The sequence below is a fragment of the Daucus carota genome, chromosome 4, assembly GCF_001625215.2.
Source record: "Daucus carota subsp. sativus chromosome 4, DH1 v3.0, whole genome shotgun sequence".
Classification (NCBI taxonomy): Eukaryota; Viridiplantae; Streptophyta; class Magnoliopsida; order Apiales; family Apiaceae; genus Daucus; species Daucus carota.
The window spans coordinates 39,945,335-40,190,848 of NC_030384.2; the positions used below are offsets into that span (position 1 = coordinate 39,945,335).

The 245,514-nt window shown below is 34.4% G+C and overlaps 31 protein-coding genes and 2 non-coding genes across 75 annotated transcripts; 13 read left to right on the forward strand and 20 right to left on the reverse strand.

The window, feature by feature from the left end:
- The first annotated feature begins 712 nt into the window (after window positions 1–712).
- On the forward strand, window positions 713–5,536 carry LOC108216536 (NAC domain-containing protein 54). 2 transcript variants are annotated; one of them, XM_017389324.2, is made up of 7 exons: window positions 713–821; window positions 967–1,288; window positions 3,065–3,342; window positions 3,447–3,791; window positions 3,888–4,277; window positions 4,477–4,549; window positions 4,638–5,536. In XM_017389324.2, the coding sequence occupies exons 2-7, from the start codon at window positions 1,132–1,134 to the stop codon at window positions 5,330–5,332; spliced, it is 1,938 nt and encodes a 645-aa protein (XP_017244813.1). In that variant the 5' UTR covers window positions 713–821; window positions 967–1,131; the 3' UTR covers window positions 5,333–5,536. The 2 variants fall into 2 exon arrangements, with proteins under 2 accessions (XP_017244813.1, XP_063947090.1); XM_064091020.1 differs by having other exon boundaries at window positions 3,453–3,791.
- A 1,502-nt stretch (window positions 5,537–7,038) lies between these two features.
- On the forward strand, window positions 7,039–11,089 carry LOC108216259 (sucrose synthase 6). The gene is made up of 13 exons (XM_017388968.2): window positions 7,039–7,396; window positions 7,492–7,646; window positions 7,778–7,970; window positions 8,058–8,176; window positions 8,255–8,471; window positions 8,557–8,652; window positions 8,739–8,912; window positions 9,030–9,146; window positions 9,228–9,394; window positions 9,478–9,702; window positions 9,811–10,377; window positions 10,470–10,608; window positions 10,719–11,089. The coding sequence occupies exons 1-13, from the start codon at window positions 7,163–7,165 to the stop codon at window positions 10,836–10,838; spliced, it is 2,523 nt and encodes an 840-aa protein (XP_017244457.1). The 5' UTR covers window positions 7,039–7,162; the 3' UTR covers window positions 10,839–11,089.
- Window positions 11,090–11,739: 650 nt separating this feature from the next.
- Window positions 11,740–12,624, reverse strand: LOC108217374 (hydroxyproline O-galactosyltransferase GALT3). The gene has a single exon (XM_017390209.1). The coding sequence runs from the start codon at window positions 12,622–12,624 to the stop codon at window positions 11,740–11,742; it is 885 nt and encodes a 294-aa protein (XP_017245698.1).
- Window positions 12,625–17,468: 4,844 nt separating this feature from the next.
- On the forward strand, window positions 17,469–19,744 carry LOC108216374 (trans-cinnamate:CoA ligase, peroxisomal). Its single transcript, XM_017389130.2, has 2 exons — window positions 17,469–17,847; window positions 17,929–19,744. The coding sequence occupies exons 1-2, from the start codon at window positions 17,650–17,652 to the stop codon at window positions 19,471–19,473; spliced, it is 1,743 nt and encodes a 580-aa protein (XP_017244619.1). The 5' UTR covers window positions 17,469–17,649; the 3' UTR covers window positions 19,474–19,744.
- A 3,240-nt stretch (window positions 19,745–22,984) lies between these two features.
- On the reverse strand, window positions 22,985–29,640 carry LOC108215651 (ras-related protein RHN1). Of its 4 annotated transcripts, none has more exons than XM_064092468.1 (9): window positions 29,379–29,639; window positions 29,218–29,295; window positions 28,933–29,100; window positions 28,317–28,365; window positions 28,035–28,108; window positions 27,228–27,321; window positions 25,945–26,044; window positions 23,352–25,735; window positions 22,985–23,262 (listed from the first exon to the last, which is right to left on the reverse strand). In XM_064092468.1, the coding sequence occupies exons 1-8, from the start codon at window positions 29,415–29,417 to the stop codon at window positions 25,627–25,629; spliced, it is 711 nt and encodes a 236-aa protein (XP_063948538.1). In that variant the 5' UTR covers window positions 29,418–29,639; the 3' UTR covers window positions 22,985–23,262; window positions 23,352–25,626. The 4 variants fall into 4 exon arrangements, with proteins under 4 accessions (XP_063948538.1, XP_063948541.1, XP_017243674.1 ...); XM_064092471.1 differs by lacking the exon at window positions 23,352–25,735 and adding an exon at window positions 26,138–26,183; XM_017388185.2 differs by lacking the exon at window positions 23,352–25,735 and having other exon boundaries at window positions 29,379–29,635.
- A 1,073-nt stretch (window positions 29,641–30,713) lies between these two features.
- LOC108216515 (protein OXIDATIVE STRESS 3) lies at window positions 30,714–31,741 on the reverse strand. The gene is made up of 2 exons (XM_017389295.2): window positions 31,389–31,741; window positions 30,714–31,295 (listed from the first exon to the last, which is right to left on the reverse strand). The coding sequence occupies exons 1-2, from the start codon at window positions 31,589–31,591 to the stop codon at window positions 30,896–30,898; spliced, it is 603 nt and encodes a 200-aa protein (XP_017244784.1). The 5' UTR covers window positions 31,592–31,741; the 3' UTR covers window positions 30,714–30,895.
- A 4,454-nt stretch (window positions 31,742–36,195) lies between these two features.
- LOC108218153 (protein DJ-1 homolog D-like) lies at window positions 36,196–38,043 on the reverse strand. Its single transcript, XM_017391071.2, has 5 exons — window positions 37,975–38,043; window positions 37,768–37,887; window positions 37,234–37,674; window positions 36,768–37,130; window positions 36,196–36,565 (listed from the first exon to the last, which is right to left on the reverse strand). Exons 1-5 carry the CDS (start codon window positions 38,041–38,043, stop codon window positions 36,377–36,379), a joined length of 1,182 nt encoding a protein of 393 aa, XP_017246560.1. The 3' UTR covers window positions 36,196–36,376.
- A 1,937-nt stretch (window positions 38,044–39,980) lies between these two features.
- Window positions 39,981–43,672, reverse strand: LOC108219409 (protein DJ-1 homolog D-like). Of its 2 annotated transcripts, none has more exons than XM_017392845.2 (5): window positions 43,513–43,672; window positions 43,314–43,430; window positions 42,536–42,976; window positions 41,323–41,685; window positions 39,981–40,266 (listed from the first exon to the last, which is right to left on the reverse strand). In XM_017392845.2, the coding sequence occupies exons 1-5, from the start codon at window positions 43,579–43,581 to the stop codon at window positions 40,078–40,080; spliced, it is 1,179 nt and encodes a 392-aa protein (XP_017248334.1). In that variant the 5' UTR covers window positions 43,582–43,672; the 3' UTR covers window positions 39,981–40,077. The 2 variants fall into 2 exon arrangements, with proteins under 2 accessions (XP_017248334.1, XP_017248335.1); XM_017392846.2 differs by lacking the exon at window positions 39,981–40,266 and adding an exon at window positions 40,876–41,182.
- An 87-nt stretch (window positions 43,673–43,759) lies between these two features.
- Window positions 43,760–43,840, forward strand: TRNAS-AGA (transfer RNA serine (anticodon AGA)). Its single transcript has one exon. It is a non-coding gene; the product is annotated as a tRNA-Ser (tRNA).
- Window positions 43,841–43,872: 32 nt separating this feature from the next.
- Window positions 43,873–48,982, reverse strand: LOC108215777 (helicase sen1). 2 transcript variants are annotated; one of them, XM_064091259.1, is made up of 8 exons: window positions 48,758–48,974; window positions 47,863–48,425; window positions 46,313–47,653; window positions 45,904–46,228; window positions 45,511–45,772; window positions 45,194–45,410; window positions 44,719–45,083; window positions 43,873–44,374 (listed from the first exon to the last, which is right to left on the reverse strand). In XM_064091259.1, the coding sequence occupies exons 2-8, from the start codon at window positions 48,367–48,369 to the stop codon at window positions 44,248–44,250; spliced, it is 3,144 nt and encodes a 1,047-aa protein (XP_063947329.1). In that variant the 5' UTR covers window positions 48,370–48,425; window positions 48,758–48,974; the 3' UTR covers window positions 43,873–44,247. The 2 variants fall into 2 exon arrangements, with proteins under 2 accessions (XP_063947329.1, XP_017243832.1); XM_017388343.2 differs by having other exon boundaries at window positions 43,890–44,374; window positions 47,863–48,411; window positions 48,758–48,982.
- A 1,830-nt stretch (window positions 48,983–50,812) lies between these two features.
- Window positions 50,813–52,667, forward strand: LOC108217375 (uncharacterized). 2 transcript variants are annotated; one of them, XM_064092499.1, is made up of 5 exons: window positions 50,813–51,010; window positions 51,105–51,180; window positions 51,284–51,456; window positions 52,369–52,447; window positions 52,492–52,667. In XM_064092499.1, exons 1-4 carry the CDS (start codon window positions 50,892–50,894, stop codon window positions 52,442–52,444), a joined length of 444 nt encoding a protein of 147 aa, XP_063948569.1. In that variant the 5' UTR covers window positions 50,813–50,891; the 3' UTR covers window positions 52,445–52,447; window positions 52,492–52,667. The 2 variants fall into 2 exon arrangements, with proteins under 2 accessions (XP_063948569.1, XP_017245699.1); XM_017390210.2 differs by having other exon boundaries at window positions 52,369–52,667.
- Window positions 52,668–53,623: 956 nt separating this feature from the next.
- Window positions 53,624–55,958, forward strand: LOC108219563 (uncharacterized protein At1g65710). Its single transcript, XM_017393067.2, has 2 exons — window positions 53,624–54,785; window positions 54,900–55,958. Exons 1-2 carry the CDS (start codon window positions 53,769–53,771, stop codon window positions 55,785–55,787), a joined length of 1,905 nt encoding a protein of 634 aa, XP_017248556.1. The 5' UTR covers window positions 53,624–53,768; the 3' UTR covers window positions 55,788–55,958.
- Window positions 55,959–55,991: 33 nt separating this feature from the next.
- Window positions 55,992–57,126, reverse strand: LOC108219564 (NDR1/HIN1-like protein 6). Its single transcript, XM_017393068.2, has one exon. The coding sequence runs from the start codon at window positions 56,986–56,988 to the stop codon at window positions 56,230–56,232; it is 759 nt and encodes a 252-aa protein (XP_017248557.1). The 5' UTR covers window positions 56,989–57,126; the 3' UTR covers window positions 55,992–56,229.
- Window positions 57,127–60,379: 3,253 nt separating this feature from the next.
- Window positions 60,380–61,507, reverse strand: LOC108216073 (uncharacterized). Its single transcript, XM_017388742.2, has 2 exons — window positions 61,261–61,507; window positions 60,380–61,173 (listed from the first exon to the last, which is right to left on the reverse strand). The coding sequence occupies exons 1-2, from the start codon at window positions 61,505–61,507 to the stop codon at window positions 60,380–60,382; spliced, it is 1,041 nt and encodes a 346-aa protein (XP_017244231.1).
- On the reverse strand, window positions 61,462–70,796 carry LOC108216072 (nibrin homolog). Of its 5 annotated transcripts, none has more exons than XM_064092534.1 (14): window positions 70,570–70,795; window positions 70,257–70,310; window positions 69,657–69,918; window positions 69,430–69,509; window positions 67,162–67,292; window positions 66,850–66,896; window positions 66,641–66,749; window positions 65,967–66,053; window positions 64,751–64,925; window positions 64,126–64,586; window positions 63,624–63,685; window positions 63,405–63,507; window positions 63,258–63,316; window positions 61,462–61,553 (listed from the first exon to the last, which is right to left on the reverse strand). In XM_064092534.1, exons 1-13 carry the CDS (start codon window positions 70,604–70,606, stop codon window positions 63,263–63,265), a joined length of 1,662 nt encoding a protein of 553 aa, XP_063948604.1. In that variant the 5' UTR covers window positions 70,607–70,795; the 3' UTR covers window positions 61,462–61,553; window positions 63,258–63,262. The 5 variants fall into 5 exon arrangements, with proteins under 5 accessions (XP_063948604.1, XP_063948606.1, XP_063948603.1 ...); XM_064092536.1 differs by lacking the exon at window positions 61,462–61,553 and adding an exon at window positions 62,763–63,029 and having other exon boundaries at window positions 64,126–64,559; window positions 70,570–70,796; XM_064092533.1 differs by lacking the exon at window positions 61,462–61,553 and adding an exon at window positions 62,763–63,029.
- A 1,488-nt stretch (window positions 70,797–72,284) lies between these two features.
- LOC108218122 (uncharacterized) lies at window positions 72,285–73,365 on the reverse strand. Its single transcript, XM_017391044.2, has 2 exons — window positions 73,057–73,365; window positions 72,285–72,666 (listed from the first exon to the last, which is right to left on the reverse strand). The coding sequence occupies exons 1-2, from the start codon at window positions 73,223–73,225 to the stop codon at window positions 72,434–72,436; spliced, it is 402 nt and encodes a 133-aa protein (XP_017246533.1). The 5' UTR covers window positions 73,226–73,365; the 3' UTR covers window positions 72,285–72,433.
- Window positions 73,366–79,593: 6,228 nt separating this feature from the next.
- Window positions 79,594–81,637, forward strand: LOC108219371 (2-methylpropanoate--CoA ligase CCL4). Its single transcript, XM_017392786.2, has one exon. The coding sequence runs from the start codon at window positions 79,660–79,662 to the stop codon at window positions 81,469–81,471; it is 1,812 nt and encodes a 603-aa protein (XP_017248275.1). The 5' UTR covers window positions 79,594–79,659; the 3' UTR covers window positions 81,472–81,637.
- A 1,461-nt stretch (window positions 81,638–83,098) lies between these two features.
- On the reverse strand, window positions 83,099–85,118 carry LOC108219372 (2-methylpropanoate--CoA ligase CCL4-like). The gene has a single exon (XM_017392788.2). The coding sequence runs from the start codon at window positions 85,000–85,002 to the stop codon at window positions 83,371–83,373; it is 1,632 nt and encodes a 543-aa protein (XP_017248277.1). The 5' UTR covers window positions 85,003–85,118; the 3' UTR covers window positions 83,099–83,370.
- Window positions 85,119–89,350: 4,232 nt separating this feature from the next.
- Window positions 89,351–90,046, reverse strand: LOC108219373 (putative B3 domain-containing protein At4g03160). The gene has a single exon (XM_017392789.2). The coding sequence runs from the start codon at window positions 90,044–90,046 to the stop codon at window positions 89,351–89,353; it is 696 nt and encodes a 231-aa protein (XP_017248278.1).
- Window positions 90,047–93,946: 3,900 nt separating this feature from the next.
- LOC108217687 (uncharacterized) lies at window positions 93,947–94,465 on the forward strand. The gene has a single exon (XM_017390567.2). It carries the CDS (start codon window positions 93,947–93,949, stop codon window positions 94,463–94,465), a length of 519 nt encoding a protein of 172 aa, XP_017246056.1.
- Window positions 94,466–101,221: 6,756 nt separating this feature from the next.
- On the forward strand, window positions 101,222–111,054 carry LOC108218761 (auxin response factor 8). Of its 2 annotated transcripts, none has more exons than XM_017391856.2 (14): window positions 101,222–101,820; window positions 102,058–102,167; window positions 102,305–102,403; window positions 102,496–102,552; window positions 102,632–102,787; window positions 102,865–102,949; window positions 106,628–106,718; window positions 106,838–107,002; window positions 107,080–107,202; window positions 107,362–107,437; window positions 108,352–108,499; window positions 109,034–110,013; window positions 110,094–110,284; window positions 110,581–111,054. In XM_017391856.2, exons 1-14 carry the CDS (start codon window positions 101,778–101,780, stop codon window positions 110,756–110,758), a joined length of 2,502 nt encoding a protein of 833 aa, XP_017247345.1. In that variant the 5' UTR covers window positions 101,222–101,777; the 3' UTR covers window positions 110,759–111,054. The 2 variants fall into 2 exon arrangements, with proteins under 2 accessions (XP_017247345.1, XP_017247344.1); XM_017391855.2 differs by having other exon boundaries at window positions 101,239–101,820; window positions 102,055–102,167.
- Window positions 111,055–111,976: 922 nt separating this feature from the next.
- Window positions 111,977–116,638, reverse strand: LOC108218855 (probable L-type lectin-domain containing receptor kinase S.5). Its single transcript, XM_017391990.2, has 2 exons — window positions 115,130–116,638; window positions 111,977–113,077 (listed from the first exon to the last, which is right to left on the reverse strand). Exons 1-2 carry the CDS (start codon window positions 116,394–116,396, stop codon window positions 112,254–112,256), a joined length of 2,091 nt encoding a protein of 696 aa, XP_017247479.1. The 5' UTR covers window positions 116,397–116,638; the 3' UTR covers window positions 111,977–112,253.
- A 7,404-nt stretch (window positions 116,639–124,042) lies between these two features.
- LOC108216532 (uncharacterized) lies at window positions 124,043–127,571 on the forward strand. The gene is made up of 2 exons (XR_010291583.1): window positions 124,043–124,719; window positions 126,887–127,571. It is a non-coding gene; the product is annotated as an uncharacterized LOC108216532 (transcript).
- Window positions 127,572–128,529: 958 nt separating this feature from the next.
- On the reverse strand, window positions 128,530–133,018 carry LOC108219298 (subtilisin-like serine-protease S). The gene is made up of 11 exons (XM_017392667.2): window positions 132,738–133,018; window positions 132,528–132,625; window positions 132,271–132,368; window positions 131,925–132,083; window positions 131,264–131,375; window positions 130,641–131,169; window positions 130,472–130,566; window positions 130,128–130,370; window positions 129,929–130,043; window positions 129,645–129,831; window positions 128,530–129,342 (listed from the first exon to the last, which is right to left on the reverse strand). The coding sequence occupies exons 1-11, from the start codon at window positions 132,828–132,830 to the stop codon at window positions 128,777–128,779; spliced, it is 2,295 nt and encodes a 764-aa protein (XP_017248156.1). The 5' UTR covers window positions 132,831–133,018; the 3' UTR covers window positions 128,530–128,776.
- A 7,886-nt stretch (window positions 133,019–140,904) lies between these two features.
- On the forward strand, window positions 140,905–143,553 carry LOC108217650 (uncharacterized). 2 transcript variants are annotated; one of them, XM_017390501.2, is made up of 4 exons: window positions 140,905–141,333; window positions 142,714–142,896; window positions 143,013–143,168; window positions 143,399–143,553. In XM_017390501.2, the coding sequence occupies exons 1-4, from the start codon at window positions 141,250–141,252 to the stop codon at window positions 143,483–143,485; spliced, it is 510 nt and encodes a 169-aa protein (XP_017245990.1). In that variant the 5' UTR covers window positions 140,905–141,249; the 3' UTR covers window positions 143,486–143,553. The 2 variants fall into 2 exon arrangements, with proteins under 2 accessions (XP_017245990.1, XP_017245991.1); XM_017390502.2 differs by having other exon boundaries at window positions 140,911–141,333; window positions 143,402–143,553.
- A 1,548-nt stretch (window positions 143,554–145,101) lies between these two features.
- On the forward strand, window positions 145,102–149,725 carry LOC108217753 (diacylglycerol O-acyltransferase 2D). The gene is made up of 9 exons (XM_017390636.2): window positions 145,102–145,384; window positions 146,086–146,160; window positions 146,267–146,352; window positions 146,638–146,744; window positions 146,842–146,997; window positions 147,559–147,645; window positions 147,925–148,022; window positions 148,394–148,481; window positions 149,365–149,725. Exons 1-9 carry the CDS (start codon window positions 145,194–145,196, stop codon window positions 149,464–149,466), a joined length of 990 nt encoding a protein of 329 aa, XP_017246125.1. The 5' UTR covers window positions 145,102–145,193; the 3' UTR covers window positions 149,467–149,725.
- A 749-nt stretch (window positions 149,726–150,474) lies between these two features.
- Window positions 150,475–156,168, reverse strand: LOC108219574 (serine/threonine-protein phosphatase 7). The gene is made up of 5 exons (XM_017393080.2): window positions 155,457–156,168; window positions 152,854–153,345; window positions 152,467–152,613; window positions 150,964–151,071; window positions 150,475–150,806 (listed from the first exon to the last, which is right to left on the reverse strand). Exons 1-5 carry the CDS (start codon window positions 156,006–156,008, stop codon window positions 150,729–150,731), a joined length of 1,377 nt encoding a protein of 458 aa, XP_017248569.1. The 5' UTR covers window positions 156,009–156,168; the 3' UTR covers window positions 150,475–150,728.
- Window positions 156,169–163,782: 7,614 nt separating this feature from the next.
- Window positions 163,783–171,970, forward strand: LOC108218753 (uncharacterized). 2 transcript variants are annotated; one of them, XR_001806481.2, is made up of 10 exons: window positions 163,783–164,232; window positions 164,423–164,484; window positions 165,061–165,175; window positions 165,269–165,392; window positions 165,942–166,022; window positions 166,252–166,593; window positions 167,593–167,759; window positions 167,833–168,665; window positions 169,707–171,260; window positions 171,575–171,970. XR_001806481.2 is itself a non-coding variant. In XM_017391844.2 (9 exons), the coding sequence occupies exons 1-9, from the start codon at window positions 163,892–163,894 to the stop codon at window positions 171,191–171,193; spliced, it is 3,552 nt and encodes a 1,183-aa protein (XP_017247333.1). In that variant the 5' UTR covers window positions 163,783–163,891; the 3' UTR covers window positions 171,194–171,383. The 2 variants fall into 2 exon arrangements, 1 of the variants encoding a protein (XP_017247333.1); XM_017391844.2 differs by lacking the exon at window positions 171,575–171,970 and having other exon boundaries at window positions 169,707–171,383.
- Window positions 171,971–174,354: 2,384 nt separating this feature from the next.
- Window positions 174,355–183,266, reverse strand: LOC108219092 (protein FAR-RED IMPAIRED RESPONSE 1). Of its 29 annotated transcripts, none has more exons than XM_064091629.1 (9): window positions 183,145–183,266; window positions 178,164–180,468; window positions 177,949–178,034; window positions 177,084–177,218; window positions 176,903–176,968; window positions 176,751–176,819; window positions 176,587–176,652; window positions 174,822–174,890; window positions 174,355–174,706 (listed from the first exon to the last, which is right to left on the reverse strand). In XM_064091629.1, exons 2-9 carry the CDS (start codon window positions 180,427–180,429, stop codon window positions 174,629–174,631), a joined length of 2,835 nt encoding a protein of 944 aa, XP_063947699.1. In that variant the 5' UTR covers window positions 180,430–180,468; window positions 183,145–183,266; the 3' UTR covers window positions 174,355–174,628. The 29 variants fall into 29 exon arrangements, 17 of the variants coding, with proteins under 17 accessions (XP_063947699.1, XP_017247850.1, XP_017247849.1 ...); XM_017392361.2 differs by having other exon boundaries at window positions 176,903–176,962; window positions 183,099–183,248; XM_017392360.2 differs by having other exon boundaries at window positions 178,164–180,446; window positions 183,099–183,247.
- Window positions 183,267–194,077: 10,811 nt separating this feature from the next.
- Window positions 194,078–198,403, reverse strand: LOC108218835 (phosphatidylinositol 4-phosphate 5-kinase 1). The gene is made up of 8 exons (XM_064091454.1): window positions 197,045–198,403; window positions 196,767–196,931; window positions 196,476–196,641; window positions 196,181–196,291; window positions 195,879–196,072; window positions 195,653–195,783; window positions 195,474–195,567; window positions 194,078–194,890 (listed from the first exon to the last, which is right to left on the reverse strand). Exons 1-8 carry the CDS (start codon window positions 198,160–198,162, stop codon window positions 194,608–194,610), a joined length of 2,262 nt encoding a protein of 753 aa, XP_063947524.1. The 5' UTR covers window positions 198,163–198,403; the 3' UTR covers window positions 194,078–194,607.
- Window positions 198,404–206,293: 7,890 nt separating this feature from the next.
- On the reverse strand, window positions 206,294–215,955 carry LOC108218826 (oxysterol-binding protein-related protein 1C). The gene is made up of 10 exons (XM_017391948.2): window positions 215,188–215,955; window positions 214,325–214,681; window positions 211,993–212,092; window positions 210,700–211,142; window positions 209,162–209,317; window positions 208,667–208,834; window positions 208,459–208,599; window positions 208,085–208,312; window positions 207,748–207,861; window positions 206,294–206,844 (listed from the first exon to the last, which is right to left on the reverse strand). The coding sequence occupies exons 1-10, from the start codon at window positions 215,653–215,655 to the stop codon at window positions 206,677–206,679; spliced, it is 2,343 nt and encodes a 780-aa protein (XP_017247437.1). The 5' UTR covers window positions 215,656–215,955; the 3' UTR covers window positions 206,294–206,676.
- Window positions 215,956–226,262: 10,307 nt separating this feature from the next.
- On the reverse strand, window positions 226,263–226,727 carry LOC108217377 (protein SRC2). Its single transcript, XM_017390211.1, has one exon. It carries the CDS (start codon window positions 226,725–226,727, stop codon window positions 226,263–226,265), a length of 465 nt encoding a protein of 154 aa, XP_017245700.1.
- Window positions 226,728–228,397: 1,670 nt separating this feature from the next.
- Window positions 228,398–236,826, reverse strand: LOC108215662 (O-fucosyltransferase 10). The gene is made up of 10 exons (XM_017388197.2): window positions 236,359–236,826; window positions 235,320–235,398; window positions 235,031–235,098; window positions 234,395–234,483; window positions 233,514–233,708; window positions 232,574–232,778; window positions 232,303–232,470; window positions 231,245–231,412; window positions 230,257–230,447; window positions 228,398–229,243 (listed from the first exon to the last, which is right to left on the reverse strand). The coding sequence occupies exons 1-10, from the start codon at window positions 236,698–236,700 to the stop codon at window positions 229,048–229,050; spliced, it is 1,701 nt and encodes a 566-aa protein (XP_017243686.1). The 5' UTR covers window positions 236,701–236,826; the 3' UTR covers window positions 228,398–229,047.
- Window positions 236,827–245,514: the final 8,688 nt, after the last annotated feature.

Genomic DNA, 245,514 nt, shown 5'->3' on the forward strand with positions numbered 1-245,514 from the left:
CCGTTTAATCTTTGTGGACTGCTGGTTGACACACCTTATTTACAAACCTGATCCAAACATTAATCAATCATCCAAATTTGATGTAAACTATCTCAAATTGTCATATACTAATAATTATCCAAATAATGATCTAAATTTGTACCGAAAAGAAACAAAAGAAGACAATGGTTGAATCCTTTCTTTCAGTAAGCAACCTGTTAATATAATGTTCATAGTCTTGTCAAATAAAAGAAGAAGATAAGGTTCATAGTAAAAATCAGTTTTATTTCATTGAACATGAGACCTGACTGATCCAACTGTCGGTGGAAGAGGGAGAGTTAGCATGTGAGAGGAACATTGAGCAGCGTAAAGCGGTTAGTAGGCTTGCCGCCAAAATTCAGCTTCTCGCTGAGGTTTATTTTTTGGCGACTGAAACGCACACATAGATATTGGGAGTCAGATTCGAAGAAAGGACGAGATGGAAGCATGGGATCATTCAACAGAAGCTGCTTTTTGTATTAAGACTATGCATGCATTCACATGCATAATTACTTTTTTAAGTGAGGGAGTTTGATGAGTGATGAATTCAAGATTAAGATAGCATAACAGTCTTATAATGTGTTAAAATTATAAAAATAGAGTATTAAAACATAAAGATAAAGTGAGAAAGAGGGTAAGGTGGGGGCGGCAGCTAGGCCTCCCAAAATGCTTTTAACATAGATCTCTTTTTGTCATCTTCTTGTCAAAAACCTCATTCTGCAGGGCCCTCCATCTCCTTATCTCTCTCAGCCTGGAGTCTCTCTTGACTCCTCTTTTAGTTCTTCATCATCTCTCTCTATCAGGTCTCTCTCCCTCTTTCTCTCTCTCATATATATACATGTGCATGCATATAGCATTTTTGCCTCATGAGAATCATTTTGAACTTTGTATATATATACTGCAGATAAGTAGAGCAATCATGACAAGTTGTTTATTTTTGTCATGCAGGCGCAGCAGTCTGGTGTAACATACAGTAAATAGCTGGTCTTGCATGCCTATTGTAGTTTTGGGCGCCAAGGCCAGCTAGCAATAATCACGTTTGTTTGAAATATAAATATAGTTATCATCAAATCAAGTAGAAGAAGAAGATCAGATTAAAGAAACGAGATCGAGATGGCCCCTGTATCGTTGCCCCCGGGGTTTCGGTTCCATCCAACAGATGAGGAATTAGTAGCCTACTACCTCAAGAGAAAAATCAATGGACGTAAGATAGAGCTTGAAGTCATCCCTGAAGTTGATCTCTACAAGTGCGAACCATGGGACTTGCCAGGTATATATTTCTCATCATATACACACACACACACCAATTTAATTATGTATATAATATACCAGCTAGCTAGCTGCTGGTACGTACGTAAGTTTAAGTTCATATTGTAAAATCTTATTTTCGGGAGTTTATCTTGTAAGATTCTATATATAGCTAGTTACACGATAGGAAAACAGCTATGGAAACTAATTATCAGTCGCCCAATTAAGATCTTGTCAAGATAAATACAGTATTTTGCTATAGAGAGATCTCGAAAATAAACTCTTGATACAATATTGTTGTTGTGTTCGAAACAAATATATACAGTTCGAAAGAGGACCGCATCCAAGACGAAGGAAAAATTATAGAAGAAGACGAAGAGGGTGATGGAATGAAGAAAGGGATCACTTAAAAAAAATAATGTACTGTATAGATATGCTTAAACTGGCATATCGGAGGACATGTTTATAAAATATTATATTTTATAATTTTTTAGTTATAAAATATATCTTCTTTATAAAGTTTCTAATAAAAAGATTTCAAAATTTCTAATAGAAAGATAGTCTTCATAACTGGATAATGATGTAAAATAAATTTCATTGTTAATTATAAGATAAATATAAATATAACAATCAAGTAAATTAATATACGTATCAAAGAGCTGGATCAATAAGATCTCCCAAGTCCCAGGCATCCTATATCTTTGCTAATTAATTAATTTCGAAGAGCATTTTGAGCAAACAAAAATATAAACTTCTGTATTGTTTTCAAAACAAGCAGAGAAAGATAAAGAGTAGATTGACAACAAAAGAAAGAAGAGATGTGTATGGACCATGGTAGGCTAAAGCAGGCTCCATTTTTGTTTACTCTTGTTTTCTATACATTTCGTGGGTACCTCAAAGGTGTGCGTGGTACATGATAAATGTGAGACTCTCTTTAACCAAAATATTGGCGCGGATTCATTGTTTTTCTATTGTTCATGATGCATGCTAGCTTCATCTTTCAATCCTAAGCTCTAGCTTAATTAGGAGAGCTCTCTCTCCCTCCCTCTCTCTCCCTCCCTCTCTCCCTCGCTCTCTCCCTCGCTCTCTCTCTCCCTCTCTCTCTCCCTCCCTCCCCCCCTCTCTCTCCCCCCCCCCCCCCCCTCCCTGTAAAACACCTGTTGGGTTTGTACAATTGCTTTATATTATATGTACACACATGATTAATAAATAATATGAATGAATGATGGATCATGCTTTATTGGTCAAAATATGATAAAGCTGAGAAGAAGCTTCAGTTTATCACTAATCATTAATCATCATTTTTATTACCATGGAAAAAGTGATGATCATGCTTTATCAGTCAAAATATCGTAAAGAGAAGAAGCTTAATTCAATCACTAGATAATCGTATTATATTGTGAAGGAAAAAGGAAGTCATTTAAGGGTTCTGTATATATACATTGGTCATGGTCCCTACCTCTTTTTAGATCCTAACATATAGATGACAAAAATGTGTACTTAGATGAAGGATTAAAAAGAAAGAAATGATTGCACTGTCTCCTACAAATATGAATCCTCCTCCTTTTGTTTCTTTAATCCTTGTTCTTTATTGCTTTATATTTGAATATGATGCCAAACATTTACAATAAGCAAGTCTTTTAGGCCTTTCCCTTTGAGCATATATGATGTATACATTGTATGTCAATTATTGGATTACTGTAATTACATGAGTTTAATCACAGAACAGAATTTCTTACCGTATATGTGTGTACAATGTGGATAAAAAGGTTGATGAAATATGCATGCAAAATTGCAGGGAAATCACTATTGCCAAGCAAAGATCTAGAGTGGTATTTCTTTAGTCCCAGAGATCGGAAATACCCAAATGGATCAAGGACTAATCGAGCAACTAGAGCCGGATACTGGAAAGCAACGGGGAAGGATAGAAAAGTGAACTCCCAAATGCGCGCAGTGGGAATGAAGAAAACCCTTGTTTATTACAGAGGGAGAGCTCCTCATGGTGCTAGAACTGACTGGGTTATGCATGAGTATAGGCTGGATGAGAGGGAATGTGAGACTGCCTCTGGCTTGCAGGTGCCTTCATTTTCATCGCTCTTTTTTCTTAACAATTGCAGTACCATGTAAATTAAGTAAATATATTTTCACGAATAATAATATTATACAAAATGGATAATCAGTTGCAGGATGCATATGCCTTGTGTCGCATCTTCAAAAAGAGTTTGAATGCAATAAAGGTTGTAAATCACTATGGGATCGCAGCTAGTGATCATTCATCTAGTAATATTGAAATATATTCTGATGGAAGATGTGAAGATAATGTGGAGAGCTCTGATCATCCAATGTCATTGTCATCAGCATATCCTCCTAACAATTCCATGGCCTCTGCCTCCACCTATAACAATAGTGGCACAAATACTCATCATGATGCTAAATGGATGCAATACTTGTCCGAAGAGGCTTTTAGCTTTTCAAATCCCTCTAGTTTCCAAGATGCTGCTGCCCTTTCGTATCCACCTTCCAAGGTACACAATAACTTGGTGAATTTGACTAAACATGCATTTGCATACATATGTTTTTTGAAACTTAGCTGTTGATTACGATCCTTGGTGATACTATAGGTCGATATAGCATTAGAATGTGCAAGATTGCAACACCGTCTCTCGTTGCCTCCATTGCAAGTGCAAGACTTTCCACAGGCTGACTATGTTGATATGAAGATGCAGGAGGCAAGGTCCATGTATGGCGATACAAGTAATCAACACCAGGATATTTTACAAGAAATTCTTTCGGTTGCACAAGTTTCTCAGGAACTGATGAATCAGAATTCTTGGATCAATGGAAATGCTTCTGCTGCTGAAGATGATTTTTCATTTCTACCTCAAGAAAATAAAATTCAAGGCCAGAATAATAGCAGGTCCATGGTAACCGGACATAATGAAGACCTCGGAACTGAGAGAATGGTTGAGAACTTAAGATGGGTAGGAATGTCAAATAAAGATCTTGTCAAGGTAAACTACATTGACAATGTACACTTAATCACTGAATCATCTACTATTATCTATACGTAGCATCAGTACTTTTATTAGCTTTTATGCAAGATATAGTTTCTTTGCATGTTTTCCGGCTTGGTATTTTTTTTGAGAAGGTAGTATTAATAGAGAAATAGTTAAGAATAATGATTCTAAGTGTTCATCTATGGCATTTCAGAGTTTCCATGAAGAATACAATTGTGTTCCAATAGAAAACATATCAAGTTTTCAGAACAATCATAATTTGCAAGGTAAGTAAAACTCCAACGGTTCTATTCAATTCTAAATCACATAGATTATAATAATCTTCTTATTTGCTAGAGAAATTCCTTATTGCAGGTGAAAGCAGTCATCAACATGACTTCCAAGAAGTTAATGATACTGAAGAAACTGATCATTTCTCGCTTGAATTTGTGAACGATGATCCAAATGATCATGGCTTCTTAAATGATGCAGAATTGGATGATTTCTCAACTTCTCCAACCTTTGATGTATATGAGAAAATCGAAGTCACCCATGGTCTCTTTGTGTCTACTCGTCAAGTTCCAGACACATACTTCCACAAAATAGTTCCTTCACAGACAGTTAAGGTTCATATAAATCCAATGATTGTCCATAGCTTTCCAATATCAGCAGTCGATGCAGCAGCAAGGCCTTGGAATATAAGTCTACTGGACAAGTTCAAGGCACTGATCACCACTATAACCATGGTCGGAACAACCAAATCCTTGAAGCCATGGACTAAAACTCCCCACCCATTTGTCGGTATAGTATCACTCATGATCACATTTCTATATCTGGAGGATAATATTGATTATCTCATTGAGTTGAGGGATGTCGACGATTTGCCTGATCAAATGAAGACAGAACAGCTCAGGAATCTGGAAAATTTTGAAATTTTTAACTGGGAGTATAAGGAAAAGAAATGTGGAAATGTGAAGAAAGAATGGGGCAGTCTGGTATTGAACAAGGTGTGGCCTTGTGTTACTCTTGCTTTAGCTAGCTATTTCTTGGGTGCAGCACATTTTATGTGAGACAAGTATTTCCTCCTCTATCATGTGTTATTATAAATGTTGTACTAACTCTATAGTGTGGTGATAGGAAAGGCACATATAGTCTTCCCTTATTTGGAGTCTAATCTTGTACTGTGTTTTCTTTTTCGCTTCCAAGTTTTACTATTCAAGGGGTTGTAAGTGAATCAGACGGGTTTATGAAATATATATTACATCTCTTCTCTATTTGGCTGGCAAGAAAAAACCGATAGTCCGATATATTTGAGCTCGCCATAAGGAAAATTGAAAGGAGATTATATTCATTAACAGAAAACTAGTCTATCAATAAAGAACTCCAACCTTCATTTGATTATGAAAACAGAAAAGCTAAAGAGTAATACACTGCAAGGATTTTAAAATAATAATAATAATAATAATAATAATAATAATTATTATTATTATTATTATTAAAACCTAAGGAAACAATTTAAAATTTGTGATACTGAATCAGAATAGTAGTGATACGTTCTGTGGATGAGATTGATAAACTTCCATTCGGTTATGAGCTACCCAGCCTACCCTCTACTGTTTGCTGTAGCCTTTAGAGAACAAAATGAAAATATGTAAAAAGTTAAGCAGGATGGATTAAACAGCCAGATATATGTTCTTCTCCAACATCCAATATTGCCTTTGAATCAGGTGCAATGGCATTGATGATTGATCGGAAAACTCATCATCCCACAGTGCTATCGATAAAGATATAGTTCATCAAAGTTTTTGTACCTTGACTTCTTATTAGGTTCATCATAATACCTTCTATCATATCTTTAAGGGCTGATAAGGAAAACAAAATCAGAGTTCATAAGCAACTCAGGATTTGAAGATATATAAAAGCACATACTGAACTTCAGATACTATGCATTAGAACCTTGACTTAGAGCATTAACAACAAAAAATCTTGCAAAGAAGGGAAAAACCTTCAGATCTACATAGAACTAGGATTCTGATACATATTATGTCTGGTTATAAGTTTTGTTCACCCAAAAACACATGAAATATAATATTACACCTGATAAAGAACTTGCAATAATTTCTGATGTTGTCAGAGTTAAGGATCATCACCGAGGAGGTTAATGAGTTCCATCACCCTCTCTTCAACCAAAGGTATGAGTTTAAACTCTTCACATTTTTCGGTTTACCACAAAATCTAAATCCTGATGCATAAAACATTCAAAAAACTGTCCAGATTATATTCCATTAAAATTTCATTTTGTTTTGAATTTAAACCCTTTTATCCTTTATTAGCTTCTTTTTTAGGTTGTTTTTCACTTTTTCATTGCAACATATGGCGAAAAAGTTATCAATTTGTTGGTAATGAAATTACTTTGTATGGATGTATGATTCTGAAGCTAAGCGTTTGCTCCACATCTGATTTAGTGTTTGGCAGGTGAAGAAGCTTGTACAGACAGAGAGATCCTCTTTAGCATGAAAGACATAACCAAAGATGGAACTTGAAAAGCAAAGAAAAGAATCATAAAATAACTATTGCCCGATATATCTCCCATTCACTTCATGTCCATGTGGAAGAATGAGGGAGAATAAATCATATTTTTAAGCAATTCTTTAAGAATCTTGTTTCTTCATTGGTATGTAAAATTCTTTTCTTTAGCTATTTCCTCCCCATTAACAAAAGATGTTCTTTCTCTTCTTCTTACACTTCCACCCCTCCATGATCCCCTCAAAAAAAGATACCTTTAGGCAAGCATCCATCTTCTTCCCCATTAACTTACCCATCCAGCATTCCTATAAATGCCATTATCTTCCTCAACTTGTCTCCATCATTCAATAGTTACTAATTATTAAATACTTAAGATGTCTTCTTCACCTATCCTAAAGCGGTCCGAGTCAGTGATTGATACGATGCCAGAGGCTTTGAGGCAGAGCCGGTATCATATGAAGAGGTGCTTCACCAAGTACATTGAACAAGGAAAGCGGTTGATGAAACTTCATCATTTGATGGCTGAGATGGAGACTGTCATAGATGACAAGTTTGAAAGAACTCAAGTTCTGGAGGGCTTGCTTGGCTACATTCTGTGCACTACTCAGGTCAAATTTATTGTTAATTCTTAGTTTGTATTTAATTCTTTTCCATTGCATATGTGGTAGTTGTTTTCTGATAATTATATGAGAAATATATACAGGAGGCTGTTGTTATTCCACCACATGTTGCATTTGCGATTAGACCTAATCCAGGGTTCTGGGAGTTTGTTAAAGTTAGCTCCATTGATCTATCCGTCGAAGGCATCACAGCTACAGATTACTTGAAGTTCAAAGAAATGATTGTTGATGAAAATTGGTATGTGTTCCGATTGGAATATGAGTTCTAAAACTTTTCTTTGCCAAATTACAAGGCTAAATGTATTGTGAAAAGCTACCATTGTAAAGTTGCCAACAAATCATAATAGTCAATCATTGTTCCAATTGCAGGGCTAATGATGCAAATGCATTGGAACTAGATTTTGGAGCAATGGACTTCGATGCACCTCGTTTAACTCTATCCTCATCAATTGGAAATGGATTAAATTTCATTACGAAGTTCCTCACCTCCAAGCTGAATGGTCCACTAGAAAAAGCACAACCACTTGTAGATTACCTGCTATCACTGAATTACCAGGGAGAAGTAATAATACCAATTGATTCATCAAATTGATATAGTATAGAACAGAGAGGTGGACCTGATTGTAATGGCTGAATTTTTTTCTTACAGAAACTTATGATCAATGAGACACTCAACACAGCTCTTAAACTTCAAGGGGCACTAATAGTAGCTGAAGCAGCCTTGTCTTTGCTACCTAGAGAAACACCATATACGAGCTTTGAAAACAGGTGACGGCCTCTTGCTTTTCTTGCATTTGTATTTGGTGAATAAAGAAGAGAAGTAACGGTGATAACACATCATCACAGGTTTAAAGAATGGGGTTTTGAAAAGGGATGGGGAGATAATGCTGGAAGAGTTATGGAGACGATGAGATATCTTTCAGAGGTGCTCCAAGCACCAGATTCAGTAAACATGGAAAGATTCTTTAGCAGGGTTCCTACGACTTTCAATGTTGTTCTGTTTTCTGTCCATGGGTACTTTGGACAAGCAGATGTCCTAGGATTGCCAGACACTGGGGGTCAGGTATAAAGCATTCTGCATCTTTATAATATAATGAAGTGAACCTGCCTTTTCTTTGAACTCTAATCTGTATTTGTGCACTCAATAGGTGGTTTATGTTCTGGATCAAGTGCTCGCTTTGGAAGAGGAATTGCTGCTCAGAATTAAGCAGCAAGGTCTTAATGCTAAGCCTCATATTCTTGTGGTAAGAGACCTTATATATGTGTGTGTCAAAAAGGAAGATAATTTAGCTTGAAGTTTCATGCAACTCGTATTTTTTCATTCATATAGGTGACTCGACTTATCCCTGATGCAAAGGGGAATACGTGCAATCAAGAACTAGAACCTGTGCTAAAAACAAAGCATTCCCACATTCTCCGAGTTCCATTTAGGACTGAAAGTGGAATTGTTCCGCAATGGATTTCACGTTTTGATATCTATCCTTACCTTGAAACTTTTACCCAGGCATGTGCTTCATTAATACCCTCTTAATCTGGGGCTTCATTATTACCCATATACAACATTTCCCTTGTCAGTGTTTTCTAGTATTAAGTTTTTACCTTGCTGTTGTTTAATCACCAGGATGCCACCAAGAAAATTCTTGAAATAATGGAGGGGAAACCGGATCTCATAATTGGGAACTATACAGATGGAAATTTAGTGGCTTCTCTGATGGCCAACAAACTTGGGGTTACCCTGGTAACTTCATCAGATTAATAAATTTAAAGCCATGCTTTACTGTTTTCATGTCTAACTTTTATGTCTTTTACATGGAAATAGGGAACTATCGCACATGCTTTAGAGAAGACTAAGTATGAAGATTCAGACTTGAAATGGAAGGAACTAGACTCCAAGTATCACTTCTCATGTCAATTCACAGCTGATACAATTGCAATGAATTCTGCGGATTTCATCATCACTAGTACATACCAGGAAATTGCTGGAAGGTTTTAACATCGCTTATATTCTATAAAATTAATAGAAATTGCTTAGTATAAAAAAGAAAAGTAAAAATGTTTTCCTTATGCAGCAAAGATAGGCCTGGGCAATACGAAAGCCACACAGCATTTACGCTTCCAGGGATCTCTAGAGTAGTTTCAGGCATCAACATTTTTGATCCAAAGTTCAACATTGCTTCTCCAGGGGCAGATCAAACAGTTTATTTTCCAGCAACAGAAAAACTGAAGCGCTTCACATCATTTCGTCCAGCCATCGATGAACTACTTTTCAGCAAAATTGAAAATGATCAGCACATGTAAGTGTTAACCAGGAGTACTCAACAATACCTAAAATTCATATTTTTTATGTTTTCCTTGTTAAATTACTATCCTTTTTGTCTGATCACTGATATTTAAAAAAACAGTGGATACCTTGAAGATAAAAAGAAACCTATAATATTCTCAATGGCGAGGCTGGACACTGTGAAGAACATAAGCGGATTAACTGAATGGTACGGGAAGAACAAAAGGCTGAGAAATTTGGTTAATCTAGTCATTGTCGCAGGCTTTTTTGACCCTTCAAAATCAAAAGATAGAGAAGAAATAGCTGAGATTAAAAAAATGCACACAATAATAGAAATGTATCAGCTTAAGGGCCAGCTGAGATGGATCGCTGCACAGACAGACAAGAATCGAAACAGTGAGCTCTATCGCTGCATTGCTGATACAAAGGGAGCTTTTGTGCAGCCTGCTCTTTATGAAGCATTCGGCCTTACTGTTATCGAGGCAATGAACTGTGGATTACCAACCTTTGCAACGAATCAAGGAGGTCCTGCTGAGATCATCGTTGATGGTGTTTCAGGCTACCATATTGATCCTAACAACGGGGATGAATCAAGTAACAAGATTGCTGATTTTTTCCAGAAGTGCAAGGAGGACGCTGAATTTTGGAACAGAATTTCGTCTGCAGCATTAAGCCGGATATATGAATGGTATGCGAATATCACATTTGCTATAGCTTTTGAAGTATTCCATATGAAGTCATAGAAATTGTGTGTCTAAGTCCAACCTTTACTTGTGGCAGCTATACGTGGAAGATTTACGCGAATAAAATGTTGAATATGGGGACAATCTATGGGTTTTGGAGGCAATTGTACAAGGACCAGAAGCTAGCAAAACAAAGATACATTCAAATGTTATATAATCTCCAATTCAGAAACTTGGTATGCTGCTACATCAAATCTTCACATGTACCATTACCCTTTTACTTTGTCGTGAATGGTTAGAATGTGAAAAAAGTTCTTTAAGTTTCTTTGTATTGATATTGTTGCAGGTAAAGACTGTGCCTCTATCAGTTTCTGCACCAGCACCGCAACTAGCCATCCCAAAAGAAATTGTAAAAGTGCAACCAAAGCGCACGCAATCCAGATTTTCCAGATTGTTTGGAGCATAAAAGTTTACAGTTTGGCTATTCTAACACGACGTCCCAATGTACGTGTGCTGTTGATTTAATTTCAAAATTTACAACATTTTAACTTGTCTGCTGGAATGCCAAGCAGACGCCCTCGACAATAATAAATTCTTTGGTGTGTAAAAATTATGAGTTGTATATTGGAACATAAGTCATTCGCTTCTCATATCTTTTACACCCTGTATATGTTTCAGTGTATTTCAAATGGAATAAAAGGTTTCATCTTATTTTCATTCGCTGATACACAATTTTGAAGTTCATTGGCCTTTCATATTAAGAGCGTAAGTTCATGTATTGCAACAACTAGAGCTATCAAACTGATATACACAGGATCAAGTAACTAGCTACTATCAACTAAGAACTATTTACAACTTAAAAGCTTAAAATGTTTATTACCTTAAAAGCTTAAAATCAATGGGAATTCATCCAGATTTTTATTACCTTAAAAGCTTGTAATCATATGACAAAATGTTTCTAAAATTTATCTTTAATTTTCTCTTCTTTCACTCTGTTTTCTTGGTTTAAATAAGCCGACTATTTCTCAGGTTCAAAAGAAAAATGAAAGAATGTCATCCACATATGTTATCAGCTTCATGAGTATACCTATATATGTTTCCATGTATGTTGGCTTTATTTATACTGATACTATAAGTAAATTATTCTTCATGTGAACCAAAGAATTTTGCATTCTTTTCGAATATAGGAGATTGTCTAGCTGAATCAGGGTAGAACCACAGCGATCTAAGATGTTTGATGAATTTTGTTTTATCAACAGCCTAGCCTTGTAAACTTCTCTTACCAGCAGTGCTCAGAATACAAGATATTTTTCTAAGCCACTGACGAGAAAAACCTTAAGCTATTCCGGATCTTGTCATTGGTGTGATCATATAGTGTAGAGTTTGGATTGCTTAAGTTGCCTGGTGACGTTGAAATAGTTAAGCACATTCTGCCACTGATCCCACCTCTTGAGCCTATGAACCGCAATAGTATCTGGAATGAGCTCATGCGAACATCTTCCATTGGTTCCTGGATAATCATACATTGCTGGCTTATTAGAATATCTGTTCCTCGCCTTGTTCCCCATGTCCAACCATTTTCCTACTAGCCTATCCTCCGGTCCACTAATATCTTTTGCCGCGATTTCAGATTCCCTAATCCATTCCACAAGGTCCCACGACAGCACAAATCCCATTCCTGACATGTAATGGACAAAGGGGTTCATGCTAGGACAGGGAATTACAAATCCGTAATACAAATCTGACCTGGGCTTAACCGAAAGTGACAATGCTAGTGGCTCGAGCCTCAAGTACACATCGTCATCAGCCTTCATCACATAGTCATAGCGGTGAGGAAGGATCCCTGGCAGAGAGGAGAAGTATGTGTAGGTCTTTCCACTGTTCATGTTTTCTGAGCAGTTGAGAATTATAATGTCATTGTAACGTAGAATTTCGAGAGAGATCAGTAATTTTTGCTCAGGCTTGGTGAGGTTGCAAAATACAAACTTCACATCAATTTTGGCTATAGCAGAGGATTGTATTCCATAAATGAGGCGGAGAAAATGGCGACGATCATAAGCATCAGCCCGGGTTAGTATCCCGATTAGGAGGCTGAACTGGATTTTTGGTTGATGTGAATCATGGGGAGTTGCAGCAGTCTGAGAAGTGAATTTTGACTGCGATTTCACATAGATGTTGAAAAGAAAAAAAGTTGTGATGATAATAATAGCTAGAGAGGGCAATGTCGCAAGAATTCGCCTTCGGCGAGGCATCTTGAGGTAGATTTTGACGTTTACAAAGACTTTTGAAGGGAGGTTCATGTCTGAAGAAATCAATATGAGTGTGCATGTGAGTGAAGTTTATAAGATGGTCTTCCTCATGCTTTACATGCACAAATGTCAAGTTTTAGGCAAGTACTCATAACGTGAACTTAGCCAAGAGGTAACATTAGTCTCGTGCTTGGCATTTTCTTTCGCTTAAATGTACATGAGCATTTTACTTGCTCTCGGATGCGATAAAACGCAACAGAAGCTGGAACAGGGCTCCCTCCACTTCTTGATCACCTTTAAAATGGAGAGACAAACATAATCAGCCCAACTCCTACCAACACGATAAAGTATTTTTGGAGCCAAAGTAATAATAATTATTTTAGTTTTCTGTTCTCTCCGGTAGGGGCCAACGTTACTGAGTGGTTACAGTTTGTAGAATGTTACTATATATCTACGAGGGTTGGTACAATCTTGTTTTTTTAAAATTTATTACAAATACAAATAAAAACAGTGTGCATTTCATACTAATACTATACAAAATTCCCTTATATATATCAACAGATCCAAGACCCTGTATATAACCATTCATTAAAAATTTAAACAAATCTGATTATACATACATAAATGACGTAACAGTAATTATAAAGAACATCAAAAATTAAACATACAATTCTACATATACGCTATATCTTTTTTTAATCGTATGGATAAAAAGCTTTATTAAAAATAGTATATTATTAATATTTAGATATAAATAAAATATATCAGATAATAAATAATGTATGCAGAGGTTCAACAAATATATTCATAAAAAGTTGACTAAAATTATAAATAAGAAGCGAAGATAGTGTCATAATTTTAATATTAAGACATTGATTATATTATTATTTTTTTGACATAACTATACTTTTTATTTTTAAATATGCTAGTTCACGTTTTAATTAAAGGTTTTTTCATGACTGTGGTTGGCTGGTTGCTCTAACTATACGAAATTGGTAGATAAGTTTGGATAAAAAACGAGAAATATGCCGCATAAAATCTTTTGTTCACATCAGAATCGATAATCAATCAGATTTACGAGATCACGATTCACGACTACCGGACCCCATATATGATATGAGAACGGCCACGTGACATGGTCCCGCACTCCCGCCTGCCAGTAAGGGCCGTGATATTTTTGTAGCTTATTTTTATGAGCAGGTTAGAGCAACTCCAATGCAATGCTATACTTGGTTCTATTGCTATATTATAGCATCAAAAGTAAAAAAACTCAACTCCAAAGGGATGCTATATTTGGATGCATTCATGCTTAGATGCATCCTTGGTTCTATATTTGAAACCAAGGATGGATCCATCCATGTTGCCACATCATCAATAACTATAAATTGGAAACTAGTTAATGAGTTAATGAGTTATGTAAAAGTTAATGAGTTGGTTCTATATAGAAGTTAGGTAAAAGTTGATGAGTTGGTTAAATTTGAAACTAGTTATAGAACTTAGCATTGGAGTGCAAGTTTTATTTTAGCACCAAAATACACTTTTTGGTGCTATATTATAGCAATAGCAATAGATATATAGCATCTAGCATTGGACTTGCTCTTAGGATCTCAAATTTGTTTTTAAATGAAGTGGTGGATTTTTTTGACGAATGTAGAATTATCATCGATTTTAATCGAATGATTTATACGAATATAAGAATTTTATTATTATTTATGTGAAAATAATTATTATCGATTTTTTATATTTAGCATTTTCCTGTTTCTATTTCCCCACAAATTTACAGATTTACTATACATATAAAACAAGGTCAAACGACATTATTTTGGTGCTTGAGGTGACGTGAGGGCGCCGATGATGCAGGACATACGTAATTAAGAAGTTTTATCACTTATAAGTTTTAAATTGCTTTTAACTTCTATTTCACTTATTTATTTAGCAAAAACTACTTATTTTAAACTCAACCAAACGACCTCAAAGGATTCTCAATTAAAATTAGAGCTTCCATACGTTGATTTCACTTAAATATGCTGTATATACGACACGAGCTTATAAACTCCTATGGAAAAAATATTGGAAATCTTTTATGCAGACAAGTTTTGATCATACGATTTTCCTAGTACATGTTGATATGATTCTAGATTTTGTTGTATGTTGCTTCTCGCAATCAAACAAGAGTGGATGCTTTGAACCGTAATTTTATTTTTTTACTAATCATAATATATGTTTACTCGTGTCATTGGATGACAGTGATTCCCCAAATATATCGACAAATATATGTAATAAAATTACATATCCATGCGTTATAAATAATCCCTCATGGCTAAGTCAAGTTCGTCAGCCTCTTGCGGCACCTAATAACAACAATTATGCTAATAATCAACAACAATTATAAATTAAGTTGTTTTGAATGCATGCACATTTTGTTCAATTACATAAGCTTGAAAACAACTCGCGAAATGTGATATGGAAGTCTAGTTTAAATTTCAGAGTATATTCGATCTTCTGGTCTTAACAAACAGAGCTAGAAGTGTACATTAGTTTGTTTCGTCAAATGTTTAAGAAGTTCCACCACGTTTCCGTATACATTCTATATGATTTCTGGGTGTTTTCGACGTGTGAATTCAGGGAGAATCTTGGACAAAATAAACCAGTTTCAACCATGTTGTCAGAAATCTTACATTTAATAATTTTTTACGACTATTTTATTTGTAATTATCCTACTAATACTCTTAGTCAAGTATGGAACGCACTTGACCTAACGACCTTCGGTTAAACTTCTTGGCACTTAACTCAGATGCATATATTGGTGGTGGAAGAAGATAGATAAACACCAAAAAAAGCAGAAAAAAATTAATATCCATCAGTGTCTTATAAAATTAACTCGCGGATTAATCAGTTGAACTGCATAAAAAAACTCAAATATATTCACATGTTTGATAATTAGTGGTCAGGTTTTAGATGTTAACGGATCGAATTAACCGTTTTAACTAGATAATTACAATAATTGTTTTGATTATTGAATTAAATTAATTATTTTACATATTAATATTTGATGAATAACAGCGACCTAATTTACTTTTCATCTCAAATAGGCACATACTAGACCTAATAATTGAATTTTTGTTTAAAAATAACTTTTTACACACTAGCATAAATCGCTGTTTCAATATATTTATTACCGAATTTTCATATATATATATATATATATATATATATATATGGGAGGGTTCTGGTACAAACTTACAAACTTTTTTTGTTCAACACATATATAACTTGAGTTCAACATTTTTTTAACATATTTTGTTGAACATCGATTAAAATAGTGGTAGAGAAGTACGTAAACCAATTTTTAAATGTAAGAACTAAGGTAAACATGTTATATAACTAATATTTATGTTTCTAGACCCTACCCAAACCCCAGAGGTATAGTTTAAACATCTTTTTAGATATATTCAACACAAGGATAATTAGTGTTCAACACCCGATGTTGAACCCCAGTTATAAATGTGTTGAAAACGCGATTTATTTATGCGTTATTTTTAAAAATTGTGTTGTTTATTTGAAGAATTTTCAACATAGATACTTTATATAACTAAGGATTAACACGATGGGAGAATTAAAAAAAGTTTGTAAGTTTGTAACTTAAAAAAGTTTTTATTTGATCCTATATATATATATATATATTTTGATTACCGAATTAAATTATTCTCTCGATCAAATTCTAAGCACGACCCAAAATTCTAATTTCTAACTCTCGGATATTTTTTCCGGCAAAATTGAATAGTCCTATTCATTCTAGTTCAAGTGGTGGGAGTGCCGTGACCATTAGCACTGCAAATTTAGCAAACATCGCTGTTTTTCTTTTGTTACAAGGACAGAGTTTGACAAGTGTCAGGTTGGTTTATATCTGTGAATGGTGATGATTTCCCAAATCACGTTTTCTTACCAACGAAAATGCCTCGCACATATTTGGGTCGATTTCATCTGCCTTTCACATGTACAGTCGTATATTCTATTATCTAACTAACTAACAAAATATCCGATTTTAAATCACCGAAGAAGAAATGGAACAGAAATGTGCCTACAGGCGCAATCGGCATGAAACTTGATGAAAAGCTTGAGACAATGCATGTGCTTCTGTTGCGCTATCAACACTATATTAAGTTGTGGACATGTTTTATACGGATTTTAAACAGAGAGCGTCCCAGCAAGTTTAACATGTACGTAGTAACAACCTGCATTTTTACACCAAGCAAACTGTTCGTACGATTGTATTTCGGTTTGGAAAAGGACCCGAGTCTTGCAACATCTCCGACGGCCTCTCGGATCCGACCATCTTTTTAATACTTATTCTCTATTTCATATTTTATTAATATATATTTAAATTTTTATTAATAAAAATAAATTAAAGGTGAAAGGAAGAGAATATGAGTCTCTTTGAGCTCTACTTGAATCAATATCATTTTTCTACTTAAGCTCTACGTTCTGTTTGGCTCCGGTTGCTTGGTACAAAATATTTAAACGAGAGTATTCTTTTTTGGGTATTTATTTAACTTTGAAGACTATTTTTCAAACTTAAAGTGAAAACTGTTTACCTACCCAGTCTTCCGAAAATTATAATATTTTTCCTAGGACACTCTAATTATAAATCAGTTATAAATTCTAACAAACAAATTTTGGAGAAACCAGACATTCTAACAAACAACGGAGCACTGAGCTTTGGTGAAGCATTCAACAGGCCTAATGTGAAAATCCGAGTGCAATAAAATTCCACATATTTTGTACTAGTTTTCAAGTCACACGGTCTTTATTCAAACTCGTTTTTTCTTGTTAACTTCCGGGAAATATTCACCTCACACTCACTTGTACCTAATAATTCCTCCCCTCGCTGCTTTTGCCACAAGCTTTCCCCTATATATACACTTGAATCTTTCTTCTCATTGCTCACTTCAACTTCAACTTCAACCTCTTCTTCAGCAAATACTTAAAACACACACATTATCTCTCTCTCTCTCTCTCTCGCTAATAATGGATAAACTAGACAAGTGTGCAGCAAACTATGTAGCGCTAACTCCTCTCACTTTCTTGAAGAGAGCCGCTGCGGTTTATGCCAAACGGACCTCTGTTATATACGGCGGAGTTCGGTTTAACTGGCTCCAGACTTACCAACGATGTTGTCGTGTGGCCTCCTCGCTTCGATCCCTCAATATTACAAAGAACGATGTGGTAAGATTGATCGGCAATGTTTTAACTATCTGTAGTTTTTTGAGTAAAGTAGATTTTTAAATTTGTTTTGAAAAATGGCAGGTGTCGGTTTTAGCACCAAATACTCCAGCATTGTATGAGATGCATTTTGCAGTGCCAATGGCTGGGGCGGTGCTGAATGCTATTAACACCAGGCTTGATGCCAATAACATAGCGACTATTCTGCGACACTCTGAAGCCAAGATGTTCTTTGTGGACTACGAATACGTGCCTCTTGCTCGTGATGCTCTCCGTTTGTTACTCTCTGATATTGATTGTTCACTCCCTTTGGTGATTGTCATTGATGACATTGACAAGCCTACGGGGATTCGGCTAGGCGAGCTTGAGTACGAGCAGCTTGTTTGCCACGGGGATCCTCGGTATGTGCCTGAGGCGGTCCAGGATGAGTGGGATGCGATAGCTCTGAATTACACCTCTGGCACCACCTCGGCTCCCAAAGGAGTGGTGTATAGTCATAGAGGGGCGTTTTTGAGTACTATGAGTTTGATTCAGGGGTGGGAAATGGGGACTGAGGCTGTTTATTTGTGGTCACTTCCTATGTTTCATTGTAATGGATGGACTTTTACTTGGGGAGTGGCTGCACGTGGTGGCACCAATGTGTGCATCCGCAACACCACTGCGAAACAAATGTACTCGGCAATTGCTGAGCACAAGGTCACACACATGTGCTGCGCCCCCATTGTGTTCACTATTCTCCTCGGGGCAAAACCCGAGGAGCGATGCAGTATTAGCCATCAGGTGAACATTCTGACGGGAGGGGCACCGCCACCAGCGCCCCTCCTGGAGAGAATGGAGAAACTCGGTTTCCATGTCATGCATGCCTATGGCCTCACCGAGGCCACAAGACCTGCACTGATATGCGAGTGGCAGGCTAAATGGAACGACCTGCCACAGGAACAGAAGGCCAAACTCAAGGCTCGCCAGGGTGTGAGTATACTCACCCTGGCGGATGTTGATGTTAAGGATTTGACTACAATGAAAAGTGTGCCGCGTGATGGCAAGACAATGGGAGAAATTGTGCTCCGAGGCAGCAGTATCATGAAAGGCTACTTCAAAGATCAGGTTGCCACAAAACAGGCATTCCATCAAGGCTGGTTTTTAACAGGTGACGTCGGGGTAATCTACCCCGACGGATACCTGGAAATCAAGGACAGGTCAAAAGATGTTATCATCTCAGGTGGCGAGAATATAAGCAGCGTGGAACTGGAGTCAGTGCTTTACAAGCATCCTAGTGTAATGGAGGCCGCCGTGGTGGCAATGCCTCATCCGCGATGGGGGGAAAGTCCTTGTGCCTTCGTCGTAGTGAAAAATATGGACAAAAATAATGTGCGAGAGGATGATATCATCAAACATTGCCAGGAAAATCTGCCAAAATATATGGTACCGAAGAAGGTAGAGTTCTTGAATGATCTTCCAAAGACTTCAACAGGGAAGCTGAAAAAATTTGAACTCAGGGCAATTGCAAAGACTCTGGTGATCTCTGACAAACAAACGGCCAAGAAGCAGGCTAATAAAGTCCACAGGAACCGATTAAATGACAATGGACATGCAACTGATCACCATGACCTTGTCATGTCTCGTCTATGAAACTATAAGTGTTCTCGAATTATACTACTTTACGGTGGAAATGATCCGCTTGGTAGTCAAAATTTTAATTCGCTTGTACAAAATGTTAAAGTTTGAAACAGGGCTTGTAATTTAATCCTTTTGAAAATATTAATAGTTGTATCATACTGAAAATAATGATCGATCATTTGGTTGAGTTAATCATTCGAATACTAAAATAAACTAATTCGGTTCGGTTGACCAAACCGAAGCAACTCGTTTTCAGTTCAATTATGATTTTTGTTTTATTTGATTTTTCGATGTTTTTTTTATTCTATCATAGTTTTTCTTCTGGTTTCTTTGTTCGCTACACGCAGTACTTAGACTAATCAACAAGTCTCTTCAATTTCTTACGGAAATTTGATTAAACTTTAATTTCTTTTCATTCAAGTGTTGTTGTCAATCGAGTGTTCTCCTTGTGCCGTCTTGACTTCTCTGTTTGTCCGTTTAAGTGTTGATATTTTGAAATATATATGGAGTCTTTCAAAGTGAAGTACTTGGATGATGTCTTGTACTATCTGCTTTCTTTTTCTATAATCGCCGTGATTTTGGTTCACTGTTTTAAAATTTCATATTTTTAATTCGGTATTCAGTCAATATAACTGAAGTAAATTGCTATTCGATTACGAACGTATGCAGTAATCTAAATAAAATTCGGTTCAGCCACCGGATCAATAACCGGAGATGATGTATGCGTGGCACACTATACACATTTTGTTAGGACTAATGCTCAGATTGCTATAAAATTCATTTGAAAATTCTGTAATAATAAAATTTATTAATATGTCGGATTCAAATAAAATTCATTAGAAAATTCTCAAATTAATCACAGATTTCAGAAATCCAATCTGGTGTAAAATTTTGTACATCACACTATCCCTGGACCCTGCTAGGTAACAGTGTTTTTAAGGCAAGATACAATAAATAAGATAGTACTCTTGCAGTTGTTGTAGCTATGGCGTTAATTGAATTCCTGGCCTATAATCCACATTCACCGCAGCTTGTCCACATATCTGGTCCTGAAAATCAAGTGGTCGCAATAGCTCTGCTGGATTGTACGAGGGGTTGACGGAATTTTGTCTCCGCCATTATTTTGGCCGATGATACAATTCAATTTTCACCGTTTCTTGTACTATATATTCGATTTTCTCACCGTTCCTTGGCATGTCGCATCAAATTTATCGAAATTGAATCGGAACAAACGCTAGCAAATTTAATGTACAATTTGGTTTTTACCCCCTCTCTCGCGACAGATTTTTTACGTTATTTTTTACATACATTTCAAATTTTTTATAAAATGTTATTTCATAATACTTTTTAAAAAAATTTCCTCAATAAAAAGTTGACTTTCAAATTTTTATAAAAAAATATTATAAAAATCTCAAAATATGTGTAAAATAGTGAATATAAACAAACTGCTGGAACATATAATTTCAATAATAGACTTATAACATAACATCTTCAAACGAACTTTCAAACACGGGGTGAAAGTTATTGAACAGGACAATATTGATCAAGGTTGTCGGACAAAAAATAAATTCGACGCGTTCGTTCGACATTTCAACTCGAGTTTATCGAACACGAGCGAGCTTGTTAAGCCTACGAAGCAGTTCAGATCGTTTACGGCTGTCGTTACTCGAGTCACCAGTCACCACGTGTCGTGTTGTTTTCAGTTATCATTCTCCACACACTTCTTTTGGTGAATCTAACTAAGCATTTAAAATTCAGAGAAATCCTAGTACATACAATGTTGGAAGAACACATAAAAATATCTAATGTTGCAAGAGCACATCCGCATATTTAAGTTGCGCGAATTTCATAGATGTCGAAATGGACGACAAGGATCGCAGTGCCGACCCCGAAGCTCGTGCCTGGTGGCCAAACAAAGCAATATGACAGCACACAATCACCCAAAAGAAACAGAATTGACAGTACTTATCATTGCACCACAAAATAGAGAAATGGTTTTTCCATTGTGTGCCCGTGACCACATGTTAAACATTAAATTTTATAGGTTTGATACGTTTTGATGGATGTGGTTGTTGTATTTACAGGAAACAACCACAAGAAACAATCAAAATGTTCCAAACTTATAGAATTTAGTGATTAGCATGTGCGCATGAACACTCGGAAAACCAATGATAAAAAAACAACCAGCACAACTTATTGTGGTAGTTGCTGTGGGGCAGTGAGAAAGCCCTTGAAGACAATGGCCGGGGCACACCGTGTTACACATTCTGCGTTTATTAGCTTTTGTATTGTTTTTCAAATTGGTCCTCACCTCCAAATAGACAAGCTTGCTGATGATCCGTCTAGTTCGAACATCATGTGCCGGTTTCCTTTCTTGATGGTCTGTGTGCTTGAAATGGACCGGATGGTTCGGCTGCTTCCCCTGAATTAAAAAATTTCACCGTCCAAATAATAATTCATTATTGATTCATTATTGCTGTATCACCACTGTTTTTATAAAACGAATGTGCTTTAAAAAGAAGAAATAGGAATTAATTGAAATGATTAATCAGGACACTGATTAGATATAAATAATATACAATAATTCAATTTATAAATTTATTTAATATTATTTTGTTATTAATCGAATTTTAAAAATTGAATCAACAAATTATGCAGTAACAATTAATCAGTCCAGTTACATATTTGATCTTTGTTGAGGCCTGTCATTAATTGGTCAAATTACATATCTGATCTTTATCAAGGTTTGTCTGTCATATAAATATTTGATTAATAAAATAAAATCTAAATTTGGTCGAATTTGGATTTCATCCAGCCAACAAATCGTAGGAGAGGAAGAGATGATCTGTATTTGTTTGAATAAGAATGTTTCAAATCTGGAGTTGTGGGCTGGTCTTGTTGTTCGAAAATGTAAATTTATATTCCTAAAACCAATGTTGTTTCATAGCAGCAACCACCACGTTCCTAGTTGGAATATTTGTCGTTCAATTTCGAAAGAAATTTGTTAGATATGTTGGTGTCATGTACTGGACACCTCGCTCGGTTGTAGAACAGTACAAGGCATCCATGAACATGATACATAATCACATTTAATATACATGCAAAAAGTTTCGGCAATTAATATTAAATGGTTAATTGTGCCAAATTTGTAAGCATAGTACACATGAAGTTTCATCTCATCACAGCTTTATTTTGTTTAATTTTTGTTTGTTACAGCTTTACCAAGCGACCAAACTCAGGCATCTTGCCTCTGCCAATATGGTTGATTCGATACTCGCTTTGAGTAGCAGGGAATAATTTGAACTGCAAATGTTATGCAGTTATCTTTTATTTATTATTATGCCCTTGCTTAATTCAGGTTGCAACTAATTTGGTTTGAGAAGATTAATTCCAAAAAGTAAGTAAATCACGGTAATTAAACATTGTTACATTTTTTTTCAATCCAACTAAGTTGTCTACATATAAAAACTAGTTTTGTTAATCCCATCGGGCAATTGACTAGTAGACCGTAAGGAGAGCCAACTAGTCGATCATTTGAGATTTTATGATCTTATTTTAATATAAGGGGACCAAGCTACTAATAGATGCATCAAGTTATTGAACAAATTGATAGAACACATTCAAATTCAAATCAATATGCTATTGAACTCATAATTTGAGACACGGGGTACTCTCCACAGTTGACTTGAAATCATGCTAACTTGCTATGTGTTTCTTGCTTGAGACAGAGGGAGCTCTACAAGTCTGCCCGCCACAAGACTTAACCGAAACTTCCGCTGTATGTATTAATTGCAAACCTACCTGCCAAATTAAATAATGGTAACTATATCAGCACCTAGGAGTACCATAAGTATATTGATAACAATAATTCGATTGAAGTACTACATTACCGTCACCATCACTATCGTGGACGGATAAGCCCATTTTATTGGAAAAAATCTCTACAAGCACAGGTGCCACCATAAAGAAATTTCAGTTGATGACACTTATAATTGTTTGCCTAGAATCTAGTGTCCATAAGTTGACTAAGCTAAACTTATAGCGCACTTATTGTTCCATAAGTTGAATAAGCTAAACTTATAGCGCACTTATTGTGCAAGTGTTTCAGTTCCCGCAACCTAAAATGCACATAAGACAACCAACAATAATAAATTGTAAGGTATGGGAGAGATGAAAAACAAATATGTAGGGAGATAACTTGACAGAAAAAGGCAAACTTTGAGAGGCACGAATGAAGATCAGAAATTAAAGAGTTTAGCCATTATCAAAAATTGCTTCTCCATACAAGTCTCTTACTTTGCTTGTAGAACCAAGAAAAAACATGAACCGACTTTCTTGCCTCAAGGAGCTCATTTAGTTCTCTAAAGATCAAAATATATAAATAGATGAGTCTCCTAAGCAAACACTATGTGGCACATATGGAATGGATTTTGGAAAGATTTATGATTAATGCAAGAAATTTGTTGTAAGGTGTGCCGGGATGAACTCAAAAGAAGATGTTCATTTATCAAACCCAAAAGCGTACTAATTAACTAAAAATTCCTAAAGCAGGAATCAGAGGTTCACAGATCAACTCAAATTGACTTTGGCAACTAAAACTAATTTGTTCCTCCACTGATTGGTGGTTTCTGCTGCACTAAACTAACAATTAACATTTTTGCATCTAATCGTATGAGGAGTTTGAGAGAGGGGGGGGGGGGGGGGGAGGGGGGCATGCAAAATTACATAATACTCAATTATTCTGGTATCAATCAATTACAGTACTTACTCCCACCTTGGTCCACAGTTTCTCATTTAATTTCAGTGGACTAAGAATTAATTAGAAGATATATAATGGAAATTTGTGAAAATGTGAATGAAGTAAAGCATGCTTGTTCATCAAATTCAAGCTCTCTCTCTTGGTCTGGAACTGTCATCAAAATTCCATTGTCCTGCCTTCTCTGATCAAAGTTGTGGTCTAATAAATTTGTATTCGGTCATTTGTGCTTCCATATGGAAGCACAACTTTGATCAGAGAAGGCAGGACAATGGAATTTTGATGACAGTTCCAGACCAAGAGAGAGCTTGGATTTGATGAACAAGCTGAACTTTAAGATATAAATGAGGAAAATCATGGACCATTATCTGACTGAACATTCAAGTTTCCTTGCAGCAATTGACAAAAAAAGAAATGAAAAAACTCATTAATCACCTTTTAGACCCTAACTGTGCTCCCGAGTTTTTATCGAGAGAAGAGAATAGAAGAGAAAAGAAGGTAAAACAAGAGAAGTGATATAAAAGTTCAACTGAGATCTTTCACGTGCTCCCGAGTTTATAATTTGGAAGAAGAGAAGATTTTGAAAAAAATGATATATATGGAAATATTGATAATGTTATGTGTGAGGATCCATTGCAATCTTTCCAAAACCGGAGAGAATTTTTGATAGAAAATTTTTAAAAAATTTCTCTATGCTTCTCTTCCCTTACCAGCACGATTACAAAAGAATTTTTGCAAATTTCTCCTCTTCTTTTCTCTTTCCTACATTTAGAAAGTTGGGAGCACCTACCTCACAGTCAGTACACTTTACAAATTCAAAACCCAGATATCAACATCATCATTCTTTCTACTAAAGTTTAAAGGAAAAAACCATTTCTAAAAGAGCTATTAAGATGAAAATAGCACCAACTGAAACAGGACTATACCAAAAAAAATTAAAAAAAATCAAAATTTGAATCTATGATTGGACTATCATGTGGCAAACTAACTGCAATGAATCCCTTTCTGCCGGATGAATGACATATTATCTATTACCTTTTTTCAGTTATGATTATAAAGCTGTCTAAAAATCTAAAATAAAGTTTTTCTTGTTTCCCTTTTAACATGATACACAATCTATACTATTATATAAAAGGCGAACGAAGGATAATATGTAAGTACGTTTTTGGCACTATCACACAGGTTGTAAACTGGGTTTAAGCTAGTATTGAACATACAGATACTGACACTAGTACAAGGACATAGTTGCTTGTATAACCAGGAAGTTGCTTGCTGCTTATTTTTTAAGATTGCTGTAAATTAAAGTCTCCTCACCATATTAAATCACATAAAAAATACATCAAGATTCTAAATTTAATCCTTCATCCCTCTATCTTATCACAGTTCTATAGTACAACATGCATTCTGCTTTACTCATGACTGAGAACACATCGGAAGTCAGCATGAAAGCCAACTTTACAGCTTAAAGCTTCGTTCTCACAGTAATTGGGTGATATTACACCTGGCGATATGTCATCACTGTAAAACAATTGGCTGATTCAGCATAATGCACTCAACAGCAAAAAACTCCCGAATTATATTGCAAACATGTCTAGACTTCTATTATTTTATCTTAGTATTATGCCTCTGGTTGTAATATCCATATTAACAAATATAAGCACAAGGTTTATTTAGCAAAGAGGATGAGAAAATTGAGATCTGAGTGGTAGTAGGAGAAAAAGTGATACCTAGAACAGCAAGCTGAAGCTTGAGATCCTACAGCCGGCCTGTCTACAAGTACCATTCCTGCTGGGTTCTGGGATGGTTGTGCTCTTGGCAGTCTTTTAGCTGTTTCAACCAAAGCAGGAATCATGTCAAATATCATAAAATAATACGAGTATATGTTTCCACATGTATCTTACAAATGTCAAGAACACTAACCAAAGGTTGTAAACGCATTGGGAAACGTACATTTTTGTGTGTGTACCTAGTGAATGCAATAAAAGATCTTATTATTGGGACAGAATTACTATATGCAGCGGTCATTGACTTGGAATTGTTAATAAATGACATCAGTTAATAAATCATTTCCGTGCTGAAATTTATATGGATTCCACTTCTACAAATATATAATAAATTACAAGTATTTGAAATAGAGGAGTATTATAACATAAGTAGAGATATATTACATTATTACTGCAACCAAAATAGTAAACAATACTACTTCATAAGGACATAGAGTGAGCGGCCGCCAGCAAGTAGCAGCGTGTGCTTAGGCTCTTGCTCATTTATATATTGTCTTGCCAGGTAGAGTAACAGATTACTACATAGGGTATGCAGGAAAAACAATAAATGAAGAGTTAATATATTATGGGGAATTGGGGATCATAAAAACTATATGGCTGAGTAATGGTGGAAGGGAGTGAATATGAAAGCAGGAAAGAGAACTTATAAGTGATTCGTAATTCAAGTAAAGCACTTCTCAATTACCCTCACGATCTATCTTACTTTATCTGGTAGGGCTGCAATGTCTATTACTAGATAAGGGCAGCTGACTACTGCTAAAACAAAAAAGGTAAGATAGTTAATTTTTTGTCGTTTTCGAGAAAATATATACACTTTCTAAATGAATAAAATGTTCTTTTTACGAAGTGAGGAAAAGACAAAGAAATTTTTTAGCTATGACAAAATTTTGATTGCCCATAGCAATCAGATCAACTGAAATACGAAGTTCATTCTTCAAAAAAACAAAATAAAGAATAAATTGCATTCACTCGAGCTCTCCTTTATTCATATTATGGAAAATAAAATAAATATTTATTCTTTAAGTATTTAACAGTGTGCATAGTCAAGTAAAATATAAACCAGTATCAATAATTACGGATAGTACTATCTTGTTTTAACAATTACAAATTACAGCTACTAAACAAAATTAATAGCGAAAATAATGTGAAATAAAGACACGAGAAGAAAACAAAGGTGCATTATCTACTATAACAATCCAATTCATGAAAAAAGTGATATAACTAACCTATCTCATAGAATATCTCATTGACATTGGCAGCAGTTTTGGCCGAGGTCTCCATAAAAAAAAGACCATTCTCCTCAGCATATAGTCGAGCCTCCTGCAATAAATTTAGAAGTCATATATCAAAAATGGAAGCATTACTTATGTAACTACACCTTAAGTTTATATATACAGGCACAAAACAACACACATATTTGTCAGTGGATTACATTAAGAGGAAAAGAACAGGGCCGGTCTTGAGATTTCGTTGGCCTAGTGCGAAAATTTTTTATGGACCTTTTTATACAAGACTACTAAAATGAATATTAAAACAAAATTCCAAGCAACTTGAAATTAGATATATTAAAACATGTGATATCTTATAAAAACAAAATTAGTTACTACAATTTTGAGATAATATATAAATAACTAAATTTAAAGATTGAAATTACCTTTGTTTTTGCGAGAATTGAAGTCCTAAATTACAACTTGAAACTTAAAAGATAATTATATAAATAATCGATCGTTTGGTGGACCATGATGCAGCAGTTAACGTGGCCTGTGCCGTGCGTTAAGTTTTACCAGGGAGAAAAAGGGCTTCTAAATTGCAGGTATAGAATTATAGATGTATAGTAACTATACACTAGACTTAAAAGAGGTTTGGGCCCCTGGATCCAATGGGCCCAGTACTGGAGCACTGGTTGCACTGGTCCAGGGCCGACACTGGAAAAGAATGTGTGAAAATAAGAATCAATTGGATGGACAATATATGTTTACAATCCTTGCATTATATTATAATGTGCAGTACGAACCAGTAATGCTATAACTTACATCTGCAGTCACTTTTCTTTTCTCTTCCAAATCCGCTTTGTTCCCAGCAAGTGCCATTACCAAATTAGGATTCCCTGGAAAGCCAAAATCAGCACACTGAGAAACGTGTTTGGATGATGTGTAAAATAAAATAAAAACTATCACAATACAAGTGGCATCCACTTGGACAGTGAAAGAATGCAATACACTTTTTACATTTTTGTTCACATAAAAACTTCAGGTATAGTATAAAGTATAAACATCAACTAACTCGTAGAACAAAAAGAATCAAAGCATAAAGACCTTGCTTTTGCAGTTCCTGCACCCAAGTCTTAGCTCGTGCAAATGAGTCCTACAATTGGGCACCAAGAGAGAACAATCCGATACGTAAGAAACTGAAGCATATGACAAGAACAAATAGCACCACACTAATCTCATGAAACAACAAGTGGTGAAAATCAATTGAGAGCATACTGTCCCCATCAGTGAATACCTTATAATGTACTATTCATAACCATAAATACATATAATTCAATCAAAATAACAAGTGACGCACTTAAAAACATCTAGCAGAGTTTAAGAACTTAAAAAAACAGCAACACAAAAGAGTATCTAAAAACAAAAAAACAAAAATAAAGTATTTAAAAACTAAAAAAAAAGGTATCTAACATCTCTGCTACATATGTTTGATTTAATGAAAATAGATTTGGCCAAAAAGATTTTTAAGCTAAACTCAGAACATCCTTTGAAAAAAAGAAAAAGAAAAAAAAAGCTAAACTCAGAACATAAAGTAAGTTACAAGTTAATCTAAAGCTTAAAGAAAGAATTTAGCATTTATTTAAATACCGCAATTAAAGCCAAAAAAAAACAGAAATAGACTAGCTATACATATATGAAAGGCAAGAATGGTGAAAATTACAATGCTGGCAATGTCGTAAACGATAATGGCAGCAGCAGCGCCTCGATAGTACATAGGAGCTAAGCTGTGGTATCTTTCTTGTCCAGCAGTGTCCCAGATCTCGAATTTGACGGTTGCATCACTAACGGCAAGGGTTTGCGAAAAGAACGCCGCTCCGATCGTGGATTCCTGCAATTGTAAAGTAGTACATATACATAATTAATCAAAAAAGTTAATCACATACAGTTCGTTATACACGGAGTCATGGATCATTATCACATATCGAGAGAGAGAGAGAGAGAGTACCTGAAAATCGAGAAATTGACCTTTGACGAAGCGCAAGACGAGACTAGATTTACCGGCTCCCATATCGCCTAATAAAACCTGAAGGATATGATAAATACAACAAAGTGAGGAATTGAAAGAGATATACAAGTATGTGTGTAAGTATAGGTGTAGTAGAATACGAGTTTAGCGTTGAGATTGTTGCGAGCAGAAGTTGCCATGGAAGTGATCAAGGTTTGGAGATGTGCAGCAAAAGAGAAGGAAATGCGGGTAGTAGTCAGCCACAAGAAAGGGGAAAGTTAAGTTGTCTGCTTAGAACAGACGTGATGGTTTTAGTGTCGGTGTATTAATATGCTTTTTCACAAACTTATTGCCTGGCCAAACTACGAGTATTTGGAAATATACTTGCAGTTGGAATTCATCGGATAGATGATGGATTGAGTGAGCAATGGAAGGGAATTTTTATGATTGAAAATGGTGGATAAATGGATAAATTAGAAACACAACAGAAACACGGATATGTGATAAAACAAATATTTCGGTCCATACTAGTATCAATATATAATATTAATTTATATTTATATTATATTTAATATATATATATAGATCTTATAAATTATATTTATATTATATATAATTTATATTTATCTTATATATATGAATATCTTATATATATCTTGTAAGTTATAATTATAATATCTCATTTGTAAATTCTATTATATCTTTTTAATGAAGTAGTTGTGATTAATTAATATTTTATTTTTAAAATAAATCATGGATTTAGATTTATTTATAATTAAAAATAATTTGGTTCTTTTGGGTCGGACCAGATCGAATTTTATTATTTCAAAAAATCATTTAACTAGTTTTCATTTCGTATCTCCAAAATATTATAATTTACTGGTCATTCGATTATGATTATTGGTGTACATATTGTATCATTTTTTTATTATTAGATTAACATTTTTATTTCAAGAAAATAAATTATACACTTTTTTCGAGCTACTTTGAGAACGAACTATATTAATATTTTAATTCGAAACTTTTCCTTCTTTTTTTTTTGTTTAAGTTTGGTCCGTACCAGATTTTCGAGGAACTCAATAGGATCAGAATGCTAGGGCCCAAGCACCGCAAAACTTGTTCGAATTAAACTAGGTCGGTTCATTAAGATCATCAACTAATCTCCTAATTAAATTTACAAGGGATCCCCCACATTTCGTCAATCCCACCACAAGGAAAACAACTGATAATTATCCTTAACCTCAAAGCAAAATCATATGTTTAATCAGACGGTCTTTCTAATGTGTGCCCTTGGGCACATAATAAGCACCAACTTTTATGAAAATGACTTGTTTTGATTGGTGGAATTGATGTGAATGCAGGGGGCCATTTACATTTATTATCCATCCACCAATCAAAAGTTAGAATTCTCATGAGAGTTAGTGACTATTGTGTGCACTTGGGCACACCATAGAAAATTCGTTAATCAAATACAAAAACTATGTTCAATCAAGATCTTACAAAATTCTCAAGTAATCTTAATCATAAAGGCTAATAGGTTATCATAACAGATGCCATCTTTCCACAGAAAGATCTGCAAAAGAAAGGGAAAATTCTTGTGCCTTTCTATAGCTCACGGCATTAAATATATCAAAGGGTCATCTTACATATATACATAATCTCTTGCAAAGAAAAACTATTAAGCCGTAAAAAAGGGAATTACACATCTCAAAGAATCCTTAGCCTCAAACAAAGGTGTTTGAGGATCAGAAGATCTATAAGAAGACGGATGAGTAGGTGGCCTAGTAGTAGTATCACTGTGATTCCTCTTTGCAGCACTGGTAATGAAGGAAGAACAAGATCCCCTTGATGTTTTCTTCGAGATGAGCCTTGAAGAAGCACTCTTGGGAATAATATGACTACTCATCATCTGCTGATTTGATCTTTGGCTCTCTCCGTATAAACCCACGTAGCTTTTACAAGACTTGAGCTTCTTGTTGTATGGATGCTCTGGCTTGGCTAAATCTTCCAAGCAACTCACATTTGATAAATCAGTGAAAGATTGTGACTTCCCTTCAAAATGTCTAGACAAACCCCTTCTGCAAAAACAAAAATATGCAAGTCAGTAAAATAAGTCCTTATTTTTGGCCGTTGAGACGGGCCAAGTACCCTTGCATATGTAAAGGACTTACTTGATGGGGAGTTGTTGAAGAAGGGAGGACATATCATTCAAAGAAGTAGGACTATGATCTTCAACATCAGAAAAATCAGAAGAAGCAGCACTCGAAATCTCATCAGAGGAGCTAGCTGAGAGGCTGAAGTCTTCAGAACCTTGATCATCTAGTTGCACACCATAACGCTTCTTGGCTTGTACATCAAAAGAAGCAAACCCCATTTGAAATAAAGATTAGTATAGAGACTAGAGAGAGAGGGAATGAAAGAAAGTTGTTTAGGTTAGATGGAGATATATATATGATGAAAATAGATGGGGTGTGAGGGGAGAGGGATGGGGGAGAAATGTGATAAGTATAGAAAAAGAGTTATCCAAGACTAGGATGAGAGTGAGGATGGAGTATATTAGGTAAAAGATTCGGCGTTATCTAGTTTCCATTTTTTGTCTGCCTTTGTTTCCTCTTTTGCTGGCCCCACGCACCTCTATAAATGTGATCCCCGACACTCTTATCCAATCAACCCATACAAAACCCTGAGTATACGGGTTAAACTAAAGTTTCCATCTTTTTCTTTTTCTTAATTTACTTTTTTTAATTTTAATCCAACATCCGTATAAATAAATAAATATTTACTAATCTGTATGTTTCATGGGTTTTTGCTTAACGTCATTTGATGGTTTTATTAGTTCATGCAACTTTTAGTCGTGAGTCATGAGCAACTCAACTCCAGATTCCAATCTACTTTGTGGGTGTTTTGCTTCGCATTAGGCGTATATTATTTTCAGCCTTTGATTTCATCTTTATTTGAACCTATGTTTAGAATTTGATTTCATTTGTAAATTGTAATATCTGGATAGAGGTGTTATGGAAGCTCTCAAGTGGATTCAAGAGTTAGAAGTCACCAAAGATGACGTTGAATGTGACTCCCTGCTCACTGTTCCAGCTATTAAACGTGAATCTATCAACTAATTGAAAGTGAGTTCTGTGCTTCTTGAGTGTTGTTCGAGGCTTCGTGGTCGTCCAAATATTTCTATTTCGTTTGTTAAAAAATAAATCAATAAGGTTGCCTACTTGTTAGCTAGACTATCTTGTTAGGTTAATTGTTTTAACGATTTATCGTCTCTGTATTGGGTGACTCTCATGTATGATGCTTCGTTGATTTAATATATTCCATGCTTTCAAAAAAAAAAGGTCGTTCACACTATCTACAGGTGGGGTGCAGTGCGGACTATTAACTTGGGCAGTTAGGTCGGGATCCAAGATTTTCTAGAGCCCCGATTATCTGGGTATGTCATATATGTCAGACAGAATATAATTAAAAGTATTAAAAGTTAAAAATTAAAATATGTGCTTAATATTGATTTTTATATAATAACATATATAAATTATCGTAAATTTATGATTAATGTAATAAATCTAAACATTTATAAATGAATGTATTGCAATTATTTTTGTGATGTTAATTATTTTTAAATAAAATGACCCAACATTTAGATTTAACACTTGACTTCTTTTATGATTGAGCCAACATGCACATTAAACCCGGAGTAAGCGGTTTAGTGGAGACTAGTTGAGAAGCCGCGCGTTGCGGCGGTCTATAAAAATTATATTAATAATTTAATATTAATATTTGTAGAATGTAATAATTTTGTGGCTGTTTATAAGAAGTATATTAATGAATAAAAATTAATATTTTCAGGATAAAATATATTTTATATTATAAAAATCTTGATGTAATACCAATACTAATATATAAAATTGCAAAATTGAACTATAATTCATGGTAAAAAATGAAAATAAATTTCTACACGTAATTAACAATTTAAAGCACGACGATAATTTTAAGTAATCATGTTCTTGCATTGTCACAATACTCCAATTTTTTTTGGATTGATTGTGTAAATCCATGAGATAGCGGTCTATAACTACTCTTACTTGTAACAATAATACTGTATGAACAGTCTTCACTTAAAAATTGCTTGAACAAAGCAAACAGATAATGCATGAATAATATTTTCCTGTGTACAAAGTAAATCATATATAAATTAACAACAACAAACATGTTCGATAAACAAAACAAATATTATAAAAGAATAACCAACAAATATACATCACTAATAGTTAATATATTGATATCATCCATCAATATCATGTCAAGACTATATTTTTCTCCCGTGTTTGGATTTGTCGACTACCACATAGAGGTCTATAACCATCTTAGCTTGCAACAATCTTTATTTTTTTTAATAACATATAAACAGCCTTCACTTATCGTTGCAAAAGAACGGCACCACACCGAGTTAGAAATCGAGAAAGATAACTATCTAGGGTTGTGTTCAGATGATCCAAAACCCTATAACCTACAGGGGTATTTATAGGTGCCGAAAGACTTGTGTGCTACTCTCTTCCATAATTAAATAATCTGAAATAAAATCAGATTAAAACTTTCAAATTACTATATTCCATAAATAATCTGAAACAAAATCAGATTCTGAAACTTACTTCTAATATATCAAAACTAAAAAAGGTAGTTCTAATTTTTGATATTTTTCATCCAAAAATTCCAGAAAATTAGAAAAATAGAACGGAGCGATGTGAGAGGCGCCACTTACACGCCCCTTGCTTCTCCTTTATATAAGTATATTGATTAAATAATCTGAAATAAAATCAGATTAAAACTTTCAAATTACTATATTCCATAAATAATCTGAAACAAAATCAGATTCTGAAACTTGCTTCTAATATATCAAAACTAAAAAAGGTAGTTCTAATTTTTGATATTTTTCATCCAAAAATTCCAGAAAATTAGAAAAATAGAACGGAGCGATGTGAGAGGCGCCACTTACACGCCCCTTGCTTCTCCTTTATATAAGTATATTGATTTGGAGTCGTTTGCGTATCTTAAAATAAAAGTTAATTCCTATAAATAAAATATTAATTATATGTGAAAAATAATTTTTATTTTAAATGTATGGATAACTTTTTTGGATTTAAAAATGAACATGTACATACCTGTAAAATCAAATTTCAAAAATAGTTTATTTAAAAAATTTAGGATTTTCATGTTTTCAAATTCACATTTATAAGTCAAAATTCACTTAAAAATTCATTATATAAATTATACGAATAAATTATTTTAGACTTAAAGCCCGTTTTACAGGCCTAGCCAAACAGCCCATTGTATTTTTCTTCTGGATAACCGATTATTTGTATTTCTTTTTAAATGTGCTTAAAATTGCTATAAGCCTAGCCTGTGACGTGTTTCCGATAAGAGAAAAGATAGCGGAGAGGGTGCATTTACCAAAAAAGATAAGAACGCACGTGTACAGGACAACATTATTGTGATTTGTGAGGGTATATGTTAATACTTTCGGTATAATTTTTTACTTTTTATAGTTCGATATAATTTTTGAACGTAATAAGCATCAGAAATTCATAAGTGTAAAATTTAAACCATCTAATCAAAATTAACAATTTTTAAAAGAATCAGTTCGCTTTCCTTTATAAAGTTGATCAATAAAATACTATAAATTGGATAAATTTAATTAAAATAATTTCCATCGAACTTTATGATAATTAAAATTTCAAATATTTGAAACATAATCCGACAATTCAAAATAGAAACAATGAGAAAAGCAACTGTCCGGTTAACACTGGGGGGTTATTTGATTTATTGGATGTGTTGGTGCAGAAATAATATTTTGAATTCATATCTCAAATTCTTGAGACATGAGTTTTTGATGCTAAGAAGAACTCTACCTCAAATTCTTAAGATATGAATTCTTGATATCAGGGGAGGTGGGTATGAGATGCACAATGAGAATCAATTTCATTTATAATTTTTATTTTTATTTTTATTGAAGTAAATAAATATTAATATTTAATGCAAGAATAATCAGACGCAAAATTATATAATAAGAATAATTTGAGTAATTTTCAAAGTTGTGGCCAACTTTCATTTTTGAATAGACCAGTGTTCTAAAAATCGCCGAGTCGGTCGAGTACTCATTCTGAGTACTCGTTTTTAACCCTCCGTCCGATGTGAGTTTCGAGTAATCGGGTTCGAAACTGACTTATTAAAAAATCATTCAAAACTCAGTTTGATTCCGAGTACTCGACGTCAAATCCGAGTTTGACTTCTCAAATTTTTATTGTTTTATTTGAAAATTATTTCAAAAGAGACTAAACGTAAATTTATATATGTTTTGGTCTTTTTTTGCAAAGTATTGACATTAATTCGAAAGTATATGTGTTTTATTATTAAAACTTGTGAATGAATATTATGTCAAAAATTATCAAACAAGTAACTTTTATTTGAACTTCATTATTTCAAATGTGTTATTAAAATATTAATATTATTAGATAGTTTTATTATTAATCAGTATATAACTATATATAAGAGAAAAAATTAATTTAAAAAAATATCTGATTAGTTATCCGATAACTCATTCCGAGAAGTCTCCCAAATCCGAGTACTCATTTTTTTTCCAGAACCAAATCAAGTTGAAACGAGTTTGGTAATATTCATAATATTCTCCGAGTACTATCATTTATGTATTCTATCACTCCTTGCCTCCTGTGATTACCCCTTGTCGCATCACCAGAACATCCGAAACAGGAATAATCAAGATTGTTAAAGAACCGATTTCCTCAGTCATTCAATTCCGTTTTATGATTTCTAAATATACATCTTTATATTGTTCCAATGATGCTACTTGAAAAGTACATCAAGACGGAATTTAGTAATTAGAAAAAAAAACCTTCTATCGCTTTATTTTTGTAATCTGATGCTTTTAAACTTGTACGATACCAGCTGTACTAAATCAAATTGGTAAAACTGGGAATTTAATTCAACCAAAATGACTCTTACGATGAAGGTAAGAAAAGACATGCCACTAAATGAAGCTATGATGAAAATTCACCACATTATTGAGCGCACAGGAAGCTGCGCGTCTTTGAAATTGTTCTTCAGAAACAAATTACAAGTTGCAAACACTTGACATTCACGACTAAAAAGACACCCGGATATTGAGAAGCGCCATAAGCTGAGAAATAAACTCGGGGTGAGCTGGCCAGGCTGCTCCAGTCACCAAATTCCCATCAGTGTAGCATCGAGTTATCGGATCGGGTTCTAACCATGTTGCACCAGCCAAGACCACATCAAGTTTCACAGCAGGGTATGCAGTGCATTTCTTGCCCTGTATGCAATCAATAATTTAGAAAAATGAGTAGAAGTCCAAGTCTTTAACGCTGGACTAGCACGAGGATAACATACTAAGAGCAATAATAAATTGATTTATTTTTTGAATATAACAAATCAATGAAGATGAAAAAAGTGCTGATTTGTTATTAGAGAGAAGTGTATATGAACTCTTCCTTTAAATGAGGTGAATAGATTACCTTGAGGACACCGGCGGCTGCCAAAATTTGTTGCCCCTGGCAGATGGATGCTACTGGCTTTCCGGCTTCCATAAAGTCCTTCACCAGTTTGATGACAGTCTCATCTAAAGCCAAGTATTCTGCTGCTCTGCCTCCAGGAATGACAAGAGCATCATAGCTTGAAGCATCAAGGCCTTCATAGCTGGCTGTTAGCTTGAAAAGGCGACCTAGTTTCTCACTATAAGTTTGGGCACCCTCAAAATCGTGGACAGCTGTGACACATTTTTCACCCGCCGCCTTCTGGGGACAGACTGCATCGACATGACAACCAATAGCTTGAAGGGCCTGAAAAGGAACTCCGACTTGGTAGTCTTCCATGTAATCCTGTAGGAAAAATGCATTCCAACAAGTGGATAAGAAAAATTGTCAATGTTATAAGGCCAACTTCAAATTGCAAAACAGCTGAACCTTTTATTTTTTTAATTACCCCGCAGAGGAACAGAATCCTTTTGTTTGAGCCAGTTATAGTGCCTCCTAGTGCCTTGATGAAATGGTGGAGGTACTCTGCATGGCCATAATATGTAGCCGCCGTGATGATATTTCCATCGGCAGTGCATTTAGCCAAGGTATCTGCTTCCACCCAATGACCACCCGCGGCACTGAGTAATGGTTTCAAAGTGATGTATCCAGTGCATTTTCGGCCTTTAATTATATCTGCAGCTGCTAAAATTAACTGGCCATGGCAAATAGCACCAATTGGCTTTCCAGACCTGGAAAACACTTTCACCAATTCCAGCACAGATTTATCCGTTGCTAGATATTCTGGAGCACGTCCTCCAGGTACCAGCAGCCCATCGTACTTGTCAGCTTCAATCTCATCAAAAGTCGCATTCAAGACAAAATTGTGACCTCTTGCCTCAGAGTAGGTCTGTCAATATCATTAGATATAACAAAAATTCAGGTTTTCAGGAAGCCTTGTAAATAAAATAAAATCTACAGAATAGAGAAGAGATAGAGAGACCTGATATTGATACGATTCCTGTTGAACAGCAGTGGTACAAATATCACCAGCTTTCTTGCCAGGACAAACAGCGTCTACTGATATTCTATATGCTTGTAATGCTTGAAATGGAACCATCACCTGTTCAGTAATAGTAACCACAATTAGCTTAGAAACTACAGATTCTAGTGTAAATAAGCATAAATACATTTACTTGTAGTCACATACTTCCCAATCTTCCATGTAATCGCCGCATAGCATAAGAACACTCTTACTCGCAGATTTAGAGCTCGCCATCTTTGAGATGCCTTTTGAGAACTTACTGAATTGAGGGTCTGAGCTGAAGTGAGTGTGTTTGTGCATGCGAAAGAGATTTTATATTGTTACGAGGGAGAGTTTCTGCGAGTTAACTGACCACAAGAGTATACGTTTCCACGTGTAAACTAAAACGGAAAAATCCAAATTTTTTTCCTAAATCTAAGTTTGGGAATATATGATTGGTTCCGCACACATTAATAATAATGAGATATTTTGTATATACATAAATCACCCAATTAAAACTAATCATGTGTCTACCATATCATTTGGAAAGGAAAATTTGCTAAGGAAATTTGAGATACTTAGCATTACTCAATTGAAAGAAATAATTAATAGTTGATTGTTTCCAAAAGTAACGTGAATGCTCGAGGATCAAATTTGAGCTTATGAAAAAGTAAACTGACCACAAGAGTAAGTTTTTACCAGTAAACCGAATAAAACGCTCGCATTTAAATGCTGCTGCTACAGATAATCTGAATACTTGACAATCATAATAAATACTTTTACAAAAATCATATATAATTAAATATTATAGGACCTGACAAAAAAAATATTATAAGAATCAGTTTTCACAGGTTAACTGAATAATTGACCAGTTAAGATTAAGAAACGGAAGAAACCGTATGTTTGAGTAGCTGAAACAGAAGAAACTGTTTGTGTGAATAACCGATAACCAGAGAATATTTTAGGGTTATAACTTATAAGAGTTTGGTTTCACAAGTAAACAAAATATCTTCTCGAATTACAGGATATATATAATATATATATTTTTACACCCATTAGACTAGATATTAATAGAAATATTATTGGAGTGAGTTTCTACGTGTAAATATTTCTTACAAGTAACTTTTTTTTTTTCAAAGTTTCTTACAAGTAACCTTGATCCTTAATGATCAAAATTAAATACCATAACAGTCATGTACTGTAAGTAAGTTGCATAAGTTGACTGTCAAGATTATCAGAAGAGTCTGAGTGTATAACGTGTACATGTACCGTAAGTAAGTTGCATAAGTTGACTGTCAAAATTATCAGAAGAGTCTGAGTGTATAACATGTACGTGTATGAGTTCGGTTTCCATAAACACCTGAATATCAACGTAAATATGAATTAGTGGAACTTTCCACTAATATTTTTCAGGAAGATTCCTGTTGAAATTTCATATAAGTACGATATATTAATAAGACTAGAAAAAATGCATGTCAATATTTCTTTCTTTTCTGTTTTTCCTTTCTTTTGGGAAGTGAATGTCAAGTGAGATAAATTTTCTAGCTCTTTATTTCTAACATCTTATGCTTAAGAGCAAGTCCAACAATGTCCTAGCAAATGCCCTATAAATATAATAAAATAATGTGTCCTAGTGATTTAGGACATCATCTTCATATATCAACTCCAACAACATGCCTCATTATTGTGCCTTATTATTAAAATATTAATATATTTAAATTGTTATTGGAGGGAAATGAAATGGAAAGAAGAGAGAGATGTAGTGGAATGGTAGGAAATTATTTTTTTATTGAATAGGGCATGCATATTGGTGCCTCAAAAATAAGGCAATTGTTACATGTCCTAGTGTTTTAAGGCACCACTAGGACATTGTTGGAGCATTGATTTGCTTCACATGCCTTATATTTTGATTTAGGACATTAATATAGGACACTCTTGGACTTGCTCTAAGCGGACTTCAAATGTTTCCGGTGGCTGGCTTTAGCAGCCCGAAAGTCGATCAGAAACTTCAATTGCAAACATGATATGTTAAGATGTAATATTTAGAACAGTGCTGGGAAACATGTAGTATGGTATTAGCTTTGCCAATTCAAATTACTCAAATGGGCAACTAAATCACTAAACTCAACCTGGCTTACTTCACAATGAAGGTCAAAAAGACATGCCACAGGATATAAGTATGATATTTCGTCGTCACCAACATAGAAAGCCATTTTATTGCGCCTTTGGGAAGCTATCAGTTCTTCAGATACAAGTCACAAGTTACAAACACTTCACATGATTCACAGACTAAAAAGAGACCTGAATACTCAGAAGTGACATAAGCTGAGAAATAAACTCAGGGTGAGCTGGCCAGGCTGCTCCAGTCACCAAATTCCCATCAGTATAGCATCGAGTTATTGGATCAGGTTCTAACCATGTTGCACCAGCCAAGACCACGTTAAGTTTCACAGCAGGGTATGCAGTGCATTTCTTGCCCTACATGCAATTAATAATTTAGAAAACTGATAGCAGCATAAAGCGTAGACAGTTTTTGTTTTATGGAAAGCACAACCAGATAAATCAAAATTAAATAGAAGTCAAAGTCCATAATGCCTTTTCTTATGAGGAATGCCATATTAGGAGTAAAACTTTTGTATACGACATATTAATAGGCTTCAAGGTGACTAAAACAAAATCCACTAATATTTACCTGAACATCACTTCAGAAAATTAAAGGATCATTTTATTATTAGCAAAGAAATTCTCTTGTTAATTTCTTGAACAAACTCTTTCTAGTTTCAAAGGCTATTCTACAGGGTGGACATACAACTCCAAAAGAGAGAGAGAAGATATAAAACCATTAATCAGAATTCAATATATAAGATAAGCAAGCAGAGTAATTGCTAATAATCAAGTATTAAAAGGGCAAAGGCGCCCTCTTTACACTACTTTGAAAATAAAGGGTACAAAATAATGACCAATTGTGCATTACACACAAGCATACCCGCTAATATTTTTTTATTGTGCGTGTAGCTTGTGTAATTAGCCAGAACTATGGTAGGTATGGTGATTAGTGTTTATTCCATTGGTCAAATAACTAAAATCTTGTTTCAAGACTAATACATAAAATATACAAAATATATATGGGACTAATATTTACGTGCGTTAAAACTTTCTCATCAATAAATTACATAGAATTTCGAAAAAAAAATTACAAATTAACATTGACATTTTCCATATTCTGCCACTGCCTTCAAAAGCATATATATCAGATTTTTGCACTGAAGGACTCAAACTGATAAAAAATTTAGTAGCCTCTAGAAATTTTCTTCACCCAATTTCAATTTCCTCTTGTAGAAACATGTAGGAGGACTAGGTTTTGGTGTCCATACAATTACATCTCTGAGCTTATCTTCATCCAATTTCATTTTCCATACGAGCATAATACATGTAGTAAAATACATTAAGATAAGTTACGTGTAAAAAATGTAAATACTATATACATAGTTACATAAATTTTAACAGCAGTAAGGTGAATAGACTATAGAGTACCTTGAGAACACCTGCAGCTGACAAAACTTGTTGCCCATGGCAGATGGATGCTACTGGCTTTCCAGCTTCCATAAATTCTCTTACTAGTTTGAGGACACTCTCGTCCAAAGCTAAGTATTCTGGTGCTCGGCCTCCAGGAATGACAAGAGCATCATAGCTTGAAGCATCTAGACCTTCAAAACTGGCTGTTAATGTAAAAAGGTGACCAGGTTTCTCACTATAAGTTTGGTCCCCCTCAAAATCATGAACAGCTGTCGCGCATATATCACCTGCCTTCTTCTTTGGACAGATTGCATCTACATGGCAGTCAATAGCTTGAAGGGCCTGAAAAGGAACTACTACTTCGTAGTCTTCCATGTAATCCTGTAGAGAACATGCAGTCAAACAATATAGAATATTGCATATACAAAACTTTGCAATATAACAAATTTCTTCAGCTTATCAGCGTGCAGAACTCTGGACAACGAGTTCACGGGATTCTAATACATAACTGTACTCGTAAAGCTGTAAAAGCCAGCATTAAAATATTAAACAGCCATCAGTATCATTAACTGAAGTATATAATCAAATTAATTCATATGCTATATGAGTGCATTATTTATTAATTTAACGATTATAATACTATTTAAAGGGTGATGAAGATAATTACTACTGCAAAACCCTTCAACCTAACCGACTCTCTTGATCTATCAAGAAGTACAGAGATGGTGACAGGAACATTATACTGAGCATGCTCTGTATTTAAAATCATTCTCAAATCTAAACTACACACACACTATGAACAATACTAGTTTACAAAGGGTCGTAGTTTGTAGCGCTGATGAATTGACTATAGCCTTGAAAAACTTGTTAGTTGTTTGACGGGTACTGGTTTAAAGTTAATAAGCACGGTTAATGATAACAGGAACCTCAATCCCATGTGTTAGTGTTTGCATTAGCAATTTGATAGTTTAGAAACGGAACCACATTCCCTTATGATAGGTAAATCATTCCCTTCATACCTCTTGGTATTCCTATCATTCTCATTTCCATTAATCTCTATGCCTGCACAATACATTTACATCAACCATCAACAAGCCCCCCATTTTTTTCAATAATAAATATTATTATTCCAATACTAGGTCCGCATAAAATGAATATCTATTTGCAAGCACAGTTTAATAGGTTAATCTGTCCTAGCTTGAGCAAAAATAAACAAATAAAATCAACTAACCCCACAGAGGAACAAAATCCTTTTATCTGAGCCAGTTATAGTGCCTCCCAGTGCCTTGATAAAATGGTTGATGTACTCTGGATGCCCCATATATGTAGCAGCTGTAATGAGATTGCCATCAACATGGCATCTAGCCAAAGTATCTGCTTCAATCCAGTGAGCACCTGCGGAGATGAGTACCGGCTTCAAAGCAGGATACGCAGTGCATTTTCGGCCTTTAAGTATATCTGCCGCTGCTAAAATCAACTGCCCATGGCAAACAGTGGCAATCGGCTTTCCAGAATTGGAAAAAGATTTCACCAACTCTTGCACAGATTTATCTATCGCAAGATATTCTGGAGCACGTCCTCCTGGTATCACTATTCCATCATACTTGCTGGCTTCAATCTCGTCAAAATTTGCATTTAAAACAAAGTTGTGGCCTCTTGACTCAGAGTAGTTCTGCCAACATTAATAAGGATGAGAAAGTTTTAGAAAGCCTTGTAAATAAAGTTGATAAAAGGAAACTTTCCAGTTTGGTGCAATACACTTCTTATATTGAAAAAGACACTGCTTAAGGATAAATTTTATCTCCTGGTTATGCTTTCATAGTATCTACAATACATTAACAATATTATCATGATTATAGCTAATCTAAGATCTATACTTCATTTTCTTTGAAGTTACACTTCCATCATATTCATCCAATACACATAATAGTTTCAGTAGATGTACACAAGATAATAAATAGAGAGAGAGGGAGGGGGAGAGGGAGAGAGAGGGGGGGAGGGAGAGAGACCTGATACTCAGAATTTTGATGAATAGCGGTACGACAAGTGTCACCGGTTTTCTTGCCAGGACAAACAGCGTCAACTGATATACCATAAGCTTGCAAAGCTTGAAATGGAACCATCGCCTGTAAGAGTAGGAGTCCACACACATGATTATGATTCAATTAATTCCAGATTATTATATTATATAAGTGTGTAATTACTTACTTCAAAATCTTCCATGTAATCGCCGCATAGAAGAAGAACACTCTTCTTCTGAGATTTGGAGTTCGCCATTGCTTGAGCTTCACTCACTCAACTGAAGATCTAAGTTCAACTGGGGTCAAACAGATACACATATATTACTATTATCATAAGTACTGTAAATAAACACCACTCAAGTCGGTATGCCAAGATTGTGGACCGAGGAACAAGATAATATTATATATCTGTAATTTGTTGTTTTTCTCATCTGGTGGACGTGCCGGAGTGGTTATCGGGCATGACTAGAAATCATGTGGGTTCGCCCGCGCAGGTTCGAATCCTGCCGTCCACGCTTTTTGTTGTTGTGTAGAATGATTTGGGGTTGTATCTATCTGGATGCAAAATTGCACTTTTGCTATGAAGTTTGAATTGTATTTCTACAAATTTTTAAGAAAGCAAAGGTATTTTTGTAAGAAAACTACAAAATGAATCGTATTTCTAGAGGAAAAAAAACATGAATACATTACATTTCCTGTTATGGGCCATTCCCCCCACACACTGCAAAATTTCCATGGTCAATGATATAAATGTAGGTACAAAAGATGGTATCCGATAGAGTAGTCATATATATTCAGGTCTCCGAGGAGTTCTGGGATGAATCTTGGATCTCAAAACAAGAAGATATTCTTTCTACACAGTGGCAGAGTAAACATATAATTTAGCCCTTGCAGTTTGATGTCAATCTTTCGAGTATTCTAATTAATTATCATTCAAACTCATTGCAGCAAATGTACTACACAGGTGCTGCATGGGATCTGTTCCAGGTAAAGTAATCTTCCTCGCAACATCTGAGTGTACTGGCCATGTTACTGGAACCTCCAAAGTTCTGCAGCAAATGAGAATGGCTCAAACAAAATAGATTTATGTAAATATTGACAGTTGTCTATCATTAACTGTACTGCATGAAACTAAAGCACTTAGATTTTGAATTGTTATGCTCCTCAGGCACATCACATGTGGTTCTTAACCATTATTGCCACCTGGAAAGTAATATCCAGACCTCGCTCACGCAGAAAAAGAAAAACAGTAGCAAAGGAGTGCCATAGACAACATTTGTAATGACATATATCTACTTCCCACGAACAAAAATGCTTGAACCTTTGATTAATAAAATTAATGTTCCAGCTCGGTAATATTTTAAACAAATATAATAAGCAATAAGATGCATACCCCTCCAACTTCTTGAATGTGCATAGGTACATTAGATCCATATTATAGCTCCCAAATGAGTAGTCCATATCCTTTAGTAGGTTAGGTATCTTAGACAGTGGTAACATGTCCCAAACCTTCAAAACTTGAGAGTAACTTGAATGTACCTTGACAACGTCAACACTCCAAACTATATAATTCATACAATTGACCTTGCACAGCTCTACGAGTTGAGCAGACTTCCCATCAATGACAATGCGGCTTTTGTCATTGCATGGCCAGCGCAACCCATTAGAAAGCTTAGTCAAATGAGAAAGTGTTTCTTTGCGAATTTCAATGTTTTGAATATTAGACATAGATGTCCAGAAATTATTAGAGAAGCAAACCTGCAAAAGTTGTGAATTAGTGATTCAGCACATAAAACATATAGTTAAAGGGAATGCTTCTGGGCCTGAACTAAGTCCATCCAGACCAAGAAAACTGATGAACATCACACCTTCCATTTTGCCTCTTGAAAGAGTAGAGAATCTATGCTGAGTGAAACCTCAAAACGGTCAATGTCAACCAAGGTAGCTACAATAGTTTTAGCCAACCTGTGGTCATCTTGAGCATTATAATAGCACCTCCGGTTCTTTGCATCATTGATTAGATTTCTCCAAACAGATCTACTGCCTCGTAGAGTAGCTTCATTACCAAATATCCAAAGGCAATATCTACAAAAAATAAGGTAACACAAATTAATTGCACAACATAGACATGTTAATGAAGAAAACTGATTATCATTAAACCAAGGCCGCAACAGATGACACCTACCTCGCCCTAGTAAGGGCAACATTTGCTCTTTGACAATTAGAAAGAAATCCCACAGATCCGTTCCCATTACATCGAACAGTCGACAATAGTATTACATCCTCCTCACCACCTTGAAAGCCGTCTATAGAGCGGACAGTTACAGAGAAGTCACTCTTGGGATCCATACTATATCTTGTACCAAAATTCTCTTGAATTGCAACAACTTGAGCATTATATGGGGATATCACACCAACACTAAGCTTCTGTTTTGAACCAGTAGACTCTGTAAAAGAAAAATATTAGCTACTGAATAAGAAAAACTTTACATAAATTGCAGTTAAGAATTTGTGTTTCTCTTTTTAAGCTCTACATTTTTCTCTCTTCACACAGATATATCAGTTGACAAAGTCTTACCTTTAAAAAGGTTTGCAACTACCTCTGCAATGACAGCAACCTCCACCCTGTTTTTCAGGCTATATCCATCACAACTTTCCTCCCGTCCAAAGGGTATGTTAATAAAAGAGTAAGATCCATACATATCTCCTCTAAGGATATGCTTTTGATAGTTCTTTTGCCTCACATTTGGACCATCAGCAATCTGTCTATGGTAGAATTCTTTATTGGGAAATAAGCTTATTGATGGATGCATTCTATATTGAATGTCGAGAAGGTCTTTTTTGTATCCCAAGGACACCAGCCTTGTAAATAAACTTCTTCCAAACCCTGCTTCGTCAGAGGCCTTATTAAGACAAAATGAAAATTTATTAACCAACATTTGTGGCTTCAGTTGCAGCATGAAAAAAAAAATTGAGAAAGAACAAACCTGGCTTTTAACTAATGCCGACAATTGCATTTCATCCCCTACTAGTATTGCGTGACGAAGACCAGGAAGTTGGAGAGGGATGTTGGACTCACACTCTTTGAGCTGAGCAGCTTCATCAACAACTAGGAGTTCCATTGATGTAACATGCAATTTAGAAGAACTTGAAGCAGTACAGAAAAACAGGCATGCATTTTGCAAACAAAACATTCTAATTGAATATTCATCATAAATATTAGGAACAGAAATTCCAACATAGAGGGACTTGAGAATATTTAGCAATTCTTTTCTAGTTTTTTTCAGAATTGAGAAGACATTTACAAATTGCCCAACATTCATAATTTGAGCTAGTACATCCTTTAATCCTATACCATTAACTGCATCGCTATGTAATGAAGTTCCAAAAGACTCCAGCAACCTTAGAGCCGTCATCATGTTTTTCACATTGTCTAGTGATATGAAAGAAGTTGGCAGGTGAGTTAACAGATTCACGATACAAAACTTCATAAATTCTCGTTTTGAGAAAAATCTGCTTCTGAAAAAGTCCTCAAAGTTCATTACTTTTTGGTTTTGTGAAAAATCATTTTGTTTCTTTCTTCCAGACTTTGAATGTTTATCCTCCCGGGAAGGATCTTCGCGCCTCCAGTTTATCTTTTTATCATTTTTTCTTAAGATCTTAACAATAACCTCCTTCCAAACATTTTTCTCTTGAGTGTATTTTAGGCTTCTATTGCCAGGAGCACAACTCACCTCCACCTCCTCCTCATCATAGCCGTCTTCTTCATCACTTTCCTCATATTTCTCATTTCTCAGGTACAAACGGTATTGCTCTTCCGGATCTTCAACTAGACTTATTAGCGACGATAGGCAGTTTGTCCATCCAGATTTTGGAGCAAAACACTTTAGAAGAATTTTAGTGCGATAATCAAGAAATATATTAAGTAAATCAGTGTGATCGTCAATTTTCATTCGCTTCCTATTTCCTAAGAGAATTATGTCTCCTAAACCATAAGTTTCATACCCATTAGACTGAGTGACCAACCTCAACAGCCGTGCTGCAACTTCTAGTACAGCAATGTTAGTCGGAGCACAAGTAACAGTCCTGCACTTCTGTTCCAGTAGTGCATATAATAAAACTGCCACTGTCTTTGTTTTCCCTGTACCAGGAGGACCCCAAATTAGCTTGACAGAATTCTCATGACAGCAATATTTCATAGCAAAACTATTCGAAACTGCTTCTGCTTGGGATGTGTTCAGGCTGAAAGAGCGAACAGTCGGGGCTAAAATTGATGCAGTTATGCGGTAATTCCCCTCCTTGAAGCAAAAATTGCAACGACGACCAATCTGTGAGATGTAAATTTCAATAAGAAATAAAAACAAAAATTATAATCAATGGTTCCGTTAGTAACACCAAACACAATGAAAATAAAGTATAAAGAAGTAAAGAACTGCTTTAAGTATAGAAAGATGGTATCTACAATAACATTTTTTTTAACAGCACATGATTCGTTACTGCTCATTATAATATGTAAGATATAAATAGAAATTCTTACAACAAAATCATGTTGCAGCACTTTATTGATAATTTTTGCATTCCTTCCATCCAGTTGGAATTTCAACGCTTCCCATATACGAAGATTTGTCGTCAGGTTCATAAGAAATACAACAAAGAGATTTGTTGCATCCAATTTCTTGTGCATGCTTTCTTCAGGGTCAATGGGCTTTGACGATGTTACAAGTAGCACAACATTATCCTTCTTAATCTTTACCCTTTGGACCAACGCAACAGTAAAATTAGTTGCGTCCGTGTACAAATCATCGCCACATTTTGGCCTTACAACTGTAAACGCTATCAAATCTCCATAACCAGGCTCATACATATCTGCATCAAACTCAATATCTTGGTTTCTTCCAATACTTATTGCATAATTCATATTTGATGCAGGCTCAGCATCTTTGATTTCTAATACTTGGAAAGTTGGTGCCTTTGACACATTAGTGATGCTTGAACACAAGTCAGCGCGAGTTTCCTCAATGAGTGGAAAAGTAAAACTGTTCATGTAATGCAACAATGACGAAAATGTATCTGGAATCTGCTCAACCTGAGAGGAAAACACTATTGGGGTAACCACATCATAAAGTGGGAGGAAAAAAAACTTGGTTTCTCAAAAATCGAATATAAAAAAAGTAATTTTGACCATAAGCAGTCTAGTATGCATATTGACAGCAACAAACAATAGTTAGATTAAATTTGTATATGATGTTTAGTGTTACTGAACATTAATTACCCTAAAGGCGAATATACGTACACAGAAGCACACAACAGAAACACGGGAAAATGCAAAACAAGAAAATAGTTAGCACTTGGCAGTACACTTTACTAAAACAAAACTACTAGTAGAAAAATCAAAGGGCAAAATACATAATGGAGATGGGGGATTTGCAAACCTTGTGTTTATAGAGATGGTGATTGAGAATATCTGGAAGAGACCAAGAGAAGACAATATCAATTAAGCTGCTTTCTTCATCCATTTGGGACTCACTAAACTCCCCTTGTTCCAAGGCTCTCGTCGCTCAACTCATCAGTGACGAGGAGAGTTGAGGGAATTAGGGTCTGTCAAGTTCAGCGAGACAACAACAAATAAGGTAAACAAGGAGGAAGGGAAATTTTCTGTCAAAAAAAAAAAGGAGGAAGGGAATTTTATTTATTTTATTTCTATTTTATGTTTGGGTTTTGAAATCAATTTATTTTTTATAGAATTATACTCCTCCATCCCTCAGAGCAAACACTCGGGCACCTATTATAAAATATATTTTAATAAATTTTTTTGATTATTATGAATAAATACTTATTACCTAAATTTTTATTTAAAAAATTATAAAACTATATTTTATATGCGTCTTAAAATGTGTATCGAGTAATAAAAAAGTGTAAAAAATGAGAGGGACATATAGAGTGTCATATAAATAGATTTAGATAAATATTTTATTTGTCCTTAGAGTTTTGCATTGTGTTTACTTTGGATGAAATTGAATGAAAGGAGATTGAAATAAATTTTGTACTTTAAATGAGTGTTAATGAAAACAATTTTTATGATTTTCATTCCTTCAATCCCTACTATTTTAACAATAATCGTATTCATTCCAAAGATCATGTTTCTTAACCTTTGTATCCAAATCGAATGTAAAAAATTGGCTGGGACAAAGGGGTAGAATAAAACTTTGACTTAGAATTTTATAAAGCTTGTATTAGTGCACAACGTGCAATCTATCCAAGAAATTTCATCGTTCTTTCTTGGAGATATTTATGACTCATGATTAGTTTTTTATGACACATCTCAAAATCTCTAATCCAAAAAACTCCTTAAATGTCTTTTTGAAAATAGCTTTTTGAGGCCAAATTTTTATTTCAATGTGCTAGCTATCAAATACTAATGTTAGCGGATTGAATTAATCAAACCTTTAAAACACTTCACACCTTTAATTTTACTCAAAAACTCTAACTTCCAAATACGATCATAATTTTTTGGTGAGATTTGATAGTGAAATACATGATAGCTTGAAAGACTCTCACAGATGCTCAAGGGCAGTTTTTCAAAATCATGCGAGAAACTGCATTAACTAAAAGCAGTTTATGACTTTAAAAACATATTAAGCGGTCGTTTAAGCGGAGTCATAGCTAAATGCATTTCGATTTTGTACAAAACAGCAGGGATGAGTAAAACCGAAGAATGACAAAACAAACCGAACATTGTGAATGGATGTATATATGTACACCGATTTCTCATCAAATTTGAGGAGGTTCAGTGTGCAGGTTGTGTGCGAGGAATCATTTGGATAAGTTGCAAGGTTGAAATTATCCTGTCTTCAAATAAATTGTCTGATGTAATGACCTATGTTCATGTTAGTTATCTTGTCTAAAGTTATTGTGTGAAGAATAAATTTCGATTTTCGTCTTCAAAATTCGGACTGCAATAACTTATTGATTTGTCCAGATGACAGTCACTCTTTTATTATTTGACATTTACACCTGGTGGTTGCGACTATAGATTTCTCGTTACCAATCTTTAAACTGAATCTCCAAGGACATTCTTGTAGTATTACCATAAAGCTATCTGCCCTGTGGGCAAATGCTGGAACTAAATTAAACAAGATAGAAAAATAGGCGTATATATCTATGAAAATTGGACAATGTTAAGGACATGACAGATGTGCTACTCAACTACAGTAGTTTGGAATTTGGATCATGTAATAAGAACGAATACAAAGTTTAAATTCATTTGTATCTGGCAAAAACCAGAGATAATAGGACTTCTTACACCAATTAAGGAACCCTTGTTTATGCTAACAAAGTACTGCTGAAGATTATTATAAGCAGTTGCTAGCGAGTATTATAAGTCTAGAAACTGCAATTAGGACTCTGGAATGGCTAGCCCCATGGGAAATAACGTCAAGATATAAAAACAAACCAGAGGTGGCCTATAAAACGTGTAAGTAGTGGCTTATTGAAAAACATAGTGATAATCACACCTTGAAAGAAGAGCTTTCAGCAGACACTCATTGCCAATCTTTCTGAAAGACGATGGACTCAACTGGAGTTGATATGTTGCCAAAAGAATATGGTTATGTTGTTATAGTTGTTGCCATCTCCGGTTTCTTTAATTTCTGGATGGCTGCTCAAGTTGGCAAAGCCCGCAAAAAGTATTTACTATATCTGTATTTATCTCTTTCAGATTTATTTTTTCTATCATTTTAGTGAATAATGTGCATATGATATTGTGAACAAAATTTGCAGGTATAAGGTTGCTCTACCTGCAATGTATGCTTTAGAATCAGAAAATGAAAATGCTAATCTCTTCAACTGTGTTCAGGTAATATTCTCTTTTTATGTCAGCAAATATATACTGTTATCAACATGAATGTTCTAAGTATTCAAGTTTCTCATCGGGTCATTAACTGTGTAAAATGGTGCAGAGAGGTCATCAGAACTCCCTGGAGTGGATGCCTTTGTTCTTGACATTCATGACGTTGGGAGGGATTAAGCACCCTGTCATCTCCTCAGTTCTTGGTGTTGTTTATATTGTTAGTCGTTATTTCTATTTTAAGGGATATTCCACTGGCGATCCTAAGAAGCGTCTATCTGTCGGGTAAGTCTAAATAACTTCCACCTGTATAATAATAGGATATATCCTTTAATTTGGTTCTTGATAACTTCATATTTAATTATATGGTTCAGAATATATATACCTGCAAAATATATTTACTTAACATGCTATTCCGTTTACTCGTAAAAATGTACAGCTTCGCTCGTTTTAGTGTTAGGAATCTTTACTTAAACCAAATTATTTGTCTTTCACCATGTGATAAGTTGTGAAGTTCAGAAAGCAGTAAGAATGTGTTTGCATCTCGCAACAGTCACATATTATCTTCAAATATGCAATTCCTGTATCTCTAGCCTGGGCCTGGGGTAAGGAATTAAGCCAGACTTGAGGGGTGTTCTACGCAGACTTTTGCCTTGGCAACTTTGATCATCATCTAAGGTTTAGTGCAAAGAACTCAAGGATATGAGTCATATTTGTGATCAGACTTGTTAATACTACCAGGCATGCGTTCTGAAGTTCTATACAGGTTCATCTGTTCTTTTCTGGAATGGATTTTCTTTTGTGCAGAATATATGGTTTCTTCATCAAAATGAAACCTAATATTTGCATGTTTTGTTGCAAAATCAAACTTCTCAATTAATTATAGTTGCATGTAGGGACCTTGCCGCGCCTAGATGTCCAATGCTACCCATGCTTTCAAGCTTTGGGCAAACCACAGTAGAACTTTTTCTGTTTTTTTCACAAAAGAAAATTTGAGATTAATTAGTTACTCATATCTCATTTCCACAGTAATGCCATTGGTTGCTAAAAATACTCGTACATCGTTACTTCATCATATCTGGTACATTAAGAAAAAGCTTGATCCAAATCATACATTGTATTTGCAGAGCTTCTTTATGTGTAAAGCATTTCTATGGATAGACAAATTTAATCAGAATGGATTTTTCTTTTGTGCAGAATGTACAGTTTTGGGGCACTGATCGGACTCATCCTCACTGCATTTTCTTGCGGGATCAAAATTCTCATTGCATGAAAGACAGTTTTCTTTTCACTGAATCGCGCTATCCATGTTGTGCACCCACAGTTGATTTCTCAAGTTCCTGTGTTATAGACTTACTTATATTTACACTACAAATGTTACTGATACTTGGATGTTTACTAGTTTGGCATGCCTTCAAAAGGATCCCACTTATGATTTATCAATGTAATCGACAATACACAAGGGTGGATTTTATTATGAGGCTAAATTTCACAAACGAGTTTTAGCTGAATATTTTTTTGGACCATTGTCATACTTGGGAATTTCTAGCAGTTCACATGCAGGGAGTCAAATTAATCTTCCGTCGAAAGGATAGAGCCGATTAAGATATGCTTTACATTTTATTCATTCACTTGTTAATCGAACCCTATGCATACGTTTTATTTGCTGTCGTTCGAACTATACTGAATTTTCGGAAGTCTAAAGCCACTTTTGATACCTCCAATAGATGGGGTTCATGTTTTGAATAATAGCAGTTGTTTATCTTAGAATAGAATCCTTCCGGGCTTCGAAAAGCAAAGGGAATGGAATCCTACCGTTACATGTTTGAGTGCCAGACCAGACATCTCATTTTGTCCAAATCCAAACCATTTCAAACATCCTAATAAACAGTGATTAGGTAATTAAAGTCAGATATTAGTCCCAGACATTCACAAGATTCCAAACATGCCCAGAAACCACATGGATCTATCTTGTAATAAGGGATTTCTTATAGTAATGGTCTAGATTCACATCAGTCTTGTACTCTTGTCCTTTGCTGTATATAATGTTCATAATATTTTTGCTTAATTATAATGTTATATCTATGTGTTCATAAAAAAAAAAAAAGGAGTTATTCCCATGATGTTTATAATTTTATTTTCCTTGTAGTTAATATTGTAAATAACATATATATATTTGATTCGTCAAATATTCAAATAAAAATTTCAAAACTACATTTTCAAATATTCCGTAATTATTTTTACTGAAAAATCACATTGAATAATGTGCAGAAAGTTTAAATACTCAAATTCCCTCTGCAGGCTGGCATGTCTTTGTGTCTTCTGCCATATGATAACTTATTTCAAATTTATAAATAACACCAACCCTCGTAACGGCTACATTTACCACCCCCTTCAGTTAAAAATTTGAATTCCCACTTTCCCCTTTCTTACAAACTATCCGTTTCATTAATATTTTAAATCAAAACCCCAATTTGAGATTTCTTGGTTCTTGAAACACACAACACAAAAGTGCCCTTTTCAAATCTTCTCTTATCTCTTCTTCATTGTGAGATCTAGAATCAAAATCAAATCTTTCTGTTTCTCAATTCAAAAAAATGGGATCTTGTTTCAGCAAGAAGAGTGTTGCTTCTTCTCCAATTCCTCTACCTGACCCACCAGTTCAGATCCAACAGGAAAAGAAGAAGCCCCAAGAAGAGTCTTTCAAGAAGGAGATCTTTATTATTAAACACCGAATGAGCCACGAAATCGATAGGGATACTACAGGGTCTGAGGAGGACAAGAATGCTAATGTTACTCCTTCGGTTTCGGAGAATGGGAACAATGTGGTGATGTCTACTCCACTTAGGACTTCGAGTTGTACTAAAGAGGAGGTGGATGCTATTTTGATTCAGTGTGGGAGGCTCAGTAGGAGTTCGACTGGGAAGGCGGTTTCGAGTGAGGGGAATGGGATTCAAAGGGGGAGGAAGTACTCGGGTTCTAAGAGGAGTTTTGATTTTGATTGTGAAGGTGGAGATAGGAATAGAGGGAATGATATTGTTGGTGATGGGGATGGGGATGAGGAGGCGATTGCTGATCGGATTCATAGGCATAGGCAACGTCATCGTGATGGGAGTTCGTCTCCTCATGGAAGGAGGAGAAGGACTTTGAGTAGAGAAAGAGGTGGGGGGAATGGTGGTAGTGGTGAGAGGAGGGTGAGTAGGTCTCCGGGGAGGAGATCTGAATCACCGATTACTAATAGTAAGTCAGTGTCAGGGAATGCTGGTGGTGGTGGTGGTAATGGTGGTAGGCCAGGGAAATTGGTGTCGGTGCCTGCTACTGTGTCTTCTGATAAGGCTAAGAATGGTGGGGGTGTGGTGGAGGCGACGACGAATTCAGCTGCTGGTGTTAAGAGGGTTCAGGTGAAGAGGACTGTTGCATCGCCTCGTGCAAGATCTCCAGCTAGGACTAATGTTAAGGCGTCTTCGAATGATGTTCAGATATCACTTAGCAGGAGTAATTCTAGGAAGAATGAGCAGTCGCCTTACAGAAGAAACCCTTTGAGTGAGACTGATAACAAGTCGCCTTACAGAAGAAACCCTTTGAGCGAGATTGATAACAATGTCAATAATCAGGTATTCTTATAATTTTTGAACTACTCTTTAATTCCAGAAGTGTATACATTTTCAGCAGCATAGCTTATAGATATATAATGTTATTGAGTGGTGTATAAATTTGCAATACTGCAGAAACCAAGTGTGCAAGGAAATGAAAGCAAAATTTATGCTAATAGAGGTACAAAGGAGCAGCAGAAGCAGCAACTTGAAGAAGCAAAAGGAATGAATGGCAATGTGGCAGTGAATTTGATATCCTCAGGCAATGAAGGTCTTAAGCCTCAGTCACTGACAAAAAGCAGATCATCAAGGCTTTCTCGAGACCTTGATATCAATCCCGAAGCTCTATTGAATCCAAACCCCTCCTATACCTCAATGTTGCTTGAAGACATCCAAAACTTCCACCAAAAGACAGCTCCTACCCCTACCTCTGCTCCAGCTTTTTCTCTACCAGCTTGTGTCACCAAGGCCCGCTCAATTCTTGATGCAGTTGCTGACCTCAACTCGGGTACTAGTTCCAATACATCCAATGCCTATGTAGAAGAGAGAACAAGGGTTTCAGTAGCTGATAAATATAAGAGGCATGAGAGAAGCTCTTCTCTTGGAGCCAACATTGTGGAATCAAAGGTAGTTGTCAGCAATGACTTAATGGAGCCAAGCCTCCACAAGTACGTGACTGTAACACGAGGAGTGGCTAGAGAAGGAGAAGATTTGGAAGAGCAAGAATCATCTGGAAGCAATAGCTTTGTAGGCAGTCAACACCACTGGCTCTCCTCGTCCACATGGGAACCTAATTCAGCTGATTCAAATGATTGCTATACGTCTTCGAGAACATATGGCAGAGACACTGACTTGAGTCCTTTAGGATCACAAAAGCATGAATTTTCTGATGAGCCCCGGACAAGGGTAAGCGAGACTAAGAGAAATTTTGATAACCAGAGGACTGGAATAGGGCGTGGAAGACTTGGTGGTTCCGCTAAAGGGCTTCCTTCATTCCCTGCAACTGCAGCTGCTTCAACTTAAGTTTTATCAGTTAAATCACTTCATTGTTGTCATTTGTGTTGGGTTGCAAACTTGCAACCTTTGCTTGTACCTTTCATTCCTGGTATGATAATGTTATTTGGTTTGTACTTTTACCAAATGTTAATATGTTATCATGTGATTTCTTGAAATTTAACTCTTGGATTTCATTGAGTTTGGAATAAGTTCAATCTAGACTTCTACGTATAAATTATAAATCATCAGTATATTTTCTACAAGGTATACAATCAACAGACTGGTATACAGAGAAAGTGCAGACGTATAATTACAAAGTAATAAGATACAAGCCAAAAAAGAATCACTGTAATCCTCCACTTATTCTACTAAAAACCAAGGAGGAAAATATATATGTGAACTGTGAAGTGACCAAAAATCTGAGCATAAAAGAAAAGGAACCCTAAAAGGGAATAGGATGATATCAAATCTATAACCTAAACCTAAACTTACAGCTCCTCTCTGATATCCTGATAACGTTATCTGCAGCTAAAGTATCCACCACAAGCCTACACTTGACCAAGAACTTCCATTTCATTAACTTCAACTTCCCAAGCTTGATCCTCACTGGTACTCTAACCCGAACATTGAGAGGAATCCTTCCTGTTAATTGTTCCTGCTGAATTGACCTTAACAGATCAGCCGCGTTCACAGCTCTCCCTGTCAATGGCAAGTTCAACACGGTGGTGTTACGATGACCTTGGTAAAACTTTGGCCATGACCCTTCACATAGTTTTGTCCCCGTGTACCACACACTAATAGGACTCCCTCCTTCATAGTAAATCCCAATCTTCTTATTAGGATTTCTAGCTGTGACATTCACATTGAATGAAGCTGACAAGCTCAAGTCATTGTTAAGCGCAAATTGAGTAATTCGAATGCTGTCCACTGAGTATTTTGGTGCTTTTGGTCGGAAGACCAAGAAAATGACTCCAGCTAGTATGGCCAAGATGGTTAATATTACAAGAAGTACACATAAAGACCAACATAAGCACCTTGTGAAACAACTTCTTCTCTTCTTTCTTGGTATTTTTGAGCCTGCTGTGTGGGCTAGCGGAGGAGGGAAGTGCTGCACCGGATCGCCTTGGTCGGATCGTGAGGCGTCTCTAGAGACTAATGGTGCTGTGGGCTGCTGCTGTATCGCCGCCTCGGGGTCTTGCACAGGGTGAATCTTCTGATGTTCCGACATAGTTTCAGCTGTAAACAATTGAGGGGGACGGAGGGAGTAGTTCTTTTTTTCTGCTAAATGATTTTTGTTGCTATATGGTTGTAATAGAGCTTGGTACTATATAGAGAATGAGTAAAGATTGTGAAGAGTAAAGAGCAGATGGAGTCATACAAATACACAGAGCAGATGTTAAATTGAAGCTTCCTTTCATTGACTTTAACTCTTGCTTACGCGCCTGTGGAGTACAAGTATTGAATTTGTTCTTCTAGGAGCTCTGTATTCACATGCATGTACAAGTGTGTGAATGCGGTGCAGTAATTCTACATAAAACCACCTTGATTATGATTAACAACTATATTAAAGTTTACACAAAGCATTTGGAGAAAAAAAATGTTGACGATTGGTAGAGTAGTTTGTATGAAAGAAAATTAGGCATGAGAACAAGTCATGCTACCCTTTCCAACATGGAACTCGAATTGTTTTCTTCACGAATTAGCAAAATCCGTTCTTCCGTTGATTTTGTAATCATACTTTCTCGATCAACAGAAAAAAATAGTTATACTTTCGATTTTCATTTTTTTTCCCGACAAATCTAAAACAAATTTCATTAACTTGAAATAAACTTATTCAACACAATTCATAGCTGCCTATGTAACCAAGTTATTTTCGAATTGCTTAACAAGTGATATATTAAATATAAAAATTTTTAAAATTAAAAATAAATTTATGATGATTTTCCAAACAATCTAAATTAATTACATCCATATGTGATAATTTTCCATAACGTCTTTCGGTTGAAAAATTTATTGCAAAGATGAAATCTTACACTTCCCATCACTATTCCATTTTACGTCAGTTTGACGTGAGTCTTTGCAATACCCAACACATTATTTTAATCAGTCTTAATAAAAATATCCGCATAAAACAACTCCAGTTATACCGAACTCTCACAAATATATACACTAAAACCATTTTAAAAAATTAGGTATAGAAAATTGAAAGAATCCTTGTTCGAGGATGAAATTTATAAAATAAAAAAGAAGATTAAACTAAGAAAGAGGACATGCTAGCGGTGGGCAGCCACCGTCGGATTGGGGGACAAACTCGACTAACTATATGACATTAAATTCAAATATTTTTGTTTGCGTACACATTCATGTATCTAAAAATTTAATATAAATATTAAAATTTTGTGTTGTGATGGTAAATTGATAGGTCTACCCATAATGAAAATGAATAACTAATAATAAAATATTTATCTATTTAGAAGTAGATGTAATTTATAAATTATTTAAAAAATTGATGAATTATCATAAATTATTGATGATAAATTAGTATACTATACAATGATAAATAATAACCAGAACTTAAATAAATTTATTTTTTCTGAATTTTAAACTATATAACTAAAATTTAACAAAGGAGCAAAGACGACACCTTGTTAAATTATAAATTACTTGAACCCCAAAAGTCACATGGGACGCGCAAGTCAAAAGTGTTCGGTGAGATGGAAAGATCCGTAGAACCGAATGACCTACGCGTGTAAATTTCATTGGAAGATGCATTTTCCTGGTGCTAATTTACTATCGCAGAACACGATTTTTAATTTTTTTATAATTAATATCAGAAAAATTGGGACGAAAATCCATACTACGAGTAACTTTTGCTATATATAACGTTTACTTCTCTTTAACGTACCATAAGTATATATTTATATATTTTAAATTAGGAATCCCTTTCAAAAGATATAAATACCTAACCGTCTTTTAGTATTATGTAAAAGTAATATGAAGGGTTAAAATATGAGTTCATATAGTAGGTAGAATTTCTTAATCCACATTTCAACGGAGGGCAAAAGAAAATGACTGATACTTCAATAATTTACCTGCGATTCATTCCTTGGAGTAATGTCTTGTTTCGATTGCAGGACATGATTTTTTTTTTTTTTTTTTTTTTTTTTTTTTGACAAATGCAAGAAAATTTCATTAACTTGAATATAATACAGTCGGGACAAACCCCCAACTGTCGATACAACCAGGTGGTAAAACAAATAACATGCTAAAAACAATTAGATGATTTGTTTCCTGATCGTTTAACAGATAGAATTCAAAAATTCTTGAAGCAAAAAACGAAATCAAAGACATCCTAAGCGATCCAAATTGCACCAAAATCTCTGGAAACAGTAACATCGCAATTGACCATATCACATAAAAACTATTGTTAGCCCAATGTTCAGAAACACCAATCGCATAAATCGAGATTGGAGAAGTGGCACCACAGCTATCTACATGCCGGATACCAGCTATAGACTTGCCGAAGGCACCCCAGCTATCTACATGCCGGATACCAGCTATAGACATGCCGAAAGTGTAAACCCGTGAATGATGAACAATCTTTGATTGTGAAAGGTGAGCTCTTGCAATAATCACCACCGTCCCAGATTCGATACAGTTTTTGTAGATCACCAAAAATATCAAGAAACTCGTTTTCAACGGATCCAACACGAAATAAACCCAATCATGACTAAAGAAAAACATAACAAACACTCCAAAAGGAGAGACAAACCACACACTCCAAGAGGAGAGACACACAAACACCCAAAAGATTGGGTTTTATTGAAAAGAAATTAACGAGAATAAAAGATAGATAATGAAAGGGTTGGGGCTTTCCACCGGAGAAAACCAGTGGAAGCCCCTCGATTTACTTGAAAAAGAGCAAACCCTAATGGAGGAGGATTGCAGGACATGATTAATTTATCTACTAAAAAGTAAAAACAAGTCCGAAAGATGTTTTGTATGATATTCTAAATTATAATTTAGAATATTTGATTAAAAAATTTGATCCAACAATTTTAATGATGTTTAGTATGATAGGACAACCTATTCAGCCTTATTTTTAGGCATCTTTTACCTTGCATATCCTAAATTTTATAATAAAATATTATACACAACTCTGTTTCTCTCTCGATTTTATATTATCTTTCAATAATGAAAGAAATTTTTTTAATAATAAACTATCAAAAATACAGTGAGAATAAATCACATTGTTGATCATTTTTATCATAATATTTAACACCTTATTGACATCCCTTATCAATAGACTTGGAAAACAACTCAATAAAGAGTGATATTGTCTATTGATATTGTTGAGTATCAATGAGATATATTAATTTGAGATGTCTATTTAAGATAATGACTTCAGTTACGATCAATCATTAATAAAATATTTTCTATAATCTTAATCTTTAATTTAATATAACGAATAAATATTTATATTTTTCTTAGACGGGTAAGTATAACAAGACGATTTTATAAGCTGATCACTTGGCCATATTTTTTCATTCATTATACAAGGAGAAAAAAAAACAATGACAACAAAATTTGTGCTTTGCTGGGAGAAGTCTAAGTTACTTCTATCGACGACAAGCAAATCCGTGGCTATGGCCAGGACTTGTGCTCGTGCAATCCACAGTCATCACATCCGACAACATACTCTTGGCTTCAATATTCATTTCACCGCCACTAAAAATGCACTTCTTACAATCTGCAGCCACCAGAGAAGACGTCATGAACTTATCTTCCCCGCCCATGACTGGCATTGCCACGCCTCTCTTAACCGGACTCATGAACCCGGGGCGATACGTCTGTCCCAACACTCCTTCCACTTTATCACTCAGCGAAAAGAACTTAAACTGCACCTCCAAATGTGCAAAACAGTCATCTGCAGGTATTTGATAGTTATGTAAAAGATCATCTTGTTTTGTTACTGGTACCACATTTACTGACATCTCCACAACTCCTGGCAGTGTTAAGGCAATGCTGTTGTGCAATGTCGTCCTCTCGACGGTTAGCTTGCTGTCAGGGGCAGTCCAGGTGTTTAGGTGGCCTGATGAGATGTGAATAGGTAGGTCATTGTAGGTGAAGAGGAAGTGGTCAGTTGAGCTGTCCCATTCTGCAACTTTGTTTGCTGATAATGTGAAGGTGTGTGAGCCAAATATGAGGCTTAGTGCCTGAATCCATGTATTGTCGCGTGATCTCCCCTGAGGTCGTCGTCCAATGAACCGGGCGTTTATGTGGAAGTTGACATCGGAAACTAGGCTGAAATGCTCATTGGTCTTGCCATGGAAGTAAAACATGACTCCATCTCCTCCCACGAATCTTGGATCATAACAGGCTGAACCAATTCCATTGCAATTTGGCTTGCGAGCTGCAGAATAAGAAGAAAAAAAAAAACTTAAGTATTTGAACAAAATACATATATTCACACAGAGAGTAAGAGGACTAGGGTTCATACTTTTGCAAATAGCTTCACAGTCTCTGGCATTGCAGTCGATGAAGCAGCCTTTGCCTTTCTCAGTGGAAGCCTTAAACGTCGGGCATTGTCTAGGGCAGAATATCTGTTTGCCGCCACATTTGGTGGAATAATCAGTGCAAATTCTAGATTGAGGCGAGTAATATGCGCCGTTCCCTTGAGATGTGAGAAGCAGCATGAGAGCCAACAGAAGGAGATTATAAGATGAAGTGCAAGTATAAGGCCCCATACTTTTACTGGACTATCACTAGAAACACTACCAACTTGCTGTTATCCTGAGTAATAGTTAAGAAGCTGATGTTACGAGATTGCATCAATTTAAAGAGGGAAACTAGATCTGGAACGAACCACAATTAAATGAATACCAAAAGGTCAACTCTATTGTAATTGCACTACGTGGTCTAGCCATGCAAAACCATTATTAATCCTAATCATGATTCATGGATACAGCAGGCAGAAGCATTCCCGGCGCTTCTTGCTACTCTTCACGTGCAAGCATCTGGATCTGTTCACTCTTTAAGATGCTGCATAGATTCAGGGTTTCATGAACAGAATATGCATAATGATAAGGAAGAACCGTCCACAGCTGGGTTAATTCAGCAGAATATTGATCTGGCAGCTAACGTTGTGAATAGTCATATGGTATATGGCACAGATACCCTACAGGTTTGATAAGTTGTCAAAAACTAATAGATATTACTGCACCAAGCTAGAATGTGGCCGTTTTGGAAGTTAGAATTTTGAGATAAAATTAGAGGTTTGAGAGATTTCAGAGGTTTGACCATTCAATCCGCTAATGTTAGTGTTTGATAATTAGCGGAATGAAATACAGGGTTGAGCTCTAAAAGCTATTTTAAAGAGTTTTTGAATTAAAAGTTTTGGTATGTGTCATAAAAAGCTAATCAAACATCTATTTATCAAACAGTTTTACAAGAAACCGCTAATTCAATCTACTAGTCAAAACATCTATTTCAATCAACTAGTCAAAACATCTAATTCAATCCTCTAGTCGATAATTCTCAAACACTAAATTCCCAAACAGTGCTGTGTTTTTTTTTATTAGGTGCAGACATACAGTTCGTGGGATGAATTTCTTACACAAGGTCAAATTTTTATCTCCCATACAAATTTACATCCCGTCGTAATGTATAAACGAGACTTGGACAGGTATCTGATTCAGTGCTACCCTACTCTAATTTCGAACCCGGAACCACACACCGAGGCCTAAAGCTCAATTTCATGTCTGGCTCTCCACTGCACTTTATGTGGAATCCGTGTGTTCTAACATTAGCAAGGGTTAGGCTTGAAATGCAGAAGATTGGGACTCATTTGCAAGAATCACCTACTACATTCTTGCAACAGAGAGTCCTGGCCTTGTGTTTCAATACTGCATAACTTGGCTTTTAACAATAGTACGTGTTTTGCAATACTATTCAAGTACAGATAAACCACATTGAAAATAGAGGCAAACTAAAGTGAAATCGCCAGATTTAGAGTCTGATTAATAAGAATAATTAATGAAGCTATCCCGAAACAAGATACATAATTGATAAAGGCCACTCATTTCCCCTTGTGTTGCCGTAAACAATTACACACACACATATCTATATGATGCAGCCTAACTATCAGGTGTGGCTATTAATGCTACCCAAGAAGCAAATATTGGTTATATACAGTAGCCTCTGTAGACTTGCGGACAAGCTTCACAAAATCAGCTGAGAACGAAATTAACAGCAGAGTCAAAATGGTACCTGCAAAAGCCACTAAACCATAAGCAGTCAAGATGTAGAAGCATACAAACATCATCATCATTTTCGTATCAGCGATGTATTTTTTTTTCCTAATGAGGACCTTAATAGAAAAGCTTAGCGCATATATATTCAAAATATCTTACAAAACCCAATTTCGTGATATATAATATTTACATACAAAAAGAGCATGCAACTAGGTGTCTTCACTTAAAATTGCAATACGTGTACCTTCATCATCTACGAGTAAAAAGACCATGAAGAGAACCAGCTGTACCACGTCTCTTTCCCTGGAACATTATCAAAAAAAGGAAAACTGTTTGTTACAGTTCTCATTCAATTGATGTTAATCCAGCTTAAGTTATCAAAGGGAAAAACCTTTTCGTGATTAAATAAGTCATCTGCGACAGCCTCCATTTGTTTTCTCCTTTTCTCTTCTTTTATAGATTCAGCTACTTCCTCATTCCCGTAGTCAGAGTCTCTGTGGTCAAGCAAGAAAGTTTGAACTTATCAAATAGAAAGAAAGTTGAGATAACGTTGACTTCCTATACAAGTATCATATCATTAAAACGTAACAGCAAGGGATGAGGCATGTACTTGTACGGATTTTTTGCAAATGGAATCAGATTGTTGAAGCTATTCCCTGATTGCATATCCATCTGCGTATCCATTTCAAGTTGAAAGGACAAGTAAGAAAATACATCAGTTAAAGACATGCTACATCAGTAAAACTCAAAGAATTATCGTATGTGATTCCAACATGCAGAAGAGAAAAGCATATTGCAAAAAAAAGTCAAAAAATCAGTCATGAGATTCGTATTTATCCCGGATGAGCAAAACAACCCCCTCAATTGCTCTACTTAATTACTGTTCTATTGTAGACAGGATAACTACCTTATCATCTCAAGTAGGAGGACCATGTCACTCTAAGAGACTGTACATAATTTATGTAATAGAGGAAATTCAGTGTAGAACTAACTAACTGTATATGACCAAAAAAGAAAACAGTCTTTTCCCAAAACTTGTTGAAAGAAATTAAAACTCATGTAGTATTGCATAAATCTAAACATTGATAGGAACATAAGTAAACTTCATTCACCTTCCTGAAACGTTTAAAGTTTACGACTGTATTGTTCATTGAAGAACGGGCTTTAGCTGGTAATTTAAGGTCTCTGATAACTAAGTCTTGGCTGTATATAATATCTGAATTTTTGGCATCAGATTCTTCATCCTTCATTTCTCTAGCCATTTTGCCACAGTATCTATCCTCTGAACATGCTACTTGCTCTGATTTTTCTACTGATTCATCACCACGATTTGTTACTACATCCATTTTGCTTTCATTATGAGGAGATTCTATGTTGGTACGAGATATGGGTCCTTCGTCCCCTTGATCATCAGACATCACAATGAAGACATCTGCCTCCCTTCTGCCTTCACTCTCCCCAATATTTATTGTGTCTAAAGCAACAGAATTAGGAATAGATGTGGCTGTTTCTACTTCTTCATCAGAATCTGCCACCACTGTCTCGTCTGTAGAGCATGAAGATGCGATAACCACTGCAAAATGATATCAATTTACATATGGAACAATTATCATACACAGCCCGGAGCTATCTTGATTTGATTACTTTTTACAACAAAAAAAAAAATCCTATCTGGATATTTAAGTCAATTATAATTAAGGAACAAGGGACTTGCTCAAAATATGGAACAAGCCTTACCAGGTGGCAACACCAAAACAGAAGGGTCAAGCTGTCCAGACAAAGTTGCACAGATCAAATGCATCTCATTCACTCTTAAAAGAGAACTGAGGTGACGGAGGCTTTCAGAACCATCCGCTGATCCAGCAGGTATAACTAGAGCAATGCGTTCATTTCCCTCACCCTCTGAACCCTGCTACTCATTTAAACTTAAAATATCACTGAACGTTCAAGTAACTAATATCACCAAAAAATAGTTGACATATGTAAAAAGAACAACATTTTCCAGAGCAGATCATGAGGAGCTTCTTAATTTCTTGTTGAAACCTTCTGCACAACTTAATTAGATTTTACAGGCAAACGCTTGTGCATCATGGTGCTGTGTTTGAATAAGCATTTGGTTATCAACTTTTTTTTTATTCATGCAACTTTGCCCAAGGTCTAATCATTGGTCAATGAGACAATGACGAATGTTTCTTCTACCCTGCCATTTTGAACAGTCCTTGAGTTTAAGACTTTAAATGATTAGTCTCCTTGGACAAGGAGGTGTCTAGTTGTCCCTGACTCCACAGGAAAAAAGGCTATTCATATAATTAATTATTGGAGAACACAAGGTTTCGCCTACAGACAACTTGGTAAAGTCTTAATGCTTAACAAAATAACAAGTCACGTTCACATTTGATTATTTGTTTAGTTGAAATTTTATGAAAGTGTTTGATATGATTGAGCAAATACCAGCTTGAATGAGGACAATCTATTTATCCCATCTAGAAATTTTGTACAACAGAAGAAGCCAAGATGCTTTTGGTACTATTCTAAATAAATCATACAGTTAATAGTTACGGTTTTCCTACTTAGTTGAGCAAAGGGAGATTATGGATATACATTAGAGAAAATTCAGCATCGACACTTGGTTTAAAACCAATTATGGGTTTTTTACAAGGGAGTTGTTATGAAGAAAAAAAGCCCAGTGCACATTTGAGCAACTCAGCATGTTACCATGGAGCACTACTTCACAAGTTGTTTCAGTTTTTCAGCTTCATTCCACAAGGAATATTTGCATAAAAAATGATTAAATTTTCATCCTTCGTTATAAATTTAAACACACACACCAACCTTGTCTTTGACATGGTATGAATCGTAAACCTTCTGTAAATGGATAGCACCAGGATAAGAGCATCTTGGTCGTACATGATAATTTCTTTTGAAAGAGTATATGAAGAAGAAAGAAACATACTTGAGCACTTTGATAGAATGCCTCAACAGCAATAACCTTGGCTCCAGAGACCTCCAATAAAGCTTGCAACCTATCCTTTAGCTGATACTGCAGCAGCAAGATAAATAAAGTGAATTTCTAATTAGTTAACCACAATGTTACTAAGACCTGTCAGAGATAAATACAGCCTGCAACCTATCCTTCAGCTGACACTTATTCTGCAACTGGGTAGAAATTTCAGCCTCCATAGAGTAATGAGATGTTGTAATAGTCTATTATTACTTATTAGCTATACTTGTATATTACTAATTTATATGCTGAAAGGGCTTGTGTGTGTGTGTGTGTGTGTGTGTGTGTGTGTGTGTGTGTGTGTGAAAGTGAAATTAAACATTATCTGTAGCCAGTAACTGATTGTGTTGAGAGTAGTGTGTGCAAAGCTTTTCACCCTCGTAATTTTTCCTAAAGCACTTACCCTTTTCTGCTAACAAGGGCATGAACAGGTACTTGCGTACATTAGTTTGTAAAATTATCTATACATAATACAAGCACGTGTGTCTATATAAAACATATTTCAAATTATATACAAGACATTGTCCAGTGGTTCCCAACTACAAAGGAACAGAGAACATATTATAAGTTAGAACTTAGGAAGTAGATAACAAAACAAATTTAGCAAAATTATCAGAATTAAATACCTTGGGGGCTGATTCCAACAGAAAAGTGTATCCTCTCAAACAATTTTCTCTAGACATAGAATCTGCAAATTTGACTGACAAATCTTCCACCTTCAGTGTTGGAGCATGACTGAGGAAGAAAACAATATTTTACTACTGTATTCTCGTTTCAAAATTACTATGAGCAATCTGTAAATTATATTAACAGTTAAATGCCGGGCAATACTTACGAACTGCAGCAGGGAATTTCTGTGCAAATATTCGATTCTGCAATGACCTGAATATCATAGTAAGCATTAGGAATTATATGGTGAGCCCCTGAATGTAACCTAAAGCTTCAGTTATAAGGTGTTGCTCATACTGAACAGAGATATATAAAGAACTAGTGCAGCAGGGAAGAAAAACAGATGCAGATTACATCAAGTATCAGTAGCGTATATACCACATACTACTTTACTGCTTGGCTGCTGCATACGCAATGCGAAACACAACTACAATGGAATTATAAACAAAAGCCATTACAGATAAAGAAGAAACTGTACCTCGACCCACTTGTGACAGACTAAAGGTTTTTTGCCCACAATAGCATCAACTATATCTTCATTAAATGGTGCGATGTCATCTACAAGCACATGGGTGCACTCCATACTCCAATTACGAATAGCAGATGCACCTTCACAAGACGAATGTGTCATTATGCTACCAAGATGCTAATATACATTTATCAATGGCCATTTATTTCAAACTATTGCATTAAAACTGATAAATAACAGTTCAGCAAAAACCTGAAGGGATAAGTTCTAAAATTTTGCTTAATCAACTTCAATATATGTGTACCCTTTAATATATTCAACACCAAGAAAGGAGGCAGAAATGGTACCCAGAAGTACCAAAGCGGAAACAAAATTCAATGTGGACAAGGATGATTCAATCACTTCTGATATTAAAAAGAGGAACAAATCAGACTTCTCTGCTATATTTTGCCTCCCTGGCTCTAGATAAGTACTAATTCTTAAAATTTTACCAATAATTGTGCTTGGGGGGTTGAAAGCTTGACACTTACTGTAAATTTATAAACCGTGATGGTATAGTCTAGTTTTAAGGGCTTGTCCAAGGTCCTGAGTTCGGTTATCGCTCACCCAGTGATTTACTAGAACAAGAACTAATTTGTAAGGTATATAAGCCTAATTATTCAAATATATATATGTATATATATATAGGGTCCTACTCCAATACAAACTACTAAAATACAAACCAATGCGATTAAGTAGAATGGTAAGGGTTTTGGGACCGGGGATGGACCCCAAGATGGGCCTAGACATGGTCTAAGTGGAGCCTAGTAGGGTCGGGTTGGGGCCTAATGGGATCATGGTGGGGCCAGTGTTGTTAAAAGCGCGCATATGCGCGCGCATAAGCGAGAAGCGCATCGAAGCGCAGCTGATGCGCATCGCTTTGTATATGCGATGCGAGTTCAATGATGCGAGCGCATTTCTGCGCTTCTTGGGATTAAGCGATGTGTAATAGTTGACTAGGCCGTTGACTGGCTTGACTGGGCCATTGACTAAGCTCTTTGAATAGACATGGGTCATAAAAAGACCCTAAAAACACTACCTAACATCCGAGAAACAAACATACCTGGGGTGAATCTACTTCTTTTTTCCTCTGGACTCTCTCTTATAATTATCTCTTTTAATTATACTTTTTTTCTTGTTCTGAACTCTCTCTCTTAATTACATAAGATAAACATACATATACCTCATCTTCTTATTCTTGCGCACACACACACATGTATATATACATATAGATATGTAGCATAGTGGAGCCTAGTAGGGTCGGTTTGGGGCCTAATGGGATCATGGTGGGGGCGTGGGGCCAAGTTTTGGCTCTTGAGGATGTCTGGAGCCTGTACGGGCCTGTGCGAAGCCTTGGCGAGGCTCTAGCGGTCCCGGGGTGGATTGAGTGGGGGCCATGTGTGGGCCCTAGGTGGATGATGACATATAGGGGGTGGGCTATGTCGTTTAGGTATAGTTACTCTTGGTTTGTGTTTTAGTTTTTATTTTAGTGGTTTGTATTTGAACAATTGCATATATATATATATGTGTGTGTATATATATATATATGTGTGTATATATATATATGTGTGTATATATATATATATATGTGTGTGTGTGTGTATATATATATATATGTGTATATATATATATATATGTATATATAGGGGTGGGTTCTGGTACAAACTTACAAACTTTATGCTTCAACATTTATATAATTTGAGTTCAACATTTTTTAACATATTTTGTTGAACATCAATTAAAATTGTGTTGGAGAAGTACATATACTAATTTTTTAATGTAGGAACTAAGTTAAACGTATTATATAACTAATATTTATGTTTCTAGACCCTACCCAAGAACACCAAGAACATGATCATCAAGAACAGGTAAGCCACTCAATTAGATAATAATATAATAACACTGAACAAAACTAAAGATACTATATTTAAAATAAATATATGGTCATTGTAAATATTTAAAGCCAGTTGAAGACCTAAATTCTCCACGAGTAGCAGGGTTTTTTATAAAATATTTTGCAGACTTATCCTTAAATCAAGATCCATGGATCACGAAAAGTATCTCAAGAGACACTCGTATATGGTATACACATCTGCCTGTACTGTACTTGCAGCAATATTACCTCAGCTTACATAAGTAAAAAGACCTATAATCTTGAATAGTAATACTACAAAAATGAGAAAACCTTACAAGAACACTTAACTACTTAAGCCAAGATGTTTAGTGAAAATTACTGACCTATTAATGATATCTTCTCTTGAAGCTTTTTAAAAGGCACAGAACAGCAGACGGAGAACATAAAGGGAACAAAAGAAAACCTGCACACAAACGTCAACAGTCTAGCCATTAATTCTGCATTCTAATGTCTAATTTAGCAGTCTCAAACAAGTCTTCGACTGCAACACTATGACCAATAGATGAACAGAACAAGACTTGTAAAAAGAGTTAAATACAAGTTTATTTACCTGTAGGTAGCATTGCCGGTCCCAAAAGAGACCAGGTCCCCTTCTTGCAGAGTTGTTTCTCTGCTGGGGAACTCATGCACTTTTTTCTTCGAGACGAGATCATTGCTAATGAATGTCCCATACTTTGAGCAATCTCTTATCCTAACTTTAGCATCTATACGCGAAGTATTCCTCTGTGTATTTAACGCAATCATCGCATCAATTACTATCTCAGCATGAACTCTTGAAACTCCTTTATCTTTATTAATGATCACATCGCAACCTACATACCAAATTCAAATTATGACATCAGGTTATCAACCAAGACCTGATAACAACATTTAATTTTATATGCAGAATGTGTACTATATTAGGCACAGTTGTGATAGTAACATGTTCCATTGAGCAAAGTTATCACATTTTATACAAGTTCCGCTCACTTCAATGAAGTGTTGCATTACATTTGATACAGCATGTAAACAAATATATGTGCGTGAATTTTAATATATACATATTCCCTTAATTCCCATTTCTATCAACAATCCAACCACCCGTAAACCGGAATCAAAATACATGAAGCTGTTACCCAGACAAAAGAACATTCGGCACAATGTAGAGTACCTTTTCGACCGACTTTATAAGTCCCTTGACTGAAGATATAATATCTGTTTTCACCTGCATAATAATAACAAATTAGCACCACTTGGACAATTCTAAAAAACAAGAAGAACAAAATATGAAAACAAGCATGAACTGACATTGTCAACCTTCTCTTACCATCAAACCCAAAATACCAAAGTATTAATCCTACTGTATTTAAAGATGTCCATTGCTAACACACAACACGCCAAATGTTTGTCAAAAGTCCTCAGTGAAAAAGACAGTGTTGTTGAGATTGAAAGAAAGTAAAGAGGTGAAGATGAAAAAGAATAACCTGAAAGGGGTTCGGTTGGAAAGAGGCCCCAGACCATGGCTTTAAGCTTCGACTAATAAGTCAGACCGGAGTACAACCAAAGTAAAAGAGAATCTGGTGTGTTTCTCGTTCAATTCAATATCCCACAACTACAAACACTTTGGAATTTCTGGGGAACTCGGAACCGGGAGAAGGTAAGTACAATCATCAGTGTATACGGGCGTCTCCTTGGATTCGGTTTTTGATTTTTCTCAAATTTCGGAGAGAAATATATAATTATAATTTAAAAAAAATCAGGTTTAAGAATTCTAAAGATAATATAATTCTTTTCTTAACGAATTCTAAAGCTAATACTCTAAAATATAAAAAAAAATTATAAAAATAATACGATTCTTTCTCTTATTTAGCAATCATAAATCATAAAAGTAATATAATTCTTATTTTTAATTACCAGCTTACTGACGGAGTCGACCACGATAGCTCCGCATCTACCGCATCATCATTCTATAAGGCCACGGTTACGGGAGTCTCTACAAACTTTCCGTTTAATTTTTCTAATTTTTCGAGAGTCACTGGACTTACATGGCGTTAAGGTTACGGGAGTCTCTACAAACTTTCCGTTTAATTTTTCTAATTTTTTGTGCACAATCAATCCAAAAAAATTGGAGTAAGGTGGCAATGTAAGAACATGATTACTTTAAAAAAAAACACAAATAAAATTAAGATTCGTCGTGCTTTAAAATGTTAATTACGTGTATAAATTTTAGAATTTTATATATTAGTATTGGTATTACATCAAGATTTTTATAATATAAAATTTATTTTATCCTACAAATATTAATTTTGAAACATTAATATACTTTTTATAGACAACCACAAAATTATTTTATTCAAAAAATATTAATATTGAATCATTAATATAAATTTTATAGATCGCCGCAACGCGCGGCTTCTCAACTAGTTTCCAATTAATCTAGTAATCAGAATCTAATTATCTAATTATTTATAAACAATTGAACAATTATCATAACTGTTTATAGATACTATTATCGATCATACGAAATAAATTATTTAATATGTATGCAATATACGTAATAAATCAAATAAGATAAGAATATCAAAACAATATTAAATGTATAATTATATTTGGAAATACACTAAAATCAAATATATATTTTATTTAATAACATATTTAAATTATTAAAATAAAAAATTTAAATAAAAATATAAATAATCATAATTGGTGCATAAAAATGTAGTTTCATAATATTTTTTTTAAATATCTTTTTCTATACTTCCAGCACCAATCCCCCTGGTATAAAGCGGTAATATATAATACTAATCCACATCTTTAATTCTTTCATTTTACATTATTTTTATTAAATAATATTTTGACCGGTATAGATGAAGGATGAAGTGATGTTGAAAATTGTTGTGTTTGAGAATAAGTGGATTTTCAAAATTCTAAATAATTATGTTAATTATTTTCATAATTAAAACTATAATGTAAAAATAATAATAAAATTTGTAACATTTCTCAAATTGAATATCAACTTTTTGAAAATATAGTTTCAAAAATTATTTTTTTTTTTGAAAATATGACAATTTGATTTTCCTAACTAAAAACTGTTTTTCTGTAAACCCTAGTTTTAGATTTGTTTTTTTTATTAAAACTTGTGTTACTGTCGAGCAAAAGCCGATTTCAGCCGCTGATCCATGATCTCAATTTGTATCACTTGATAAAACAAGTTTGTATTCATCGAATTGGGATAATCGGAATTCGCCTTATTTATGCTTCTTAAAAAGTGAAAGTGAAAACTAACGGGTAACCTGAAAAGAAGATGAAAAGTTGCATAATATACATACAAAACGTCTTCACATATCACTAGTATCGGAAAAAGCTAGTTTTCAGTTGCTGCACTTTCTGGAGACAAACTCGAGCTCTCTCAATCGCAGCAACGGTATTCATATCTCTTCTTTTCCCGTAGGCTTCGTCACAACAAGACCTCTTCCTACACAACATCTTACAAACTTCCAACTTAGATTCAGCTTCATCAACATCCCTCATTTCTTCCTCATCACTACTGCCCTTCTTTCTCTTCTTCCCGGTCCACGAAACTGCTCAACAACCCAAAAAACAAATGTATTTATGTACTTGCCCAAAAAACAAAATTTTTATGATATTCAGACTCTGTACGGGAAAATTACTGGTAATATTGCACGTCTCACTTTATTGGACTTCATAAGAACAACAAAAGGTTAATTTTTTATTATGGTAATCTTTACACACGAGAGAACAAGCCTGACTACATAAAAAAAAACCTAGTTCATCGTTCCTAAGTGTAAAAAACCGTTTTTCTAAAGCACACGCTTAAAAACAATTATATACCACAAACATGCAACGAACGTAAAAAAATCAAATATTCATGACAAGTGATTGTTGTCAACGATTTTATTTTTTTTAAATTGATTGTTCAGAAGCGGAGTGTGTACATAAAAATAAAATACCATGGGTGGAAGCAGTGGTGGAATAGTATTGTGGAGATGAGAGCTTCTCTTCCTCTTCCTCTTCTAGTTGAGATATGAAGTTTCTGAGTTCAAACTTGAGGGACTGAAAACTATTTGGATGCTGAATTTCCAGCTTCTCCAACTCCTTTTTTGCTTGCTCTATCACCATCACTGTCTTCTCTGTATTTGCTGTCTTGCCCCAATAGGGCTTCAGTACATTGGTTTGACTAGTTAAGTAAAGACGACTTGTTTTGTTGAGGCTTTGCTCTGTTTTTTATGCCTAATTTTAAGTAAGACAGGCTAGGAACCCCAAAAGTTGCCTAGGGAGTGGGGACGTCCTTCTACTTCTTCCCTTAATGCGCCCTCTCTTGTCAGGTTGGAAATCTAAAATAATAAAGGACTCTTTAATTAGATTGCAATATGTCATGAGTAATCAAAGTCCTCCTTCGGTCTCAATTTATACGTCTTTTTTCCAAGAGGTAAATTGATTAAATTTTGATTAATTATTAAAAAATATTTATTTGTTATTTTACAAAATAAAAAGTTGCATATTAAAGTAGGCTTAACTTATCTTTCGATGATATTTTTTTAATTATATAATATTTATAAATTTTAATCAAAATATAGTCAATTAGACTAGTTAAAAGTCAAAAAAAACCTATATATTGAGAGTTGAGATGGAGAGATTAGTACACAGATAGATCGTGAAATAAAACTACTCCTGCAACGAAGTGCGATCCCTGTGGTTCGATTTTCCTTTTAATCTGAACTTTTGAGTTTTGACAGTTGATTAAATTCGAATAATTTTGATACATTTTATTATAGGGGAATTATCTTCTATATTGTTTTTTCAATCTTATTTTCAAAAATACTACCTTATCCAATCTTATTTTCAAATCTCTAAAATATTTTCAAAAATACTACCTTTTTGAAAATATTGTCCAAAAATACGATGGTTGCATATGGAACCATATATGCAACTACAAATCCTGATTTCAAGTTTCAGTTTTCAAGTCGTTATATATATATAACGACTCCAAAGATGAGGTCGAAAATAACATTTGAAAACTGGAACTCGAAATCAGGAATTCAGTTGCATATATAGTTGCATATGGTTGTATTCAGTTGCATATGGTTGCATTCCGTTGATTCTATTGCAATCTAATGGCCCCGCCAGGGGCACACCATACATCCGTTGCAACTTACAGTTTTCAGTTGCATTTAGTTGCATATAAGGTTGCATTTAGTTGCCTATAAGGTTGCATTCAGTTGATTCTATTGCAATCTAATGGCCCCGCCAGGGGCACCCATACTTCAGTTGGAACTTACAGTTTTCAGTTGCATAATATAGATGAGAATCGAACCCGAAACCGAAACCTCGGGGACGACTGACGTATAGCTTTACCACTGAGCTACTCTCAACCCATGATTTCAGGTTTAACTTGATTTCAGTTTCAAAACTATGCAAAGAATAATGTTGTGTCTTTTATTGATGATATCAGACCTTTTGATGAAACCACAACTTCTTGCTAGTCTCGCAAATGTTCATAATTCAGCAAATGCAGTAGCATCACGTGTTATATCAAACTGTTGCCAACTTGTAACACAGTAAAACTAGTTTAAAATGTCCTCTCTTAATTCGTCAAAAAAAAAAAATGTCCTCTCTTAAAATGTAAAAAATGTTGTATTTTACTGGTATATATATAAATTACATATATTACAAATCTATTTCAATCCTTTCACCCCTTATCTATATTACTTAAAATATTGAATAAATATTTTTTTTAAGTTTTAAGTTATAAGGAACAATTAAATCCTTTCACTTCTTATCTGTATCTATATTGCTTAAAGTATTTAAGAAATATTAGTCTTTTGAGTTTTAAGCTACAGGGAATAATCAAAGACAAAATTGTTGTAATAAAACAATTTTCATATTACTTGTTTACGTTCACTATTTGCACGCATTTTGAGATTCCTATAAAGTATAGTTTCATAACATTTTTAAAAATTATATTTTTTGAATAAAAGTTTAAACCGTCGAAATTTTATTCAGATAAAAAAATTTTAAAAAAATATCGTGGAACTATACTTTATAAAAAGCCTCAAATGCGTGCTAAAAAGTAACATAAAGAACCTGTTGGGATGGAGAGAGATTTTTTTTAGGTATTCATTAGTTTAATACTCTTTTTGTCCCTCCAATTTCTTTACAATCTTTTTGCATTGCTTTTAACTTTTAAGGCACGTGTTGAATTTAGTTTCATAATTTATTAGTAATATTTTTCTTTTTTATATAAAAATTTAAACATTAAATTTTTATTCACAAGAAAAAGGTTCAAAATAATTTATCAACCATATTTTATGAGAATACTAAAATACTTGTCGGGTCTCGTCTCGCGATATAAACAGTTGAGGGAAAGGAAGGAGTATATTTTAGAAAATCAAAATAAGGTTTGTACTTAGAGATTACTGGTAAAATGAATGTGCATCCAGAGTATCTATTACTTTTTTTAAAAGGGTGTAATCAATAACAACTTAGAGCATATTATTTTTTTAAAAGTTGGGATATCTTTCCGAGACCTCTGATATTCTATGTTTATTACTCCTCTCGTCCAATTTTGCTTGTCACATTTATTAAAAAGCACACATTTTAAAAAAAATTAAATATTATAAGTTGTTTCCACGTATACTCTTATTTATTGTATTAAATGCCAAGTGTATACTCCTTTTATTTTAAAATATAGATCGTTTGATTTTTTGACACACACTTCTAATTCTTTGACTGTATAGTTAAAATCATGATTCTTAAAATTTTCTTTTTTTTGAATAAAAATATATGATTAATATTATAATTCAAAAAAAAAAATTTAGAATAACAATTTTAACTATGCTGTCAAGCGACTTAGAAGTGTGTGTTAAAGAGTAAGGCGATTTATATTTCAAATGGTGGTAAATCAAATATTAGAACAAATAATCACGGGTGAATATGAAAAAATATGCATTGGAACAAGAATGAAACACTATCCAGAGACAATTTTTTTACAGTCACAACATAGGAAAGGAGGGATAATAAATTATGAATTTTAAAAATTAGGCCCTGAGACATTTTCACCCAAACTGTACATCATTCGTCATAAATCGGCCTGTTCGGACCAGACAGAGTTTGGTCAAGTTACTGTACTGTCATTCCTTATTCGCCATAATTCCTCATTTTCAAACCTTCCTCAATTAATACATGTCTTGTTGAAGTAGTTAGTTGTCTCCTGATTCTTAACTCTGGTTCCGACTAAAGCACCAAACGGTTTAAATGTCAATCCGTATCTTACGGCACAGTTTCAACCGCAGGGCGTATGCTATCTTAAACTAAAATAAAACAAAGATTTACTCTTGTCAAAAAAAAAAAAAAACATAGGGCCCCGAAATTTTGTATATAAAGGTTCCTGCTTTCGCTAAGTTTAAAAGAAATGACTTCTTGCTTAAAATAAAAAAGTGGAGTAGAAGTGAGAAGTAGAAGTAAATTTTTTAAATTGTTAAGTGTTTGGTTATTTGAACTTATAAGTTTTTTTAGTGTTTGGATGATATAAATTATAAGTTTATATAGTGTTTCGTACATTATAATATTATTTTTAAAATAATTCAAACTAATAATAAATAAACTTGCTAAGAAATTTAAATACAAAATACACTAAACATGAATAATTTAAATAGAAGGATGGCCTTCCTGTAAATTAAATATAACTTACAGCCAAAAAAAGATGAAACTGAGCTTTATGCTCTAAAAAGGAAGTAGAAGCAAGAAAAGAAGCTCCAACTCCTAACTTCTGCATTATCACTTCTGAAGCTCCAAAACAACGCCGGGCTTCTTTCCCCAAACGCTGACCCGACTTCTATTCTGGACTTCTACTTCTTTTAAGCCTTTGCTTCTCAATCCCAAACAACCACATAGATGAATTTGGTTTTTGGTAAAAGAAACTACACGATAGTTTGAAAGGTCCGCTCTTGGAATTTCAGTAATTTATAACTATATAAACATATCACAGATGCAAACGTTCTATAATATGCAGAAATTTGGTTAAGAGCAAAAATATACTTGTTGATTTTGAACTAGTGGGGGCTAGGGATGTCAAAATCTTTCCTGAACTCAAAATACATTATATATTTTTTTAACGCGCTGAATTATTGATGTCAATATAATTTTTTATCTCTATCATAGAGAGGGACTTACTTTCCAAATTTTAAAGCATGATAATTTAATTGATTATTGGATTAATTGTTATTCTTTAATATTTTTGTATTTGCTGTGATTTTGTATAAAGAGTTTTTTTTAATTAGGGGTTCCGAATTTTTTAAAAATTAAAACTTGAATTTTGAACAATTGAGTGGTACATAATTTGATGAACCGCGGTTTGATGAGGGTTCCGCTATTTGATGTATATGTTAGGATTTGTGATGGTTAAGCGCAGCACATTTGTTCATTATTCTAAAAGAAAACGAATGATGCATTGATGTTTAAAATTTTACATTTGTTTTTGTGAATTGTGATGGTCATTTATATGTTTTTTAAAAACTCGGCACATAATTACACTACTCTTCTCATATATTAAAATGTGCATGTATCATCTTCTAGCAATTTGTATGATATTAAGAAATGCTCCTGCACTCTTAATAAAAAGCATCAAGCTGAAATTTTCCAAATGTTCCGAAACATCAATCTAAAAAACTTTGCACATTATTACGTTACACTTTTGATATGTTGTTTAGTAAAAAAATCACTAAAAGAGATCAAGATATCAAACCGTGAATCGGATTTGCGGGTCGTCGTACCCAATTCACAAGAACTAGCGTTTTGTGTACTCGATCCCGTACCTCGTACCCGAACGACCCGTGAATCATGAAACACACTACTTGAGCCCTTTAAATTTTAGTCCAGTTCCGCCACTGCTTTGAACACGTAAAAAAGAATCATTAATCGTATAACTATATAATTAATTTTTAAAAATTTATTTTATAGATAAAAATAAAAAAAATAAAAATAAATTTCAAAATTAGACAGCCTAACACCTTTAAAATTATAAGTTAAATGCGCCCAAAATGAGAAGGCCATCATATACATGAAATCTAGATTGTTTTTATAACTTAGTTGCTGAGGCACGAGAAATCTAGTTGCCCGCATGCATTTCAACACTTCCCCAACCATCTCATATGCAAGAGTCATCATTGTTTTCTCCTGCATACTTGCTTTTTTCTCAAATTACATGCCTGTTTTGAAATATTAAAAAATAAATTTAAAAAAGATTTCCATTTACAATCACATTTACTTACATTGGGCAAGTTTCCAGTAGGCAGTAGCCCACACGCATTTCAACACTTTCCCCCCATCTTATCTCCAAGACTCATCGTTTTCTTCTGCAGACTTACTTTTTTCAAATTACATATTCTTTTTAAAAAGTATTAAATATTTGCAAGAATTTTAATTTATCGTCACATTTATTACATTGGTCAAACAGGGGCATAAAATTATCATGTGTAAGCCAAACAATATGAGTGTAATCACTAGGGTGCTGAGCTTCCTGTGACGATAATCAAGCGCACGGCACTCGGTCAAGTAGTTTGGAGAAAACTGCATCAATGTTTTCCTACTTTGTGAGCAAAAAAAAGAGGATAAGGAGTCACACAAACAGTGAGTTGCATATTTTTATAGCTGTCTTCAGAGTCAATTATTACTTATTATGTATATAAATTTGTTGGAAATATAATTTATTTGTAGCGTAAATAATTGTTGGTGGGCGAACTCCAATCAAGTAAAAATAATTTATGTATATACTTTTAATAGTTTGACATATCTTGACTAGAGAGACCTCTCCACAAATTATTCCTACGCAATAATGACCAAAAAAATAAGTCTTAACGAATGATTTGTTCGAACCCATTCCATTCCATCACTCATCAATCCAGAGCAGGGTTTCTTTGTTGAAATATACGAGACACATAACTTGGGATGCATTTTTAGAAAATATAAGGTTACATAGTTCCTGGGATACATTGTTAGAAAATATAAGGTTTCGTATTTTCAAACTGCTAGAGAAAACTACTAGATCTGATACTAAAATACGATAATTAGCATAAACTCCAGAATAACAAAGTAAGTGTGAAACGATTACAACGGAAAAGTAATTGCCACTATTCGAGAGGTGGTCTCTCCCAGCCCTACTCAACAACAATATTCTTTCGATCCCCTACCCCAGTCTCCTCCCTTCTCTTTTTAACTCTCTTCCAGCATAAAGTCCTTTTTGCCCCTCTGGGTCACATGTCTGTCTGGGCCACTTTCATAGCCCTCTTCTCCTTGGGCCTCCTTTGATATGTTATATGGGCTGGTGGTGCGACAGCATTCATAGCACAAACATGCACGGCTAATATCTCTGCTAATCAGGACCTGAGCGTGTTTAATTATATAAAAACAATTATTATATAAAAAAGATTAATTCCGACTAATCTGTTTTCGCTGCTCAAGTTTTTGTATATAAATGACACCCCTCAGCGCTAAGGTGCATAGCTACAACGTACTGCTTTTCATCACTCTGTTTCGCGAACTAACAACCAAAAACAATGAACGCATTGGAACCGAATCCCGCGAATTCATCACCATTCACCCCAATCTCTTTCTTGGAGAGAGCTGCGGTTGTTTACGGCGACTCTCCTTCTCTAATCTACAACCAAACCATGTATACTTGGGCACAAACTCACCGTCGCTGCCTTCAACTCGCCTCCTCGATATCGTCCCTCTCTATCTCCCCCGGAGACGTTGTTTCTGTTCTCGCTCCCAACATTCCCGCCATGTACGAGCTCCACTTTGCTGTGCCAATGTGCGGCGCGGTACTCAACTGCATCAACACTCGCCTTGATGCACGTGCCATCTCAACTCTGCTTACTCACTCTGAGTCGAAACTCGTCTTTGTTGATTACCAAATGGCTTCGGTTGTTTTGGAAGCTCTCTCGTGCTTTCCTCTGCACTCGAGGCCGAAACTAGTTATGATCACGGAAGATGATCAAGCTTCATCTCCGGAGTTTGATTTTACGTATGAGAGGCTAGTTGAAAGAGGTGATCAGTCGTTTGATTGGATCAGGCCGCGGTCAGAATGGGATCCGATTGTTCTTAATTATACTTCTGGCACAACAGCCTCCCCGAAAGGAGTTGTTCTTAGCCACCGTAGCGCATTTCTTAAGACTATCGATGCTTTGCTCGAATGGTCTGTACCGAAACAACCTGTTTTTCTATGGGCCTTACCGATGTTTCATGCCAACGGTTGGGGTTATACTTGGGGGATGGCTGTTGTGGGAGGGACTAATATTTGTTTGAGAAGATTTGACTCCGATTTGATCTATGATAAGATAGTCAAGCATGGAGTGACTCATATGTGTGGAGCTCCGGTTGTTTTAAACATGTTATCCAACGATCCTGACCGCGAGAAGTTAACAAGTCCGGTTCATATTCTAACAGCTGGAGCTCCCCCTCCTGCTGCTGTGTTAATGCGGACCGAGGAGTTAGGATTCACGGTGAGTCACGGCTATGGTCTTACAGAAGTTGGGGGATTAGTAGTGATGTGTTTGTGGAAACCGGAGTGGAATGGTTTGCCTGCAAGGGAGCGAGCGAGGCTCAAGGCGCGACAAGGAGTGAGGACGATTGGCTGCACGGAAGTGGATGTGGTGGATCCGGAGTCAGGCCTTGGTGTGAAGCGCGATGGGGTGACTGTGGGGGAGGTGGTGCTGAAAGGCGGGACTGTGATGTTAGGCTATTTGAAAGACAAGGAAGGTACTTTGCAGTGCATGAAGCAAAACTGGTTTTACACGGGTGATGTTGGAGTCATGCATGAGGATGGATATGTGGAGATCAAGGATCGGTCTAAGGATGTGATTATTAGTGGCGGCGAAAATGTGAGTAGCGTTGAGGTGGAATCCGTGTTGTACCTGCATCCGGCTGTGAATGAGGCCGCCGTGGTGGCGAGGCCGGATGAGTATTGGGGGGAGACTCCTTGCGCATTTGTGAGTTTAATTTGTGGAAAGACAGCGACCGAGAAAGAGATTATTGAGTTCTGTAGAGAGAAGTTGCCAAAATATATGGCTCCCAGAAAGGTTGTGTTTAAGGAGGAATTGCCAAAGACGTCGACTGGGAAGATTCAGAAGTTTTTGCTAAGAGAGATGGCAAAGGAATTGGTAAGCTCAGGCTCGAATGTGGAGAAAAGTAAGGTGCTGAGTTCTCCATCGGCCCGGTGTGGGGCGAGAACTTCAATTCACATCCCCTCACGGCGTAATTCTTTTCTGTTCTGTTCGAGGCCACGAAAAGATTTTGCTTATCCGTTTCTCTGTTCCGCAAAGATGTCATATGTTCCACGTTCCATCCAGCCCCGCTGCATTGTATGAATATGTAATTTGTCCGATCTCTAAGAATCAGACCTAAATAATATCTGTTTCGTGCTACCTTGTATAACTTCGTCTAATTGAGGATTGTTTAGAGTCATGCACTTACTCAAAACTATCAAGATTTTATTGTTTTAGGTTCTTCTAGAGTTCTACTAATTATAGAGCGTTAACGCCTATGGTTGATACTTATTGATACTCTCGAATCTTACTAATTCGGCTAGTTCAGAAAATGGCATGTCATTAATTCAATAGTTGAATGCCATGAACTCTTAATTTTAAGCATTTTGGTGGGGAAAAAGTCCTTAACCTGATTTACAAGTTCAACAAATCAGGTTTGGCCAATTAATTTTAATCAACCCTGTTAGCAATGCTCTTATTCATCTCCCTCGATCTAGTCTATTATAAGTAGATTATTGAGATATGTTTGGTGCATAGCTAATTAGTTAAAATTGTAGAAAATCAATCGTAAGATTAAACAAAGAGAAGTTGTGAAGGCCAGTTGAGAAAATAATGAGACTCGCGGCATTAGTACACTGGTCAGGTTGAATTAAGCCCATATGTCCTGTTGAATATTTACAACAAAAAGTAGGAGTCTATCATAAATTATAGGGCCCTTTAAGGCTTTAACGAACAGCCCAACAAACTTTAAGGCTGCTAGTTACCAATAACAAGAGAACTGCGAGGTGGACTCTCTAAGTGGCCGAAAATAAGACCAGGAATGGCAAATCTGGTCTGCCAAATCAAGCCATCAAGGTTCGAACTCCTTGAGTCCAGAACCTAGATACTTCAAAGTTCAAACACAGTTATACAGGGACCAAAAAGTGATTACCAGAATAGTCCGAAAGGATAAAATCTTTGAGAGCAGGCCGAAAATAAATAAATTTCTGTGAACTATCTTTTGGAGCTGGGCTTCCGTGACTATTTTTTTCTATCATTTATATAGATTATGTTGCTAGAACAAATTTAAATTGCAATACTCTTATAAAATGCACTCTTAATCTATTTTAAAATATTTAAATTTATAGTTCATTTAAGAGATGATTAAGGGGGTGTCTGGAACAAGAACTAATGACCAGAGTGAGAGGATAAATATCTCATGAGTGTGAATGGTATACCAGGTTCATATAATCCAAACTTCTAATAAGCGGACTTAATTTGTTAAATAAGTACTTTAACAAATCTATTAACGTTGTTAGTCATTTTTTAAAATGAAAATATAGTCACCACTTTATAAAGCAGGAAGTGGCAACTTCTTTATAAACCTCTGATAAAGATATACCGGATGTTTGTTTCAAACTTATAAGTCCAGCTTCCAGGATTATAAGTTAGGAGCACTTATTCGTACCGTTTGTGTAATAAGTCGAGAAACACTTATAAAAAGTAAGGAATACCAGCTTTTGTTTCAGGATTTCTACTTATTTTCCAAACACTTTAATCACTTATAAACTTATAAATCTTATCTTGTTTCTAACTTCTACTCCACTTATTTATTTTAAGTAAGAAGTATTTGTTTTAAACGCACTCAAACAGCCCCATAATAGTCACCTAATCCAACATGCTTTAAAATATGAGCATACTTATATTGCAATTTGCAACACCCAGTCCCTCTTCCTCGGGAAAAAATGAATAAGGGTCAAAAAGAGTAAAATAGATTAAACATTGTGCTTATCCCTTGCATATTCAACAATTCATATCATGTTTCATGTGACAGCTTTGAAAAAGGTCGAAACACAAAATTCCAAATCAGATCCACACCCAGCCACGTTATTATATTAATCATACAACATCAATATCCTAGTCATTACCATGCACAAGTCCCCACTCCCCAACACCCGAACACCAATTGGCACATGCCCTTAAAACACAACACCCAGCCCAACCCGTCTGAGTCAACTCACTTCACATCTTACTCCTTCCCAACTCCTTGGCCATGTCCCTCAACAAAAACTTCTGTATCTTCCCCGTTGAAGTCTTCGGCAACTCCTCCTTGAACACAACATTTTTCGGCACCATATATTTCGGCAATTTCTCCTTGCAAAATTCCATTATTTCTTTCTCACTAGCCCTCATCCCCGCATTCAAACTCACAAACGCGCACGGCGTCTCGCCCCAAAACTCATCAGGCCGCGCCACCACCGCGGCCTCATTCACCGCAGGATGCAAATACAACACCGATTCCACCTCCACGCTGCTCAAATTCTCACCCCCGCTAATAATCACATCCTTAGACCGATCCTTGATCTCCAAATACCCATCCTCATGCATGACCGCCACGTCACCCGTGTAAAACCACCCGTTTCTCAAACACTTTGACGTGCCTTCCTTGTCTTTTAAATACCCCAACATCACACTCCCACCACGTAACACAACCTCCCCCAAACTCAACCCATCGCGTTTGACACTGAGTCCTGACTCAGTATCCACCACGTCCACTTGCGTGCACCCCACCGTCCTCACGCCCTGCCGCGCCTTCAGCCGCGCCCTCTCCGCATCACTCAGACCATCCCACTCTCGTTTCCACAAGCACATCACCACCAGCCCCGCGACTTCCGTCAATCCATACCCGTGGCTCACCACAAACCCTAGCTTCTCCGTCCTCATAAGCACCGCCGCGGGAGGCGGAGCCCCCGCGGTCAAGATATGAACGGGCTTTTCCAGCTTCACACCCTGTGAATTGTTCGACAACATGTTTAAAACAACGGGAGCTCCGCACATATGAGTGACTCCGTGTGTAATTATGCTGGTAAAAATCAAATCGGAGTCGAATTTTCTCAAACAAATATTAGTAGCGCCCACAGCCGCCATGCCCCAAGTGAAACACCATCCATTAGCATGAAACATCGGGAGAGTCCATAAATAAACAGGCTGTTTGGGTACGGACCATTCCACTAGTCCATCAACAGACATGATGAACAATCCACGGTGGCTATGAACAACTCCTTTCGGCGACGCCGTGGTGCCTGATGTGTAATTAAGCACCATCGGATCCCAATCGGATCTCGGTCTGATCCAATTGAACATCGGGTCACCTTTTTCCACCAAACTTTCATAGACACAATCGAAACTACGAGACATAGTAGATTGATCTTCATTACCTTCCGTGATAACAGCCAAAATCGGGCGAGATTCCCGAGGAATATGAGAAACGGCTTCGAGCGCGACCGGAGCGATTTGGTAATCAACGAAGAGCAATTTGGATTCGGAGTGTTTGAGAAGAATCGAGATAGTTCGTGCATCGAGACGAGTGTTGATACAGTGGAGCACAGCTCCGGACATGGGGACGGCGAAGTGGAGCTCGTACATGGCGGGGATGTTTGGAGCGACGACAGAAACGACGTCGCCGGGGGAGATGGATAGAGATGATATGGAGGATGCGAGCTGGAGGCATCGGCGGTGAGTTTGAGACCAAGTGTATGTGGTTTGGTTGTAGATGAGAGAGGGAGTGTCGCCGTAAACGACGGCGGCTCTTTCCAAGAAGGAGAGTGGGGTGAACGGCGACGAGTTGGCCGGATTTGGATTCATTTCATTCATTTTTGTGGAGGAGTGGTGAGTGTTGGAACTTTGGAAGTGTGTTGGATGAGAGTAGAGTACTAGGTAAGTAGATATGATCGAACGTGTGTGAATTTAAATTCTGCTCCACAGTCCCGTAGGTGTGTTTATCCTGGTGGGTTTTAAATAAAAAAATATTTTTATATTTATATAATAATTAAAAATATAAAATCACTTATGATCTTATATTTATATGTGTTCTAAAATACATGACATAGAAAACTGAAAAAATTGTGATGGACGGATAAGTATTATTACAGTAGTACTCCCTCTGTCCCTCTCATTTCTTTACAGTTTTTTTACAGTGCTCGACACACATTTTAAGGCACATATAAAACATAGTTCTATAACTTATTTTTAAATTTTTTCTTTTTTGTATAAAAATTTAAACATCAAATTTTTATTCAGAAGAGAAAAAAGTTCAAAATAATTTATCAAACTACATTTTACGACAACATTAGAATGCGTGCCGAACCCCCGTCCCCCGATGTAAACAAATGAGGGGGACGGAGGGAGTAAATATAATAGATACGCACGTTACGTACGCTACTGGATATTTTTAACTTAATGAATTGACAGAGAGAAAGCCAAGTCATAGCCAGAATCTTTGAATGTACATGATACTATTGGTAAGGATGAACATTAATTTAAGACTGGGTTATCTCACAGAGACCAGAATTTTTAATATCAGGTAATTTACCAATTCCGTATCAATCTATCAGACATATGATACGTCTTTCACGGAATTTTTTTATCAATTTTTACTTTCATATTATTATGATTAATCTTTTACTTTTTCTTAACAGAAAAACCAGATATTGTCTCCCACACACAAAATGGAGGAGCCTCTAAAATATTGTAACCATGAGGCAAACAAGGAACATGAGCCATTATGCCTTGCTAGCTTTCTAGTAAGGGTGAGCAAAAAACCGAATAAATCCGAAACCGAAACCGAAACCGCCAAAAACCGCTAGAAACCGAACCGTATAAAACCGAACCGAACCCGAAACCGAAAATTTTAAAACCGAACCCGAAACCGATTATGCGGTTCCGGTTATAGCTAGGAACCGATCCGAAAAAAACCGAACCGATTCGATTTTTAAAATAATTATAATATTTATATAATATTTTATATTTATAATATTTATAGTATTATTTATATTTTAAAAATACAAACTTATATATATATATATCTACTAGAAATCTAGAGTTTCTGGGATTAAATTGGATTTGGGTCTGTGCTAGTAGTTTGGGCTCTTGATATGCTACTTGCCTGCTTCTGTTTCTTCTTGTTTGCTATTTTATTTTTTAGTTGCTTCTTTTTTTGCACGTAAATTCTCTTTCTTTGCTAGTGAGCCTAATGCTTTTTAATTTATTTCTCTGCTAGTCCTTTACTCCAGAAAGAGACTTCCTTCAACTCCATCCTGAGTCTCCTGACTAAAACATACACATTTTAAATAGCATTTGATGAGGTTTACAATACACTAGCAAGACTTCTGGATTTATTTATTGCCTGTAACTTGATTTAGTGCTAGCTAGTGCTGGTTCACAGAATGTTCTACCTAGCAGGCAACATGCAATAGCGTGACTGAACTAAATTTGTATTAATACCTATGTAGACTTATGAATTTTTATGTTTTCTATGTTTAAACTTCGGATGGATGCATAATTTTTAGTTAAGTTTAATTATTTATGTATAATTTTTCTTTTTTTCCTTTCATGCGGTTTTATAACCGAAACCGAACCGATAGAAACCGAATCCGAGCTTTTGGAACCGAAACCGAAACCGAGGATGAGGTTGCGGTTGAGGTTTTTGATTTCTAAAACCGAGGGCATGCGGTTCCGGTTGCGGTTTTATCCAAAAACCGCACCGAACCCGCATCCGCTCTACCCTACTTTCTAGCATGGGATACTCTAATATTACTGTTATCCGAAATAATAATGTCACGACAAAGCTTCCAGAATTGAGTCAACCTCAAGTTGACTCCCATGTTTAGGTCTCGGCACTCAAACATACTCAAAAATAATAGTCGAAAAGTAAAGTTTATATGACAACCAATTCTATGATGTACTAGCTTAGTTCACAGATTACTTGTATAGTATATTTTTTTTCTCAGGTAACTACTTACACATATGGCTGACATTCATATTCCCTTCTCTCGCTTTACTCCCTCTTTACCTCAACCTCGACCTCAACCATGGACCACTCAAGGAACTGTTTTTCAGGCACCACCAAAGCAGAAACCAAGCAAATGAAACAGCAGCTAGGAGAGTGCAACAGATAGGATTTGAAGTCAGCAACTGTCTACTTCGGACATTCTTTTTGTTTCTGCAGGGCCAAATGCTCCCATATGCTTAGCAAAAAAGAAAATTAAAAAATGCTCCCATAACACTGTGTGACCGGTTGTTTTCCGGTACACCATTTTGAAAGTTAACCATCACAACTCAATCCTTAAAGTTGGTGATAATCATCGTCAAAACATTCAATCCTCGACCCAAACACATTCAGAAATTTTAATACCACCTTGCACTTGCGGACATAAGTTACATAGATTCGTTAAATCCAACTCACAGACAATCAAGGTAACTAACAGTTCTATTTGATTAAGATCCATATCAATATATAACTTAACGTGTTTGTTACCATTACTTACCAATCAAATATACATTGATGCAATCAGAGCACAGATAAGAACATTGACTTCTAATGAAAATGGTTGTTTGTTGGGCAGATTAATGCTAAGATGTAAAGAAATCACTAAGAACCTGCATCGATGTTCAATACAGATAATTTCAGATGGTTTCTTCACACCTGAGCAGAAAATTTTATGAACAGAGTTCTGTATTGGATTCAGGTCTTGACATCTCTCAAGCAGAAGGCTACAAAAAGAACTTAGCAATAGTGTATTTTCCTATTCAATACTCCCGATTACTACAAAATCAAAAATGATACGCAAACTGATAATCAAGTCCTCCACTGGTAAATGCATTCAGCACTAGAATTTAAGGCCAGCATAAGCTACAATCTCAAGATATGTAATATCATTTACCATTTTAATCTGAGTGTTTATTTTCACAACACGTGAATGCATCCTCCAGACTGTGTAACTATAATATTTTCACAGGGACAATCATAGGAAATGCATAGAGCTATGTGCTGCATTCTGAGAATGGAATATAACTACAGAAAGGATGTAGCAAATCAGTTGGGGGAAAGATATATATTATTCTTGTATGAAGTGAATTTACAAAACGATTATTACTTAATGTGAAGGTTCAAACGCTGAATTCTTGACCTAAGTTGATACCCTTCCCAAAACACTGTTCTCGGGACTAATAACAAGGATGAATCTCAGGATTTGCGGACCTGCAATATTATCATAAAGTATAATAATTACAAATACTTGATCTTGGCCAGTTGGGTGATATAGCTTGCACAACTTTGGAAGGTGTCTTATTATCTAAGTTCATGGAAGTAGGAACTCTAATGAAGCATACTGGGTGGACTTTTACAAGCTAGCTAGGCACTAGAAACTTCCTTTAGACTTCAGAGTAAAATCAGTTTCAAAAATTATCAAAGTAGAAGTCTGGGATTACTACATAACATACAATCCAGAAAGCAGTAAATATCTATAATACATTTCGATATTCCACCTTTGTTTCTATCATCCTTGTGTTGCTTACAAACTGAGCCTCACAGTCGGTCATAAAGATGAGCAATATTTGGCATTACTTCACATTGAAAATCAAAAAGCGGCTAATAGTTGCATGGCATTCATAATTTCTCCAAGTGCTAATTTTGATGCATTGCCATAGTGGATAATTACAGTAAATGAATTTTATGTAAGCACTCTGATCACAAGAATTTATATATATACACAGAATGAAAGAACAGAACAGAACTAATAATGCAAACGGGTGCTTATTTCATTGAAATTACTGCTGAAACAAAAATAAAAATTATCATTGATAGAAAGTATCCAGGGATATGTTCTGTTCTCTCAAGTTCCAAGCAATCATGGTTCATTCATAAACAGACATTAAAAGAATATTAAGCACGTTAAACATCAACTTTGAATGAAACATATGTTCACTTCATTCAAACTAGTCCTCACATTCCAAATAGTTATTTCTAATTTACTATGTAAATCCACCAAAACCCCTTTCCTGCATATTATCTAATGGGGTATGTAGTTATATATAAATCCTAAAACTTAGTTACCCAGAAATTCCAATAACTCATCATACCAAGATATCAGTAACATGGTGAAAAGAATCAATTAAACCTGAATTTCCCTTGCAACAATCAATCAATTACTTGTGCATGCAATCACTCATCATCATAATTCAATCTCCTCCTCTTCGAATCGCTGCTGCTACAACTCTTAGTCCTCTTCTTACGTGCCGAGACAGGAAAATCAAACACAGGCCTCACAGCTCTGGAAACAATTCTTCGCTCCGAATTGATGACAAAACAGATTCTACCAGTCACATTATGCCTAAACATCCAAATAGTCACCCAATCAAGAACCTGCTCCAAGCCATGATCAGTACAAAACTCATACCAATTTCTTGTAGTAATGACATAGGCTTTTAACCCCCAAAGCCTAAACACCATCTGATACATCTTTCCATGACAATCATAAACATCAACATACATTCCCCTTTTCTTAATTCTGTCCACTTCACTAGGCCTTAAAAGAGGGTGCAAGAATTGTATGACATCTTTGTGTTTCAAGAGTAGGCGAACCTGATTTTCTTGAGTATCGGAACCAGTTAGTCTTTTTTCAATGGGAGCACTGCATTTTCCGATAACTTCGGCGACAGACGGAGGCACCAGAGAGACGAGATGTTTGCGGTGATGGTTGAGAGAGGGAGGAGACGAGGGCTTTTGAAATTGGAGTTTCTTGAGAGCAAAGTGGCGTGCTTTTTCAATTTCAAGAGCTGTTTCTTCGTCTACTTTCGCGTGCTTCATGGAACAGAGGATTAGCGCTGCTTCTTCAATTTCTTTTTCTTGAGAATCCATTTGGGTGTATATGATTGTGCATAGACAATAATATTAGAATAAGCAGAGAACAGAGTAGAAAGATAATGTAAGAGAGAAGAGCAGAAGAAGAAGGGTTTCTGAGGAGATGAAAAGAACAGGAAATTATATTGAGAGATGAATAATAACAGAGGACGTGAAAGAAAGCAGAACAGAGGGGTTTGAGAGGGGGTTTAATGTTTTTCTTGATGCCAAAGGAACTAAATGAGTTGTTCTGACATTCTGAATCTGCTGAAGATTTTATTTTTTTTATTACCGTTTTCTACGCCTGTCTCCGTCCGGGTAGGGGTTTTTACGGGTTGGGTACTTGGGTTGGTCCATTTTACTCAAAATCCTAACACAGCCTATTTTATTTGATTTTAATAAATTTTAACCATTTAAATTTTGGTATAAATTTTTTCGATTTGGGTCGTTTAGAATTTTATTCAGCTTGGGTCGGGTTGGGTCGATTAAAATATCCTTATTAGGGTCAGCAACTTTCTTGCAGTCTAACTTGTATAAAAAAGGAAAGCTAAAATAATAAGGGGCAAACCCTCACATCTAGGATTGTTTTCTTTTTATTGGTGTGTTCTAATTTATAATGTTGTAACGATTTTAATAAATTTTAACCATTTAAATTTTGGTATAAATTTTTTCGATTTGGGTCGTTTAGAATTTTATTCAGCTTGGGTCGGGTTGGGTCGGTTAAAATACCCTTATTAGGGTCAACAACTTTCTTGCAGACTAACTTGTATAAAAAAGGAAAGCTAAAATGATAAGGGGAAACCCTCACATCTAGGATTGTTTTCTCTTTATTGGTGTGTTCTAATTTATAATGTTGTAATAAGTTTCAATCAATCTTTCTAAACTAGTGTCTTCTAATTTATAATGCTGTAATAAGCGTTCAAACAATCTCCAGTGTTATGCTACAAAACAAAAAAATAAATGCATGTTTCAATAGATGCTAGGTTGTACACTACAATACATGAATCATAAATACACGTGTGTTTTCAAAATAGATAATATAAGTGTCCTATGTTCTTTATTCAAAAAAAAAAAGGTGTCTTATGTTCTATGTAAATGCTTAATTAAATGTCGAGTTGGGTTGGATCGGTTAAAAATTAAAAAACCCCTAATGCAACCCATTTAGTTTGTTTTCTATAATTTTCAACTCAATTAGTTTTCAGTTTTATTTTTTTCGGGTTGGGTTAAAGTCGGGTAGGTCGTGTTTTGAAACCCATGAACACCCTCTGCATCCGGGTCTTTCCGGTTTTTACTCTTGTCATTTTATTATTATTATTATTTAAGTGTCGAATTATATATGTTTTAGTATTATTTTATTTTGTTGCTTAACTAAACTAGTTTGTAACCCGTACCATGAACGGGTTATAACATCCATAATTTTATCGTATGTATTTTAAATTTAAGTGAAATATAAACCAAATCATATTAATCAAATTATAAAAAATTTGATGTCTGAAAAAAAACACTCGAAAGAAAAGCAAAACCCGCGGAACTAAGAAGAAGGAAAACTTCCATTCAAAAAAGTCTACCGACTAACCGAAAGTCATTCACAGATGGCCCCGGAAATTTAGCCAATAAAACTTCAATGACTGAAAAAAAAACCTCGATGAAAGACAAAATTCCGCGGAAAGTAAGAAAATGAAGAGGGAGAGAAAAAATGAGGACAGAAAGAAAGAATCAAGCACGAAAGAATATGTCAGGCATCGAAACAAAGTCATCTAAAATGACACAATCGTTAATAAACGGTAAACATAATCGCAATACATGATCAAAAAGCCATCAACTATGGCACTCCCTCGAAAGGGGCACAAATATTAAATCAAAGAAACAACAAGTCTAGTAAATCTAGTTATAAAACGAATTATAGAATACAATAACTAGATATAAAACCAATTACAAAGGACATATAAGACAAATACATTTAAAAGCACTAAAACAAAAGATTTCGAACTTATACCATCGCCGTGGGGTCAATTCACACGATCCTTACCTTATCGAATATAAATATCTGTAATCACGTCTATGGTTGAAATTGAATCGCAGTCGTTTAACTCATCATTGATTCACCTCAATTGACTTATCACCAAATCAAATTTTTGAAACTCTAAGTAGATCTAAAATCTTGGAACGGATCCGGAAAGGAGTAATATTGAAAAAACGAGAAACAAATCAAGAGAAATAAACTAATTCGGAGCTTTTCGTCGCTGAAAATCGATGAAATCTCCGACGGTAGCAGGAGAGGAGGCTAGGGTTTTTTGAGAAGGAGAGCACTTGAATCGTATTAAAAAAGAGTAAAAAGCCAATAAAACTGACACCAGGATTTTGAAAACCACCAGGTTTACTAGATAACGTTATGTGTTAAGGAAATCCGTATTCTACGTGTATTTTACATCCGGATATCCGTATTCTGAAATCTGCAGAAGAGTTTATTACCGTTTTCTACGCGTATTTACATCCGGAGATTTCCGATTTTCATTCTTATCGTTTTAGTGTTTTAATTTAAGTGTCAAATTGTATATATTTTGATATTATTTTATTTTGTTGCTAAACTATATATATTATCTTACACATAAGAGTTTAAATTCTAATAATTGTGAATATGAGTGCATATAGTATTGCTTATTTAACAAGCTAAGATATATATCTTTTTATGTGGAAATTTATTACATACATTATCCCAACGATATAAGCTCAAAACTATATAACAATATATACTTAATTTCAAAAAATTACATGTGTTACCTAAATATTGGTATTCAAATAAGCAAAGTTACCTACTCATTAACACATTTATAGTCAATCATGTTTTAAAAAAAATTTCAAATACACATATATAGTGTGTGATATGAAATTTATGGAAATTTCAATGTTAATTAGTGTTATAACTATATCATGGTAAACTGTATTTTGACCGGGAGTCACATAAATCTTCTTGCACGCAACCATCAACCATGGTTACATATAAAAAATACTCTCTCCGTCTCAATTTACGCGTCTGTTTTGTTTTTTGAAAAATCAAATTGACTAATTTTTGGTCAATTATTAAAAATATTCATTTATTATTTTAAGAAATATAAAATTACATATTAAAATAGAATAGATTTATTTTTCGATGATATTTTTTTAATTTTTTGTCAATTATATAATATACTAATTTGACTAGTCAAAATTAGTATATTTGACTAGTCAAAAGTCAAAAGGACATGTATATTCAGGAGAGAGACTAAACCTAATTTAAATATTTATCACTGATTAACAAATAAATCTTTTGATATACATAATTATTTTAAGATGACATTTTGAAAGAGACTGAGATGATATTATTTATTCCCATACACATGTTTTTTTACTTGATCAAGATTTTAAATTTAGAACCGTTTAAACTTTGTCAAAGCGTTATCTAGATTTTTATTGACCTCTTTTAGTGTTGTAAAAAATGAAAATTGGTGGAGTCCCTTCCAGTAATTAGACGGATAATTAGGGGTTAAATTATATTATCAACCGGACTAATTAGATATATTAAAATAATATCAAAATATTTAATCTATTTAATTCAATATATTAAATAAAAAAATGTTATACTTTATTTGATTTTACAAATCAAAACATGTAGTAGGAGTCAAATTGTCAATTTCACAACTATGCCCCTCTGGTAGTCTAGTAAACACGGTAGATAAAAAAGGACAGCCTTATGGATTTATTGCCAAAATAAAGCACGAAATAAAGTCATGAACGGTAAGTTCAGAATTACCCTAAACCAAAATTATGTAATAGCACCGACAGAATCTATATTATCTTCCTCTCCAATCAATACCATACATACAATACTTTTTTAATCTCTGCTCTGCTACCCATTTCTTTCTTCTCATCCCTCCATCCATGGCAACACAGCACCACCACCACCAGTTGCTCTTTCTAACCACCCTCTTCACTTTCCTCACTCTCTCCGCCGCTAGGCCATGCAAAACAATCATCTTCATCTCCACTTCCACTTCTTTCACTCAAAACCCCACCTTGCTCACTCTCTACTTCACCAACACCCCTCAAACCGACCCCACCAACACCTTTTCCGCTAACAACCAGTTTACGGTGTTAAGTAACCAGTTCTCCCAAAACGTCAAGGTTTTAGAGCCGCCTCAGCTCGTTGAAAACTTCAACTCCAACTCCATACGTGATCGAACTCTCGATATACTGAGCATTGTGGGCGCTTTGTTGTTCGGAGTTGGATCCGGTGTGCTGACTGCCGCGATAATGTATTCAGTTTGGTCTGTGTTATTCGAGGGAAGGTTTGATTTTGGCGGGGATGAAGATGATGATCAAGAAATCAATAATTGTCTAAAGAAACTGGGATATGTTGTAGTTGATAACGGCGATATCGGAGCGAAACAGGTGGATTAGGATCGGGGAACGGGGGATTTGATGGCGGATTGGAGGTTGTAATTGTAAGCAGTACTGTATCTTTGCTGTTTATTGCTGTTTAAAATGTTGTACATTTGTTTTCATCAAGATTGGATTATGTTTCTGAAAGCTTATTTATTTAGTACACTTGTGATTGTAAATCGATACTGTATTGCTTATTTTGATTCTTTCGAAGGTATTTCAAAAGAATTCTTCAGCATTCTCTTGCATGGCGTGTAAATTAGTCTAATTAGATAATGGTTGCACAAAGATTACGGAGAGATGATTTTTTGATCAATCTTCATTCGAAAATAGGGCAGGAAATTTGAAACAGAGCACTATTTTTCCCCTTACCTTGGGGGCCTGTGGCGACGCACCGTTGTTGCTAAAATAGGAGAGTAATCGTGCATTATTTTTTGTGTCGGAACATCAAAATTTTTGATTATTTAATTTAAATTTTAATTTAATATTTTCGTCAATTAAATTTGATTTGTGTTTTTTGCTATGCTACCGCAAACAGTCACTTTGAAAGAACCAAGACACTGGGTAAATATTTTACATGATTGCTTCCCCTGCATCTTCTGTAGAGCTCAACAGTATGTGATTATCATTACCAATCTCCTGCTTGACGATTATCGATAAGATATAAATGAAATACTCTAAAATATAAATTACTAAGAAATGAACGGTGACGGACACAATAGAAAATAGTGACGAAAAAGCTTCAATCAAGAGGTGTGGGTGAAGGTGGACATATATTAGAGATTCAACTTAACATATCGAAAAAAATTCGTCTCAGCCTGCAGAGGCATAATCGCCCGATGATTTGTTCCCACGGGATAATCCTGTGAGTTCACCAGGTGCATAATGCGAACCTTGATCAAGTCAAATAAGCTAATAAACCAACTGCCGATCTCGTTGGCCAGTGAACCAATAGAGCTCGTAAACTTGACGCTCGGCCCCATATGGAAATGGCCCATTAAAAGGACATCTCCAAGTTTAATGTAGTTGAGTTACTAATGATGTTTCTTTTCCTTCGGAAGCAATTATTTGCACTCAACAAGGCATGCATTTTTACTATACTATTCTCTGTATACATGTATTTTACATTGTTTAGTAAAATTACAATAACTTTTGCAATATTAAATTGTCTATTTTAAATTTAAAAGTTGTCATCATGATTATTATAATAATTACTATTGTCAACTTGTTTCTACGAGGTTGCAGCCAACTTGCTAACCTGTTTTTTTCTATCACAATCAATATACTTATATAAAAGAGAAGCGAGGGGCGTGGCGCCTCTCACATCGCTCCGTTCTATTTTTCTAATTTTCTGAAATTTTTGGATGAAAAATATCAAAAATTAGAACTACCCTTTTGAGTTCCGGGTTCAGAATCTGATTTTGTTTCAGATTATTTATGAAATACAGTAGCTTGAAAGTTTTAATCTGATTTTGTTTCTATATAAAGGAGAAGCGATAGAACAACCTTTTTTAGTTTCGGATATATTAGAAGCAAGTTTCAAAATCTGATTTTGTTTCAGATTATTTATGGAATATAACAGCTTGAAAGTTTTAATCTGATTTTGATTCAGATTATTTAATTATGGGAAAGAGTAGCACACAAGCCTCTCTGCACCTATAAATATCCCTATAGGTTGTAGGGTTTTGGATCATCTAAACACAACATACTCTCTCTCAATACCACAACCCTGCATCTCTATGGTGATAGTTCTCTTGCTCGATTTCTAGCTCGGTGGTGCCGTTCTTCTGCAACGATAAGTGAAGGTTGTTTATACGGTATTAAAAAAAAATTGTTGCAAGCAAAGGTATAGACCGATATGTGGGAGTCGACAAATCTAAACACGAGAGAAGAATATAGTCTTGACATGATATTGATGGATGATATCAATAAATTAACTATTAGTGATGTATGTTTGTTGGTTATTCTTTTATAATATTTGTTTTGTTAATCAGACATGTTTGTTGTTAATTTTCATATGATTTACTTTGTATACAAGATAATATTATTCATGCATTATCTGTTTGTTCCGTTCAAACAACTTTTAAGTGAAAGTTGTTTATACAGTATTAAAAATTAAAGGTTGTTACACATAAGAGTAGTTATAGACCGCTATCTCACGGATTTAAGTTAGATGTTTTTGGATCAATCCAAAAAAATTGGAGGAAGGTGACAATGTAAGAGAACTTGATTACTTTTCAAAAAAAAAAAAGCGCAAATAAAATTAAGATTCATCATGTTTTAAATTGTTAATTACGTGTAGAAATTTATTTTCATTTTTTCACCATGAATTATAATCCAATTTCACAATTTTATATATTAGTATTGGTATTACATCAAGATTTTTATAATATAAAATTTATTTTATCCTACAAATATTAAAGACAGCCACAAAATTATTATACTCTACAAATATTAATATTAAATCATTAATATAATTTTAATAGGCCGCCGCAACGCGCGGCTTATCAACTAGTTCATAATAGGGATGTTAAGCTACGCTGGTAACGTTTTCTTTTTGGGACTGATCAATACTCCTGCGTCTTGTTAGTAAAGGTAGAAGTTCTACGACTCGCAGTATATAAAATTGTGGCTTCAGAGCATCTCTGAGAACTAGTTTTATAATGTTCATCCTATAATAGAATTCGATTAATGCTGTATGGCACGTCAAACATATTCTAATTTTTTAAGGTAGCGAATACCTACTTCATTCCTCAATTTTTAAGAATGAAAATCATTATTCATCTTATTTTCTAGCATTATAATATCAATGCTCTTCTTTTTATTCACAATTTCCCTCTTCTCTTTCACAATAATTTCTCCTTAATGGATTTTGAATTCAATTATTATGATAAGAAAATACAAAATCTGATTATTATTTAAATTATCATTCAAAATGAAAATTTATTTCATTAAAAATAATTTTTTATCATAATAATTAAAAAATCTCAATGAGACCCTCCTAAAGATGCTCTTAAAAAGGTACAAAACCAGGGAGGCATTGAAAAAATGTGACCGTCACTCGAGAAAACGCAATCACACAGTTCCGGATTTAATACCGTAGAAGGACACATCTATCTACTTATTTTACTTATTAATATCCTCCATGAAAAAAGTCAGGTTTCCGGAATGGACCAAAAGTGCTTCTCAAATCTCAGATTCTCAGTTATCGCTAAAAGACTGAATGAATGTTGCTAGTTGATTTATTAGAGCAAGTCCAAGAGTGCCCTATATTGATGTCCTAAATCAAAATTTAAGGCATGTGAAACAAATCAATGCTCCAACAATGTCCTAGTGTTACCCTAAAACACTAGGACATGTAACAAGTGCCTTATTTTTGAGGCACCATTTTGTATGCCCTATCAATAAAAAAATAGTTTTTTACCATTCCACTACATCTCTCTCCTCCCTCCTTTTCATTTCTTTCCAATAACAATTTCAATATATATTATTATTTTAATAATAAGGCACAATAATAGGGCATGTTGTTGGAGTTGATACATTGAGATGATGTCCTAAATCACTAGGACACTATATTTTATAATATTTATAAGGCATTTGCTAGGACACTGTTGGACTTGCTCTTAGATATTATTATTTTAAATCATCTTTCTTCTGCTGTATGATTTTTTTTAAAAATAAATACTTAAACTTATATATCTTAAATTTGTTGGAAACAGGCAATAAAAAAAATAAACACTCCATTTGAACTGTTAATCGATCATACGATTTAATTTATGAGTAATGTTTAGAATTCGAAGTAATCCTTAAATAATGTGGCGTTGATGATTTATTAGTGAGTAAATTACTAGGGTGTGACTATTTTTGATAGTCGGAATCGAATGTCAACCACATTTATGTTATTTTTAAAATACAGTCATATAATTTTGTAAATCAGTGTAAACTGTAGCCACATATATGTAATGGGTCCAAGTCCCTGGCATATGTATGTCAGGGACCGCTTATCCAACCTACAGCTTTCTGTGCGTTAGATGAATATCCAGCGGTCAGGATTATAACAAAAGTTTAATATGTTCAGCGCTCTTTAACCGCTGGACGGGGAAAATCACTCCGTCCACCGGTTAAAAGCGTTGGAAAGAACTTATCCGACGCTAAAAAATCATTAGACGCTAGGTTATAATCCTGATCGCTAAATATGCATCCAAAAGCTGTAAACTTGTGTGCTGCGTAATTCTGGCATACATATGCCCGGGAATACATAATTAAACATTACTCACAATACACTATATTTTAGTTAAGAAAAGTATTTTTACAAAAACATGTTATATGATATTTAATACGAATATATAATACTTCGAAGGCGAAGAGTAATGAAAAGAGGATAAGTGTGTTTAAGAAAAGGAGAGGAGACGGAGGCGACGTTAGATTTGATGGAAGCGAGCTCCTTCAATTTTCTCAATTTTTTGACTACATTAAAATTGGATTTGGTTGCTGTTAGATCGGTCTCCGCAAGGATACTCGTCGACTTTTACACCCAGTTACAATTTATTATGTAATTAAATAAAATTTTAATTAATTTTTTCAAAGTTGTTTTTGTGAATATAAGTGATAACGGTTGTAAATATGATTGAAAATACAACTTTCGTATTTTTATAAAAAGTTTATTTGTTTTGTATTTTTATATTATTTTTTAAAAATTGTAATATATTGCAAAAAAATTTAAAAGACTTGGAATTACTTGAAAAAAATCTTATAATTAAATTCTTTACCGCAAATTATATCGTTAACCTCTAATTATCTGATACTCCTTCCGTCTCATAATACTTGTTCTGTTTCTCTTTATCACGTTTGCCAACAAACACTTTTGATCATCAATATCCTTAATTTCGTATTAATATTAGATTTAAAAACTTCACCGTATTGAAGTACCCGTAAATACGAATTTAACAAGATCATTCATGAATATATTTAATTTTATAAAATAGATGTAAATTAGCAATATACTCCCTCCGTATCTTTTTAGTTGTCACATTTGGTTTTGTGTCGGTAAAATTGACTGGAATTTATTAATATTTCATCAATTGGAAAAATAAAAAAATGTCATCGGAAATAATTTTTAATCTACTTTAACATGTAATTTTCAGTTTTTTAAAATAATGAGTGACTTATAATCTTTGGTCAAATTTTAGTTACTTTGACCAACAAAAATAGAAATGTGATAATTAAAAAGGGACGGAGAGAGTATCTTAATGAATAATTCGAGTTATTAACCAAAAAACCCAACTAACTTGTCATTTTTTTGCCAAAAAACCTATGAACTTTTTTTTCACCAATAACCCCAATAAACTTTATTAAATCTTTGAAAAACATTTAACTAGAGTTACTTATAGCTGTTGTGGACTAACCATGATCATCACATATCCTATGTGGTAAATTGATTACAATTAATCAAATAAAATAACCGAAAAATCAGCACCCACTAAAATAAGCTTTAAGATGGTTGATCAGCTGCTCATTAAGACAGGGAAGTAATAGCCTCTCATTCAGACAATGAACAGACTTGAGAACTGCTCTGCCGTCATAGTTATTACGATTGAAGGCTCTGAGGCATCTCATCCACCTCGTTTCTACGTGGTTGATTTTCTATGTAGAAAAAATGTATCTTATGGTGTATATTAATGTGTGAAATCCTTGCTTAGCTACTCGAGCATACACAGTTAACCAAGTTTTAGGTGCAGCCGCGCAACACATCAAACAGCAGAATGGGAACTCCCAATTGAGTAAGACATATTTTAACCACTTAGTACAAACAATCCACCAAAATACAAACAAATTACTCAACTATATACTCTGTCCAATCAATAGTCCCGAGCAACTCCAAACAAACACCCCCGAAAACTCTATAAAAATTAGTCGCGTGAGACACCCCAACAAAACCTGTGAACTCAGGAAAACATAAAAAGCTGTTCTATCTCCTGAATTTTGTATTGAATGGAGTCAGAAATAACACCCCATCTGCTAATCTTTTCGCATACCATCTGATTACGTCAAAATGATAACCCCATTAATTTATTTCGAACATCAACTCAGCCTCTATAATAATCTGGCAATATCACACATCTTCACTTGTTTTCATTTTAATTTTTAAATTTAAACCTACAAATATCATATTATAAATTATTCCTGTAAATGACTAGGCGCTATGTGGCACACACGTGTATAAAAAGATACAAATCAAGGAAAGATAAATGACAAGTCACATTGGTAGATTTAACCATGGTTTATTTTGTATTTATTTTTATACTTTTAATAAAGTTTATTGGGGTTGTTAAAGAAAACAGAAGTTTAAAGGTTTTTTTGCAAAAATTTGACAAGTTGATTGGGTTTTTTGGTTAATAACTCGAATAATTCGGACATATCAAACTAGAGAGAAGTAATAGGAAACGAAGCAAGAGTATAAATTTATCGGGAAATTAGGAAAGAAGAGAGGGTGAAATATAGGCGCAAACCCTAAAAAAAGATGTTTATAGAAACAATAGTTAAAGATGGTGGAATAGGCAATATAAAAATATTGAAGGTCCGTACTGGTCTGACAACGACCACTGAAGTATGGTAGCACATGCGTTGGTGTCATATCTTCTTACAACCATAATCAACGGTCAAGATCCTCAGGTACGGCCTTCCCTTTACGGTCTCGATTCCTCACACTCTCTCTCCGCTCTTATAGTGAGAGAATAAAGTAGCTTGTAGTAAATATCCTATACCTATACTTACATTCATACAGAGAAAACAACAGTACCTACTACTACTTCACTTCCATCTCTCTCACCTCTCTCTCAGGTCCCCTATACATACACACAACTTCAAGTACAATACTCTCTTCCCCTCTCTCTCTGTATCTAACCACACATATATATGTTTTAAATATCTCAGCGACAGCGATTGGCCACTAAAAGCCTTTCTTTCCTTCTCGCTTTGAGCTTCTCTCAGTCTCAGATATGGCTATCTCGATAACCGAGCTCGGTTAGGTTTATAAACATGTCTCTCTCCTGATGGATAAAGCCTTGTGTAATCTCTCTCGCTTGCTATTTGATTGTTGAGCTACCTACCTACATAGTCTACTTGCTTGATTTGTGATGAGTTTAAGTGATTGGGTTAATTTGATAGAAAAAGGATGAACAAGGTGAGTGAAGAGGTTGTTGAAGATTGGGTTGGTGGAGGTGTTTAGGGTTTGGGGAGCTTTCTAATTGTGTTTTAGCTTCAGGTTTAAGGCTTCTTATTATAGATTATTGGTGTTGTATTAGTTTAATTGTAATCTTAATTATAGAGAATGAAGCTTTCAACATCAGGATTAGGTCAGCAGTCTCATGAAGGTATCTTTTTTATTTTTTTATATTCTTTCTATTTTATGTCTTTTTTTGGATTTTAAATCTTGACTTTTTGTTGTGTCTCTGTTTTTCTTCTTTAGTTTTAATAAGGAGCATTATGGACTTCCATGCTGTGAATATTGTAGATTTTGTTTTTTAATGATTTAGTTGAAAGATGGGATTAAGTATTGTCTGTAGAATTTGATGGGCTAATTATTGTTTTTTTGGGATATATGAAAGAAGAGAAGAAATGTTTGAATTCGGAGTTATGGCATGCCTGTGCTGGTCCCCTTGTGTCTCTGCCAACTGTGGGTAGCCGCGTGGTTTACTTCCCGCAGGGTCACAGCGAGCAGGTTTGTACGATCCGTTGTGGCTTCTTCATATGTTCGATTGGTTGCAGTATGATTTATTGGGAAATGTATGCTAAATTTGTGATCTTTCAGAATTGTTAAGCTAATTAAAAGAATTTCTGTTTAAATTTGGAGACCAGGTTGCTGCCACAACTAATAAAGAAATTGATGGTCACATTCCCAATTATCCAAACTTGTCTGCCCAACTGATCTGCCAACTCCACAATGTCACGATGCATGTAGGTTCTGTTGTATGCGGCAATATCATGTATTATTCTTATCAGCATGCTAATTGAGTAGCACTTTCTTATATATTTTTATGGCATTTCAGGCGGATGTTGAAACTGATGAAGTATATGCTCAAATGACTTTGCAGCCCTTGACGCCGGTAAAATGATTTACTGCTAGATATGTTGACATGTAATTTTTGTTATGTTCTCATGCCGAATTAAAATTATTATGGACAGCAAGAGCAAAAGGATACATATCTTCCTGTTGAACTGGGAATTCCAAGCAGGCAGCCGACAAATTATTTTTGCAAGACACTAACAGCCAGTGATACGAGTACCCATGGAGGTTTCTCTGTTCCTCGTCGGGCTGCAGAGAAAGTCTTTCCACCGCTGGTAATAATAATTTTATTGAGCCTCGTTTCACATGTGTTTCTGGTTAATACTAATTTCAGCCTCTTTTGGATCTGTAGGATTTCTCACAGCAGCCTCCAGCTCAGGAGTTGATTGCTAGGGATCTCCATGATGTTGAATGGAAGTTTAGGCATATTTTCAGGGGTAAGTGTTGCATCTGGTATTAATTATCCAAAAGTTTACACGATTGGTTGTGGTTTTACTGATCATTTTAGGTTTCTTATAAGCAATGTGCTACTATCTACTCCCTCCGGCCCACTCATTTCTATACCTTAAAAATAAGTTATAGAACTATACTTTACAAGAGCATTACAGAGCATGTCGCGTCCCCGTCCCCGTCCCCGTCCCCCAATGTATACAATGTAGGGGGACGGAGGGAGTAGTAATAAAATGCAGTTTTCCAACTTATCTCTAATGATTTTGCAGTTTTAGTTTTTTTTTTTTTTTTTTGTTTTAATATTATAGTGTTGGCCTAGTAAACTACTATAAAGAAGCTGCACAACAAATGTTAGATATGTTTTATATGAGTAAGAAGTTCAGAGAAGTTGGTTAGCTAGAGGATGCATTTGAAGATAATTTGCTATATAGGCAGGCCTCCCTCATTTTTAAAATTGACCAACAATGCACAACTTTACAGGTCATATTTCCCCAAGGGATTTCATGTTGACTATTTTAGTTAAAAATAGGAAATCGGACTTTAGGTCTAAGAAAATATTATTGGAGTTTGCATTAAATTTAAACATATATGAATGCCAATAGCACAATTCTAGAGCTGGTAGATCATGCAAAATGATCACATAAATATTTATTTTTTGCAGCAGATTCTTGAACTCATTTGCTTGCAAATGTATGTCATAATTTAGGCGGTGCAAAGTCAAGGTGCAAAATATCATTAGACATCTGTAGACTATTGTAATAGAAATTTTTTTTTAGGATTTTACTCTTTTTTTTGGTGGTGGGTGGGGGGATCTGCCACCGTAGTTATGCCACAAAAGGTAATCATTAAAGAACGGTAGTTTTCTAATCTCATGCAAATACAGAATCAAGTTGTAGGAATTAGGGGACACTCAATCTTTCGCAATACACCACAAGTGGATTTGGTAAATGATTTCACCTAGTAAACAAGTAGATGGGGGATTTGTCTCATCAGTGTGCGTACACGTTTTTAAGTATCAGTATGCCAGTAGAAACTGTACTGGAACACTAGCAAAAGTCTAGATAGAAATGTATCAAATTTATCCGTCAGTTCTATATAAAAAAATTAGCCACGAGTTAAAGCAAAAAATGTAAAGAACTCGGTGAATTAGCAATTTTCTGTAAGATGCTCTACTAGATTCAAAGACTTGGATGCAGAATGGAAATAGAACAGCTATCTGTAACTGTTAATTTGCAGATGTGTTCAGTGCACCCTCCAGCCAGGCCTTCAAACAATAAGTTATAGTTAAATTGTTATGTAATTTGTGATAATATGAAGATTCACATAGATCACCGCTTTCAAAATTTTGAAAAACGTTCTGAAAAGCAGAGTTTGGAACCTTTTAGAATTGTAAATGTTTATCTTCTCTGCGTTTCCTTTCTTTTTATATGCCAATAAATTATAATGTAGTTATGCAAATTCCTCCTTAGGGGTAAATCGAAACTTGAACACCGGAGTGATCCTCTGTTTCTAAATCTGGCGCTCCTTATTCTTCTGTATAAGCACGCCTTTCAAAATTGATGCACTGTAACGGTATCAATCGAGTCAATTCATTCAGAAGGGTGGCTTAATTATACTAGTATTAATCTTATAATAATGATATAAGAAGGGGAAGAGAGGAAAATGAGGGAGAATGATAATGAATACTCTGAAAAATAGGAAATCATCAACTGTAGATGCAGGTTTTAACATTAAAGTTTCTTGTAGCTTTCGATTCCCACATATGGTAGTTGTCTCAACCAAACACCTACCTCTGAATCAAATCTAGAAAGATTCTTGCTTTTGTAGTCCATGGATGTGATTTTGTCTGGTATTTTCTTGGTATAATTTTTGCTCATGGATTTGTGGTTGTGCCATGTTATGCTTTTCGCATATATTTTTTAATTATAATATTATGGTTCTTGGGTTATGGTGTAATTATAGTATTATAAATTTTATAATTATGATATAAGAAATCGAAAACAGAAGAATGGTAAAATAGTACCATGAGAAAGAGAGGTTAATAAGTTGGGGGAGAACGATAAGGAATACTATGAAAAATGGGAAATTAGCAACGCAGATGCAGGTTATAACATATCAAGTTTCTTTAAGCTTTCAATTCGCACATGTGGTAGCTGTCTCCACAATAACCTACCTCTGAATCAAATCGATAAAGATTTTTGGTTTTGCAGTCCATGGATGTGATATTGTGTTGTATTTTTTTGGTTATAGTTTTTCTCCACAAACACCTCTCTGGACTCGGGAGAATAGGTTATTAAGTTTATTTTTCGGCAACAATACATGGAAATGCCTTAATGCCCTGGATTTCTTCTGACAGAGGTCCATTTTCCCTTGCCCCGATCTCTCTCTCTCTCTCTCTCTCTCTCTCACACACACACACACACACACACACACACACATCAAAGTGCTCTACCTTCATCTGTTAAGACAACATCGTTGATGGCCTGCTGACAAGCCCCTTGTTTTTTACCTCAAAAAGTCTTCTTCTGTTGTCTTGAAAAGTGAACTCAAGATGTTATACCTTCATCTTTAAAGAAAACATCTTTGATGGGTTGCTGGCAAGTCCCTTGTTTTCTACATTAAAAAATTTGCTTCTGTTATCTTGAAAAGTGAACTTAAATTTATGGATGAGTGCTAGATCCCACTCAGAAGACTATTATATATTTTGTTATTGTCAGTCAAAGGATGACTTCTTAATTCTTACTTATTATACCTAAAAAACTGATACAAACCTGACTGACCCGTACATACAATTGACGAACCGCAGATAGGATTTACAGATAATGTCTGTCCTAGTGTCCATTGTTTAGTCAATTGAAATTTAAAATGTGTGCTATTTTACATTATTTAGACTAAGCTACTTCAATATTTTTATAAATATTTAGTAGATAATCTGTTTCAAAGGATTATATTTGATGTCACTTTACACATTTTTACTCTAATGATTATTTAGCTAAATTTATCTGTTCTTTGTAATTTAAAGCAAGCATTCTATCTTCTTGAAGATTTTAAGATTGTCAGTGACAGACCGCATTGGTGAATCAGGATCTTCTATATCTAAGATTATTAATAAATTTTTACAATAGTTTAACACTTTAAACATTTGTATTATGCCCTTTACTAAATAAATGATCAGAATTAGTTCTACGAAACAAAGATGAACTTGGCTCTCAGAATTTGAACTTCCAGAAACTCAGAAAACTTAAAAATAAAAATAAGGAACAAACAATGACAATGGGGCTTGGGCATGTTAACTTTGAGAGCTGTACTGGTCATGGTGATACAGTTGACAATGGTCTTGTAAAGCTTTGATTGTTGCCGTGAATATCAGAGAGAAGCGCAATATATCATAAATGTGTATTAGAAAATTAGAACATATAGAACTTTTGTTGATTTGTGTCCCTGGTTCAGTTACTTTAAGGAACTAAATTACTTTTTGTTCAATATTTATGTTTCTTTATATGGTGTTGATGAGATGCTATTATCGTAGCACATGGAACTGCTTATAGTATACACTTGCTTCATGCTTCCGTATATTACTATCTATTTAAGTAAATGGTTTCTGCTTTTACTTTTCATGACAAAAAGATATTGCTGTTTCTTACCTTATACCCTCAATTACACAGGACAGCCAAAACGGCATCTCTTAACTACTGGCTGGAGTGTGTTTGTCAGTGCCAAAAGACTTGTTGCCGGGGATTCTGTTCTGTTTATCTGGTAATTGTTTGTTTTAATATTTGTACCTTTCAACAGTGTTTTTTTAGTTCCTGCTTGTAAAATCTTGAATCTCCATGTTCCTAAATTTTCCAGTGGTAATTTCTTTCAATGTGGTACAGGAATGAGAAAAATCAGCTACTTCTAGGAATTAGGCGTGCCACTAGACCGCAAACTGTGATGCCATCTTCTGTTCTTTCAAGTGATAGCATGCACATCGGACTGCTTGCTGCTGCTGCTCATGCAGCTGCCACTAATAGTTGTTTCAATATTTTCTATAACCCAAGGTGGCTAGTGATATGAAGAGATGATATGTTTATTTTGCAGTTTTTTTATCTTCTATTTACATGTTAGTTTCTTTCAGGGCTAGTCCATCTGAATTTGTGATAACTCTTTCCAAATATTTCAAAGCTGTACTTCACACACGTGTTTCTGTTGGTATGCGATTCCGGATGCTTTTTGAAACTGAAGAATCAAGTGTCCGTAGGTATGGACTATGGATCATACTAAAATTTTAAGTGCTAGTAGATTTAGTTCTTTCGGTGCCTAAATACCCTCCTAAATTAAGTGACGCGTCTTCTTATAAATTGAAAGCATCTGTTGACTGTTTCTCACTTGACATATTGTTCTTTTATGCACCACGCAGGTACATGGGCACAATCACTGGCATTGGTGACCTGGATCCCGTTCGCTGGCCAAATTCTCACTGGCGATCAGTCAAGGTTACATATCTTGTCCATTCGAATTTCATATGAATCACGTCTGCTAATTTGTTTTTTTTCCCTTGTTTACTTCAGACATCTATAGTAAAATTCTCTTTGTATTCAACCTCTTGTTTGGTAAACTCTTATTGGTAGTGACGAGCCAAAGTTAAGCACCGTTCAATATATCATATATCAGATTGTAATTTTGTTCTATGCGTGAATATCAATATGTGATTTATCATTTAATACAAAATTATATGAACTTATTGTTCCCTGCAGCGTAATAGACAATTTTTTCTCATTGGCATGTGACAGATCTCTTTTTCTGGTTTGTTACTAAAGTATAAAACTTTTAATGAATTGCATTATGTGTAATATGTACCTCAGTTGCTAAAGTTGTTCTATGTAATTAGACAATAGATTAATTATCTTACCTAAATTAAGTTAGCTCGTCAATTTTTCTACTATGGTCTTACAGAAGTCTTGGTTTGGTACAGATAGTTAGGTTAATATCAAGAGGAAGAAGATATTTTAAATACTATAGACGAGGGATGAGGCACGGTGGCACAATAGGATTAAAAAATTGATTGAGAGTAGGGCTTGCCTTACCCACGACTTGCATAGAATAAAGCTTTTAACACTTATACTTAATTCTCCATCTTCTTTATCTTTACAAACATATTTTGAAGGAATCAAACAAGTAATATGGTACAATATCTATACATGGGTCACTAATCTTTTTGCCTGTCCTTGGGAAGCTTCGTCGAATCTTAATTCTAAAACAATTTGTACTAATTAGATGTTCTTGTGTCTTGATTTCTTCTCTGTACATCTGATCCATTATGTCCAACTAGTGTGCACAGTATTTGGTGTTGGTAAACTTTTGTTTTTAAACACGCCCTGATCTGGATTTATCTGATGATGTTGTATAGGTTGGTTGGGATGAATCAACTGCAGGTGATAGGCAACCACGGGTGTCTTTATGGGAAATTGAACCTTTAACTACATTTCCCATGTATCCATCATTGTTTCCTCTTCGGTTAAAACGACCGTGGTATCCAGGAGCCTCATCTTTTCAAGGTACAGTACTTTAGATAAATGCCTTGCATCATGGGAACTTTAACTCATGCAGCCTCCTTGCTATTTCTATTTTTTTAGGTGTGGATTTATATACATTTTGACCCTTGAAATGGTATCATATTTACATATTATTTCTTGAACTTAATGGTTGTATATCCCAAACTTTTAAGTTTGTCAGTGTATAATATTTACCCTAGAAGTCTCACGTGTTCCAAGGAGACTTGACGACTCTTTATTGTGTTTGGAACAGTTCTGCAGCATAGTAGTATACCACCCACAAATAGTACCTTGCTAGTATAAATATTATTCATAAACTATTGCAAGTTAAAGATTTGTGTACAATTGGTAATATGTTTTTTGGCCATGTCACTGGGGACTACTTTTGAGGGTGAGAATGTACATAACCTTAAAGTTGTGCGTGTGCTTGATATAATAGTGGCTACTTATGTTTTGTTCGTCTGATGATAAGCCATCTTTTTCCTATTTTCTCAAAAAGTTTGGTCAAATTTACCACCACTGTACCTTCTATTGCAGATAGCAGGGATGAAGGCGTTAACAGCATGGCGTGGTTGAGAGGTGAAATGGGTGAGCAAGGACTTAATTCGCTGAACTTTCAGTCTGCTGGTATGATTCCATGGATGCAGCAGAGGGTTGATCCAACCTTTGCCCGTAACGATCTCAACCAGCAGTATCAAGCTATGCTAGCAGCTGGATTGCAGAATTCAGGAGGTGGAGATTCACTGAGACAGCCATTTATGCAGTTTCAACAGCCTGTCCAATACCTCCAAGCTGTGGGTAGCCATAATCCATTATTGCAGCAGCAATCACTTCAGCAATCTGGTCCTCATTTGCATGGACAAAGCCACTTGCTTCCAGAAAGCCACCATAGACAGTTGCAGCAACAATCGAGCAACCGACCAACCGAGGAACATCACAGTGCATATCCTGAGGCATATCTAATTCAGAGTGAACTGCTCCAGCAGAGGCAACAAGCAAATGTTCCTTCACCTTCATATCCAAAAAGTGACTTTTCAGATGCAAACAGTAAAACTTCAGCATCTATATCTCCCAATATGCAAAACATGCTGGGGTCACTGAGTTCAGAGGGAAGTGGAAATCTTATGAATTTCACCAGAAATGGCCAGTCTATGATTGCTGAGCAACCAGCCCAGCAGTCATGGGTCTCAAAGTTTGCTTCTTCGCAGGTCCATACTTCTGCATCATTGTCTCTTCCTCCATACCCTGGGAAAGCAGCCGCTGTTGAGCAAGAAAGTAGTAGCTTGGATGCTCAGAATCAGGCTCTTTTTGGTTCTAATATCGACTCTTCAGGGCTCCTGCTCCCCACTACTGTATCTAGTCATAATACTTCTTCAATTGATGCTGATATTCCCTCGATCCCATTAGGAACATCAGGGTTCCATAATTCACTTTACGGTTACATGCAAGACTCATCCGAGTTGTTGCATAGTGCAGGACATGTTGACCCACCAACCCCTAGCAGTACATTTGTAAAGGTATCCTTGGAAAGCTGATCCTGTATGTACATATATTTTTGTTGCTTGTAGTATGCAAGAGATTTTTTTTCATGTTGCAGGTTTACAAATCTGGGTCAGTTGGGAGGTCTTTGGACATCACCCGCTTCAACAGCTACAACGAGTTGCGTGAGGAGCTGGGGCAGATGTTCGCGATCGAAGGTTTTCTTGAAGACCCTCAAAGATCAGGCTGGCAGCTTGTATTTGTCGACAGGGAGAATGACGTACTTCTCCTTGGAGACGACCCTTGGGAGTGAGTTTATTTAACTTAATTAATGTTGGATTTAGTAATTGCATTACATTTTTTGCTTTACCAGTGGAATGGTGACTAAGAAAGTTTTCCTGCGGGTGGAAGATATTTATTTGTTCAGTTTCCATTTCCTATCCTCTAAAACCTTAATTCCTTTTATAAAGGTTGCAGGTGCTGAGATGTCTGGCTGAAACTGTTTTACGGTTGTTTTAGGCTCTTATAGAATTAGATGAATGGCTTCAAGCAATTATCTTAACAGTTTTATCATGTACTTAATATTTATTATAAATCCTGTGCAGGGCATTTGTAAATAATGTCTGGTATATCAAAATACTCTCCCCCGAGGATGTTCAGAAGCTTGGGAAGCAAGAACTTGAATCTTTCAACCAAAATGCAGGTGAAAGAATGAATAGCAACGGAAATGATGATAGAGACCTTCTCTGTGGACTACCCTCTCTGGGTTCACTGGATTACTAAGAATGTTGAATGGTCTACCTTTCCAGAACTCTACTTCCCAAGAGTGCAATATTTCTTATGTAGTTTGTCTTCCTAGTCTAGCAGTCGTTATTTTTGGTCTTTGTGGCCTATCCCCCAAGTCATTATTCCATCAAGTGCTCTATTTACTAGGACATTCTTTCTATGAATGTGTATGATGAACTATAGCTTTGAAGTTAAAGGTATGTATAAGTTTGGAAGATACAAAGTGTTTATTAGAGCTTTGCTCTTAAAATATTTGTTTATGTGAGATGATATAAAACTTTGAAGTTTAAATATTTGAATATGTGTAATTGATCTCTAAGATATTCCAGCAAAATCCTCAGAAGCATGGGGGTGATTCGGTCTAGTCAACTACAAAAATACCGTCCTGGACTGCCTTGTGTCTGGCTGCCTGTGTGCTCAATTCTTGACCAACTACTGAAAATGAAGCACCAGAATCCTGAATGCTGATGTTTTTGGCTCTAATTCATATGCCTTGTTCCCTTGTAAAAGGCGTATCATTCTTGTTCCAATATAGTAACAGAGACAAGATTAACGTTGCAATGTTATGTAAGTAATGAATTAAAACCTTGAGATTACTTGAAGAGACCAGAAGTAGATCCAAATAAAATATTACATTCTTTGCTGCTGTAGCCAGAAAAAATCTAAGAAGTCACTATTTTAAGATAAATGGGCCTCAGTGTCATTTTCTAGAAAAATATCTCAATTGTCGCTTCAAAACACGATTTGAAGTTGCGTTTTTAATGAAAACCACGTCTTCAAGTTGTCTTTTTCGCTAAGATCACAACCTAAAGTTGTGTTTTTGTTCGATATTATAAATAACATGAAGCTGTATTTTGAAGCGACATTGCGGACATTTTTTCCAAAAGTAATAATAAAAATATTTTTTCTACTGAATAATGATAATTAGGGCCCTAATAGCTGTCAGAGAAAAGTATAGCCACCATAAATATATAAAGTGTACTGCCATGATGCCCTCCAAAACCTCAAGAATACTTCATGAAGCTGGCAGATGCCGATGATGATGTAAGGCCACATTCTTTACTATGAAGCGTCCTGTCAAAGTAGAAAAAGCTTTATAGTCTCTCTTTGATAAAAGCTCTTGATGAATTTATGACTCCTGCTTGAATTGTTTATGATACTTCAGAGATCACTGTATAATTTTTGTTTTATCGTTATACAATAGTTGAGAGCGACTATGCGAAACCTTCATGTTCAAATAATTATATCTTCTTGGAAGACAGTTGATACAACCTAACAAGTACGAGTACAAGGAGAGTGGGAGACTAAAAAAATTAAAAATCATACCACCAGTACAATTGTACACGTACCACTCTTTACCCTCTTAATTGGTCCACAAGAAAAAACTTAAGAAAAGAAAATGACAAAAAAAGAAGAGAAAGTTTACATGAAAAGTGAAGAAAAACTAAAAATCACACCCTCCGTAGTCCGTAGCATCTGTTTACAAAAAGAATTATACCAGAGATTGCTCATGGCTATCTTTGCCCATATTTTGTGTACTCCATGCTGACCCTAAATTCGACGTTGTCATGGATGTGGTGTCGAGTGTAGTGGCCAGACTAAGATCATCATCTTCAATTGGCCCCATTGCAGGCCATATGAAAGCTGGCTTGAATGGTGGAACATGTGGCACTGGCATGTTCCCTAGTAGAATCTGAACTATGGTTTGCGTTTTAGGCCTTTCATGGGCTATTGGGTGTGAACAAGCCAACCCTAGTAGCAACAGCCTTTCAGCTTCCTCAGCTACATAATCACCAGCAAGTCTTTCATCGACGGCGTCAAGTATACGTCCGTCTCGATGTAAAAACCAAACCCAGTCTACTAAGAACTGAAAACCGCCTATTTTAGTGCCAGGCCTCTGTCCGCATACTACTTCAATCAGCACGGCTCCAAAGGCATACACATCTGATCTCTGGGTGGCCCTTCCTGTGTGGAAACACTCTGGCGCGATGTATCCAACTGTGCCTAGCACTCCCTCAGCCTCCATATAAGAGGTCTTTTCATTGTCCAGGGCACGTGCAAGGCCAAAGTCGCCAAGCCGGGCATTAAAGTTGGAATCAAGCATGATATTGCTGGCTTTGACATCACGATGAACCACTCTTACATCATATTCATTATGAAGATAATGCAGAGCTGAGGCAACCCCGGAGACGATTTTGTACCGCAGTGCCCAGCTCAGTGGCTGCTTTCCAGGTTCCGCAAAGAGGTGCATGTCAAGGCTTCCATTAGGCATGTATTCATACAAGAGTAGTAGCTTTTCGTTCTTGTAACACCATCCTGTGATTGAAAATGGTATCAATGTTAGTGTTGGACATATCTAAACATCCATTCTTTTCATTACAAAAGAATAATTATCTATCATGTCTTATAACTGGAGTATTTGATCATAGACCTACTGTTACATTCAAACATTCTATGCAGTTATTTGGAAAGGTTCCCTGTCCTCTTCACTCAAGCCATCATTCCTATCTGTTTTTTTTGGCGGGCTCCATGAAGAATGTCAAAGGAAACATCACAAACTTCATTTATTTTTTTAATTGCAATATGGCCATGTGCATATGCAAGCCACAAGCACTTGTTCAAGTTACATACAAGTCAAAGTGCGCATATGTAACTGTAAGCCACAAGCACTTGTTCAACACATACAAGTCAAAGATTGATGAAAATGATATAAAATCAAGTAATTGCCCTTGTTCTTATCACCTAAAAAATTGTCTTTAGAGCACATTAAAAACGTAATATCTATAATATAATCCTGAGAATCTAGCTAAGGAAAATTCCTGCTTCTATCTTTCTTATTCATAGCCTCATAGTTCTACTTGGTTAATTGTCAACAATAACACAAATCAAAAAAAGAGGCCAGCCTATGTGGGTCAGGTGTTTGTTAGATTCTTGGATCCATTATATTTTTTAATTTTTTTCCCAGTAAATGAGTTGGTCTTTTAAATTATCTTAAGCTCTATATGTATTCTATTTCAACTACCTATCAGGGGAGCTCGTGGATGAGAAACTGATCCAACAAACATTAATCCTTATTAAGATGATCATTTCAAATAAAGTTGTATTATCATTCTTAACAACAAATTTAGATGAACTTCTTCCATCTAATCCAAAGCTATTCACTTTACGTATTTGTGATCTTAATAAATCTGCAGTTCACAAAATGCTTCCGGAATTCATTTCAATAGATTGAATTTAATTTTAAAATCTAAAATCTTAAAAATTAATTCCATTTCAGGGGGTGTGGGAAACAAGACAATTTCAAATAACATCATATGAATTTTTGAAGTCTGGATTCATAGTTAAATTTTATGGAATTAGGCCAAATCTGTTTCTTCGCCAATTTTATCCAATTCCAGAATTTCAAATGAACCCAAATTATCAGAACAGACGAGCTCTGTCGGGGTACACCTTACATGGAAAATATGATATCTACGAGCACAAGGGCAGTATAGATCAGAAACTTATTTAGCCTATTCAATATGGATGTTATTGTTTGTCTACACAGAACATCCACCACAAAGTCAGAAACCAAGTAAAACGAAATAAAAGTCACTATCCACCCGTCATTAGTTATCAATTATGACTTCTAATTAATTGGTCTTTCTTTTGTTTCTTACTGTACATTTTACAAGCCTTATCTTCTATTGTTATCAAAGAACAGTAGAGCACATCCAAGTTTTCTATTTCATTTTCTTTTTAATAAGTATCCAATGCTTTTGGTTACTGTTTGTTAAAATACTATCAATCCAGCTTGGTTCTTTGTCATCTCATATCACAATTCCCACCCAGCCATCATTACTGACTCACAACTTGGTCCAAAGTTATCGTATATGTTAGTTGTCAAATATGCCAAAACAATTGAGAAGGAATATAAACGCTCTCATTTCAAATTTGGCAAGGCAACAACTACATGATTTAGACTCCAGAAACACATTCTCAAATACAAATCAGAGAAATCAAAATTTTTTAGGACCTGAGTACAGATAAACATCAATAACCGGAACAAACACAATAAGAATGTCGCACTCAGAATTTAAGACGGGATACGTTATACACAGATTTTATCTAATAGAGAGGCCTAATTGTATAAAAACACTATTGTTCAACGTATTTCTAACCACAAATATAGAACACACTTCTAACAACTACAAGATTATAAGACATGGTTTTTTCCTATGTTGAAAATTCCATCAAACAGTTTACCTGCTCTAAATTTCCAAATCTATACAAACAAGGAAAGCACACAGATTTAAACACCAAAAATAGCACAAACATGTCAAATCTCATCAAGGTCAAGAACTTAAAACCGAAAATTAAGAAACTCACCAAGCAGCCGAACAAGATGTTTGTGTCGTAGCCGATTGATGATCGTAAGCTCGGCCAAGAAATCATCCTCGCCCTTAAGACTTTCCCTGGAAAACCACTTGACAGCCACCTCCAAATTCTCCTCATCAGGCAAAACACCCCTATACACAACCCCATACCCCCCCTGTCCCAACTTAAACTTATCATCAAAATTATTCGTAGCTTTCTTCAAATCCCTAAACTTAAACTCTCTCGGTGTCCCTGGCAAACTCCGAAGTGCCCCCAAGATATTCGACGAAATGTTCCCCCTCTTCCTCCGCTTCTTCCTCAAATAAACCACCATAAATCCCGCCCCCACAACCAACAACACAACCACCGGAATCCCCACGCCCAACGCAATCGCCAACACCGGAACTTCATCTTTCACGTAAGACGTCACCGTGAGGTTCCATTTCCGCACACAATTCAACTGAATATCACTCCCCGTAGACGCAGAAAACCCAAAATACGATTCCTGCTCAACATAAAGCGCCAGATTCAGATCTTGCTTCAAAACAGGCTCACCAGGCATAGCCGGCGTGGGCCCATCTATCGAAGAATTCGCAATGTAAACTTCTAGAACCTTCTTCACACCGTCATAATTCACCCACACATTATACAACCTAGTCCCCTTCGGCACAAGCTCGATCCCAAACCGAGACAACGAAGTAGTCTTCACTGATCTAACAGAGTTTATATTAAGCCCAACATGATTATCATCCGGATCGAAATCTTGCTTCGCTGTATCCAACTCAACCGCAACAATCTTATTGCTAGCCTCGCTATCCGTAGAAGCATTAGTCAAACCAAGATATTGACCATAACTATTCAACGGCAAGTTTAGATTGGGAGCTATAAAGAAAGCCAAGCCTTCACCGGGAGTATCATTGGTAGGCCTGAAAATATTTATAAGAAACGAGGAGTTGAAAGAAGCTAATCTTGTCGTGTTGCTGTCTCCGTTCCAGAGCTTGAATTTTTGCGGCAAGAAGGCTCTGCCGGACTGGTTCTGTTTGGGGACTATGTCGCCGCTGCCGGAGCTGTCCGGAGTGAGCTGAATAGCGTTGTTGTGTATGGTTGCATTTTTGTCTAGTTTAAGGATCCTGTAGTAGTAGTCGATGTTGTCGTCAAAGGAACGTGTGACGCCGTAGGAGCCCTTGAATGTTTTGAGCTTGTCGGAGCGGACGACGGTGATGGTGAGGAGGAAGAGGAATGCGGTGGCGGCGGCGTTGAGGCCTGGCGGAGCTACCATGAGTTGCGTGTATAAGAAGCAAAACCAGGGTAGAAAAAAGAAATATATAGTATTGATATAGTATTGATGCGTGTGCTTGTTGTGTGTGTGTGTATAAATTACATATACGGTGAGCTTTGGACGAGGAAGAGTGTTATGAGATGCACGCGGGGATTTTTCTTTTGGTGTTCTGGGGAACTTATTACAGCATATCTGCTGCAGTGTAATACAATAGGAAAGTGAATGGAAGCCACTGGCCAGATATAGGGCATATAGCAATATTTTTTAAGTATAGGGTTGTTATTCTTGACTTTTTTCTTCAAACTTTTCATTTCATACTCCTGGCATGTGTTTTAGTAAATCTTAAATAATCTTTTCCCCATATTTTTAGTTAGATATGTTTTCTCACTTTATTTTAATATTATTTATTATATGAGTTCAATTTTAGAAAGTAAAAATTCATTTCAAGGTCATATGTGTCTAACTTGGAAGAAGATAGGAAGGATAAAATGAAACTCGAGGTTTTTCTTGTTGTGATTAAATATTATAGGATGACAGTTTTAGGTGACATACATTAAATTGCTTTAAACATAAATTGGTATATCTATCTTAAATTTACTTTTGTATAAGTAACTGTAATTTTATAAAATTGAAGTAAAGATGTTGTGTTTCTGACATTTATTTGTATCTCTATTCAAAAATTAATTATAAAATATGATATAAAATTAGATATTATTTAAGTTTTTAATGTTTAAGAATCTTAGTTATATCAGGTCGAACAGTCATTTTTCCGTATAAGACAATAAAAAATTTTCCGTATAAGACAATAAAAAATTTATATACCTGCATAAAATTATCTCACTTGTACTTAATATTAAAAAAAAATCAGAAAATATTCTCCGCCTAACCTCGTTCGCCTTTATCTCCTTATCCACCTCTTCTGTCATCTCCATCTCTGTCCCTTTACTTTCCATCTCAATTCTCTCCCTCTTGACAATTTTAATTTCTAATCACCCCTACTCTGTCCACACAATTTCTGTTTTCTGATTTTAATTCTATATCAATAAAAATTTTCTTTTGCTTGTTTTTTCTTTGATAAAATCGAGTTTTATTCCACAAAATTCAAAAAATCCATATCAGTTTTTTCGTACCCTTTTGTTTGAGTTATTGTTTGTGTATTTGAGTGTCTCGCTTTGTGAGATGTGTCTCGCTTTATGCGATACGTTGGTTGTGTTGAAAATGAGTTTTACGATGTACTGAGAGATCTGGAAATCTTGCATCAACAACACTTTCGACAGGTTTATAGCCAGTGTCAAAAATATCTATTCATAGCATGAGGCCTTTAAACTCAGTTTTTACAACTGAGTCCTCTAAATTTTGTACTATACATGAAATTATGTAATTACTGTCATGGTCAATTGTGAAATTAATGTTTTCAGGAGAGATGCGGGCTGGATTTGTGGGAAAACAGTTATCTTTATTTTTAATTTTCAGAATATTTATATTCAGTTAATTAGGACATCTGAAAACAAAACGACTAATTATTTAGCTCGTTTATTTATTTTTCAAACGTTTGCATGATCAATTTATGGATTGAGTCGTTTTCTAAGTATTAATAAAATTCGCTTTAAATTTGACAAAAAAAAATATAGATACCAGTAATAATTAATAATATTGTCTATGTCTTCACTATTCACCTACACTTATTTTTCGAGGAGTTGAATAACCCATCTTTCTAAACTACTTTTAACTTTAACAAGTTTAGTCCTGTATCTTTATTTAAATATCTTTATTCAGAGTAAATCAAACAACTTCAACAAATGAATTTCTAAATTTAAATATTTGACATATTTTATTAAAATATGCATTCCAATATAAATATTTTAAAATAAATATATATACGTACTAAAATTTTCATATATTATATAAATTATAATATTAAAACTTTAAATAAATAAAACAATTGCTCATTCGTATAAACTAAACAAAACCCCTTGTTTCCTCCCTCTGTTGATAGATCAAGGTACTATATTGAGAAAACCGAGTTCAAATTCTCGTTCCCTTTCCGAATAAACTGTTCATATATAAACAAGATTAAAATATATAAAGATTTATACCGTCTAAGTAAAATATGCCGTAACATTATACAAATAATGTTGGTCAACTGAATAAATTTATGAATCGTATCCCATCAACTAAATAAAAAACCAGAATTTGCTATTATCTACACGTAATCTTTCTTACGCAAGACAAACTGATTAATCATGTTTGAGTTAAATGTCAGATATCTTAGAGAGAGATATTTTAAATTAGTGTCTTAAATTAAAATATGAAGTATTTGAAAAAGAGGTGGATCGTCACTTGATATCATATTTCTTTCATTTTAACAAATTTCTCTTCTTACATGGTTTTCCTTCCACCCCACTAATACTAATTCAAATATGTTATTATTTTATTAATAAAATAAAATTATAGAATATTTAGTAAACTTTATGTATCATATTATCCTAAATCAATGAAACATTGTGGGTGTTTTGGAAATTAGCTTCCCATCTTTTTCAACGTAAAAGCGGGTTCTACTTCACTGCGTGTGTTTGGCTATTAATTTGAAGCACTTATAATAGGTTTGAGAAGTTCAGAAAAGAAGCTAGGTATTGTAGTTTTTTTTTCCACCTCAACTTCTTCTACTCTTCCTAACACACTTTTTAATACAACTATGTTTATATTAAATTATCCGGGATTTTTATCATCATGAACTATCTCTCACAAAATATATGTATGGCGCTTGATACACTACCTCCCATAATATCATTAAATTAAAGTTGGCATACTGTCTTAAGTCAATGTGTTCTGATTATAAAACTCTTTTTCTCACAAAATTAATTAAAAGAAATTTAAATAATAAAAAAATTTGTATTATTGTAATTTAAATAGTAAAAATCTTTTATTATTGTCATTATTTTTTTAATAAGATAAAACAATTTTATATTATGAATTTATCAAATTAAAAATTAAATTATCCAAACACTAAATAATTTATAAGTTATGATATGCAAACACTTTTAATAATTAAGTTGAGCCAAACGGCTCATAATCTTTTTAATCAGCCGCAGGCTGCAGCCGATGCTTTTACAGTTTCGTTAACTACAATAACAGCTCGCAAGATGTTCACTGCGCCGGGTCAGCCAAAACCACTGTGTTACAACTTACAAGTTACAACGTGATGGATAGCTTAAAAGCACCGTAACATAATAGAAAATATATTTGAAACAAATATGTCACAGTATGCAGCCAAAAATCGTGTTATTATTATCATATCATATATATATATTAGAATATATAATAATAACGTTATTATACGTAATTCATGTAAACATAATAATATAATATCATTGTGATTAAATCATAAATAACAAACAATTATAAAAAATATACCCCTATCATGAGTACTCCTCCTATCCTGTCATATGTAGGACGGAAAATTCGACATATTTTTGAAACTCATATAAAGTTTTAGTGTCATAATTTATTTTAAAATTTTCTTTCTTGACGTAAAAAATAAAAAATTAAATTTTTATCAAGAAAAAATAAATTAAATAAGTTATAAAAAAATTATATGAAATTTTAAAACGTGCCGAGGGAGGGAGTAATAAGCAAGCAACAATAAAACTAAAATTAACATCATCCGTCGATTAATAATAACACGGAGGATCAAATTTTAGTTACGAATTTGGATTATACGTGCTTCTGTTTCGGCATCATTCAAAAGTTGCATCCCAACTAAAAACTATAAAGATGCTTTGCACTTTAACCAAAAGATATGTTTAATATTTGCAAATGGCCAGTACATGTTATTATAATTGCTACTTACTCGCTTCTTTATACCATATGATTCAATAATTAAAGCGTGACCTTTTTCTTTCTTGACGATCGCTAATATTCTTTACCAGCAAACAGTCACTCATATAAACAACAAAAATACGAGACTACGAGTAGGTTTTTGAAGAAGTATATCACATAAAATTTACTGTAAAAAGTAATACTGTTTTGAAATTTAGTCATTTGATTCACGAAAACCGAAGTTTTCATTTAAATAAATTTCGAGGAAGAAACATAAGTGCAGAAAAAAGAAAAAACCAATTTGTACTCCAAAATACTGAACTAGAGGCCCAGTGCGTATATATAATACATGCAGAAATTAGACAAGAATACGTCGAAAAAGATTAATATTTCTATTATACAACATATATTATTATAGAAACAAAAATTACATCACAGCATGTCTAAAAGTGCATTCTATAAAGCGAAGATCCTTCATGTGTCATGTCTCTTGCCATCTTCCATGAGTAAAAAGTCTCAGGGGCCGTTTGGCTGAACTTAAAATAAGTGCTTCTTGGTTAAAATAAATAAGTGGAGTAGAAGTTAGAAGCCAGACAAGACTTATAAGTGATTAAAGTGTTTGGCAAATAAGCAAAAGTTCTGAAACAAAAGCTAGCATTCCTAGCTTTTTATAAGTGCTTCTTGACTTATTACACAAACAGTACGAAATAAGTACTTCTAACTTATAAGTCCAGAAGTCGGCTTAAAAGCCGTAGCCAAACACCACCTGAATTTATTCAGGTGGAATCATTGAACAAAAAAGTGGATGAAATTAAGCGTGTTAACACGGTTTTGTAATAAAAGGAAAAGGAGATAGATTAAAAAATCGATGGACTGGCTATTAACCTTCCCTTCGCAGGCACTGATATTGCATTCTATTGCTTTTTTGAGAAAAGCATTCTATTGCTGTATTTATATCTATTTATAACTGTATATAAAAGAACATCTTCCTTAATTCTAGACGATTTATATTTGTCTTTTTTTTTCTTAAACTTCTCCAATTTTTTTTAACATCTTATAAATCATTTATAATATAAAATAATTCAAATAGACAATTTGATCCGAAATTATCAGATTAAGTAATTTCAAGTCGCGAGTCATTGTTTTAAATTTATATAAATGAATCATATATTTTACATCTTCCATGTAGACGGGAAAATTATATTATCTAAGTGTCCAGAAATGTTTAGATTTAGATGATAAAGTAGTTGAGAAGCCGCGTGTTGCGGCGGCCTATAAAAATTATATTAATAATTTGAAATTAGTATTTGTAAGATAAAATAAACGTGTGGTAACCTATAAAAATTATATTAATGATTCATAATTAATATTTGTAGAATAAAATAAATTTTATATTATAAACATCTTGATGCAATACCAATATTAATATATAAAATTACAGAATTGGATTATAATTCATGAGTGGAAAAATGAAAATAAATTTCTACATATAATTATCGATTTAAAACATGACGAATCTTAATTTTAGTTGTGTTTTTTTTAAGTAATCATGTTTTTTGCTAACATTGTCATTAATTTATAAACAGTACTACTTCTTAGACATATACACCACGCCCTACACGTAAAAAGCATGAGGCTCTTTAACAGAACTAATTGATTGATGATATCTAACCATATACATTGATTCACCAATAAAACAAGTAAGCTTGCAAGTACATAAGTGCGTAAAAGTCAGAAAAAAAATATTGAGATGCAACTCCAAAATCATCTCAGTTTTAACAGGGACAAACATTAATCATGTCGGGACGTATGAATTCTAATCCATGCTGGTGTAGTATGTTAGTGACTCCTTCCTCCAATTTCTTTGGATTGGTTGTCGGCAAAAACATTAATTTAAATTTATGAGATAGCAGTCTACTCTCACATTCGACAAACTCTTACTCTTATCAATCAATCATCTCTATCGCCATTCAAAACATCTCTCATACTGTAACGAATTAGATGGTGAAGATAGATAGGCAAAAATAATGTTTACAAAGAGTATTTGCACCTTCACCGTATGTGTAGATATGTGTAGAACGATGATTTCCCAAGATAAAACGGGTTACGATGTCGTTGCATAAGAACGACACCACCAGCGAGTAGGGTTGTGGTATTGAGGGAGAAAGGGGGTTGTGTTTAGATCATCCAAAATCCTACAACCTATAGGGGTATTTATAAGCGCAGGGACTTATGTGCTACTCTTTTCCATAATTAAATAATCTAAAACCGAATCAGATTAAAAAACTTGCGAGCTACTATATTCCACAAATAATCTGAAACAGAATCAGATTAATTTATGCCAAGATATATATATCATATCAATTAATCTGAAATATTTTTTTTTGATATTTTTCATCCAAAAATTCTAGAAAATTAGAAAAATAGAACGGAGCTATCTGAGAGGCGCCACCTACACGCCCCTCGCTTCTCCTTTATATAAATATACTAGTTGAGAAGCTGCGCGTTGCGGCGGTCTATAAAAATTATATTAATAATTCAATATTAATATTTGTAGAATAAAATAATTTTGTTGTTGTCTATTAAAAGTATATTAATATATTAATGTTTCAAAATTAATACTTGTAGGATTCAATAAATTTTTATTATAAAAATCTTGATTTAATACCAATACTAATATATAAAATTGCAAATTTGGACTATAATTCATGATGAAAAAAAATGAAAATAAATTTTTACAAGTAATTAACAATTTATAGCATGACGAATCTTAATTTTATTTGTTTTTTTTAAAAAGTAATCACGTTCTTCCATTGTCATCTTTCTCCAATATTTTTGGATCGATTGTGCACAAACACATCTAACTTAAATATGTGAGATAGCGGTCTATAACTACCACCCTTGCTTGTAACAACCTTTATTTTTTAATACTATATAAACAAACTTTACTTAAAAGTTTTTTGAACGGTGCAAGTAGATAATGCATGAATAATTTTTTCCTTTATACAAATTAAATCATATAAAAATTAACAACAACAAACATGTCTGATGAACAAAACAAATATTATAAAAGAATAACCAACAAACATATATCACTAATAGTAGATTTATTGATATCAACCATCAACATTATGTCAAGTCTATATTCTTTTTCCGTGTTTGGATTTGTCGACTCCAATATAGCGGTCTATAACTACCTTTGCTTGCAACAACCTTTATTTTTTTTGGTATTGTATAAACAACATTCACTTATCATTGCACTTCCGAGTTAGAAATCGAGCACAAGAACTATCACCAGAGAGAGGTAGGGTTGTAGTATTGAGAGAGAGTAAGTTGTGTTGAGATGATCCAAAACCCTACGATCTATAAGGGTATTTATAGGTGCAGAGAGACTTGTGTGCTATTCTTTCCCATAATTAAATAATCTGAAACAAAATCAGATTAAAACTTTCAAGCTACTATATTCCATAAATAATTTGTATTTCCCATAATTAAATAATCTGAAACAAAATCAGATTATAATTTGTATTTCCCATAATTAAATAATCTGAAACAAAATCAGATTAAAATTTTCAAGCTACTATATTCCGTAAATAATTTGTATTTCCCATAATTAAATAATATAAAACAAAATCAGATTAAAACTTTCAAGCTACTATATTTCATAAATAATTTGAAACAAAATCAGATTAAAACTTTCAAGCTACTATATTCCATAAATAATTTGTCTTTCCCATAATTAAATAATCTGAAAGAAAATCAGATTAAAACTCTCAACAAACTATATTCCATAAATAATTTGAAACAAAATCAGATTCTAAAACTTGCTTCTAATATACCCGAAATTTAAAAAGGTAGTTCTAATTTTTGATATTTTTCATTTAAAAATTCCAAAGAATTAGAAAAATAGAACGGAGCGATGTGAGAGGCGCCACCTAGACGCCCCTCGCTTCTCCTTTATATAAATATATTGATTGATGATTGATTGATGATTATATTACTTCAATATCCAGAGATGGTTTGATGATAAGATTTCTGGAATAAAAAAATACACCATCTATGAAATATATGTATTCGGACAAATATATTATTCTAATTTTAATCTAATATGTCAATTTATTAAATCAGTCGATTTCAGAACCACAAACCTGACAAAAAAGAAAAGAAAAGAATAAAAAAAAAAGAAGCAGCATTGGGCAAGTTCATTGGGGCTTCAAATGAAGCGGCCCAAGCGCGAGGGAGAGCTAAAACTATAATACTGGGCGAGCCAAGTGGATGTGGATGGAACGATGCTTCAATACATTTGGGCCTTTTGGATTCTAGCTGGGTCTGGACTCTGGATCATAAATAAAATCCCACGCATTAAACAAACCGCCTGGTTATCTCATCTCATGTTATTACAGGAAGAACACAAATCCAAACACCCACAGCTCTGTCCTGTTCTGTCCCTTTGTGCAAGTCGCCTCTTGCCCTAGCTTTCTAATCGCCTTCTGCTACTCCACAGGTGATTTTTCTTTCATTCTTTTTATTCTTCTGCACCTATTTTTCTTTCTTTTTTACTGGTTTTTTTTATGGATTTATTGCTATCTCTTGCCGTTGCTTTTGTTACAAATCTATTGTATTGCGTTAATTATATATTATAGAGTGTTTGATCCTTGATATGTGATGGAAGTGCTAATCGTCTATGAAAATTAAGGCTTCTACCATTAGTTTCGGCCATGAACAATTCTAATAAGATTAGATTACTCCTTATGAACTTTAGCTATCTTAGAGTCCGTTTCTTTGGCCGGAAAATAACTTGATTTTGGAAAACTTTATGATTACTGAAGATGGGACCATGGTAGTGCAAATCTTAGTCGTCCAGTCTTAGTCCTTGACTTCTTGTTAATAATCACTGCTCGTGGTAAAATTGGTTCTTTGTTAGCTTTAAGGATGTCCAGTTCCCTGGTTTAAATAATTATATTATAAATTATAAAGGATATTGAACTTAATTGTTTGATATGTAAATATATATGTTACTCTTGAAATACATGCATAACATGTATTTTTAATATATCAATATTTGCCGAATTCCCGTATCCCCGTACCGCGCACTCATGCATGCTTCCTAGGTCTCACTTAATGATAGATTCTTTTGTCGACCTAATTGGATCCATACGTTGAACATTTGCTCTGAATTCTGAATCTTATATATGTATCCCACACCAGAAGTCCAGAACATTTATGGTTAATTTTCTGTAAGGACTGTAATCTGTACAATAAATATATAACTATATCCGCAGGCTGTGTATTTTGGAAATTAGAACTTCGGCTCTTTTTTTTTTACCTGTTAATGATTGGTGAGATTAAATGGATAAATGAACAAGGAACAAAGACTCATCAGTAATGCACTGTTGATGTTACATGAGATATTATCTTTCATAGAATTTAAGAACTAGTGAAAGGTGGTTAAAGAAATCTTCTTTACCTTCAGCATAACTCAGCGACGGTGGAAAGAAAAGAGACAGAGAGATATATTTGATTCATCATATTACCTACCAGGCTACACCACACATACTATAAGCTACTGCCTCTTTCTGCTAGAACTCTTTTACAAGCTCTCTCTGGAACCAACGTGTAACTTCTTTTTTCTTTATACTATTTTCTATTTTAATCATAGGGCCCACCTGTTATTATGGGCTCGGGTATGAGAGTCGGGTACGGGCGCGGATCCAAGAGTCAGATTTCAGTTTTAGGATGATTAGGATTCTTGTATATAGATCTGAAATCAGACGTGGGTGCGGGGACTCGGCACCTAAGCTTTATGCAAGTTATATTTTATAGACTGATTGTTGTACATTCATAACAATAGTGTCTACACATAAATCACATACACTTAATTATGTGCGTTAAAATGTAGCCTAAAATTAATAGGATAACATAGAAATGGGTCATTCATGGACCTTCCTATCTGTAAACAAGTTGTAACGATACTATAGTTTTGATTTTAAAATGGGATGCTACAAGGTGAATTGTCTGGTTTTAACAAGGATCCCATCCATATCACATACCCACACCTATGTCAAGTCCGGTGGAAGCAGGTATAATGACATAAATGGAGAGTTTGGGTAACAGAATGACCCGCTGAATTGTTGATGGAATGTGTATAAACACCAAAGTACCAAAGCACTTAGTTTTATCTGTATTAAACACTCTAATTCACTTGCAGTAAGAAAAATATATACACACATGGATTTTTTTTTATAATTATATGCTTGTTACATTGTTCAACTATTAAATATGATAGTAAGCTATGATTGGTATATTAATTGGAATATAGAGGTTTGTTATAGTGAATTATTGCATAGTCTTATAATTTTAGGCTACTTTAGCTTCTGTAGCGCAATGAGCTTTTAAACTGATGCATTTGACGTTTGTACTGTTCTTGTGCTATATGCACTTCTTATGTTGTGTAATTTATGAATTTCAAACACAAGGAATACATCCATTTACATGCACGCCATACACTGTTCTTGTGCTATATGCACTTCTTATGTTGTAGTATGTATTTCAAATTTCAATCACATAGTAGAAATCCAATTCTATTTCAAGTTTTTGGCTGCATCTATTATATATCCTGTTGGACTAAATTCCCCCCTCTTATATTCCATCATTTATATCTTGTTCTCCAGTTGTGCTGCCATATAGGTCAATTCAGCAATGCAAGATAATAGAATGCTTCCAGTTGATGAAGGAACAGTTCCTAAGCCACGGGCAAAGAAACCCTCGACCAAAAAGTCCAAGATTCAAGCAGAGGGGAATGGTGCAAAAATGGTTCAAGAGCATGTCAAAACAGGTCAAAAGGCTAGCAAGAAAGGCTTGATGAATGATCTCTCTTCATTTCAGCAACCCGAGAGATCAACATCAGATTCATTACCAGATTCATCATCATCAGGAAATGAGTATCGAGTTCTGAGACGAAAATATTTACTGCTAGAGGAGGAGAGCTTTGGCTTGGATAGTGAGTTGAGAGAAGCTGAAAATGAGGTCACGGACCTTGAAAAGGAAAAGCTTGCTCTCCTGGATAAGCTTGTTGTGTTAGAAGGCCTGGTTGATCCTTCGGAATTCCAGGGCTGATAAAAGCCAGATTGAGTAATGATAATCAGGCCAGCTATTAAGATTTTACTTATTAAAATAATTATCATATAGAGTTCTTTTCCTATAATAGTGCACAACAGGCTTGCTATAATTTTTTAACTTGAATGCTTAAATGTATTATTGTTTGGTTATATCTTGCAAACTAATTCTAGTCTGAAATTTGTATGATTTTTGCAATTCTTTCCCTGAAAAATGAAATTTGCTGATTATAGTTTTGCATCTGGTTAGAGAAAATTAGAGCTGTTGCCCCTTGGAGCTAATGAAAACAGTGAAGATTGTAGTTGATGTCCTTGAGTAGGCTTTGGCCCTGCTGAATTAGATAGGTATGAGGCTGTTAATGAAATTTCATCCCTACTTATCTGCTCCTTTTGGTGGAAAAGAATGTAATAATCTAGAAACTGAATGCAAATTTGTGAACAGATCAAAGCTGAAGGATTAGAATGTAAAAATCAGGCAGACTCATTTTCTTTTAACCACAAGACAGTAATGCACACTGTATGGTTAAGTTTGTCAAAACAGTCTGTTCTCGACACCCACCCAAATTGTTTAATTTCTTTTGCTATTTTATCATTAAGAATATAATTAGGAAATTAATACTATGCAAATAAAATGGCCTCATTTTCACTAAACCAATTAAACAAAATTTATCGCTCAAGAATGCCGACCGTACACATATTGAGACACTGGGGTAGTCCTCTAAATTATAATCTGTGATTCATATGGAGTATGAACTATGCAGGTGATATGCATGTGTATTCCATGTTAGTTTGATCCAATTATTTCAGAAAAAGCTGAGGATTATGATGTTCTTCTGTCATCTTTCTCCGATACTTTAAAGTTGTGACACATGAAACACTTTTTTTCCCTTGATATCATGAAATGAAGGTCCTGGCTGAAGAACCACATACACATAAAGTGATGCTGGAGATTATATTATTAATTAGCTCATTTTTTATGAATGTTCTAACCCAGTGCCCCAAAAATTCAATATCGGCCTGCTGCAATCTAGAATTTTACATCAAAAACCGTGAAATTGATCATGTTGGCGTGCTGGCTGGCTCCCCTGCATATAGTGAGAAATCTAAGAAGTTTAAACTCAATAATGTAGTTGCGATCTTTTCAATAAGCTAAACGAATCTGGGCAGTTGAGTACCTTCTAGCGATAAAAATAGAACTTATGGAGCACAAAAGAACTGCATATAATTTATTTTATTTGTACAGCATTACAGTATTCACCAGTGAAGTAATATTTTGTTTCTCCTAAAAGAAATTTCATGCTCTCTACTTCCAAGTAAAAATGTATGATTTTGTATTTTCTTTCCCAGCTTCTGCATTGACATTTGCTTGGTAATATTTCTATATGCAAAGAATCTGCAACCCTTCCGCCCCCTGATTTTCATAATCTACAGTTTGCATCTATAATGTTAAATCAGTCGCCCCATGGTAGAAGGGGTGACTTGAGCAACCAGTGGAATGGTCACTCTAGACTTCCTGTTTCTCCAAGCCAAGAATCCAAACACATAGCCCTGTGGTGGAGCGGCTACTTGAAAGTTCACTCTAAAACTCATCTTCTGGCCATACCTGTCAAAGACAATCCGTGCGGGTTCCACAGTGACATTAATTCCCCTTGGTGCGTATACTACTGCTCGGTAAACGTTTTTTGCATGGCCAACATTTGTCAAGGTCCGTGTAACTGTATAGGTGTTGTTCAGATTTGGCACTGTAATTGATGGATAGTTGAGATCGGAAGGTGCAGCATATGTTTGCTCTTGGCAAGTGCTCTTGTCCCTTGTGATCAGGCGTAGTGATTTCTCATCGTAACCAATTGAACAAAGAAAGGCTTTGTAATCTGCTGGAGATGCGTCATAGACAAGACCAGGGTCCAGTACTCTAGTCGGATTCACAAACCCAGCTCCATAATCAAAGGCATTGCCTCTTCTTCCTTCAGGATCCACTGTCATTGGTCGGCGATGCTTATTTCTCACTGTAGCTGCATTTTACTTTGTGTATCAGACATGTATCTGGTGATTACATATGCCAACTGAAAATCTTACATCAAAATTTGGAATGTCTTTTATTCCTTTCCTCGTTGGTTTATATTTTCAAAATTTATAGTAATAAAAGAATTTAGATTTGTGAATAGTTTGAAACTTATGCATTATCAGAACAGAAGATGTGTGATTAGTTATCTGAAGATATGAGTTAATCAGCAAGATCACGGTGTTCAATCTGAATGACTGATAAGATATGACTTATGTGTAAAAGATGGCTTTCTGGGATGATAAATTTTACCAGTTGTCATGAGTGCAGATTTGATGGCGGAGGGCGACCATAAAGGATGCACGGACTTGATCAATGCTGCAATTCCTGTGATGTGTGGTGCAGCCATGGAAGTACCAGACAGAATGTTATAATCCTTTTTGGAAGCTGCTGGAGACCAGGCTGCAAGGATATTTAATCCTGGAGCTGTGACATCAGGCTGCAAGCCGGCCAATCAGATTTTAGCATCAGTACCAAAATAAAGTAGATAGTCCTAGAAGATCGCACGAGAATTCATTATCCCTAGAGGAAATTACCTTCAGTATTTGCGGGGTCAAGGCATTCGGACCTTTTGAAGAGAACGAAGCTATACGAGGAGCTTGCTGCGAACCTATTACTGTCTTTGCAGAAGAGATCCTTGAAGTTGGTTTTCTGTAAATATAGAAGTCAATCTTAAAGAAGAGATATGCCATTATAGGTCTAAGCTGATTACTTATTGTCATTTAGAGAACAAACCGAGTACGATTGACATAGGATAAGATCAAATTTCCTGTTCGTCTGCCAACCATGGCAGCAGGAATCACAAAAGGAATGGCAACATCCTTATCTGCTTCATCAATAAGAATCATCCCAACTCCTCCAGCTTCTTTAACTACAACACTTTTTGCCAACTTTGATTCAGTTGAACTCTCTGCATGTCTGCATACAAGTACCCTCCCTCGGGACTTTGTACTATTCAAGGAACTTTCCAAACAAAAACTGGGGAAGGGGCACAAAGCAGGAGAAAGGAAGTACTTTAAAATCTAGTCATAATACATATGTTTCTAAATTTTACTTGTAACAGATACCTTCTCCTTCACCTGGATTGATAGGGAGTGAAATATCCTGCAAATGCTTCAGAAGCAGATATAATTCTGGTGGAGGTCTTCATATTCATTAGACTGAGACTTTCACCCTATTCAAATGGGGTAGAGTATAAGGAATTTGAGAACATGACAGCATGAACTTTATAATATACGTATATATTACCGCTATTTTAGCTCCATTTCCCAGCATGATATCAGATGTGAAATCTCTGTCAGTTGAACTAGCAGCAACTGTGATCAACCAGGGAGCAAGGTTTGTTGCAGAACCCTGTTGTCCTTCATTTCCAGCTGAGGAGACCACCACTACTCCACGGCTAGTAGCATGGAATGAGCCAATTGATATGGCATCAGTAAAATATTCACCCTGAGGAGCCTCGGGACCAAGAGATAGAGACAATATGTGAACCCCATCTCTAATTGCATCATCGAAAGCAGCCAATAAGTCGACGTCATAGCAACCCGAGTCCCAACAAGTCTTGTAGACAGCAATTCTGGACATTGGTGAACCTCCTCTAGCTCCTCCTGCTGCCAGTCCTTTGTAATTCATGTCTGCTACATACCGTCCAGCAGCAGTCGAGGCAGTATGGCTGCCATGACCATTACTATCCCTCGGGGATCTGTATGACACTGTTTCCACAGAATCTTCTTCAGCTTCATACCCGCTCAAGTAGTATCGCGCTCCAATCACTTTCCTACACAATTAAAATCAAATATTATATCTAAATCATCAAAAACAGTGAAAACCCATAATTGGTTAAAAATGTGGGTTAATAATGACTAAAAAACCTGTTACACGTTGATACATTGAATGCTTCCCCTGATTGGCACTCACCCTTCCATCCAGCTGGCACAGGAGGCATGTCCACATCACTAAAACTCGGGGATTCAGGCCAAATTCCTGCCTTACATGGCTTTTTCATCAGTACATCTCACCAATAATTATGAGAATAAAAGACAAGTTCTCACAGGTCACTGTGTACTATCTGATCATGATTGTTGGTGTCTTATTTTACTTACTAACAGTAAAATGTAGGATCTCAAAACAATAACAAATCTACTATTTATACATAAAGCATATGTAACAGAAACAGGGGCAATTTAAGATCAAATATATAATTTTAAAAACTAATCAGCTTGAAATAACATGTTACTTGAAGAAAAATTGTCCACAATCCTGCAACCTATCTTAAACATTAATAATGTCTTCAAGTGAACAACATGAATAAACACAAAAAAGATCTAATAATCACATACTTCAATTCCCAAAGATCGCATGTGAATGTATTAAATGTTCTAAAGAGTTGGCAACAACACAGGGTGGAACACAGAAAGATAAGCTGCTTCATGTGTAGACTTCTAAAACAATTTAATGGTAAGAGTACCTTCCAATCTACCAACATTAATAAATAAAAATCGACGAAAATAAACTCGAGGGAGAAAATGTTACCCGTGTCGATAAATCCAATGATGACATTGACTTGATTCTTGGTGGAATAACCTGGAATTTCCATGGTTTCTTCACTTGAAAGTCCCATGAAATCCCATGAATGAGTAGTGTGCAATTTTCGCTTTACATTTGGAAAAACTGATACTACTCCTGGCATTTCTGTTACAAAATAGTACTAGCATTTAGTTACACATCTACTAGAGAAAACAACTGCTACAGAGAAACACACACACACACACACACACAGAGTACACATATAATATCAAATGGGGTGGTGAGAGAGACAGAGAGTTGTAATCATAATAATCTTGAAAAATGGGAACCAATCAAAAATGAGAAACCATACTAGCCATTTGAGAAGCTTGGTCCTGTGTCAACTTGGCAGCAAAGCCTCTAAAACCATGAATATAGCTATACAAGTGAGAATCTTGGGCTTTTTCAACACTGCACAAATACCATTTATAGCAACAAGTCAAATCCTTCAACATAGACTAATTGAATCCACCAAAAAACAAAAATATATATATATATATATATATATATATATATATATATATAACAAGAAAACTTAAAAAAACAGAGTAAAAATAGCAGAGAACAGACCTTCCTTGATGAATAGAAGCAAGCATTTGGTGGTTATGCCTTAAAATCTCATCTGGGTCATCTTCGTTATCCCTGCTACCCATGTACACTACAAATACCTGCAAAAACCCATAACTCCATTTAATACAAACTTCTCTAAATCATCAAAAGATAAAACAAAACAACACCAAATTTTTTTTTTTAAAAAAAAGAATATATATCTTATTGTACCTTAGAAGATAAGCAGAAAGTGAAGTTGGAAAGAAACAAGCAGAAAGCAAGACAGAGAACAATGGCCTTTGGGGCAGCAAACCCAGAAGCCATTTGAAGATTATGTATAATATAAAGTGTATTGTGTATGGGCAGAGTGTAGAAGAAGAAGAAAACAGTTAATGAAAGTGTGAGGAGATATAAAAATAAAGATGGAAAAAAAACAAGTGACAAGAAAAGAATGTAGACAGAGAAAGGGGTATATATAGTGGAATGGAAATATAGAAGCTTAGGTGGTGGGTTGTAAATTGTGTTTGTGGGATTGGGGGAGATGGAGATCCGCATTATTTCTGCTTCCCCATGTTGTGTCATTTTTTGCGCTAAAATTAGTAAAACAAAATTACGGTTTTTAACCTCCGGGTGATTAATTATCCAGTTAATTCATATTCTTTTTAACCGTAGAATTTCAAAGAATACTGGATTAGATATCCGATTATCAATTTAATCATCAGATTAATTCTGGATTAGATATCCGATTATCAATTAATCATCTGATTAATTCTCGATCAGTTCACGTAATCCTTTATCCTTATTATATGATTTTATCGATTTAGTTCAATTCTCGCTTTTTAATCGTAGAACTTCAAAGAATACTAAATATCCCACAATTTATTTTCAAATTCTTTTCCAAATTTAGTTAACAATATATGAGTAGTTACACTCGCGCTAATAATAAAAATCATGTAGACACAAAGATCACCCAATTCCAATTAATTCTAATTCTCTATTTGCACATACGAAAATTTGGAAAATATAGAGGATGTTTGAGTGATCTTAAAATAAGTGTTTTGTTGCTTAAAGTAGAAAAGTGAAATAGAAGTTTGAAATTAGTTAAAACTTATAAGTGATTAAAGTGTTTGGGATAAAAGTAGAAGTAATGAAATAAAAGTTAGGACTCCTAACTTTTTATAAGTGTTTCTCGGCTTTTTACACAAACGGTACGAATAAATACTTCTAACTTAAAACTGTAGAAGCGGGGCTTTTAAACCCAATCCAAACACCCACATAATTTGATATAAACAGCATCACTTAAATTAAATTTTATAGATGACATATATCATAGATTTATTTTCAATCATCACCTTTGTTAAGGCCAGGCCCGGCCCAGAGGGAGGGCAACCAGGGCGGCCGCCCAGGGCCCAAAAAATTTGGGGCCCATAATTTGTATAATTTATGTATTGTTATTAGTATATATCGGTCTAATAAGTCTATTTTATCCTAAGTGACTACGTTCGTACCTAAATTAATGGTATCAATCATATCATACACAAACAGATAAATGTCATCAAGCATTTGTTTAATCTTCTTTTTTTACATCCCATACACTTTATTTTTAAAACTTGAGTGTTTTATAGTTATTTTCTTACTAAAGTTGACTAAATTTGAGTTTGCATTGCTACAAGTCATATTTTATCAAATTTAGTGAAGTAAAAAAAATTAGGGCCCATTTTCGTATTTCGCCCCTGGGCCTCAAAAGATATGGAACGGTCCTGGTTAAGGCACAAGTGCGCGAGCTTATGGTATATTGGTATGTACATACACGTGACATGTCATCTCCTACATGCTTTGTTAATTCACGACTCCCCCGGTCTCTACTCAGCCCTGTAAAGAATTGTAAAAAGGATAGCCACAAAGTCTGGAACAGAACGTGAATTGTTCATTTCTTTTAAAACTTTCCGTTAGAAGTCGCTCCTTTTTCTTTTAATTCTTTTGCAAGAAAGTCATTTTTCTCTCGAAAGTAGTTACTATATTAAAATGTAAAATACTCACAAATCCGTCTTAAATGGAATATTTTAATTTAAACTTTTTTTTGGTTTCACAATTGCTCAATTCTTCTCATATATTTTTTAATATCATTTATTTACTTTTCTTAGTCAGGAATTTGTATACTTACAGTGATATATGTATGTACTTAGGCCAATTATAATCATAAATCCAAATTTGGATCATCAAAATGATCCAAATTTACTCCAATCATATGTTCTAAATAGAAATTTAGATTCATTCATCATTATTATATTCATATATTTTGACTTAAAATCTTTTGAATAAAATTAACAAATTTCATAATTAATTATAATAACAAAATCAATAACTTGATAAAGATAAAATATTATAAAATAATTCAAAAAAGATAAACAATACATAAAAATAAATGTTAAATTTTATATATTGCATAAATATACTAATTTTCAATATATTCTTTTCGTAAATATTCAATTTGAATATTTTGAAATTGAAGATGGACATCTTTCTTTTTGACGTGTCCCACCACATCTGTGGACTGTGGGCGCATAAATGATGAACAATGTAAACGGCATATCATCGTACCGATCTTGTTTATATAATTTAATAATATTTGGTGATAAAAAATGGATCTCACTTTAATTTTTTTATTTTTTCTCAAAAAATGTTAATGTTCATTTATTTAATTCTCTGCAGTTAACTTACACAAATCAAATTACATTGTCACAAACCCTATTCAACTTTGGTAGCATGAGCCCAAATTGGCATCCAATCACCGCGAATTTAAGATGTTGTACTAAAGAAAAAGACAATTACGAATTTGGTGCCGACACAAAAATAATCAAAAACAATATTCATGTTAATACATTATGCTGGTAAATAAATAATTTGGGTTTTTAATGTTACATGTGTTTTGTACCACTATTGAACCACTAAACTACGTTGTATGTTTCTGACAAATTTTCCTCCACTCAACCCTCATTCAATTTTCTATTTCCCAAAAAAATGTGTTCCTTTGTTTCCATGCTTGTTACTTGTGTACTACCTGCTTCTTCTTTTTGGCTTCCGCTGTTCCGCATCTTGAAAACCTTGTGATATGAACAATGACATGCGATTAACAAATTCATAAATATTTTTAAAAAATAACATTAAAAATTAAATCTTTTTTTCATAACTGTCAAGTCATATCTTATTTTTCTCAAATAAATTTCAAATTTATTTTGAATTTTTTTTTTGACGAAAGTGGAGTTTTATTAGCTCAAAGCATCCAAATCAATACAATTCTTAAAACTACTAGGAAGAGACCTCCTATCAAAACTACTGACCCGGAAATAAACATGATTCCTTAGCAAGCTGATGGGCAACCATGTTTGCAGATCATTTAACAAACAACTACTTTCCCTATGATAGTTTAGTTTTTTGTTTTAATGTTTTTGTTGTTCATTATATCCGGTATTTACATATTTGCGAGATTGTTATGATGTTGACTCAATAACAAGGGTATTTATGATGATATATTTACAGTCGATTGCTCAAAATAATAGTTCAGGTATAATATCATGTACATATTTTTTCGAAAAATTGTTTGGTTGTTCATCAAAAAACAAAGATTTAATAGCAATATAATTATGTTTTTATTCAATTTTAATTATATATATAAATATTGCATGATTTTTCATTATTAAATTATTATTGTTTTTCAAAATAATCTGATAATAATTATCAGATGAACCAAACCGACGGGGCGATCCCTTAGTTTTTCTTTTGAGTTAAAATTACTGTTTTGATCCAAGATCAGCACAAGCTTTTCTAGTCAAGTGTACTGTCTCCTACTATATTAGAAAGATATCCATCTTTTGGAATCTGATAGATGACAAATTTAATTGGCGCATGATAGAGACCGTGCTTTCTTTTTAGTAGAAATTTATGCCCCCATATTTATTGCAAGTAGGATATTCCTTTTAGTTTTGATGAATAATAATAAAATAGTTTAAATAATTTAGAAAAAAATATAATGACTTGTGTAATCAATCTTTAATTTAGAAAAAAAAACACAATGACGTGTGTAATCTTTAGTGGTTATAGCAAGAAATAATATTTCAACAAATTTAATGCACGGCGACAATGTGACGCAGTCATATATATAACCACCTCAAATATTTTAACCACCTCAGATAATAATAATAATAATGATAATGTATAACATATTCGGGAATACGTTGAAGCAGGTGATATATAGACCTAATTTCGTTTGTTAATGAAACGCATCACCCTCATTTATTTATTCACAATTACTCAGACTCTCAGACTCACAGGTCTCAGTTCTCAATGTCTCAATCATCCGGTCGAATCAATTGTTTGATATTTTTAGGCAATTTTATCTTCCGAAACTCGTGAAGTTCGAATATTCGAACGAGGGAGGCCTATTAACACTAAACTAATTTTAACACATCATGTGAATTAGTTTTAAATCTTCTCTAAGCTTTTTAGACAATCATTGATATGATAGTTGTAATTAAGACGAGGTAGAAAACTGTTTCTCAAAAATATATATAGCGTCGGAACTATAAATATTTTTAAAAACTAATTCTTTCTGGAGTTAATTACACTTTGTAACCTCTAGATTTGCTCCGAACGCAGTTTAGTACATGAACTTTAAAATGTGGCAATATGCATCTTACACTTAATATTCTCGTGCAAGTTATAACCCCGCGTCATTATTCCGTCCAAATCTGCCGTTAACTTTAACTGTTTGAAAGGTAACAGTGTGTATATTATTTTCTAACAGCTACTTTACCCCCGTGACCCCTCAAAATTTATGTATTATATTTTGAAATTATTTCTGAACACACACAACGATGTAAAAAAACCAAAAATAATTTTTAAAATATGTATTTATTTTAAAATTTTAAAATAAGTTACATCGTTTATGTAAAAAAAAAAAAAAATTTTAGATTCTAAATCTAGATACATCTTTTAAAAATTATTTTAAATAGTTTTACATCGTTGCGTGTGTTCAGAAATAATTTTAAAATATAATACATAATTTTTGAGGAGTTACAAGGGGTAAAGTAGCTGTTAGAAACTAATATACACATCTGGAAAAAAAAAATATACACACTATTGCTCTCAAACAGTTAAAGTTAACGGCAGATTTGGACGAAATAGTGACCACGGGTTACAACTTGCACGAGAATGTTAAGTTTATGGTGCATATTGTCATGTTTTAAAGTTCAGTACTAAACTGCGTTTGGAGCAAATCCAGAGGTTACAAAATACAGTTAACTCTTCTTTCTATGTAGAATCATTCTTCTTCTCAACCACTATGAATCCGTAACAAATGTCACATTATCAGTTATATATCTGTAATATTTAAAATATAACCAATACGATTGAAACAATATGCGTTACAAGTTCAACAAATTTTACATAATATCTTACATCTTACATGTTCAATTTAATCAATCTTATTGGAGATACTCTTGTACAAATTTGTTAAGCGACTCATTCACTTATACAAATTTGTTAAGTAAATTGTTTTTCTAAAATATTAAAATAATATTTTTTTCTTACTCGAAATCTCAGTTTTGATCGGGAATCACGAACCACAAACATTCATTTCAAGAAAATAAATTTATATTATGTAGGCATGATTAATTAGGAGACTTTTAAAAAAATCAAATTCTTACAGAATTATATAGTATATTTTGACAAAGTTAAATAAAGGTATTTCATGACCCAAAAACTATGGTCCGGCAGCTGACCATAAACTTTTGTGTTGCGTCTAAGATATAATTACTGGCGACATGTGTGACCCAATTTAATAAAACTAACATAAATATACTGATTTTGTGACTAATTCTCAATATTTACATGAAATCTTGTACATATTGCTTCAGATCTGAGCGATTGTTAAAAGATGAGCTAACAAAGCTGCAATTATGCATGTTCAAATACAATAAATAAATCAAAGATGGCAGGCGGAGTACTCCATATTTTTGATGGGTGGCATGTTTTAGGCTTTTGTGCTCATTCCTTCAAGTACACCTCTTGAGTCGCAACCAAATTCTGGCCCTTGTTTTCCGCTCAATTGGACCCTTCCTAGCTATTGTTGCTTGTTGTCTTCCAAAACTACATGTGTAAGCAAATGCGAGTTGTGTAGTATGCAAGAAGCAAGCAGGGGTTCGTAGGATGTGTTCTGCTAGCATACTACGTTATAAACTCGAACATGTGACGTATCGTAAATATAACTAATTAATTTATGTAAAACCTGATAACCGAGTGTGATAATGTTATTCCCTTGTAATAGTACTGCTACTGCATCCTATTGTGGATTAACCCACTAGGTAAATATTACCGTTGGGAATGAAGGACAGTATTGATGAATGGCTTAAACAAAAGAAGAGAATGTCTTTATGGAATGGCAGACAATGAGTGAACATTCTCTCATGAAGTGCGTGCCTGCTTTTCCTCCTTTTAATCTACACTGCCGTCGTGCACGCAACGGTTCATACTTCCTGCTATGTTATTTTGTTAAGTGGGTGGCAAAAGTAAACAAGGAATGTGTGTTTGTGCAACTGTTACAGCTCTCATTTTCTTCATGAATCAAAGGTATAGGAACTACGAAAAGTCCACAAGTAAATTCCAGGCATACGAGATACTGGTACTCACACGATGATAAGGCTGATTTATTGGAACATCGCACATCGATTAGTTAAAGAGTATATGAGCCTTTTATAAACACAAGCAAATAACTAATGTATATCGATTTGCTAATACTTTTGGCTGACCTGTGGTGGGTTGTTGGATCCGGTATGCATCGAGCGTAAGACACGTTATATTTATACTGAAATTTTAGCGAAAAGACTAAGAAAATTTGTCATTATGAAGTTCAATAATTCGGACTCCTCTCGATTAATAATGCAATCTCTATTTTTTATTGTTCATAGAACTATATTGCAATACAATTTTAGTAAAAGTGGTGATAAGTAATCTAAATTAAATAATTCTTTTAGTAGCATAACAGAGATGACATAGTAGAGAAAAATTTAATTGGTGTAATTATCATAAAAATAGACAGTTAACCTCACTTATTATATTATTTATACAGAACAAAATATAATATATTGTTTAAATTTTTTTGTCAACCAACTTCGAGTTCCCTACAAATTTTTATATAAATGGAATCGTGGTGTCAAAAAATAATCATGATCTCGTGACAAATAATGGTGAAACAGTAATTTTCTAAACTATCATCAATGACACATGACAGATATGAGTGAGTAATTCTTTACTTTTGGAGGCCCGTCATTTCTCCTCATATATAAAATTTTCCACTCATTTTCCCCTTTATATATAATGATTATCAGCTCGTGATCAAAAAGAGCACCCAAAAGTAAATTCCATTTGTAATCACGGTTGAGGAGGGCTGGGCCTGGTTCTAATAATATTCGTACCACATTTTCTAAACTTATCTTCTATCTTTTAGAATCTCTATATATTTTAGGATAAGTTTTAACGAGACGAGAAATCATTTTCTAATCAAAAAGTAGATCAATTAACGTTCATGTTCTTAGAATAACTCTCTTAGTATATATAAATATAATAAGTATTGGTATCTTAAGCACATAAAACATACTATAAAGATTTTCAGCCCATTCTTGAAGGGCCACCCAATTCGGGAGACTCGCCTTCCTGGGCCGAAAATGAAGCCCAACAACAAACTTATTCAAACTTTCAAGTTTCACCGTGTTCATAACAGTGATCGACAGAAAGATGATAGTATATGTAATCAGAAAAAAACAGTGCCAAAAGTTTCATCATAAAGATTGATGGCTTGTTGCTGTATTAATTCACGAGGAACTTCACTAGCACTTGATTAGTTGTAACTGAAAACTGTTCCTGAATTTGTGATACGCAAAAGCATTTTTTGCTAAACTTTTGTGACAGGAATATGCAAGTATTTTGGGAAGCCTCGAAAATTTGGCATTGTTTTTGGACAAATATCTTACTTTCTTGATATCACGTATGTTAAGTGATCATTCCTGTTAAAAACTTAAGGTATTGGGAGGAGGGCTGATTATCCTGATTATTTATTGTTCTCCCATTTCTCTTCACTCGAGAGCTCATGAGCTCTGATACCTTGTTAAGTGATAAAATCTCTAGTATTAGGAGAAGGACTTACCAGGATCATATATTCATATAGTATTCTAATAGAACAGTAACATTAAAAACCTTTTAATGAGAGGTGTAGGCAAGGTTTAATGCCTTGAATACAGAACTTGCCTTCTGGAGACTTATGATTTACGATTAAGCTAGGTCTTTACAGAAAAGCCACCTCGACAGTGAAAAATATATTTTGCCCTTTTAAGTTGGTACATACTTGATATGTTTGATTTGGTGTGAATGCATAACGATTGATCTACGTCAAAGTGTGGGCTACTATAACGAAGACAGATAGAGATTTTGTTGAGATAAGATAGGGATGAAATGGGAGTATTATAATATGGTATATAAGGAAAGTCGTGTTGAAGATTGTATAATGACACTACAAGTATGGTGAGGTGGTTGTAATTTATGAGAACATCTTTAAGTGTCGTCTGATTGTATTATGTGTAACAGCTTAGCTTCTTATGACCCGGAGGAGCCGACACTTGAAAACAACAAGTTGCTGCTGTAATCTTTGACACAAAAAACTGAAACTGCACACCCCACGGTCAGCTGAATTATGGAAGTTATGAACCAAGGGAAGCAAGAGCCAAGCTTAGAACCGGTGCCGGTTCTTCCAAGACTCAATCGCCTTGATCGCCTGGTACCCCTTTCTCGATTTCTCTATTGTACAAACATGTGTGTGTAATTGTACAGACAAAAGTTATTCGATCTGTTACATTGTTTAGTCATATAAATTTGCATCACCACTTGATAATTGTTAGTTTAGCTACTCGAAGTCGTGGCACGCTGTTAGGGATCTTGATAGGACGGGTATGGGGCGGAGATTTCAATTTCCAGCCTCTCCCCGTGTTCTGACCCTCGCCAGGCCCTGCGATAACCTTTTGCACCAGGCGAATTTTATTGTGATTTATTAGCATAAAAGTATTGAAACTCTGAGAGCCAATGTTCGTTAGATCATCTCTCCGCTAGAGGTTGCTTAGGGGTTGTCAAATCTTATGTGACATGACAATCTTAGTCACCAATTTATTGAAGTTGTATAGTTGTCAAGAGGTTGCTCACTATGATTGTCAAAATTTGTCACCTTCCCAAAATGATTAACATATACAAGTGTAAAATGTGTATATTACTAATATTTTTTTTTTTAGTTCATTAGTCATCTGCAATTTAATTCAACGAACCATATAGGCAACATTCAAAAATTGCTAATTATTAGAGTAGAATATTAATATATGATGATTTAGCAAGACTGACAACTATTTTGACAACCTCTTGTCGGATATGCTCTTATATATCTTTTATAATTACTAAGTTAATTGCCTGGACAACATAAAAATAGTTGATTACCCTAACTAGAGCTGTAAACGAACCGAACTCGGACGAACTCTTACCGAACTCGAACAAAATCTTAACGAACCGAACAATGTTCGATAATTTTATCGAACAAATTTTTATGTCCGAACTCGAGTTCGGTAACGAACCGAACCGAACACGAACTGTTCACGAACATGTCGAACCGAACCGAACACGAACCGAACACGAACAGTTCGCGAACAATAGATATTTTAAAATAATATTCAGGCTATTTTCAAATTAATTTAATAAAAAAATTACCTCAAATATTTTATTTATATATTTTCAACATATACAATATCAATTTTAAATTAATGTACAATTATAAAATAATATTATTACCTAAATTATGAATATTATATATTATATTTACATATAATATTATAAATATTTTTATATATTGTCGAACGAACACGAGCATAACGAACCGAACACGAACACGAGCTTAACGAACCGAACACGAACCGAGCACCCTAAAAGTTCGGTTCGGTTCGTTAAGCTTATCGGACGGAAAATGTTGTTCGAACTCGTGTTCGGTAAGCTTATCGGACGAGCTTACCGAACTCGAACACGAACCGAACCGAGCGAGCTTACCGAACAGTTCGGTTCGTTTACAGCTCTAACCCTAACAGAAAACTTGTTTGAAGTTGAGTCACGTTTTATTATGCAGCTACAACTTCTGGAAGAGAAGCACGGCCTGTCAGGAACACATGTCACTGGTTCTGTTATCAGCGAAACAGAAAAATTAGAAGAAGATAGCCACAGAAAACCTCTATCCTCTGCTCTTGAGGAAGTTCGTCAAAAAGGCACGCTTATGGATCGTCTTGCGATACTCGAAAATCGAGTTTTACAGGTTCCGAAACAATCCCAAAAATATTTAAAGAGAAACATAGTATTCATAATTCATAGGTGATTAGGAGTCCAATCTGCGTTCTTGGCTCAGCCTAAACTGTTATTTTATTTCATTAGCTGAGCTTAGCTATGGATGAGAGGAACTCGTCAAGATCAAGCTCATCAACCACGGCTCAAATTGTTTCCGAGATTTCAGATGCACAAATTGTTGCAGATCAGGAAAAAGGTGAAGCTGTAACTTGTCTTGAACAACAAGACTCTCTTCAAACTAAGGTAAGCCATATATACTCGTATACATTTTTAAATAAGCTTCCTGCATTCAAAAAATCTTTATACGAGTACATGTAGTTATGGAGAATCTTCATGACAGATAACAAAATAAAAAAGAAATGCTAAGATTTTGTGTAAAATTGCATAATTTTATGTAACTCATCAAACTATAAATTATGTGAAGATTTTATCTTAACTGAAATATTTTTTGTCACTTTTTTTTTTTGAAAAAGCAGCGAACAGGCGGAGGGGCAAGGAAAAAGATGCGATCAACAAGTAGGAAAATCAGAGGGTTGTTTAGTATGGGTTGTTCCTCCTAATATATACTCTATGCATCATTGCATTCTCTCTGTATATCATCAGTGTGTTATGATATTTCCTTTCGATATCCGTCTTTGTAAATAAAATCGCGACAACCTACCCTCCGTTTCGATTTATTTTCATGCACGGATTTAATGTTGAACGGAGAGTATAATATACCGAAATATATAACAGAAAATGTTAGTCTCTCCGTTCTAGTTTTATTGTATTCCTTTCCGATTTTCTTTGTCTCCAAATTTTTGTGTCAACTAAATTTGAATATCTAATAGGAGCAGCAGCTCAGCGCAAGTCCAAATACTGCGTTGCTTTAGAGTTTGTGAATATGATTTCATTTCTTTATTTCGTGTTGGATTGTCCGGATGATCCGGACTTGATCGGGCCTGAGTAGTTGGGCTACTTGGTCAGGCCCGAATAGCTGGGCTCACTAAGTGCAACAGCTTTTTTTTTCCTTTCTCATCATATACAAATATTTTATTATATCACAATTTCATCTTTGCTTCTTGTGTTTCGTTGGTCGTTGCTGTGCAGAAAAAGGAAGTTGCATTCTGAATTGTTAACGTCATAGATAAATGTTTATATGGATTTTAGATTTTTTTTTCAATTGTAACGTTCTGAAATTGAGTATCATATATACAGAGACGTAACTGTGGAGGGGCTTACCTGGGCTTAAGCCCAGGTAGTTTTTGAAAAAAAAAAATTACTGTAGTAGTTATATATGTTATGCAATTTATGTGTTATGTGAATCCAAGCTCATTATTAATTAGGTCCAGCCCATCAATATACAACTAGATCTCCGTCCCTGCATATATACTAACCTTTGTAAGAAAATAAGTCCACATTTCACAACTTTCTCTTCTATAAATGCTTATATTTTTTTTTAACAAATATGAACCCAAACAATTACTTACCTTCAAACTCATACAGTTCAGTCTCATAAAATTCTCAATTTTCAAATACTCGGTATACCCTGTGATATTATTAGGATAAGAAAATGAACTCTACACGATGAGCAAACCTTTTCAAATTAGAATGTGACATTTTCCATAATTTAACTATAATTTATTGGCTTATTATAAATATAATAATAATAATGTGTTATCTATTTATTTAAATTCAATATTAGAAAAAGTGTTGTGAATGAAGATAAAATAAAATTAAATGAGGCCAGCTGTAAGTAGAAATAGGTTGCTACCTATAAATGCTCTAAGTGAATTTTATCTAAATATAACAAAAATATTCTGTTTTATCAACGGATGCTCCTATTATACCTGTAGTCCGAAGGATGAGAACCAACTAGATAGTATCTAAGTGGTCTCGTGTCGAGTCAGTCCTGGTTTTGATAATATATATTTTATTTGATAGAGTAGAATAAAAAGCAGATTTTAACAAGGAGAAGAAAAGTGAGAGGGAAGGGTAGAATTTTGTTAATATATTAAAAATAATAATTATATTTTTTAAAAATTAGAAAGGAAAAATACCGCGTCATCAGGCAGCTGTGCACTTGAATCACACTTTGTCGCTTTATTCAGAAGTCAGAATTGCATGCAAAGAGAATGGGTGCCACGTGCACATACATCCATGTACACGCTCTATTATTATCTCTGTATTTCATCACCAACTTTCTTTTATCCTCGAACACTACTATCCTCATTATATAATTACAAACACATTCACAGCTGAGAAAAAGGCTGCTGCTCATCTGAAAAAATGGCGAAGGAGGCGGTGCTGGCCAACGGAATCTTGCCGGAAAACGAGGAAAAGCCGGCGGTGTTCACCGGAAAATCAGTCTCAGGATTTCACTCAATACTGACAATGGTGTTGTGGGTGGGCCCAATTTACTTCAATGTTTTTACCGTCTTGGCTGCTCTCCTCTTTCTCTCTACTTTCAATGCCTCCATGTAAGTTCTTACGTCATATACTACTCCCTCCGTCTCAATTTATAAGTCCATTTTGGAATAAACACACATATTAAGAAAAAAAGTTGGTTAGATGAAATATTATCTCATGTATCATTAATTAGTGCATTGATAAGTGAGAATATAGTTGAGTTTCAAAAAAATCACAATAAATATAAGGATTTAGTGCATTGATAAAAGAGAATAATGCTGATTTTCAAAAAAATCACAATTAATATGTAGATAAATTTGTATTGAAAGAAGAGATGGACAAGTATTTTGGGACAAATTTTTTTTCCAAAATGGACCTATAAATTGAGACGGAGGGAGTATATACATGTAATGCTTTAATTAATTATACTCCCTCCGTCCCTATTTATGTGTCCACTTTGGAAGTAAAAACTTGTCCTTATTTATCTGTCCATTTATACTTTCAAAACTAATTTAATGATAGTTTTTCAAATATATCTCCAAAATTTCAATTTTCAAGACTTGACTTATTTAAAACTTGGTTGAATTCATGTTTTCAAGACATAAAGTAGGGGTATTCCACCATTTTCAAGATATTAATTACAGGTATTGAATGAAAAAGTTTATACAATCAACTATTCCTTGGTATGTGTTTTTTTATCCAAAATGGACAGATAAAAAGGGACGGAGGGAGTATTTTTCAAGTATTATGAACTGATTTGTTTTTTTTACAGAGTACTTGGATTGCTGCTCATACTTGCTTTAATTCCGATTGATAAAAAGAGCAAACTGGGACGCAGATTGGCTAGGTTTTTAACGTTTTATTTCCTCTGTATAAATAATTGCTACGATTTTTATTTTTTTATGGAAATTGAAATTAATTGTAATTGTAATGTTTAATCATGATTACTTCAGGTATCTGTGTAAACATGTCTGCGGTTATTTTCCAGTTACTTTACATGTCGAAGATATGAATGCGTTTGATCCTAATCAGGCCTATGGTAACTATAATTCCTTGAAATATATGTTTAATTTATGTTTAAATTTGAAGCCTGGAGTTGCACACTTTCAGTTGGAATTTTGGGACCAACTGGCGACGATAATGAACATTTTGCCAACCTTCTTAGAATCAGATGGATTGAGCTCAAATGGAATTACATTATAGAAATTGGGGTTCTGTAAATTGTTTCTTAGAGTTGTATACTCTACATTGGAGTAAATGTAGCATGTGATTAACTTTGTATCTCATTGTCCGCAGCTAATGATGCCGAGCTTGTTTTATGCAGTTTTTGGCTATGAGCCTCATTCCGTTTTACCAATCGGTTCTGTTTCACTTTTTGATGTAATGGGTTTGATGCCTATTCCAAAAACAAAGGTCCTCGCAAGCACTGCTGTAAGACTTGTTACTCTTTGATTTCCACCCTTACCCTTTTTGTGTTTACTTATTAATTTGATTAATACAATACAAGACACTGAAAAAAAATGTTTAGGTGTTTTACGCTCCAATTATGAGGCATATATGGACTTGGTTGGGGATGATACCAGCATCAAGGAAAAACTTTCTTTCCCACCTTTCATCTGGTGATAGCTGCATTGTAGTGCCAGGTGGAGTGCAAGAGATGTTCTACATGGAGCATGGCTCTGAGGTTAAAACTTGTAACTCTTATGTTTATCAGTTAAACATAGAAAACCAACAGGAAATTCATATATATCCTTGATTTTATTGGCTTCTACTATTAAGACTTATCTCTCATATAATCTGTAGTGGACTTAAGCAATGACAATTAAAATGTAAATGCCAGTAACCCAATATCCTTGTACTAGGGACTTCATTGCAAACTTGTTGTCCTGCAAAAGCATGAACCTGTAGTCGAGACTTTGCTTTGTGGTACTACTATTGTTTGCTTGATGGTTTTGTTCTTATTTTGCTTTGCCTTTTTACCTAGTTGCAGGTTAAGGCCTTGAAATATTAGTTTTCTTCTGTGAACATGCTAGCATCTCTACTGCCTTAATCTGATTATTATCAGGCTGTTTACTGTTTACTCTTGTGCATTGTAGTCTTCAGTTGTCAAGTTCGTAATGTTGTGAATTAGGTCAAAGGTGTTATGTGATTTTAGTGTGTATGTCCCCTTTTTATATATTACCAGAGATTACTCTTTCTTTAGCTTTTCTTTTACACTGAAACTCATACATTTTTCAATTTGTAGGTTGCTTTCCTCAAGTCAAGACGGGGATTTGTTCGCATAGCTATGGAGAAGGGATGTCCTATAGTGCCAGTTTTTGGCTTTGGTCAGGTATACACTAATTCTGTTCTGCTTATTTGCATGTGTCCTTTTTAAGCATGGATGGTTCAGAGCCAGCAAAAGCAGTGCCTTTAATTGTCAATGTACCTCAATATATTATAGGAGCTTATTCATGACCTCCACATTTTTATCCTGTCTTTCTCATCTTAGTCTACACATTAAATTTTAATAGTTCATGATTGTCAAATAGACATCTGTTATACGGTTTTCACCTTCCTATTCAGTTCTACCTTCATTGATGCTAATTTTCTGTATCGCAAATTGCTTTAGACCGAAGTCTACAAATGGTGGAGGCCTAATGGCAATTTGTTCCTGCAAATTGGTAGAGCAATAAGGGCTGCGCCTATCATCTTCTGGGGAATCTGTGGGTATGTTTAAGGCTTATGGTTTAAAAATCCCGTTCATATGCAATTTTGGAAGAATTAATTTGCATTCTATCTGGGGATGTATTCCCTTTTGTTCACATTCTCTTCACCAGAAAATAAATATCATTAATAACAAGGCATTGTCACATATGATTATAGTTGCATTTGGTAAAAGAATTCATTAAGTATCAGGCTGCTTATCCTAAACTAGGAATAGTTCATTATTTTCTTTGATGCTGGCCTCATGTGTGCATTCTTAAAACCTTATGTATACATATACGGAGGATCACACAGTATAATCCAGTCCCTTTTCCGTCAAGTTGGTCTCTTACATGTTTGTAGCTGTTGCTAACTCTCTTACGTCATTGTTTCAGAACTCATCTACCTTTTCGCAAACCAATACATGTGGTGGTTGGTAAACCTATTAAGTTTGAGAAGAATCCGCAACCCACTATGGAAGAGGTATGTTCATCAGGTTATCTATATCTGATATATTGGAATCTGGTTTGAATGAATATATGATACAAGTCAATAGAATTATATTTAAGTACACTGAGGACATATTATCAAGTGGTGTTGACTAGAGTGATCGACTTGAGATATGAAAGACAAAACCAACAATTTATTCTTGCATTTAGAAACACATTATTCAGAAATTTGACCTACAAAGGACTACATATGATAGCTAAAGTAGCAAAGAGCCAACAGAACAATGAACTTGTACTCTCTGAGTCCTTTGATCTCTAGTCCTTCAAGAATATACCCTCTCCCTGACTTCTAGAAGCACTGTTTGTTGTTTGGCACAGTTCTGAAGTGCCTAGTGTTTGTAATTTGTCATTAATTATTAATAAGCTCTCTTACTTCAAAGTCCCACCCTTCAATTTTAACCTTTGTCCGAATGATATTCGGAATGTAGGATACAGAAAAGCTTATGACGAAATAATGAGAGAAAGAAAATGAAAAAAAAAAGGTCAACCGCCTTAGTATCAATAACAGAGTAGTCATATGTAACTTAGAAGTTTGATCCGCAGTAAAGTGAAATGTACACAAAACTTAACTGATGTTACATTGAATTTAAGTTCTGCTCTGACCTACAACAATTTGGATATTAAGTCTTAGTACATTCTGCTGCAGCGGTAGATGATGACTTAATTTTTCTGTAATCGCTGCTGTCAATAGGTCAAATGAATGGTCTAAGACAAAAAATTGAAATATCTGCTCTATCTGTGGAACTTATGATACATATTACATATAATCATTAATATATGGAGGACAGCTTCATATTTAAGAAAGAAAAAAGTAGCTTATGTTTCCTCACATGTTTCTTGTTTGAACTCCACAACAGGTTGCTGAAGTACAAAATCAATATATTGAAGCGATTCGAGATCTGTTTGAACGCCATAAAGCAAGTGTTGGTCATGCTGATCTTCAGTTGCGGATTCTTTGAGAATGGACAGGCTGTCACCCCTGATCCTGATCCACCCCATATGATAATTCCTTCATATTTTAGAACTTGGCTAGTGCCTATACCTCATGAATGTCATGAATGATCCGGCAACTTTATTGTGTATTAACTGTTGTCGCCTGTGTTGGCATAATATCCTTAAGATCTAGTGCGAAAGAGTTCAGCAGTTTTTAAAGATTTTTTTTTTTTTTTTTTTTGCCAAAGTGAGGTTTCAGCAGTTGCTAACTTTGTTTCTCGATGATGATTTTGTTGCATTGGCTATTGCCTTTTCTTCTTTTTTTTACAGGGCGCTGGTTATTGTTAACTTCGATCTTTTTATGTGTCTGTAATCTTACAGAAACAGGGGATTGTCGTGTAGTTTTTGGTGGATAATAAATCTCAGTGAGCTAGGATTTTTTTGTTCATGAATTAGAAGCAAATTTTGTTTAGAAATGTTCAGTGATGGAGACAAGGATCGGATATCCTATGCGGCATTGACTGTATTTATAAAAGTCGAAACTCACCCCAACATAAAACCAAACTAAACATATTCCGAAACTAACCCAACATAAAACCAAACTAAACATATCCGGTATATCCTGCAGAATAACGGTATATCCTGTATAACGGTATATCCTGCAGAGCAGGGTAAAATACATATCCTGTAGATCCCGGGAGCAGGTTAAAATACACACCCATTCCCTTATTCTAAAAAAGGAGGGAGGTTGTTTCTATGAATACTCACCTTTATCGTGAAATTATCTATCATTAAATGTCTGAGCTTTTTATTCAAGTTAGAGTGTCATAACCCTCAAAACGGGAATAAATCCATCACATGGAGGCTCCTAAAACACAAAAGAGGAGATAGAATAAATTCTTAAATTTATTAATAGCTTCTAGTGAGCTTTATTTGAACCGAGACTATATATTTTTCTACCTGAGAGCTCGTAATGATAGCCTCTCAGAAATGCTCTAACCAATCATAATAGCAACCACTTCGCAGCAAGAATGTTGACCACCACAAGAATCATTTGTTTTATGCAATAATAGGCTAAACCCTGTCACAAGTATTTCTTAAACAAATGCCAACAGATGCAAATAATTTATATTGTAACAAAACTGATTTTTGTACCGGCTTTGGTAGCTGCTCTTTTGAAACTGTACGCTGGAGTATATATGATACAACAGAACCCATAGACAAAATATAAATAATAATATATAACCGGGTAGCAAGTTTCAAAAACAAAGACAGCTGTAGACTCCCTTTAAGATGTCACCATTGATGCCAAATCCAATTCTTCATCAGAATCAATCACAAACTCGAAATCATAGTAGGGGCTTGCCTGCCATAAAACCGTATATTAGCTTGTATAACTGTTCACATACACTTATTCTAGATGTTTTTGCAAAAAGCAACAATGAGAAGCTTTTGTTAATGCAACTAATGTCTTAGAAAGTGCAAAATCAGAAATCTGTTCAGATAATCAATAATTTCCATACCTTTGGTCTTGGACTGACTGCTTCAAAACTATGAAATACTGGAGTATCAAAATAAGGAGGCTCTAAAACAATATACGCTCCTTTATTTTTGTATCTCTCCTCTGTCGCCTGTAATATAAACAAATAATGAGAAATCAGGACTAGTGAATCCTCTAATGTTAGTAAGGGTGGCAAAACAGACAAGAAACGAATTTGACCCACAAAGTACGAATTCTTTTGGAGATTTCATGTTTGTGTTGGTTTCAAATTGATCCAAGATTGAACAGAAAAAATCATGTCATTTTCGGGTTACCCGAAACTAACTCAAAATTTCCCAAAATTATGTGTATAACAAATAAAATGCTATATATCTTTAAAAAGTACATATGTTTTACGGGGGTTGATGCTCCTAAATACATACTCACCTAAGTTGGGTGAGTACTAGGGCTTTTTAATGTGAATGCATGGGGACAATTATGCAATTTAAAGAATTAGATCAAATGATTCCAAATTGCCACTAATGTGTACCACATAGTTAATAACATACCTAAGTATGTACTTGGTAACATTTTTTTTATTTTGTATAATTTATGTATTATCTATTAATTAAATCCAAATATTATATCTTAATCTAATTTTAATTAATTCATAAGATTAAAATGTTGTTTATTTACTATTATAAATAGATATTTATTAATGAATTAATATTATTTCGGGTCGAGGTCAGGATGCTCACTCGATGGGTAGTGCAGGTTGGGTATTCTAAGACATTAAAATTTTGGTACAGGTTCGGGTTTTGATCAAATTTCTAAACCGGGCCTGAAACAGATCCCAAAGCCCTAAATGTGTGTTTATTACTTAGTGGATTGAAATAGCTGTTTGGATATCCGGAGCTTTTTCAAGATTGTCATGTATCCACGGTCTGGTAAAAAAAAAAAAAATTGCTATTTACCCAACAATTTCATTCAAAATAGCTTTTTCATTTCGCTAGTCAAAACAACTACTAGAATCCGCCACCGCTAACCGCTAATTGCCAACAAACAGGGCCAATGTCTCTGAAGTGTAAACTATATCAAAATCTACCTAAATGTCTTTATTTGGGAGTATTAAGCAGTTGTAGATCAAAAGATGGCCCTGCTTTTGTTATTTTCATTTGCAAAGTAATGCCCACAAAGCCGTTTGTGGGAAAGACCAGCCACAATTCATTCCTAGATACCAGTCATTACGAAATTGTCCCAATCGTATAATAGAAATTAAAATAATAAATTACAAGGAAAATGGGACCTGGCCTCAAAAGCATGGTATGTTGTAAGGTGAGCTTGAGCAAACATGATGCCATTCTAATAGCTAAAATTAATGAAATATACAACAAGACTTGTCATATTCTAGATTCTTGCAACAATCTCTCAGTGTTACCGATTATGTCCACAATAATAGGAATTTCTATCAATTTAAGTAAGAAGCATGAGTATAAGATGAACGAAAATCTACCCACTAAAGTAGTTGAAAGAAGAGAAAAAATACCTGGAACTGCGGGTAATCTGGGGCACTGAATAGGGTGATCAGTTTTCCGGACTCTACAACATGATCTATTGTGTAACCTTCGTCCATACCTCCTAAGCCAGGTCTTTTTTCCCTTGCATCAGGACCTTCATGCGATCTGATAATTAACTAAAACAGCAATAAAAATATAGCAATCAAGTTAGTATCAACAACTTGTACGTTCTGGTATTTCCGGTAAACAAATTTTTAATGATATTTACCAAAAAAGGGTACAATTCTGCGAACATTTGCTATGCATATTACGTTAAGAAGACACATATGTGCGTGTCTGTGTTAAAATATCATCAATCATGGAAACAAAAAAAAAAAAAAAAAAAATCAGCACAAAATATAAATTCATGAACTCACCTTAAAACCGAACTTTTTCAGAAATTCTTCAGTGCAGTCTGGACCCCACAACAGGCCTATGCCTCTCTCATTGTTGGGGGATAGACCAGGGGTCATCGATGGGTCAGACCAAAGCACATCGCCTGGAATCAAGTTCGCACCTTCCCACGGAGGATCAAGAACAGATCTCCTGGCTTTAGATAACTCCTCCAAAGAGCCGAGATATAAAGAATTCGACTCAGGATTGATAATAATTTTACGTGTCTTCTTCTTAGCTCTCTTTGATGGGGTAACAGGTGTGCCACGAAAGAGCCCACCATGTGCTGTGTAAACACTCCCCGCTATAATTGAAGCTAAAGGAAGTCCTTCAAAGCATCCGAGACATTTACGGTAAACGTGCTTCCCGTTACCTCCGTATTTGGCCATAACTTCTTTTTCAAAACCATACACAGAGGTACAATATTTTGATTCATGATTTCCGCGAAGTAGATATACTCTATGTGGCAAAAAAACCTGCAACAAATGCATTATTATCCATATGAATGACATAGTGTGAACTAAGGATAATAGAAAAGAAAATATACCTGACAAAAATTACAGAATGAGGTACTATATCCAAAAAGTGTTGTAAATTAAGAAACGTGGAGCATTAAAAGCCACTGTAAATGCATGAACTCAACAAAATTGATAGAAATTAAAAAGAGAAGATAAGGACTAATCTAAGAACAGTTATTATCCAAACATTGTTACTAAGATATGTAAATATACCCGAAAAATCGATTATATGCAAGACAGTTTACCGTAAATTAGTGATTGTCATAATGGTCCAGAATGTATGAGCAAACAGTTATTGCATCATGAATAGACATCCTTTTATCACTAACATAAAATTAAATGAGAACAGTAAAATAACAACTGAGATTAAAGATTTAACCAAACATGAACACGTACAAAAACTGTTCAATAGAGTTCAAGTTGACATTTAACTAAGTAGTATTTGGTCACAAATATCTGAACAAACATCTAGACATTGTTTTTCATTCAATGCTTCTATGCATTATACTAAAACAGACTGAGAATTTAGATATTATCGGCACTTCATTACTGAACCCAAGAATTTTCTTGTAAAACTGAAACATACTCTCCACTTCGGGTTTAGAAATTCAAATTAGTTACCCTTGTTGCTATATGTCTTGACTCTAATCATAAAAGCATTCAGAAATACCATTTAGCTAATTATTCCAACACACAGGTTATACAAGATATCAACGCACATTTACACAACAAAAATTCGACATCAAGATTTTGTCTTTTTACTATAACCAAACTCTGATAATTTCCATTGCAAAAAACTTCCCATTACTATCGACCAATTATGTCAAGTATCCAAGAGAAAATATATTAATCTTTATCCAGAAAAATCATAACTAAACTATATAACTGAGATATCAATACTATCTAGCCAATTACGAAACACACAAATTACACATATATTCTATGCACATGTACTTAAACGACATCAAGATTTTATTAGCATCACAAAACTCTTTTAAATTCCACTTTATCAATCAAATATGCCAAGCATCCAAGACGCAATAAATTCCTCCTTGACAAACAAATTCAAACAAGCAATAGTTCAGTTAATCCCATTTGGCCAATTATGTTGGCACATGAATCATAAATTATATCCAACGGACAGTCAGAGACTCTGCCAAATCAATAACGTCGAGCATTCATTTTTTTACTACAAACAAACTCATATAAATTTTAATGGCATCTACAAATCATGTCAAGCATCCAACACATAAAATTTCATCTACTACAAATGAAACTATATACCTTCCAGGCCAAAAGGAGGAAAAAATCTTAATCCCCGAAGCACCACAATCAACAGTTCCCAATCAAAACATAAACTTGATTCTTATTAAATCGAGCTTTAATATTTAATGAGAAATGAAAGCATTACAAAACTGGTTCTATAAAGTTCATGTCGACATATAACTATCTACACTTTGGTCTATACGAAACGGGAATGAAGGATATACAAAACTAACTCATGTGATAAGGGTTCTGATTCTTGTTAACAGGGCTCATTAACTATGAACCAAACACCGCCCAAGATTTCATCGTCTAAATACGAAGTCCAATAACTTCCATTGCAGAAACTGATATTACTATCTACTAGTTATGCCAAGTCGCCAGACACAATAACTTCATATCAATCTGAATGACCATAACTAAACTATACAACTGCTAGTTCAATTAAATTCAGCCACTTGTGAGAACACACAAACTATAAATAATAATCCATGCTCATGTACATAAATGACAATATTTCATTAGCTCAAAACAACTCTTGTAACTTCAACTTTATCAACCAAATTTGCCAACATTCAAGAAAAAACAAATTCCTCCTAAATGCGAAAAATCAGTTGAGCATTACTTTAGTTAATACCATATATATCCAATGCACATTCTCAGATTCTGACAAAATGAAGAACATAAGAATGCATCTTTTTTACTAAAAAGTACAAACAAACTCTTATAACTTCCGTTACCATGTACTAATCATATAAAGCATCCAACAAACAATGAATTCATCTACAGCGACAAAAAGTATATACCTTCCAAGCCAAAAGGAGCAAAAAAGTCTCGAGCCCCCACGCGCCACGATCAACATAATCCCCATTGAAAACATAAACCCGATTCTCATCCGGAAACCCCGCCTCCCTGAACAAAAACAACACATCATGTAACTGCCCGTGCACATCCCCTACAACAACAACACTCGTCCCATCCCCACACTCATCAATCCTCACACAATTAGGCTCCTTATGCAAGACCTTGGACGCAGTCAAGACGAGACTGTCGAACACTTTGACAGGCAAAACAGAGGGCAATTCAGAGGGGGGCAAGTTTCTAGAAGCCCATTCGAAGACAGATATAAGGTTGAGGATCCAATCTAGAGTTAGGGTTCCGGGCCACGAGATTGGGATCTGGGCCGGGGGAGATGGGGAGATTAAATTGTCGCCGTCGGATGAGGAGGAGGAGGGGAATGAGGCGGAGGAGAAGAAGTCGTCGGAAGAGGAGTTGTGTGGGAGTGGTGGAGTGGTGGTGGGAGGTGGTGGTGCGGCGGTAGTTGTGGCGGAGTCTGGGGGCTCCGATGGTGATTGCATCTTGATTCTTGTGTTGGTTTGATGGTGCTAGCGGGGTAGTGGTTTTTATTTGTTTGTTTGTGTGGGGATTGTTTGAGTTGAGAAGAGGGGAAAGTGAAAAGAGGGGGTATGTGTGGGGAAGAGTGAGGTCAGAGACGGTGTGTTCTTTGTCAGAGCCACCTAGACAACAGATTCATGCAAGCTTTTTATGTGTATTTAGTATTCCCTCTGTTTTTTAATATATGACATTTGACTTTTTGGCACACACTTTTAAGTGCTTTGACCGGATAGTTAAAAATATTATTTTTGAATTTTTCTTTTTCTGAATAAAAATATACAACCAAAATTTTAATTCACAAAAAAAATCAATCAAAAATAATGATTTCTACTATCCGGTCAACCCACCTAAGGTTACGTGCCCAAATCAAAAGTGTCATATGAAAAAACAGAGGGAGTATTTACCCCATGTACGGCATCACATGTTTTTTTTTAGTATTTATTTTATTTGGCGAATATTTTATGCTAAGGACTAAGGAGTAAGAGCATCTCCAGCAGTGTCTTAGTGTCTTCCTTATAAATATTATAAAATATTGAATCCTAATGATTTAGGACAAGATTTTGTATTTCAACTCCAACAATGATCCTTGTAATTCATTCCTTATTATTATTATAATAATAAATTTGGAAAGAGATTGATAAAAGATGGAAGGAAGAGAGAGAAAATAAGTTACAATAAGAGAGAGAAATGATTTTTTTATTAAAGAAATCAAAGAAGGCATGGCTAGTGGTGCCTTATTAGAGCATCTCCAATAGGCTCTTTATTTGAGCTCTTAAATTGAAAAATAAAGAGCCATGCCAAATTTTGAGCTCCAAGAGACTCTTAGAAGCTTTTTAAAAACTTAAGAGTCTCTTCTCTCTCCTCAATTGTAGGAGCCACTAGATAGCTCTTAACTAATATTTTATTATAAGTTTGTTCCACTTACTCTCTTTCTTTCCACTTTCTTTTGTCTTTTTATGAGTTCAATGTACTTTTAATAATATAAAAATAAATAAAGAAGGGATATGAAGAACATTGTTGGAGTACATGTACACTAAATTGCTAAGAGCTAATAATTTATATTATATTTAAGAGTGAATCTAAGAGTCTATTGGAGATGCTCTTAATAAGGCATGGAAGGAGGGTCCTAATGATTTAAGGCACCTCTAAGACACTGCTGGAGCACTAATTTATGTCACATTCCTTATAATTGGACTTAGGACATGAAATAAGGAAGCTGCTGGAGTTGCTCTAAGGATGCAAAAAGGGAGGGGGAGTATTGAACGAAATAAATCGAGAACTGAAATTCTAATTTTTTTCGGATCGAACCGGATCAAAATTTTATTATGGACCGAACCGGACGGAATCGTAATAATTCGGTTCGGTCCAGACCAAAGAATCAAAATTTTAAAATTAAAATTAAATTGTTTTATAAATAAAATTAAATTTTATGAATTCTTTTAAAAAAATTAATATTTATTAATCATCAGCACTCTATCAAAGATAAATTCAATTAAATTTACAAATTATATATTATTATGATGATATATAAAATATATTTTATATATTTTTTGGACTATTCGGCTTTTTCGGTTCAGAGAAAACCGAAATATTTATTTAAAGACCGGACCCAACCGATAACTGCTTAATATATATCTAACTACTTAATATATTAAGTGTGGGACCTGGTTAGACGCCCGTATGCCCACACTAGACCGAAGCCCAACCAGGTCGGGCCCAAGCGCTTTTAGAACAAACGAAGACCACGTCCCCGCCATAAGATCCGAATGTTAAATCCTAAAGTTCACTCCTCTGATTTCGTGGAACTACTCCTAGTCTCTTACCACCTTCCGAGTTCCGATCCTTTCGGCCCAATTTTATGGAGACCCAAATCTAAAAAGTTAGATAGCCCAAGTGCAAGGGAGGAGCCGAATCTGAAAAACTGGATAAACAGCTTACACCACACAGCTGACAAGGGTGGCAACTGGCAAATGAAAAGAAACCAAAACCATGATGAACCAGCCCAAGAAAAAGATTTAGGACTTAAAAGTAAGCCTGGCTAGATCTAAGAACAAAACCTCCAAGCCCAAACAATCTTTCCATAGTACGATAATATCTTCTAAAGAAAAGCACCAAAGTGCAAAGGTGATAATATAGCTAAACTGAAGTCAACATATATTATAATCGAAACATATAGTTAGCCATTACAATTACATATTAGCATAATGATTTATCTTCTCAAGTGCATAAATTCACTTTTTTATATTCACAACAATTGTTTTTGTCAACAGCAATAATATCAGGCAAATTAATTTGAATATATACACCTTGGTCCTTATTATTTGGTCTGTTATATTCTGTCCAGCATGTAATTCTATGCATCATTGCTCTGATTATTGTTGCAACGTAATTATATGAAGCAATCAATTGACTTTAAAGTGCTTAATTTGTGGCCATGTGTATTTTACACACGCTAACGCTGAATTTTCGGCTACCCACTTTCTTACAGATATATAGCTGCACATCAGTTTATACGCATTATGTTCAAACTTCATATAATAAGGCTGGTGACCTATATACATGTACAGGGATATAGGTGTAAGAAAAAAGGAAACACTGCTTAATTAATCTTTAATCATAAATTCACAAGTCAAATATTGTTCCTAACATGTGTGCTTATAAACAGCAAGCTTTGATGATGATGTGGTAAACACTACACAAACACATTAGTTTAAGAATCTTTTCCCAGGAAATGAGGCAAGCAGCCTAATAATACAACCACTTGATTACTAGAAAGTAGTATACTCTCCCTCCCTCTGCCTTCTCTTTTCTTTCTTCCTCGCTTCCTTTCCTACACCTTTTCCACAATTATATACCTACCATTTTTAAATTGTTCCACCACACAAACCCACCTTTTGGTTGAAAAACTGCACTGTGAAAATGAAATAAATTTAAATGTAGTTGGTAAATTCTGTTCTTAAGCCAGTTATGATCTAAAAATTTAGATCATACTAAATGGTTCAATTATGATCCAAATTTTTGATCAACTCCAACAATATGATACAAATTTTGTATTATATTACATATATTTTATATTAAACTATATAATTTTAAATTTAATGTTTAATCATTATTAACTACTTATATTATATTTAATAAATTAATTAAAATAAATAAACTACTTATGAAGGTAAATGATCCCAAAATGATATGAATCATTTTTTGGATATATAAATAACAAAATCATTATATCTAATAAAACAGGTGATCTTAAATTTGGATGAGTGAACAATATTCATCCAAATTTGAATATTTTTTGGATCATTGTTGAAGGAGAATTTGGGATAATTTGTCATAAATTATTTTTATAATTTATTTAAATTATGAATGATTAATATTTAGTAATCAAAATACGTGCCCAAATATTATATAGAAAAAACATGGTGAGTATAAAGATAAATATAGTATGATATAAACGGTTGTTTGTTTGTTTGTTTTTTTGTAAGGATATGATATAAACGGTTTGAATCAAAAGTGGACAAGATAAGTTCAAACCAGCTTATTAATCTGTATTTTGAAATATTTGAAGTCGAGCAACAGCTATTTCAGTTTCACATGGGAGGCCGTCATGTAACCTGTTCAGGTAATTTTGATTTACAAATGATTTATAAATTGATAAAATAAAAAATAAATAAAAATGATTTATGAATAACTTATAACTCATGATTAATTTTTATCAAAAAAAAAATTTCAAAAAATAATAAGTCTCTGAAAAGAGTACCTCAAATTAACTTTGGACTTATTCCTAATTTTAAGTCGATTTCTGACTTGCTTATTTCTGACTTCAAATCGACTTCTGACTTATTACACAGTAAATATTTTTCAATTTTAAATGAAAACAGCTTTTAAGTCTCATTTTACCGGAAAGAAACAAGCTACAAATCATACTCTCCTGCATAGTACTGTAATATGGAGTTTTGGTATTTCTTTTGATCTGTTCAACAGCATTTGTGGGCACTAATTATTTACGTGCGAATATATTAATTAGGATTTAAATGATAAACTTAAAGTCACTATAAATTAGATATATTCATTTAATAATAGTAACAATAATAAAGTGTTTTTAAATATTAGTGTGTTATAACCCTGAATGGAGGGTTTTCTAACATGGACTTCCAAATGGGTGCTTTTAAATTGAATTTTTAAGAAAAGTTTTATACATTTATTTAATATGATTTGAAAAAAATAGGACAAATTTGAAATACACAGTACTCCCGTATCACAATAAAAGAAATAAAAGAGCATGGAGAATGAAAGGTTTGAAGTTTGAACCACCGGTCGTTTGGGGAAAAAAAAAAAAAAACCTTTAAACCACCGTTACTCACTAATTTCACGCATTGTAATTTCTAAACAGTAAATTTGAAAGGAGTGATTAAAGCGACACTGTCTAAAAGTCAATAGAAAAGTTAAACAACAATTTTCCAGTTTACTAGTCTCACCAGATTGTACAGAACAGCCTACCTTCCAAAAGTCTCATTTAAGCCTTATATATATAACCACCCCAAACAACTCGACAACAACTTTTACATTTCTCTCAAACACACCTTCCCATCAACACAAACAAAGAAACAATGAGCTCCAATTTGAAGTACAACAGAGTACGTGACCACCGCAGGTCATTCCACGGCCCTTGCCGCGGCTTCCGCTTAAACGCTAGAAGGTTCTCGGTCTATCGTCTTCGTGCAAAGTTCTACTATCTGTTCAAGATCTTAAGCGGACGGTGGCGATCATGGTATAAACATGCACGAAATATTTGTCATAGCCATCGGAAGAAAGAAAGCAGAGAGTTTGTTTCGCGGAACGCGTACCCCCGTGTGCAAAACAGATTAAGATCATTCGGGCGGTCTAATTCTTTTTATTCGGAAGCTATTGCGGATTGCTTGGAGTTCATTAAAAGATCATCCGTTTCGGTCGATGAAAATACTCGGGAACAAGAAGACTACGCATTGGTTCAAGGAAAGTTTTCGCAACAAGAATTCGAGATTTCGAGTCTATGATATTACAAGAGATTGATGGTTCTGAGTCATGGATGCATAGTACTATAATGTAAATGAAGATAGATTTTTTATCGTTTTATCTTTTATCTTTTTTCTGTGTTTTGGTTGAAAAGATTCGACCGAATAATAGTATATATATGCTGTGAAATGGTCTTCAAACACCGACCTAAATGAATAATTCAAAGCACAGTTTTTGTTTCCTGTGAGGCTGATTAACTTCTTGGATATCGATAACCAAATGCAGAAACTGTCGGATTTTATCTTCTTGAATGGTGTTATCTTTTTGTCCTGGCTCGGCTTCGTCTGAAAACCACATCGTGAGGAAGCGAGGCATTTTTTTATTTTGTATTCTATTAGCTTATATCTTTGTGATTCTTTTATAATGATTAACTGAACTCAAACAAAAAAAATCGACATTGAAAGTTTCATGGACGCGTACTGTATGATTATGTGGGTGTTTGTTTACCCCCTTAAAAGCCCAGCTTCTCTGTTATAAGTTAGAAGCACTTATTCGTACTGTTTGTGTAATAAGTCAAGAAGCACTTATAAAAAGTTAGGAATGCTAGCTTTTGTTTCAGGATTTCTACTTCTTTGCCAAACACTTTAATCACTTATAAGTCTTAACTAGCTTCTAACTTATACTCCACTTTTTTATTTTAAGCAAGAAGCACTTATTTTAAGCTCATCCAAACGGCCCCTATATATGACTCCGGGTCTGGTTTTGCAAGTAATCATTGTCGATGCTTATCTTTGAATATTAGCTAAACGAAATTCAAGGGGACTTGTCCTCTCTTTTTCTTTGACGTCGACAAAAATTTGTTAATAAATTAATAAATTAGTTTGCAAAAATTATATTTTAAAATGGTATATATACTCTGCTTACAGTCACTAATTATTTTATGTTCTCAGATATTAAAAAATAATTGTGTATTTTTTTAATTTTTACACCATTTAAAGTTTGAAATGACGTCAATACAGGTAATGGTTTATTTAGTCCATTTAAATTGTTTTTTTTGAAACAAAGTCCATTTAAATTGTTAAAACAAGATAATTACTCCACAAAACTTGCAACAACAAAAAAAAAAAGGTATTCATCGTGAAATTCCAACTACTTGTATCGTTATCATCAGTCTCCGCACATAATTTCTGCCGCGTCCGCCGGTTCATAAACTAAAGCTGATTGTCTTGACAAATAAAAATAAGGCTAATTGTTTTCTAAAATCTTATTAGTTGTAATAATCCAAATTAAAACATCTAAACAACATAGTTAAAATAATGAATCGAATTTGCAGGTGCAAATCTGGTCGGAGACATTGTCAGGGAAGGAGGAAGGTAGCTTAAGATTTTATAATTGTGTGCTTTGTTTGGGGCTTCCACCTAATCTTTGTTTTAAACAAAGTACAAAAGCACGGTGCCATAAAGGAATGCAGGATACTACAGTGAATTGGTCAAGAGCACCAATGTATTTTCATCCTTATCCCTGGCTTATAAAAGTTAAATCATACTGTAGTGGGCACTTTTCTTTTGAGTTTGACCATGAATTTCAATATTGTATTATTATAATTTCAGATTTAATCAAATATTTTTTAAGAACAAAGTTCACATATTTACTGTAGTACAGTAGACCACGTATGTTCTGTAACTATAGAATGACATAAAAACATTGTAAAATGTGTTATTTTGCAAATCATGTTCTATAGACATCATATTTTTGTTAAAAATTTTGACAATCCTAAACATTCTACAAGTTAAATTGTGAAAAACACATTATTCTGCAAAACACGTTAAGTTTGCAGAACATATTTACATATTACAGAATATATGTGTTCTACTCGTCGAACATAAATGATTTTCAATATTTTTCATGAAATAGTGATATTTATATAATGTATTTCACAAAATAACAAGTTTCATACATTTTGCAATGTTTTTATGTCATTCTATAGTTGCAGAACATACGTGGTCGACGGTACTACAGTAAATATGTGGATTACATGGAATATATTATTAAAATATATTATATATTCGGATAAGTTTTTTAGATATGTTTTTTAGCATGAAATTTGATATTTAATTTTGCATATCTAATTATATTACATATCCAAACTTATTGCAGGATCACTAGTCAGTTTTTTAATAGTTCTAAATATCATATCAATTAATTTTCTTTATTCCATATTTCATGTCCAACGCTTTTTTTTATATCTTTTCTTCTTTCATTTATCATTTCTAAATTTAATTTTACATATCAATTTATTTCATATTTTTTATTAAAAAGGTAATTTTACTTTTTGTTATTCATGTATTATTTCAATTATTTATTATTTATTATTTATACGTCACTTCACAAAAATACGGAGTTTAAGAAATCGTGGACATCATCGGAACCGTGGTATTTGGCTTTGCGGGCTAATTTGTCAATATTGTATCAGAGAATTTTGCGGCTTCTCATACTTTCGGCTTTTTGACCATTCTGATTCACATTGGACGAGGTATAGTTTTGGGCCAACACAACATTAAAATGTACGTGACCTGCAAATTGCAATGCACAGTCTTGGAGGAGATCCTCTGAGCAGTTGATTCGGCATGGGCCTATAAAATACGACACTTATCTGAAGCTTATGTATTCTCCGTGAACGGGCCTGAAGTTTCGAATTAGCCCAATAGAGCCACAGGCCAGCGAAATCACTTCCTTCAGGCCGGGTTGACTCGTTCACAAATCATCTATAACCCGTTCACTTATTATTTCTCCCACTCAATTTCCCAATCTCCGATCACAACCACGGCGATCTCTCCCCCCTCTCTCTACAATGGAAGAATACCCGGAAGAGCTCCGTACGCCGCCGGTAGCGCTCGTCTCTCTCGTCGGCTGCTCCGATCTCCACGCCTCGATCCTCACGCATCTCCACACCGAACAACCTCCAATCCACACTCTCGCATTGCCTGATTTCTCCAAAATCTCTCTATTCGCGAAGGCTCATAAAGAAAGAACATCGATGTCAGCGCCGCCGGTTGGTGTGTTGAAGAAAGATTGGCTTCTTAAGCATCGGACTAAGATTCCGGCTGTTGTCGGCGCTCTTTTTAGCTCTGCTCATATCTCAGGTGATCCTGCTCAGTGGCTTCAGGTCTGCACTGAACTCGAGAATCTCAAGTACGCCTGCCTCTCTGTTCTCTCTCGTCTCCTCAATAAATAATTAATCTCGATTATATAGTGCATTTTGTTGGTTCCTACTATATGAGACGTACTTTGTAATGTTTAAGAGGTTTTACTGTATGTACTCGTGATTTGTATATATTTGTGTATTGAGATTGTGGTGATTGTGTTTGAATTTTTTGTGTAGAGTTGTGATTCAAGGGCGGAACATCAAATTGCTTTTGATTGTTGTTGTACGGTCAAGTTTACGTAAGTTCTTTACTTCTATATGTTTACTGCGTGAAGGAATGATAATATTAGGTAGTATGGATTGTTGCAGGTAATAGTTTGTTAGGATTTTCATTGTTGTACTTGGTCAATATGACACCTATTTCTGCATTTTTATTACCACTTATATATGCACCTCACAGAAGTGAAAATAAGGCTTTTAGAGCTACTAGTAGCAAGCATTAGGCTGTTGAGATGAAAACTATTATCACACTTATAAACACCAAGATGAAAACTATTTCTACATTTATATACACCTTAAGGTATTTAGTGGTGTTTCAAATTTGATACTGCATCCTATGTAACTCTTATAATTAATCGCGGAAGCCAGTTAAAGACTTCCAGTGTTGCTTTAGGATTAGCATTATAGTGATGCTGCATTCTACCAAGATATACTTATATATCTTTCATTTTTTTAGTAAGTAGTTTATTATTTGACTTTTTTCACAAGTAGTCTTTTTTTTATTTCTTTTAGTTAAATCATCCCAGGTCTGTGGAAGTATGGACATTACAGAATTTTGACAACTGCTTGGTAATATATTGAGGTCTTTGTTGTAGTTGACATAAGTGAAGACCGAATGATTTCTTTGCGCAAGCGCGCCGATGTGGATTCCAAGTACGTTATTAACTTGGTCCTGGATGATGGGTTAGAACTAAAAAAATCCCTAATTAGGTATGGAATATCTTTAATGATCTGGGATTTTTAGTTGCTTTCTAATTTATTGTCCAAATGAATTGTTTTCTTAAAATTGCAATTTTCTTACAGATTAGGGAGCACATTTGCAGAACTAACAAATGTCTATTATCGGGACGAAGGACGAAGGGTAAAAGCACGAATTGAAAGGAAAAACTTTAGTTCTGTAGAGTTGAATATTCGCTATTGCTTTAAGGTGAGCTATATACTTTTTGTCAATTTTTATTGTTTATGCTTTGTGTATTACTGCTTGGGGTTCTTTTATTGGTTGAAATCTCAGTTAGTTGCTATAGAGCTTTATCAGTCAAAGTTAGCATAATGCTCAAACAACTTTTATTTGGGAAGCTAGGTCCATCGAAATGTATCCTATCAGTATACAATAGACATCAATCTTCTCAATGAAGGCTTCATTTTTTTTACTTTGGAGTCGTCACGTCAGTAAATAGTAAATACTGACGCGGATTTGCAATGATGTTGCAAACTGGATTTATAAAGACAATTATTTACCTATCTCAGGGCTGCATTGTCTTACTGTCTTCTCCATATACAATTGAACCATCTAGTCTAGTTAATGTTTATAACTAAGCCTAAGAAAATGATATTTATCTAATGAGCATTGAAGCTGACATTATATGTTGTTGCTGGCACTTATTTGCGAAGTATGTGCCATGGCGTACTATTTGAGCATGCTACTTATCTTTTTCATTTATGCGGGAGTTTACTGATTTACCTTCTGGCTTGCTAGGCTGCTGTATATGCAGAATTTCGTAGAGACTGGGTTGAAGCATTGAGGTTTTACGAAGATGCCTATCGTGTGCTACGGGAGGTACTGAATATTCAAGAACTTATAACTTAATATACCCCTGTGCTCTGTTCTAGATGACCTCTTCATTTTTGTGTTATCGTCTGGCCTTGTGGCAAACTGGTATACATATAAAATTCTGTAAATTTACATATAGAGATATCAACAAGAATTGTTCAGGGCTCACGGTTTTCTTTTATCAATAGAAATTTTCTATTATCTTGAAACTGTTTGCTCATTTATCATTTCGTAGATGATCAGGATATCAACAAGAATGCCACCAATTCAACGCTTAGTCGAGATTAAATTTGTTGCAGAGCATTTGAACTTCAAAATATCAACCTTGCTATTGCATGGCGGGAAGATTACAGAAGCAATTATGTGGTTCCGTCGGCACAATACTGCTTACAGCAAGCTTGTGGGTTCTACAGAAGTAACTTTTCTTCATTGGGAATGGCTGAGCAGACAGTTTTTAGTTTTTGCTGAACTACTCGAAACAAGTTCAGCGGCAGCACACAGTATCTCTTCTCCAGTTGTTTCCGGCGCTGCTGATAAGCCAACCGAGTGGGAGTTCTATCCCTCTCACTACTATCAGGTAAATGGACTTGCCTTACAAGTGTTAGGTGATATTGCAATTATTTCTGTAGTGCTATATTCTTTGTTAAACACATGTGAAGCATCAAAATAATATTATATATTGTTGTAAGCCCCTCATGAATGTAATTTACAATTCTATTCTTGATTCATGAATGGTGAATGTGTTGAGAACACAGAGATGTTTTGGGGTGAGAGTCTAAAGAACCAGTCCTACTCTTTTGACGCCGTAAAGTAAAAGCTCTTATATCTGACATTCTTGTGTAAGTTTTACCTGAAACACGTAGTTAGCATCTAAAGAAATGGACTCCCCCATATTACTTTTATCAAGAGTTGGTTGGCTACTTAGCTGTGGAGCCGACAACCTTTAATTTTATGTGTTATTAGTCAATATGTTGATTAGATTGCTTCCATCATTTATATCACTTATATCATTTGTAAGTTAAAACATGCTATGATTTTAGAAAAGGAAATGTAGAATAGTGGGTTAGAAGGCGTGCTTTTATTTGTAGTGACAGTGTTAACCTCCTATACTTGATTTGGGACATGTGAGCAAACAGATTGTATTACAGTTGCACTTGGTACTATATCACCATTGATATCACTTTGGCGAAGCAGTGGACAAATTTGGTAAACCCATAAAAACCTTTTGGTCTTAATGCAGAGTTGTATAGGAGAACTTGTTTCTGTATGTGTAGTAGATAAATAAAGGCCATCCAAGCCCCTCCCTTCACCAGACTTTCAGCATTTAGAGAGTACTAGTATCTTGCTATAATATTGTACTGTGGACATGATCTTTTGACTTCTATGTCTTCAAACTTGGCCTTCTCTGACTTATTTGTTGGCACTTCCAATTCCTGAGCTTTGTAGGAAATGCAACAGCCCTAAATTGAGTAGTTTTCTCGTTCTTTTCTTAATATGTTTTCCACTTGATTGTCCTCACAGTAATGTAGATGCAAACTAATTTAGGGTTTTGTGTCTGCATCTTATCCTGGATCAGTCAGCTGCTCAGTATTTGATGGAGAAGAGAGCCTGTCTGGAACTTGGGTTATCTATGTTGGACAGTAGCAATGATGTTGACGGGAATGGTGACTCTGTGGTACCTTCTGCTTATGTCGGTCAGTTTGCCCGTTTACTTGAGCACGGGGATACATTTGAAATGCAACCGTAAGTTCATTCCAGTTGTCATTTTTATATTGTTTGTATCGAAGTCTCAGATTTGTCATGTCTGCTTGTGCAGACTAACTGATGAAGAATACACTCGTTATGCTCTATCTGAAGGGAAAAGATTCCAGGATTCCTTTGAAATCATTGCTCTGTTGAAAAAATCATATGAAGCATACAAAAACATGAAAGCCAATAGACTTGCCTCTTATTGTGGGTTCCAGATGGCTAGAGAACATTATAATTTGAGTGAATATGATAATGCAATACAACTTTTCAGTGAAGTTGCAAATCTTTACAGACAAGAGGGCTGGATTGATTTGTTATGGGAGGTCTTAGGATATCTACGAGAGTGCTCAAGGAAAGTTGGCTCGGTGCAAGGTTTTATAGAGTACTCACTTGAAATGGCTGCACTCCCAGTTTCAACTATAGCTGGCCCGAGGTCTTTTAAAGATTGTGGACCAGCTGGTCCTGCAACTCTACCACAGAGGGAAGTGATACACAAAGAAGTCTTTGGGCTTATCAGAGAAGATTCAGAAATTCCATCAAGCAAAGATAATAGTATTCTCCAAATTAGTGGTGATTGTCCTGTTCATCTTGAGATTGATCTTGTCAGTCCTCTTAGAGTGGTCCTTCTTGCCTCAGTTGCTTTTCATGAACACATAGTAAAGCCTGATGCACCAACATCTATTACAATGTCGCTCCTGTCACAATTACCCCATACTGTTGAAATTGACCAGTTAGAGATCCAGTTCAATCAATCTGAGTGTAACTTCATCATTGTGAACGGTCAGAGGCTTCAATCAGCCGCAATATCCAATATTCAACCAGGTCATCGAGTAGAGACTGCTCCTTGTTTATCACTTGCGACAAACAAATGGCTGAGATTGACTTATGACATAAAATCTGGTATGGGCTCTTACATTCTGTTATTGGCTCATTGTCAGTTATATGTTTTCTTGAAATACAAAGATAAAGACAAAAAAAAAACATAATAGCACATAGAAGGGTAATATTGCAAAATGTTTGTATTGCAGACTTGAAGTATGATGTATTACTTCATATCAAAATTTCTCAATTTTCTAGTATTGACTTGTGAGTTCCCTAGATTTAGTTAGATTTTGTAAATGTAGGGAACACTTCCGAATTATTCAACCTGGAATTTTTCGAAATCATGTCAAGCTTTCCTTGATAAGGTTGTACTGTTCAAAACTTCTATTGCATATAGAAAATGATTATCGATAACATTGACAATTTGAATGAATGGCTGCCAATTCTAAACAGTAATGTGGATTCAGAAATTTCTTGAATTTTGGATCATAATGGAAGTTGTAATTAGTGATGCAAAGCACATAATTATACATTCGAGAACATTATACAAGTCCATTTAGTTGTATCAATTAAACTAATTATATATATTCCAGTGAACAAATTTTTTTTGGTTATATTTAGTTTTAAGCATCTGCAGCAGGGATTTAGATTTAATCATTGTTATGGTTTAAGTTATATTTCATGAAGAGCCAACCTCTTATTAATTACAAGAATTTAAATACTCTTGCACACATGCCTCCATTGAGGCTTGCACCCTCGGTCTTGTATCACCCAGAGGAGAGGGGTGTCCGATAGGCCATGCCTTGCAAATAATAATGATTCTTAAAAGTGTGAATGAGAACTTAGTCAATTTTCTAAATATCCATACTTTACATATCTTTAGTTCCCCAATTTTTATTATGGCTGCGTGTTATTGGGAATAAGAATATAACCATAATTTATGGAGCCGAAGATTAACTTTCCCAGCTATCTCATTCATATTAAGACCATGACTCTAGGCGCATCAATCCTGTATTCCTTCAGCACCTTGTACCTTGTAGTCATCACTCTTTTAATGAAATATTTAGAATATTTTAGTTCTATTGTGCCTTTACCTTCTGGTGTCGAAATTCCTTGCAGAACAAAGTGGTAAGCTTGAATGCATTTACGTCATTGCAAGAATTGGAACCCGTTTCAGTATATGTTGCAGAGCGGAGAGCCCTGCCTCGATGAATGATTTACCACTTTGGAAGTTTGAGGACCGAGTGGAAAGTTTTCCGACCAAGGATCCCGCTCTTTCATTTTCTGGTCAAAAGGCTACTCAGGTTGAAGAAGCAGAGCCTCAAGTAGATCTTAAATTAGGTTCCAGTGAAGGGTACTCAGGCGTGGCACTGGTTGGAGAGAGCTTTATTGTTCCAGTGACTGTTGCTTCCAAAGGTCATTCTGTGTACTCAGGTGAGATAAAAATAAACCTGGTGGATACTAGAGTAGGTGGCTTGATGAGTCCAAGGGAAGAAGAGCTGTTTTCAACAGATGACCTTCATGTTGAGCTTCTTGGGATATCTGGACAAGATGAATCTGAGACAGACACTGACAAAATTAGAAAAATCCAGCACTCTTTTGGATTGATTTCTGTTCCATTCTTGAATGATGGAGATTCATGGTCCTTCAATCTTGAAATCAGATGGCATCGCCCCAAATCAGTCATGCTTTATGTGTCATTAGGTTATTCTCCTCAGAATATTGAACCTGCAGCACCAAAAGTTCATGTTCACAGAAACTTGCAGATTGATGGCAAAATTGCTGTAGTAATTAGCCATCGCTATATGTTACCCTTCCGACGGGATCCTCTCTTGCTTTCAACAATCAAACAAGTTGATTCCGATCAGTTGACGTCATTGCCCATGAATGAGACTAGTATGCTCATAGCAGTAGCTAAGAACTGCGCCGAAGTGCCATTGCAGCTTTTGTCAATGACTATCGAGGTAGAGAATGTTGAAATGGCAAAATTATGCACTATTCGAGAAGGATGTCAAGAACTTGGGAATCCTGCACTCCTTGTGCCAACAGAAGAGTTCAAGAAGGTATTCACTATCACTCCTGAATTAAATCATCCAAATTTCAAGATAGGTACACTGTGTTTGAGATGGAGAAGGATATTGGAACCAGGAGAAATATCTGATTCTTCATCTACTGCACCTGAGGTTGTGACCAGATACAGACTTCCTGATGTGAAGGTGGAGTTGCCTCCATTGATCGTGAGTTTGGAGTGTCCTCCTCATGCAATCCTTGGCAATCCATTTACGTATTTTGTCATAATAAAAAATCAAACAGAATTGCTACAAGAGATTAAGTTCTCATTGGCAGATTCACAAAGCTTCGTGTTATGTGGGCCACACAATGACACAATTTTCGTTCTGCCAAAATCGGAGAAGATTCTTAGTTACAAGCTTGTACCATTGGTCTGTGGTTCTCAACAGCTTCCCCGCGTCACTGTAACATCTTCAAGATATGTGACTGGGTTCCAACCTTCCATTGCTGCATCCACAATTTTTGTATTCCCTTCTACACCTCATTTTGAGTTGAGTGACAATGCAGGGAAGGTTAAAGAAATCAGTTGCAGCTGAGTACAGTCAAGCTATGTCCTGCAGTTTGGTTATGGAATTATCCCCGAGAAAGTTTTTGATTTGTAAGGTACTTTTTACTTTCAAGTTGCAATTACTATGTAGTCATATCATCTTCAACAGCTAATTTTAATCTTTTTGTAACGATACTTTTACACTTCCCATATAATTTTATAATTGCTCCGTAGGCATCTTTTCTATCGCACAATATAAGGTTTGCTAGGACATCTGACTTGTCTAGGATCTTTGGGTTCTTTCTAATAGAACTAACATATATGCTCTAAAATTAGGTTTATACTAATAGAAAAAGCATACTTAAATTTAACATTTTCCTTTGATAATCTTGCTACTTGTTTGATTTTAACTGGAATCAGTTATCAACAGATACTTTTCATACGAAAGCCTTTTGGCGGGAAATTTAAAATGCCTGAACAGAATTATCAATGTGAAGTTATCAAGGTATTTGCTCGGAATTCTGGATTTGAATTAGAGGACAGTGCACTACTCATGTAGTATAATGCAGGTTACTCAGGCCCATGGAAAAGCCAGCAGTTTGTATACAAAATAGTTGATAGTTCTTTTTCTTTAGTATTCAAAGTTTTTGTTGTGATTATATATTTCCTGCAGTTGCCCATCGAGAAAAGTATTACTAAGCGCTTGCAAACAAATTTGTTAAGAGTTCTGAATACAAAAACATCCTATTAGTGAGGGAATTGCACATTACTTTCTGTAGTAACAACAATTAATAACACATTATGAATTGGGGGCACTTCATTACTATTTTTCAATTTTTGATGTCAACTGCTTAAATTGTAATTATGGATGTGGACAATAGGGCTGGCCATTACCCCTGTCAACTTTGTAAAAGTGCACCAGATAAACAGAATGGCAACATCTGATCAAACTAAACAAAATTGTAAAGTAATCACAGGTGACGCTTCCTTTTGCATTAAATCAATTCAGTTCAAACTTAATATCACTCCTTTCTTTTTTTACTTGTTTTCACTTTGTATTGGAGCTGAATAATTTATCATGATATGTGTGGACCTAGAAAGTATAGCAAAAGTGAAAGAAGCTTAAGTGACCATATGCATGTCAACATGTACTTTTCTCTTTTACTGTCATGCATCCACTACTGGTAGAATCACTATATACCAATTTTGTGAGATTAGGGTCTCTGTTGTCTTGGCACACAACAGTTGGCAAAATGAGAGTTGAAATTTGAATATACAGGTAGTTGACAGGGGACTTCACAAGTATAATGGGGGACAAAGGAAGCCCACATTGCATCCATCTTTCGGTACAAGTCAAGAAAGATTCATAAAAGTGTTGGAAATAAAACCAAGTCCAGAGGCAGCACTCAGTGTTCCTAACCTCACCTTTCCTCCACATCCCCCAAAAGCTTTGTACTACCATGCACGCTTAGTCCTACCTATCGCATATGACACATAGTTCCTTTCTAACATCAAACCTCTCACTAGATATATATATCCCCCTTGATATGGATATGTGTTTGTGTGTGTGTGGGCGCGCGTGCTTGTATTATAAATACATCGGTGATATTTACACATGCAGAGTTATGTTTCACTTGATCTACATTGTAAATGTAGAATTCCACGGTTTCTCAGAGGTCATGTTGTTGATACAATTTGGCATTCTGTTCACCTCCATCAATGCTAGCTGCATTAATCTTTGTTTGGAGGTGGCCAGCATGTCAAATTGTTTCTTCGATTGTTTCTCTGAGAAACCCTAATATATTCGTCTCTATCAGATGTGTGCATGTACGTCGTACATCCGGGCTGGTGATCAGCTAGTTTATGCAAATTATTTTTTTGTTTGTCATGCTTATTTGAAGATATTGTGTTTGCAACTGTCAACCAACAAGTGATTCATTTTATGCCCAAGGCGAGACGGCGAGGTATTTATGTAGTACTAATTTGTTTCTAAATATGATCAGGTAAGTACATACACAATCTACTCATTTCACAAGCACATTTCCAAAATTTTAAGCAGAAATAATATTTTTAGTAATTCTTGCCACATCAGACTAATTTGAAAGCATTCCATCATTTTAATTAAGCAGGTTCTTTTTAATTGCTTAATTTCTTCGGATATTAACGAATGTAAAAGATTAATGATAGCTTAATATTAATATTATTTGTTAGTTTTTGATAAGATAAGGGTTCCAATTTATTGTACACGTAGTTGTTGGTTTTCTCATCGTGAATTTGAAACGGGAATTTGAAATTAAGTATGAAATATGGATAAAAAAAAGAAGTATAAAATATGGATGTTTTTATAAATTTTCTTTATTTTAACGGTGAATAACAAAGATAAGAAATACGGTTAAAAATAAAATACAATACAATACATAAAGAAAAAAGAACAATACAAAACAAGTCCTAATTTAGGATACTATATATTATTATTATGTTCTTTTCCATTTCAGTTTTCTAGTCCTTAGTTCCTTGTTTTTTTTCAAAAAATATTGTCCATATTAAATTTATATGATAAATTATATATTAAATTTATTAATTTTTCTTAAAAATAGTACAAATTTTTGATAACTTATGCTCTATTTATTATAATTGAATAAAAAGCGAGTTTGAACGAGAAAAAGAAAAACGAACAAATATAGCACTATTTAGTAGAAAACCCACTAAAAATTAGGATGGGTCGCGCCGGAGAGAACCAATGTTTAAAATAAAATCGAACCATTAAAGTTCTGCCGTAGAATCTTATTTTTTACATAAATTTTCAGAATCCAAATCTAAATATATGTTTTTTGCATCGTTATGTATGTACCTAACGACAGAAACGACAAATTCTAGGGAGGTATCACAAACTCCGAGTGATGCTCTAGTAAAAAACATGGACCGTGAAGGGTACTTTTTCTCCATCCTAGTTTCGAAATTTTTAGGAGTGAAAGTAAGTGAATAAACTTTCACTTTCTTTTCATTTTCTGAGTAAAACTATATTATAATTACATCGATTTTCACTTGCTTTCATTTTTTAAAAAATTTGAGAGCGCAAATAGGAGTGAAAGTTAGATAACTTTACTTTCTTTTCACTTGTTTTCCTCCCTGTTTATAACTCGAGAGCAGGGCCTAATAAATATATGTTATAATAACATTCAGGGTGTTATTTACAGGGAGCTAAAACCATTCACCAACCCATGCTCACGTTACGTTGTAGTAAAGACTACACAACTTTCAGCAGTAGAATACGCTCCGAAAGTGCAAGAACAATAAAAAAATTTATATTAAAGTTCCTAGTAAGAACTATTAGCATAAGCAACAATGATAAAACTTTCACTAGTCTATACAACCATACATACAGAAAGATAGTCAACCAAGAAGCCACAAATTCCCTTCACGTCAGAGAGTCCCACAAGTTCTCAAACATATATACATCGGAACAGGTTCTCTAACTTGACATTTAAAGCGGCAAGTGCTTTGACTGCGACTGTTTCGATCCCATGGCATGTAAAACCACAGGCCTCACATCAGAATGCTCCTGCGAAATAGAAAGATTTTTAAAACAGAAAACAACTTGTAAGCCCAAGTCAAGTGCCCAACAAAGCAAAATAAACTACATATAAAGAAGTGACAGGAAAGAGCCATGTGGATACCATATCTCGCAGATTGTGCTGCATGTCAAAACAACCCTGCATCATTTGTGGCCTGAAATTAAGTTGCCCCTACAAACATGTATATGGTGTAGTAAAACAGGCATATAGAAAACATCAGTTACAAGAGAATTTAAATTAAAGTGATGAATTTTGAATAGAAAGAGGCGTCAAATAAGTGGAAAAATATGCACCCCTAGCCTTTCTTTGCTGCACATCGCATTAATCTCGAGACTTTGTCTATGTATTCTTTTTTTTTTTGCTAAATACTTTGTCTATGTATTCATACACAACTTATCAAATACTCCCTCCGTCTCACTTTTCTTGTCCCCCCTTTAAAACCCAAGTTTTATTCAATCATAATAAATAAGTGTATGTTACCAAAAGATTGTATTGTTGAAAACAATTAACAAAGTTAACATGTAATTTACCATATTAACTTGATAATGGCAACCTTTTTGGGACAAAGAAACACGGAAATGGGGACCAGAAAAGTGGGATGGAGGGATTATGATTTTTTGACCAAATTGTTGATAGCTTAGTGGCAAGAAAACTCCCCCCTCTCCAATGACTAAGGTCACAGGTCTGAATCCTTATTCCCCCTCCCTTGTTACACAAAGTATAATTATTGAAACATTTGTAACATCCCCCACCCCACCCCAAAAAAAAACCCTCCGTCCATTCTAAAAAATAATGCACCATCTTTATACAATGGCCCTTGAACTGTAAGGGGAAATCTTTGTTTACAAAACCAATGAGATATAATTATAAACTGTATTAACACCCACATGGTGTATGGGTGTGGGCGTGAATGTGACAAGGAAAAGAAAATTAATCACCCTCGAACTATTGTTGTTTTATTGTATAGGTCGCTGAACTGAGAATTCCAACATTCGGGTCATATAACTTTAGAATATTGCTTATATGGCGAGTATTATGACTCATTTCGTTTCTTATTTGGACGAATATGCAGCAAGAAAATGGCACACAAAGTCACATGATTGACATTAGACTGCCATCTACCTTAGCATACACCCATATTACATGGTGGGTGGCAGCAAATTAACCGGTGGCACCACCACCGTCCTTGGCCACTCCCTCTCATCATCTCGTTTCCTCCTTGTCACTTTATCAACTACACTCATACCCACAAATATACACACTTACACGATTACTAACCCTAATTCTATTCACACCCCTCCTACAATCATTCATCTCATCCCCCAAATCACAAATCTTAATTCTATTTACAATTACAGTTTAAAAAGAACAAAACTGAAACAAATTGATTTGGATGAACGTTGAGAAGGCTTTAAATCTCTGAAATCGACGATAAATCATGAGTCCCCAGATCAATTTTGAACCTTAATTTTGCAATATTACATATACTCCCATGCTTATATCTATATATAGTATATAACGATTATAATTACTCATGTAAAATATATATATTTGCTTTGTCAATTAGCAGCCAACTATATGAATATTTTAATTTTATTATCTGCCATGTCAGAAGATTCTAAGGTCTATTGCTCGTTTTTTAACGGAAGAACTTGAATCAGAAAATCTAAAAGTAATATGACATGAATGTTGGAATCTTTAGTTTAGGACCCAAACAATAAAACGGCAATAGTTCAAGGACGATTAAATTTATTTCCTCAACATCTAATCCAGCCTAAAAGTCAGACATCTAAACAGTTCCCAGTTGCCACTCTATTGTTAGATAAGTGCAATTGTTCATCACAAATATATATATCAGATTTCATACCATCCCAAGCAATCTTTGTTGAGACAGTAAATCTGCATCATGGAGCAATGTTGAATTTAGTTGTCCCTATAATACATGCACAGCCATATTTAGACACCAGTCCGGTTATAAAAAACTAGGAAAAAATAAACCATGAAAATATATACAGTTTTATTTCATATTACCAGTTCCTGCATGCTCTGCTGATTGCCAAAATAATCATTGCGCTTTAAAGATAAAGTACCTAATTCTTCCTATATTATAAAAAGGGAGGCGATTCTAGTTAAGCTCTTAATATAAAATGCATGCATTACTATGACTGGATAGTTAAGCTTACCATTCCATGAACAAGTTGCGTTCCAAAATAGGCATCTAGGGACGGAACCCTTGTGTTTAGCTGCTCCTACATAAAGTATAAAAGTATAGATCTAAGATATGGCATCCAAGTCCAACAATTACATAGTTCACACTATAATATTTCCCCTACACTTGGACCACTGATAAAATGGTGCCCATACCGTCACTTGTACGGCCTCCTGTGATTCATAAGAACAATCAAAGATAGGAGCTCTGAGTGCCGAGTGTGCCTTTGACATGGAAGCACGATACATCAAATCCTCATCTATACCATCTGGTGCTCTATTGCTTCTAGTCTACAAGTAGAAAAGCATAATGTACAAGTAACAGAAGCGGTTGTCCAAGACAATATAAATTCGGGGCCTTTCAAAGAGCGAAAATTGAAAACTAATTTCTGAATTTATATTATGCTATATCAGGTTTACTTCCTAGCTTTTTTTGATGCAATTTTTAAACAAATTTTCACAATCAAGTTCGTGTAGGTCAGTTTTAATATATTATATGGATGGAGCATTTACCCTAGTGCTTCACAACTTGACAACGATAGCTGTAAAACACCAGATTCTGAATATTACCCTAGTGCTTCACAACTTGACAACGATAGCTGTAAAACACCAGATTCTGAATTGCCTAAGAGATAAAACAGAAATTACATAGAGGATGCACGATGAAAAATGTGCAAGGATTTTCAGAAAAATTAGGAGGGGGAGAATGACACATGAACAAAAGAGAAATAAACAGATATGCATAGAATGAAACAGTACATATAAGACACAAGGGGCAGGAAAGTAATATTGTAAGAAGTTATAAAAAGAGAAATTTAACTTAAATAAATATACCAAAGTTTTCTAGGAGAATTTTACTTTCCTGTAAAGCAAAAATCAGAAAATGTGTTAAATAAAAAGTCAATTTAAAGTTGAGGAAAAAAACATTTTTTAGCAAAGAGAGCAAATCGTTTTTTAGGGTCTCAAAAGTTGGGAGGCCCAAAGCAACTACTTCACTTTAAACATGTTTCTTTAAACTAACCCCTGATGGAATATAAACTGGAAATAAACACAAACCAGCTGTTGCCATCCCACAGGCATGCCTATTGCCTCTGGCTCTTTCAGTACCTAAAATGGAGACAAAAGAAAAGATATCCGCTCAGCTTCGTGGGAGCAATAAGAAAATTTAAAGGCTTAAAAGGCAGATAAACACAAACGCACGTATAGAATGATTATAAGTGAATCAACATACCTTACCCTTTCTGGACCCACAACCTTCTTTGGTTTTCTTGCTTGTGCAGTTGTCTTGATTTAATTCTAAATCATGAAAACTGTGAAGTGATGGAGAACAAGGCTCTAACATACTTTGAATAGAAAAATTTACTCTCTCACATTTTCTCAAGGTTTCTTCCAGAGCTTTGAATGCTATATTATAGCTCTCTTCAGATAAAGACCCTTCGTCACCCAGCTTAAGGGCTCGTTGACAAAGATTGTTGTATCGTTGACTCCTCGATTCAACCACTTCCAGATGTCCCATATTTTGCCTACTTTTTGCATCCTTCGTCCAGCGTTTTAGAATATATTGTGATGGGATATTATGGACGCCACACATTTGCAGAACAATCATCACATGTCTACACAGGAAACCATTGTACTCGAACAAGTGACAAGAGCAACAAATACTAAACGTCCTTTCATTCCAAATCATCATAAAATCTTGGTTCTCTTCAAAATCTTGAACTATATATGTTTTAATTGAACCATCATCACCTACTTTTTTTGGATGACAAGCAACCACACCCAAAACCTCAACTTGAAACTTTTTAAAAATTGCATGTGTATACATCTGTGCCATTTGTTTTCCAAATGGTGAGGGTGATCTTAAGCCAGGTTGTTTATGCCATGTCTCGAAATCTGCTTTTGCTTCCTCCTCAGACTTCTCATATAGACATGTTTTGTATTGGTCTAAGAATTCTGTCAATGTAGATTTCCGCTGTATAAGTTTATCAACAAGTGTATTGATACTTTCGGAACGTCGCGGTGTAGAAATCCCAGCCAAGAAAATGTCTGTCATATATGCCGGAACCCATTGTTTGCAATCCTCATATAATGACTGGATCCATGTATCATTTCTTAAGCCGAATCTATCAACCATTTTCCACCATCTCTTTTCGAATTGTTCTTCATCCCATGATTTTAAGACACATTTGTTAAATTTAGCAAGAAAGTTTTCATTTCGCCTCATGACAAATCCAATCTTCTCCTGAATCTTAGTCAGAACATGCCATAAACAAAAACAATGGCGGGAATTTGGAAAGACTTCAGCTACTGCTTCTTTCAATGCTTTGTCTTGATCAGTTAAAATTACTTTTGGAGCCCGTCCACCCATTGCTTTCAGCCATGCCTGCATTCCCCAAACAAAATTGGATTTACTCTGGTCAGCAATTAAAACACATCCAAGCAGCATGAACTGTGCATGATGGTTCACCCCAATAAAGGGAACAAATGGCAACTTATACTCATTCTTTATATATGTAGTATCAAAGAATACTACATCAGAAAAGTGTTCATAGTCAAGCCTTTCTTTGGCATTTACCCAGAAGACATTTCTCAATCGCTGTCCAGGATTCAGATCTATTGCAGAGAAAAAGTTGGGATTTTCAACTTGCATGTTCAGAAAATGTTGAAGCATTATCTGTGCATCTCCCTCCTCTAAAGCCAAAGTCTCTCTACTAGCATTTACAATTTCACTCTTTTTGTTCTCGACTTTCTTAGTTGTCCCTGATTTCCTAGACATTGACACATATACCTTCTTCGTCCTTGCCCGGATAGCATGAAAAGAAGTAACACGATTGCTACCTAACTCTCTGTCCCATTGACCACGATGATAGTAGGCCTGGTCAGGAAAAATTTCATGGTTATGCTCCTTAATGAAACTATTTATAAACCATCTTCCATCCTGTCTTCCCTTAACATGCATGCAAGCTTGGCAATCTGTTTTCGACAAAGATTCATTAATCCGGCCTCGTTTGCGCTTGACAGGAATGTTTTCCTGGTCATTTGCATCTAAAACAGACTCTGGATTTTCAGCTGTGACAGATTCACGCTTTTTGCCATATCTGGTACAAACAAATTTTGCATCAATGAATTTTCCAGATATTCTTGATCGCCGACTTGCCTTAATTATGGAGGCAAATCCAACAGACTTAGCATATTCTTTATAAAATGTAAAGGCATCCTCTTTAGAATCAAACTCCATACCATTATGGGGCTCCAAGTCCCTATGAGGATTCACATCTGCCACGCCTCCGGCATGCACTCTGTGTTTACTGTTTGATGTGCATCCAGCTGAAGTTTGTTCAGACTCTTCCTCAAATTCATCAGGCCTCAGAGAATTAGTAGTTGGTCCATCTCCAGTATGTGTTTCACACACATAATCTTTTTCAATTCTACTTAGATGTGATCTACTATCTTCCACGTCTTTTTGATGATCTTCTGACGGCAGTTCAAGATCTATAACCATTGAAATTGTTGTGTGTCCTGAAAATGCATTACAGAGTACCTAAAGGAAAGGATAAAAGTACAGATAAATAATAGCTATTAATTTGTAAATATAAAGAGAACCTGAACAGTCATATAAAGAACTAATAACAATGTGCGTCTGCAGTTCTCACGCTCAGCCCATCTCTACAACTAAGTCTCTTCTCTCACTCAAAAAGGAAGATGCGGGATAAGCTACTCATGACCTACGGATATGCTGATACATGATTCTAGTACATTAGTTTTTTGACCTATGGCTACAATAGATGCAAATGAAATATGAACACATGTACAAAAGGAGGTTCAAAACTGTTAAGTTAAGTTACATTTAATATGCTTAGACACTAACAATTTTGAAGCTAAACTTATTTTACATTAAGATAGTCGGCTGCAAAGTTCTATGAGATCATCTCTTTCATGGTATAGATTTATTTCTCACACCAAGCTTGTATTTCTGCATCTCATAGTTTATCTCAGCGAATACGTAGTTCAATCGTTTCCATTCCAATTGCTTTTGCGTTTTTTCCAATATTTTATAGTTATTTCATGCAGCAGGGTATTACTTAATTGTATTGTCTTTAAATTTTAAAATGTGATACAACAATGCAAATATATTTAATTATAAAAGGAGTTGATATGTCCTGCATCAAGCTTAAGGAAGTTTATTATTTTCCCCAGAGAAGACATAGAGGATATAAAGAGAAATGATGTGAGGTTAGTTTAAATAAAAGCAACAGTGGTAAGTGTTACCTACAAAAAATGACAAGTAAAAAGGATGGGGTTTCTTCAACACTTAAATTAATTATTAATACCAATCATCTTGTTGCACTTTTTACTAACAGAAAATAAAACAATTAATGCTAAACATTATATTATAAGATATAAAAGTATGTGTAGTATGTATTTTGAAGAGGTCACGTTTAAACCCCCTAACTATGTATATTATTAGGCAACAAACACTCACTCTGTATATTGATAGCAACACAGCTAATGTTAACTTTAACCTATTACCCGCGCTTAAATGCAAAAAATATCAAAGTAAGTTTCTTATATTTACGCGTTGATAGGCTCTGAATGGATATTAAATGTAGAAGGCTCTCGTATGCATACAGGTATGACACTTTGCACACATAATCAGCACAGATAGTATGTCACAACCAACGTCACCGTGACCTGGATATCTATTATATAGTCATATTCCAATTTCCATTACAGCCTCTTAACTGTACAAACGAGTGGTTAAAAGAGCACTTGTCAACCTTAACACTAGTAGAAATATTTAGTTTGCAGGCTAAATAATTTTGTAGTTGAACGAACACCTGTGTTAATTGTTTGCGCTTCAAATTTGATATTCCGCTTTTTAAATTTTGCACCTTGCAGGACACTCCAGAGTATATAACACATACATGCAAAACTAGAAACTAAAAATAAAAATTCCCTACAAAAAAAATATCAACAAGAACAAACAAAGACTAGTGTAGTACTTGTGACTAACTTAACTGAAACACACTGTTGTGTGTAAAAAGAAAATAAAATGAAGTAAAAAAGACGAGTAAAGTACAAATTGGTGGCCAAATTTTATCTATTTTTTTTATTTTGATGACCGGAATTTCAAATTTGCAATAGAGTGAGCAAGTATTGTTTTAATTTATTTATTTTCTCTGAAAAGTGGCCCTTAGCCATTTCTTTGAAACATAAAAAGAATTTCGGGCCACCACAGCCACTAAAGTGCAAAATGGATAAAATTCGGCCACCAATTCACATTTTACTCTAAAAAAGACACACTAATAAACTTAAAAAGAGTTAGCTCTGAGAAATGACAGGTAAAACAAGACAGACTTACATAAACACTTATATAACACAAACATGGGGTAATTTATAACATCAGTCATCTTCTTGCAATTTGTAGTTAAAAAAAATAAAACAATTTTAATTAATGCTAAGCATTATATCAACAGATCCAAAGTAAATGCAATATCTAATGTTAAAGAGGTCCCATTGGAACCTCCCACTTCGTGTATAGATAGGAAACACTACTATCAGCTTTTAACCTATGATTACGCTTATTAAACGCAGAAAGTATCAGAGCAAATTTTTCCTTTTCACGCGATTATTAGGCTTAGAAAATTATTCAATGTAGAGGGCCCTCGTACGCAAACAGGTATGATGCACATACGTAGTGAGTACAGTATGTCACAACCAACGTAACCCGTGGACCTGAATACAGGTTGTATAGTTTTGTTCCACAACATGCTCCTGACTAACATTAGTACAAATAACTAGTTTGCAAGCTAAATTAGTGATTAGTTGAACGAACACCTCAGTATAATACACACATATGCAAAAGTAGAAACTATATTATTTTCTTTTATTTATACTCATTCCAAAGAAACTACACTCTATTATTTTCTACACTCTATTATTTTTTTTTTTTTATACTCATTCCATTCCATTCCATTCCATTCACCCCAACCAAACACAACACATAGGAAGTACATGCAAAAATAATACCAACAGAAACAAATGAAAATTTTCTAGTGTAATACTTGTGACTAACTTTACTGACACACACTACTGTGTGTAAAAAAGGATAAATTGCAGTGAAAAACAACATTAATAACTAAATAAGAGTAGGAGCAAGTTTATAATTACATGAATTAGAGAAGTAGTTGATGAATTGAAGATCCAAGGCGAGTACCGAGTGTTCCTTCCCCAAATGGCAGTTAGGGTTTGAATTTGGCAATCTGTACTCGCATCTTACTCTACCCGCAATTGCCTGTACTCGCAAGCTATGATGGGCCAGATACTGGGCCTTTCCTTCGAAATGGATCGTTTTGGTGATCTACTTTGCTTAGACTCTTTTCATTCTTCCTTTGACAATGTGGGCTAGACCAAGATACTGGGCCAGATTTTGTCTCAGTGTGATAAAATTTTGAAATATTACCAAGTCCAAATCATAGATGGGCTAGACCAAGATGGATATGTCAAGTTGTCGACCTAAATGTGTTTTGGATGATAAGATTAGCTTGGTGTTAATTTATGACCCAAAAAAAAAAAGACATGATGTTTATTGTTTGGTATTTGGCTTACTTTTTATTTTCAGAAAATAGTATCTTTTATTTATTATGATTTCTCTTTTGAGACTATTTTCTAGTAATTTCTTTTTGACATTTTTAGAAACTTGGACCAGGTATCATACTATTTATTCTTTAATATCTTTTTCTAGATTCTAGATTTTCCGGAATATGAAACTTAACAAATAAATATTCTAGAATGAACATTCCCCACTAATATCACCCTGTAACCCAGGAAAACAATCTTGATAAATTTGTATATATTTTTTTTATTTCTCTGCAATGGGTATGAATATACGTTTGTCATATATGTACAACAAGTTATGGCACACGCTTCTTTTTATTTTGTGTCAACTGTCAAGGAAAATGAAGACGATTGTTGCATGTGAAATTTTATTCTTTTTTCAAAGATTCATACAAAAACATAGTTATCAGATAATGGAAGCTCATTGATCCACATTGACAAAGCCAGAAATTTATAATGGGACGGTTTTTGTAAAGCCACACACTTAAAATCAAAAATAATAACCACGACAAATTAGAAACGAGATGGGCATACGGGACAACAATGGATGCCTTGAGAACGTGGTCGATCACAACTTTTTAAAGGTTGTGGTTGAATATTCGGTGGTGGATCAATTTTGAATATTGAGACAATTCACGCTGTCTCATAAACAGAAAATGATTGATCATATAAATCTTTACCTGAAAATGATACTAGATAGTAACATATATAGGGTGTATCAGTTCCTTCTTTATATATCTTAAATTTATGGATATAATATTGGGATTAATCTTGAAATTGAAATTATATCATGATTAACAAGTGCGATATGATAAAATTAATATTATAAATATAATTAATAAATTCTTCAAAAAAAATATAATTAATAAATTGTTTGCAATATATAATATGATATAATAACTATAAATTATTTTTATTAATTTTTTAATTTTGATGATCAGAATTTCAAATTTAAAATAATTTTTTAATTTTGATGATCAGAATTTCAAATTTAAAATAGAATAGCCATATATTATTGTAATTTAATAATAAGATCATTTTGTGAGGGGAAAAAAATTACTTTTAATCTTATATTCGTGAGCTGTTGTAATTCTAATTACACAAGCAGGCCTACTAGAGCATTTTGGGTCCAATACAAGCTGGGCCATTAGAAATATAATCTCCAACATCACCTTTACATAAACAAACACTTACCTATTTACTTCAAAGATCATTTTGTTCTCCAATATATGGGATATTTTTATTCTCCAATATATAATCATAATAAACTGATCCTCTTTCTGCATTAAGATGTGTTATATAAACTAAGAATCCTGCGGGTATTGATTTTTTGGGTGGAAGAAAGCCCAAGTAGTGAATTGATGGGCAATCAAGATGATAAGGTGCCATCTCCACTCTCTTAAGTTGTCAAATTGAAGAAAATGTTCCTCCTAAACTTATTCTAATTGCGAAATATTCCCAAGACTTTGGCAAATTCCACTCATGTTTGGGGCACCACTATCGAAAGTTAGGGTGGCCACCGAATATATGCATATACAAGTCAATTCAGTACTTCTCATGATCAAGATATTGCCACTTATATTATGCTAATTCTGTCCCACACAAACTCTTGGTACTGAATTATCGCCTATTTTTTTTAGCACATATTCTTAGATATTCTTGTTTTGCAACTATTTTAGAATCCTTTTTATCGTTTCTAAGGGAAGTAAGAGAGTTTATACTTGCTGCTTCTTTTTTTTCTTCAAAAAAGAGAAAGTTTATACTTGCTTACGATTCATAAGCCTCACTCAAATCAAAATATTATTATTATTATTATTATTATTATTATTTTATTAATTGTTCAAAATAAAGAATATTATTAGATATACACACCAAGTACTCCTTTTTTTAAGGTTAATTAACTTTCTTGCATTAAATATAATTGAGATTCTTTGGCTGTGAAATTTTCAAATAAAACGGATGAACTATATAACATAGCAATTAGGTCAAGTTTTTTTTTTTCAAGCAATTAGGTCAAGTTTAAACCACTAACGGTAAGATCCGGTCACAATATACTTCACAAAATTTGTAGAAGCGTCAACTAGATCAAGCACAGTATAGTCTGGTAAATCATCCTTAATTATGAGAGACACCATAATTATCTTTTTCCATTACTTTTCATTTCATTTCAAATCGGATCTTCAACTGATAAATCATGACTACGCCCGTGGATTACCACGTGAATTATGTTATAGATATAATAGTACTAAGCTCTCCACCAAGAAACACTTAATAGACATAATGAGTATTAGCATTTCCACTAATCACTTTTCTTTCATAATAAGCTTGGTACATGTAACAATTACAATTGCACAACAAACGTTTGTCTCCTCCCGAGCTAGCCTAGCTAGTATATTAAGTTGCATAGGTGGGACTTTTGGTAAAATAGGGCCGCAACTATATATTTAACTGTTAATTGGTTCCTAAAAACACACTCCATTGGAGGAAATTTATAATTATGATAGGTCACTAAATTACGAAACACGTCCAATTATTGCAATGGGCCGATATAAATTAATTGTTTATTGCGAGAGGAGGATTGTGAAAACAGGCCACCTTTTATACACGGATATCTACCAGAAACTTAAGTGGTCCATCAATTTTCTTAATTTTAGTTTCCAAGTTATTAATGGATGGCTTACGCATTTACAAGTTAATGAAGGACTTTGTTTACGACTTTAAATATAGTTGTAATCTGGAAACAGTATTATCAACAAACGTAGGCCCGGTTTGTTTACCAGAAGCACGGTTTGTTTACCAGAAGCAGAAGCTGCTTCTGGCTTCTGCTTTTTTTGACCCGTTTGTGTAAAGAAGCAGAAGTACTTTTAAAAAGTTGAGAATCCTAACTTCTCTCTCACAGCTTCTGCTTCTTTTCCAAACACTTTATTCACTTATTTATTTCTCACTTCTGTTCCACTTCTTTAGTTTAAGCAAGAAGTCACTTTTTTTAAGCTTGTGCAAACGGCCCCGTAGACTTTTAAATAGAGTAGAAATGGAAAAGCAGACACGGCACATATGAATCAGAGATTAATCGTGTTGAAAAAAGAAAAAAATAGCAGCGAATTTGTCCCCTGGATTGGAGACCTTATGTTGCCTCTGATATTGACATAAGTGTACAAAACTATCTTCATTTCAAAAGATTAGGCTAATTACTTTGCATAATTCAACTCCTTTTACGGTGAATTGAATTTTGTTCATTCCCATTAATTACTTTAGTTCAGGGTAATTTTCCTGCAATTCACGTACTAAAAGTCTAAAATAGCTGACCGTCTATAAGGTTAAAGAGACTGAATATTTGACAAGGACGACACTCTGAGAACTAATTGTATCAATCAACTTGTTTTGTATTATTGGGCAAGACAAAAAACATGAATAGTGGCAGACTTGTTTGACAACATGATTAATATACTATAGTCGCAATACAGACTTGAATCTCGAATAACATAAACAACATATTTATCTGCACGTTTAACCTTATTTATGCAATATACTACACACATACTGACAGACATACATACACTTAATCGGAAGTTTCAGTATGTGAGAGTTGTTAAATGCATGTAGAGTTGAATAGTTTTATGGATTCTAAGCTGATCTGCGGGGATTTTGCTGCCAGTACTTGAGATCGGCTGGACATGATTATCAAGTGCTAATCACGTCTTGTTAACTGTGAGATTTATGTAGTTAATTGATTATTTGTCACTTATTGATTAAATATGTACACGCGTTTTGAGCTTCAGCCTTCAGAATCTCTTTACTTTAAATTATCCTACTTTGATGAGGTAGTAGTTATTTTTGTTTGAGGAACATGTTCTGATGTTCATACGTGGTATCCTATCTTAAGTTTGATTACACAGCTCACAGACGGACACCTCATCCGATCTCTCATTTTCTTGATTTAATCAATTCAAACAACTCGAAAATGGGATGTTTTTTTGTAAGATGCAAGACTTGTTTTATCTACTTAATTAATCAATTAGCCGAAAATGAGGGGACAACAAAAGTGACACTGCCACCATAATTAGTTGACAAGAGAACCATCTGATTTTATGGTATGGCCCCGCTTGCCATTCATACACCACCTAACTGCAAATATACGGATATACCATACATATTACGTTGTGGTGGCAAAAGGTAAAAGTATTAATGGTATTGTCATATACCCATCATATTAGTGGACGCATTCTTTTCTAGTTTATTCGGATGCCATGCTCCAATTGAACAATATGGATGGGCGCTTCATGACTTCATGTACACTTTCTTTGCGTGTAAAGCAGGTATAAGTCAATTTTCCTATTTTCAGAACAGTAATATATTTTAATTTATACTGAATTGAAAGTTTAGTGTATACTTTTGTGTAATAGTAAGACGATTTGAATAATTTAAATTTTATAATTATTATTTATAAGTAAAAAATTATTTAAAAATGTAAAGAGGCGGACAAATTTGTTAGATATATAATTGATAATATAATAATAAAATATTATAAATTATCGGGACGAGCACATTATGTATAATATCACAGAATCAAATTATATCATCAAATAATAGCTAAAATATAACCGAAAATGAAACGGAAGAATATAATAATAAAATTAAGTATATGTATGCATGCATGGGCAAACAAAAGTACATGAAGGATAGTTCCTCTTCATTCACTTCACTTTTGTGTAAGAGCAAGTCCAACAATGTCCTAGTTAGAGCCCCAAATATAATATAAAATATGATGTCCTAGTGATTTAGGACATGGTTATGTAAGTTCAACTCCAACAATGTGCCTTATTTTCAATATATGTTTAATATTTTATTATTAAAGTCTTCCTTTCATCATTAAAACACAATATAAAGTAGAGAGAGAAAGAGGGTAGATATAAAATTTTATATTAAAATATTGGATAGGGCAAGGAGAGAGGTGCCCTATTAATAGGGCTTGAAGAGATTGTCCTAGTGATATAAGGCATCACTAGGACACTCTTGGATCAACATTTTTCATCAAGTGCCTTAAATTATAACTTAAGACAAGTTATAGGGCTTCTCTTGGACTTGCTCTAAGGAAACTCCTGGCAAGGCAAAGAACTTTTCTACGTGCACTGATTAAAAAAAAAAAAAAAAAAACTCCTGGCAAGGCGACACTGCATTAAATTCTACGCAGAAAGGAGGCTTCAAAATGGCAAGCTGTGAAGCAACTATAGCCATCACATGTATGACTAGCTACTGCTATATAGATACAACTGAAAGCAGTTGAAAAATAATTCACTTTTTCTTTTGTTGTAGGTGCATCAGTATTATTATGACCAGACCACTTGATCAAGTATAGAGCTAGGGTTCATGAAAAATCCAGCAGTTTGGATATGGAATCTAAATTACAGCTCAACTTGTTTGGTTACTCATGGCAAACAAGTGATGCAGACATGTGAGCATTTATTTTGAATATATGCATTCACTTTTTTGTGTTGGATTATAAATGGAATGACAGTATATTCCGGAATAATGCTCTATAATTTACTAAAATCCTGTGCAAGTGCAAGCAAGCCACAGACAGATTCATTCTATTCGATTTAGAATTTACAGCATTGATACAAATATTATTTTACTAACGAACATTTCAGAATTTGTGTTCTAATAAATCCTGATTAAGTTATTAATTCTCGAAAATAATTCTATCGAATTGATGATTACATTCTGATTTAGTAAATATTCTCGATTTATCGAAAAATTTCTGCAGACAAATTTATAAATCTTCATAAATTAACTGATTAGTTTTGATGCCCGATTTCTACGATACTCTATTTTAATTAACTTTTTGTTAGATTGAAAATATAATAAACATACAAAATAGACAACTACATGAATTAAATCATATATATATATATACAAGTATCCGAGATTGACACGTAAAAGTTTTGAGCTTCTTACATTTGAGGTATTAATATTGGCAGTTGGACAACTAGGTGTAATTTGACGAATAAATAATGCAAAGAAAAAGATTATGAAAATGAGATATGGGTGTAAAAATAGTTGAAGGCAATTAGTGTTGTTCCCTCTGGCGGAACCTCATGCAGGCTTTGACAAGGACCAATTTACAGGGTAAGTGGCAGGTCGGACACCAGCAAGTTCTCGTACATTACCAATATGTGATATGCCGGCCGCAAGTAGATGCGTTTATATGCAACAAGTTAAATGCTTAGCTAATAATAAATACTACAAAACAAACTCCACTTCACAAGGGACTGGTTTGGAGAGTTTGATTATGCATTTATCTGTATATATAGAAGCTATCAACCACAACTTCATTGTCACATGCATCTTCTATATTCCAACACGGTGGCATAATATGCGTGGGATGCTACTCGATCCACGTTCATTTTGTAGATACAAATCAGGACTGAGTCTATATCGGATTAAAGACGAGACATGAAGAGCTTGATATTCTAAGAAATTGTAGGTTTGTGTGTGTAGGATGTGGAAACGTTTAGAAGCTAACGGACAGGTCGACAAGAAGCACCATGTTCATGTTTTTCATCAAGAAGGGCAAATATTAAGAGGGCGTGTTGTAAAATCAGTTTACAGTTTTGTTCAACGCGTCAAAGTGTTCCGAGAATACTTTAACTGGGTCATACACTCATACTCTCCTGTGTTTTTTTTATATGACACTTTTGACTTGGACATATAATTTTAGGTGGGTTGACCGGATAGTAAAAATCATTATTTTTGACTGATTTTTTTTGTGAATTAAAATTTTGATTGCATATTTTTATTCGAAAAAAGAAAATTTTAAAAATAATATTTTTAACTACCCGGTCAAAACATTTAAAAATGTGTGCTAAAAAGTCAAACGTCATATATTAAAAAACAGATAGAGTATATTACATTGTCGCAATTCCTTTTATTCGAGTCGAGCTTCGTACTCCCTTTTTCTCATTCAATTTCAATTGTATATGTTAATTTTAACATGTTTTTTTAATACTCTTTAGTCTTTACCCGTACTCCCTCCGTCCGGGTGTTGTATACGTTTCACGCATTTCGATACTTTTACAAACATCAAACTTTTATTCAGAGATTAAAAAATTAAAAAATATATTATGGAAGTATACATTAAATGAGTGTGGAATAACGTATCAAAAAGTAACGTTAAAAAATGAGAGAGACAGAGGGAGTACATTCTTATAAATCAAATAAATATAATAAGCGATCACCCGTGGTTTTAACAATACTAAGTTTTCATATATTAAGGGGTCATTTGTTAACGAGTGAATGAGATTGTGTGAACTGAACGGCGGAGCCCGTGTTTGCTATTCAGATTGTTTGATTTATGTTTCTGAATCTTTTAAAATCTGGACGACACAACCAAAACTTCTGGACGAAACACCCTTAAAATTTGTGTTGAATGGTTCACAACTTCACATTATTATTGTCCTGTGTCTTATTTATGTGAGTATATTTCTTCTCTCTCACGTCATTTGACTCAATTTAAATCTTGTACCTTTTTAATAGAATTGAGAAAATTAAACCTATACTTGTTCCTCCCTTTTGCTGTGGGTATAAAATACATAATATCTAAATTCTCTTTACAAAATTTCATTCATAATTATGTAATTACGTTAAGAAATTAAGTAATTAGAGAATTTTTTTTCTTTAATTTTAGTAATATTCAGATTTAACAAAATGGGTCCTAAATAATATATGTTATATATAATAATTAAATCAAATTTATTTGACAAAATAAATATCAAACTCATGAATTTTGTCATTCAGATAAAATAGTTTAACAAACAACAATTTCTATTCACCATCCAGATTATCCATTCATTCAAATTTCAATCATTCAAAAAAAAATATCGAGATTTAACAAATACTCCCTCTGTCCCTCTCATTTCTTTACAGTTACTATTTTGGGATGTCCCTCTTATTTCTTTACGTTACTATAAATAGTAAGTTTTTCTCATCATTACACCCACTATCTTCCTCCACTATCTCATATTTAACAATAAAAACTACTATTACACCCACTACTTTCCTCCACTATCTCAATTCTATTATTAAATATTGGTAGGCCCCACCACTTTACCCACTTTTCATCTAACTTTAATCATTTTTCATACATTGTCTTGGTTTTCGTGTCCCCCTCCAATGTAAACAATTGAGGGGGATGGAGGGAGTAACCCCTAAGAGCATCTCTAGCAGTGTCTTAGTGTCTTCCTTATAAATATTATATAATATTGAATCTTAGTGATTTAGGACAAGATTTTGTATTTCAACTCCAACAATGATCCTTATAATTCATTCCTTATTATTATTATAATAATAAATTTGGAAAGAGATTGATAAAAGATGGAAGGAAGAGAGAGAAAATAAGTTACAATAAGAGAGAGAAATGATTTTTTTATTAAAGAAATCAAATAAGGCATGGCTAGTGGTGCCTCATTAATAAGGCATGGAAGGAGGATCCTAGTGATTTAAGGAACCTCTAAGACACTGCTGAGCACTAATTTATGTCACATTCCTTATAATTGGACTTAGGACATGATATAGGGAAGCTGCTGGAGTTGCTCTAAGTATGACATGTCGGCTGTCGCAAACAAAAGTGACTTACAAAAATTGGGAGAAAAGAAGTCCTAAAGTTTATCCATATACACTATAGTCACTGTAGTCCTATACTCCGTTTGACCGTTCCCGATCTCTCATTTAACCATCCTTCTTCTCCTGCACAGCACATTGACTACAGCATATGTCTACCATCAAGATAATCAAATTATTAAAATTGAATTATTACCACCGTCTCAGACTTATCTTTCTCCGAAATTGTGGTCTACAAAATTTTCTTATAACTAATAAAGTGTTTCAAATTACTAGTGTACTATTTTTACTTTGTTTTTTAAAAATGTAAATGATGAATATACCTATAACTAATAAGGGAGTATACTAGTATTAGTTTGCTGACAAAAGACTGTACTTTCAAATCTTATATCCTAGAGACCAGAGTTAGTGTGATATTATTGTAGCCAAATTCCGATTTCCAAAATCACGCCACAACTTTAAGTTATTAACTAATTATTGTCGAAATCAACCGTACACAAACAAATGATACTCCTGCTAGAATACTAAGTGTAGAATAATACTATATACTGTCAAGTGGAGAAGATCAGTTCAGCCTGTCAATGTTTCACCCCCCACATGATAATCTATACGGGTTGTGAAGATCAAGATCTCAACAAATCTGATTGTGATTCTTATTATAATAATCGAACGTGCCTTCCAATCCCTATAAAATTTGAATAAAAATTCTTGTAATTATCACACTGACATTATGTATATTTCATTACTGTCAACGACAACATTAGGTTTATACTTTATACTAGTCACATTGCCAAATGCCGAAGTCCACAACTTCAAGCTCAATGTACTTGCATGGTTTTGATCGGCAGATTTGTATTCGATGGCTAGATTTATCAATTTGCAATTCCTAATCTTAATAACAACACAATAATAATAATAATAATAATAATAATAATAATAATAATAATAATAATAATAATAATAATAATAATAATAATAATAATAATAATAATAATAATAATGTTAGGAACTCGTGAAGGGTGAAGATGACATCACTTAAGAAATAATCCTTTAACTAAAGCAATAATAATTTTTGTGAGATTCCGATAAAGACGAAGACGCTATCACTTGAGAAATAATCCTTGGGTCAAAACGTAGGCAACTTTTCCCTCCTAGGCTCTTACAATGGTTTCCATTTGAACCAACTAAATGGCCGGAAAAGCTGTTGGGCGAGTGAATGAACTAGGGAGTAAAAAGAACTAAGATGAGAGAAACAATAACTCGTGTTTTAGAAGGGTTAGCTACCGGACACAAAGAAAGTCCTAAAAAGAGAAACAAAGGTCAAAGTAGAAACCCCCACCAGCATCCCCACCCCACCCCACCCTTGGCTTGCTGTACATTTACATTACAATAAACTTCGGCCCTACCCTACACCCCTATCAATGGACTTTGACCTCCACAGTAGTACCAGTCTCCTTCACGATTCCCTATGTATCCATCTCTACAAAACAGCTATTATACTCTCCAATCTTATGGCCTTGCCATTGTTTAACAATGCTTCTGGGACCATCGGTGACCACTGAATGATTCTCTCCGTTAAACAAAAAAGAGGTAAGCACATAATTGATTCAAAAACAGATTGTGTATAGTAAACCATTGAAAGGGTACTGTAAAAGTGAGTGAAGAGTGTGTAAACAAAGAGAGCAAAAACAAGAAACCCCAGCGCATCTTTCTCCTTGCTTTCTCTGCTTTTCATGTTGGCTCAAGCTGGTCCTCTGCCCCAAATGCTCTTCTTTCACAACACCATAAAGATAAAGCATATGACCCCTCAATTCCTCTCTACTCAACAATCAACATACACAAACGCATCCATCTCAATGTACACACACAGGGATTCATACGTACATACATACATAAATTGAATTACTTCTAAAAGATAACCCAACAAAATTTCATACTCTTCATAATTTTGTTCTTTTCTATAAGCTGTACACTTTCTTATTTCCAACTCACTCTTTGTTGAATCTTTTTTCAGGGAATCATATACTCAATTCCCAACACCACTCCTATCCTTTCCAAAACCTTGGCATTCCATGGTTATCAATATAATTTAAGAAACTAAAAGGATGCACAAAAAAATACTCATAACTAAATTTTCCCTTGCCCCTTTGAATGTACATGGCACCAGCTCCCCCTTTTCCAACCCCCATTGGCTATTCACAAAATTCAGCCACTGAGTAGCAGTCCTAGTAGTAGAATATCGGGTTCGATCCCAAGGCCGAAGCACTATATCAGTGCTTTATAATCTTTTGCTCCACAACCAAAATTGTATAGTTTTCTGATGGTGCTAGCCGCTACGAGTTGTAAGCTTCCCACTTTGCCGAACCGGATATTCTAGATGCACGGATACTCTAGATTCAAAACATAAATCTTGACATCTGCAGACTGGAATTTTATGTTCGCCAAATCACCCATCTTCAACAAAGATTCTCCCCACAAAATCTCTAAACCTCTTGGAATATAGCTTTGGATCCACAGCTGATATGGAGGTTGGGTCAGCTTGCAATGATTTGTACGCATGTTCTAGCTTCTTGCTTATATCATAATCCTGTAAGATGTCAATAATCCCAAAGTACAGAACCACTTCGTCCGTTTCACTGCTACCAGGATTACACTGATCAAAATCACTTCTTCGAGCCACTCGTTCTGCCCTAGCAGGCATATTAGCTCCCAATCTGATCAGTGGTTTCCTATAAAATCACAGTATCCAAGTCATATTCAGTATATATGATAACAAAGTTGACAAATCAAATCAAATTTCCCAACACTAAATAAAATCAAATGGTTTTATTGTATAATAATGACCACAAATTTAACATAATTGAAACCTCAATGTTTTTCTACTCAAATGGCAACTTATCGCTTACCAGTGCCCCTTGTAAGATGATGTTATCTGATTTATAAAACAATTCAGTGGAAGTATACAACTAATGACAACGTACATAAAAGTATCCAAACCTATCCTGTTCTCATAATTGATATCAATGAAACGACCATACTCTAGACATGCCCTACAACAACTGTTGCCTTCTGAAATATATCAACATACTGCCAACTGCAGATTCTTTAAATTATTCAACCACCAAAATAAATTCATTTGAGGGATAATCCCTAAGAGCTGATTTAAATACTGAACTATAATGCAGTTCTAAATTGGAACTTTTTATGGAGTGTCCATAGTGTGAGATGGACAATGTATATATAAACTTATTAACCCTTAGATTCAGCAAAAGTGATTGAAACAATCCAGAGAGATTTTAAACAAGGACATACCGCCCAGCTAAAACACGATCCATTTCTTGTAGCTCTGCCTCTAAGAACCGACACCCACGCATAAACTTTTCATTCTGAAGAGAATCTTTCTTTCCTGAGAAGGCAAACAGGTCCATAAGGTAACGTTCCATTTCCAGTAAATTAAGCAATTTATCATGAACCAAGAGAGTACTAACTACCTGTTCGTAACAAAAATGGAGACAACCCCATTTTTTCTCCAGTATTGTCATCACGAAAATGAAGACCAACCAATAGGCTATAGTCCATGATTCTCTCCGCTTCTAAAAACTCGCAATCTCGATCAATTTGTCTGATGGAAAAAGATGAAAAAACAATCAGCTCCAACCGGATTTTAGGAAAACAGAGAAGCGGCATTACATTTCAGACATATATTCGTTGACTTACTTAATCATATCTTGGTACCAATTCTGCTGGAGGCGAAACACATAATTTAGGTCAAGGTCCTTTAGGGTGGTAGTCTCATCAATTTCATCTTCTGGTTTATCTGTTGTTCGTCCATGAGATGATCCTTTTAGGTCAAATCGTCTGTGAATACGATACTCCGAGCAGAACAAATTTCCCATGACAACAAATCTCGTCTATAATCAGTTAAAGAATAAGTGTTCAGAAATAGAAGTAAACCATATCCTCTTTTATTGAAAGGAACCAGAACCTAATATTCGGGATATTTGACATTTATCACATACCTTGACTCCGCCGACTGGTTTGACACAGTGGACGCCAAAAAACTTTGTGACGAGTGAATTTTCATAGCGACAAATATGTTTGTAATAGCTTGGAAGCATCTTAATTAGCACCTGATAGTACAATACACCAAACTTTAATTTATTTTTTTTGGCAACATGTACTAAATTTAGAAAGGTCGGTGAAGAATGCAACAGCAACATGGAAAATCATTCCTATACAATATCTTGTCATCATCTTGATATGACAACTATTCCAAAATCAACATAGACAAGTCAAAGATGTAAGTTTACAAACCTTGACTTCCGATTTCTTCACAGTTTTGATCATAAATCTATCATCCTGTGTCAAATAAAAGAAACTTCCACTCTTTCCGGGAGACGAAAGTTCCCTCAGTGCATCATTTCCGCATATAGCAAGCATATAATCAGCTGGATCAACTTGAAACAACTCTCTTAGATGTCTGTACACCCCAAATACAAACACAAATAGCAACAAAGTAAATATATATTACAAAAATCGAAAAAAAAACATGGAGTTAAATTCAACAGCATCAGCAGATGAGGGTATTTTCAAAGAAGGAATTACCTAAATACCACAGGACAGTAATCTTTCCAGCGAAACTCAGCTGACGGATGAGGAGGTGTTATCTTTGAGCCTTCTGAAGGAAACCTAGTCCAGAATTTCTCCTTAGGGTCAAAATCACTAGGCTTAAGATCCCTAACTATAGATGAATGTTTCCCAACTGAATGTCTGCAGAAACCAGTATGCGCGAATAAGACAGAATACAATACATAAACAATATCTAACATCAATAGATACAAAAACGAACAGATCAACCACAAAACAGACCAAAAACAATTTACCTAATGCCCAATTGAAGATTCAACATCAAATCATAGTGCTTATGCCCTTTAGTAATCATCTGTCCAGGCTTCTTCACCTCTCTATTAAAACAACAGGGATTTCTCCTGAACTTCCCCACATCATCCCTCGGCAACATATTACCATCTCTATACAACATAGTCGCCTCCACATTATCGATAATATCACAAGTAATATCCCCAGCCTCGCCATCCGATTCCCAAATACAAATCCTCGGAAAAACCCTCCCGCCTTCCATACTCCCTCTCCCCCCTTCCACACTCCCTCTCCCTTCCACCGAAGACCTCTTTCTCATATCACTCCCCTTGTCGCCTAACATCAAAGGCGCAACAAGCTTACTATTGAACTTCAACATATCCTCCTTCCAGTTACAACCCCCATTCCCACCTCCCGGATAAAACGTCCCGTTCAACATCCTATTCTCACTCTCCTTATTCCAGCTCCCAACATAACAACCACCATCCGGCCACGTAAACACGCCGCTCCCTTTCGGAACACCATTCTCCCAATTGCCGTCGTACCTATTCCCATTCCTCCAAATCAAAACACCTCTTCCATTAATCAAACCATTCTTCCATTCCCCCACATACTCATTCCCATTCCTCCACACATACTTCCCCTTTCCGTCTTGTAAATTCTTCCTCCACATCCCCTCGTAATAATCGCCATTTCGATAGCCTTTGGTACCATAACCATGCTTCCTGTCATTCACCCACTCACCACGATAAGTATCCCCGTCGGATCCGATAAAAGTACCGAACCCGTCCATCCGACCCGACTTGAACTCCCCCTCGAAAGTCGCGCCGGAAGGCCACGAGAACTTCCCTTTCCCACTCGCTTTCCCTCTCTTCCACTCGCCTTCGTACATACACCCGTCTTTCCACAGATACTTTCCCGATCCGTGTGGCACGTTTCCCGAGAATCTTCCTATAAATAGATCTCCGTTCGGCAACCTCTTCTCCGACGAAGTTGTCACAATTCCGGTCGAAAACGTCGGCGTCACGCGCCGCGTCGTCGCCTGAGATCGACTCTTACTCACAATCAACGGCTTTAACTTGTCGGTTTCTCTCTCTAGAATTACTGTTGTTGGCTCCGACATGACTGAAATAGTGCTTGTTACTAGCTTTCTCTCTAGAATCTCGCCGGAAAATCAACCGGCATTCCGTCGAGCTGCTCAACTGCCTCTCTCTGCAGAAAAGCTGTCCTGAATTTCGTAGTATATAGATACACTGAGGTTGTGTGTATAGGTTTAGAGAGAAATGAAGATTTGAGATGAGGTGAATAAAGCAAGAAACTGAGAGAGAGAGTGTTAACGAAAAAGAGAGGGTATGAGAGAGAGTAAATATTTGTTCGTTTATGGAATTTGGGGTTTAATGAGGAGCCGGCATCATAGTATATTGCTTGGACGAATCTGCCCTTGGTATTTGTTTAAAATTACGTCGAATCAGCTTTCTAACTGGAATATCTCTCGTGACGTGACGGGATCACCTAGGGAGTCGAAGGGGTAGAAATGTTATTTGAGCTGTAGTGCTACTGTTTGCGGTTTATTACAAATTTGCCATCCTCGCTTTTAGAATTGATACGGTCTATGTGAACCGGCCGAATATTCTAGGACCGAGTTGAACTAGTGTTTGCTTTTGTCTTTCCTCTTTGATGGATTTGGTGACGCTGTAAATGTAATGCTCAATTAAAATGTGAAAATAAATTAAAGTATTTACAAATTAGTGAAAAATCATGGTAAGTTGAAAACCAATAATATATTTTTTGATTTAATCAGTTGAAATTTCGAATTTCACCTAACCAAAAAACAGGTGTACAAAGGATATATAAAGGAACTGAATATAATATTATTAATTTAATCATTGAAATGAGAAAAATTATTACAAACACTACCAAATTGAATTTACTTTGTATTATAATCTACGAATCTCACTTATTATTTTGTAGATGGAGGTCGCTTGCACACGTTTTTGGAAGGTGAAAACATATTTCAAAATCGGCTAACCCGGAAATAATTGAAGTAGTTTCTAATCATGTATTATCATAAGTTATTCTAATTGAGATTATCATTTTGAAATATGATTGTAAAAGTGCTAATTTTATAAACGAAACGTACAGCTCAAGCGTATAATTAAAATGATCGAGTCACCTTAATCACTTAAAGAATCGAGTTTAATATTAGCACAACAATATTAGAAAATATAGTCAAATGAGGAATAATATGTTGTTCGGCTAATCTTCTTCTACCAAATTATGATTTTCTAGATTCATCAGAATAGTGCTTAACCATGAGTTCTGGAGTTAGTAACCAACAATAATGCAAATATGTTGGAGTGTTTTTTTTCTCCCTTCTCATGTAAAATTACCTGGCAAGTGAATTAAGTCTTTGGAAATGGTGGTGCATCATGAGTCATAAAGGTGTGCCCCATATTGTTGATGAAGTGGATTCTAATGTTCACCTGTAGCAGAGTACTACTATCATTTTACAATTACAAATTACATGTACATTTGCTTTGGCTTTTAAAATTTTGGATAAAAGCTAACCGAATGAGAACATGGGATTACTTAGAGAAGCTATGCGCCCAAATTCTGATACATTGATTGTAAAAAAGAATTGTGATCTAGAGGAAATTCACCTTTTTGTTATGGTTAAACTGGTTTCATCTACAGATATTAATTTGAACCGCACGAATTAAATCATACAGTAACATGTTTTTATTGAATCATACCGTATGGGTATGGCTGCATGCAAAACTTGGATTTACCTGGTGTAATTGGAGTACCTGATCTATGTTTTATTTTTGTCCGTTTCTTATGGTAATACGGGGACACAATAATAGCAAACAGAAACTCTACACACAAATTGTAAGCATATTTAAACAACCACTATGATTTTGTCTCCATATAGAAACTACTATATGTATCTGCTACTCTATGTAAATTATTAATGAGCAATGTTAGGGACCCCAAAATTTGTCCCCAAATTATTTTCCCAAATGACGTGGCAAACACATGGCGGAATTTGGTTGGGTGGTTTACGTGCATACAGGGGAACCCATTATTTATTAGTATGAGTATAACCAATTACAACTTGCCACATAGAGTTGGGAAAAAATTTTGGGAACAAAATTTGGGGTACTTAGCATTTTCCATTATTAATTTACGTCTAATCTATAAAACTAAATATGATCATAAATGATTTTGTTGGATTCATATTTACAAGTATTGTAATACGGTGAAGTTTTCATATTTAGTCTCAATACAAAATTAAAAATATTAACGATCAAAACTATGTGTTGGCAAGCGTGATAAAGACACACATGAAAAGTATTAAAAGACGGAAGAAGTATTATATTATAGCTCTTTAGAGCAGGTCCAATAGGTTACTTATCTCATTACCTATTAATAATAGCAATTCATATTCTGCTGAGTCTTAGTGATTTATGTAATTTACTTTTAGTAACAACTCCAATAACAATCTATATATCTGTTCCCTTATTATTATTTTAATTATAAATTTGAGAGAAAGATAAGGAAAAGACAAAGAAAGAAGTAGGGGTGTCAAACGGATAAAACGAATACGGATTTGCCCATATCTGTATCCGTATCCGCCTACTCAAAATCGGATCCGGATCCGGATACGGATACGCAAATTTTAGAATAAAAAGATCTGTATCCGTATTCGGCCGGATATTATCCAGATACGGATAATATCCGTATCCGCTTTTTCAAACATCACAAAAAATCAAATATATATTCTGAGATTAATTAAAAAAATATATTTTGAACCGTTCAACAGCAAATGTATACCCAGTCAGAAATTAATAACATACTTTAACATTAGTTTGGGCATTCAGGCCAAATATTTCGAATAAAATATTAATTTTAACAACTTAAAATCACAAAACAACACTATCTGCAACAATTTTAAAAAGAAAAGCTTGATGAAGATAGTTCCATTTTCTCCATTTGCAAGATACTTAATGTTTCTTTTTTATTTGAAATATTAATTCTTTTTCAAAATTTATAGGATAAAATAAAATATATATAAGTAAATAATAAATTTATATAAGTATTATTATATACATATAGTAATAATTTCGGATACGGATACGCCTATATATATATCCGTATCCGCAAACCCCGGATTCGAATACAGATAATATCCGTTTTATTCCGGATACGGATTATATTCGTTTTTTTCCAGATACGGTAACGGATTTTTCGGAAGGATATCAGATCTTTCGGATTTTTTTGACAGCCCTAGAAAGAAAGAGGAATATAAATTTTTTATTCACAGATACTACATTAAATAGGCAATTGTTAGGAGTTATTTAAAAATAGATAATGACCAGGGGATTTGAGTATGTGCTGGTGAACTAGTAATTTAGGTAATAGAATTGGAGTGCGTCGTTTGTTATACATTACCTAAATATGTGTTTAATAGCTTATTTTGAGTAATTTATTGGACTTGCTCTTATCATAGTCCTCCGTTCTCTCATATGGTAAATAAGAGTATGAAGAAAAATATATTGTCGGGCTAATTTTACTTAAATTTTAGAAAACATAAATTATTGACACGGCTCCCAAGAAGGTTAAGAATTCATTTAATATTCCCTCTATCAGAACTTGTCTTTAGGATTTCATGCCCAGTGTCTCTGCAAAACTGAACATGAATAATCGAACATTACTGTTTAGAATGGTATAATTCTTATTATTGACACCAAAAGAATTCATATTAATCATTACTAATTTGCTGTATATATCTTGTCAACTCATCGTCTAACGTCTTAAACTGAGAATTAAATGAGAACATAATTAAAAACATTGGAATAATACTCAATAACAAATAAACTAAATACAGAAGAAAACCAGTATTATGATGCTTTTTGGCCGCCTATTTGATGTCAACCACGAGAAGGATGAAGATGAACCCCATCCTCTGAATGGAATTTATTAAATCATTATATTCACAGAAATATATAATTGGCGTGGCGTTACGAGGATTTTGAATGTATCGATAGGATTTGTCCAATCCCCTGCTCCACTGTCCCTGTCTCTCCTGGGTCTGCCTTAAAAAATCATTTTCCCTCACAACGCATACAAATATTTATATATTTACAGGTCTACATTTTCGATTCATATTCTTATCTGTCAGCTAATCTATGTCCACAATGCAAACCATGATGCTGATATAAATACAAATTATAAAACAAACTTACGAGCTCCAACCACCTGTTTCGCAGTTCAATAGACTCTCTACGAGTTCATCTAACGCAACTCCAATATTAGAGTAAAAATTCAAATTTATGACATTGTATTTCTAAATAATTCGATTAGAAAGTGATCTTAATTTTTAATATCATTTTATCAGATTTTCTTGTGTCTTAATGATATATACTAACCATCACCTTTTAGTCAGGAAAATCGATTTTCGTTGGTTTTAATTTCATTAATAATAATAATTTTTTGTATATACAAAAATCTCTATTAGATCAAAATAACTTGTCCATGTAAAAAGCAATTGTTTGAGTCTGCTCAACGTTTATATCCACCCACTATAAAGATCCTTGTTATATTGTTACCTTTTATAAGTTTGGTAGTTTTGTTGGTGTTTATTAATTTAAATTTAAAATAAAATTATAAAATAAAATTTTGAAATATATTTCATGAGAGTTTTATTTGCTTTCTTAAGTTTTTCTTTCCGTAATTCTATATTATATATATCCGAAAAAAATATGAAGAGGGATTAAGCAGGATAAATGAATGTTCATCTATGGTATCAATATGCCCGTTAGGACCGAAAAGATTATCAACAGCATCTCCAACGATGTTGGCTGTAATAGTGATTAAATTGGACACGTAAGATATTATGTAAGATTTGCTGAAACTGTAAGACATTTTGTTTCAATTGTATTGGTTATATTGGTTGATTATAATTTAAAAATAGTATGATACTAATATTTTGGATTGTTATAAATAGAATATATCACTTTAATATTGTAATAAGTGATATGTAATCTTTCTACAGATTTTCTTATGAACCTGTAGCGGATCGACAAATATAGTCATTCATAGGAGGTTGGTTATGATCATAGATAACAGGCGGAGATGATTGAAGTGTGAATTTTTGAAGTTATTACTTTAATTTTTAATTTTGATATGACAACTAAAATTTTAGCTAAAGGATCTTCATGGTTAGAGATACTCTTAACAGTTCCAGGCTGGTTAAAGCAGCTGGAAAGTTGCGAAAAAAAGAGAGAAATTAATCCTTAATTTCAAGATACAAAGGTGTATGCATCTTGAAATTATCATTCTTGTCGCAAAAACCAAGGCTTAAAAACTTCCATGTTTGTCTCAACCTGGTTGTACTCCCTCCGTCTCAATTTATAGGTCCACTTTGGAAAAAAAATTTGTCCCAAAATACTTGTCCCTCTCTTCTTTCAATACAAATTTATCTACATATTAATTGTGATTTTTTTGAAACTCAACATCATTCTCATTTCTCAATGCATTAAATCACTATATTTATTGTGATTTTTTGAAACTCAACCATATTCTCACTTATCAATGCACTAATTAATGATACATGAGAAAAGATTCTATCTAACCAACTTTTTTCTTAATATGCGTGTTTATTCCAAAATGGACCTATAAATTGAGACGGAGGGAGTATCTTTTTTAGTCTATTGTTTAGATGAATAGAAATATAATCTCATTCGGTTATAATAATTTAAGAAAAGTAAATATTAATAAATTAATCGCATTCGATGACCGTAATATGTGGAACGAGTTTGATTTTAGATATATAAATAATATATATGTTAAGTATAATTGACTTTGAAAATATAATTTCACACTGAAAATTATGATAAACAATTAAATTAAACAAATTTTATTCTTAAAAATGGACACATAAAAAACGAAGGAGTATTAAACTTTGAAACATTTATCTTTTTTATAAATCAAGATATCGCAATAAACAAATTAACAAACTAAGATATTGACCATGATGCAATGAAATATACTAGCGTATAAGAATATTATACGTGGATACCACCTTGTTGAAATGAACGTTAAAATATATAAAAGTATAAGAAAGAATACGAGATATTTGGATAAGCAATAGAGAGAGTCGGAAATAGAGTATAAAGGTACATACAAACAGTCGCTTTAGTGCGGGGTCCACAGGGACCGAGTTAGCACGTTGTGGACCCAATCAACTCGGGTTTAGCTGTCCGAGTTAGCCCCACATCTATCGAAGAATTAGAATAGTGGGACGCATGTCTCCTCTCACTCGGTTCAGACTCAGACCACCTTCCACGTGTGCTGTCCACCTATATTTGCCACGTCACATGTGAACTAATCAACCAGGAAAACGGCAATTAAGAATTAATCCCGTTTATTAATTAATCAGATATAGGAGACTATGAACGAGGAAAAGTTGAAGAAAATAAAATATGTGAGCTGGGGTTGCCACGTGGGAGGTTAAGAACCACTCAGCTATATATTGTTTTCGTGCAAGTATTTTCTTAACCACATACTTTAAATCGAAATATTTAGTTGAATTTTATCTTTTTTCCATACGCACAAAGTTTACTAGGACACACTTTTACTAATTGTAGTTTAAGAGGTAGTTTTGTTAGAACAACGTATTTGACATTGTAAAGAATTTTTTATCTACTCGATAGAGACACCAACTTCTAGGTCCTCGCTCCACACGTTGCTAGCTTACTCCTCCGAGCCAGGGATCTAGGTTGAGGCACGGGGGACACGTGTCTCTGCTAATTTTTTTTCTTAATAAATTTCACCATTCGAAATTTTGCAAAACTATAGAAATACCTCTGTAAAATTCAAAATTATATAGGTGTTTTCCGAAAATTTCTTTGGTACTCCTTTATAGTTCGAATTCTAGACCCGCTCCTGCTCCAACCTCGTAAAATATCATGTGTGAACTTTTTCTGAAAAAGTGGTCGGAAATAAGAACATAAGTAAAATAGAAATGAATAATTCAGTGCATGTCACCGGCCAACTTGATATGGATCCACGAAGAACAGACCACACTCTCACCAGGGTAATTAATTGATGACCAATAAAGAATTTACTGCCATCACAAACATATCAATGGTGTATCCGCCCGTTACAGCAGAATTACAGATAGAGCAGACAGACAGACACGAAATTTATGTGATTTTGTTTAATTAAATGCACACCAATGAGCTTCAAAGCTGAATCTAGTACCACTATTAAATATTTCGAAGTCCGCGACATCTAACATCCAAAGTCATTGCTACGCCTCAACAATAAGTAACATTGACGTACAGGCCAACAACTACTGGAAAACTAAAACTAAATAATTTCAACCGGTTAATTTAATTTCACGACTAACATTTTTCCCTGTCCAATCATTAGTGACAATATTCTATATAGTCAACCTGAGAATCATTAGACGTGGTTAGCACAAGAATTCAAGCCAGAAAAAAAATGGGGTCCCGTGTTTTAGACGTGTTTGGGTACATGTAAGATCCCAAAAGATAAGTTGTGAAATGTACAGTTAAGTTTCGGGACAAGTCTATCAAAAAGCTGGAGCAGAAGTACACAAGTGAATCCAACCCATAACATAGCATAGCTTAGCTCCGTAGGCTTAAGCGAATGAGTTAAAAGATCTCGGCAGAGCCGCACTGCTCAGGACATCAAATCTTATTAGCGTCATCTTCTAATCAAGTCCTCAAACACATATATACACACACATAATGCACGCAGATATACTATTTAAAAATACGAGTCAGTGATTCAGAAGTGCCTTGAGCCCCCAAAACCCAGAACAGATATGTATTGTTAACTCCCATCTGTAATCGTTTCCTCTACGAGTCACTTCAAATTTCCTTATCGGACTCGCTCTGCCGTTCAAATATTTATGTTCACTGTGAACCATCGTACTTATTCTTTCTGTTTTGGACATAGTCTTAAAAAGACAACTCACGAAACTTTCTTTCACTTTAACTTTAGAAAACATTTCAAATTTACTTTGAATTATAGAGGCGTTCAATTCAGTCAAACTGATTTACAGGTTCAACAATATATATGCACTGCTCATCTGCATTTATACCATTGTATGGTCAGCTTGCAGACAATATTTTCACAAGTCCTCAATGAAGATACACTTGTACTGCATGATACTACAAGTGATTTTAAACAAGCCCCGTGCAGCTTCCATTATTTTTACAAGATTCCAGCGAAAGAATATTTCATTATGAAAGCCAACTAAAAGAATGTTAATATTACAATAAATTCAACTGAAGAATTCCTTTATATATGCAATTATCTTAACTGCAGTAAATTCACAACAATTAACACGGCCTGCTACCATTTAGGTCGCTTGTTTAACCAGAACACTTTGGACACCAAAAGGGAACCAGATAAAATTATTTTTTTCATATGATACCTGCTAATACCTTCATTTCCATATGTAATGGGGAATGTGACCACGTCTCACGTCAAAATTAGCAGCCGTAATATGTACTCGGTACGGCTCACATTAAATTTGACAGTCGGATATCTGTACTTCTACGGGAGGTACAAAAAGGATTATGTTCCGGTGATTTTGGCATACTTAGTCTACCATCTGATCAGAAGACATTTGACCAAAAATATCTGGACATGATTCCCAGTTGCCTTGCTTTCTAGCTTCCCAGTACCCACCAATATACTGGTAAGTATCGCTTCCTTTACCCTTGGCAAACCATTGTGGCATCCAACCCCTCTCCTGCATTTTACGTGCCTAAATTCCAAAGAAACAATCTTATATCAGTAGGGATACTTAGCAAGTGATTCACATTAAAAATGAAAGCAAAAAAAAAAAAAAAACCAGAGTTGGCAGGATGAGGTGCAAACTGCAAACAGGATAATCAAAAAGGCCGATGTGACTTGGAACATGATATACATAACTTGTTTTGGGAGCCTAATTTACAATACAATGCAGTAATTTTTACACTATACAATCACAAGGTCACAGCAAAATAATTTTTTTTCACATGGATAGTAAGCTGTTTAAACCATGGCATCAAGCCATAGAACATCACGTCTGATTTACTAATGAAGACATTGGTTTTTTACACCATACAATCACATGGTCGCAGCAAGATATATATTTTCAAATAGATAGTATTAAAGCTGTTTAAACCATCAAAGCAGGCAACACATGACCCTGAAGTCAACTCCTTGCTGCGTTTTGAACTCAACTTGAGACGCTGCAACTCAATACACAACAATTGCAAGAACACTCATGAACCGTAGTTTCTTTACAAGTTAACCAACATGGCACTTATATTTTTCGGTTTGCCTCAACTTTAATCTTTCTTCATATAGCTCATCTTCAAATTCATTTAAAAAGATTTACAAGTGAATCAGTAATACGATTATAGGAATCTTCCATTGACTTGAAGTAGTTACAAAGTAGAGCAAAATTGTTGTGAATATGACATCTGAGTAATTTCGACAATCAATGATCAACATTATTGATTAAACATTACATAACAGAGAAATACTAAAGCAATGTGATAATGTAATACTAAAATCCCCTCTCAATATGATAAACCATTGACAATGAGAGGTCAAGTAAATATGAAATTTGGCATGCACTTGAAAACTATGTAAACTCTAAAATATGTCAATTTAATTTTACCTGCCGTTGCCGCTGCTCCAGTCTCAGCTTTTCAGAATTTGCCATTTCAAATTCCCCATTTTCCAAGCATCTCTGATCAGGTCTTAGCCTTGAATCTGTTGGTGGCAACTGGGCCTGAGGTTAAAAAAAGGTTAGTGATGCATGAAAAAGTATCTGCAGATTTTCTCAGAGATTTAGAATATGCTTGTGCACATTGGAAGAACATGCTTTGCAAGCATCCCTTTGGGTATGTAATCTCCCTATTTGGGATGTACACCTTCTACATTACAAAGCTATAAATTCGAATTAGGAACCTAAGCATCACTTGAAAGTTGAAACAGTGTGAACATATATTTACCCTCAATCCAGGGGTGATCTCATTTAGTGTGATAGCAAAGCGTGACAAGTTATATCTAGTAGGGAACTTAGGAGGTTTGCTCCGCTTCCAAAGCAGATGAGCTTCTGATTGATCAAATCCCTTTCCTTTACCAGAGAAGTCTCCATCTACATAATGCATGCTCTCATCCCACTTCCCAAACAAAGTAGCAACCGTCTTTCCATTCTTATCTTGCACAATGCCTTGCACCTGCAAAACAATCAATTCCCATTTTACTATGTATGTTTAAACTTTAAACATCACAAATGCCTATATCTGTGGATCAAACAGGTAGCAATATACAAAAAGAAAAAGAAAAAGAAGCAAAGGTAATAGAAGCAAAGGGAGGGAGGGACCTGATGAGGATTCCGTTCTATAATCGACTGTTCCTTAAATTTAAGCTTGCATGAATAGTTACTACTTCCCTGTATCCGCATTGTGCCATAGTGATCAACATACAGCTTCCCCAATATAAGATTGTATATAGATGTTGTGACCTGACAAGATGTAGTTTGTCAGTACAAGAACATAAAAAACAGAACATATGAACCATTTGACTAGTACCTTACTCCACTGAAGAACTTCACCATCATCAAATTCCAGTGTCAATATGCCAACAGGATCGAGCTGAATTGAGCGACCCCAAAATTTGCTTTTCAAATTGCTATCTCCCCAAAATTTCCAGCCTGTACCCTCACAGTGACATGCTACAATCATGGGATGGTGACTAACCTATGTGACCAATTATATAGTCAATACATAGCTTTAAATATATAATTTAGTATGAAAGAGCAAGTCAGAATTATTCTCTCTATCTCTCTGTTTCCCCAGAATCAAACGAATCATAGAAAGAACAGCAATAAGAAGTGCCTACTTATATCTCCTTGTTTTAATTCATTTATAGTACTATCCTTCAAATCATGTAATTCTAACACATAACGATAGCTATTAGCTCCTCAATCATCCCTTGGACGTACCAAAGAATGTGGTTTAACTCCTATCAAATAAACTAGGACACGCAAAGTAAACTCCACAACAATTAAAGCTGTAATGTCTAACCTTCTCAGAGAAAAAACGTAAACCTTTATCAGGAAAGTCAGCCTCATATGTCTCCCCCAGTAGTGGATTAAATGGTTTGCAATTCCTTCCCTCGGTAGAAGCATAACCAGAAACTGCAAATGCTGCTACATTCAAGATCCTCATAAGGCTATTACCCTGACAGGGAAACAACAAGAATGAATATCCAGAAAGGAGAATTCGTTTAAAACCTATAGACCCAAGTCGAATTATATACTTCACTAAAATTCAATAAAAGTAAATTTCTATACTTCATTAAAATTTAATAAGAAATGTTAACTCAAGCTTATAACAAAATGGAATATGGATTTTTATGCAGATTACATTTGTCCAACATAATAATAACAGGGAAACAATAGTTAGCTGCCCAGATGCATCAAATAATAATCATAAAAGCAACAGGAACAATAAAACACCAAAACTTTATTTTAATTATATCATGCACCAATGAGACGAGCTGAAGGCAATCACGGAGTGAAAAACTTATAGTAACAGGTTAAAAAACAAGTAAATTTGACCAATTTGTTACATTGTTAGAATGATTACTTATCAACAATACCCACTTGCTTTTAAGATTTATGTCCTTGATCATGTCTGCTTTCATATCCGGGCTCACTAACACAGACAAATACTCAAATACTGAATGCTGTTCTGGTTGTTGAATATGTTCTTAGATTGTCTTAAAGGATAAAATCATGCCTGTGATGACTTGGTACTTGCTGCAGTAGAAAAACTCAGAAGCTGCTCATTACATTTTTTCGTAAAAACTACCCAAACTTTTGCAACAATTATTAGATTAGACTAGGAGAAATAATAGACACCGCAATAATTGAAAAAGTAAGATAATTATCATCGTTAGAACATCTCCAATGGTGTTTTCTAAAATAATAATCAGCTAAAATTTGCTGAACCTGTAAAGTGTTGTACAATGTACTCCAATGGAGTTGTCTATAGCTTAATATAGTATTTTATTAGTATTTTTCAAGTTGTTATAAAAAGATTAATTACTTATTGTAATAGATGATGTTGAATTTTGCTACAGGTCTCTAGATATTCAAAATATATAGCGAATACTGTATAATGGATGCATCAACACTAAAGACATGTATGATGATGTACCTTTATATCTCTTTGTAATCATACTTGTTTGAACATATAAGCAACTTTTAGTGCCAACGATTAGAACAAATTTTGGTAAGAAAGGTGCCAAAAGTATTATTAAAGACGGAGAGGATAAAATATTAGCACCTATAATGATTTAGAGATATTGGCACCAAGGTTGGCACCCCACTGGAGATGCTCCAAGGAGAGTTAAGAACCATTTTTAAAAATAAAAATGATCAAGAGAATCATAAGCAGGCTTGATTGCTTAGAAGCCATTTAAATGCATTGGCTTCCACTCTTTTAACCATTGGAGCAAATCCGATAAATTAGTAGATTATCAGAAATATTCTCAGCAATATATGATGTGTTTGGAAAGAGTTGAGTGAACAACAACAAAGCTCGTAAAGAATACATACCCTTTTGCCCCATTCATACGCTCGATCAAGAAGATATGAATACTCAAGATCTTCATAGCACTTTTGCAGAGAAGACAGTGGTTCGTTAAAGTACACTGGAAGACAAACTTTGGTGAGATCTTTTCCAATATTGTCTTTAATCATCGACCACAGACTTACGCTCTTTTCTTTTTCAACTGGATCAGGCAATTTCTTACGACGTTTAACTTTTGGAAAGGTAGCACCAACAGACCTAATTGAAGGGTCAACTCCGTCCCCCAACTCTGAACTAATTTCTTCATCTGATGAAAAAGATGATGTTCGATAATCCGACCCACTGCTTCTAAATGAATTTGATGATAGAAAATCTCGAGTGTCGAAGAAGGCATTATCCTCCTCATCTGTCTCTTCCTCCACAGTGTCTACTCTTTCATTATCATCTTCAGATCCACTTGCACTTGCCTCTGTTTAAAAAAAGGGTTCAAGAAAACATGTGCAGACAAAAAACATGCTGCATCTTGTATGTAACCAAATAAAGAAATTACATTACAAATTTTATTTTCCAACTGTTCCTATTATGATCGAAGTTATACACCATGCATATATTACTGAACCATTATTTGCATTCATAAAAATTTTCTATTAACGAAATAAGTATCAGTCGCAAACTATATCATTATTAAACATTAATCCTTTAACTCACAGGCCCTACAGCTGTACATACTACACAGGTCTCTTTGGCCAAAACTAATTAGAACTTTATGATCTATTAAAGGGCTATAATATAGAATATTGTGGAGTATATCCAACTATAAAATAATTCAAGAAAGTTTTTATTTAAAAATAACACAATCCATTAAAGAATTAAACAGTTCCTAAATCCTTATAATCATATATAGACTAATTCTGTCTACAAGCAACTGACTGTTAATGGAAAGTAATAATCGAAAAAATTCTAGGACACTTGATGCTTATGACATCACAAAAATAGAAGTATATTCTCTGCTGCCTAGAACAAATTCAAAATAGGGTTGCACACTATGTGGTAATTTTTTAAAAATAGTTATTATAAGATGATCTTGATGTCTGTCACCATCACACCATGTCATCATCTCTATTGCTTGAAAAGTTATTTGTGGCACCAAATGATAAGAAAAAAGTTGTACACCCTCGATATCCATCACAGAGACGTTATTTGATTGGACAAAATGTTATATATTTAGGTGACATCCTGGCCCTGTACAATTATACTGGCTTTAGAAATTCATAAAAATGAAACTTTGCTGAAGTTTGTTTCTTGATATGCAATCTTACCACTGTATTTCCCAAGTGTCGATCTAGAGGACTGCCCAACCTCTTTCAATTGCCTTTGACTCTCATCAACTACTGTGTTTTCCAGATCAACCTTCTCAGTCTATAAAACACAACAGATTCAAATGATGAGCTTTATAGCAATTCCTGAATATAAAAACTTATTAGAGTAAAAGTAGTCAAAGAAACAATTCATTGTATTTGATCTAGAGGTTACGGAGAGTGGGGTAAATGCCAGGGAACAAGTTTGCAGATGAAACACATATAATATAAAAACTTCTTTTTTAGTATAAGAAGTTACTTGCTTATAAACTACAAAGAGAAAACAGAAGTAAACTTATAACAACTTCCATAATGTAAGAACTCCGAGTGTGACAACTGGTAAGATGCAAGCTGAGGAACTACTTAAACAGAAGCAGAAGAGGGGCAGAGCACAAAAGGAGGTAACTGAAGTCCGCTACACATATTTGTCCAGCCAGAAATAGTTCAAGCAATAACTTATAAAACTATATGCAGAATGCTCTCTGTTATTTTAAGAGAATATTAACTTATTCACTAAATTATTTAGCACCATGGCAAAGGCATTTCAATTTCAAACTAGAAACCACCAGTAACTTAGTTCCCCTATTCAATGAATAGATAATGCCAGCTGCAGTGTTAGCTTACAAAATATATTATTAACTTATCTCTTGAGAAATTTCACATGTGCACCCACACTGAAGTATCCTACAGTCTGGAGGATTGCAAAAAATCCTTGTATAATGAATCAATACAGCATTACCGCATTACTTTGGTTATCAAATGAATTGCATCAACTAATGACAATATCTCTTCAGGGCTTAAATTATGTGACAATCAAGTGCTCATTTCTAATACTAATACGACTATATTATGTTGCCTAGGTACTTCTCAGCAATTTTCACTGCCGCACAAGAAATTCCATCTCTTATAACAAACACAAAGATGTACTTTACTGTTATTTTTAACTTCAGACACTATTTCTTACTCCACTAAAAATCTAACTGTTACCGCAAATTTGCAATGTAGTACTAACTCCAACCATCCACATCTTCCATGTTCATTATTTTCTCATATATTTATAATTTATAATAAGCTACTACATATGAGCTATTGACAACACTGTCCCCATCCAATAAAAAGAGCGGGAGGATCAAATCCCATCAAGAACAGAATGGACCAATGTTACATACAGAATTTACTGTCAAGTTTTACCTACTCACGAGGTAATATCCTGTTGTTAATTCTAATACTCCACGTATAGATTTCAAGAAAAAAATATTCAACTACTTACAGGATTAACATAAGATTACATTGTGCTAGAATTAAACAATAAAGGACATAAACAATGCTAGTGTGGTTGTACACTGTTTCAAACTTATTTATTATGTATAGATTTTAATTTGAAAAAATATGTAAGCTTTACATATTATTAGTTATTACACAGAGAGAGAAGTCGGCCCAACTATGCATCCGCATGTACACAACTATGCATCCACATGTACACAACTATGAAAGCATCCGCATGCAGTCTGTTTGCTGAGTTTTTAACGTACATAATCCGAAAATTGTTATAATGAATTACAATAATGAGGATTAAAAAGAATGTGTGTGTGTGTGTGTGTGTATTAAAATCAAGGATCACATACATAGTAGTAGGAAATCACACAGAAACCTATCACAAAGGACATTAAGCAGCGAACCTAGAGCATTGTAGTTTCTCTTCAATCTAACACAAGCTTTTATTTTACTTGGTACTTTTCGATTAACCATTTCTTTTTGGCAAAATAAGTTTCCACTTCACTAAAAAATAGAACTTATTTTACTTCTCCTCAGAACTTAGAACATTAGGTCTTACTTAGGGATCTCATATTTGCTGCAATTTGTTTTGTATGTCAAACAACATTTTAAGAAAGCCTAATAGTTGTTTTTTGGTTAAAGAAAGAACATCTACTAGTACAAGGTCAACAAAATTTCACAGATAACTTTTATAAGAACAATGAAAATATAATTTTAATAAAGTATACACGGTAGTCAGGTACTTATGAAATTTAAAAGCTAACCATACAAAGGTCTATACAAATAGGTTTAATAATCATACAATGATCTAAAAGTCTACTTCATAAGCTTATGGAACACTTATTAGGTAAAACCCAACAATTAAGATATTAGATATTTGCTATTCACACAATGCTGCTGCAGAACAAATTATCAAGGGATGACTGAACAGTAGGTTACAAACCATTCTGTCCAGGAGATACTGAAGAGAAATTATGATATTGAACAGCATAATTGTTTTAGTAGTCATTATGTGTACCTCTAAATGTCGCAGTGTGTCGATCAATAGCCAATGCTGCTGCCGCACAAGAATAAGTTGATTCTGCAGGGATGCAAACTCATTCCTCATTATTTGTTCACTATCCTGGATAGCTGCCTCACTTACACACTCTTCCAACAGACGCTGCCGTAACTTCTCTGTTGAAACAGCAATATTATCTATGGGAGCCATTAAGTCGCCATTGGACATTCGAGGGAACATGCCTTTCACAGCATGCAATGCTTCAAGCCATTGCTGGCGATCCTCTTGTGTTTCTGCTCTCATGTGCAGCCTCTTCGTTCCCGTAAAAATAGAAAACCTTTTATCATCTGACCTGCTTTCTCGAATTGAAGAAACCTGTAACATACGAAATAAATGACAAATGCACAACACCTCAAATGCAATAGTTACGCAGAAAGTATTCATACGAATATCCTTCTATACAACATAGAAGACATCGACATAAAAATTCATCACCCCTCTAATCTTGTAGCAGATAAAACTGTCATGAAAAGAAAACCAGTAATTCAATTCAAAAAACTCAGGCTATATATATACAACAAACACCTCCACTGGAACTCACAAACATCACAACACACAAGCAAACACACATTAGTGTCTAAACACAGCCACTTATGAGACCGCTGTCAACATATAACTAATAATTAAAATGTAGGTATATGAATTTTTTTTGAACACAGAAACCCGGAGTCCGGACTCGAAAGCTAAACCATACATATACTCAATCATGCAAAATAAGACCACAAAACTTGTATTTTGTCACAACACATTCAACAAAAAAACAATCTACATACAAAACATGAATCATACTCATCTTTCAGGAAAAAATAAATAAATCAAACCTTGAGATGAACTTCACCAACAGGAGTATTAGTATGCCTACTACTGCCAACAGCATTAACAACACTTCTACTTTTGGGAATCCTCTTGTGCGAATCCTCTCCGATAATTTTAAATCCCTTGACACTCTCAGAATCAATCACAATCTTATCGGGTCCATGAATCTTATAATAAGAAACGACACCGTCTTGCAGCACAAACCATCTCGGCCTCCATCCTTTGCCATAATTCACCCACTTGTGCAGCACTCCACATATCCCGTTCCCCACGAAAATATCATTGATTTTCGCATCTATATGATTATTCGAATCCGAATTGGTGTTGATGTGGCTGTGTACTTGGTTGCTCGAGTTCCTGATCGGGTCGGATCTACCCGAATTCGACGACGCCGGCATCGCCGCCGTGGTTGTAATCGCCGCGAAAGTTATTTGATTGCGAAACGACGATCCACAACAGAACGGATTATGCATAATCGGGAGATGACGTGGCGGTGATCATTGGATTGCGTGTCGGCGATGATCAGATTTCATTATGTGAGAGAGAGAGAGAGAGGGAGAGAGATGAGAGAGATGATTAAATTGGTGAGAATACAGGTAGAAAATCGGTTAGGGATTAGTTTTAGATATGGATGTGTATACGTCGACGTAAGTGTATGTATAGGTTTAGAGAGAGAATATAGGAGGCGTCGGAGATTGAAATCCCGGTGACAGAGGAGATGAGAGAAGTGGAGTAAGAAATGTGTTGGAATACAACAAAGTTTATATACGAGTCCGCTTTGTATCTATTCGATTCTTTTTTAAAAGATTTGAGCGACTCAATTCTCAAATGATTTTCATATGATTATGATTTTCATATGATTCTGGAATTTTCGAATTTATCATGTTTTTATAAATTATTTCAGTTTAATTAATATGCATGAAATGATATTTTGATGAAATTTATATTTGTATGTTAAATACTTTTTCCCAAAAAAACACCGTTCATTTTCAATAGTTCACTATTACGACGAGAGAATAAAAAAACATAGGGGTCGTTTGGGTAAATTTAAAATAAGTACTTATCACTTAAAGTAAATAAGTGGAGTAGAAGTTAAAAACAAATTAAGACTTATAAGTGGTTAAAATGTTTGAGAAATAAGTAGAAGTCCTGGAACAAAAGTTGGCATTCTTAGCTTTTTATAAGTGCTTCTTGGTTTTTTATACAAACAGTACGAATAAGTGTTTCTAACTTATAAACCCAGAAGCCTGGCTTTTAAGCCCTCCCAAACACCCCCATGATGAGGCCGTTTGGGTGGGTTTAAAATAAGTATTTTTTGCTTAAAGTAAAAAAATGAAGATGAGGCCGTTTGGGTGGGTTTAAAATAAGTATTTTTTGCTTAAAGTAAAAAAATGAAGTAGAAGTCAGAAGCAAGTTAAGACGTATAAGTGATTAAACTGTTTGGGAAATAAGTAAAAGTCGTGAAACAAAAGTTAGCTGGTAATCTATATAATAAATTTCATAAAATTATTATTAATTAATTGTTAGTTTATATAGAGATAAATATTCAAGTCATTATTATTATATTAAAATAATATATATAATAATTTATATGATGAAAAATTATTGCTTTTAAGATACAATCGCAACAGCTTATAAATTAACAAATATCAGTTAATTTTAGTATTTTTATTTTGTATACAAAATTATATTAAGGAAAAGTAATGGAAACCCATCCAAATATAACTATTACTCAAATATAACTATTAGTCTATTACTCAAATTGCGGATATTGCAACTCGTGTTTGGTGTGGCTTAAGATATAACGCCGCCGCCACCGGTGACAGATAAAATTGAAAAGATATGCCGAGAAATATTCGATTATGAGCCCTGTTGCAAAACCAGTCATTTGAATAATGTAGCTAGTTCGAAATTATTAGCTGATTTTTTACTGGATTTGTTACAGATTTTTATTATTGCAAAATAAATAGAATTACGAATAATATTTTAAGATATCATTATTATCTGTCCAAAATTCTATTTTGCTGTAGACTTTGCTGTATGATTCTATTTTGATGGAATGAATTCTCTTTTGCCTTCAAAAAAAAAAAAGATATCATTATTATCTGTCCAAAATTCTAAAAGTTTCTATAATTTTATTTTACTACCTTTGTAAGTTGTCCATATTTTAGTGTGCTCTTCCGAATCCGTTTTGTTATTTTATTTTTATTTTATTGAATAAAAGAATATAGTTTATCCGCATAATTGTATTTATGCATGTGTTAGAGAATATAGAACCTTCTTAACTTTTGTAGTTTCAGCTCATTCTTAATATGCATTTCGTGGATATCTTAATAACAACTGTTATTTAACATAATAATTTAGCTATAATTGAATGCCAGTTAAGTTGTTTTTGGAGAGTCTTGCAATGATCATGAACGGAATCAATAAACCTCCTGCCTTTTTGTTCCCTGAATATTATTTAGACGAAGTACAAAAATAATCTAAATATTTTACGCAAAATAATAATGCTTAGCGCAAGAATATTCACTTGCTAATTTTATGAAATGTTGAATTCAAATTTTGTCACACATATTTGTGAACGTGTTTAATTATATTATATATATATATAATTTATGGACTTAAATAATAAAGTACATAAAAACTTGTATCAAATAACTTTTTATATTTTTCCGGTTTCTTTTCCTTATATGTAAAAATATAAAATAGAATTTGCAAGGTCTTATGCAGTTTTCTTTGAAGAATTTACACCGGCAAAGTTTTGAAACCAGGATAAATTAATAAAAATATGTAGAAAAGGGGAATATATCAGCAACCAGCATATCCAGGAAGAAACGCGTTTACAACTCACTAGGAACAAGACGAAAATATTACGTGTCTAATATTAGAATTTACGTGGTGGTAAATACTCCAAGAAATTAATGAAACAGTTAGAAAAAGGATAAAAACAGGACCACACTACATTATCTAAGTTGAGAGTGGTACTTGTTATGTTAAGGTGTACCATTGTGCAGAGAATAATCAATGAAAGCTGCCACTCCTCTCTTTTTTGTTTAGTTTGACCGGCCCATTCAACATTTTTCTAAGACATATATGCACTAGATTTTTTTATTTTTATTTTTATAAATATGGCTTATAACCTGAGTATCTGTTCTACAAACTCTCTAGACAAGTCAGGGTCCAACTCAGGATCTGGGAGGACAGAACGGGTGAGTATCTGCATTAGATTTATACTATTAAAATTATCGATTTACACACCTAAAACGGATGATTTGCACTGAAACAAGGATTTTTAGCATTAAAATTACCGTTTAATTTTTCCAGAATATGTCATTTTAATTTTTTCAGAGGTAACTGTTATGAACTGAAGAAATGATCATATATGCATACAAGTATTACAAAATGCAACTCAATCTATACAATGATATCATGAATTTGATTACTATGAATAAGGAATACTTAGCCGAACCTATGCCTTTTTTTATTGATTAATAATATTTAATTTCAATTTTCTTTTACCAGTAACGTTCTCTTTTTCAATTTTAAGCAATCCATTTAGTTTAATATCTAGTATGATGATTTTTTTCCATCGATTATGTTATGGACATGTTTGGCGTGAATTATTGTCGATAACAGAGATTTATTTTTAGAAAAAATTCACATGCATAAAATAATTTTTAATATTAAATATTGAATAATTATTAACATTTTTCATTTACAAAACGAATCAATTATTTTCAATAAAAAAATTTGATATTCACCTATTTTTCTGAGAAAAAAAAAAGGAATAACCAAGCTGAGGCCATAAATTCCATTTTCATTTTTTTTATAATTTTACCTTGTTCTGAAAAAATTTGCGAATATGTCTTTAAGTCAAATATTGCAACTAAATGGGGATTTACTATTTGTAACAAAATATATTTAAAACAAAAAATAATAAAATGTAACTTCTTTTCTCGATTATTTGTCTTTCGCTATAACAACAACTGCCAAAAACAACTAAATGTAATTTCCTTTCTCGTTTCTTCTCCTTTCCTTACCGTAGATATACAACATTGTTGCCGCCGGTACTACGAAATGTATAGGCAGCGGTCGGGCGTGTGAATCGAGGTGGAAAGTTGTAATAATTATATGCATAGGATTCAATTGAGCCAAAAAAAATGTATATTAGATTATTTTGGTTGTATGATTGTTTTTAGAGCAACTTCAATGGTGTTACTTATTTTAAACTCCTAAAATATAATATATTAATGGTAAGTATAAAATTATTTTACTCTAACGGTATTCCCTGTAATTATCCCTATATTTGAAAAAAATAGGGTGAGGTTCATATTAGAAACCATATTAAGTTATAACTTAGAACTCATATAAAATCATTAGATTATTGTTAAATCAATGGTTATGATCAAATACTGCATTTAATATTAGTTATTTAATTTCCTTTTTACTTGATTGTAGGTAGTTAATGAGTGCATTAATTACATGTATTAAAATTTAATATTAGACTCTAATCAAATTACTTGTTATTCTCCCTCCAATGTTCTGCGACAGTAGTTCCAATGTGCTGCAGCAATATCAGTATAATTATTTAATAATATTATTGTATAATGTTTAATTTACTATAACAGTATTTGCGTTGCTTACAAAAATATTACATATAAAATCAATTTTTATTATATTAATATATGTTCCCCAGCAGTATGATTTGATAATTCGTATATAAGATCTTTATACAAATATTCTGCAGCGGTACAAGCCTACAAGTTATATGGTAAATTATATAATTTAAGAAAGTTTATATAATTTAAGAAAGTTTACATTAATCATGGAATTAAATATTGTGATGAAGGTTCTAAGGTTCCAAGACTAAGAGGTTCTATGTGGAATGTAACCCGAAAAAAATAATATTTTATTAGAACTTTCACTATGATGGGGAGGATAAAAAAAGGAGGGAAAATGAAAAATGAAAGAAAATGATAAAAGGAGATGAGGTGGATGAATTAGGGGCTTATTTTTCTATCCCAAAATAAGGGGTTTTGTTTTCTCTCACCTAAAAATTTTAGGTAAGGAGAGAAGGGTTGGAGTGAACAATTTTTACTTAAATCTCTATTCTTGTCCACATAAACTCATTATAGGTAAGGGCGATGGTTTAGAATATTAGAATTAAAGTTATAATTTTAGCTGATCTGTTTCTTTATTTTAAAAATTAGTCCCATTAATTATTGTTAATAAATACTTGAAATCCAATTCAATTGTTTTTGATTAATTCGTTGGGCCAGACACTCGTTTAAGTTGAATTATCCTTTAAATTTAATTGGATTTATATTCAAGATTTTTTTTCTAATTTGAAGTCGCATAAATGCCACTTTCGTAATTTTTTCTTCAAAAATGATATTTTTTATAAATCTTATTTAGAAGATTGTTTAAAAAAAATCCCCAAACTACTGTATTTTTGAAAAAATCGTTTAAACTTGCCCTAACCCCGGGAGTCCATTTAGAATTTTGAATTTTCCCAACCACTCCTAAAGCCATCTCCAAACAGTGGAACCAGTTTATGGCCTAAATTTTGGTCCAAATTTAGAGCGAACCATCTTTCCATTCCAACAGTCTAAATTTTGGTCCAAATTCATATATCAATATTTTATTCTTCTAACAATTTTTATATTATTATTCTAATCTTTTTAGCAATAATATAAGATTTCATATTAATATTAAACTCAATAAATTCATTAAATTAGAAAAATAAAGAAAATAAAAGAAAATTTAACATTTTATTTAATTAACTAAAATAAAATTTACAAAGATTCAATATTACTCCGAATTGATATATGTTCCCACAAATACTCAATTAATGCATCTCGAAGTGCAATATGAGCTTTTTTATTTCTTTTTATTTATTGATATCGTCCAAGAAATTATTGAAATCGAGCATTTTAATGTGTTGTTAATTTGAATTATTTTGAGATTATTTAACTTTATTATATTTCATAATAATAAATATGATTATTTAAGTAAAATATATTAAATATAATTTATAAATAATTTAATAATTATATTAACATAAAATCATTTGATTAACTAAATATAAAAAGATAAAAAGTTATTATTATATTATTAAAAAAAAAATTAGGTCGGTGAATAGTGCCGGCCTAAATTTAGACCAGTACCGTTCACCGACTTAAATTTGCACCAAGATTTAGGCCACTGTTGGGAGGATTTAGACCGAAACCGGCCCAAATTTAGAACTTTAGGCCAACTCATCCAAATCTGGATCACCAAATGATCCAAATTTAGGGCGGTATCCAAATCCTATTCCAATCATATGATCCAAATATAGATCCAAATTTACTCATCCTTATAATATTCATATACTTTGATTTTAAATATTTTATAAAATGATTAACTAATTTCATCATTAATTATAATAATAAAATTAACGACTAGACAAAGATAAAATATTACAAAATAATTCAAAAAAGTTAAAACGGTGCATAAAAATAATTTAAAAGCATTTAAATATTACATTAAAATACTTATTCTCAGAATTAGTATATTTTTCCCACAAATGCTCAATAAGTGTATTTCGAAATTCAAGATGGGCAATATTTATCTTTAATTTTTCTATAGCGATTGATAAAATGTTGAAATTTTAATTTATAATTAATATTTATTTTAATTATATTCTAATCTTAATTAATCTATCTTTAATAACATTAACAAAATCATCAAATAATAAAAATAATAATATTTTAATGTTAAAAAAATTTGGATCAGTGAATAGTAGTGATCCAAATTTGGACCAGTACTATTCACTGATCCAAATTTGGATCACTTTTTAGTCCATAGTTGGAGTGGTTTGGGGCAGAACTGTCCCAAATTTAGATTTTTGGATCAGGAGATGCCTTAGGCTATTATTGGATTTGCCCTAATGCAATCATACAAGTCCCATCATTACAAATGATTAGGGCTATTCACTCCTGAAAGGAGTTAGTCAAGTCATCTTAACTTAATCCAATTAGGTGCATAGGCCACTCAATCACGTGACTATGCAGACTTTATTGCACCTGCCCAGAAATTGCACCTTGGAGTTTCTCATACTCTTGTGACTTTTGCCCACCCTACACAACCTTTTCCTAATTTTACGATGTTCAAATTAACTGAAAAATGGTCCAATTCAGTGAGATGACCAAACAATTAGCTGACGATTAATTATTATGAAATGCTAAATAATTCTACTAATCAACTTTAACAATGATATACATAGTCAGAATTTAATACTGTTGATTAAAAAATTTCATGTATATACAAAATACAATAGCTTATCTTCAGAAAGAAGAGAAGATTGGCTATCCATAGAATGCCAAATTACATTAATCACTTTATGAAGCCCACATGATCCACAAAAAGGGCAAAACCATGACATCAATATGAACAGAACTTATCACAAGGGTATGTCCATGTATTTGAATCAGTTTCTTTCAAGACAAACAACTTTAAAGATTATAAGAGGCGGCCCCAAAACTCAGATAAGTGCAAGTCTGCAAATTAAGCAATCATCTTTAGCAGCTCTTCACAACTTTCCAGACCATGAAACAAACAAACACTGTTGTTTCAAATTACTCAGACAAATTATAAGCAATACCCTTGTGTCAACTAGTAAATCTATTTGTTCTGTGTCCTTTTTAACTGCATTTTGCTAGATTTTATTTTATTTTTTTAAATGGTAAATGCATGCACACATCTAGTCCGTGACACGTAAGAGGGTAAATAAGTAAAGATACCATTAGCACAACACACATACAGAAAGAGATTTAGGGAGGTACCCTACAAATATGGGGCATGTTGGTGTTTTGATCTTGGACTGCAGTTAGTGCCTGTCCCAAATGGAAAGGGAATCTTAGAGACTTGTTTCAAACTCTCAACATATGTAATAAAGGCCGCATAAACTGAACACTTGGGAACCTTTGGGGGGCATTATTGAGAATGCAACTTCACTAACCATCCAAATCAAAAGGTTAAAAATAGTCATATGGATCTGAGGAACCAACCAAAGACAACAGACCATTCTCTTTAAGCTGGCAATGATAAAGACAACACACTTGGAACTGATTAAGAAATCATGTGGATGCTCATTAAATCTCATTTACATGGATTTGTATCAATAATTAGTGGATAATACAAAAAAGTTATACAAGGTTGCAATAATTGTAAAAGTTAGTGTGAGCATGACAAACTTGATCTGCCAAGTAATTTACAAATTGAAAAAACATGATGTCTTGGAGACTTGGAGTCTTTGACTAGATCTCATTCAATGATGGCAGATCATGCACAGAAGAACAGATTTGACCATGTACAAATCACAATAACAAGATAAAAGAAGATGTTACATCCCAGCTAATAAACAAAATAGAGTAGTTTTTTTAGATAATATGCCAGGGAATCTTGTTTATGCTAATTTTCTTGTAGCAAGGCCTTTGAAGAAGTCAAAAGTGTAGCAAATTTTGTAACAAGCACATTACTTGCATTTGAACTGCTAATACACCGGCCCAGAAACTAGAAGCCACACATACAGGGGTAACTAAGGAGATGTACAAAGAGCCCAAGGTGCCTGAATTAATCTGTTAATACTAGGCCACACAACGAGGGGCAGTAGTATCTTCCCTCCAATCCTTCCCACCTGGTCGGTCCGTGTACAATTATCGACCTAATGTCGACTAGACAACATTAGTACTGTGCCAAGTTAACAGACCAGACCAGCAAGTTTGCAAATCATGTCTCTCACAGAAATATAATGGACGTGTTTGGCAACCATGTCATTTGAAAATAAGCCTTAATCTTTTTTGGAAAATGTATTTTTTTATAATTTTTTTGGATATTAAATGTGAAAGAGGTGTTTCATATTCGTTATTTGGAAAAAAAAAAAGCTTATTTCAGAAAAAATAATATTTTTATGTACTTTTATTCAGAAATAAGTTTTTATTTCTGAAAAAATAAATGTAGCCAAACAGCCCAATATGTCCCATGTTGCCGTCAGTGGCGGATACAGAATTTTACGAATGGTGTGTCACTGATTAATAATCAAGATATTAAAAATGTATTTTTAACCTTTAACATTAAGATTATAGTGCTTCTGAGTTCTGACTCTTAGTAATACACTATATTTAACCTCAAATTAACAAACTACTCCCTCCGTTCCCTCCATTTCTTTACATTTTCCTTTGTGGGGTGTCCCATCTAATTTTTTACATTTCAAAACTTACCCAAAATAGTTAATGGGTCCCACCACTTCTTCACCTTTCTTTCCTTTTCACACTACTTTTACTCTACTATCTTCTTTTTATACATTAAAAATCAATGGGTCCCACCACTTCACCCACTTTTCCTTCTCTTTTCCACTACTTTATACATATTTCTTAATCTCCGTGCCCAACCCAAATGATAAGAAATGAGAGGGACGGAGGGAGAATAGGCAACTCGACATAAAAAGAAACCTCTCTTTGACAATTTACAAACATATAAAGTGTTATAAACTTATTTTTGGCATTAGCAAAATGCAACAAATGAGAGAACATTGGAAAGTAGGTGAAGAGCACAACCCTCATTTGTATCCGCTCGCAGAAAAGAAAAAAACCTTTGCTTAAAAATAATGGTGTCACGTGACACACCATGCACTACACTACATCCGCCAGTGGACTTGCCGTCTTGGTGAAATTCATCCATTTATTATCATCACCAACAGGCCAAGGTTAAGTTGCATGTCAAACCTTAAAGCAGAGAGAATTCCTCTATATAGACCCTCTGTCTTTTACCTTTTACCTGCATTCACCAAAATATTATCCTCGACCCTTATTAGAAATCTGAAAACAACTAACATCTTATTAGTTCTGTACTTTATAAGTAGTAAGCTCGTCTGCACAATCAACGGGGTTGCAAATTATTTTGCGTGTCTTGAGACTTAAAAAACAAAATAATTGACTTCGAAATATACTTTCTGATCCTTCAGGAAAATGAATTCAGAGGATATCTTTTCGGAAGATGTTGATTTTGAAGAATAGTTACTGGATTCTTTTTTTTCAGAAAATGAATTTCACAAACATATTTTTCTGGAAACTATGGTGCTAATATCTCTTGTATCATTTAAGTATTATAAAAAATAATGTGAAATGTTTCACTTCAAAATATATTTTCTTCTAAAAATCCTCTTTAAAATTTATTTTACTTTTCTAGAAAATAATATAATTGGCACCATACACCGCCTATGGGCCATGTGCCTCGCCCTCGGCCCAAACTTCCGTCTCGGGACCTTTAATAGCCCTTCATAAAGCGCTAATGATTCGCACATATAAAATGCCGCATACCAACAAATTGTTTTCTCGCGAACTCGTTCGATATTTGTTCGGATGTGATTGACACACACATGACTGATACATTAATGATGTCAGTCACCACCTCCAGCCATTGAAAACTCCTAGTTAAAAAGTCCTTTAGTTAAAAAGTGAGTTAAGTCCCTTAATTAGAAAGTGAGTTGACATATTTAAAATACAAAATTTTAGTCTAACAACTCAAAAAATTCAACTCAAACCATACTCAGCTGTTGTCCATAATTTTAGTCGACCTATCGTGGATGACTAAATTATAGCCAATACTATTGAAGCCAAATGTCTTACCTGTTAAGCAAATTTTACATAATATCTTACAGTTCTATTTAGCCAACGATTATAGTCAACTCAGATGGCCAAATAAGGAGAAACATTCGTCATATCACATTATAGACATGATCACCATACACATACGATCTAAAATAAAATTACTGTACAAGCTAAATTATCATATATTTACATTCATGTTCTTGTCCTCACTGCAACAAACAGGCCTTGGCCTTCCTGGTACATAGTTTACACATACCTCGAACGAAGCAACGTCCAAGGTGGTTCCAATAACTAAATTTACAATAGACCCTCACTTTATCTAAAACAACCACTAAATTCTGGCAAACAAGACGAGCTTAAGACTAAAAAAGTAGAAAACACATAGCCAACAAAACTCAAGCCAAAGATGAGGCATAAAATCAACCAACTTATCATGAACTCCATACCCCAATACTTTCGGCCATAAGTAACTTATCGATACTAACTTTCTCCCCAAACCTATAAGAAAACTTGAGCAATCCCTGCGAATTCACGCAGCCTTTCTGAACCGGATAATTAACTATAGCACTCCCTCCCAACGGATACGCATACTCATAAAGCTCCTTCATCGACAAGTGCACTTCACCGATATATCGATCTCCCAGCTTTCTTTTGCAGTAGAGCTTTATCACAAGCATGCTACTGTGATGTTCCACTACACTCTCACTTATGGTATAGTTCATCGTAAAATTCCATGCAGGATTCGTCCTGCTATGCCTGTCCACCGGGGTTCTCTTCTCCGAATCACCCTGATTCCCGATCGAAACTCGAGCGTACACTTTCATCTTGCATATTCTCCGAACATTTTCGAGATCGATTGCGGAGATTAAATTTATCTCGAATTTTCTGCACTCCATAGTGTGTGTGTCTGAATTAAACAACATGAAGGTAGTTGTTGTTATGAATGGAAGTGTGGGATTTTATATTTGAGTTGCGTGATTGAGTGAGGAGGTGTGGAAAATTTGGCAAGTTGACTTGGATATTGGAAGGAACTCTCCGGGTAGATTACTCATTGGTTATCTGGTATTCTAGTTTATTGACAAGTGAGAGTTGATTAATTTATAGGAGACTTTGATAAAAACAAGTTGCGTTATAATACAAACATGAATTTGTTGAGGAAATAATTTATTTTGAAAAATGTTTGGAAATTATTTGCATGCAACGTAAATATGTATATAGTATACTGGGTTGAGGGACCCAAAATCGACTGCAATTTATGATGATACCAACGTTAGGGACAGAAGTTGATTAATTTATGGTTTAATTTTGTTGGTGTTATAGATTTATAATGTACTTGTCTAGCCTGAAAAAGATATCAAGTTATCTATAATGGCTATGCAAGACCAGAGATGTTGACTGCTAAACTATCGACGCACCTATAAACTTAATATATTCGATTCATAGTTTTGTAATTTATATATAAAAGGCTTAACTGGGGCATTATAAACTGGCATTGCAATTGAATCACGGTATTTATTTACATTTTACACACTTTCTGAATACAACCCAGAAAAAGGCGCAGGGGTCATGATTCACATCTTCTTAATTATGAAATGTTTGCTTGAGAACATTATTATAAAAACTTTGTAAAATTTCTACAAAATAATTTGATGAGATGTTCTAGACAAGCAGTGACAGCCAATTCAAACCTGGGCATGGAATTCTGCATTCATTTGCAGAAATTAGGGCCATTCTGAAATTCACTCACGTGTAAACACTCTCTGCATATTGAATAGAGTGGATTATTTGAACATTATTTAGTTTGTTAGATGACATTTATGTACAGAAGATAAAGCCAGGATAGGTAGAATTTTAAATATCTCAACATAATGATGGTTGACCTATAGATACTAGTTTATGGTTTTCTTGGTAGAATGTTTTGTTGCAGTTTCGCCTCTGCAGCAAACTCCAAAATTGAATGTTCTTCGGCTTTCTACGCTGGGTTTTGTGAATATTTATGCAGGGCGATCCGATTACCAAATGAATTTTAAGAAAACTGTTGGTGATGATTACCTACAAAACACGGAACTAGTGAAAAAAAATAGCTGAGACTGAGTTGCGTACTAGGTCGCTCCGATTCTGCTCTGGGTGCAAGCAGTGTGTAACAGTATCCCAGGATAAAACAGCATTTCTTTCAATTTGTCAATCGAGTCTTGCACTAGGATTGATTGGACTAATAGTTTTTTTTTTTTTGCAAGAAATGGTGATCATTGCATCATCTATTTATATTGAGGTGAGTAGAACATTTCTGATGTAATCAAAACTGATGTCTTAAACGGGTTTTACTAAAACATTATTCATGTATTTTTATTCTATTTAACAAACAACTGATTTATTACAGAAAAAATACGCTTTCGTGTGCGTTTCTCTACAAATAAATACTGAAAAATAAGATGCCAAATCCAACCGCATGACATAACATCGACTTCTTGTCTTTAGTTGGCGGTACTTGTCTATTTCTACTTTAATATAGAGCATCTTACAGCACCATCCACGCAAGTATCTAAATTTTTTGAAATGATAATGATGAAAACAACTAGACATATTTTGCTCAACAAATAACACAAAATGAGCCACCCTTGTAGCCATACAAAATTTTACTGCCTACCAGCCAAAACTGGCACCTTCTAACACCCACTACTTCTATCATACAAACACAGCATCTTTCAACAAAATCAGTCAGAGGACAAACATAAGCTCAAGGCAACTCTGTTGTTACAAGACCCTAAAATTTCTACATATTCACTTTCTGAATCAGGACAGACTCACAAGAACGAGGAGAAGAAAGAATAATGATGTTGATGCTGAAATGATTATGCGACATCAAGAGGGAGCAGCTTCATGTAATCCACTTGTTGCTTCCCAATTCGTGAAGTACATTACATTTTTTGACTGAGAGCCACAAATAAGTGTCTCTCGGGAATGAATTCTATTTGAAATCTGATACCGTAACTGTAACTGGAGAAAGGGAACCTGTCTATTTAAGTTCCGTAAATGCTGAACAGGAAAACTTTACCTCATTTATACAAATCTGTATCTAGCTTCCATGGTAGTTGCGAACTTAAGCAGCAACCAAGAAAATGGAACAAAGCTCTGAGAATATGTATATATATAAATTATGACTGCACAAGCGGGAAAATCAACTGTAGAGAGAGACATCATCGTGACTATGTCGAATTAGTGATCTTGTATAAGAACATTATGAGTCAATTTGAGGGTTGAATTTTGTGCTTCCCAGAGACACCGGCACTCTGGCAAAGGGTTTGAATATAAAGAATTCCTTCTATTGCTCTTTCGAGGTCTAGGTACCATTATACCTTTGCGGTCACTTTCTGCTAGCATTAACTTCATTTCATCCTTGAACGTGCTCCAACTGCAAACAAATAGTAGAATCTTAATTGTAGACTGAAAATTAGTTATATTAACTACACGAGCATAATGGAATAGGTCCTGATCCAAGTCTAGAAAAATTCCATCAGTCCTAGTGTGCTTAAGTTTTTAGAAAGTAGCTACCAGCCAGGATAGAGCTTATTCTTTTCATTCCTTTTATACAACATTAGTGCAGAGACCCTGTGTCTTGCCCTAAAGCATATATGTAATAAAAACTTCAGTGGCACATATATTTGTTCCAAATATTTGCCACTGTTTTATATGCCTCTAAGAGACTGTTAGATGAGTCATCTGTATATATGGGTGTCTAGAACACTATTAGACGAGTCATCTGTATATGTGTGTGTTAAGTTATCAGATTATACCTATGGCTATTATGGGGTGGAACGGAATTGAACTCGTGACCTCTGCCAACACTAGAGGGCTTACCAAGATCAGATTATTTCTACGTCCAGATTGAGTCATCTGTATACGCGTGTTAAGTTGACAGACAAAATGGGTTGGCAGGGAAAGAACTCAAGACCTAATTTGTGTGCGGACGCACGTGCACCCGTAACATTTCACATTTTTTTAACAGGTGCTCTGGAGTTCAGACTTGTGGAAGTGAAAATACTCTTACACTAAATTTGTATGCAGGGACTATAAGTCTATAATCCGATATAACATACAATTTGCACCAATATTATGCTACTTCATTCCTTAGAACAATACAATAAAATTGGTTGCCATCACCTTCTAATCATTTTGGGGGACTATATAACCCCACCATCTACTAGATAGTTCGCAAAATGAACTATAAGTAATAAAAATGTAGTCCATAGGATAGCTGGAGGTCTATATGAAGCAGCAGTCTGGGAATTGTTAATCTTATAAACAAACATAGTCATAATGCTTTCTAAAAGTTGAGTTTGCAAGGGCAAGGCAGCTATATTTTCCAAACTAGGCAACCGTATATTATAAACAAGAAAACCACAGGGCAGCAAAAGATTTAATTACCTGATGCTAGTATTGTGCAGTAAAAGTGCAAGCTTGGTTTTATCTGGCTTTATAGTCTTAGCATGACCATTATACAAAAATCGCCGATGACCCATCAGAAAATGCGGGAAGTTTCCACCTTGAGTGGTAACAAATACTTCACTATACAGGCAGACCATGTAGTCAAGAGCCGCCAGCCTCGAAGAATATCCCTAGAATCAAAGAGAAAAAGTATGGTGTCAAAGGAAATGGCCAAATTTAAATACTCTACCACAAGCTGGTTAAACTGGATATTGCAATTATTACGAGGTTACTCAACAGTCAACAATTACCAGATCCATCAAACATTAATCTGGGTTGACCAAGACATTTCACAGGTGACGATAGTTGACTCAGACAAAGTAGTAACTGTCTGCTACAGTCTCCGTTTACGCATACAATAGTGATGAAATCGCGGACTAATTTTGAGTATCCCAAATTACTAAACAGGATATTACAAATAGTAGCCAAGTCAACCGCAGTATGATGGTTCATGGTGGGAGAATTATATGCACAAATGCAAATATGGAATTTTTTCTTTGGTTTTATATCTTTTTCCTCCAAAGAGAGTGGGAAAATTATATGCACAAATGCAAATATGGAATTTTTTCTCTGGTTTTATATCTTTTTCCTCCAAAGAAAGTGGATTCACTTGTAAAAGAAGAAAACAAAAAAAACAAAAAAGTGGATTTTAAGCTACAGGATATAGAAGTAGAATCCATGCTATGAAGAATACTATCTCACCAATTTGAGAGCACAAACATTCAATAATGGACATGTTCTCTATCTCGCCAATTTGAGAGCACAAACATTCAATAATAGATTGTTAATGCTACCACAGCCAAAAAAATAAATTATCTGGCCAATAACACTAAACATATTGCCCTCCTAATCAAGAACTGAAGATAATCATAACAAACATTGTAAACTATTAAAACCATAGGAACCGGTGTACATGAAGTATTTCTACCTGAAATGAAGCAAGTTCATCTGGTTTTGCAAGTGATTCTTTGGTCTCTACAAGAGGAAACATTTTCCTCAAAGGTGCTAAGTTTCTTTCAGCCTGGTAAAGTTTTCCTGATGCCAAATATATTGGAGTGTTGTTGGTAAATCCCATACCCCTCAGCATCATTCCGACCTATGCTGACAAAGAAAAGATATACAACGGAGATTTATTATCTAATTAACAAATGATTGTAATAGAATTAAGCAAGTACCTGTATGTATTCAAATACCTGGATCAAGAGATTCACACACTGACTCACACAGAAGGCAACACATTTATCTGTAAGGACTTGTATCCTATATATGTTTTTTTCAGTTACACTAATGAGATACTGAATTATATCCTTCTATGAACGTTTTTCTTTTTTTCTTCTATGTGTATGATTTATATTTAGTGCACACATAACTTCCTACCAAAAACCTTGCAGGACGATAATGAATTAAAAACATAATAATGGATGACAAATTTTCATGTAAGTAGTTGAAAGCAATACAATGATGCTAAGTTCAGGTTTATAAATTATAGAGCAAGATATAGTTTTAAGGATGACTCCACTGCGTACTGTATATATGCTAAACCTTGCTACGGCTTATTCAGTTGGCGAAATTCTGTCTCCTATTTTCTTCTCAATAGCAACTTCTGTAATACTGGGCCTTGGTGCCACATTACTTTAGTTCAAGAGTTCTCGTATTTAAGGTGCTAGTATAAACAATTACAGTATCGAAATTTATCTTAAAATGGAGGTGCAGTGGTTTATGCGAAACCCAGTTTGTTTAACAAATTTTACAATGTTTTATTGCTTGCTTACTCACACATAAGGTACTATCTGATATAATGTAAAGTAAATCGGTATCACAAGCAGATGCCACTACATTCTTAAAACAATTGAAAAGGAACTAATTTTAGAGATAAAAGAGGAACAAGGGTGAAGGACAATCATATAATATGACGACACTTACATAATAAACGGAAAAAAAAAGGATGAGAACAATAGTTAGGGGAAATTATGCCAAAAAACTAACCTCCAAAGGGGTCATGGGGCACTTTCCATTGATTCGATTCAGACCAGGTTCAATCACACGATCTTTACGTTTGAACTTATCACCCCATCCCTTTTCACGTATTGAGTCCATCTTTAATCTTTCAGCTACTCCTCCTTCGTACACACAACATGAAAACGCCACCATGTCCTAAAAGTAGAATTGCAGTGCACAGTTAAATATATTACACCAAGTAAAAACTACATCAAACATGCAATAAAACCCATTGTAAGAACATCATGACGAATTATACCTCCTCAAAACGAAGGTGGACTGATACGAAATTACCACCAGAGATAGAGCTTTTTTCTGTCATTCGATTGACCAATTGTTTTGCAAGTTCTAAGATCGGAACCGAGAATCTCAATGCTTCATAATTGGCCAGGCACCTTAGTGTTTGAATCTGCGGTGGAAGATTCATTGCCAGTCTATTCGCAAACGGAGCAATGCGGATAACCCTATAAAATCAACAAAAATATTGTGAATGTTTGAACAAGTTCTAGTTCTCAACATGACCTTGTATAAGCAATATAATAAAAAAATTCTTAGACATCAGGTCAACATGCCCCCAACAGTTAAAATGTTCGCTCAGATGTTAATCTACAATGGTTTAGAGAAACAAAACCTCTTCCATCTCAAATCATACCGAAGCAGTGCAACTCTTAAAAAAGGTCCATATCGCAAGTATTTTTTTTCTAAATTTGTTAACAATAAACTGAATTATGCTAATAGTAAAAGATGAATCAATTTACAGAAATCATAAGATTTGCACAGATGTCCCTAAATTGATTGATTTTAAATGTTCTATATCCAGTTGTGTTTCCTCCTTGACTAAAAGGGCACGGCATTCTGTCCTACAGAAGGTAGCATAATCAACACTTAAGAATTTGTTGTTGGAAACATCTTTTATGGGAACGTGTCCAGATTATATTAGAGGGTCATACATCCTACGCACCAATACAGCACAATGCCGTTCTTTGCTGCAATCTTTTCAGTGAAATTTTAAAAATCAAGTGCCGGATGAAGGTTTCTGTTTCATATGCACAGTCCGCATGAACCTCCTCTTCCTTTACATCAAGTACTTATTACTAGATGAAACAAGTCACTTTCAGTCTGATAAAGTATTGATTATGGAAGTGTTATGCCATGCACTAGTATAGGAAGTAAATTGTGAGTAATAATGAATTACGTACCTGTTATTTTCTAAAATTGGCTGCACTTCCTCCAAGTAATAATTGGCAGAAGCCCAAGCTGGAACTTTTAGAAATGTTATATTGCTGATGTTATTGTACTTTTCCATAAACTCTTGTGGAAGCTCCCTGATCACTTTTACATGGCCTTTAAGGGTGTTCACAAAATGTTCCTCATCATAGATATCCGAAAATACACTGTAAAGCACCAAATCAGCAAACCATTAAGTGTTGGATAATATTTGAGGAAAAGGATGGCCATATAACAGAGACTCCTTGCGCATACAGAAACTATATCTATTAATTATATGTTTACATATTCAATTCTTTGGTACTTCAATGAGAACAGAGCCCAACACTGATATGCAATGACCAATATTCTGAAATCAGAGTTCAAGCGTATCAAAACTGAAACCCTACACAAGGTAACGCCTAGGTGTCCAAGCAAATGACTAGTGATAGCCTTGTCCCGACAGTGTCTATGCTCCTCTTAGTTGCATAATGGATCCTATTGCTGTTCGAGTAAGTGTTCCTCTTGTTTTATATTTTTTCCTTGATATTTTCATCTTTTCACAATAAGTAATAACGGAAGTAGAAACTTGTTCGCTAGGAGAAGATGATGCGTGGACCTAAAGCAAATCATTTCGTTATATCATCTGAAGACGAAGGTTTATATGCACAATCCAGTTCTGTTACCAATATTGTAAAAGCATTACTAAATGCTTTTTACCTATTTGATGCCCAGAAGATACTTTTTTGACAGTTAGAGACAAATTATATGGGAAATATAGTTTCTATCATTAAGTTCACAGAAACGAAATAAGCACAGATACATAGAAACGAAAAAAGTGAATATTACAGAACAGGATCTTTCGGTTACTTGCCTGGGATCCTTCCAAACATTGTGAAATTCAAATTGGGGAATAATTAATGTAGCACCTAGTAGTCCAGCGACAGCGACTGCATTGCATATCTGAGAAAAGGAAGTTATAATTTCAATAATCTTCAAATGCTAGGCTAGAATGTCAAGGTGGCTCAGTACATTATTCTACATATAACTATGGATTAATAAGACACCAAAACAACATAGGTTCTCCCAGTGTCAGAAAATGGTAATTAAAATTGAAAACTTTTATTTTCCTAAAATTTTAGGCTTTTTAAAATCTTCGACCCTTTATATCCATCAAACTGAACTTTGATGTATAATAATAATGTTGAGGACAAATTTTCTGCTAAGAATTTTTGGCTGGAATGAGTATCAAGTATCACATGGTGTTCAAAATTAATACTATTCAATGGTGTATATATCCTAGTTGTATGATGCATAATCCAAGACAATTACATTTACCTCTACTGTGAATAATCTACATAAGCAACAAATCAGGGATCAGGCAGTGTACACTCTACAGAATGAGTAGCATATCAATGAACACATGAAATCTGAATAACTGTTCTAAACTAAAATACTGAACACTTTCTTGTGAATCAGTGAATGATTGCTTATATGTTAGCCAACATACCGATGAGCGCTGTTGATTAAGGCCGCCATTGGCATCGACAATCAAGTAGCGATCAGGCTCCAGCATTCCTGGAAAGTATACATATACATATAAGGTGGTAGAAGAAAAAGATATAGCCCATTATAACATGTCTCCAGTACTGATTTACAGAATCAGATAACACAAGGCCACAATTACACTCTCACACGGTGACAGCCAACATTGCGTAATTACATCGTATCTCTCTTCATCAATGGAGTTATGGAACGGCAGAAAATGAGGGAATAACATATAAATATAAGACATGTACCAAGCTGGCGACGAGCAGTTGTATTTACACAGCGTTTCTGCTCCTTTACCTTCCTTTTGTATTTCCAAACAGCGGACAACTACATTAGAATACAAAGTTATTAATTAAAGTTGAAAACAGAACAATTTTAAGAAGTTATGGTAATCCAATCGCTAATAACTCATATAATTACAACGTCAAAAATAACTAGTCGTATAATACTCAGCATTTCATGGTCAAAATTGAAAGGCACACTTCACAAGAGGAAAACCCTGTTTCACTCAAACTGAAAAGGGTTAAAAGCGTTGTTTGCTGTATTCCATAATACTCAGAGCATCTATTTTACACAGAACTTAAGCGATACTCTTAGACACTCTGGATAAGCACTATTCCAGTAGAAGCATTTCAGGTTTCTTTCTTGTTGATATTAAGATCATGTTGCTTAACACTTAAATTTGACTTCCTAAAGTCAACTTCACTATCTTACTCCAACTTGTAACTTTATTAATTCTTGTCAATTCAGTTATCTGCACCTACAGGCTAATATCACTATACTAATTACATGACTTTTTTATATAAACTCATAGGAAACACATGTTTGAAATTACTTTAAAAGCACAAACCCAACTCAATCAAAATTATCTTATATTATTATCACATAAAGAAATCATTAAGCAAAATCACAAGTCATTAATAGCTGCAACAAGTTTGGAGAAAAGGAGATAACTTACATGGGTCCTAACTTAATTACTTCAAGTTTAGGTACAGTCAAAATTCACATATCAAACAGAAAACCCAGAAAATCCAAGTACAAGATTCAATAATACAACAAACAAGCACCACATCCAAATTTAGCAATGCCATTTCAAATCACTTGCATTTCTCTGTAAACAAAACTACCCAAACAAGAAAAAAAAACAATAATTTTATAAAGAAAAGGAAAAGCAACCCATTAATGATCAAGAAAACACCACCAGTAGAAAATGCAACTTTCCCAAAAAATAAAAAAAATCTAACCAGCCAATAAGTACACATAAATAACCGTGTAATAAATAGCAACCTGAATAGCAGAAGAATTATCCTCCTGAATCTGGTGCAACAACTTATCAAAGATCTGATGACTCTTGTAAAGAGAGCCAGGCAAAGTGGGTGTCCTAAACAGAGCAGAGATGGGACCCACGCAAGTGATCAGAGCAGAAATATAGAGCAGAGGAAACAACAGCAAGTAGCGAACTAGATTCCTGCGGCCACGGAGCAGCTGGTCGGCGAAACTGCCACGGCGGCGGAGCTTACGGCGGCAATGGAGAGAAGGGTTGGTGGAGAAAGTGTCGGCAGCGGCGAGGGAGTTGGCATTGCAGTTGGGTTTGGGTGTCATTGTAGTTGGCTTGTTGTTTAAGGCCATGAGAGAGAGTGTGTGTACTTGTGTGTGTGTTTGTGTTTTGGAGTGGAGGGGCTTGTAATATTTATTTTTTTGTGGGAACACAAAAGAACAGGAAGCTTGTGGAGTCTCTTGAGTCTTTGTAGTTTGTATGTATAGTGTATGTATATGTGGGATACTTTTATGAGTAGTTCTATGTACTAGAGGTGTGGGGTAAACAGAGATCAAGTCATTTGATTGATATTGTAGGAATTTTGTGTGCCGAACTTATGGGTTTTGTCCGTATTTTATAGGAGTGCCCTTTTCTTATTTTAAACAATCTTTTTTGCTAAATATCATTATTCTGCAAATCAATCATTAATCTAATGAATAATTTATGTTTTATTTAACTGATATTTAAATAATCTGAATAAAATTTAGTGTAGTTTATATGTTAAATCAGAATATATCTTTGCGCAATTTATAGTGTATATCTCTTCTCTCAATTGTTATCAAGTTGTTATCTAAGTTCCACATACTTTTTCTACGGTAAACAAAGTTTTTATAAAATTATTATTTTTTATTATATCTAAGCCAGCAACTACGGAGAGTATCGTTTAAATCAAATGTCTTTTTAATATCTAAGATTTACAAAATCACATTATATTTTTATAGATAATAATGCTAAAAGAGGTCTTGGACATAAAGTGGAGTATATTTGTCTCGGTTTAATATTTGGATTTTAAGTTATTTTGATTTTAAACGGATAAATATTTGTTTATTTAATAAATCGGAAGAAATAATTCAGAAATTGATTTAAATTTAGAAGTTAGTTTGAGATATTTTTTCGATGACTTAATTTTTTGATAAAAATTACTTTAAAATCATAAGTTATTTATAATTTATTATTATTATTATTATATATTTAATAACCCATAAATTATCAATAAATCAAAATTATACACACAGAAATCTTGAACTCTATCTTATTATACACCTTATATCATAAATCCTAATTTTAAACTCAGTCGAACTCCACATCGTAATTCACTTCACTTGCTATATTTTCTAGCTTCTCTCTGCACTAATTTTGGAGTAGCTATTTCACTCTACTAGTTGATATCCTCGAATTTGAATATTTTCAAATTAAAGTTTGTCTATTCAGTTTTATATTTGTTTCTTAAAATAGTTGGGCCGATTCTGATTTAGCATAAATTGGTTTAAGTTATATTTTTCTAGTTTTGTAATTTGATGGCTTAATTTTAGAATCGATTTTCAAGGAACCCTTGCCTGAATATTTATTAAAGTCCTAGAATTTTCGTTCATACAACAATTCGGACGCAGATACTCACATGTTCTCTTACAAGTGTTCAACGGTGTAATAAATCGTAAAAATAAATAGATGTAACAATCCTTATCTGTAATAAGATTATATAATAGAGATTAGCATGAAAACTATACCTTTAGAAAATCCTCAAGGGAAGAAATATTATTTTAATGACCGTCTAGCATGCAGCGCGGCTTGAATTGTGGAGTATCAAAATTGGAGTATGAGAATGTTATTTGACTTGTAAATTGCGATTATTTTCTGGCGTATTGAGCATAAGTGCTGGAATTCATGTTCTCTGTGCGTGTTTGGATCTAAGATTTAAATGCAATTGGATAATACTTATATCATGCCTCTGTCTTTCCTCTCTATATATGTCTATCAACAGAGTGTTTATGGACAATAATATGCATGTGTGCATGAGATCGACTCGAATGCAATTTACGCAACGGTTGACTTTAAATTCCATGTAAAACTTGACCTAATTGGCAAGTTGAATATATAATTATCATATGTGTATGGAAAATTTGATTAGCAGCACATATATAGGCCAAGTCAACGTCCGCTCAGACTTAACATAAACTGTAGCAGTAGTAGTATGAATATATGATTTAACAGTTGGAGAGTTCAGATATATAGCACAAATGATGCTATAAGAGTTCAACTAAAATTTGGTGAATAAATACATGTCTAAGAAAAATATTTATTTAGTAAAATTACTTTTTTTTTTCCTGTTCAAAAGAAGGTGTAGTGACATTTTATATTAAAGATAAAAAGTTAATAATTAATATATTATTTTACAAGTAAATGTCAAGTTTCAATAAAACTGCGAAAAGAATTTAAGATTTCATTCTTCACTCGTACTTGATGTTGTGATTAACATCATCTGGGAGATTTTTCTAGTTTTCATATTATATAATAATTATTTAAAATTTAAATTCTACCATTACGCTAGATTTAGATTAAGAATTACTTTTCCCAACTAATCCTACGAATATAAAGAATTCTTGATTTTTAAGTTAATATATACTCCGTATACAGTAACAAGAAGTAGGGGTGCCCGCGGGTCGGGTTGGGCGGGTTATATGTTAAATCCTAACCCAACCCATTTAGTTCGGTTTTTTTAATTTTTAACCCAACTAACGTTCGGTTTAAATTTCATCGGGTTGGGTCGGTTAGATTTTATTTCGGTTTGGGTTGGGTAGAATAGGTTACTAGAAAATGAGTTTGAGGTATGATCACTTAGTTTTGTAATTTCACAATTTTTTCAAGACAAGTTGAGCTCATTATCAAGTTTGTTTGCCAATAGCTTAGTTCTTATTAAGCTTCACAATTTTTTCAAGACAAGTTGAGCTCATTATCGAGTTTGTTTGCCAATAACTTAGTTCTTATTAAGCGGAATTCATAATTCGTTCAAATTAGTTATTGTTTCACACATTTATTATGAATTTAATTAATATGTGATATAATGTTAGTTTAGATAGAAAGACATCTAAAAGTGTTTCAGTAAAAAAAAAATATATTAAAACTAAATAAAATATGCGGGTCGGGTTAGAATGGGCGGGTTATAGGCAAAACCCTAACCCAACCCATTTAAATCGGTTTTAATAATTTTTAACCCAATCAAAATTCGGGTTAAATATTTTCGGGTTGGTTTAGAGTCGGGTCGGGTCGGTTAGATCGGTTTGGGCGGGTTTTGATAACCCATGGGCACCCCTAACAAGAAGTATGAACAAAGACAATGAAAATTCATAATATAGGGAACAAACCAGAAAACAGGCCCGGCCCATAGGGAGAGCAAGCAGAGCGACCGCCCAGGGCCCAAAAAGTTTAGAGGCCCAAAATTTGTATAATATATGTATTGTTATTAGTATATATAAGCCTATTCTATCCTAAACGACTACGTCCGTAACTAAACTAATGGTACTATTAATCATGCACTAACAGATAAATGTCATCAAACATTTGTTTAATCTTCTTTTTTTACATCCAGTACACTTTATTGTTTTATACTCCCTCCGTCCCATTTTATGTAAGCTGGTTTGACTTTCACGGAGATTAAGAAAAATGTAATAAATGTAATTGAAAAGTGGGTAAAGTGGTGGGACTCATCAATATTTAATAATAGATTTGAGATAGCAGAGGAAAGTAGTGGGTGTAATAGTGTTTATTTAATAAAAAGAGAGTATAAAATATAGAGATAGTAGGTGTAATAGTGAAAAATAGTGTTTAAAAATAGTAAGTATTGTAGGTTATTTTTTTTGGGACATCTAAAAAGGAAATGAGGTCACATAAAATGGGACGGAGGGAGTAGTTATTTTCTTATGGAAGTTGACTAAAATTTGAGTTCGCATTGCTACAAAGTCATATTATATTAAATTTAGTGAAGTAAAAAAAATTAGGGTCCATTTTTTTCTTTCGCCCCAGGGCCCTCAAAAGGTATGGAACGGCCCTCCCAGAAAAGGAAGGATTTTTTTAGAAAAAACAAAAGAAAAAGGAGGATTATTGTTATTAAAAAAGCAAATTACATTTTGTAAATAAATAAGAAGAAGTCGCAAAAAGAAAAAGAAAAAGGAGATGCATACATTATAGGTCGGTTCTGTGCCCACGTCCACCCGTCGTTTTCCATTCATTGCCTGAACTTAATTATTTGTTCAAGGAATGAAATAATTTGTTCTTAGAAATCCAATATAACAAGTACAAACAAGATCTATATAGAAGCCAAATTGGATCCAATAGTGTCAGACTTGAGTTCAGATCTAACCAGTTCGCAATTCGATTTGATGTAGTTAAAACTCGAATTCTGCTGAATTTGATTAGTTTAGTTCAAGTCTGTTGTGAGTTTCCTCAAAAAAAAAATAAAAGTCTGTTGTGAGTTAGCATCAATTTAATATAGAAATTTTTATTTAAATATTAAATATTTATATCATAATGTCAATTAATAAAAATAGAAATAAAAACTCAACCGGATTCGCAAGTCAAGTAATGTAAAACTCGAGAATGATTCAACTTATATATATCTTCTTTTTTCTGAAGGACTTTCAACTTATATATCTTAATCTCCTATTTAGTTTAATTATTATTGAACTAATTTAAAATTTTAGGAATGAAAATATGAATAAATTGTGAAAATCTATCTTAAATGCTTGAGCGAATTTTCATTTTACAACTATTTTGTCCAGTAAATTGAGTGGTATAATTTCTTGGCAATATTTGCCAAATACAAAACTCTAAACATCTATTTATATATAATACAATAATAATGAGTAATCTAATTCAAAAATATTCATACTCGATAGCGACAGACTAAATTTGTGTGTGTGTTTTTTTAAAATTACTAATTAACTAATCGTATGTAACATAGTTGAGTGACATTTTTAGTATTAAGATCATTATTTAGAATGAGTTATAAAGTATGTATGTATGCAGAAAACATATAATCTCAATAATTTATAACATAATCACTCCTGCCTTATTATCTGAAAAACAAATAATTTAATAGAAAATCATCATACTTACGACGCATCAACTTTCATATTAGGCATATTTCTTTTTCTATATTTTGAATTATCAAATACAGAGAATAAACCACGGGACGCTAAACTAATTTCTATAAAATGAAAATAAAATTTATCAAAACAGAAAATATTTTCAAAAAAGTAACCATTATGATCGTGCAGTAGTGTTCCATGTTTCTTTCAAAAAATTAACAAACGCACCCAATTGCGCATGCTCGTTCGAATGTCGACAGTTTCTGGTAGTAGTAGTAGTAGGCTAGTTAGACTTGAACTCCGAAACGAATAGAAGATATTTGAAGCCACTACAAAATCATGTGAAAATATTTACTACATCAACCCATTTGTTGTAGCAACAGTTGTGGTGTTGTTTATCACATGGTAGGCCTTGAAGCCTTAGTAAGTGCGCTAGTAGTAGTATAAATTACAAAAACTTGTACATCCTCCTTTTTCTTTCACTAATTTATGTAATTTTATGTATGTATTTTATGGGAGAGGGCAAATTAAAGCAAGGAAAGAGAGAGGGGTGGCCCTAGAAGGTCAAGTGCTTCCTTGGCTGTTTTGCAAACTGTCTATTTCTCACTTTTTGTCCATTATATCTACTAGTTTCTTAGAAAAGGGACTCTGTTGCTGACCGTCACCTCTTTTCTCCTCACACTATTTCACCCACAAAATATTTTTTAAAATTCTTGGTGATTATCTGAGAGCCCAACTTTAGTCCAAAAATTGGTTAACTAAAAAAAAAACTCTGGTGGATTTTTTTTTTTTGGCTGAAGTGATGAGAGTATTCTTATAATTTAGCTTAGCAGTCACCACAGAAGCCATTGAGTCAATAATTCCAGGATCACTGCTACGGCTAGGGGTGGAGCCATGGTGCACAGAGTGAGAATGGTTCTCTTGGCCTGCCCTCAGATTTTTATATAATATTTGTAGGCAGAAATTGTCCCTAATAAGTGAGGTAGGTAAGTTGGTCTAGTTTGTACAATTATCGATCTTTGCGATTATGGATATTTTGATAGTTACCAGAAGAATCTAGTTATCAATAACATTAAGTTCCAGAGCTCTGAATCATGTCACAATGATTTGTAGTTAGAAAAACACGCTGGAGTGTAATAACTGTGTATTTCCTAAAATAAATGGTGTTTATATTTTTGTGAAATTCTCCTAACATTCGAACTCTTAATTCAAACACTGTACTCCTGTACTTGCAAAATTTTCGATTTCGAAGGGTTTGGTTTATTTGGCCGAAATAAGCGATGGTGTTTATAGTTGTGTGCACAAGTGATGTAATTTCAAATAGCATCTGTTTATAGACCTCCATTATAGTGCGCTGAAATCCCAAAATAAATATCATCATTACAAAGTATAAGACAAACAGGATAAAAGGCATGCACAAATTCCAAAAAGACACTTGGTACACCAAACAGACAACCATGCTGGGGAGTAGGTAATGGACCCGCGCCCGCCACTGTAGCTACAATGGTGGGCTCGGGCCTATATAAAGGGCTCCCCAGCCAAAATGAAAGGTAAATGCAATTTCTCTCACAAAAACTCTACCCACAAAGCATATCGCACCATTCATATTTGGAGTTAAAACTCTCTAATCACCCTACTTATCAAGCATTGCGATCATTTATTATCACGTCGGAGGCGCTTCACGGGACACATCCTTGTTTGGAGTTAAAACTCTCTAATCACCCTACTTATCAAGCATTGCGATCACTTATTATCACGTCGGAGGCGCTTCACGGGACACATCCTTGTGCGACGTTGTTTTGCAAGTTAAGGTCGCGACCTCAGTTTTCCGAAAGAGTGCATTGGAATCGTAAACGAGAAAAGGAGTTATGACTTCGTAATGATTAGTTCAGATTATAGTGCATCTTCCAAAAGATCTCCTTGCTCCAAGTGTCCCATGAATGTATATGGTTGAATGTTTTCTTACGCTAAAACGACTTAGAGTATTTAGTTTTTTCTTTTTGCATCCGGAGAGTGGAACTATGAAGAATGACTACAAGGGGCAAGGGACTTTATTTAGGCAATTTTTTGTGTTCTTGCGTATTGAAGTGGAGTGGAGTCCCTTGCGCTTATACATAAATACAAGGTGCAAGGCTCATGTACTTGGACAAGCGCAAGCATATATAACTTTCCCATTTTTCGCATCCTTTATGCCAACATACAACTACAAGGCGTGAGGAAAAATTTGGCACTTAAAATAAATTCTAATAAAGTTCTGTTGTGCCAAACTACGTACCTTGTATATGTATTTACTATGTCAATATTCTGTCTGATTTTGTTTGAATCTTTTGACCTCTCAAAATAATATGGCTGCTTGACTTGGGTAATTCTGAAATAGCATAATTGATTCTTGTGCTTCCGAACTTGTTTGACCTGATCAAGTCTTTGATCGATAAATATGATGGACAATCTTCTATGTTAATGTTTAGTGAATTGGTCTCATCCATTTATAAATGATTAACGATGAAATTCAATTTCATATTTTTTTTGTTAGTTTATATTGATAAGTCCATTCCACATTTGAAATAATTCATTGAATAATCAATACGACAATACTGAAATTTTCTAGCACTTTATATTAAATCTGTAGAGATTTTTAAATTCTGAATTTTTTTTTTATTTTTCACGAAGACCAGAACATGTTAATGAACATTTTTCCAATAATTCATGTGAGTACTTGAGTTATTTTAGCTGTCTTAATTGTATATATACATGTTCCTCAATTTTAATTTATTTATGTATCAAATTTACTTATTATTTCCTATTTCCTATCTTGTTACTGTATTCGGTTATCATTATTTCTGTTATATATTATATTACATTATGTTTTAAAGATATATTAAACGTGACCTGAATTCCAACTTATATCACTTTTGAGTTTTGACTAAAAGAATTAGCAAAAGGAGGCGTGTCTAGAATGCATGTAACAGAATAACAAGATTGATGCATTCGGTAAAGAGAGTTTTTCACTTTCTTTTATCTCTCGCCTTGTACTCCACAAAAGCTGGTCACCACCTCTTAAATATTCCTTTTCCATCGGCACCATGTTCTTATTGCTTTCCTATCATATTTATTCCTGTGCACGGGAATATATAAATAAGCGGCACACAATTACGATCACATGTCTTGTTTGATATTAGACTTATATACTGTGCCCTTCTCTTGTTTTATTGTTGGTTTTGACACCTGAATTTAGGTATTTTAGTTTCATAACAAAAATTGGGATTTTAAATTTTTTTAGTAATTAAAATTTAATTATATATCAGAATTCATTAAGTAAATTTAAACATAATATTCATTATTATACGATTAAAAAACTCAAATATTCGTGAAAAAATAAAATAAAACGACCAATAAAAAAACAGGGCTCATATTTTCCCCCTTTCCCACTAGAACACCCTCAGTTATTCTTGCATACCTTCCTGTCCGAGGCAATTTGTTACATTTCTTTATGATGCACGTTCCCCGTTTTCAGATAACATCTAAAACGACAGAGGAAGTGACATATTTTGTTATACTTGGTATTTATTTATTTATTAAACGGCGAGTGTGCCATGCGGCCTCCAGAATACATGAAAAGCTTGTACAACCTTTTACCCGTAACTAGCGGTTCCCACCCTGCAGCCAACTGTCAGTCTTTGAAAATCTGTCGTAATGGAGATTGCATGATTTCTCGCTCGACAAGTTTAATTAGTCAAATGTACTCGGATCTCTCTCTTCGAATCCCCGCGGACGCGACAATATTTTAATATTTTTATAAAATATAATTATAAATATGTTTAATTTTTTTTCTTAAATAAAAGATATTAGATTTTCATCAAAAAAGAAAATTTTGAATATAAATTACAAAACTGTATTCACTGTATAAGAGTATTAAAATATATGTCGAACTGTGAATAAAAAAGTATTGAATAAAATAAACGAGGAGAGAATATTAATTAACGGAAGTCCAAATTCTGGTATCGGTTGGTCAGATTGTTATCACGTGCAGAGTTTTATGTA

Bases quoted from the DNA above. Each gene is read 5' to 3' on its own strand.
- LOC108216536 (XM_017389324.2), top strand. From the start codon at position 1,132: ATGGCCCCTGTATCGTTGCCCCCGGGGTTTCGGTTCCATCCAACAGAT. The intron at 1,289-3,064 runs GTATATATTTCT...GCAAAATTGCAG, and splicing joins CGAACCATGGGACTTGCCAG to GGAAATCACTATTGCCAAGC. The intron at 3,343-3,446 runs GTGCCTTCATTT...ATGGATAATCAG, and splicing joins AGACTGCCTCTGGCTTGCAG to TTGCAGGATGCATATGCCTT.
- LOC108216259 (XM_017388968.2), top strand. From the start codon at position 7,163: ATGTCTTCTTCACCTATCCTAAAGCGGTCCGAGTCAGTGATTGATACG. The intron at 8,472-8,556 runs GTATAAAGCATT...TGCACTCAATAG, and splicing joins TGCCAGACACTGGGGGTCAG to GTGGTTTATGTTCTGGATCA. The intron at 9,395-9,477 runs GTTTTAACATCG...TTCCTTATGCAG, and splicing joins TACCAGGAAATTGCTGGAAG to CAAAGATAGGCCTGGGCAAT.
- LOC108217374 (XM_017390209.1), bottom strand. From the start codon at position 12,624: ATGCCTCGCCGAAGGCGAATTCTTGCGACATTGCCCTCTCTAGCTATT.
- LOC108216374 (XM_017389130.2), top strand. From the start codon at position 17,650: ATGGATAAACTAGACAAGTGTGCAGCAAACTATGTAGCGCTAACTCCT. The intron at 17,848-17,928 runs GTAAGATTGATC...GAAAAATGGCAG, and splicing joins ATATTACAAAGAACGATGTG to GTGTCGGTTTTAGCACCAAA.
- LOC108215651 (XM_064092468.1), bottom strand. From the start codon at position 29,417: ATGGCAACTTCTGCTCGCAACAATCTCAACGCTAAACTC. The intron at 29,101-29,217 runs GTACTCTCTCTC...TTACAATTGCAG, and splicing joins GTCAATTTCTCGATTTTCAG to GAATCCACGATCGGAGCGGC. The intron at 26,045-27,227 runs GTTAGTTATATC...TGGTTGAAACAG, and splicing joins TGAGATATTCTATGAGATAG to CTAAAAGACTGCCAAGAGCA.
- LOC108216515 (XM_017389295.2), bottom strand. From the start codon at position 31,591: ATGGGGTTTGCTTCTTTTGATGTACAAGCCAAGAAGCGTTATGGTGTG. The intron at 31,296-31,388 runs GTAAGTCCTTTA...TTGTTTTTGCAG, and splicing joins CTTCAACAACTCCCCATCAA to AAGGGGTTTGTCTAGACATT.
- LOC108218153 (XM_017391071.2), bottom strand. From the start codon at position 38,043: ATGGCGAGCTCTAAATCTGCGAGTAAGAGTGTTCTTATGCTATGCGGC. The intron at 37,888-37,974 runs GTATGTGACTAC...ATTACTGAACAG, and splicing joins ATTACATGGAAGATTGGGAA to GTGATGGTTCCATTTCAAGC. The intron at 37,131-37,233 runs GTAATTAAAAAA...TTTTTCCTACAG, and splicing joins GGATTCTGTTCCTCTGCGGG to GATTACATGGAAGACTACCA.
- LOC108219409 (XM_017392845.2), bottom strand. From the start codon at position 43,581: ATGGCGAACTCCAAATCTCAGAAGAAGAGTGTTCTTCTTCTATGCGGC. The intron at 41,686-42,535 runs GTTAGTTGATTT...TGTTCTCTACAG, and splicing joins GGATTTTGTTCCTCTGTGGG to GATTACATGGAAGACTACGA. The intron at 40,267-41,322 runs GTACTCTATAGT...AATTGCATGTAG, and splicing joins CAGCTGCAGGTGTTCTCAAG to GGCAAGAAATGCACTGCATA.
- LOC108215777 (XM_017388343.2), bottom strand. From the start codon at position 48,841: ATGGATGAAGAAAGCAGCTTAATTGATATTGTCTTCTCTTGGTCTCTT. The intron at 48,412-48,757 runs GTTTGCAAATCC...TTTTCCTCTCAG, and splicing joins ACCATCTCTATAAACACAAG to GTTGAGCAGATTCCAGATAC. The intron at 44,375-44,718 runs GTATGCATCTTA...CATTTGCTGCAG, and splicing joins ACATTCAAGAAGTTGGAGGG to AACTTTGGAGGTTCCAGTAA.
- LOC108217375 (XM_017390210.2), top strand. From the start codon at position 50,892: ATGGACTCAACTGGAGTTGATATGTTGCCAAAAGAATATGGTTATGTT. The intron at 51,011-51,104 runs GTATTTACTATA...CAAAATTTGCAG, and splicing joins GTTGGCAAAGCCCGCAAAAA to GTATAAGGTTGCTCTACCTG. The intron at 51,181-51,283 runs GTAATATTCTCT...AAAATGGTGCAG, and splicing joins ATCTCTTCAACTGTGTTCAG to AGAGGTCATCAGAACTCCCT.
- LOC108219563 (XM_017393067.2), top strand. From the start codon at position 53,769: ATGGGATCTTGTTTCAGCAAGAAGAGTGTTGCTTCTTCTCCAATTCCT. The intron at 54,786-54,899 runs GTATTCTTATAA...GCAATACTGCAG, and splicing joins ATAACAATGTCAATAATCAG to AAACCAAGTGTGCAAGGAAA.
- LOC108219564 (XM_017393068.2), bottom strand. From the start codon at position 56,988: ATGTCGGAACATCAGAAGATTCACCCTGTGCAAGACCCCGAGGCGGCG.
- LOC108216073 (XM_017388742.2), bottom strand. From the start codon at position 61,507: ATGGGGCCTTATACTTGCACTTCATCTTATAATCTCCTTCTGTTGGCT. The intron at 61,174-61,260 runs GTATGAACCCTA...CTTATTCTGCAG, and splicing joins CTGTGAAGCTATTTGCAAAA to CTCGCAAGCCAAATTGCAAT.
- LOC108216072 (XM_064092534.1), bottom strand. From the start codon at position 70,606: ATGGTCTGGGGCCTCTTTCCAACCGAACCCCTTTCAG. The intron at 64,587-64,750 runs GTAAGGCTTGTT...ATCATTTTGCAG, and splicing joins TGTTTTGGTGTTGCCACCTG to TGGTTATCGCATCTTCATGC. The intron at 63,508-63,623 runs GTACATGCCTCA...GCTTGACCACAG, and splicing joins TTTGCAAAAAATCCGTACAA to AGACTCTGACTACGGGAATG.
- LOC108218122 (XM_017391044.2), bottom strand. From the start codon at position 73,225: ATGGTGATAGAGCAAGCAAAAAAGGAGTTGGAGAAGCTGGAAATTCAG. The intron at 72,667-73,056 runs GTATTTTATTTT...GTTGTTGAGCAG, and splicing joins CACCACTGCTTCCACCCATG to TTTCGTGGACCGGGAAGAAG.
- LOC108219371 (XM_017392786.2), top strand. From the start codon at position 79,660: ATGAACGCATTGGAACCGAATCCCGCGAATTCATCACCATTCACCCCA.
- LOC108219372 (XM_017392788.2), bottom strand. From the start codon at position 85,002: ATGAATGAAATGAATCCAAATCCGGCCAACTCGTCGCCGTTCACCCCA.
- LOC108219373 (XM_017392789.2), bottom strand. From the start codon at position 90,046: ATGGATTCTCAAGAAAAAGAAATTGAAGAAGCAGCGCTAATCCTCTGT.
- LOC108217687 (XM_017390567.2), top strand. From the start codon at position 93,947: ATGGCAACACAGCACCACCACCACCAGTTGCTCTTTCTAACCACCCTC.
- LOC108218761 (XM_017391855.2), top strand. From the start codon at position 101,778: ATGAAGCTTTCAACATCAGGATTAGGTCAGCAGTCTCATGAAG. The intron at 102,404-102,495 runs GTAGGTTCTGTT...ATGGCATTTCAG, and splicing joins TCCACAATGTCACGATGCAT to GCGGATGTTGAAACTGATGA. The intron at 107,203-107,361 runs GTATGGACTATG...TGCACCACGCAG, and splicing joins GAAGAATCAAGTGTCCGTAG to GTACATGGGCACAATCACTG.
- LOC108218855 (XM_017391990.2), bottom strand. From the start codon at position 116,396: ATGGTAGCTCCGCCAGGCCTCAACGCCGCCGCCACCGCATTCCTCTTC. The intron at 113,078-115,129 runs GTGAGTTTCTTA...TTTCAATCACAG, and splicing joins ACATCTTGTTCGGCTGCTTG to GATGGTGTTACAAGAACGAA.
- LOC108219298 (XM_017392667.2), bottom strand. From the start codon at position 132,830: ATGGCTTCTGGGTTTGCTGCCCCAAAGGCCATTGTTCTCTGTCTTGCT. The intron at 131,376-131,924 runs GTAACATTTTCT...CATGTAAGGCAG, and splicing joins CATTGGATTTATCGACACGG to GAATTTGGCCTGAATCCCCG. The intron at 130,567-130,640 runs GTAATATATACG...CCATTTGAATAG, and splicing joins GAAATGGAGCTAAAATAGCG to GGTGAAAGTCTCAGTCTAAT.
- LOC108217650 (XM_017390501.2), top strand. From the start codon at position 141,250: ATGGAAGTTATGAACCAAGGGAAGCAAGAGCCAAGCTTAGAACCGGTG. The intron at 141,334-142,713 runs GTACCCCTTTCT...TTTATTATGCAG, and splicing joins TCAATCGCCTTGATCGCCTG to CTACAACTTCTGGAAGAGAA. The intron at 142,897-143,012 runs GTTCCGAAACAA...TTATTTCATTAG, and splicing joins TCGAAAATCGAGTTTTACAG to CTGAGCTTAGCTATGGATGA.
- LOC108217753 (XM_017390636.2), top strand. From the start codon at position 145,194: ATGGCGAAGGAGGCGGTGCTGGCCAACGGAATCTTGCCGGAAAACGAG. The intron at 145,385-146,085 runs GTAAGTTCTTAC...TTTTTTTTACAG, and splicing joins TCTACTTTCAATGCCTCCAT to AGTACTTGGATTGCTGCTCA. The intron at 146,745-146,841 runs GTAAGACTTGTT...AAAAATGTTTAG, and splicing joins AGGTCCTCGCAAGCACTGCT to GTGTTTTACGCTCCAATTAT.
- LOC108219574 (XM_017393080.2), bottom strand. From the start codon at position 156,008: ATGCAATCACCATCGGAGCCCCCAGACTCCGCCACAACTACCGCCGCA. The intron at 151,072-152,466 runs GTATTTTTTCTC...TTTATATTACAG, and splicing joins CAGATTACCCGCAGTTCCAG to GCGACAGAGGAGAGATACAA. The intron at 150,807-150,963 runs GTATGGAAATTA...GTTTTATGGCAG, and splicing joins CAGTCAGTCCAAGACCAAAG to GCAAGCCCCTACTATGATTT.
- LOC108218753 (XM_017391844.2), top strand. From the start codon at position 163,892: ATGGAAGAATACCCGGAAGAGCTCCGTACGCCGCCGGTAGCGCTCGTC. The intron at 165,393-165,941 runs GTGAGCTATATA...CTGGCTTGCTAG, and splicing joins ATATTCGCTATTGCTTTAAG to GCTGCTGTATATGCAGAATT. The intron at 166,023-166,251 runs GTACTGAATATT...ATCATTTCGTAG, and splicing joins CCTATCGTGTGCTACGGGAG to ATGATCAGGATATCAACAAG.
- LOC108219092 (XM_064091629.1), bottom strand. From the start codon at position 180,429: ATGGTTATAGATCTTGAACTGCCGTCAGAAGATCATCAAAAAGACGTG. The intron at 176,969-177,083 runs GTATGGGCACCA...TACTTTATGTAG, and splicing joins AGGAGGCCGTACAAGTGACG to GAGCAGCTAAACACAAGGGT. The intron at 174,707-174,821 runs GTATCCACATGG...TCTATTTCGCAG, and splicing joins AGCACAATCTGCGAGATATG to GAGCATTCTGATGTGAGGCC.
- LOC108218835 (XM_064091454.1), bottom strand. From the start codon at position 198,162: ATGTCGGAGCCAACAACAGTAATTCTAGAGAGAGAAACCGACAAGTTA. The intron at 196,932-197,044 runs GTAAATTGTTTT...TGGTTTCTGCAG, and splicing joins AATCTTCAATTGGGCATTAG to ACATTCAGTTGGGAAACATT. The intron at 194,891-195,473 runs GTATGTCCTTGT...GTGATTTTATAG, and splicing joins GATCGTGTTTTAGCTGGGCG to GAAACCACTGATCAGATTGG.
- LOC108218826 (XM_017391948.2), bottom strand. From the start codon at position 215,655: ATGCATAATCCGTTCTGTTGTGGATCGTCGTTTCGCAATCAAATAACT. The intron at 211,143-211,992 runs GTAAGATTGCAT...TTTTTTAAACAG, and splicing joins GACACTTGGGAAATACAGTG to AGGCAAGTGCAAGTGGATCT. The intron at 206,845-207,747 runs GTAAAATTAAAT...TTTGGAATTTAG, and splicing joins TGGAGCAGCGGCAACGGCAG to GCACGTAAAATGCAGGAGAG.
- LOC108217377 (XM_017390211.1), bottom strand. From the start codon at position 226,727: ATGGAGTGCAGAAAATTCGAGATAAATTTAATCTCCGCAATCGATCTC.
- LOC108215662 (XM_017388197.2), bottom strand. From the start codon at position 236,700: ATGGCCTTAAACAACAAGCCAACTACAATGACACCCAAACCCAACTGC. The intron at 235,399-236,358 runs GTTGCTATTTAT...ATTCTAATGTAG, and splicing joins ATAATTCTTCTGCTATTCAG to TTGTCCGCTGTTTGGAAATA. The intron at 231,413-232,302 runs GTTAGTTTTTTG...TTGTCAGCATAG, and splicing joins GCCCCATGACCCCTTTGGAG to GTCGGAATGATGCTGAGGGG.